Here is a 288,358-nt window from a genome sequence, read left to right as displayed (position 1 = left end):
TTAAAAGTTCACTTAGTCCGGGGAGGGAGGGAAGGAAGAAGGGAGGGAAGGGGAGAGAGAGAGAGAGAGAGGTGTTAGAGAGCCTCGCCTTTTCCAAATGGACTTCCCTGAGCTAATTAAGAGCAAGTGCAAACAGGTGGGAAAGGGTATTTCATAATAGAAACAGGCTCTTCACAAACTGACCACCATCAACTAAAAGAGAAAAACCACTTTCCTCTCCCTCCTCCTTTTGGAAGTCATCCCTTTAAGTGAGGTAGGCAAGCTGGAGCGGGTTTTCCTCCAAGGAGTTTAAGAGAATCAACATGTTTGCTTTTCCTGGTTGCATCTGCGGTTGGATTGCTTAAAATATTTCACTTCTTAAAGTAACCTCGGTTTATGTTATAGTGAATCTTCTTTGTTTTGTTTTCTTTCTTTCTTTTTTTATGCAACCATCTTCTATTTTGTTATTATTATTATTTTAAAATGAAAAAAAATCAGCTTCGGGGAAAAAATAATAAAAGCAGCAACTTGAGATTGTCAGAATCGGAATGCATATCAGTTATGCTGGGAGACAATGAAAACATCAAAAAGCACATCGAGGCCATAAAAAATTCAGGTCCTCTGAAGCAATGTGGGACATGCTTGGTTTCGTGCCTTATTTGCATGGCAGTACCCACAATGCTCTGCAACCTCCCAGATCTTCCGAAGAAGCTCCCAGTGCCTGAGCTCCAGGGAACAAAGTGAAAAGGTTCCAGCCTGCTCCAGAGTGAGAGAGGGATTGTGGTACCTGCAGCAAAAGTAGCGAGGCTGGTGTGCTGGGGGAACACTCATTAAGAGTCTGCCCTTTAGGGCTTAATCACAGGCTGGGGAGCTGCGCCTTACATTCTGTGGGGGTTTGGTTTTGTTTTGTATTTATTTCCCTCTCCTTCCCTCTTTGGCCCTTTCCCCAGATAAGAAGGCACACTGTGCAGGGGTTAGGAGAAGCAGGAGGAGGAAGAGGAAGATGCCAGGCTTTAGAAGTCTTGGCTAGTAACTGTGTTGCTGTTTAGAATTTGCCTGAAAGTGGGGACTGGGGGTGGGGACTGGGGGCTCTAGGGGGGCAGCCTGTATTTTCTGAAGCTGATCCTCATTTCAAAACATGGTCTTTTGCTGTGTCTGTGTTCTCATGGACAAGTTGTGAGACTGAGTCAGTGTCAACAGCTCAGAGGTGTCACAGTGACCTGCTGTCTGAGGCAGGGGTTTCCCTCCTCCAGCTCTGACAAGGATGAGTGAGTGAGAGAGAGAGTGAGAGAGAGAGGGATGGGGGTCCCATCTAACCTGGCTCTTCCCCTCCACACAAACCTTGCCATTCAAGTAGGCCAATGGAAAGCTCTGGTTTGAAACTTCCAAAGCTAGGAGTAGCAAGAGAATACATCCTACACACAGAGACAGAGTCAGAGGAAGGAGAGTATATAGATGGGGTTCCTATAGATGGGGTTCCTAACTTCTCTGCCTCCTGAGTGGTCTTGGGAGTGTCTCGTCCCACTTCCTTTTTCTCCTTTTCTTCTCAGCCTGTCTTATCCTGCCAAGCTAAGGGGTTAGTGACCCATGGTTCCACCACATGGTCAGCTATTCCAGAATATTACAAAGCACACATAAAAGAGGTGTCTACTGGAAGGGTTTTGTCTAGGTCTGTACTTTGATTCTTCTTTCCCCGAGCTTCGTTTTTATTTTTTTCTCCACGCTGCAAAGGAGCTCTCGGGCTCGATTAATTTCACAGTGGAAAGATCTGGGCAGAGGAGCGAACCTGAGACCTACAGGCTCTGCATCCTACCCCGAAGCCCCAGCTTCAGAGGAAAGATAAAAGCTCCTGCCCCGCTGTAGAAGCTACCCTCCCTGCAAGCTGAGTCCAGCCAGCGCGTTTGTTTGCCTGTACACAGCGCTGGGAAACGTGTTCAATCAACTACCCATATTTGAAAATCAGGAGCTTTTATGGCATCTCTTAAAACATCTGAAGACCAGGCCACCCTTGGCCTGCATTGCTTTGCAGTAACCACCAGCCAGGGTTATGTAAACAGCGCCCCCTGGGGGCAGTAGGCGCTCATCGCCTGCTGGGCCGCCGCAGCCCCAAGGCCTTTGGTCTGAGGCTGTTGCTCTGGGAGTGTACATTCCTGCTCTGTCTTCTGAGTTTTCTGCTTTATTTCATCCGCAGGGATACTGATGTGACCCCGCCCTCAGCTCCAGTAGCTGTTCATGGAGGCCATGGAGTATAGACAGGACCTAGGACCTGCTCTCCCAGTTTTTGTTTTGTTTTGTTTTGTTTTTGCCTCCAGCTGGGGCATGGTGCCTGCACTAGGAATCCACTACTACTGGAGGCCACTTTTTCCCATTCTTGTTGCCCTTGCTGTTATTATTGTTATTGCTGCCATTGTTGTTGTTGGATGGAACAGAGAGAAATCGAGAGAGGAGAGGAAGACAGGGGGAGAGAAAGACAGACACATACAGACCTGCTTCGCTGCCTGTGAAGCGACCTCCCTTGTAGGTGGGGATCCAGGGGCTCGAATCGGGTTTGTTGTGCCAGTCCTTGCGCTTTACGCCATGTGCGCTTAAGCCGCTACGCTACCTCCAGGCCCCTGCTCTCCCTGTTTTTTTCATCTCGATCCCCATGCAACTCTGTGTTGTAGCAAATGTGTGTTTCAACCTGCTACAGCCTAGGATTCCCTTCTAGCCCTCTGCCCTCCCCTCCTCTTCAGACCTGCATACTTCCCTCCCTCCTGATGTCTACAGTAGCCTGGGGGTGGGGAGGGTGGATTGCAAAGTTTGGCATTTTTCAAAATTCTTTCCCCGATTTGTTGTGTCTAATTTGGACCGCAAATGGTTTTTGGTGTCAAGGCTAGCAACTGTTTGGTCTGCACAGACATCACTGTTGAACTTAGGTGGCTGCAAAAGCCCAGATGGCTGCAAAGACCTTCTCAAGGCATCTGCACACTAATTCCCGTCGGGCTCTGTGTCTGCCTGTCTCGCCACACCCCAGGAGTGCTCGTGAGTAGGGATGCCCTGGAGGACAGCGGGCAGATAACTTGACCCTCTCCTGGAAACTACTCAAGAAAAAAAAAAAAACAAAAAAACTGCAAGCCAACGCAGAGTGAAGATTTTAGACTGAGATCTGAGGAGGGAAGCTCCTAGTTGCCTTATGGCCCAGAGGATCAAAACTATCAGTGGAGAGAAGAGTGAGAAGAAAAAGGAGGGAAGTGAGAAAATAAAGCGACAAGATCACACTTTAATCCCCCATCCACACACAATGACAACAAAATTAGGCTGGAATTCTTTGTTTGTTTGTTTTTCCTTTTCCTTTTTAAACCAGAGCACTACTCAACTGGTTTTTGGTGGTGTAGGGGACTGAACCTGGGATTTTGGAGCCTCAGGCATCATAGTTTCTTTGCATACCCATTATGCTACCTACCCCTGCCCTCAAGCTGAAATAATTCATCAACAGCAAAAACCTTAAATAGATGTAATGCTCACCAAAGTATAAGGCAGCTATAAAAGTGGGTGATGCCAAATTTTAATAATATTGATGATGGGGATTATGTTCTGTGAAATAAGGGAAAAGTGGGGGTCAGATTTTCACCTCTGTTTACAATAGACCCAAGTGCACCTGAGGAAAGAATGGTGAGGAGTGGGTGAAAAGGTAAGAGGAATGCAAAAGGAAAAAAAAAAAGGATTGGGTGTGTGGGGAGGGGTGGCAGACTTGCCTTTTAAACTTAAGTAGGGGTGAGGGAATTAGCATAATGCTTATGCAAACGATTCTCTTGCCTGAGGTCCTGAACTTCCAGATTGAACTCTCACCACCCCCCACCTCCCCTCAGCACCATAAACCAGAGCTGAGCAGTGTTCTGGTCTCTTTCACTCTTATAAAAACAAAATACAATAGCCAAGGAGTGGAAGCAGCCTAAATTCCCATTGATAAGATGATTGGCTAAAGAAGTTATGGGATATATATATATATATATATATATATATGGAATACTACTCTGCAATAAAAAAGATGATACTGCTTTTTTTTTCTTCTTTTTTTACCAGAACACTGTTCAGTTCTGGCTTATGGTGGTGTGGGTGATTGAACCTGGGACATTATAATCTCAGGCATGAGAGTCTGTTTGCATAGCCATTATGCTATCTACCCTCCACCCAATACTGCTTTTTTTGTACAAAATGAATGGAGGGTGAAGATATAGAACTCTGGTGGTGGGTGTGCTGTGGAACTACACACTATAACCTTATATTCTTATAACAAGCTATAAGAAAAATACTTTTAAAATAATAATAAAATTAATTAAAGTAAAAAAAAATAGCATTGATGACTGCCATTTCCATTGACTGAGTGTTCTTTCATTTTTGGAATTAGGGCTATTTTACAGGTAAGTGAACTGACACTTAGAAAAGTTGACTAATTTTTCCAAAGCCTGGTAGGTAGAAGGCTGGAATGCAGCCCCACCCCAGTCACACTGGCTTACCCTCAACAGCTGACTAAGGCAGGGTATGGTGGCGGAACCTCCTTCCAGCATAACTAGAGAACTGGTTCAACAGAGTCCAGCAAGGTTGGCGAGAGACAAAGGATCTATTTGGTCCTCAATTCTATTGCTGAAAACAACCCCAGAAACATGCTGGGAGATACTCTGACTCTTCTCTGATAAAACCTTGGGTCATTGTGTTTATTCCATTCGAGGGCAACTGGAAGAATGGACAGTTGGGTTTTGATAGTTGGTTCACCTTGTAGGGCACACACCTCACCATGCCCTAGGACTCAGTTTCATGTTCCGGGTCACCACTTGGAGGGAAGTGCCTGTTGGGGGTGGGGAGAGAACTTCATGAGTGGTGGATACCAGCTGCAGCATCTCCCCTCATCTCTCTCTGTTTCTCCCCTTTTAAAAATTTCTTTATTAGGCGATTAATGTTTTACATTTGGTAGTAAATACAATAGTTTGTACATGTATAACATTTCTCAGTTTTTCACATTATAGTACAACCCCTACTAGGTCCTCTGTCAATCTCTTTGGACCTGTACTCTCCCCCAACCCCCACTCCAGAGACTTTTACTTTGGTGCGATACACAAACTCCAGTTCAGGTTCTACTTGTGTTTTCTCTTCTGATCTTGTTTTTCAACTTCTGCCTGAGAGTGAGATCATCCCATATTCATCATTCTGTTTCTGACTTAGTTCACTTAACATGATTTTTTCAAGGTCCATCCAAGATGGGCTGAAAACAGTGAAGTCACCATTTTTAATAGCTCAGTAGTATTCCATTGTACATATATAACACAAATTGCTTAGCCATTCATCTGTTGTTGGATACCTGGGTTGCTTCCAGGTTTTGGCTATTACAAATTGTGCTGCTAAGAACATATGTGTACACAGATCTTTTTGGATGGGTGTGTTGGGTTCCTTAGGATATATCCCCAGGAGAGGAATTGCAGGATCATAGGGTAGGTCCATTTCTAGCCTTCTGAGAGTTCTCCAGACTGCTCTCCACAGGGGTTGGACTGTTGGTATGCTTCTAAAAACCCCTTCTGTTTCATTAGTTTAATACCCCCTGCTTAACACTGTATTCTAGTTACATAACTACTATTATTATAGTTTAATACCCCCTACTTAACACTGTATTCTATTTACATAACTACTATGTATTCTATTTACATAATCACTGCAGAGCATTGGTTCAATCCCCACCAGTCACTTTTCTCTCCACCCTCTCTGTATCACATCCTGTTCCCACCCTACTGGGTTAGTATATTTATAAGGACAAGATTGTTTGTAATAGTTAAGTTTAGCTTAGCTCAGCTTAGATTGTGCTGCGTCCTGCATGAATAAAGAGATACTGCGTACAGCTCAACCATGAGTCCCTGGTCGTCTGTTACCCGCCCATGAAGCCAGCCCAGCGAAAACAACATAATGGCGCCTACAACGTGGGACCGGACCTGTGCAACTCCCAGATAAGTGAAGACTTTGCCTACCTATGCACTATGGTCTTCTCTTCTACTTACGAAGAGGTTTGCCAAAGCCTCTACTATTTCATCATGAGACAGTTACTCTGTCTCTGGAATATTTTGCTTTGGGCCACACTTTGGTTCCCTGACCGGGAACTTTGGTTTCTTGTCTCCCTAATCATAGAGCTTGGGAGATGCACTGAGATTTCTCCTTGGACTTTCTGGATTCCCTTGCCCATGTTTCCTGAGGAGAAGGACTGCATTTTGCTCTGGGCCACAATTTGGTTCTTTATGACCGTGATCGTAGACCTTGGGATATGCATGGGAATTTCCACTGGGACTTTCTGGACTTCTTCTCACATGTTTCCCACCGAGAAGGACTACTCTAATTTGAGGAGCATTCTCAAGTACCCTGGCAGTCCCCAAGAATGGAGACATGTGGTTAGTTCTACTCTCCTGATTGGATTCTTTCTTCGATGGGAAGACGCTTTTAAAAATGGGTGCCTGAAGCAATCCAGCAGGAACAGTCAGAAGCACCCTAAATGGAATTTCGAGGAGCTTTTTGGACTAGGACTCCCTCCGGGGACTCTTGATGCTACATGGTGAGATCTGTTTCTTAAGAGAGTGATTTGAATGACTGAATTTTTGTTTGACATTGACTTAAAAAAAAAATGCTGGACGCATCCATGATTTCTAGAAACATCCAGAAACAATCCAAAATATTGTTTTTTCCTCCTTTGATTTCTTTTTTTACATCTTGGCATAAATCTGAAATGTTTAATCCTGAAACGGTATGAGTTATGGGCGGGGCAGATAGTGCAGTGATTATGTTAATTATTCTCATGCCTGAGGCTTCTAACCGTGGTTCTTCTGTTTACCTTTCCACATTTTATTGAGTTTAAACTGTTTAAACAACCTTAAAATCATACTAGAAAGGACTTCCAATTATAATGGAGTTATCAATTATAGTAAACTTCTATTCTGCTACAAGTTTTGTTTGACAAGTAAGTGAATTTCAGCTGTCAAGTCTTCACATGAAAAGCATCTACTCAAATGGAATTCCTGGAAATCCATTTGGATCCTGTTCTCTGACATTGCCCACAAGATGGAATGACTACAACACACCCCCGGAAACCAGTGATGTGACCTGGCACGACCTGAAGAAACAGATTCACAGACTCCAAAGCTCACTCTCTACAGAAAAGCAGAATTCTGGTGGCCGAAATTCCCTATCAAGACAGACATGCAGCGTTTCATCCCTTGGCATTTTCTTCTGTGGTCAGCTACTTTGGACTGACACCTCCATCGGACTTACTGGTACACGCTGCTGTGTTTCTCAAAGACTAACTTCAGCCAATTGCCTTGAGACTTTATAGGCCATGTCCCCTCGCCTGCAGGCTCTGTCCCCAGAGTCAGAAAACTCCCCCTTCTTATTAGGTTATGCCCACAGAGGCAGGAAACGCCCTTTGAGGCAAGAGATGCCCCCAGAGGCATGAAGCGCTCCCAGAGGCAAGAAATGCCCTTTCGCCTGCTAGGCCTTGCCTTTTGAGGCAAGAAATGTTCCCCTTGGCATCACACTGGTTATAGCCTATTTTGTTTTCCATGTCTTATGCCAGTTCTTTTGAAAACATCTGTACAATATAGGTTTCTGTTCACCCCACAATCCTGATACTATGGCCATTAGTTAAAAGAAAGGGGGAATTGTTGGTATGCTTCTAAAAATCCCTTCTGTTTCATTAGTTTAATACCCCCTGCTTAACACTGTGTTCTATTTACATAACTACTGTTTTCTATTTACATAACCATTGCAGATCATTGGTTCAATCCCCACTGGTTCATGATATGTTTTTGCTCTGCCCCCTCTCCTTGTCACACTCTGATTTTCACCAGTCACTTTTCTCTCCACCCTCTCTGCGTCGCATCCTGTTCCCACCTTACTGGGCTAGTATATTTATAAGGACAAGATTGTTTGTAGTAGTTAAGTTTAACTTATCTCAGCTTAGATTGTGCTGCATCCTGCATGAATAAAGATATACTATGTACAGCTCAACCATGAGTCCCTGGTCGTCTGTTACCCGCCCGTGAAGCCAGCCTGGCGAAAACAACATTGGACCAACTTACATTCCCACTAGCAGTGCAGGAGGGTTCCTTTGACATCACAACCTCTCTAGCATTTGTTGCTGCTACCTTTTCTGATGTATGACATTCTCACAGGAGTGAAGTGGTATCTCATTATTGTTTTATTTGCATTTCTCTGACAAAGACTTGGAGCATTTTTCCATGAGTTTCTTGGCCTTTTGGGCCTCTTCTGTGGTGAATATGCTGTCCATGTCCTCTCCCCATTTTTTGGATGGGGTTGTTTTCTTGTTGTTGAGTTTGGCAAGATCTTTATATATTTTGGTTATTAAACTCTTGTCTGATGTATGGCTTGTAAAAATCTCCCATTCTGTGAGGGGTCTCTTGGTTTGGGTAGTGGTTTATTTTGCTGTGCAGAAGCTTTTTAATTTGATGTAGTGCCACAGATTTATACATGTCTTAGTCTTCTTTGTAATTGGATTTGTTTCATTGAAGATATCTTTAAAATTTATGTGGAAAAGAGTTCTGCCAATATTTTCCTCTAAGTATCTGATAGTTTCTGGTCTAACATCCAAGTCCTTGATCCACTTGGAATTTATTTTTGTGATTGGTGAAATTAAGTGGTTCAGTTTCATTTTTCTGCATGTTTCAACCCATTTTTTCCAACACCATTTGCTGAAGAGATTCTGCTTTCCCCATTTAATAGTCTGGGCACCTTTGTCAAAGATTAGATGTCCATAGGTGCGGGGGCTTACTTCGGGGCTCTCTATTCTATTCTACTGGTCAGTGTGTTTGTTCATGTTCCAGTACCAAGTAGTTTTGATGACAATGGCTCTATAATACAGTTTGAGATATGGGAGTGCAATGCCTCCAGTTCTGTTCTTCTCAAGATTGTCCTGGCAATTCTAAGTCTTTTCTGGTTCCAGATAAACATTTGTAGCATTTGTTCTATTCTCCTAAAAAATGTAGCTGGGATCATGATGGAGATAGCATTAAATTTGTAGATGGCTTTGGGTAGCATATTAATTCTAATGATGTTAATTCTGCCAACCCATGAACATGGAATATCTTTCCACTTCTTTGTGTCTTTTTCAATTTCCATGAGTAGTGACTCATAATTTTCAGTAGACAATAGTCTTTCATTTCTTTGGTTAGGTTTATTCCTAGATATTTTATTGTTTTTGTTGCTATAGTAAAAGGAATTGATTTCTGGATTTCAACTTCTTCTAACTCAGTGTTTGCATAGAGGAATGGCACTTTTGAATGTTAATTTTGTAGGCTGACACCTTACTGTATTGCCTGATGATTTCCAAAAGCTTTTTGCTGGATTCCTTAGGTTTTTCTATGTATACTATCATGCCATCTACAAATAGGGAGAGTTTGACTTCTTCACTTCCAATCTGTATCTCTTTAATTCCTTGCTCCTGCCTGATTGATATGGAAAGAACTTCCAAAACTGTGTTGAATAGCAATAGCAATGGTGATAGTGGGCAACCCTGTCTATTACCTGATCTGAGTGGAAATGCTTCCAGTTGTTCACCAATGAGTATGATGTTGGTTGTAAGTTTGCTATATATAGACTCCACTATCTTCAGGAATTTACCATCTATTCTCGTTTTTTGTAGTGTTTTGATCATAAAGGGATGTTGGATTTTGTTAAAGGCTTTTTCTGCATCTATTGATATGACCATGCGGTTTTGGTCTTGCTTTTATTGATGTGGTGGATCACGTTAATTGATTTGCATATATTAAACCAACCTTGAATCCCTTGGATAAACCCCATTTGGTCATGATGAACAATCTTTTTGATATACTGCTGTATCAGGTTGGCTAGAATTTTTTTCAATATTTTAGCATCTCTGTTCATCAGGGGTATTGGTCCGTAGTTTTCTTTTTTGGTTGTGTCCCTGTCTGCTTTTGGTATTAGAGTGATGTTGGCTTCATAGAAGCTGGAAGGGAGTATTCCAGTGTCTTCAGTCTTCTGTAAGACTTTTAAAAGTAGCGGTATTAGTTATTCTTTGAAGGTTTTGTAGAATTAATTTGTAAAACCATCTGGTCCAGGACTTTTATTCTTGGGAAAGTTTTTGATAACTGTTTCAATTTCATTACCTGTGATGGGCCTATTCATATTATCTAGTTCCTCTTTATTTAATTTTGGAAGTTTGTAGGTATCTAAGAAACTGTGCACTTCTTCCAGGTTCTCTAGTTTGGTGGCATAAGTTGTTCTTAGATGCTTCACATGATACGTTGAATTTCTGTGGTGTCTGTTGTGGTATCTCCTCTTTCAATTACATTCCGATTTATTTGAGTCTTCTCCCTTTTTTGTTTTGTGAGTCTGGCTAAAGGTTTGTCGAATTTGTTCACTCTTTCAAAGAACCAACATTTACTTTTCTTGATCTTTTGTATGGGTTTCTTATTTTCAGTGTTATTTATTTCTGCCCTAACTCTAGTTATTTCTGTCCTTCTGGTTGCTTGAGGGTTCTTTTGTTCTTCTTCTACATCTTTAAGGTGTGTGATCAGGTTGTTTATCTGTGCTTTTTCTTGTTTCCTAATGTGTGCTTGTATGGCTATGAATTTCCCTCTCAGTACTGCTTTAGCTATGTCCCAAATATTTTGATAGCTTGTGTTTTCACTTTCATTGAACTCTTGAAACATTTTTATTTCTTCCTTTATTTCCTCTGTGACCCAGTAGTTGTTAAGTAGTATACTGTTGAGCTTCCACATTTTGGGACTATTACTAATCTTTTGTTGATTGTTAAGTGTTAGTTTAATTCCACTGTGCTCTGAGAAGATGCTTGGGATAATTTCAATGCTCTTGGACTTGCTGATGCTGTCTTTGTGGCCTAACATATGGTCTGTCCCTGAGAATGATCCATGTGGACTTGAGTAGAACTCAAGAATTCCAGTTTCTTGTGGTGAATGATTCTTGGGGTGAAAATTTCCAATAGTTCTAGTTTATCTATTTCCTCATTTAACTCCCTCGTTTCTTTATTGATTTTCTGCCTGGATGATCTGTCAAGTTGAAAGAGTGGGGTGTTGAAGTACTCTACTATGACTATGTTGCTGTTAATATGTTTTTGTAGCTCTTTCAGTAGATGTTTAATGTGTTTAGATGGCTTCTCATTGGGTGCATAGATGTTAATAATTGTTAAGTCCTCTTGATTGTCCATCCCTATCTTTTTAAATTTTATTTATTTTAAAGTCCATTGTGTCAGATATGAGAATAGCTGCTCCTGCCCTTTTTGTGGACCATTGACTTGTATGATAGTTTTCCATCCTTTAACTTTGAGTCTCTGTCCTGTTGAGTTAGGTGGGTTTCCTGTAGACAGCATATTGTTGGGTTGTGTTTTCTGATCCATCTTCCTACTCTGTGCCTTTTAATAGGTGAATTCAGGCCATTGAAATTTATTGATAACATAGGTTGAAGATATTTTAATGTCATTATTGTATATTTTTAGAGCATTCTGACATATGACATATTTATGGTGGTATGACTGTTTATAGGAGACCTTTCAGAACTTCTTTCAGGGTAGGCTTGGTGATAGCTCATTCTTTCAACTGTTGCTTGTCTAAGAAGGTTTTGATGCCTCCATCTAGTGTGAATGACAGTATAGCAGGATACAGTAGTCTTGATTGAAAGCCTTTCTCATTGAGCACTTGCTAGATATCTTGCTATTCTCTTCTGACCTGTAGTGTTTGTGTGGAGAAGTCTGCTGCTAACCTTATGGGTTTTCCTCTGTAGATGACTCTTTGTTTTCTCTTGCAGCCTTCAGTATCCTTTCTTTATCCTTATCCCTTTCCATTCTAAATATGATGTGTCTTGGTGTCTTTAAGTCTGGGTTAATTCTGTTTTGGAGCCTCTGGACTTCTTGAACCTTTATGTCTTTGATGTTGTCTAGACTAGAGAAGTTCTCAGCTATTATGTTCTGAGAATGCTTTCTTCCCCTCCCTCTCTTTCTTCCTCTGGTAAGCCAATAAAGTGTATATTATTTCATTTGAAGTCATCCCATAGGTCTCTATTGTTGTTTTGAGTATCTCTTAATCTCTTTTTGAGATCTCTTACTTCTTTTTTTAGTTGTCTCTATTTTTTTCTCTAGAATTACTGTCTTCAGCCTTATTTATTCTATTCTCTCTCCCCTGTACTATTTTCTGGAGTTCATCTATTTTGTTCCTCTGTTCTGATACTGTTTTAGCTTGTTCAGCTAGTTGTATTCTTAGCTCAGGTATTTCAGCTTTCAGCTCTCTAATAACCTTGAGATAATAAGTGTTTTCTTTCAGAGTCTCATTTGTTGTTTCTGCATTTCTGGTGACAATTCTTTCAAACTCTTTACTCAGTCCTGTGACTATTTCCTTAACAAGCATTTGGATGTTGACCTCACTATTTTTGTGGTTCAACCTTTGGGGGTATTTTAGCTGGACTCTTGTCCTGGTTCATTTCTCCCATATTTCTTGTTGTTGGTTTAACCATTCTATATAGTATGTTATGAGGTCCCTCTCTCAGTACTTTTCAAATTACTGATCACTCTTGCCTGGATTGACTTGTGTCTAAGTGAGGTACTTAAAGTGTTCACAATTGTGGAAATTAGCAATTTCAATATTATTTCAATCCCTGAGTCAGAGCACAAAGGCTATTAAAAGCCTCTTTTGTTATTTTTCTTCCGTGTAGGCCTTGGGAGCCTGAGGGCTTTCAAACTATAAGTAGCCTTCTAAGCTTAGTCATTCACTCCTGACCAAGAGATAAAGCAGGGTAGGGGAGAAATAGCACAGTGATTACGCAAGGAGTTTCTCATACCCCAAGGATCCAAAGCGACAGGCTCAATTCAGCTTCTCTGCCAAGCTGGGCAGCACTGCTGGGCCCTGTGAGTTTCTAAACAAGTCCTCTTTATAGTCTGTATGTTCTCAGGCAATTATTCACCATGTTATTATCAGGAGAACAATGTGGAAAGGCTCCCACTATACAGCCCCACCTCTAGGCCACCGAGGTGTAGTTTCCTGAGTTTCCAGGTCAGTTCTCTGTTCCAAGATGTCAGCACAGGGCCTCCTCCCTGCTGCTCCAGCCTCTGAGGGCAGTAGCACAGGAGACTCACAGTTGCATTTGGTGAGTCTTAGGGGAGACCTCTCCTCCCTTTTTGTTGGTAAAACAGACAGAAGGTGGGTGGTGCCTCAACTGGTAAACTGCCAGACTGTGACCAGCTGCTCAATCTCTCCTTAGGTTATTACCTGTCCACCAGCCACATGTGTTTCTACTTACTTTTGATTTGGTGGGTTCCTGAAGTCACTCTAGTCCTACCTTGTTGTGCTCCCAGGTGGTCTCCTTTAGTATTCCTAGTTGACCTGGGAGAGGAGAGAAACACAGCTGCTGCTGCTCCATAGTCCCGCCTCCGGAAGTCCCTGTTTCTCCCTTTCTGCTTGTCACCCTTATCTAAAGGTGAAGAAAATAAAAAGGCTCTGAGAACAGTGACATTGTATAGGCAGTGACCTCTGACAACATCCAATGATAACCTCTCTAGCCCTGTATCTCTCTTTTTATCCTTCTTCTCTCTCTCTCTCTCTCTCCTTCAGGGTTATTGCTGGGGTTCAGTGCCTGCACAACAAATCCACTGCTCCTGGAGGCCATTTTTTTCCATTGTTGTTGTATTGGACAGAGAGAAACTGAGAGAGCAGGGGAAGACAGAGAGGGGAAGAGAAAGATAGACACTTGTAGACTTGTTTCACTGCTTGTGAAGTGAACCCCCTGCAGGTGGGGAACCGGGGGCTCCATCCGGGATCCTTGTTCTGGTCTTTGTGCTTCCCATTATATGTGCTTAAGCCATTGCACTACTACCCAGACTCTCTCTCTCTCTCTCATTCTCTCCCTCTCTCAAAAGATTTTTAAACCTTTATTTAATTTGATAGGGCAGGGAAATTGAGAGGGAATGGAGGTAGAGAGGGAGAATGAGACAGAAAGACACCTGTAGCTCTGCTTCACCACTTATTAAGCTTTTCCACTGCAGATGGGGACTAAGGGCTTGTGCCTGGGTCCTTGAGCATGGTAAGAATTGCATTCACTGGGGTCACCTCCCAGCTGCTTACCGTGTATCTCCATCTGAATGAAAATATCAGGCTGTGAGTGATGAGATTGTGGATGACAAGGCTCTGAGGGCAAAAACAAACAAACAGGAGACCAGGCAGTGGCACTCCAGGAGTGAGGACCTGGGTTCAAGCTTCCCACCTGCAGAGGTCAAGTTCTATGAGTGAAGTAGGGCTACAGGTGTCTGTCTGTCTCTCTGTCTCTCCCCCTCTCTCTCTGTCTTCCCCTCTACTCTCTATTTCTATCTGTTCTGTTAAATAAATAAACAGAAATAGTGACCACCAGGAGCAATGGGCTTGCTGTGCAGAAACCAGCCCTCAGCAATAACCCTGGTGGCAATAAAAAAAGAAAGCACACAAGCACGTGAGCCTTCTCTCTTGCAATATCCCGCCTTCTTTACGGAGTAGGGAAAGAGAATAGGTTTGCCAAGTTGATTTCTGTCCCACCCCTGTCTGGTGAGGTGTACAGATATGAGACATTCTTTGTGTGTGTGTGTGTGTGTGTGTGTATTATAGATGATGTGGCAAATACAGTGTGTGAGTGCCTGGGGCACAGTAATTAGTTCCTTCGCTACTCAAACATTACTGCTAAGGGCTCAGTTAATTGTGCTGACAACTCCTGCATTATTTTCAGCTGATTAAAGTGTCTCTAAGCATGCTCGGCCCCTGTTTCCTAATGAAGCTTCTGGTGAAAATGGAAGCTGGCAGGTTTGTGAGTAGAAATGCCCTGCGGTGGCTGGCAAAGCTGGACGTGTTGGCGGGAAAGGAGATGAACAGATAGGCAGATGAAGTCTTCAGTAAACACTCAGAATTACTCCAGAGCAAACTCACTGCCTCATGATGCCTCCAACGGGCTCTTCTTACAGGATGCTGGCTTCTGCTGAACAGAGTGCTGAAGTTTTTTATTCCTTTTTTTCCCCATTCTTTTCAACAAATGGAAGCAATCATGTGAAACAAGTGTAGAATTTCCACTTGTGTTTGCTCACCTTTATTTGCTTTTTGCCCAAGTCAGAAGCAAGTAAATGCTCTTGATAGTCTCAGGATGTCCAACCAAGAGACAGTCATGAACTCTCAGTTATACAGTGCTTTTTGCACAGGGAACAGAATGGGTCCCAGGATATTTTCCAATTTTCTGTAGCCTTGTCTGATGGGTGGGGGTGGGGATGGGGGAACACTGGACACAGGCTTCTGAAGAAAAGGGGCAGGAATGTCAAATGGAATCCCTTAGAATTCTGTGTGTTGTTAGCCTGGAAAGATTTGCTTCTCTGAAGCATTCTAGGAATAATAAATTTTTGAAGGAGGTTAGGATTATCCCAAACTCCAAATCTCACCAATATTCCTGTGTCTGAAAAAGATGTTCCTTGAAAAAGAACATTCTTCATATCATTTATACCAGTCATTCGTCACAAGCATCTTCTTTTCTATTTTCTTCTTTGAGATAGAAGTCGAGTGAGAGAGAAACTACAGCACCAAAGCCTCCTTCAGTGTGGTGTGGCCTGGACTCAGCCCCGGGTCATACGCACACGCATGACGCAGCAGCATACTCTCTGAGGGAGTTGTTTTGCTGGCCTATGTCTTCTTCTCTAGCTTCATTATAAACACCATGAAATATGGAAACTCTGTTGCTTACTCCTTGTCCTCTTTCCCTGAAGTATAAGTATTATCCTGTGAACATTACTTCAGTTACTAGAGAGATGACACTAACTACTTTACTCAGGAATGATATTCTACTTGGCTTTTCCTGTTTCCTCTGTTACTCAGCTTTTGAGATTATTCCCCAGACCCCAAGTGGTCTCTCTCTCTCTCTTTTTAAAAGATATTTTTATTTATTTATTATTGGATAGAGGCAGAAGGGAGGGAGAGATAGAAAGGGGAAGAGACAGAGAGACACCCGCAATGCTGTCTCACCACTCATGAAGCTTTCCCCCTGCAGGTAAGGACCAGAGGCTTGAACCTGGGTCCTTGCACACTATAATCTGCGCACTTAAGCAGGTACATCACTGCCTGGCCCCCAAGTGGTTTCTTTGTACACATACATTTTAAAAATTTCTGATGAAGTTGCATCGGCCTCTTCATTTTATAGATTTCAGATGTCCAGCATTATAAATCAGTCATATGTTACGTATCAATAACTATACTACATATATTTGTATCATGTCAGTCTACTAACAAGTAGCATGTGTACTGACACAAGCCAGCTCATGTATACTGGTGAGTATCTGCAGATACCACTGTATTTGATCACCTCTAAAGCTGTAGTTTCTACCCTCCACCACACAATAGACTCCTTCTAGCCAAATTTACCAACACCCTTGCCTCCTCCTTTTGGCAACCACTATTTTGTTCTTAAAGTATAAGAACTTTTATTTTCCCATTTTGTTTGTCCACTCATTTTTAAAAATAATTTTAATATCTTTATTTATTGGATAGAGGCAGGCAGGAATTGACAGGGAAGGAGGAGGAAGAGGAGGAGAGAGAAAGAGAGAGAGAGAGAGAGACCAGCAGCACTGCTTCATCACTTATAAAAGCTTTCCGTCTGCAGGTGGGGACCCAGGGCTCGAACCTGGGTGCTTGCACATTGTAGCATGTGCTCTCAACCAGGTATGCCACCACCTGCCCCCATTTATTTTATTTCTTTATTTTCCGTATGTGGGTGGAGTTATATGGTGTTTGTCTATCTCCGCCTGACTTATTTCACTTAACACGGTAGCTTCAAGGTCCATCCATGCTGTTGTAAATAGCAAGATTTCAGCTTTTTAAATTTTTAATAGTTATTTATTTTCCCTTTTGTTGCCCTTATTGTTTTTTATTTTTGTTGTAGTTATTATTGTTGTTGTTATTGATGTCATCATTGTTAGATAGGATGGAGAGAAATGGAGAGAGGAGGGGAAGACAGAAAGGGGGAGAGAAAGATAGACACCTGCAGACCTGCTTCACCACCTATGAAGTGACTCCCTTGCAGGTGGGGAGCCGGGGGCTCCAACCGGGATCCTTTCTCCAGTCCTTGTGCTTAGCAAGATGTGCGCTTAACCCGCTGTGCTACCGCGTGACTCCCAGATTTCATCTTTTTATAGCAGAGTAGTATTCCATTGTACACATAGCAATAGATTTTTCTTTTCTTTTTTTAAATTTATTTATTTGTTATTGGATAGAGACAGAGAGAAATTGAGAGATAAGGGGGAGATAGAGAGGAAGAGAGACAGAGAGACACCTGAAGACCTGCTTCACCACCTGTGAAGGGACTCCCCTGCAGGTGGGTAGCTGAGGGCTTGAACTGGGATCCTAACCGGTTCTTGTGCTTTAGTCCATGTGCACTTAACCCGCTGCGCCACCGCCTGACTCCCTATCTTTTTCTTTTATTATCCATTTCCTGTCCTTGGGTATTAATGTTGTTTCCAAATCTTAACTACCGCAATGAACGTAGGGATGCAGGTATCTTTTTGCTCTTTGTAGTAATTCAAGTTACATTGTATATGGATTGTGTACGATGCTCTGTACATTAGCAATGTAGCATAAGTATATCCCATATGTGTTTGTATACAATAAGCTTTTATAGTAAAGACACTTGCATACAGATGCTAAATAAAATGAAAAGTATCTGTCTCTGCTATAAATCTAAAGATAACGGGGGGTGGGAGGGAGGTAGGCAGTTCTGCTGCTTAAGTTTACACGGGGAACAGGCTGCAAGAACAGCACAGTTTTCTTTGGGTTTTGAAGTTCTTTGTTCCTTAGCAATATTGAAACTGTAGTTGCCTAACATACTTGCTAAGAGCTTCTATTTTACCTACCAATTCCAGGAGACTAGATTTTTGAGTATCTTAGTCCCAGGAAACTCCTTCAGTCTACATCATTTTCATATCAATGCAACTGTGTTTAGAAAATAGGGAGCTGACTATAGTCTGTCTACCCCTAGACTATTTCTTAGGACTCTTGTGAGAATTAAATGAAATAGTGTATGTTTCACTGACCATGAATTCTCCATAATGAAAGTTACTCTCGTTGGGAACAGGGACCCCCAGATGGTAAGGAGTGTCGTGGAGCTGCAAGGACGGGCCCCTCATTTTAGAACAAGGCAACAAGGGGTCATCATTTCACCCACTAGTTCTTCCTGGAGCCACCGTGCTAAAAGGAGACATCTCAGTATGACTCTAAACAGACATAATGACACATTAGTCACTCTAGATTCTTTTGGAAGATGAATAGCACTTTCCAAGACACATTCATAGACATGTGGCTCCAACAATAATAAAAATCTTGGAGAATTTTCCTCTTTTTTTTTCTTTCTTTTTTTTTGCATGCTGTATGTATTTAAAGAAATATTTCTTTGATGTTGACAGTTTGGCCCTCCAAGGGGGACAACTTGGGAAGGAATTCTCTAGAGCCTGAGCTCCTCGGTGTGCTGACTGAGGTAGAAACTAGCTCAGGATAATGATGGCTTCAGATCTGACACAGACATTGAGCCCTGCAATTATTTTCATTATGACCTCTTCATAAGAGAGCATGTGAAGATGGAGATTCTGAATTTGGTTTAGGGCAGGACTTAGAAGGAATCTGGCATTAACAAATATTTAAATAATAGGCACAATTTAAATGCAAAGATGATTTTTGCCTTGTCAAGTTGCTCAGTCAAGTATCTGCTCAGCCCTTGGCCACCTTCCCAGCTGTGTTGAAGTCCTCTGTGATATTCTCAAATCCTATTCTCTAAAACCCCAAACCCCACAGCTGCCTGACTTGCCCCTTCTTTTCTTTATCCACTTGCTGCATTTGCCAAAAGGCAAAAGGGCTTCTATGGCGTGTGAATACCTGCAGCAATGACTCTGCATTCCAAGAAGGAAATGATCTCATGCTGGCCCCATCAGCAAGGGAACAACTGAAACGCTGGGGCAGGAGGGGCTCAATGCTTCTGAGTCAGCGCCAAGGGCACATACATCTGTGAATGCATGGGAAATCATTGATTTTTCTCAAGAAAATAACTCCAGTGGATTTTTTCAGTGTTTTTCCAGAGCAAAGATTTGTCAGCTTTGTGTTTAGTTTGGTGTAGTCTTTGTTGGTTTGTTGTGAGAAAAAACAAACAAACAAACAAACAAACAAAACCCTTGACTGAGTAAAGCAAGATTTTATTGTGAAGTGGCCCCTAGGATTTAGTTGGCTACTTCCTTATTCTTTTTTAAGATTTTATTTCTTTATGAGAAAGATAGGAGGAGAGAGAGAAAGAACCAGACATCACTTCGGCACACGTGCTGCTGGGGATCGAACTCAGGACCTCATGCTTGAGAGACCAAAGCTTTATCACTGCGCCACCTCCTGGACCATATCTTTCTTCTTCTTTTTTTTCCTCCAGGGTTATTGCTGGAGCTCGGTGACTGCACCAAGGTATCCCAAGAGGGTCAGTGGCACAACTTGAAAACGGTTCCCACCAGGTTGTCTAGCATTATAGGAAATCATGGAATCTCTCTGCACCAGAAATTCGTAATGTCAGTACTAGCTACTTAGTTTCACTTAGGAACTTGAGATGCAAAGTCCAGGTCCTACCTTGACCTACTGAATCAGAATCACTCAAGATGGGCTGGGGAATCATGTTAGTGAGGTGTACAGGTATGGGTACACCAGAGGATACCGGGTCTGAGACCTACTGGATTGGATTTCCACTCACCTGCTTAAGCACTCGTTCACTTAGCATAAATGGTGAATGAGGTAGACTGATCAAAACAAACAAACAAAAAGGACAGTGTGGGGGGCACATCTGTGCTGCACAATCCACATTCTCTTTATATTTCTTCCTTCCTCTCTCTCTCTCTCCCTCTCTCTCTCTCTTTTGTCTTTTGTCTCCAGGGTTATTACTGGGGCTCTGTTCTTGCTCTATGAAATCCATGGCTTCTGGGGACCATTTTTCTCATTTTGTTGCCCTTGTTGCCCATGTTGTTGTTGTTATTTTCTCAAGAAATCGATAGAGAAGGGGAAGACAGAGAGGGGGAAAGATAGACACCTGCAGACTTGCTTTACCACCTGTGAGGTGACTCTCCATGCAGGTGGGGAGTGGGGGGCTAGATCCGGGATCCTTACTCCAGTCCTTGCTGCATCATTTGTGCTTAATCCACTGCGCTACCGCCCAGCCCCACACTCTGTATATTTCATTGCTCTCTTAGAAATGCATAAAATGGCGCTTGGGGAGATGACTGAGTTGATAGACTATAGGACTTGGGTGCCCGAGGCCCCAGGTTAGATCCCTGGCTACACATAGCCTGAAGTAGTGCTCTGAGTTCTCTCTCACTCTCTCTTCTATGAGAATAAATAAAATATGTAGCTAATAAAAAAGAAATACTTGAAGATACATGATGCAAGACACAAGTACAGTTAAGAACGGGAAAAGTCTTGCGATAGAAAAGTTCTGTTTGCTTGGACTGGGCTAGGTGTATTGCACCAAAGTAAAAGACTCTGGGGTGGGAGGGGAGTGTTCAGGTCCTGGGACACATGATGGCAGAGAAGGACCTAGTGGGGGTTGAATGGAAATATGGAAAACTGAGAAATGTTACACATGTACAAGTTACTGTATCTTATTGTTGACTGTAAACCATTAATCCCCAATAAAGAAGTTAAAAATTATAAGAATAATAAATTTTTTTTAAAGTTCTGTTTAGTGGGGGAAATAGCATGATGGTTATGCAAACAGACACTCATGCCTGAGGCTCCAAGGCCCCATGTTCAATCCCCCATATCACTGCAAACCAGTGTTCTGGAAGAAAGAAAGAAAGAAAAAAGTTCTGTTTTCAGTTTACTTAACTAGCATTTCTGCAACTCATTTGTTGATTTTAATCATGGATCTTTGCTTTTGCAAAATACCTGTTTCCAAAGAGTAAGGAATAAATAGCATGATGGGAAGGGCTTGTCATCACAATCACCTATTGTGTACAACCCTCACTTTCCAAATTCTTGTCAGAATTAAATATACAACAGCCCCATCAGTAATTGAAGGACATCAAGAAGAATTATCCTGGACATCCTTTCTGGGTCCCCCACAAATACTCAAAGGTAACCTTGAGTGGAGCCCATGGAGTTGTGCAATGCTGTGTTTTATAACTATAGCCTAAGACTGAATTCATAAAGCACTGGAGAATGAAAATGCTTGTGTTTATCAGAAATAATTTTGACTCATGGGGTTCAGAGAAATTCAGGGAGAGAGTTACCAAGGTACTTTACTCTTTAAGCTGCACAGAAAATGTTTCAGAATGAACTTGGCTAGTTGTACCTGTTCCAATAAATAAAATTACATCAACTGTAGTCGTAGTTCTGTTCCTTGAAGCCTCGCTCATTTTTATACTTTCAAAGCCTTTGACAAGAACACTTTCTATTTATGTTCCATCTTTTATCCCCAAGTTTCAAGATTCTACTGGAGGGATGATTGGCTTGGAAATTCCCCAGTGCACAAGCTCCTTCCTCCAGCGGGACAGAAAGTTTCTAACAGAAGAAGAGAAGTCACCAGTTAACTACTGAAGATGTTATCAGAGCTCATCTGCATAGAGAACAACTGATTTGGACAACACGACTTTGGGCTTCATAGTTCCAGGAATTAATTTAAGAAGAATGAAAGGGATATAGATATGTCTTGTTCTATTTGTTTCCCTCAGATCTTCATGTTTAATCAGGAGATGCTTTGCTACCTCCAGGCCTCAGTTATGCCTGAGAAGTGCTCCCAACTCACTTTGCATTAAAGGCCTGTTCCAGATTCAGTAGGGAACCAGAAATGTCACGTACATGTCAAAGTTAGGCCCAGGAAGGAGGTGAGAAGGACAGGCTTTGAGTTCCCGTCTGCTTGGCAGGTGAGTTCTTGTCCTCTTGTTTTCAAATAAAGTTTATTATTTTCTCCCAAATTATTATAGAGCATCTGGTGGAAACAGACATGCAAGAAGCAAAGGAAATCTCATCACAGAAAAAAAGATAGTTGGTATGTTTCTGTTTAGCCTTTTTTTTGGTCTTTATTCATTCATTCATTCATTATCTGACAGAAACACAAAAGGTGGGGGAGAGAAAGAAGAGCACTGCTTAGCTCTGTCTTATAATAGTGACAGAGATCTCATGCAAGCAAATCCTGTGCTGTAACACATAGTGCCATCTCCAAGACCCTCTTCTTTGCACTAAATTCAGAATTAAGGCCACTGTCTATGTACAAACTCAATTCTAGGGTATTAGACTAGGAGCTAGGTACTAACCCAGCTTTATTTGTTTATTTTCCAAAGATGTAAGTGAATGAGACCATGTGACTTTCAGAGGGCAAGGACTGGGTCTGCTTTTCTCAGAATAGAAGCCCTGGACCTCTGAATCTGGTATACAATAACATTTCTGAAGTGACCATGGAGGGTTATGTTTGTTTGTTTCTTTTTTTATTTTATTTTAACCAGAGCACTGCTTACCTCTGGCTTATGACAGTATGGGGAACTGAACCTGGGACCTGAGAGCCTCAGGCATGAAAGTCTTTTTGCATAACCATTATGCTATATCCCCACCCAATGGGTGGTTCTTTTAGTGAGTTTCTTCTAATGTGAACATGAACGTGGCCTCCAATTTTTCACTGTCAAAGTAATATTGTGACCCCTTTATGTATATTGTTTGCCGGTATCAGGATTATTATCTAGAGCAGACACCTCTCAGCTGTTTTCTCCAGACCTGTCCTAAAAGTGCCTGCAGACCACCTCTGGGGGTGGGCAGGGAGGTAGATCAGTCTATTAAAGCAGCAACTTGCATGCCTGAGGCTCTATAGTCTGCAGATTCAATCTCTGACACCATTTTATGCCAGAGCGGAGCTCTTTGTGGAATCAGGACCTCACCCACCCATGTGCAATTTCACTCCTCTGGACTACTCCTTCACTCGGAGTGAGAGACAGAGAGACACCACAGCATTGGAGCTTCTCCCAGTGCTATGGTATTTGACATGTGGCACCAGAGTTCAAATCTAAACCTGGGTTGTGAGCATGGCAAGCTATGCCTTCCACCTAGTGTACAATCTCCCCAGTACAATAACTAAATTCTTTTTTTTTTTAAAGACTGTGTCTGGCTCATATGCTGTCTTCCTATGTCAACAGCTTGCTTGGCCTTTACAAGTGCATGATGACCTGAGGTTCTCACACAACCCTCAACCAATGGGCCTGGGAAACCCAGCTTGTACTCAGGCTGAGAACAGTAAGGTAAGTTCTACTCAGTCTATCAGAAATTCTCATGGTATGTAACTCCTCAGTACCTATGGCACTCTGTCATTTCACGAACATCTCATAAAAACTGCAGCAAAGGTGGGTGCGAGGAATAACATCATTGCAAGACTGGCCAGCTCCTCATGGGGCGCGAGCGCTTCCACACTACGATCATCATCTTTGGCATTATGCTATTCCACTGCAGAATACTGTGCCCCAGTATGGTTCCGTAGCCCCCATGTCCACTTGGTCGATTCCAAATTATACTCCTCCATGAGGATAATTTCTGGAACCATCCGTTCCACCCCGGTTCCATGGCTGCCAGTTTCTTAGCAACATCGCCCCTCCAGATATTCGTCGGGATGCGGCATCATCTAAGTTCATTTCCCACGTCTACACTCAACCAGACCTGCCAATATACATGGATATCTTGGCCCACCCTGTCCAACGCTTGACGTCTCGTCACCCAATCTGGTCCCCTATGCCTACACTGAACTTCTCTGTTCCAGACTCTTGGAAACAGAGTTGGCAGTCAGCTGAGGTAAAGAACAAACACCTCATCACAGACCCCTGCAAGCGTCAACCCGGCTTTGACCTAGCACGTTATGATTGGGCCCTCCTCAATCGCTATCGAACAGGCCATGGCCAGTGTGCCGCTGTGTTCCATCGCTGGGGAGCCAGAGACGACCCGAACTGCCCCTGCGGCTCCAGACAGACTATGACCCACATAGTCAACGACTGCCACCTCTCCAGATTCAAAGGAGGTCTCGAAACTTTACATCAGGCTCAACCTGACTCTGTTGACTGGCTACGGAAGAAGGACAAACGCTAGAAGAAGAAGAAGAACCTATGGCATTCAACTCCTTCATGTGCCCATTAGCTTTTCTTTTCTCTCATCTCTGGATCCCATACTCTCCACCTCATACTTCCCGGAATCACATCCTGAAGAAACTTCGTGCTTATACCAACCGCTTGTCTCAGGCTCAGTTTCTATGAGAGGCCAAGCTAAGCCATTAACTAAGCTAGAAAAAGAGATCTTAACTCAAGTCCAATGACCTCTTTAAGGAATCAGGACACCTATTGTTTCACATTTCTAAGGGGAAGTAGTCAGAGTTCTCTTACCAACCCTTATTTTTATACAAAGAATTTGCATCAGGGGGGCAGGGCCATGGTACACCTGGTTAAGCACACATAGTACAAAACACAAGGATTCATGAAAAGATCCAGGTTCGAGCCCCTGGCTCCCCACCTATATTGGGTGGACACTTCATTAGTGGTGAAGCACATCTGCAGGTATCTATCTTTCTCTCTCTTTCTTTATCTCCTCTTCCCCTCTCAAATTCTCTCTATTTTATCCAGTAAAATGGAAAAAAAATGGCTGCCAGGAGCAGTGAATTCATAGCGTGGATTGAGTTATAACTGGAGACAAAAAAGAACAAAGCCATCAATGTCTATTTCAAAACTGCTAGTTTGTATAATAATCAAGAGAAATAGAGGGAGAGACATCACATCTCAGCTCCATCAGGCTTTCCCTGGTGCCTTGGGACATCTATATGGTGTTAGGGCACAAACTCAAGACCTCACCCATGGCAAGAAATACCTCACCCATGGCAAGAAATGTGCTTTACCATGTGATTATCTCCTCCACCCACCCACCCCCTTGAAGTATTTATCAAGCTGGACATGTAATCACGCAACCTTTTCCAAAGATCCTCAAAGTTAGGTCTGGTCCCCTCTTGATAATCATAGTTTATCCCTAAATCCATAGGGTAGGGTAGAGAGAACACCAGCTGACCTCACAGGCATTGAGTTTGTGAGTACCATATGCTTCTCCCTACCTGGACAGGTAGCACACCCCAGTGACCTTGTAGGCAGGCAGGATCGAGTATGATGGGCACTGAGACAAGTCCTCCACTTCCAGCTGGCTTCTGGCTCTTGTGTTCTCTGCACTCTGCCTTCCTGCTGGCCTTGCAACTGGATATGCAGGACTCCATGGTCCCAGAGGATGGGGAGACATTACAGGCAGCCTCATTCGCTAGTCATTGCCTGGGGAGCCCAGGAGAAGAGCCTGAGCAGAACTGCTTAATTGGGGATGGGGGGGGATGTGGAGAGGGGAGCAGCATGGAGGATCACATGAGTGTGGACTCCTCTGGAGTGTGAGCAGTGCCCTGATATTTGGGGGCTGCTTGCCATGGCAGCTGGCATCCCCTCACTGCTCTGTCTGCAGGCATGGCTGCCTCCTGGCATGTGCATATGGATGATGGAGTCTATTGTGCTTCTGTTGTTGTTTGTTGGGAATACATGATGCATTATGCCTGTAAACAAAGAGGTAGGCGGAACCATGTGGGAGTCATTAGCAGAGGACATAGTAATTTGCAAGAACTGAAGAGTTTTAGAAAGAAACACCCTCTTGCTGGCTCTTGCCCCTTCTTCTTCTGGAGTCCACACTGTCTTGGAGGCTGATGGCTGAAGAATGACAAAAAAGAAAAAAAAAACCCTTTTTTTCTATATTTTTTGTAGCTAGGAGGGTTATCACTGGTACTTGGTGCCTACATGATAATCCTATCATCCCCAGAGGTCAATTTTCCCTTCCTTCTACCCTTCTCTCCTTTATCTCTTTCTTTTGATTGAGGGTGAGAGACAGATGGAAATGAAAAGGGATGGAAAAACACCTGCAGCACTGTTCCATTGTCTGTGAAGCTTCCTCCCTGCAGGTGGCGATGGAGGATGGAGAACTTGAAGCCAGTGACATGTGAGCACTATTTGGAGAGCCACTACCAGGCCCTCTTGTGCTTCTTGTCCTTCCAGGCCTCCACCAGGTTGACTCAGAGGGAAGAGCAAAAAGTTACGAAACAAACTAAGAGGATGCAAAGAGTTTGGACTCAGCATCCAGTCCACATGCCCTACGGACACAGAAAAAGGCTTGTCCAGTATTCACCAAAATAAGAGAAAACTGGCAGCAGTGGGGCAGGAGAAGAACAGAGGTGAAAAAAACCTCCTCTTCCCTGCCTCTGCCTGGTACTGCACTGAGGGGACTCCCTCTGGCCTCCAAAAGCAACTCAGGGGGCAATTTTATCCTCTATGGCACTTCCAGAAACCAGATTCCACTGCAAAGCAAAACTCCTTCACATCTGTTTTCTCCCATTTCTCTATGGTGCTCCCCCAATACACATACACAGGAGCTGTTCCCCAAGTCTCTCCTCTTCCACTGTCTACCTCACCCCCCGGAAAACCTCTCTAATCCACCCCATACCACCCCTCTAATCTCTCCCATCTCCTTTTGTGAAAGCTATTTTTTTGTTCCAACAGATGTCTCTCCATTTTCTTCTCTGGAAATCTAGCTAGGCGCTGCCTTTCCTAGACTCAATATTTTCTGCTACACAGTTCTGAGCCTCCCTTGTTGAGTAGGTGAAAGATCCAGAAAGATCTAGAACTCCCAGGGGGCAGCCTGGAAGGGGTTGGGGGATGGCTCTGAATAAGAATGGATTACCAATATCATTCTAAACAAAATGATTGTCAACTGCATGATGTAGTGACCTGCAGTAAATTCTCCAGCCATTCTTAGCCTCAGTTTCCTCTCCTGTAAGATAGGTTGCAGACTGTCAGGATTTCTGGAAGGAGGGAATGAGATGGAGCTCAAGATAGAAGTTAGTGTAAATCATTTGTCAGCACTGCTGTTTTGCCATCACTTCTGAACCTGCAACTATTTGGTGTGTTGAGGAGAAGCAGAGATGCATATTCAACACCAGCACAAAGGAGGTAAACTGAGGCTTAGGCAGTCAACAGCCTCGGCTTCTCTGGATCTCACACCCAAGTTTCCTGGTCAACTTTCCAGCAACCTTGAAGGAAGAAGTGCTCTTCCCAGTACCTCCGACTGAGCCTGGCCCCCACAGGGGAAGCGTGCCCGTGTCGGGTCCCCCAGGGTGGGTTGTGAAGGTTAATGAATTGAAATTTGTGAAGTACTTTGAGATCCATGGATGAAAGGCCCTATGAAGTCAAAAGCGTCGAGATGATTATTAAATTGGCTCGCCTGGGGTCAAACAGCACAGGACGAGGGGAGTCAGAAAGGGAAGACAGGCTCCCTTTCTTCCAGTCCCCTGCTAGAACAGCGAAGACCATAACCTGTTCTTGTTAAGATGGGCTGGGCCTCTGTGGGCGGATGTCCTCAGGCCCTCACATCTTCTGCTTTATTCCAATGCTCCGGTTAGGGCCAGCCTGGCTCATTGGAATGCCAGGCAGCTTGCCGGCTCTTAGGGGAGAGCTTTGACTTACAGGGGTTTTAAAAACTCAGGAAAGCTGCTGTGTTGAGAACAGATTCCCACTGGACCCCCAAGACCCTTCTTGAGAAAGAAGGGACACTTTCTCCTATACTATGTGGGAGCCCCAAACTGTAGAAAGAGCCCTGATTAGTTGAATTGAGGTGGTATATTACAACCAGCAACTTCCTGTCCCCTGGTTCTCTCTCTTCTCTCCCTTTTTCTTCCCTGTCCAACCAGCCGTATTTGTTTTACAAACATCTTCTCCAAACCTTTGTCTTTCCCTTCCCCCGTGCTGACAGTGGTAGAGACACCTCATTGCAATTCAGACGCCTGTCACTTTGGGATGTCAGCATGGCTGTTACCACCCTGATTAGTTAAGATGAAGAAAAAAAAATACAGAGGCATATAAATAAAAAATTAGAGACTGTCACGTTGTGTGGGAAAACAAAAAACAAAATAAAAGGAAACAAAAACAAAACAAAAAATGGTTCTTCCCAATAACCAGACCTGGGCAAGGCAGCCTTCCAAGCATTTGCTACTGCCCCCTCCCAACCTGTCACACCCCCCCCCAAGCTATGGGGAACGCTTCTAATGTCTTGTTTTTAGTGATTAAGTGGTTAATGATTTAATGAACTAAAAAAAAAAATCTCATTTGTTGCTTCCCTTGGACTTGGAAAAAACCTCAAAGAGCTGATTTTCTGTGTACCTCAGTCCAATATTGCTGCCTGCTGGGATAGGAACACAGTCTCTAAATAAATTGCTAGTGGCCTTAGGCTGGTGGAAGAGCCTGCCTTTGATCCTGCTCAAGCAGATGAAGTCAAATGTTCAATCAATCAATCACATTCATAACTCGCAGCTACAATCGGGCTGACAACAGCCTATTATTTATTTTTAAAATCATATATTTCATTATTGCAAAACACACAGGCTCTCATGAGGGGGAGTGAGTAAATTATTGATAAGGCAGATAGATGACGGAGTTTGTTGTTTCTGACATGCTTGTCACTAACTATTGTCAGGAAGAATTTACTAAGATGTAGAGTCAGGAAAGTTGGCCAGGAATGTATGTCGCATTAAAGCAGAGGTGGGGAGAGGAAGGTCTAATGGCCTCTCCTCTCTCTCTCTCTCTTTGTCTCCCTTATTGAATTCTTGTAGGTAAAAAGCAGCTGAAGGCAGAATAGGTTTCCATTGTACAGAAAGACATGAAAAGCCCCCAACTTGATGGCTACAGAGTAGGAGACTTGGTAGTCAAAATAGCCAAGTGTCTGAGAAATGCATTTTTGCTGGTGTCTGTGCATTCCTGGAAATAACAATCATGACTCTCCAGAATTCCCACATGGATGGAGCACAGCCAGGCATATTTATTCGATATTGTGTGTCAGAAGGCCTGAGGTAGGAGGCTCTATGCAAAGGAAGCCTGGAGAATAGAGTGAAGGAGACTAACCTCCGGTGCCCCATTGGGGGCAAATGGGGGTGGGGGAGGGTGGCCCTCATTGCACCCCTCATCCTGCTCCCCGGGTTCCTGGGTCACTCACAGTGCAGTAGTCCTTCTTATGGGTCTGCACTGGGATGTCTCTAATAGGCTAAGGACAAGGAGGAGTAGGTAGCTAAGTGCTGACCACTCCTTGCTGTTGTCTAGGTCACTCACTGGCTGGGGAATCCTGGGTATGCTGAAAGTCACCACTATCCTTGTCTGGAGAGGGAGGCTTGGGACTGGATGATTGTCACCTAGCTGTCACTCCACAAGAAGGGAGATGTTGCTCCTGGTTGGTTTTGCTAGAAGAAAGGACCCCTGCCCCCCCCCCCTCCTGGACTGGGCTGGGGTTGGGTGGGGCCATGTTTTGTAATGGAACTGAAATGTTCACTCATACAGATCAAATCCTATTATGCCAAATACCATGATATTTGAACAAAAACAGCTGTGCATCCAAAGCTTTCTTACCATCCCCACCCCCACCTAACTGTGAGCTACCCCCTGGGTCACAAGTAGAATGTCTGGCAAATGGAAGCTGCTTGGGGGGTCCAGTTGAGATGTGACTTGTACTCTGGAATCATTCAATAATTCCAAAGAAATCTTCCAGTGTTTGGGATGGCTCAAGGTGGTGTGAAATTTCTGTTCTGGAGTCAATGTTTTCTCAAAGCTGCAAGGCTGCGGGATATTTGCGATCAATCTGTTCACCCTCTCTCCTCCCTATTTTGGGAGAAGGGGAGAGAAAGAGTCAGAAAAATTGAATCAGCCAGCCAGTTTGAGGCAGACTAAGGACCAGACAAGAGGTTTCTAGTTTTTTTGTTTGTTTGTTTTGTTTTCTTATTTTTACTTTTTGCTTCCAAGGCTATTGCTGGTGCTCGGTGCCTGCACTACAAATCCACTGCTCCTGGAGGCTATTTTTTTTCCTTTTGTTGCCCTTGTTGTTTATCATTGTTGTTGTTATTATTGTTGTTGTTATTATTGCTCTCTGTTGAACAGAGAGAAATCAAAAGAGGAAGGGAAGACAGAGAAGGGGAGAGAAAGATAGATACCGGCAGATCTGTTCCACCACTTGTGAACACTTGTGAAGTGACCCCCCCCCCTGCAGTTGGGGAGCCAGGGGCTTGAACTGGTCCTTAATCCGGTCCTTATGCTTCACATGCCATGTGCACTTAACCTGCTGTGCTATTGCCCGCCCCCCAGGTCTCTAGTTTTACCTAAAGTGACTTAGAGAACTATTAGGAAAGTTGGATATGACTGGACTCCTAGTCAAGTGCTCCACCCAGTCACAGACTTATGCTGCTTTCTAGTTAGGATTCTTAAACTGTGTTCCTATAACTTGAAGACAGCAAATTCTGGGACCCAAGCAAATGACAAAGCTCACATGATTACATATGTTCTCAAGTATCAAGTCCCAAAAATGAGTAGACACAGTCAGAGAAGAGCAGGCTTGACAGCTTCTGATCCCAGCAGAAGACCTTGACTTTGGGATCCTGAACCCCACTCTTCCAGATTTGGGCTACCACATCCTTGTGGATCATTGTGGCTGACCCAGTCCCCTCTAGGGCACAGAATTTTGTCTATGACAGGCAAGAAGAATGGTCCACCTATACTTTGAAGCATTTTTTTAGCTCCAAAATTTTACATTAATTCTTGTTCAGTTTTTATTTGTTTTGGTAGAATTTTATTTCATTTTTCTTTTTATCTTGATAAAAATGAATTCATTAGTGAATGTGTGTGTGTGTGTGTGTGTGAGAGAGAGAGAGAGAGAGAGAGAACAAACCAGAGCATCATTCAGGCATATGTGATGTCATGAATCAAACTTGGGATCTCATACTTGCAAGTCCAATGCTCTGCCTACTAAACCACCTCTCAGGCTGCATCTACATTGATTAATTTATTAACTTATGTTTACTCTTTGCAGCCTAGGTTGGCACATAGCAAAACAGTGTTGACCCAAACAACCAAAGATCCAGCATAATCCTTCTGTAACAAAGAAACTTGCTTCTGCTGAACTTAGGTGAGTCCTTGAACTTGACAAGTCTAGCAGATGGAGACTTGTCTCAAGTGGCCTCCCCCAGGGCTCTGTTCTGGCTCCTACGCTTTTAATATTTACATCAGTGACCTTCCAGAAACTTCTTCAAGGAAGTTCATCTACGCTGATGACATCTGCTATGCTACTCAGGCATCCAAGTTTGACATCCTCGAGGAAACACTCACAAAAGATATGTCTCTGATATCTGATTACTGTAAAAAATGGCGACTAATCCCTAGCACTGCAAAAACGGTATAATCTGTTTTCCATCTACACCATGCCTCAGCCTCACGTGAGCTTAATGTGCAGCTTGACGATATGAGAATCCGGCATGAAGCCCAGCCAGTCTATCTTGGCGTTACTCTCTCTATCTTGGCGTTACTCTCGATCGCACCCTGTCATTTCACGAACATCTCATAAAAACTGCAGCAAAGGTGGGCGCGAGGAATAACATCATTGCAAGACTGGCCAGCTCCTCATGGGGCGCGAGCGCTTCCACACTACGATCATCATCTCTGGCATTATGTTATTCCACTGCAGAATACTGTGCCCCAGTATGGTTCCGTAGCCCCCATGTCCACTTGGTCGATTCCAAATTATATTCCTCCATGAGGATAATTTCTGGAACCATCCGTTCCACCCCGGTTCCATGGCTGCCAGTTCTTAGCAACATCGCCCCTCCAGATATTCGTCGGGATGCGGCATCATCTAAGTTCATTTCCCACGTCTTCGCTCGATCGGACCTGCCAATATACGCGGATATCTTCGCCCACCCTGTCCAACACTTGACGTCTCGTCATCCAATCTGGTCTCCTACGCCTACACTGAACTTCTCTGTTCCAGACTCTTGGAAACAGAGTTGGCAGTCAGCTGAGGTAAAGAACAAACACCTCATCACAGACCCCTGCAAGCGTCAACCCGGCTTTGACCTAGCACGTTATGATTGGGCCCTCCTCAATCGCTATCGAACAGGCCATGGCCGGTGTGCCGCTATGTTCCATCGCTGGGGAGCCAGAGATGACCCGAACTGCCCCTGCGGCTCCAGACAGACTATGACCCACATAGTCAACGACTGCCACCTCTCCAGATTCAAAGGAGGTCTCAAAACTTTACATCAGGCTCAACCTGACGCTATTGACTGGCTACGGAAGAAGGGCAAACGTTAGAAGAAGAAGTGAGTTCATCAAACCCCTCTCAGTTTCTTTGTAAACATGGAGAGCAGAAGATGCCTCGACCCCCAGTCAAGCACTCTGTCTTATTTATTCTTTTTCTTACTACCTGACAGGAGCGAATAACTGAGGCTCTAAACCTATCCTCTAAGAGAGAATGGACAGAATCAGATGTCGGATAGTAATATCCTTGAGTGTTGGGAGCTTGTTGTAGATGAGAGAACTTGCTGCAAATATAAGATCACACTTTTAATTACTTTCAGATGCTGATCTTTAGAAATAACCTATTTCACTATTTTTTGGGGGTGGGGGTGGGTAGGAGAAAAGAGATGATGAGGTGAAACTAATTGTATTCCATTTTTTTTTCCCTAACACTTAGGAATTGTCAGGAAAGAGAAAAGCCTGTTGCTTGTCTGCAAGGTTATAATGGGAGGGAGCTTCTCACTTCTTTTTTTCATATGCTGTTCTGTTTTCTGGGCTTTAAGGGGGCATTTGTCCACCTCCAATACACATTCTTGCCTCCCAACCCTCCCCCCACAAAGTCCATAAGTATTACAATCACTTCCTGTGTGTGCCTTTTTTTTTTTTTTTTTTTTCCTTTTTCAGCTTCTACCCTGCACGCACTGGTAAGGCTTGCCTTTGCAGCAAGGGTGCAAAGTACCTGCCTGGCTTTGGTTCATGGACTGCTATACGGATGGCTCCCCCCCCCCCCCCAGCAAGATAAGACTGAGTTAAGTATGATTTTTCTGAACAGTCTCTCTCCTAGTCCTGGTCTCCTCAGGGACCTCCCATGATTGGTCAGCTGTGTGATTACAATGGGCACTAATTATACCCAGAAGCTAAGAAATAGTGAGTGTAATTTACAGAGCCCTTTTAAAGAGCCCATTGGTGACAAGAGTTTGGTTAAAACACAGTGAGATAAAACAACAACTTCATCCTTCTAGAAGGACAAAAGGAATTACTTCTTGGAAAAAGAAAAAAAAATGATTTAGAAAAACAGTTAAGCAGAGGAAGAGGAATACAACAGAAATGCTTCCAGCCTTTTAACTAGCTAGGGGAAGCACAGGCAGATTCAGATAAACTCTGTGGGCCAAAGTGGAGGCAGGAGAGGGCAGTCTTGAACCTGTCCAACATGGGTGCTGGGAAGGTTCCGATCTCACTACGACTGCCATTAAAAAAAAAAAAAAGCACTCAACTAGGGAAGCTAATTGGGGTCCTTCTTTCCAGACCTGAAATATGTATGTATGTATAAGCCAAGGCACAGACCCAACCCACACCCTGACACAGACGACCTTTTAAAATGATTCCTCTTTCTCTTCCTGAAGACTCATTACTCTAGTCTGTGAACACTTCCTCAACTGATGCAGGACAAAAAAAATCCTTTGCCTTGTGCCTCAGAAGCCAGTTTCTGCACACCAGCCTTCAGGAAAAGAAAGAAAGAAAAAGAGACCTTTTACTATATTGTACAATATGAGCTAGGAGTCCTTTTTGCTCAGATCGACTTGCACCTTCTTGGTGTAATTGTGAAGATGCGGGAGGGCTAGAAGGCTAGGACCCAAATTTCTCTGTCTCTTGATTTCCTGCCTTAGGATCCTGGCTCTGCCCCCTCTCCCATGGTTATATCAGCTAGTCCAAACCCAGTCCTTTCTGGGTCCAGTTTTTTTTTTCTTTTCCTCTTTTTATTGTTGTAGTTATTATTGTTGTTGATGTCGTCATTGCTGGATAGGACAGAGAGAAATAGAGAGAGGAGGGCAAGACAGAGAGGGGGAGGGGAAAAGATAGACGCCTGCTTCACTGCTTATGAAGCAACTCCCCTGCAGGTGGGGAGCCAGGGGCTCGAACCAGGATCCTTGTGCTTGGCGCCGAGTGCGCTTAACCCACTGCGTTACCACTCAACTTCCCTGGGTCCAGTTTTACAATCTGTGGTTGTCCCTCTAGTCAGGCTCTTCCTCTAGGAATATCTCACAAAATGAGTCTGGCTGTTTAAGATCACACCTAAGATATGCTATGAGCACATGAAAGCAACAAAGACTGAAAAAAAATTTCTAGGAACACCAAGTGATGGAGAGCAGAAAGAAAATGCTCATCTGAGGGAGAATGGCTCATTTCCAATGCATGTCTGACTCCTGCATCTGACATATAAGACTGAACATGTCATTCTTGTCCTAAAAATGTTGCCAATAGTTTTATCCAGTTCATGAGGCATTAGGTAAATACACAAAAACACAATAGGATTTAGAAAAGAAAAGGTTCATTCCTGGCCAAGGAAGAAGGGTGAATCCATTTAAAAAAAAAAGCAACAACAAAAAACCTTCTCCTTGAAGTTACAAAGGAATTAAAAATTTATAATCATTTTATAAAATGGGGCAAAATCCAAACACACTCATCCATAAAGATCTGTTTATACCTATGTTCACAGCAGCACAATTTGTAAAAGCCAAAACCTGGCAGCAACCCAGGTGTTCAACAATAGGTGAGTGGCTGAGCAAAGTGTGGTCTATATACACAATGGAATATTATTCAGCTATTAAGAATGAGGAACTCACCTTCTTCACCTCATCTTGCATGGAATTTAAAGGAATCATGTTAAGTGAGATCAGCCAGCAAGAGAAGGATGAATATGGGATGATCTTCCTCATGGATAGTGAACTGAGAAATAAGAAAATAAGAACAGAAAGGGAAACAAAGCAGTACATGGACTGTATTCGCTGTACTGCACCAAGTAAAGGACTCTGGGAAAATGGGGGCAGTTTCAGGTCCTGGTGCACGGTGGTGGAAGAGCACCAAGGCTAGGGTTGAGTGTTTTGCAGAAAACAGAAATAGAAACAACTATATTTACTGTAGATCACTAATCTCCCCCGTCAAAAAAAAAAAACCTTAAAAAATAGGACAAAATATTCATTCTGTGTGAAGCAAAGGATAAACACTCCTCCCCACCCCCCATAAAATATTTGGTCCAGGGAGTTGGGCGGTGGCGCAGTGGATTAAGCGCACGTGGCGCGAAGTACAAGGACCAGCATAGGGATCCCGGTTCAAGACCCCGGCTTCCTACCTGCAGGGGAATAGCTTCACAAGTGGTGAAGCAGGTCTGCAGGTGTCTGTCTTTCTCTCCCCCTCTCTGTCTTGCCCTCCTCTCTCCATTTCTCTCTGTCCTATCCAACAACAACGACATCAATAAAAACTACAACAATAAAACAACAAGGACAACAAAAGGGAATAAATAAGTAAATAGATATTAATTAAAAAAAAGATTTGGTTCAGAGCATGCTGGTTCAGGTGGGTTAGAATTTAACTAAATAAATGAGGGTCACTCCCCTCCCTTCCCAGCCCCTTCCTCAGTGCTCCAGCTCAATGATGTTTCTTTCATCCTCCATTGGTTTTAAACAATGGGGAAAAGAGGGTGATGTAAAACCTACCCTCCTGCAGCTTTATTTATTATGATTTAGCAGTAAGGGGGAAGGATGTGATCTCTGAGATTACATGTGCATCCTGCCCTTGTGTTCTTCTACTCAAAAACGATTCAGAAGTTCCAGAAAAATTCTGAAGTGTGGGAGCCAGAAACTTGGGTTCTCAGACTTGTTTAACAAAAGCTACTCTGCATCTCCATACCTAGGGGGTGTCCAGGAAGCCAGGCTGGGGCTGTGGTAGCTACTGAGCTGTGTGACATACTGCTCTTTTCCTTCGGAATTTCTGGACCCAATGACCAGGCTACAGCCAGCCCCAGGGTGGGTCCCATCCATACACCCAGAGGGCAAATGGTTTGGAGACTGACAAACTTAGGAGGCAGTGAGCTCTGAGCTCAAGTTCAGTGTTTTGGTAGCTCACAGACGCTACCAAAGTCTGACTGGTCTTGCTCCTTCTCTGGCCTCATACTGCCTCATGTTCTGCCACCTTCTCACTGTGAGTAGGCTTGTGGCTATTCTTTAAGTAAGGCTTGTTTTTGAGTTTCCCACTCACATACGTTGTTCACAACTCCCCAGATACTTCCATTGGGTTTCTGCTCAAAGGCACCTTCTCAGCAGAACTGTCCTTGTATAAAACAACACAGGACAAAACGTAAACAGCCTCCCTTTCTCTCCCCTTCCTGGGTCTTAGACCTTCCCCAGAGAGATTTTTCTACAAAACACTTACTGCTTATTTATTATATTCACTTGCTTATGTAGCAGTTTATTGTCTCTCTTCCTCTACTAAACAGACCTCTATAGGAAAAGAGGCTTATGCTGCAGCCCCAGCACTTAGCAAGTGCTTGCTCCAGATTTGATGTAAAAAAAAAAAAGAGTGTTTTCTGATCTGAATTAGAATCCAGGTCTTCACACAGTCTGATTGACTTGTATCTCCATTTAAACTACATTATAAAGCAACTCTTTCTCTTTAAATTTCAGCTACATTGTCTATTCTTCTCTCACTATGCAATCCTATTTTATTTTGCCTGTGTAAAAATGCTCTTTGATTTATTAGTGATTTAATAATGATGGAGGAGATTATGGGATAAGAGGGGTACAATTCTGCTGGATGTGGGCACTGGCAGATCTATCCATTCTGTGTCTTTCCCTAGTGGGACAGCTTGTTTCTTTCCCTAGTGGGACAGGGCTCTGGGGAGTTGAAGTTCCAGGATTCATTGGTGAGGTTATCTTCCCAGGGAAGTCAAGTTGGCATCACGGTAGCATCTGCAACTTGGTGGCTGAAAGCATTACAATATAAAGCTGAACAAATTGTTTAGTAATCAGGAACCTAAAGGTAAGAATACAGCATATGAGATTTGGGGTCTTCATGTTGCAATGATCTAGGAAGTCTATTTTAAGTATATTCCAAAGGGTCCATGACTTTACTAATTTTGGACAGAGCCCAATAGCTAACATGCAAGTGGGCTAAAAGTATTGTCTAGGAAGATGGTGTCAGAGTTGGGAATAGGACTAGAAATCTGGCCAAGGCAGAGAGTAGCTCCCAAATATGGGAAAAGTATATAAATACTGTTAACTGTAAACGCCATCAATCTGACTTAAGGCCTGTGTCTATCCATACTTAGTATATGAGCCTGTGCAATCTCTGTATCCCCGCTGGTCTGAGCTCACATTCCATGGTCACAGCTAGGAACATTCTAGGCTGCAGTTATTTCAGGACCAGTCTTCCTTGAGTGGTAGAGTATGTTGACCCAGCCTCCCTAGGAGAGTGGGGCAATTTCTACCATTGTTGTTCTACACTGAGGGCAAGGTCCTGTAGAGATCCACAAGAGAGTTCATGATGTTGTTCCTGATGGAGATGACCAGTGATGGTGGAGAGGAGGATCTGTTAGAAGTCTAGGCCCATCATATCTGTGTGTGAGAATCCCAGGATTCCTGGATGATGGGGTGACCTGGTAGTGGCCATCATTAAAGTGTGCCAGACTCGTGCTCTTATCCAGCTTTTGTAGTCCTTACTTTATCTGACAGGGCTAGGCTTAGAGTGATTGAGGGAAGTGAAATAGGGAGTAGGTGAAGAGGGTATCTATGTATAAGTAGAAACTATTTGATTGAGTGCTTTATGATGTCTTTTTTTAGGTCTTCTACTTGACTGCTGTATTTATTGAATCACTGTACACTATTGTGCACTTTCACTTTATGTATTTCCCCCTAACTTATGTGTATATGTGCATATGTGCATGTGTGTCCTATTTCATGTTTCCTGGTCTATATTGAGGTTCTATAACTCTGCCACTTGAAATGGAACTTGGGAGTCCTATGAGCTAGGAAAGATCTCACCCAAGTATTGGAGCAGGAGTGTTGGTGCACCTGGTTGAGCACATATGTTACAATGCACAAGGACCCAGGTTCAAATCCCTGGTCCCCACCTGCAAGGGGAAAGCTTTGTGAATGATGAAGCAGGGCTGCAGGTGTCTATCTCCCCCCTTTTTGATTTCTGATTGTCTGTATCCAATACATAAATAAAGATAATAATAATAATAGTAAAGACTGAGAGGCAGGAGGAAATGAGAGCAGGAAAAACTGCTAGACATCTTTGCATGGAGTAGGAGTCTGCACCCCAAGGAACAGACAAGAATACTTCTGTATAGTAGGACCCAAAAGCTTTGTTCATGGGGTTCATTTTTACTGCCTTTAGAAGTTATAAAGGAATTGTATAGCTTAAAAGTACCCTAGAGAACCATCTAGTTAAACTTCTTTTTTTTTGAGGGAGGGGTAATTGACATCCAGGAAGAGAAAAAGATAGAAAAGATAGATAGATAGATAGATAGATAGATAGATAGATAGATAGATAGATAGAGAGAGAGAGAGAGGGAGAATATCAGCATAAATCACACAACTAAAAGAATTCACCTCAGCCTCCCTATAAAATAAAACCAGGTTTCCCATTCTTGGTAAATATTATGCCTCTAAGGAACATAAAACCATCTCAAGAAACTTTACAACATAGAAGACAAAGTGAATAGCTTTCTCTTTTGTATTATTTGGCCTTCCTTGATACAGAGAGAAAGAGATAAAAGACCTTGAGGGCCTTCTTCAGCCAGACAACTGTCTCAGTCCTTGTTACCTTTCCTGAGTCATAGCCAATTCTGTGTGTCCTATAATTTTCTCTGGTAAATCACAGGGCTGTGGTAGAATTCAGATAAAGTGCCCATGAACCAAAATAAGAATGTCATGTGGCTAATAAGAGCTGCTGTCTTTCCTTGTTTACACACAGAATCTCTGCTGTAGGTATTTACCCAGAGCCATGGAGCAGGACAGTCTTCCTTGCTAGGAAGATGTTTTGGGCAGTGGGGAGTGGGGAGAAAGCAGTCCCAAGACTTTCTTCTCTGCACTTTCTACCCAATACTGTGACACTCATCCTGGTCCCTCTGAATGATAGTAAAGGACTGTGTTGAGAGTGCTACTATTGACCAATTAGTTCCCAGTTTCCTCTGGGAATGTGGGAGGATTATTCTTCTTGTTTTTACCACCCATGGAGCCATATTACTAACCCGGCTTGTGGGCTGCAGTGACACATGCCACTTCTTTTACATGTTGTTTAAAGACCTCCTGGATTCTTCTTCACCCTTCATTGCAGACCATGTAGATAAAGACTTAGTATAAAGCCACTGTTCATTTTTTTTTTTTTTGCTTGGGACCATAATCCTTTTCTTTTTTAAAACAATCATCTTATTAGGGACATAATGATTTACAAGAAGTGGTTGATAAAGGAGGTGCCACTTCTCATCTCCTCATGGTAGGTGCCTCCCCTTTTCTCACAGTTGTTTATGTCAGTACACCATACTGAGCCCAGGCTTCACCTTATGTCTTCCTTTTTCTTTTCTTTTTCTTAGTCTCTATCTATGCCTGAGATCAGCCACTGTGTGTCTGACACATATGATGAGGGTTGTAGATACATCCTGCTCACTCCCTGCCATTTCTTTTTTTTTTTTTAATTTATCTTTTATTTAAGAAAGGATTAATTAACAAAACCATAGGGTAGGAGGGGTACAACTCCACACAATTCCCACAACCCAATTTCCATATCCCAACCCCTCCCCTGATAGCTTTCCCATTCTCTATCCCTCTGGGAGCATGGACCCAGGGTCGTTGTGGATTGCAGAAGGTGGGAGGTCTGGCTTCTGTAATTGCTTCCCCGCTGAACATGGGCGTTGACTGGTTGATCCATACTCCCAGTCTGCCTCTCTCTTTCCCTAGTAGGGCAGGTCTCTGGGGAAGCGGAGCTCCAGGACATATTGGTGGGGTCTTCAGTCCAGGGAAGCCTGGCCGGCGTCCTGATGGCATCTGGAACCTGGTGGCTGAAAAGAGAGTTAACATACAAAGCCAAACAAATTGTTGAGGAATCATGGACCCAAAGGTTGGAATAGTGGAGAGAAAGTGTTGGGGGGGTTACTCACTACAAACTCTAGTGTACTTCTGCTTTCAGGTATATATTTTGCACCAGTTTATGGTATATAAAACTCTAGTGTACTTCTGCTTTCAGGTATATATTTTGCACCAGTTTATACGTGTGAACATATGCTCTCTCTCACAGAACCTGGTGTATATCTAGGTTTTGGGACTCTCCACTGCAGACCTCAACTATCAGTTAAGGCACTGAATGTAATCTTGTCTTTGTCTTTCTCAGTACTGTGAGCTCACACAACGTGGAGCAGTGTTTTCAAGGTAGCATCATTTTTTTTCTAGATTCCCCCTTGTTGTAGCATATGTCAGTATATTGCTATGTGGAATGGTTGGATAACCTATTGTGTGTACTGGTACCTTTGTGTTGGTCCCTTCAGTTGTTTCTACTTGGACAGCTACATAGCTTTATTTTGAATGCATATTGCCTTGGGTAGCCTAGAGGTGGAAATTCCTGGTGGCCGCCATTTTACATTTCCACTAGTAATCCATGAGTACCCCAATTATTTCACCAGTGCTTGCTGGTGGAATTCTACTTTTGCTTTTAAAATCTTAGCTGTCCCAGTGAGTGCAGAGCAGGACCTCAATGTGGTTTTGATTGGTATCCCTTAATGACTAATGTTGTTGGACAATGTTTTTCATGGGCGTTTGTCCATTTTCATGTCTTCACTGGAGAAAGGTTCACTCGAGTTTATTTTCCAGCTAAATATGGGACTGTCTCTTTCTTACTGAGTTTTATGAGTTTCTCATATATTGTGCATATTAAGATTTATATCAGATATAACATTTACCAGCATTTTCTCCCATTCTATAGATTCTCTTTTCATTTGCTTAGTAACATTTGCTAATACACTAAAATGATTAAACTCAATAATGTTTAATTTACCTATATATTCTTTTGTAGTTTATACTTTGGTGTCATTTTTAAGAAACCATTGCCTAATCCAAATCATGAAGATTTATATTTTTGTTTTCTTACAAATTTTATATAGTTTCATTAATACTTTTAAGTCTTTAATTTTGACTTAAGCTTTATATGTGGTGTAGAATGGTACTTCAGAGGGCTGGCGGTAGCTTAGAGGGTTAAATGCACATGGCACAGAGGGTTAAATGCACATGGCACAAAGCGCATTGACTGGAGTAAGGATCCCAGTTGGAGACCCCGGTACCCCACCTGCAGGGAGTCACTTCACAAACAGTGAAGCAGGTCTGCAGTTGTTTATCTTTCTCTCTCCCTCTCTGTCTTCCCCACCTCTCTCTGTTTCTCTCTGTCCTACCCAATAGCAACAGCAATGGCAACAATAACAAGGGCAACAAAACGGGAAAAATGGCCACTAGGAGTAGTGGATTGGATCTGTAGTGCAGGTAGCGAGCCCCAGTTATAACCCTGGAGGCAAAAAAAAAAAAAAAAAGAATAGTACTTCAACTTAATACTCTTACATGGGATTTTCCAATTGTTGGTTTTATTTGTCAGAAAGACTGTTCTTTTAATCTTGAATAGTTGATAACTTTGTCTGAAATTAGATATATGTTTTTTTAAAAAGATTTTATTTATTTATTTATGAAAAAGATAGGCAGAGAGAGAGAAAGAATCAGACATAATTCTGGTACATGTGCTACTGGGAATTTAACTATGGATCTCATGCTTGAGAGTCCAACGCTTTAATCGCTGTGCCACCGAAATACATGAGTTTAATTATGAAATCGTAATTTCATTCTGTTTATCTATAGGGCTGACATTATGTCAGCGTCTCACTATTTTGATTACTGTCTAAACTTTTAGTGTATTGAGAAATGCAAAAGTGTGAATCCTCTGATTTTGTTCTTTTTACTTTTGAAAAAAAAAATCATTTTTTTTGGCTGTTTAGTGTGCCTTGCAATTTCATATAAGTTGTTAAGATTTCTTTTTCTTTTTTTTTTTTCCTCCAGGGTTATTACTGAGGCTCAGTGCCTGCACTACAAATCCACTGCTCCTGGAGGCTATTTTTCCCACTTTGTTGCCCTTATTGTTGTGCTTGTTGTTGTTATTGTTGTCATAGCTGTTGTTGTTGTTGGACAGGAAAGAGAGAAATGGAGGGAGGAGGGGAAGACAGAGAGGAGGAAAGAAAGATGGACACCTGCAGACTTGCTTCACCGCTTGCGAAGCGACCTCCTGCAGGTGGGGATCCGGGTTCTCAAACTGGGATCCTTATGCTGGCGGCCCTTGCGCTTTGCGCCATGTGAGCTTAACCTGCTGTGCTACCACCCAGCTCCCAAGATTTATTTTCCATTGTCTAGTTCTAAAAGGCCATTGACCACTGGAAACTTGGTGGGGATTATGTGTAGGTAGCACAGCCGTGTTAATAACATATATCCTTCCCATTTGTGCTGATAGGTTGTCTTCCAGTGATGTAAGACATCTCTAGTAACTTTCAGTTCTGGTTTATAGTTCTAGTATGTAAGTTTTCATTTCCTCAGTTTAATTTTTTTTCTGAAGTGCTTCACTCTTTTTGATATTATCGTCCATGGAATTGCTTCCTTAATTTTATTTACAGAGTGTTCATCATTAGCTTATAAGTTGGCCATGCCTTTTTTATATTGATTCTTTATCCAGTAGTTTTCTAAATTTCTTTATTACTCCAAAGATTTTATTTTCTGTCTATAAGTTTGCGTCATTTTCAAATAGAAATACTGTCCTTTTTGTTCTTTCCAATATGTAAGGCTTTTACTTTTTTTTTAAATTGACTTTTTGTTATCATTGTGAATGTTGTCCTTGGGGCCTCAACATTTTGAGCTGTTTCTTTATACAGAGACAAACAGACAGAGGGAGAGAAGGAAAGACACTGCTGTTTTTCTTTAATTTTTATTATCTTTATCTATTTATTGGATACAGAAAGTCAGGAATCGAGAGGGTAGAGGGAGATAGAGAGAGAGGGAGAGACAGAAAGCCACCTAGCGACCAGCTTCACCACTTGTGAAGCTTTCCCCATGTAGGTAGGTACTGGGACCTTGTACCCAGGTCCTTGCAGTTTTGTAACACGTGTGCTCAACCAAGTGTGCCACCACCCAGCCCCAATATTAACATTTCAATATGGTGGGAGCCTGGCTCAATTTTGGGTCATGTTCATGGTAAAGTAGGCACCCTCCCCCACCCCAAAAGTGGGTTATCTTGAAGACCCTTAAATTTTGTTACTATGATTTTTAACCTGAGAATTCAATTTTGTTCACTTTTTATCTTTATAATATTTTTAAATTAATATTTGAACATTATAATATGGCGACTCTGGAAATCAGGTTCTTCTTCCAAGAATTATGTTTTATAGTCATTATTGCTTGTTTAATCATTTTTAATTTTTTATTATCTTTATTTTTTTTTATTTGATAGAGACAGCCAGAAATCAAGAGAGAAGGGATTGACAGAGAGGGAGAGCACAATTTCACCACTTGCAAAATTTCCCTGCAGGTGGGGATGAAGTGGGGTGGGGGGACTCGAACCCAGATCCTTGTGCATTCTTTTTTTTCTACATATATTTATTTTATTTATTTATTCCCTTTTGTTGCCCTTGTTGTTTTATTGTTGTAGTTATTATTGTTGTTGTCGTTGTTGGATAGGACAGAGAGAAATGGAGAGAGGAGGGGAAGACAGAGAGGGGGAGAGAAAGATAGACACCTGCAGACCTGCTTCACCGCCTGTGAAGCAACTCCCCTGCAGGTGGGGAGCCGGGGTTCGAACCGGGATCCTTATGCCGGTCCTTGTGCTTTGCGCCACCTGCGCTTAACCCGGTGCACTACAGCCCGACTCCCTTGTGCATTCTTAAAATGTGTGCTCAGCCGGGTGTGCCACCACCCTTAATCAGTTTTTCAAAACTGATTTTGTAAAGTCTATGTTTTGTAAATATTTTGTGAAGTCTTTGTCATATCTCTCCACTAGCCTGGCAACTAGCGAGAGATTGGACAGACACAGACTTTTCTTAAAATGTCTGGAAACAACAGAAACTTTGCAGATTGACTCTAGTATGTAGTATGCCTTCAGCATTCAGTGAAATTGTTGGCACTCTGCCTTGGCTTTCACTTCCTGCTTGTGCAGGAAGCTTGGCCCAACATGAGACCTCAGGGCCTCCTTAGTTCTTTCCTGAGTAAGTGACCAGTTCCAAGAATGCTGATGGCCTTTGAGATTTCCAAGAAAATGTCAGAGCTTTGCAAAGTCCTTGTTTGTCAAAGGGTCTCATTCCTATTCCTGCACCCCAAACTCTGGTTATTGTACCATTTGCTCCAACAATGTAATAACTCACTACCAAGGCAGAAAGGATTGGTCTATAGACCTGATATTGTTTGACTAGCATGGGTATCTATATCAGCACTGAGAGAGAGAGACAGTTCAAATCAGGTGAAATAAAGGTACAGAAGTTTAGTTTGAATCTGGGAGCCACCAGACAGTTCATAATGACCAACCACAACATTTGAGAATACGATTAATTCCTCACCCTCAGATACTGGTGCCTGTATTAGGGTTGTGGGTCTATCTTCAAGGCTTTTGTCAGAAAGACTTTTGGACTAAGGAACAGGAGGATGGAAGAGAGTAAGTTAAAAGCACCACAGAACTCTCTTCCTAGGATCTGATTGATGATTAGTCAGTTAAATATATTTCTCTTCTTGATATTTGCCTGTAGTTAGCTTCCAAAGTTCAAAATAGTTGATTCTGAAAAAAAAAAAAGTCTTTGTCAGTTCATCGATTGATTTTAGTGGGGGATAAGCTTTTTGGTAGGCTTGACTCTGTCGTTTTCAGTGGTATCAACCCTGTAAATGCTTTCAAAGTACCAAGTGTATGCCCTACATCAGCCTGGATACTAGAGTACAGAGATGCTTAAAATAAGACTTTTACCCTCAAGGAATTTATAGTCTTTCAGGGAAGAAGACTCTGACCCAAGAAACAATATATATTAGTACAAAATGGTAGTCATCCAAACGCAAGACTTCCACTTCCAAAGAAGATGGCCCAAGAGAGAATTCTCTGAGAAGACAGAGCTGCTTGGCAAAATCCTTTTATTTTTTGCCTCCAGGGCTATTTCTTGGTGCCTGAATTAGGAGTCACTGCTCCTGGCAGCCATTCCCCCCCCCATTTTTGTTGCTGTTGTTGGATAAGACAGTGAGAAATTGAGAGAGGAGGGGGAAGGCAGAAAGGGGGAGAGAAACATAGACACCTGAAGACCTGCTTCGCCACTTGCAAAGCAACCCCTCTGCAGGTGGGACCCTGGGGCTTGAACTGGGATCTTTGCATTGATCCCTGCACTTTGCGCTATGTGCCTTTAACCTGGTGTGTTACTGCCCACCCCACCCTGACTCCAAATTCTTTTCTCTGATGCCTGAGGGCCTAGAAGCTACTAGTTCAATCCCTGGCAGTACCCAGTGCCAGAGCTAACCCATGCTCTGGGCTTCTCTTTCTCTCTTTCTCATAATAAATTTTTTTTAAAAAATACGTAAAAGGAAATACAAGTATTTGAGACTTGAAGGGTTCTGATTAGACCTGAAATTTGAGACTTGAAGGGTTCCTATTAGACCTAGACTGAATTTTTTTGCCCTGGAAACAGGTGACTATCAGCTTGACAAAGTGAATCTATTGTTGGTACAGTCCATTTGTAATGGCTACAGTTCATGTCTGCATCTCAAGAATTACCTCTTAGTCATCTCAACTCTGCTATCTGTGTGCACAGCATGTGGCTGACCCCAAATTCAACTACTTCACTCAAAAAAATATATGTCTTTTTAACTACTGGATGGGCTCACTCATCAGTGGAATCTAGAGATCTGATATACACGAACTTGCAAAAAAAAAAAATGGTAGCAAGCAAACTCTTTCTAAGACATGTAAGAATTCTGGTGGTTATCTTTGGCAGGTGAGAGAGTGGGATACAGAACTTGCGTGGTGGGTGTGGGTAGAGCTCTACACCGTAACCTTACAGTCTTGTAACCCACTATTATTCCTAAGTTAAAAAACTGGGAAAAATACATGTCTGTTACATACTGTATGCTAGATAGTTGGTAGGATAAAATGTAGAAGAACAAGTCAGAGTCCTTGGCCCAAGAGAGGTCACAGTTTTTTAGGAAAAAAGAAACTCTTGGTGAAATAAACTGCATCTGCATAACACTGAAATACACCATGAAGCATGAAACATGCTAGTCGGCCATTTGGATGTTTCCCTTCCTGGAGTTTCTCTTTTCTCACTTTCTTCCCTTTCTTCCTTCCCATTTGTTCTCTCTCTCTCTCTTTCCTTGTCTCTTCACTCATTCCTCTCTCTATCTCTCTCTGTCTCTTCACTCATTCCTCTCTCTCTCTCTCATTTCCTCCCTCCCTCCCCTCCACAGATATGCAATGTGTCAGGCACTGCTTCTGTGCTAAAAAATAAAGTCTTAATAAAAAACAGACTTGCTTCTTGCCCTCATGGAATCCACAGTGGTTGAGTCAGAAATAAAAAAGAAAGTCACAAAAATTAATTGGTAGAGAATCTAATTAACAACAGAGACTTGGGACATAACCTTGGGAGTCATGAACAGCACCCTCAAATAAAGAATATTTAACATGTGATAAAGCTAGGGATGGAAGTTTGATCTGAGAGGAATAAGAAGCACGCGCAGAAGTTGTGCAAAGGCCCTGAGGCAGAAGACTTGAAGGGAAGTCAGAGTGTTAGTGATGGACAGAGGAGAGACAAAGGCTCCTGAAGAATGAGATGTGAGGTGGTGTTGTCTTCAGAGTCGCAAGAGATTTTATCCTACAAGGTAGAGATTCTCTCATAATAACAAGATCATAGAAAATGTGTCTCCCAAATCTGACTTTCCTTCTATAACTGATGTCAGTCTGGTTTTGCGCCTTTACCACAGAGAAGTTAATAACTCTTTGACGGTTGTGGGGTGTCAGTTGCTTCAATTCAAAGCAGTCTATGACACGACCTTTGATGTCACTAGCTGGCCTTTCAGACTATGACCTCTGGTTAATCTGGACTCTCCTCACCTCCTTCTTCAGCTTCCTCCAAGGGGGGGAGTCTAGCTGTTGATTGTTGTGGTGGTGGTTATTTGTGATGCTGGTAGGAGCTTCTGCTTTCTGGGTAAGGTGTGTCTAGTAACTCCCTATCCTTGGGTTCTATATCCTCACCAAGATGGGATGGACTCCATGTTGAAGCTGCTAGGAGCTGATATTCTGGCCACAGCACCCACCCCGGGTTCCTACATAACCCACTGGTTCTTGCAAAAGTCCTTGCACCAAGTACCTCCCTACCTCTTGGTATGTTAACCAGTGGTAATGTCACCTCTTCAGAATTAGAGGTGATTCTCAGGTACTGGCCTGTGCATTTAAAAAATATTTTATTTATTCATTTTTTGGTTAGAGACAGAGAACTGAGTGGCAAAGGGAAATAGAGTGGGAGACAGAGAAATGCCTTCATACCAGCTTCACCACTTGCAAAGATTCCCTATTGTAGGTGGGACCAGGGGTTTGAACCTGGGTCCTTGTGCACTATAACCTGTGCACTCAACCAGTGCACCACCACCTGGCCCCCTGGATTGTGTATTCTAATGCAATGTTGGGACATGCTGTTTTGTGGTACCTCATCATCTTACGCAGGCCAGCATTCCCAACTTTACCTAAGACTCACCCAACTATTATTATTATTAATTTTTTTTTCTGCCTTCAGGGTAATTGCTGAGGCTTGGTGCCTGCACTATGAATCCACTACTCCTGGAGGCCATTTTCCCCATTTTATTGCCTTGTTGTCACCCTTGTTGTTGTCATTATTATTATTGTTGTCATTGCTGATGTTGGATAGGAAAAAGAGGAAATGAAGAGAGGAGGGGAAGACAGAGAGGGGGAGAGAAAGACAGACACCTGCAGACCTGCTTCACCGCTTGTGAAGCTACCCACCTGCAGTGGGGAGTTAGGGGGCTAGAACCAGGCACTTGTAACATGTATACTCAACCAGGTGCGCCACTACCCGGCCTCCTGAACCAGGATACTTGTACTGGTCCTTGTGCTTGGCGCCATGTGCACTTAACCGGCTGTGCTACTGCCTGACTCCCTTGTTGTTATTATTAAACAATGGTACTTCACTGCTCTAAGCTGACTTTTTCAGATAGTAAGAGAGGGACAGAGACAGAGAGACAGAAGGAAAGACATCTCAGCACCCAAGCTTCTCCATTGCACTGGACACTGTGCTCAAGCCTGACTCACATACAGGTCATAGTGGGAGCATTACTTTGAACTATTTTGCCAGCTTTTAGATTGAAAGTCCCGTGCCTAGGAACCCCTTCAGTCTCAGGTCACATTTTCAATAGATTGTTCCTCCTGTGGCTGGTGGTTGGAAGACAGGGCACCAGGAGAGGGTCACAGTACAGAACCATCATTGACCCGACTAAGGACCTAGAGTTGTCCTTCCTGTCCCTAGTCAGACACGCAGCTCCAACACGGAGTCCATTGCCTATTGGTGAGAATATAGAACAACTTCCCTGCTTGCCTACTTGCCAGGGAAGGAGTTATTCACTGCATAAGTGGCATGGATGAAAATCAATCAATCAATCAATCAGTAAAACATATGCTTAAAGCAGAGGGATTAAGTAGCAAAGCCTTACTCTGAGGTCAGACAAGCAGCACATATCTTAGGTCAAATCACTAAGTTTACACAAACACCATCTAGTTCTTCTTTATTTGCTTAACACTTTGGAGTGAGAGGGGAACTAAAGTCAAATGTTAGAGTTTCAGCATCAAAAACATATGTCAGCAGCTCTGGCTTGCCAACACCCTTGATGGAGTCGCCCCTTTGGAAGGGGCGTGGAAGAATGCTTTTGTGCCGTGGCTATGTTTCTGTTCTTGACTTCCCAGATCAAGGACAGATGTGAATGTATTTTTCGACTTCATAACCAACAGGGAGCATTGCGAATTAAAGCAGCTGAGAGAGAGGGAGAGTGGCAATGTGATTTCTAGAAACAGGCATATTTTAGGAGGCAAATTGTAAGGCAACTAGATTGATACTTGAGTGGATGGGGAGAAATGGTATGTGAGGGTTTCCAGATGGCAGGAAAGGGCATCTTCTGCTGACATGTAGGACCCTTGGTGAGATATGAAATACCCACCAGCCGGTGAGTTCCAGGGAGCAAGACACCAAAAGGCGCGAGCTGAGGTGGGTGGGCAGTTCCCTGAGTCAAGCAGCAGAGGCAGAGGACACCCCAGGGAGGAAGCTGGTGGTTAGGTTCCTGTGAGCTCTACAAGTCAAGAGCAGGTGTGGGGGGGGAGGAGGGGGGAGGTATAGCAGCAGGTAGAGAGCAGTACTTGCAGGCAGGAGGTCTTGACTTCCAGCCTAGCCACTGTAGGCACCAGAGGGGTACTCTGGTTCCCTCTCTGTTTTTTTCCCCTCTCTCACATCAGTCAATCAAACAATCAATTTATTTATTTGTTTATTTTAGAGACAAAGAGGTAGAAATGCAGAGATAGATAGAGAGATAGATAGGGATGGATGGATAGATGGATGGATATATAGATGGATAGATGGATGGATGGATAGATAGATAGATAGATAGATAGATAGATAGATAGATAGATAGATAGATAGACAGACAGATATGCAGACAGACGGACAGACAGGTAGGGGGGCCACAGCACTGAAGCTTCCTTCAATACTGTGAGGAACACGGTTTAAACCTGGGTCACGTACATGGCAAAGCAGTGCATTATCCAAATGAGCATTTCACCAACCCTCTCCTGTTTTTGTTGTTGTTTATTTTTTTAAGAGCAGGAAGAGAGATTTTTGAAAGCCGAGTCCTCCCATCCACACCATGAGCACGTGTTTCCCGAGTAGGGTCCCTGCTGACACCTTTCCCAGAGCACAAGCCACCCCCAAAGTATCTTCCCTCTCTCTCCTCTCCAGTGTCTCACCAAGGAGGAACAAGGGATGTGGAGGACAAGGAACAAAGCCCCGAGGAGTCGTGGAAATGGTGGGGCTGGGGCATGGCAGGTCATGGGAATGCACCTCTAAATTGGATCTTAGCTAGACTGTTAAGGGAAACATTAAGGGCATCTTTGTCCTTCTGCTCAGGGGAGACCCCTTTCCTAGAGGCAGTGGAAAGATGGCAGAAGGTCGCACTTTGAAGTCAGGGGCACATGGATTCGAACCCCAACTTTCTTGCTTCCTAAGCAAGTTGGCAAGTTCAGAGACTCTGGGTCTCCAATGCCTTCCCCTCCAAAATGGAAGTAATCATGGCTCCTCCCTGGAAGTGCTGTGGTGAGCGCTGCCAGCACAGAAAATGGAGGCAAATGTGTCTGCTCTTCAGCAAATCATTGATTGATGAGGAGGAGGACTATGATAACGATAATGACAGGAGGAGGAGGAGGAGGAAACCTGGACACAACAGGAACCATTTCTGAAGCCTCACATCTCCACAATCCCAGGCCCTGCCACCCTGTGTCCTTGGTCCCCAGTTGCTGCCTTGATGTCCCCATGGAGCCCTGACATTGTATTTGATGTGACCCCTACTCCCCCCCCCCGCCATTTCTGCAGCTCCTTGAAAATGAGCACTTGTAGGGTAAAGCACCAAGAGGAACCATCTTGACTTTCCCCAGGGTCCACTCCCCATGTCCCTCCCTCTCAGCTCCTAGCTCCCATGGGCTAAAGGTTCAGCTCCAGAGGAGAGACTGGCATCGGGGTGTCTATGTGACCAAACTCCAAATAAGAGGTCCAGACTTTTAGTCTCAGAATTTCATAGCACTCACAGGGGACACACACACACACACAAACACACAGACACACACACAGAGAGAGAGAGAGAGAGAGACAGAGAGAGAGAGAGAGAGAGAGAGATTGAACACTACTCAGCTTTGGCTATGGTAGTGTTAGGGATTGAATTTTAAAACCTCAGATACAGTGGTCCTTTGCATTACCATTATGCTATTTCCCCTGCCTGGGTGTCCTCTCTTCACTTGGGCTCTACTGTTGGAGGAGCAACTAGAGAGAGCACCCTAATTTTCCCAGTGGGTTTCCGGGGAGGTGCAAGGATGGATTTCTCCAAGTCTTCTTGAGATTCCCCCACATGCTCTGTCTCTGCCCCCAAGGACTTCTGGGCAGTTGGGGTACAATCCAGACCCTTCCCTGAGGTCCCAGGCCACCCTTCCCCTCTCAGACCGGATGGAGTAAACTGTGATTCCTATCTTCCAAATGAGAAACAGAAGTCCAATGAGGGTAATGTCAAGTCCAAGTTCAGACTGGCAGTTGTGGACAGAACCTAGCCCAGGACCTTGTGACCTTCTGCCTAACTCCCAGAAGTTCAAGCACACTGCCAGAGAAGTTGTCACTTACCACAAAGTCCTCACACAGCCTAGAGAAGGAAAAAAGGGAGAAAAAGTTGTGTTGGAATCCAGTCACTCAGGGCTGCAGCCTGTTTTCCTAGGGAGAAGGCTGGGCCCTCGGCTGCCGCCAGCCCAGTACAAAGCAAGGGCTGAGAGATCACTCCCAGTTTCTGTCCAGCTCTGACATATCTCTGGGTATCCGCATGAATCTACTCAGCAAGACTCCAGTCACAAGAACTTACCAGAGATGCTGGCTCCCACTGCTCCGATTTCATCTGTCTATAGAGATACTCTCAACCGAGGATATAAGCCAGACTCCAGAAGACAGGAGAATATCAGGAATCTTCATCTGGACATAACCGTCAGTCATACCCCTGGCCCTTGCACACAGTAAACTAATTCACTGCTATGCAAAAATGGTGCACCTCCTGTGGAAAAGAGTGGGGAGTTTCCTTTAAAAAATTTTAAAAGGAATACATTAGGATCCTGTAATGTTACTCCTAAGCATTTATCTGAAGGACACGAAAATATTAATTCAGAAGGATGCCAGTACTCCTATGAGCATAGTTGCATAATTTATAATAGTCAAAACATGGAATTAAACTAAACGCTTACTGAGAGATGAATGGGTAAAGAAATGAAAGATATGTTCAATGTAGTACGATTTGGTCATTGGAAAAAAATGACACTGTTGTCTTTGGGGAGAAAATCGATGGCACTGGAGGTAATTATACTAAGTGAAATAAGCAGAGAAGTGAAAGTGACTTGGCATGAACTTGCCAGCATGAGGTCTTAAAGTTCAGTCCTTGGCATTGCGTATGTCAGAGTGAAGGTCTGGCTCTCTCTCTCTCTTTTTCTCTCTCTCATTATCTTTGTTTATTGGATAGAGACAGCCAGAAATCGAGAGGATAAAGGGAGATAGAGAGGAAGAGAGACAGAGAGACACCTGCAGCCCTGCTTCATCACTCCTAAAGCTTCCTAAGGCTTTCCCCCTGTTGGTGTGATGGGGACTGAGGGCTCAAACCTGGTTCTTTGTGCATTGTAACATGTCCACTCAACCAGGTGTACCACCACCTGGTTCCTCTCGCTCTCTCTGTCATTAATAAATAAATAATCTTTTTCTTTAAAAAAGAAAATGAAAGACATACCTGGGACTAGGTGGTGGCTTATCAGTAGAGTGCACACATTACCCGCATAAAGACCTAGGTTCGAGCCTCCAGTCCACACCTACAGGGGGAAGCTTCACAAGTGGTGAAGCAACACCGCAAGTGTCTCTCTCTCTCTCTCTCTCTCTTCATCTTTAATTCTCTCTGTCTTTAGCCCTCTATTAAAAATAAAGAAAACAGTAGAGGAACAGTAGAGTTCTTCAGGCAGTGAAAGCCCCAGTGATAACCATGGTGGCTAGGAAAAAAAAATGACCATCATCTGCCTGCCAGTTTCACTTTTATTTGGAATATTGATAACTGAGACAAATATGCATGCAAAAATAATAAACTAATTCTTAGACTCTGACAACTATGAGGGTTATCAGAGGTAACAGGGAGGGGCAGTGGGGGGCTAACTAGAGGGGTCTCCTTGATGAAGAAGTGCGGCAACTGTGGTGGCAATCCTGGTAGGCAGCAGAGATATATAGACGCAAAACTATACTCCTGAAATCTTACAGTCTTGGGAACCAGTGTCACAGATATGGAGATACTCAGTTTCAGTCCAATGGCTTTTTCCTGTGCCAATCGCCTGTCCTCTTTGTAAGGGGATGTCTCCTTTCCAGACTTCTCTATCTGATGGCTTCTGATAGGTCCACAAGGCCCCTGCTGTAGCCTATGAGATGCCACCCTGGGCCCTTCCTGGATCATCTGGATCATGCACGGGGGTCACTAAGAGGTTTCAAACTCCTTCTAGAAATCTGTGCTAGATTGTCAGTGGCCCTCTTCCCATTCACCTCAGCAGACAGCTCTGCTCAGAACACAACAGGTGCCTGGTAAAGTAGGTCAGACACACACACACACAGAGAGAGAGAGAGAGAGAGAGAGAGAGAGAGAGAGAGAGAGAGAGATAGCAGCCTGTATGGAGTAGTTTATACCAGAAGTTGCAAAGAAGTCATGAGTTAAGTCTGAGCATCAGCCTAGTCTGAAAGTTTCATCTGAAGATTTACAACAGTGGTCAGAATAAAAGGAAAAACATTGCTACCAAGTTCTCCACCAGCTTCTGCAGCCTGGATGCAGACTGAGGGCACTTGGTTCCTGTAGCCTTGTCTTTACTGCCCTCCTGTGGCCAAAAGTTGCTGCTACATCCAGAAAAGTCAAATTTCTTTGAGGACACAGAGAAGGTTATTTTGCCTCCTCAAGTAGTTTTTCTTTTTTAAGGGTCCCAGAGTTATTTTGAATTAAGCTCTAGCAAGGATCTATGTGATTTTCCTTGTAGTATCTTAAATTATTCTAAAATAGTGGTAGAGCATCTCTAAATGATGATCAGAGAGATTTTAAGTATCCTTTAACTTTAGTTGAGAGATGAATTGGGTTGGTTTTTTTTTCCCTCCAACATTATCACTGGGTCTGGTGCAACACTATGAATCCACTGCTCCTGGCAGTCATTTTTTTTCCCATTTTATTGGATAGGACAGACAGAATTTAAGAGAGGAGGGAAGACTGAGAGGGAGAGGGAAAAAGAGACAACGGCAGACTTGCTTTACTGCTCATGAAACATTCCCCCTGTAGGTGGGGAGCTGGGAGCTCGAAAACAGATCCTTGAGAAGTTCCTTGTGCTTAGTACTCTGTGCGTTTAACCGGTACACCACCACCTGGCCCCCAAGCTGGGTCTTCGGTTGTGCCCACAATGATGTAAGACTATTTGTCACATCTTCACCAAAGGGTTATGGTTCAGATGAAAAGAATAAGCCTGTAAATCTACAGATCCATAAAAATGCCTGTAAACCTAACAGTCAGACATTGCAACCCGACAGTCCTAGGAGTATATCCTGGTCCCAGCACTCATTGTCTAGGCAGCCTTGAACAGTTCCTCCATCACTCCAAGTGACCTTGAATTAGCTTCTCCATAACCCCACATGACCTTGAGCAAATTTATCCATCTCTCGGAGTGGTGTCTATCTAGTAAAATGGAATCAGTGATGAGGAGCACTCCCCACCCACACACACATAGATTCAAAGTGACCATATGAGCTGGTTTGCAACAACACCTTAGAGTGGTCCTTAGCAGAACAAGTTCTCACAGATGCCAGGCATTATTGCTATAGGTTGGTTTTTTAATTGCCTGGTGCACAAAAGCAACTAAAAGAGAACAGGACTAGACAAATACACTGCAAGCTGTAGCCTACTCAAAAGCAAACAATGTCAGTTATTTTATTCTAAAAGTCCACTGTAACAAAGTGTATATTAATATAATGGTACATCAAGGGCAAGATGATTTAAAGCTACCTTGTCTTAAGGCTACATGGAAAAAACAGGCTATCAATTGACGTTAGCCAGATTTCACAGCTTTAACTTTACTCTTCCTTTTCCATGGCAGATATCACTAACCAACCTTTCTCCCTCTTATCTCCAGTTGATATTGCTCTGATGACATGACAGACATCACTAATCAATCTCAGTTTTCTTTGACATAGACCATGAAAACAGTCCTGACCAGAACCCTTGCTATATAGAGTTTCAGGCAATTAGAAAATCTAGCCAAAATGGGAAAATGACATGCAATCTCATTTACCATCCCAGATATTAACAAGAGGTAGAATACAGATGTGTAGAGTGAGGAGGAGGAGGGATTTTGAGTCAGAGGGAATGAAATCAAATGAATTATCAGATCCAGTAAGAGAAGAAAGTAAGTCAAGGCAGAGATTACTTCACTCCAGGGACCCCTTGACCCTGGTTTTGTTAGCAAAGGGCGTCACTGAAGAGTGTTGGGCAGGCAAATGTGTGGAAATCATCCTTCAGGGGCGCGATTGCTTGGCCACTGGTCCAGACAGGTAGCAAAAAGATCTGTCCCCAGGACCAGTGAATGGGGTTAGAATTCAGGACCAAGTGTTAAGGGAAATAGTAGCAGAGAGACCAGGAAGGAAGCCACGCCTTATGCATCAGGAACCAAGGAAGTGGTGCCACTCTTCTGACCTCAACTCTGCTGGCTGGGAATATAATGATCTCCCAAACCGGAAGTGGGGCATGGAGGAGAGGATGTACTTTGTTTCAGGGTTTTGGTGTTGGAGGTGCCTTTCGAACCTGTGGGGGCAGTTTGCTGAGGGCACCTAGAAATGACAGGCTGGCACCAGAGGTAGAACTGCAGACATTAGAGAGGGGAAAGAGAGAGAGAAAGAATGGCTCATGCTTTTTCAGATCCAGTCTCACTTCTGTTCAAATGCAGTTGGGGGTAGGAAAAGAGAGAGTACATTCAGGGGAGAGATGAACTGGGTTAAGGCCATGGCTTAATTAAGAGGTGTTCGCTACAAACTGGTTATTCCAAAAGACACTGAAAATCTGGGTCAAGTGTCCTTTTCATAGTGCTACCTACAATGAACGAGCAGGGAGGAAATGGTTTTTGGTAATAGGGAACAATACGTTTCATGCATCGGACCCTGAGTAGCCCCATTGCTAAGTATGTAGGTATTTAACTGAAACAGCCAAGCAATCAGAAAGAGGTCAGACTGATTCCTCTCCACTGGGAGACTCCATTTCTTAATGAGTGACAGAGTCAACTAGACTTGAAGGTGAAAGAGACCTGGATTTGAAACTCAGCCTCACCACTTCCTAGCTGTGTGACCTTGGACAAGGAGCTTAACCTCTCTGAACCTTGGTTCTCTCATCCATAAAATAGAGATGATATACAAAGAATTCATAGGGTTATGGTGGAAATCAAATGAAACCATGTACATAAAAATTTAGTCTAGTACTTGACACACAATAAGCACTGCATGTGAGTTATGTAGTTAGACTTATATTCTATCACCTGTTTTTTCTTTCTCTTTTTTAAATTTCATTTTTTGTTGTTGTTACTGTTATTGCTGATGCTGTCACCAGACTTTACCATGCCAGACCAGTGTTTCCAGATAGAAAGAGAGAGACAGAGACAGAGAAGGGAGAGGAAAGATAGCACAGCTCTGATAGCTCCTCCACTGTGATAGGGGCCGACTTCTAACCTGGGTCTCACACAAGACAAAGCTGTCACTCACCTAACTGTGTTAGGAATTGATTTCATTTTATCATTATGAATATTCTAACTAGACTGAGCAGTGCTCGTTTCTGTAATTATAGTGGTGCCAGGGATTGGACCTGGGACGTTTGCTTCCTCAGAATACAAAGTCATCTGGAACAGACTTTTCTTCTTCTTCTTCTTCTTTTTTTTACCACCAGTTTTCTCTCGGGGGCTCAATGCCTGCTTGACAAATTCACCACTCTTGGAGGCCATTTTTTCTCCTCTTTTCTACTATTTTTATTTGATAGGACAGAGAGAAGTGTGGGGGGAAGGAGAGATAGGGAGTAAAGAGAGGTACCTGAAGCCTGCTTCACTGCTTTAGGGGCTTTCCCTGTGTGTGGGGGGGTGTGGGGAACTTGAACCTTGTCTCTCGTGCATGGTAATGTGTGCTCTCAATGAGATGCACCACAACCTGGCCCTGGGATAGATTTTAAACGCACAGCGCATCTTTCCAAAGCTGGCAGGATTTATGGGAAATCCTCTGATCAAGACAGAGACACCCTACATTCATATGATTCTGCAGGGAGTATTTCTTTTGCCTGTGTTCATTGCAGTATTAGAATAGTAAGAATAGGGTAGGAGAAACTTCTGGAATTCTGTTAATTTTTTTTTTGTAGTTGTCTTTATTTATTGAATAGAGACAGCCAGAAATCAAGAGATACAAGGATGGTAGGGAAAGAGAAAGAGAGATACCCGTAGCACTGCTTAACCACTCACAAAGATCCCCACCCCCCACAGGTGGGGACCAGGAGCTTGAACCCTGGTCTTTGCACATTATAATATGTGCACTCAACCAGGTGTCTCACTTGAAGCTCTAACTTTCAGAATTCTATAGGATATTGCCAACGCCCTGACCACATTCTGTGAATTTGTGCCTACAGAGGGTCTGACTGGCTCCCACTGTCAGCTCTCCAGCATCTGTCCCTATTACCACAATGTTTCCTCCAAACCAAAGGAGTTCCCGAGGAATTGCACTGACCTCTGCTGCAGCCAGCTTGGCACAAAGACACCCTTCCAAGCCAGAAGAGATGGCTTTGAGTCAAGGCCAGAGAGTAGAAAAGGGAGCTCTGTAACTGTGGGCTTATCCTGGAGGGGACTTTGGAGAATTCCTACCACTAACTGTCATCTGCAGACTAAAAATATGGAATGTTCTGGAACGTTCCAGTTCATGGCTTAGCATTTATAAAGGCTTTATGTGTAAAAGGGTTAAACCTGCAGCTTAATAATATTGTCTAATATTTACTGAGCAGTCACTACGTTCCAGAGATTGTTCCAGTACACACTAACTCCCTCCATCCTTACCACAACTGCAAGGGAAATTTCTTCCCATTTCCCTGAGGCCCTGAGGCCCTGAAATAGAAGGTAATTTACTTGGGTTCTCATAGGAACTAAGTAGCAGAAGACTGAATTGAAGAAGTCTGGCTCAGAGTCTGTATTTTTGGTCACTCTACCCTGGCTATGAACCAAGGCTAGGCCCAGGAGCAAGCATAGGAAAAGGCCTCAGGGAAAGGTCCAGCCTCCTGGAGGAAAGGCTCTGTGGGCAAGAGAAGCCCTCCAGAATGCTGTCCTCCAGGGCACAAGTCCACCTAGAAGAAATGTTATGCCTAGTGCCAGATATCAGATAATCTTCCCATCAAATGTCGCCAGTGAGGAGCCTCCCCCCCCACCCCCACCCCCTTCAGGAAGCACTGGCCTCTTCAGAAGGCCCTGTCCTTTCATTTCCTTGTTCCTTTGCTGGGGATAAATAGGACACCAAGAGAAATTTCTTCAATTTCTATATTTACTCACATGTCCTTCCAAACAGTTTTTAAAAGGAAGAGTGCAGTGCTTCTTCTGTGCCATTTTCCTTCCATTCTTTCCTTTCCTACTGGCACAACTGGGGAGACGCCAGTGATGGTGGCTGAATGAATCTTGTTGAAAGTGTAACCAAGGCACTGGCTTCTGTTTCTATCTTGACATTTGTTTGAACGGAAGGAGGGCAAGAGGGGATAGGCAGAAAGGGAGCGAGGCTCTCACGCTGCCTGCTAATTAATGTTCCTGGCCAGGAGGTACCCAAAAGAATGGTCTTATAGAAGATTCACTGCTCCATCACTCTTGAAGCTTCTCTGCTACAGGTAGTGACCAGGTGTAGAACCCAATCTTTCCAATAGTAATGCCTGTACTCTACCAGGTACACCACCAACCAGCCCCAAGAAGTCATTAGTTTTCATTTATTTGTATTTATTTATTAATTTGCGGTCAGGAGTTTTGTTGGGGCTTTACATCTGTGCCATCCCACCACTTCCAGTGAATCCTTTTTTTTTGTTGTTGTTGTTTGTTTTTTAAGAAAGGCAGGAAGAGACAGAAGGAGAGATTCATAGACCTTTCTTCTTCCTTCCTGCCTTTCTTTCTTCCTCTTTATTAGATAGGCCAGATATGCAACTCATGTTAAGTGAAATAAGTCAGAAACAGAAGGATGAATATGGGATGAACTCACTCTGAGGCAGAAGTTGAAAAACAAGATCAGAAGAGAAAACACAAGTAAAACCTGAACTGGAGTTGGCGTATTGCATCAAAGTAACAGACTCTGGGGTGGGGTGGGGGGAGAATACAGGTCCAAAAAGGTTAACAGAGGACCTAGTGGGGGTTGTATTGTTATGTGGAAAACTGGGAAATGTTATGCATGTACAAACTATTGTATTTACTGTTGAATGTAAAACATTAATTCCCCAATAAAGAAATTAAAACATACATATATATATATAGTGAAGTGATCTCACCTGACCCAAGGTCACCTGCTTTCACATATAGCTCTGAGGGGTGGTTAGACTGAGAACAGGTCCCAGCAGTACTCAATGTAAACATGAGGCTTCAGTAACTAATTGCCACCACCACCACCACCACCCACCCCACCCCCCCACCCCCGTCTCCTCTCCTGGAGCCTCCGTCTCTCCCTCTGGCAAATGGGAATCACTGTGTTCACCATACAGCCTTGTGGGAATGAATGTATGTGAAACCAGGGGATTAATGCACATGAAAGCAGTTTTTCAAACTGCAGAGGTATAGCTCTTATCTGGCCTTTAAACTGTTCATGGTTTCAACCATCAGCCATGGTCCTATAGCACTAGACAGAGACAGAGAGGGACCATATTCACAGAACTCTTATGGTGACATACTGCCATAGCTGCTCTGTTTCATGACTAGCTATGACTGTTCCCTTCTTACTGTGCCTCGTTTATACATGAGGCTTGTCTACAGGTATAAGAAGAAAATGTAGTATACAGAGGGCTCAGTCTTGCCTGCTGCTTCAGGCATCCCTTGGGGGCTAGGACGGCACCCCCAGAGGATGAGAGGACAAGGGCCCTCTGTGGTTGTCTCTGATTGGATGGTGTGAGAAGCAGAACCGTGACACAGAAGGAAGCAGTTCCTGATCGCTAAATGTGGTCAGAGTGTCTTGGTGTGTGGTCTGTGCCTGGAGGTGAGGTCCCAGTGCTGACTGTCCCTGTCTTATCAGTGGAATCGGTGAAGGGAGACAGAAGCAGACTGCTCTGACTCGCTTCCTCCAAACCAAGCTCAAAGTTCTGGATTTGAAGCCTTGGAAGGTCAAGCTTTTGCCAGGAAGAAGCTATCTAACAATACGGGTTGATCTCAACTTTCAGTGGTGTTGCAGACCAAGAAACCTGCTATAATTCAAAAATATCACTAACCAAAATATGCTTTTGATTAAAAATCATTAATTTATTAGAAAAAGAGAGGGATTGAGAGGAAAGGAGGAAATAGAGAGGGAGAGCGAAGTAGAGACACCTAAAGCCCTGCTTCACTGCTCATGAAACTTTGCCCTTACAGGTCAGGGCTGGGAGTTGGAACCTGGGGCTTTGTGCATGGTAATATGTGCACTCTGTTGGGTGTGCCCCTACCTGGGCCCTGAAAAATGCTACTTACTTACTTTCAAAAATTATTTGACTTGATGAAGACAGAAAGAAATTAAGAAGGAAGTGGAAGATAGGGAGAGAGAAATGTTAGGGGAAGGTGACCAGAGGGCTCTGAGTTTCATTTCCATCAGAACCCAAAGAGAGAAGAAGAAAAAAAGGAATGGCATTTGGAAGTAGCAATAGGTGTAGGTCTGACTTATAAAGGAAGGTGTTGTTAAAGTTTTCGGAGGCTCTTGCTGGGTGGGCTAGCTTCACGGCGGGTAACAGAGACGCGGAGACAACGGCTGGGCAGGGAAGCTGTATTTCTTTATTCAGGAACAACGATTCATAAACTAAGACAAACTAATCACCAAACAGAACTCTGCTGTCTCTTTGCGGCGGCGCAAGCACTCCCTCTTACTCTCGAACTCAGGAACCCTCCAACTCTGGGACTCTCTAACTCTGTCACTCTGGAACTCTCGAACTCTCTCTTACTCTCGAACTCTGCAACTCTCCAACTCTGGAACTCTGAAACTCTTCCACTGTGGAACTCTCTCTTACCCTGTAACTCTCAGAATCTCTGGCACTCAGGAACCCTGGAACTCTGGCGGGGTTCCTAGGGGCGGGGCCAAGTGGGCCCGCGAAAACTAACTGGACTGATCTAATTCTCTTGGTGGGGGAGGGCTAGAACAAACCAATGTAAAGCATACGACAGGAAGGCAGGACCATAGGGGAAAAAAAATGCGAAAAAGTCTATCAATATAGATAGTTACAGAAACAGTAGCAAACACTCATCTCTGTGACCTTGAGAGAACTGCTACAATTTTCCAGTGAAGGGAATGGGGACACAGAACTCTGGTGGTGGCAACAGCACAGAATTACACCAGTCATCTCATAATATTGTAAATTAGTATTAAGTCACCAATAAAATAATAAATAAGTCAATTAATTTAAAAAGACAAGGAAAGAGGGAGACACTGTAGCATAGCTTCAATGCTCTTGAAGCTTCCCCCTACAGGTTATGTTCAGGGGGTTGACTGAGGGTCCTTGCACATAGTGATGTATATGCTTTTGGGGGGACACCACTACCTGGCACCCCCAAAATGCTTTTAAATCCATAAGTCAGAAACCATCAGAGTTTATAGCTTATCTGGTAGGAAATTTCCAGATTTTGATCCCTGGATACGCTTACAGTACGTGCATATCATATGATTGTGACGTATTTTGTAAGTAGGCCTCAATACAGGACAGAAAGATTGAAAATGTAATAAAGGGTTAGGAATATGTAGCAAGTCTGAGACAGTGCAGGTGGTGAACGCAGGCTGGCCTTCACTGAGTGAGCAAGGGATAACAAGTAGAGACGATGAAGACCAGACTGAACTTTGGCTGAGAAGGCAGCTTCTGTAACCCTGGCTAATTTCTGCCTTCCTAAAAGGTATCCCTCCCCCCCCCCACACACACAGTGGTGTATCTTATGTTGAGGATAAACTTTCCCAGACATAGCTATGCAGGAAAGATAACAGTAACTAAGGCAGCCAGACCCTGAGCAACGGGTCCAAGTCCCACCCTTAACCTTGCAGCCTCTGCTTCTGTGATGATGCCTTTTGCTCTCAAGCCTGCACCCTCTATATAAACCTGTACTGTCCCTTTGTTTGGGGGCAGAGTTAAAAGAAAGATCTGAGCTCCTGGCCCTCAAGTAAATAAAAGGCTTCTTTCTAGGGAGTCAGGTGGTAACGCAGTGGGTTAAGCGCAGGTGGCCAAAACGCAAGGACCAGTATAAAGATCCCAGTTCGAGCCCCCGGCTTCCCACCTGCAGGGGAGTCACTTCACATGTGGTGAAGCAGGTCTGCTGGTATCTGTCTTTCTCTCCCCCTCTCTGTCTTCCCCTCCTCTCTCTATTTCTCTCTGTCCTATCCAACAATGATGACATCAATAACAACAACAACTATAACAATAAAACATCAAGGGAATAAATAAATATATATATATATATATTTTAAAAGTCTTCTTTCTTCTTCCACCTACCTTGGCTACAGTCATCTTGATTACTAACAGAATTCCTTAACATATCCATGCATATCCCCCTGACCCTGGGCTGACCAGAGGTGTGACTCACCCACCACTGCTGCCCAGCATCAGAGAGAGGGAATCACTGCCCCCTGATGACTTGAGGGAAGATTCCAATTCAGTATCGGGAAGCTGGGGGAGGTGGCTCAGTCGATAGAGTGCAGGACTTGCATGCATGAGGCTACAGGGTCAGGCCAGGACATTTCACTTGGCAGAAGGGTACTCTGCTCTCTCGTTCTCTCCTTTCCTTTTTACTTAAATAAATAAATGTCTGTTGCAGGAAAGCAATAGGCTCTGGGGATGGAGAAGAGAAGGAATGGAGAGAGCATTGGGGTCCTGGTGAAGGATGATGATGGTGAAGGACACAAGCTGGGGTTGAGTGTCCTGCAGACACCTATTACAGGGAGATGGAAATTGTACCTGTGTGTCAACACCTGTGCCAGAAACCATTACCCCTCCAAGAAAATGATGGGGGAAAAAGAAGTCAATGCTCCTTTTTAACATTTGAAGCTCATCTTCTACTGAATGAGCATCATGGTTGCACTGCAGTGAAGCTGAAGCTTTGCTAAATGGAAGCATCCCTAAGTGGGGGGACCTCCCCCGCCAGTTTCCACCCTTGCCTGGCATCTGTCCCACAATGCGGTCATGGAGGGGGAAAAGTTCCCACTCTCCTTCCCAGAGTTATTTCTGTTTAGCTCATCAATAGGGCCCTATAAGAATTTGCCCATGCCTAAGAAGCATTCTAAGCCTCTTTAAGCTGCAAAGATTAGGGTGAGCCAGGGAGGGGCTGGGAAGGGGAGAGTGATACACCACAGACAGCAGAACACTGTCTGTGCAGAGACGTGGATTCATACTGGGGTTAAACTAATCCCCAAATTGAAATGAGCCCTGAGCATCCTTCAGAGAAATGAAAGCTGAGATGAGAGAGGGCCCCTCCCTAGAACCCTGGCATTGAGCTGTTTGTAGAAATGGGGGCACCTTCGTCCTTTCCCTGCAGCCAAAAGACAGGAAGACCAGCCCGCTGAGGATGAATAGAGGGTGAGAGTTTCCTTAGGACATCATCAGGGAAGGAGAGGGCCAGTGACCAGAATGATACTCGAATGTTCTACCAAAGTGACTCTCCTTTGCAGCCTGGGGACAACCGACTAGCCTTCTTAAACATCAGTAAAAGTACAAGCATGGTCTCTGCCCAGACCAAGGGGTGGGGCTGGTGACTTGGCTTCCAGTCTGAAGAAAGACTGTGCACACCCAGAAGTCATTCCCTCTCTTGTGGCAAGTCTCTTTCCAGCCCAGGAGTGTGGCTTACACACCAGAGGTAAATTTATTCCCAAAGAGCTCCAGTTATTTGCCTGCAAAGAGGTTAATGGGCCATGGGCCTTGCAGGTGGGTCCCAGCAGTTTAATTTTCTGAGCTTTTCAGGACCACTGAGAGCTTCCTAGAGGACAGTATTTATCTGGAGGTGCTGGGGACAGCTACTCCAGTTCTCTTCATAATCACACCTATAAGGACTTAAAGGGTGGAGCTTGTAGCTTAGAATTTGACAGTCCCTTGCTTTCAGGAACAGAGAGCATATGGAGCCTAGCCTACAGCGAGAGTCTCACAGAACTGGGCAGGAGGGGAGAGGGACTCTGTAAGCAAGGAGGTTTCTGGCTGAAGGGAGAACATCAATTATTTGCCCCTCTTTTGTCTGAGGTTTTGGGAAACACAAGTGGGATTCAACTCTTCCAGGAGCCCAGTGTGGACACTGGGAAACTGAAGCATTGTCCATGGTTCTGAGCAGATCTGTGGGAGGGTGGGAGCCTCCGCTTCCAACACCATGAAGTATAGGTCCATCCTTGCGGCTCAAGCTCTGTCACCCCCACCCCCAAACACAGATGCACACATATGCACGTACTTCCAGGGACTCAGGGACATATCAGATTTCAATTGAGAGTGTGTATGTCCAGGGGAGGATTTGTCTATAATTCATTTTCTCTACCTATTGTCAGGCCTTAATGCCAGCCCCTCCCTTCCCGCTCTGCCCCATGCTCCATTGCTGACACTATGGTCTATTTACATAATCATTGTTTTGCCTGAAAGATCCCCACTACATTATCCCCTCAGGGTATTGCTAATTCAGTTAAAACTGTCATAACAGTTGCTAAGGATGCTTCCACCTTCCGAACATGCCTTTTGCCTCTCTCCACCCCCTTTCCCAATCCTGTTCTGACTTGCCACTTTTGTCTTTACCCTATAAGCCTGTTGCTGTTCCTGGTTTCTCTCTCTTTTTCTCTTCCGTGTCCCGACATGAAGAAGACCTGGAGAAGGGCTGGCGTGCATAGCGGGAGGCGGCCATTTTGCTAGCTCCACGTGGCCTAAACTTGCTGTGCTCACACCCATTTCTGGGGTGTCCACATCCATAAAGAACTGTATTACCATGCTGCCATGAGTTCCTCATTTCTCTCTCCAGCGAAGCTAGCCTGGCAACCCACAATTAAATGATCTTCAGGGTTTGGACTTACACACCTGTCCTAGGCCTAATCTTCCCCAGAGGATTGGGGTGGTGGAAGGATGGGGATATAGGGAACACATTAGAAAAAAAAAACAAAGTCCCCTGTAACCAGCCAGGGGAAACCCAGAGAAAGGCACATGGATGAAGTCCTGCAATCCTGAACTTTTGTTTTTCCCCTCCAAATATTATTACATGCTTCTAACTCAGTCCCTTCTCATACAAATGCATGGATATTTCACAAAACAGAAAGTGTTTTAACTGCAACATTCATTTGGAAATAAAATATGCTTTTCAAGATGTATCAAAATGATATTCACCTCTACTTAATGAAATAAGTTCCAAATGACTTAAAATGAAAAAATACAATGAATGCTGAAGTAAATTCCCTTTATACTTTTTAATTGTTTCTGTTTTTGTTGCTTCTGGTGATCAGCTCCACAGGCCCAAAAAGGCTCTTTCTCCCACTACTTCCTGCTTTATTGATCACAAACTTTATTGACTTCTGACTAGGATAGATAAGGATTTAGCTCACACAGGAACACTCACACTTCTCCTCCTCCTTCACAGGAGAACTCAGCTTTTCTTCCTACTTCCTTTACTGGTTATGTTTGTCTCCAAGACAGTTATTATTATTATTCATTTTTTAATTTTGTATTAGTGATTTAATATTGATTTACAAAAATTATAAGATAACAGGGATATAATTGCATACAGTTCCCACTACCAGGGTTCTGTGTCCCCATTCCCTCAACTGGAAACAGCTGTAGTTCTCCCAAGGTCATCAATATGGGCTGATTCAATAACCATCTATCAATATCTATCTATTTATCAATCTATCTATATGTATATATATATATATATTTCCCTATTTTTTCAAAGCCCTGCCTTCACTTCCTTGCTAGGTCGCCCTTATACCTATTACTACTTCTAAGTGTCTTTCCTTTTTTCCTCTTTCTCCGGTAAGAAAAACTGTGCCTGGCTTCCTCTGATGTTTGCCAGATTAATTTCCTTTCATTGGTGGTATAAAAACAAGATTCCTGGTGACAAATGCTTCGGGTCTTGGTGGAATGGGAGTACAGAGCCCCCTGACTTCCTCTATTGTTTATCCCTCTGAGAGGATGGACCAAAATTCTTTTTGAGATGCAGATGGTAGGGGTTCTGGCTTTTGTAATTGCTTCTCTGTTGGACATGGGCATTGGCAAGTAAGACAGTTATTATTTACACAGTGCACGTCTGTGTGGTGGAATCTTTCCTTTCATCATTTGTCTTATTATGTCCTCATCTACATGATCTCAAAATAGTTCAAGAACATGGTGGGATGGAGAAGTCATGACCTAGGACTTTGCTGCTGTTCCATCAATGAGTGAAAACTAGGAGAAGGTTAATGCATGAGCCACTGGTGTACGCAAACCACGAAGAGATAGAGGTTTTACCTGCTTTGGCCCATATTCACATCTGCCCAGCACAAGTCAGATGTCAAGAGGAAACCTTGGCATGGATGCAGGAAAGCTGTGGAAGCAGACTGGCACAGGCTCTTCTGGCCTGCATGGATCCTTTTCTGTAATTGTCTCTTCTCACCAGCCATGTCAACCTTCCTACTGCTCTGGCATCAGCTACCCACAGTAGTGATCTGATTCTTTCCACATGTCGCCCTCTTGTGGCAGCTTCCTGCTCTGTTTCTCTGCCACCTTGTACCAGTCATAAATCCAAAGGACCGACCTTATGTTTCTGAGCTGGAAACTTTAACACATACCTGACAGACCATGTCCCTGAACTCTAGGAGGGGACTTCAGTGACAACTAAGAACAAATTATTATGGTAGAAGGACCTTAAAAGATGTCAATGTAGCAAAGAAGAACCCTTGCCATTTCTGAAAAGAATTGACACTGGATCTGAGAACAGAGAATGGAAAGCAGTCAGCCTTATAACCAGCAGCTGAAAGAAAGATGAAGAAGGAGGAGGAGACGAAGGTGCAAAGATGCTGTGGCTATGATGTGCAGAGTGTCTGAATTGCTGAGAGGTGGCCTTTCAAGGAGCCAGGCAGGCAGAGCAGTCCTTGGTAGGGTTTCACAAAGTCAGGGACTAGACCACACCGACCTGGCTGGCCAAGGAGAAATTTGGATTTTATTCCAAACAGAAAAGATGGGCAGCATAGGATTTCAGCTAGATAGTGTCAGGCTTCCATTTTTTGTTTCTAAAATGATTTGTCTGGAGAATGGACTGGAAGCATCCATGGGGTTCCTGGTATTCACTTAGAGATGTGGACACCTCATCTTTTGTAGGGGAAGAGGGGCTCACCCCCTCTCTGGATGTTGTCTTATGTGAACCACCAAGTGGTACAGGGATCTGGGAGAAGAGAAAATACTTAACAGGCACCAGCAAACCAAGGTACCTGCTTGGCTATGTTTAATAGGGTGATCTGTGCATCCCAGAGCCACAAAAGGGGAGCCAGCTCTGAGCACCATCATCTGGGAACAGTGAGGTCCCACTGGGCAGGAGAAAGGACAGCCCCCCAGAGTCCTTTCCCCAGGTTTCAAACTGGGAATCTGAAGCCAGGAATGGCAGCCAGGTGCATTTCACTCCTCTATTAACATTTTTTTTTTTTTTTAGTACCTGAACTCTTTTCCAGTCTCCCTGGTTCCACAGCAGGGGTCCTCATGTGATTTCTGCCAGGATCCACCCCCACTTTCAGGAAGCAGGGTTTGAGGGGATGCCCCTCCACTTTTCAAAGCCTTTTCCCTGGTCATCAGAGAGCATCTCCTCAGGTTTGGACTCTGTGAAATCGGGGACTCTCTCCCGGTGCCCCTCCCCTGGTCTCTCCCTGCTCCACCTCTCCACTTCCCCCTTCCTTGATATCGAGTTATCTGTTCAGAGCAAAGTCATCTCTCCCTGAACTGCTTGGATGGGATCTTATCTTCCATCAAAGCCAAGAAAGAGCAAGTGGTGTCTTCACAACTGGGGCTTCACAACTGATGCTATAACAGCCATCTCCTCCTTCCTGGGCTGAAGGGCAGGGAGTGTCCCTTGCAGTGATACAGCCTGGACTGATGTCAGCCCTGGGCCCAGTGATCAGGGCTCCAGTTTGTTAATGAAAGTGGGCACGAGGCAACCTCCCCCTTCTGCGTGGCTCCACCTTGCTCAGTCAGGTTCTAGTGTCAGGCCACCTGAGTCCATTTTTTGGCTTCACCATGGATGGTGAGCCCACTAGCCTCTCCAAGACTCAGTTTCCTCATTTGTAACATGGGTCTAATGGCTCTAGCACCCTCTTCAGAGGGTTGGGGAGAGGATGACATAAGACTGCAGCCCATGCAAGATACTTAATTCTTAACTTGTAGAAAAACTCAAGAAGTTTCCCTGTCTCTGAGACCAACAACATCCCAGAGTCTGTGGTTGCTGGAGTGCTAGTTGAGAAAGAGAAGTTTCCAGAGATGCCACAGGAAGCAAAAGGATTCACTGGTTCACTGGTCCAGCCAGTGGCACAGCAGGCTGAGAATACATATTACCATGTACAAAGACCTGGGTTTCAGTTCCCACTTCCCCTGCAGGGCAGAAATTTCATAAGAGGTGAAGCAGGTCTGAATATCTCTCTTTTTCTCTTCCTCTCTATCTCTCCCCCCTCAATTTCTCTCTATCTTAGCAAGTAAGAAAGAAAAATATAGCCACCAAGAGCAGTGTATTCCTTCTGCAGTCACAGAGCCCCAACAATAATCCTAGTGGCAATAAAAAAATAAGTATTTTTTTCCAGTACACTGTTCAGTTCTGGCTTACGATAGTTCAGAGGATTGAACCTGGGGCCTGGGTGCCTCAAGTGTGAGAGTGTGTTTACATAACCATTAAGCCATCTCCCCACACAAACAATAATTTTTTTTAAGGATTCATATTTCCCCTTCCTTCCATCTTCCAGCCTCACCTCCATGGCCACACATACCCAGAAACCAGAGAACAACAGAACCCTCCGTTCTTAAAAAAAAATTAATTGCCAGTGGGGGTTGGTGGTGACACTACAAACCACTGCTCCCAATAGCCATTTTTTTCTCTTTCTTTCCCTTCTTTTTTCCTTTTCTTTCTATCATACTTGATAGGACAGAGAAATTGAGGGGGGAAACAGAGAGAGAGAGAGAGAAAGAGAGAGAGATACCTGCAGACCTGCTTTATCACTTGTGAAGCTTCCTCCCTACAGGTGGGGAGTAGGGGGTTGAACCCTGGTCCTTGCTCATGGCAATATGTGCCTTCCCGCCTGACATCCAATGCAGTTTCTTACCTGGGAATTGACACAAAGGAAGGACAGACTCATGTACATTTTCACACCTGGTCCCTGTGTATTCTAATCACAGTAAGATATTGAGAAGTAACCGCAAAGCACTTTACAGAGTCCACTCTGCTTCATCTTCCCCAAAGCATATAAGGCAAAGTAACTGAGGCTTAGGTAGATGGAGTCCTGTGTGCCACTCAGAACCTGAACCCCCACCCTCCACACCTTCAGGTGGAGGTGTCAGCTCAGGCCAGACTTTCTGTCAATTCCCAGTTGTTGTGTGTCCAGTGACGCAACTGAATGTGGCCACTCTGATGTGAGAACAGGGCTTTGCTCCTGCAGGAAGTGTCCCAGAACCACTCTTTGTCCCACTTTCACTTTTCATATATGTGCACTTTCAAACATGCTTCCTCAGCAATAACCTGGTAGCGCAGGAAAAGCCAGAAGGATCAATTACCCCTCAAAATAAATAAATAAATGATAGCTGTTGGGAAGAGAAATATCGAATTCCATTCAGATAAATGCAGCCTAAACGAGTTTCTGAAATCCAAATAATTGCTTTCCCTTCTCCCAATCTCCCTGCACCGGGGGTGGGGGGGGGGGGCAGGAGATGCTCAGAAAAGTCAGGGCAGGCCTTAGGGAAAATGGGGGGCATCCGTAACCACCCCCTCCTGCCTTCCCCTCATCCCAGAGAATGAGATCCCTGCCTGGGCCTGTGCTTCCTCAGCATCAAAGGGTCAGAGGGCAGGCCAGCAGGTATCTATTAGTAGGAAGCAGGCAAGCAAGCCAGCAAAAGTTCCTTTATGTTTTCCTTTTGGGGGAAGGGGGAGGGGAATGAGGAGAGAGCCTTTGCATCTCTTATTTGTGTGGTTAATCACTGCGGCCCTCATCAACAGGAAGGCCACACTTTTTGTTTACTTCCCACAGCTAAATGAGGTGTGTAAGTATCCTGAGGATTTATGAAGTGCAAAAGGGGATCTAAAACCCAGGGGAGAGAGAGAGAGAGGTAGAGAGAGAGAGAGAGAGAGAGAGAGACAGAGACAGAGAGAGAGAGACAGAGAGAGAGCTGGGGGGAGTGGCAGATAAGGCCTAGAGCTAGACCTCTGGAAGTCTTTATGTGACCCACATGGGCTAAAAATCAGTGAAACAGTATTTTTAAACATCAGAGAGGGAGGGAGTCTGGAAGTAGCACACGTGGTAGGTATGTATGCATGCTGCCTTGTGCAAGAACTCAAATTCAAGCCCTAGTCCCACCTGTGGAGGAGAGAGTAGGACCTTCACAAATGTGTGTGTGAGAGTGTTTGTGTGTGTCAGTGTGTGTGTCAGTGTGTGTGTGTATTTATAATTTGGCTTTTCTAAATCACTCTGTTGTATGACATTGAGAGAATTAGTTGATCCATTTCTCATTTCCTCTGTGTTGAGAAGTGTCAGATATAAGTTGGCCTTCCAGGGTGGGGAAGGAGTTCTGATTCACAGGTCTGCCAACTTCTGTGGTGTAAATATTTCCATGTGCTAGGCTTGAAGTCACCCACTCCAGGTCACTGGACACGGAGCTGGGACAAGATGTGTGCAGTTTGTTTCTGTCCATCTCTGAGCCATCTCCAGTGAACCCACTGCTTGTGTGTAAAAGGAAGAACTGACTATTGGATCTGAGGATCATTGATGATGGATCAGTGATTTCTTGAAAACTGGGAAACTTCTGAGAGCTCCCTATGTGTGTCTCTGGGGCAGGTACCACCTCCAGTGCATATGTTTGAAAGATCCCTCTGTGAAGAAAGGATCAGAGAACAGACTTCATGAGAAAGGGCTGGAAGAAACTACCTAGAAAGAGATCCATAGGCCCAGAAACCTTTGGGGTCTACTGGCCTCAACGTGATCACATAACCCCAGATCCAACTGCAAAATGAGCCTAACTTTAATACAGTCTATGACTTTTTTCCCCTCTGAAACAAGAGCATAGATGTACAATGGTCTTTACTGTTATTCCTTTGGTCATACATAATCAAGCAGAGAATTTAGATGAAGAATCCTAGTCATAACATATATCCCATTCAGAGGCTTTATAAAGCACCTTCAATAAACGCAAACTGTTTCTTTTGTCTCGTTGGATTCAACTGATGAAATAATCAGCCAGTACCCTAAAAACTGAGGTCACTGGCATTCAGATCCCCAACTCGATGACCCATATAGATGCACCCACCAGGGAGGGTCTCTCTGGAGCCAGAATGGACTAATAGCAGCGTTACCGATTGGGAAAGGGTGGCAGTTAATTCTGAGAGATCCAATTCCCATCACCTCATGGACAAATGATCCCTATGTTTATTTGCTGTTGCTGCCACTTCTGTTTGCTGAGCTCCGGATAGGAGTCCAGGCTAATGTCCAAGCGGACTCAAATTAGATTTGAGGACGTGTCATCTCCAGAGGGTGCCTCAGCTTGCCTCTGTGCTTTCCCTGCTCACTCTTTCTCCTTCCACAGTCCCTGTTGCCTTCCTGTCCCTGAGATGACTTCTACACACCTATTTCATTCCGTCAGCAATTGCTGAGCACATACTGTGTGCCAGGCGCTGGAAATTCTAAGATGAGAGTATGACAATTTGGGCCCCCAGGTGTCACCAGAAGTGATATGCTATGGTCTGCAGCTCATAAATGGGCAAGGTGTCACAGGAGCCCTCAGGGCAGGGGGTGGATTCCAACTTCTAAAGGAAGAATGCTTCACCTAGGAGAATTATTGAGCTGAGTTTGAAATGAGAAAAGTGTAGAGATCTCTAAGCACCAGAGATGATGAGAGACCATCCTGGCAAGAGACCTCTGAGAATACATAGCAATAAATAAATGAAGGTATGGGACAAGATGGCTGTTTAGGGTGGATGTCCAGGGGTTGGGAGCGAGCTTGGGATTGAAGTTGATGGGGAGTGGAGGGATTGGGGCAGCTTGCAGGACCTCCTTGTCACACCTAACCAGTCTGAACTTTGTCTTGTGGGCACTAAGGTGGCCGTGATGACTTTGAGCCTGTGACTAGCCTTTAATCTTTGAGAAGGTGATCTCCAAGCAGGGTGAGGGCTGGGTTTGATGGAGGACTGAGAAACTGGAAGCCACTGTAAAGTTGTAGGCAAAGATGCTTGTCAGCCTCAGTCACAGCAGAGTGGTGAGGGTGACGCTCAGTTGAGCCAGGTGGGGATGACTGGTGGGCGCACACACTCCAGTGTAGGAGAGGGGGAGGGGGAGGAGGAAGGGGAAATGGAAAGAGAGAGAGGGAGAGAGAGGAAGAGAGGGAGGGGGGAGAGGGAAATGGAGATGGAGGGGGAGGGAGAGGGAGATGAATATGGAGGGGGAGGGAGAGGAAGAGAGAGAGAGAGAGGAAGGAACTGGAGCTTATTCTAAACATGTTCAGAGAGGTTATGCAGCTCGCCACCAATCACACAGCAAGTATATGGCTTTGTACTTACCCCATCTCAGTTGGTATCAGGGCACCACACCAGGATCTTGCTGCCACTCTACAGAGAGAGCTAGGAAATGTGCTCAGGGATGATGCTGACATGGGGCAGTGTCCAGAAGGACCTGTCAGGGAGGTGCTCCCAGATCTGCCTTTTTCAGAAGGAGAAAAAGTATTTTAAAACATCACATGGGAGTCGGGCGGTAGTGCCTCGGGTTAAGCGCATGTGGCGCAAAACAAGGAGTGGCTTAAGCATCCTGGTTCGAGCCCCTGGCTCCCCACCTGTGAGAGAGTCACTTCACATGTGGTGAAGCAGGTCTGCAGGTGTCTATCTTTCTCTCCCCCTCTTTGTCTTCCCCTCATCTCTCCATTTCTCTCTGTTCTATCCAACAACAACAACATCAACAACAATAAAAAACAAGGACAACAAAAAGGAAATAAATAAATAATTAAGAAAACATCACAGCTCTCAGGCTGACAAAAATAGCTCACTTGGACAGTGAGCTGCTTTGCCATGACTGTGACCCGGGTTCAAACTCAGCCCCTACCACACCTCTCTCTCTCTTTCTGTCTCTCCTCCCTGTACCTCTCTCTCTTTATTTATCTCTATCTTAAAAAGGAAAATATTGTTGGTGTATTACACCAAAGTAAAAGACTCTGGGGTGGGGAGGAGTGTTCAGGTCCTAGAGCATTATGGCGGAGGAGGACCTAGTGAAGGTTGAATGGAAAAATGGAAAACTGAGAAATTTTATGCATGTACAAACTATGTATGTGACTATTGACCATATAGCATGAATCCCCCAATAAAGAAATTAAAACAAGAAAAAGGAAATATCATTGCCCCTTCTATTTAAAAAACCTACAAGTCTAGAGGGGGCTGGGTGGCTACACAGCTGGTTAAGCACACATGTTACCATGCACATAGACCTGGGTTTGAGTCTCTGCTCCCCACGTGCCGAGGGGTGAGGGGGATGCTTTATGAGTGGTGAAGCAGGTTTGCGGGGTTCTTTCTTTCTCTGTTGCTCTCCATATCCCCCATATCTCTCCATATCTCCCTATGGGCATTTAGGCTGCTTGCATTCTTTGCTTACTGTGAATAATGCAGCTGTGAATATAGAGGAGGGACTTGCACTTTTAATGTTACATGTGTTGTATCTGAACCAACATGACTCATGTTTATTTCTCTCTGTCCTATCTAATAAAAATAGAAAAAAAAAAAGGAAAGAGAAAGAAACAATAAAAGAAAGAAAGAAAATGGCCGCCAGGAGCAGTGGATTTATAGTACCAACATCAAGCCCCAGATATAACCCTGGTGGCAGTTTAAAAAAAAAAAGACACCTACAAGTCTAGGCAGAAAAGGACACCCAAATCTCAAGATTCCTTTTCCCTTTTGTAAGTTCTATTCCATTGTAAGGGAGGGGAGAGAAACCGTCCAACATGCAAGGCATATGCAGAATTTTATTCAAAAATGTTTAATAAATCAAAGATGCACTTAGAACAAGGAGAATCACACAGCCAAGTGATAGATCTTTGTGAGGTAGAAGATCTAAGAGACAGATTTGTGTTTCTGTAAAACTGACTGATGGGTTGCAAGAGATCAGGGGGAAAACATACACTCTGCCACAGACAACCACCCAACAGAGGAATATTAAAATGCAAAAGGGAAGATTGAAGCCCTACTTAAAGATTAAAGAAAGGAAAGAACTACAAATGGGCAAATCAGTTACTGTGTGAAGATCCCAAGGTGTTTAATTCGTATTTTTCTGCATCTGGAGTGTATAGAGTTGATTGGCATCTCCTAGCTTTTTAAATGTCCTAGATCACAAGAACCTTAACTATCAGTGAATAAAGATCAGGGATTACTTTTGCTAAGATGGAGGCACCTACGAATTTGAATCCATTGGCACAAGTCTTTGCCGAGAGACAATCTAGCATCTGGCCAGACATAGTCTTACTCACTCTTCTTCCTTCCCTCTTTCCACCATTCATTTGTCTTGTCTATCCACTCATCCATCAGAAAGAATATTTAGTTTAAAAATTACTTTTAAACAATGAATGTTGAAGACATAGCCCTTATTGTATATAGAATACTGAGGTCACACAATGAGACTAAAGAAATAAGCAGAGGTCAGATCAAACAAGGTCCTTGTGTGGACTGGGAATTTTATCATAAGTACAAATGGGAAGTACTGAAGAGTTTTAAGTAGGAATGGGACATAGTCTTATTTGATTTTAGATGATAAATACTCTTGGATAAGTTTAATAGGAGGCTGGGGTGAAGATAGGCAGACAATGATGGAGTTTTGCAAGAGGTGGTATAGACTTCAACTGAAAAGGGGACAGTGGAGATGGAAGGTGCTGGGAGGATTTGCGATACACACAGCAGGTAGAAATATGCTGATAATTTGGGTTTGGAGGAAGCAAAGGAGAGATCAAGGATGACTTTACAGAGTCCAGTGTGAACTCACATGTGTTCACATGTTTTCTAAGATGGCACAGGTGATTAGAAGAGGCTGTTCATTGCTATTATCATCCAGCTGGAATTTCTTGAGCACATCTTCTATGCTAAGGACTCACCACCTACTTCTTAGAAAAAGAACATTGGCATCATGGGTTCTTCCAGCTTTCTGGCTCAGTCAAATGAATAGGCACCCTCCTTCACCTTGCTAGGACATCCCAGGGAATTCAGGATTGCCAGTGTGCCAGTGAAACTTCCATCTTGTTTTCCTAATTCTAATCTGTGCTTATCAGGTCATAAGGTGTTTTTCTTGTTGTTTATTTGTTTTTTCTTTGTAATTCAAAATTAGCCTAGAATGGACTCTAGGGAGGTGGGAGAAGCAGTTTGGTTTTTTCTTGTAAAAGTGATGTAAGTATAATGAGAACCATTCTAAATATTCAGTGTTTTCTTTTTTTTCCTTTGACCAACAGACAGCTTAGCTATATATTTGTAGCTTAGTTTATTGACTCTGTACAGTTTATAGTTTCCATAACAGCCGTCAGGCTTTCTCCTTGCTATTGATTACTCCACTAAACATCTGTCATTGTCTGCCTCATAGACCGGGATAAGTCCGCCTGGGTCAGTGGCTCCAGTCATCTCTGATTAGACCATATGTAGTCTGGGGATATTCATTCAAAAGCTTGGCTGAATCATTCAGGCTTCCTGAATTGGATATTTGAACCAGGGGATGGGGAGTCAATGTCCACTTAGTTGCTATCGTGGATAGTGTTTGCTATCCACCTTCACTCTTCCTCCAAGCTATAGGGGGTTGCTTACTGAAGGCTCTAAGTTGAGTTCTACTCTGAAAATTACTGTTCTCCAGAGCTGTCTTGCCCAGACTCTTAACACCTCCATGGAGGTATCCCTTTTCTAATGATAGGATGATCCTATCACAAAGCTTCAACCTTCCTAGCTCATGGAAGGATAACTAACACTCAGGGTTATCCCACCTCTAGAACTTGTGTTGAGATGGAGTTCTGCTGTAAGTACATTATAGCCCAATTCCTCCCTCAGTCCTATTTTCTTCACTTTCCCATAGGGATTGATCCTAAGAACACCCACTCACAAATATTTTCCTGCTTTTGAATCCCAGAATTTCTGTTTCCTAGGAGACTCAAGCTAAAACAACAGCAGCTAATGTTATGCCTTTATAAAACACTCTATCTATAAAGTTATATCTACTCCATCAAATACCAGGAACATAGCTACTCCCTATAATAAGAAGTAGTAAGAAGACATAGTTATCGATCAGATAATGGGTAATATTTGCTTTTAGATATTATGTTTATTTTCTTTGATTATTTCTTCAGTGGGGTGAAGTAAGTGGCTAACCCACTATTCCCCCTAAGTCCCTATAGCCCATGCAGTAGTGTTGGTATGCTTCTAAAAACCCCTTCTATTTCATTAGTTTAATCCCCCCTGCTTAACACTATTCTATTTACATAACCACTTCATTCTATTTACATAACTGCTGTTAACAAGCACCACCCTCCCTCCAGGGCATTGGTGGTTCAGTGGTAGAATTCTTGCCTGCTCCGCCCCCTCTCCTTGTCATGCCCTGATTTTCACCAGTCACTTTTCTCTCCACCCACTCTGCCTCGCATCCTATTCCCACCCTACTGGGCTAGTATATTTATAAGGACAAGATTGTTTGTAGTTTTTAGTTTAGCTTAGCTTGGTATAGATTGCGCTGCGTCCTGCATGAATAAAGAGATACTGCATACAACCCAGCCATGAGTCCCGGGTTGTCTGTTACCCACCCGTGAAGGCAGCCCGGCAAAAACAACACAGTAGGATATGAAAAGCCTTTGGTTTGGAGACAGGAGACTTCAAATTCCCGGCTCTGTCAAAAGCTGTGTGATCTCGGGAAGTTCACTAACCTTCTCTAAGCTTGGCTTCTTTATTTGTAAAATGAGTCACATAACCTTCTAGTAGTTATAAATACTAAATAGGTGGTTATAACAGCTAGCTGAGCTATCTATAAACTGTATCATAAATGACAATTTCCCCTTACAAGCACAGGGGAGGAGACATTCTAGTACCTGCAGATGATACAATGAGATGTGCAGCCTTATGTGGTACATAAGGGTGGAAGGTAGCTGCATCGTAGGGGGTGAAACAGTACCTGGAACTACAGGTATTATCCTGACATTGGAAATAGCAACCAATAGGATTGTCAGAAATTAGTTGGGCTGACCCAATATGCTGAGTAACAGTAAAGAGTAAGACTTTCAGGTTGAGGAGATAGGGACTGAATTTGGGACTTTGCCTTAGGCACACCCCACTAGGGAAAGAGAGACAGGCTGGGAATATGGATCGACCTGTCAACACCCATGTTCAGCAAAGAAGCAATTACAGAAGCTAGACCTCCCACCTTCTGCACTCCATAATGATCCTGGGTCCATACTCTCAGAGGGATAAAGAACAGGAAAGCTTTCAAGGGAGGGGATGGGATATGGAGTTCTGGTGGTGGGAATTGTGTGGAGTTATACCCCTCTTATCCTATGGGCTTGTCACTATTTTCATTTAATAAATAAAAATTAAAATATATATATAAATAAATAAAAATTTAACAAGAGTCTCTTTGCATAATCATTATACTATCTACCTTCTGCCCTTCATCACAGCCTTAGTCACTATAGTCAATAGCTGGATGCAGCTCAGGAGCCCACTGGAAGATGAATGGATTAAGATGTGGTACATAAACACAATAGAATATGACTCAGCTGTTAAGAGGGGGCATCCTGCCATTTGCAAGAGTGTAGATGGATCTCAAATGGATTATGCTAAGTGAGGTGAGGAAGATGTGTGCAATTTCACTCAGCTGTGGAAGATGAGGAAGAAAATTAATGCAAAAACAAAACAGACTCTCTGACTGTAAGAACTATAGGGTGGTTATCAAAAGGGAAAGAAAGGGGAGAAAATTGATAAATCAATAAAAAGCTTCAATTAGAAGGTGATGGGTCAAAAACTAGACATTTGACTATAAACAAACATATGTACATCTATGCTACTTTACAATGCTGTACCCCTAAAATCTACATAGTATTATAAACCAGTGTTAGTTGTATTAAATTCTAAGAGTGTGGAGCTGAGGAGTCAGCTCAATGTATTAGAGAGAATAACAGTTTGCATGCATGAGACCCCAGAGGTCCCAAGTTAAACCCCCAGTACCACCACCAGACAGAGCAGAGGCAGTGTTCTAGTCTCTTGTCAGTCTAATAAAAAATTAATAACCAGGTCTTAAAAGAAAATAGTGTGCGTTGTACCAGTAGGCTTATAGGAGATGTGAACATAATGAGCTAAGCTGGGGAAAAGGTTACCTGACCCATGTCCATAAGCCATCTCTCCTACTCCTTTCTCCCAAAAGAGGGTCTCCTATGGAAGCAATTACAGAAGCCGGAATTTCTAATTTCTGCACCCCACAGAGAAGATCTATACTCCCAGAGGGGTAAAGAATAGGGAAGCTTCCAGTGGAAGGGATGGGATGTAGCATGGGATATGGTGGTAGGAGTTGTGTTAATTGTACCCCTCTTATCTTACAATCTTGTCTGTCAGCATTAAAGCACTAATAATAAGAGAGAGAGAGAGGAGAGAGAGAGAGAGAGGGAGAGAGAGAGAGAAGAGAGAGAGAGAGGGAGAGAGAGAGAGGAAGAGAGAGAAGAGCTGAAAACACAAAGCAGAACTTGGACTGGGTTTGGTGTACTGCACCAAAGTAAAAGACTCTAGAGTGGGAGAAGGGTTCTTGTCCTGGAACATGATGGCAGAGCATGACCTAGAGGGGGTTGAGTTGTTATGTAGAAAACTGAGAAATGTTGTACATTTTACTGTTGACTGTAAACCATTAATCCCCCCAATAAAGAAAAAAACTAAAACTTAAAAAAGAATGAATTCACCTCCTTAACCTCATCCTGGAAGGATCTTAAAGGTATGTTGAGATAAACCAGAAAGAGAAGGATGAACATGAACAGAAGTTGAGGAAAAAGAACCGAAAGGGGAAACACTATGACTGAGTTCGGTGCATTGCACCAAAGTAAAGGACTTTTGGGTATCTGGGGGGTGGGGGTGGGCTTTCAGGTCCTGGTGAATGATGGTGGTGGAGGACTTAGGTTGGGGGTGAGAGTATTTTGCAGAAAATTGAGAAACATTACCCATATATCAACATCTGTATTTACTGTAAACCATCCACCCACCTCAATAAAATAAACAAAAACAAACAAAAAATAGGGTCTCCTATGGGAGTTAACGGATAAATGGGATCTTGGTAAACAATGTAAAGGAGAAGTAACACTTCTCTCATTAGGGAGGGCTTTAAGAAATGCATGGTGATAGAAGGGACCTAAGCTGAGGATGAGAGTGTCTGGCAGATGTCAATCACAGGGAGCTGAGAAATACTACTTGTGTGTCAAAAGAGAGAGAGAGAGAGAGAGAGAGAGAAGAAAAAAAGGAAAAAATCTTGTACTAAAATTCATTAAACCCTCACTAAAGTAAATAACAATAAGAAAGAGGAAGAGGAGGGAATAAAGACAGAAAGAGAGACAGAGGGAGAGAGAGAAACACATCAAAGATGACTCTGATGGGGATCATCATGGGACTGTAACTCTCTAAGACTTCACCCTGTTCTCTCTTCTTCACTCCCCATATAATAGGTTCTCAATAAACACTTGTAGAATAAATGATGATCTCTTAGTCCATCCACCCCATAAAGAACTTGTGATGAATGTGTGGTGGCAGGGGAGAGTCTAGGCAATCACTGGGGGTGGCAGTGTTAACTTGGTCCACAGTACCTCTGTTGCTTTTCAGGACCCAGCCTCCCACATTGTGCAATGCTTCCGCTGCCTCTGAGCTGCTTTCCGCTAGAAAGGTGTTCAGCCAATTGGCCTTTTTGTAAATAAGGTTTTAAAGGAACAACCACACTCTCTGGAAACAATGTTTCATGAGGTGCTGCAGTAATCTGATTGAGTAACAGAAATTGGAAGGTCAGAGTGGAAACTCATAATATTATTCGCTATCCCTTTCAGATGTTATTGATCCCTGTCCTGGAGGACAAGTGAGTTCCCTCTAAGTAGGTGGACTTTGCTTCCCTGGGTTGGAGACCAGACTCAGTGAGCACAGGATATTTTCATCTCTTGGGGCCTGGGAACTCAGCATATACCATCCTGTAAAAGGCTACTGCTATCAAAGTCTGTGGTGAGTTTTGGAAAATTCTGCCCTCTGCCAGCCACTGCACCAAGCACCTTATCTCCATACTTCCCTGTTTATTTTTCAGTACTTCTAAGAAGTGGAAAGTATAGGATTCCTATTTATAGGTAAGAACCCAAAACCAGAGAGAGGAAAAGACAGACTCAGTGTCACACAGAGTGGATGAGCTGAGGGTTGACCAAAATTTGTTTGAAGTCGAAGCTGCCATGCTCAGTATCTCCTCTGTGTTGCCTTTAGTTTGAAGACTTAGCAGAGAGAAGACCACAATTACTTGAGAAACACAAATAAACATGACTCGTGTTGGTCCAGGTCCAACATGTGTAACATTAAAAGTGCAGTTCCTTTCTCTGTATTCATAGCTGCATTATTCACATAAGCAAAGAGTGCAAGCAGCGTAAATGCCTATCAACAGATAACTGGCTACAGAAATTATGGGACTATATATTCCTTGGAATACTACTCTTCAGTTAAAAAGATAACATTGTATCCTTTGGGATAAAATGGAACTGGAGGTGATTATGTTTAGCAAAATAAGCAAAGAGATGAAAGACAACTACCAGAAGTTTTCATTCATGTGTGGGATCTGGAGACGTGATACACATGAACTTGCAAAACAAACACAGAAGCAAAAAACGGTTTCTAAGACTTTGTGAGAACTATGGTGGTTATCTTTGTGAGCTGGGAGAATAGGGATACAAAATTTGATGGTGGGTGTGGTGTAGAACTATAAGCTGTAATCTTACGGTCTTCTAAGCCACTATTAATCACAAAGTAAAATAGAAAAAAATGAAATCACTTTATAAAACTCTACTTAAAAGTATAAAAATCATTTTTAAAAAAAAGGTTCAGGTCTCCTCATGGGTCTAGTGAGGAATCCCACCTTTAGGATGGGAGAATCAACCCAGAGCCCCAGAGTTGCAAGTTTTGCCTTGGCAGGGCAAGACTCTTTCCATTGGCATGTAACCTTAAACATGAGGAAATGGCACCAAACATAGAGGGCACACACTGAGGCAGTGGGCCTGAAACCCCCACCAGGATGAGGGTTAAAGGTTCTGTGTTTGACTTTCAAGTACAGAGATACCAAGTTAGGCCCTAATTGAGGTATACTGTGTAATAGGTTAGCCTTCCCTGGCCCCTCTCAGCCACTTGAATTAAAAAGATTGAATCTGTTACCTGTTTTAGTAAATTCTCTCCTCTAGGGCTATATGCCACCATTTATTCAACTTTATACCACTGTAATAGCAAAACTTGAGTTAAGTAGGACACTCCATGCGAAAGGCCTGTGGTTATTCCACAAAAAGTCAGGTCATAATATGCACTTTTTGCTTGAAGTAAAGATAAAGTTTATGTGTCAGGAAAATTAACCCGGCATAAAAAGAGGAAAAATAAACTCAGTGGAGGTCACTTCCTGTTGACACAGGATGGAAAAAAAATGCCCTGTTACTTTTCTGGGAATTGTTCCAAAAAGCTGGAAGATCTCTAGCACACACAAGGCTTACCCACTGGCCCCACAGTTACCACCTCCCAGTCCACAGAAACCTCTCATCCACCTACCTCATCACCCTGTTTCATTCTTTTTTTTTTTTTTATGTTCATCATTAGCCAGGATTAACTTGTTTACTAGTTCACCATCTGCTTACTCTCCCTCAACCAGAACCTGTGCTGCTTAAGAATGAAGGTCACTTATGTTACCTCCAGGGCTGCTCACAGCAGATCAATGGTGATTTAAAAAAAAATTGTTTCAGGAGTCAGGCATCCAGCAGAGTGCCCATAACATTGTGCACAAGTTTCTGGCTCAGGCCCCCATCACCCACCTGCAAGATGGGAGCTTTGTAACTGGTGAAGCAGTACTACAGGTGTCTCTCTTTTTCTTTCCATCTCTGTCTCCCCCTTCACTCTAACTTCTCTCTGTGTCTGTCCAAAATAAAAACTGTAAGATTTTGTTTTATGAGATGAGCAAGAGACAGAGAGAGAATAGAGCAATGCTGTAATCTATAGTTTCAAGGACTGAACTTAGGGTCTCCTACACATACACATAAAGCCTGTGCTCTCCCACTGAGTCACTTCCCCAACCACGGCCTGGAAGTGGTTATTTATGATTACTGTGACCTAGTGCTCAGAAATAACAGGAAGTGTACTGGGTCATTCAAAAATACATTGCTTTTCCACATCAATTTTTTTCTTTTCTTTTCCTTGTCCTCACTGAGGCTTAAATGCTTTAGGATGCTTTTTTCCCCTTTCAGATGATAAGAGAGATAAACACCAAGCACAGCTTCACAATCAATGAATCAGTTCTACAGGTATTTATCTCCCCCCCTTTTTGTCTCTCTCTCTCCTCACCCCTTTCCATTTCTTTCTGTCTTGTCAAATAAAAATAAAATTAAAAAAAATGGCCACCAGATGCAGTGAATTTGTCATTCAGGCACCAAGTCCCAGCAACCCTGGGGGCAACAGAGGGAGAGGAGAGAGGGAGAGGAGAGGAGAGGAGAGGAGAGGAGAGGAGAGGAGAGGAGCGGGAGAGAGAGGGAGAGAGAGAGAGAGAGAGAGAGAGAGAGATAGGAAAAGATAACAAAACACTAAAGTTTCCTCCAGTATGGCAAGACTGGCCTGGAACCTGGCTAATAAATAGTAAAGCAGGTGTACTAGCCAAGTGAGTTACTATCTTACCAGATTTTTTTAAAAATATATTTTTATTTATTTATTAATGGATAGAGACAGCCAGAAATTGAGAGGGGAGTGGGAGATAGAGAGAGACAGAGAGACACCTGAAATCCTGCTTCACCACTCATGAAGCTTTCCCCCTGCATGTGGGCAGATTAAACAATAACAACAACAACAACAACAACAAGTGCCAGGGAATGAATTCAGAGCCTTGAGCATATGAGATACTGTTGATCAGCCCCCCGGCTCAGTTCTCTATTCAATGTGTCTTTGAGATAGGAAGCAACAGACATAGAGGAGAGACACTCCAGTACCACACCATCATCCATGGAGCTGCCCCTGTACTGTGCCTGCTGCTCCCATGTGATGATAGGAGCCTCCTTCCTAGGAACCATGAGTTTTATTGGGCAAGAAATCTCCAGGCTCCAATTTTTCCCCCCTCACACTAAGTTGGTTATGCTATCTCTGGTGTCCAGGATATGAAATACCCAACAAAATCATTGCTCATTTGCTCACTCATGGGGCAGGCAAGCATCATGCCTCCATGGCAGGGATTCAGTAGTGATTCAGACAGTGTCTGTCCTCCTGAGCTTCCAGTCTGTCTGACGCAATGAAGGAACAACTATGGATGGGACAGCAGTGTGAGTATACGTACACTGCTGCAACTTCGCTAGGTGTATCAGGGAAGAAGCGCTGGTTGGTAGCACATCGGGTCAAGTGCACATGGTGTGAGAAACCCCAGGACTGGTGTAAGGATCCCAGTTCTAACCCCGGGCTTGCCACCCACAGAGGAGTTGCTTCACGGGCTGTGAAACAGGTGAAGGTCTGCAGATGTCTATCTTTCTCTCTTCCTCTCTGTCTTTCCCACTTCTCTCTGTCCTATCCAGCAACAACATCACTGGCAAAAATAAAAATAGCAACAACAACAAAGGCAACAAAAATGGGAAAAACAGCCTCTAGGATCAGTGGATTTGTAGTACTGGCACTGAGCCCCCCAGCAATAACCCTGGAAGCAATAAATAAATAAACAAATAAATAAGCGTATCAAGGAAATTCAGAGACAAAACTTCCAAAGAAGTCACCCTTAGGCTCTGATCTGAAAGATACATTAACTAGGCGTGTTAAGTAGATGAAATTGCTAAAAACTGGTGAAGATTAGAACTAAGAACAGAGTTAGGCTTGGGGAAAGGGTGAGGTGAAGGATAAAGTGAATAAAGAAATTTTCAGAAGAAAAGGATCTTGTGTGTGCTTGTAAAATGGTCAGGTGATGTTGAGAGGAGCCTGGAAGGGGGTGTGGATGGCAGCCTATAATAAGGCAGAAAGAAGGAGCCAGGTGGTGGCAGATCTGGTAAAACGCACACATTACAGTGTGCAAGGACCCAGGTTCAAAGCCCCGGGCCCCACCTGCAGTGGGGCAAGCTCCACAAGTGGAGAAGCAGAGCTGCTTTTCTCTGTCTCTTTCCTTCTCTATCTCTCCCTCCCCTTTAAATTTCTCCATATTTATCATATAGACAAATAAAATATTTTTTAAAATAAGGCAGAAGGAAAATATGTGAGGAAGACACACTAGGACTTACTAAGGAGGTAACATAGCAGGACTTGATTTATCGTTCAAGGCTCAGTGGATGGCTGGGCAATGACCTTGCCCTTCTGGCCCTGCACCTGTGGGCTTCTCTCACTATCAGCTTGGCTTGTAGATGCCGGAGAACCATCAAGAAGTCTGAGTGCTGGGTCCAAGTAGGGATTGCAGGTGGGTGAGCAGGAGGCCTGGTGAGCAAGAGGCCAGGTAAGCAAGTGCCAGGGTTTTATGAGATTTAGGACTCAGGTAGGTGGATCCCTGGAGCCTTTGAGTAGATTACTGTGGGCAGTCAGGTGTTTACAGGAGCTCAAGAGGATGTCTATTAAAGAGATCAATTGTGTTCATGGGCACCCATGCTTAATAGGGAGCTGTTGCTTTATATAGCCCTGCCTGTATCCAGGGTAGCTGCCTAAGGAAGAGAGAAAACAAGGACCCCCAAATGAGCATCATGGGTGCCCCCCTTGATCAAAGAGACTCCAGTAAAAGAGAGAAAAAGAATATTAAAAAAAGCCTTATGTAATGAGGTTAAAAAAAACTTTTGAAGCCAACCAGCAACAAGGGTGGTGCTTCAAAGCTCTTTGAATCAATGTTTGTCAATAGTAGTTTTGCATCCTTTAATTTATCTTTCATCAATATAAAGCTTGATGTGATCAGGAGCCCACCCGGACCTTAATTCTGTCTGAGATTTGATGAATCAGAGCTCTGTTTGTATTCTGGCCGAATCAGCAAGGGCAGAGGCATGAATCAGAATGTCCCCTGCTCTGGGACTTCCTTCCCTCAACCAACAGTAGTTAGAGACCATCAGCTTCTGTATGCACCCCAAAGCTGGAGGGGGGCTCTTTATCCTTGCTGATTTCTTTGATGACTTTCTCCCTAAAAAAAACCACCTCATGCATCAGCCCAGCCCCAAAGTTACTATTTGTTTAATCAAGATAGTTGGTTTGCAACACATTAAACATTAAACAGTATTTGATGCCTAGTTAATAATTTGCATCCTCTTCATTTGCTCCTGAATCTTTGGAGACTGATAGACCCCCCTCCCCACTTCCACCAAAAGGCAGAGACAACAAAAGAAAGTATATTTTGAGCAAAAACAAGAGTCCCTCACTGCCAAGATGCTTGCTCCAAGGTGCCGTCTCCACGTTCTGCTGTTTGTGACTCTGGTAGGAGAGAGAGTCCTGGGGGTAAGTCCTTTTCTCAAATATCTGTAGTTGGGGAACTCTGGGGATGCTGTGAGGACCCAGTCGTCTGGGTCAGGAGTAAGAAGAAACTTTGGTTTTGAAAGGCTGGTGTTGCCAGGTGGAATAGATCCTGATGACAAGCTCTTAGGCCTACAGAAGAGCTAGAGTTACGGCCCCATCATGCTGTGTGCACTGAGCAACCATTTCCAGGAGGACATGGCCCTGACTTGTACCCTCTTGAAGCAGTGTAGTGGGGTGGGGAGAGAATGTTGGCTAAAGTGGTGGGTTATGATCATGTTTGGGTCTCAGATATCCCTCTAAGAAGCTACTGGAAGCTAAGATCTCTCTCTGTACAATACTCACACACAAACCAGAACCGCCCCCCAGCCATCTTGAGAGTAAGAATTGCTGTGCTGTCTTCAGAAAAATCCAACAGGCTGTGAATGATCTTGGCAGATGGTTTCTTTTTTAAAGATATATTTTTAAAAATTTCTTTATTGGGGAATTAATGTTTTATATTCGACAGTAAATACAATAGTTTGTACATGCATAACATTTCCCAGTTCTCCATATAACAATACAACCCCCACTAGGCCCTCTGCCATCCTTTTTGGACCTGTATTCTCCCCACCCACCCACCCCAGAGTCTGTTACTTTGGTGCAATATCGAGCTCCTGGCTCCCCATCTGCAGGGGGTTGCTTCACCTGTAAAGCAGGTCTGCAGGTGTCTATCTTTCTCTCTTCCTCTCTGTCTTCCCCTTCTCTCTCAATTTCTCTCTGTTCTATCAAATAAAATGAGAAAAAGAAAAAAGAAGAGAGAGAGAGAAGGAAAATAAGCCAAGGGTATAAAATGGCCACCAGAAGCAGCGGCTTTGTATTGTAGGCAGAGACCCAGGGATAATCCCAGTGGCAATTAAAAAATAAAATTGACTCAGAATGAATAGAACATCTCTATAAACATGAGAGCACCTTGGGGGACAGGAAGTGTTAGAGAATGAGCAAAGGTCAAAAGCTAAAGTGAGTCTTGCATTTTATTCCCCACTTTATTCCAAAGAGCTTGTCCTACAGGAAGCAGACTCAACTCCAGGTTCTCTGATCAGCCTGCTTAGGAAACAACTGTAGCTCCTCCCCTCCTAGTAAACTCTCTGCAGACACCCACCATGGCTGGCTGTAAGCCATGAGTTGGTTTATCCATGGCATTAAAGTGATGTGAAGTCAGAAGGGTTTCCTTTCTCACTGCTGACTGTGCATGTGTGGATTGGTCTCAACTGGAAACTGTTCCTGAACCCACCTGAAAGGCCGATTCCTTGCTGGCAGTCTGGGGCAGAGACCCAGTTGAAAAGTCACTGTCTAGAGAAGGGGTGGGGTGGAGAAGGATCAGAGACTACTTTAGGGCCCCCAAGAAAGAGCTGGTCATACAGAATCAGAGCATCAAGTCTACCAGCCTGTAGCAGAAAGAAAATCCACAGAAAGAAAATAGTCACCCTTGCCCCCAGCCCCCCAGCAAAACAAACAAAACAAACAAACAAACAAAAAACCTTTCTTCCTTTTGCAAACCCTGGTGAATTTTTAGGGTTCGGAATGACTTTGTAAGTTGATATGGAGAAAAGAGAAAATATGAGAGCTGGCCTCCAAGCAATAAGCTTAGTCAACTCCAAAGAGAGGACCCAGGGTTTTGGGATCTACTTTTTCCCCAGGTTTAGGGGGTAATGGTGAGGCAGGTGGTGGGGAGAAGATTCAGGACAGGTGACCAACTCAGAGGCTTGGGAGTTTAGGGCATCACAGGTAGAAAGGAGGAGACCTACAGACAAATGGCCTCAGTGGCCTTCTGTCCCCATAGAGCTAAAAATAATAGTCGACTTGTTGTTGTTGAACAATTTTGTCTGCCTGCAGCTTCACCATGTGTGTGACCCAGTTTAAAGCCTCACTCCCACAGCACTGAAGAAAGCTTGAGTGCTGTGGTCTCTTTCACTCTGACTCTTCAAGAAAGAAAGAGGGGGGGGGGAGAGAAAGAAAATGGAAAAGGAAATAAAAGAAAATCAGAGAAAGGGAGAGAGTGAGCAACCTTGTGTGCCAGGCCTTGTGCTTTTGTTGGATGGGTCTATTCATTTCTAGAATTCCAGAGGGAAGACTAGGTTACTGTCCCCATGTCACAGGTAAAGCATCAGATAAGTCAGCTTCCATTTCACAGCTGAGCTCCAAACTGTGGGTAAGTGTCTATCCATCTAGACAAGATCTCTTGTCAGGAACCCTGATTAAGAAAAAGATGCCCTCAGTCCACAGAGCTGAGGGGCTGCAGCATCCTGTCCATCAGCCAGGTAGCAGTGTGCCCATTTAGTCTAAATCTAAAGAAACTCTGGTCCCTGCTGGTGGGAATGTCAGTTGGCCCAGTTGATGGAGAGCAGTCTGAAGAACTCTCAGAAGGCTAGAAGTGGACCTACCCTATGACACTCTTCTGGGGATATATCTTAAGGAACCAAAAATAAACATTTAAAAAGATTTGTGTATACCTATGTTCATAGCAGCACAATTTGTAATAGCCAAATCATGGAAGCAATCCAGGTGTCCAACAACAGATGAGTGGCTGAACAAGTTGTGGTTTATATATACAACTGAATACTACTTAGCTATTAAAAATGGTGAGTTCACCTTCTTTACCCCATCTTAGACAGAGATTGAAGGAATCATATTGAGTGAGATAAGTCAGAAACAAAATGATGAATATGGGATGATTTCACTCATAGAAGTTGAAAAACAAGATCAGAAGGGGCAACACTAAGCAGAACTTGGACTGGAGTTGGTGTATTGCACCAAAGTAAAGGACTCTGGGATTGGGGGAGAGGGAAGGGTTCAGGTTCTAGAACATGATGGCAGAGGAGGACCTAGTGGGTTGACTTGTTATGTGGAAAACTGGGAAATGTTATGCATGTACAAACTGTTATTGTATTTTACTGTCAACTGTAAGCCATTAATCCCCCAATAAAGACATTAAAATTGAAAAAAAAAAGAAAAAAAAAAGAAATTCAGGTTGGTGACCACCTATGGGAGCTTCTATGCTCCTTCCTTCCTGCCTTCCTTTCTTTTTTAGATATTTATTTATTATTTATTCCCTTTTGTTGCCCTTGTTGTTTTATTGTTGTAGTTATGATTGATGTTATTGTTGTTGGATAGGACAGAGAGAAATGGAGAGAGGAGGGGAAGACAGAGAGGGGGAGAGGAAGATAGACACCTGCAGACCTGCTTCACTGCCTGTGAAGAGACTTCCCTTCAGGTGGAAAACCGGGGGACTTGAACCGGGACCTTTATGCCGGTCCTTGCACTTTGCGCCACCTGCACTTAACCCGCTGTGCTACCGCCTGACTCCCCTTTCCTTTCTTTTATTCCCACTGTATTTTCTGGTTTTTCCTGCACAATTCTTCTGTTCCTGGCTTACTCTCTTCTTTCAGAGAGGGAGGGGAGAAGGGAAAGGAAGGCAGAAGGAGAGAGGGAGGGAGAGGGAGAATAGATCAATCCACCACTCTTAAAGCTTCCTCTTTGTGTGGTACACCCATGGAATGGTCAGGGGCCTTGAACCATGGCCCCTACATGCTAAGGTGTTCACTCTACCAGATAATCTCCTGACCTCATGCTTCAGTTTGTCTAAGTTTTTTATTTTTCCTGGCCCAGGAGAGACACTCCTCCCTGTTGCTGTAATCCATGCAGATTTTGAGAAGTACTGGCTTTCACTGCAACCTCTCATTGACTTTTTTGGGGGGAGGCAGGAAAATGATTTTAAACATGACTCTGACTCATTAGCTTGGACAGTGTATGCTGGTATTTAGGGGAATCAGGTCGCAGAAAATCGTGTGTGTATATCAGCACAGATATATTTATATTTGAAATTCATTAGCGTTCCCTAGATGCAAAAGCAATTCTGCTGTCACAGAGAAACAGCATGGCAGAACGTTCGGCAGCTAGGATTTTAAATAAAACATGCTTTTTCTTCATAATTAATATAACAAGGCTTCCTGGTCTAAGACTTGGCAAAAGTCCCAGAAAAAAATATGAGGAGGAAGGTGGAGGGGCCTGGGGGTTGGTGAGTTTGTCTGACATGCTGGTGACCCCTACAAGTTCCAGGAAGAACTTATACAGCGCAAATTTCCCTCAGTCACTCTGTGATTTGCAACAACAACCAAACCAAATCCACTGACAACAATGGCTAAAGTTGTATGTTTACCATCTCATCAAAATCAACCCAGTAACACATGGGAACTGGTGCAACCACTGTGGAAAACACTGTAGTCCTTCCATCATCAACAGACCTACCTACCATAGGACTCAGCAGTTCCATTCCTAGTACCACACACCAGTCTGGAAATCAGAAACAGGGAACAGACATTTATACACTGATGTTTATAGTCACATTATTTATAGATGGCTGCCAAGATATATGCTACTCAAGTGTCTATCAGTAGATGGTGGGATATGCAGTGGAATCCTATTCAACCATCAGTGGCATATGATCCTGACATATGCTGCCACCTGAGTGAGTCTTGAAAACATTACAAGTAATAAGTCTGGTCACAGAAGGGAAAATCTCACTTGATTCCACTTAACTGAAGTACCTAGGATAGATACACTCACAGAGACAGGAAGTAGAATAGAGGGGACTGGGAGGTAGCACACCTGGTTAAGCACACATGTTACCATGCACAAATACGTGGGTTCAATCCCTTGCTCCTCACTGACAAAGGGCAAGTTTCACTGGTGGTGAAGCAAGTATGGCAGGTCTATCTATCTATCTATCATCTATCTATCTATCTATCTATCTATCTATCTACCTATCTCCCCTTATCTCTCAATTTCTCTCTGCCTTATCAAATAAAGAAAAAAGAAATGGCCACTAGCAGCTGCGGATTTGTAATGCAGGCACTGAGCCACATCAATAAACCTGGTAGCAAAAAAATAAAATAAAAAAAAGTAGAATAGATATTACTAGGGGCTGGGAGGGTGGGAGTGGAGCCAGAAAGGAGATACTGTCTAATGGGTACAGATTTTATAATGTTGAAGATGATGACAATGTTTTGGGTAGAGACAGGTTGATAATTACAGATCATTTCAAATGTAATTCGACTACTAAATGATACAGTTACTTACAGATGTTTAAAATGAAAAACATTATGATATATATGACATATTTATTTATATCATGCATATATAATATATATCATACATACATGTATCAATATGTACACATTTAGGAGCCATAACCACTCCCAGAAAGATTTTGTATTCACACACATACACACACACACACACACACACACACACACACACAATAGGGGGGGGGAGAAACCACTGTCTGAGAGAGCTTCCCCTGGTTCTATGGCACTCCTACATGGTGCCAGAACTTCACATGGGCCAAGCTGATGACAAAGCAGCCACCTGCCTAGTGAGCTACTCCTCTAGACTTACATATTTTTATTATAAGAAAAAAAAAATTAAAGGCTGAGCAGCTTTCCACAAGTATCCAACTATGTTTACAGCAGAAGTGGGAGGATGGTACAAGTCAGCATCCAGACTCATGACAGCCCTTGCTCTCTGTCCCATCCCTCCTGGCCCCTCATTCTGTGTCCAGCAGTGGAGACTGATCCTCCTGAGCTGTGCCTTCTGATTCCTGACCTGCCTTAGTCCAGCAGTAATCTTCTCCTTGAGCCACAGAGCAGACTCCTTTCCTTCCCAACTGCTCTTAAGAGTAATATGATCCAGAACCAGTAGTCAGAGACATTTGGTCTACCACCAGGTCCTGAGAGACCATTCAAAGAGAATGGGAAGGCTGAGATTTGAGTTCCAGTCTTCCACCTACTTTTTTGTTATTATTTCTTTCCAAGCTAAGGCTCTGACCCCAAAGGACAGGTTTCTATCTACCCTTTCAACTTCCACTGTTTTCAATCTTCTAAGAATGTCTCCCAAAGTTAATTCCTGGAGTTGATCAATTCAGACTTTAGCCTGTTTTGTTCACCAGAAAGCTAATGGAATGCCTACTTTGTCGTGTGTGTGACCCAGGATGAAGCCTGGCCTCCAGCCAACTGGAGGAAGCTTCAGTGATGTGGTGTCTTTCCCTCTCTCTTTTTGGCAATCTGCCTCTATATCTCTAGATATGAAAAAAAAAATCAGCTGAGAATGGTGAAGCACAGTGATGACCATAAAAAAGAAGATGAAGGAGGAGGGGGGGGAGGGGGAGGGGAGGGGGAGGAGGGGGAGGAGGAGAAGGAGGAGGAGAAGGAGAAGGAGGAGAAGAAGAAAGAGGGAGAAAGAGAGAGAAATAAAGGACCCCTCTCTCTCTTCCCCTCCCTTCTGTCTCCACTAACCAAGCTTATCCTAGAAGACACTAGACCTCAAAACCCCCATGACTGGGGCAGGGGAAGCTTCATGTGGGGGAAGGGGTATCCTTGCCACTAACTGAAGATGGTCAGAGTCTTGAGCTAGAGATTCATAGAGAAAGCCTGAGCGTGAAGTAGATGGTGCAACAGGAGGACCACAAGGTGTCCTGTATCCACTACAAGTGCTTGACCTTCTACTGGGAGCAAGAAGCACCATATCCAGGCTCCTAAGGTGTGCTGAGGGCAGTTGAGATCCCGTGCTGTTTGATCCCTGCTGAGTCCAGGAACAGTTGTGATGGAAGGAACCAGCTTCGCCTTGCCTTCTTCTTGATCTGGAGGGAGTTGTTTGTCTGGATATGTTGCCACAGAGTCTTGACAAGGCTCAAGCTGACTTTTGTACTTTCCTGAGCTGTCACTGGGTGGCCTGCCCAGTGTTCGGCCAGGTCAGGGTCAGTCTGAACAGACATTTCAAGGCACTTTCTAAGAAGAGGGATCCTGCTGTCCTAATGTAGAACAATGCCCTATCTCACATAGGGTCAGGGAATTCTTTTATTTAATTAATTTCTTTATCTATTTACTATTAATTTATTTATGTAATTACTGAGTTATGTGTGTATGTGTGTGTGTATATGTGTACACACACACACACACCAAGGTCTCCCATTATGCACAATTTTACCACTCCACAGTCAATTATTTTCTTTCTTTTTATTTCACTGAGAGAGACAGACAGAAAGTCAGATAGAGGGAGGTGGGCGGAAGTGCAGTAGGTTAAGTGTACATGGCGCGAAGCCCAAGGACTGCTCAAGGATCCCAGTTCCAGCCCCAGGCTCCCCACCTGCAGGGGTGTCACTTCACAAGTGGTGAAGGAGGACTGCAGGTGTCGGTCTTTCTCTCCCTCTGTCTATCTTCCCCTCCTCTCTCCATTTCTATCTGTCCTATTCAACAACGATGACATCAATAACAACAGCAAAATATCTACAACAATAAAAAACAAGGGCAACAAAAGGGAAAATACATAAAAATAAATTTAAAAAATTAATAACAAAAAAAAGTCAGAGAAATGAGACTCCCTCAGTGCTGTAGGATTCCCAGATGGTGCTAGGATTTGAACTACGGTCCCAGTGTGGCAATAAAGAAACAGGATGCACACTAGGCACTTACCACAGTCCTTGGCCCTCTGTCAGCTCTTCTGGTTCATCTGTTTCTGATGCTGGGAATTGAACCCAAGGTCTGCCTACTCTTAGTGGGCACAACTACTGAGACTGGAGGGGTCTCCCTCCTCTTTCTTTTATGTTTCCTTTTCCTTTTAGGATTTGATAAGTTCTAGGAGTAAAGAAAGGAAGGACACAATGAAGAGACAAGTATTGAACTCATTCTCTCCACCCCACCACCTCCATCCTGCTAGCTTTCAGATCAATTTTGGTTTACGGACTGGCAGAAATATCCATCTGCAGGTCTAACCTTTCCCCGCAGAACCCCCTCCCCACTTCACCCCCCAACACCCAGCTCCGGTGGGGGGGGCCTCCACTTCCGGTTTTCCATGTCTCCACACATACATATCCTCTCTCTGCAGTGGCCCCAGCAACTCACAAAATGAGGTGCTGACTTCAGATGCTTTGCATGCTCTGACCTGCATCGGGAGCTGCACAGCCAGGGGGCCTCTATTTCCGGCTCCTCCAGGACCAGTGGCATCTGAAGAAGCCCTATCAGCCCAAGAAGGCTCAATTTTCTGTTTGTTTTAATCTCTGTATGTCGGTTCCTGGGAAGGGCATGGCTTCCACCTGCTGGCTCTAAGTGGCACAGCAGCTCACAGGCTCTAGGTGGAGCCAAGCACAGGATTCTGACCCAGGTGCAGACTCTAGAGGGTCTTTATCCAAACTGAACCTGGAGACTGGGTGCTGCCAGAAGTCCTCCTTCCTGTCCGGCCCACTTCTCAAGATTGATGAGGAGCAGGCACGGAGGACCAGGGTAGGTGGCCAGCTGTGGTGACGGTGAGGCCAACGGCAGGTTGACAATTGTCAGGATTGTTCATGGCCCTGCATTGGACACAAAACCAAACATGTCCACCCTCCTGGTCCCTGTGCAAGCACCCAGGGTGCAACAGCATCCCTGAAAACTGTGCCTGCATTTCCTCTGTCTGATCCACCACTATCCATGCTCACTCCCAACCCCCTCAAAAAAACAAAAGTACCTGCCTCTTGATTTCCTCAGTTGCAGAGCTGGGGAGGCACAAAGCAGTTAGGCACCAACCAGACACAGTTTTCATAGTATATCTCTTCTTTCTCTTTCTTCTTCTCTTTCCTCCCTTCCTCTTCTCCCTCTTTCTTGTTGGGCATTATGCCAGCTACCCCCTGCTCCATGCTGCATTGATTGATGCTGTGGTCTATTTACATAATCATTGTTTTGCCTGAGACCCACCCTGCCTGCAGGGTATTGGTTTATCCCATTGGTTAGAACCTTCGAAATAGCTATGGAAGCTTTGGAAGCGTTGTGCTCTTTTCTTTTCTCCACTCCCTCTCCTAGCCATTTCTTTTTCCTACGCGCCACTTCCGTTTCAAAAGATATAAAGGCGTTGTCTCTGATCAATAAAGGCATTGCATTGTGTTCCACTCAGCCACGAGTTCCTGGTCTCGTCTCTCTCCGGTGATGCTAGCCCGGCACTTTCTTTCTTTCTTTCTTTCTCTCTCTCTTTCTTTCTCTCTGTCTTTCTTTCTTTCTCTCCCTTCCTTCTTTCCTTCCTCCCTCCCTCCCTCCCTTCCTCCCTTCCTTCCTTCCTTCCTTCCTTCTTTCCTATTACTCATGCTATCCCAACATTAATTCTCCAAACCTTCAGACAAACGGAAAGGATGGTGCAATGAATAGCTTTCTGCTATATAGATTGTTTACTCTCTCACTTTCATGAATATACATTTTATATATTATTTAGATATGTATAAGTTCTATGTATGTGTGATGCATATGTAAATATAGCATAGCATTCACAGTGATGAGCACTAATATTTATGTCTTATTATTTACATTGATTTATGCATATTTAAATGCATGTTCATTTGGTATGCTGGCCCATTTTCCTTAAAATGCAGGCCTCTGGCATGCTTCTCCTGACAATAAGGGGGTAGACTGAGGACTCAAACCTGGGTCCTTCCATACGTAACATGTGCATTCAATCCGGTGTGCCACTGCACCAGCCACTCTTCCCTTCTCTCTGTATCTCTTTCATGAAAATAAAATATACAAAGTATTTATGCAACAAGTATTTCCTGAGGATTGCCCTGTGCCAAGCATTGTACTCAGTCAAGGTAAAACAGACCAGATCCTTGTCCTTCTGGAGGGCAGAATCTAATGCAAGAAGACAGATAACACCAATGAGCACAAAGAAAACAGTGTGCTATGGTGAGGACTGAGGAGGAAATACACTGGTGCAGAGACTGGACAGTGAGGGAGGGTGGCATACTGAAGGGGGAGTCAGGGAAGACCTTTGTGAGAAGATAACATTGCGACTGAGACTGGGTGACAGCCAAGGTGGGGAGCTTTCCAGGCTAAGGTGACAACAGGTGCAAAGGTACTGTGATGGGTCTTCTACCTTGGCTGGAACCCTTCTAGAACCAAGTGTAGCTGGAGATTGGAAGTAGGCTGTGGGAGGAAAGGGCCTAAGCAGAGATTTCTAGATCGTGGTAGGTCTCTGCATTGTCTTCCAAATCAGCAGCAAGTCACTGGAAAGTTGTGTTTATTTGTTTGTTTATTTTTTAACTTTTTAAATATTATTTAGATAGGACAGAGAGAAATGGAGAGAGGAGGGGAAGACAGAGAGAGGGAGAGAAAGACAGCTGCAGACCTGCTTCACCGCCTGTGAAGTGAGCCCCTGCAGGTGGGGAACCAGGGGCTGGAACCAGGATCCTTACTCTGGTCCTTGCACTTCACACCACCTGTGCTTAACCCGCCGTGCTACCTCCCAACTCCCTGTTTGTCTGTTTATTTATTTATTTTAGCAACTATCCATACCCAACTCCAAGAAGCCAACTGTGCAAGACAACCCTGAACATAGATCAACTTGAACAGAGATCCTAACCCTCTCACAGCCCCTGTGACCTCTGATCTTCCATTTTCTCATCTGTAAACAAATTGATAGAAATCTCCTCAGAAGGTTGTTTTGGGAATTGAATATTGTCATGTCTAAGCAAGAGGGAAGGAGATGCATGGTACACGATCACCACTTAATTAAAAAAAATTATGGGGGGGGTGCAAATACAGTTGTTGGTATATGTGTAAAATTTCCCAGCTTTCTGTAAAATACTGTAACTCCCACATAGGTCCTCCACAATCATCTTTCACAAGGACCTGAAGCTCCCCACACACACACACATATACACACACACCCCAGTATATCACTTTGGTACAAGACACCAAACTCAGTCCAAGTTCTGCTTTGTGTTTCCCCTTCTGTTCTTATTTCTCAGCTTCTGTCCATGAGTGACATCATCCCATATTCATCCTTCTCTTTCTGGCTTGTCTCACTTAACATGATTGCTTCAAGTTTCATCCAAGATGGGTGAAGAAAGTGAATTCACCATTTTTAACAGCTTATCAGTATTTGATTATATATATCATACTTTCTCAGCCATTCATCTATCTGTTGTTGGACACCTGGATTTCTTCCAGGATTTGGCTATTACAAATTGTGCTGCTATGAACATATCTTTATGGATGGGTGTGTTGGGTTCCTTAGGATATATTCCCAGGAGAGGAATTGCAGGACAATAGGGTAGGCCCATTTCTAGCCTTTTGTGAGTTCTTCAGACTGCTCTCCACAAAGGTTGGACCAATTCACATTCCTACCAGCAGTGCAGGAGGGTTCCTTTGACCTCAAAACCTCTCCAGCATTTCTTGTTGCTATTGTTTCTGACGTGTGACATTCTCACAGGGGTGATCACCACTTTAGCTAACAAGTTTGTCAATACCTGGACAGCCAAGTTTCAATCACTGTCAGCCAGCACTGGAATTGGAGGTGGGGGATCTTCACATAGGCTCCTCCCCTTTCTCCTCTCATGGCTCCAGTTATAACATCAGGCAATTGCTCAGCAGGCTCAGAGGACTCAATCTTGCTTTGCATTGTGTTGTTTTGTTTTTCAGTTTTCCCTGCTGTCTTTACTCACTGACTCGGACCCAGGTGAGTGTGCAGAGCACCCTGGGACTCCCTACCAATCAGACTGGTTCTGGGCTGGAGGGGAAGGGGCCTACGCATGTAAGTGTTGAAACAACCTTGGGGTTCACGTATTTCAGAAGGTTCACAGCCCTCTTGAAGAATGTTGCTTGGAGAACCTATATATAGGTTTTATATATGTACAGGATTTATATATGTACAGGATTTATATATGCAGGATTTATATATGTACAAACATGATGCTTTGCATAACTTTTGAGTTGTCTGGTCTCCACAAAGGGGAAAATGCTAATGGTCCACTTTATTTTTAATATTTATTTATTTATTTGCCTCCAGGATTATTTCTGGGGCTTAGTGTTGGCACTATGAATCCACTACTCCTACCGGCCACTTTTTCCATTTTTTAAAAATTTATTATTATTTTATTTTATTTATAAAATAAAAAATATAGACAAGATGGTAGGATAAGAGGGATACAATTCCACACAGTTCTCACCACCATAGTTCTATATCCCATCCCCTCCCTTGAAAGGCTTCCTACTCTTTATCTCTCTGGGAGCATGGGTCCAGGATTGTTATGGGGTGCAGAAGGTAGAAGGTCTGGCTTCTGTAATTGCTTCTCCAGTGGACATGGCTGTTGGCAGGTCAATCCATACTCCCAGTCTGTCTCTCTCTCTTTCCATAGTGGCACAAGGGTTCTGGAAAGGTGGGGTTCCAGGGTACATTGGTGAGGTCTTCTGCCCAGGAAAGTGAGGTTGGCATCAAGGTAGAATCTACAATTTGGTGTCTAAAAAAGCATTAAGATATAAAGAAGAACAAATTGTTTGTTAATCAGGAACTTAAAGGCAAGAATATAGCAGATGAGATTTGGGATCTCCATTTTGGGCAAAGCTAGTAGGTCTATGTTAGGTATCTTCCAAAGGGTCCATGACTTTTTGCCTGAGCCCGGCAGCTAACATGAGGTGGATCCAAGGGATTGCCTGAAGAGATGGTGTAAGAATTGGAAAAGGATTAGAAAGCTGGATCAGGAAAGAGAGTATCTCTCAAATATGGGAAACATATACAAATATTGTTTTGACTGTAACACCCATAGATTTGAACTGGAGCCCATACTCATTGCCGGAGACTGTGTAACCTCTGCATCCCTGTAGGTCTGAGCTCACATTCTGTGGTCATAGCTAATAACATTCTAGCTGCACCCGTTGCTGGACTGTGGTGTCACACGGCAGAAAACACAGGAGCACAGAACACTCAATGGACCTCACTTGCCCAGCCTTGGAAAAACAGCCTTGATACATTGGGGAGATAGCACAACAGTGATGCAAAAGGCTTTATTTAATACCTGAGGCTCTGAGGTATTAGGTTCAATCTTTGCTCCCACCATAAGCCAAGAGCAGGACAGTGTTCTGGTCTCTCTGTCTCTCTTTCATTCACTGAAAAAAAAAAAGAATAAATAAAGCATAAAAATGGGAAGAAAAAAGAAGCCCTAATCCTAACCCATCATGAGAGGGCCTTTGAGGAATTTAAGAGTTGAGTTCATCCTGAAGACACTTCACTGTCATCTGTCAGAAAGGTACAAAAGACATCTGCCATGACTCTGAGTCAAGGACATCATGGAGTTGGCCAGTCAACAACCCAAGCTGCTGTGAGTTGGTCCCACATTGCACAAAGACCACAGAAATGGGACTGGATGGGGATTGGGTGGTAGCATGTCCAGTTAAGCACAGATATGACCAAGGGCAAGGGCCTGGGTCGGAGCCCTTACACTCACCTGCAGGGGGTCCATTTCATGAGCTGTGAAGCAGTTATGCAGGTGTCTATCTTTCCTTCCCTCTCTCTATCTATCTTCCCATTCCCCCCCTCTTTCTCTCTCTCTCTCTCTCTCTCTCTCTCTCTTTCTCTCTCTCTCTCTCTGTGTGTATGTGTGTGTGTGTCTCCATGGTTGTTGCTGGGGCTCAGTGCCTGCACTATGAATCTTCTGCTGCTGGGGTGGTGGGCATGTTTCTTCTCTTTCCTTTTCTCTTCTTTTCTTTTTTTTTTATTGGATAGAACAGAGAGAAAATGAGGAGGGAGGAGGAGATAGAGAGGGAGAAAGAGAGAGAGACACCTGCAGACCTGCTACACTGCTTGTGAAGCTACGCCCCTGCAGGTGGGAAGTCAGGGGCTGAACCAGGATCCTTGTGCGGATCCTTGCTTACTATGTGCGCTTAACCCTATGCGCCACCACCTGACCCTCTCCGCCCTCTCTCAATTTCTCTCCGTTCCACCTAATAAAAGTTACAAAGAAAGGGAGCTGGGCAGTGGAGCACTGGGTTAAGTGCACATAATAAGAACAAGGACCCGCATAAGGATCCCAGCTTGAGCCCAGGGTTCCCCACCTGCAGGGGGCGTCGCATCACAAGTGGGGAAGCAGGTCTGCAGGTATCTTTCTCTCCCTCTCTCTATCTTCCCTTCCCCTCTCAATTTCCCTCTATCCTATCCCTCAAAATTGAAAAAGTGGCCACAGGAGCAGTGGATTCATAGTGCAGATACCAAGTGCCAGCAATAACTCTGGAAGCAAAAAAAAAAGAAAAAAATAGGAAAAATATGGCCACTGGGAGTGGTGGATTGTAGTGCTGGCCCCAAGCCTCAGAGATAACCCTGGAGACAAAAAAAAAAAAAAAAGGAGGGGGATGTTTCTGAGTGTCCATCAGTTTTTTAGCTGTACGGAAATCTCTCAGAAACAGAATATTGCATCAGTTTTGATCTACAAACTGGATGAAATACCCAACTGTCAGAGCTGTCCAAAAATCTGAATAGGCTGTTGGACTCATGCATGGAAGGTAGTGAGTTTCTCATCATTAGTACTCTGTAAAGACAAGTTAGAAAAAGAAAAAAGAAAAGAACATTCAGCTGAGAATGGTGGGTGTTGAGTTTCACACCTGGAGTTTCTTGCCTCAGTAAGAATTTCATCCATTGTTTCTGATGGTTTGGTGAGGAGATGGGGCTCTCTGGAGAAGACCACCCCTGCTCCTCCTAGTCCTTTTTAGGGTATTCTGTTGACCAATGACCTTGGAGAGGGGTGAGATGGAGTGGCAGGGCTTTTCTGCACAGAGCAGGCTGGGTTTTAAAAATACCCCCTGCTAGTTCCTGGTTTGATTTCACCTGGAGGTTGTGGTGCTTAAATGAGACCAGTCGGCCCAGATCTGCAGGCAAGCTGCTTGCTTAGTTGCTCTTGTCTAAAGACAGTGCACGGAGTAGCCCTGGATGGAGCAAGGGCCCAGGCCACGGTTCCCATTTTGTGGCCATCAGACAGCGTAGCCTCCTCCTCACACTGTCTCCCCCGAGCAGGGAGCACAGTGGCCAACAGGCCTGCAGATAAGAGTCTTCAAAAGCTGGCTTGGCTCTGCCCAGCAGCCCAGGCTGAGCCTATCCATCTGAGCTGTCCCACCACCTGCCAGCAAGGTCTCTGCTGGGCTCACCCTGTCAGCCGGATTGGAAGCATCAAATGCAGGTGGACAGGCCTGGGCTTTGGGGAAGGCCCTGGGAGAAAGCGTCCATGCCACAGTGATGGATGATGCCCACTGGGGCAGCATTCTTGGGATTTTTATTCTGTTCTGCACATCTGGCAAGCTTTTCAACCAGAGCAGCTGTGAAGCCCGCAGCTCGGGAACTCAGCACTTTTGCTGAGAGATGCTGGGTGTGGAAGGCGGTGATCTTGGCCCAGGGACTGGGGCGGGTGCAGAAAATAAACCCCTGTGTGTTCTGCTTCCTGGACACTAAATCCCATGGAGTTTTATGAACTCCAAACCCATGAAATATTTCAGAGCTTATAAAAATGCAAACCAGACTATGCTAGATTGACCTGATATTGTCTTAGTTTTCATGGTTTTTTTCTCTGTAGACCAGGAATGGGAACTCAGGTGATCCAAGGTGGGTTTTTAAATTATTAAATAATTTGATTTATTTTATGTTATTTTATATGACTTATATGTATACATACATATAAACATACATACAGATAGATGATAGATAGATATAGAGAGAAATCAAAACACTTCCAGTGCATATAGTAGATTGATAAGATCCCATCAGGAAAGCAAAGACTGCCACCTCCTGGATCACTTAAGAATTGTCCAATATCTAAATTGTTTATTTCACTAATGATCCACTGTAAACAAAATCTGTTGTGTCCATTTGTCAATACTGAATAGTATTCCACCCCAAACTTAGTGAGTACTGCCAACAATCCCCTCTTTATATCTGTGTTCTTTGGGTTGGTGGTTTAGACTGGCTTCAGCTGTACAGTCTTCTGGGCTAAGCCAGATTGGTGAAGTCTCCTCATTGCACTCACAGCCAATTGTTACACGGGCTATGTAATGTCTAAGTCCACAGCTGGGACGAGGGGTTCTGCCATTGTACGCTTGTTCCTTGGCTTCCTGTCCGTAGGGGAGAAAGACATTGACAGAAAATGCACAAGTTGAAGAAGTTTCCTGAAACTTGTTATTAGAAAGCTTACTGATTGTTACCTTTGAATCTATGTTTGAAAAATATATGTTTTGCTTGTTACTTGTCTAGAAGGTACATTCCTTTGACTAATATACTATGAGGCCTGTATTTCAGGCTGTACCATTATCACAAAATCCTACTCTAAGGGCAAGTCTGGATATTTTAGATTCCCACCCACAGGCAGTAGAGGGTTGGATGACCACAGTGTTCATCCATAAATCTGAATGTCTGGCTGCTTCCCTAAGGGTCTGGAGATTGTGCATGGGATAACTGGAATAAACTCAGTATCTTATGGCATCAAAAGACTATACCTGACAGAATGACATTTGGAAAATGACAGTTTTAAGCACCCTTACCCTGATGTTTACTCCAGTATAAATGTATTCTGATCTTTTCTGTGTAATGTATAACTACCTATTGTTTTGTCTGAACAATGTTATGTAATGCAAAAGTTTTACAAATAAATAGTCCTTGAAGCTTGGGATGAAGGACACACACTTGACACTGTCCTAGCTAGGGATGTCATATGTGTGTGTTCCCACCTAACCTTTTCTGACCAACCATATGGTGACTGGCTGTGGTGACTTTCCCTCTACCCGGGGACATGTCTAATCTCAGCACTTTGGCATCTAGCTTGGGTGGTCCACCTGTGCATTCTCCGTACACAAGACTTCTTTAAGTCCAAGCTTGCACCTGGCACATTGTCATCTCACTATAAACTGTTGACCAACCAAAGCAAGTTCCAAGATCTGTCCAGATTGTAGAGTTGGGGCTGCAAAGCCACACTGGCAAAGGTGTAACTGTATGGGAAGGTTGGAGAACCAATGCCTTACCCCATCAGATCACTTAACTCACCAGAGTTCCAGTGTGAAACCTCAATCAATCAGGCCTAGACTTGGGACATTTATCTTCTCCACCTCTTCTAACATTACATCTTCTTTCTTACCTATTTTTCTTCCTCCATCCTTTTACCCAACCTACACTTGAGACTCCTTTGAGGACAGGCTCACATTCCCCCTCCCCCACTTAATTATTTTTTTTATAACTCTCCACTACACCCCACCCCAGGCAGTGACTTTTTGCACCTGGTGTAATACTTGGCCCATTGCAGGTATACAAGGCACATTTGTCACATAGACAATGGAGTTAAAGGCTAACAGGATTGAAATGACAAAAACCAGCTTTAAGTTTGAAGGTGGGAAGGTCTGCCCCAATGATACAACTATAAAACAATCTTGAAACATTGCTGTCACTTATGCCAAATGTGCAGGATCTTGGCAACTGTGCCTTCACAGGTACTCAGATGGGTGACTTCCTGTGATCTGAGACCATTGAACCTTAGCTGCTTCTGTTCACCTCAGCCAAGGGCCCCACTTCCTGGAGAATAGCAGGGACATAGTGTCTTGTTTTAACAGATGTCTGATTTCTTTCTTTATTTTTAATTTATATGATTTAAAGTGTGCATATTGTACTTCCTCTTTAGCTTCACTGGGACATGAAGAGGCCCTGTTAGTAGAAATAGATCCAAGTCAAAATTTTTCACCAGTCATTTCAACCATCAGTCATCACCTGAAAAAGTCACACCATTCAATATCCATAAAAATCCCTCTTCCAAATGCCAGTGTGTGTGTGTGTGTGTGTGTGTGTGTGTGTGTGACAGAGAGAGAGAGAGAGAGAGGTAATGATTCTTAATGACCTCACCAAGATAAACCAACCTGACCCTCAATCTATGGGAGAAATTACTGGAGCCACCTAAAGGCACTTATCTGTAAACACCTGTTAGGAAAACACAAATCAATTCTCCAAAGGGAAAAAAAAAAGAAATAAATAATTGATGTCATCATCTCATTACCAAACTGTATTGTCTCTCCCAAATGTCAGCTTGAAATCTTTCATGTCAGACTCAGGGAAATGATTTTTCCCCCCTCATTTTTTTTTTAAACTTGCTCTGCTTTATCACACTAGATGGAAAGAAACTTTATTTGCTCCAGGAAGACAATGGCCTTATCGTCCTCCTAGATCCTCATCCCTGGAAAGGTGGCCTCCTCCGGGAGCATTTTCAGAGTGGGGAACAGCAGCTCAGGAGAAATAATGAGCAAGCAAAGGGAATCTTGACTTGACACTGTGATAAATCAGGTGAAACTTTGCCAAGGAAGCAGAGTTGGTGTATTCAAAAAGGAAATAAAAAGATAGCTCCATTTTAATGGGAAATATAAAACAGTCATTGTGCAAATGTCGATTTTTCAAAAGCCGGAGAGATAAAGACTATAAGGGAATGACTGAGAGCCTAGTCAGATAATGTGGTTGATAATCAGGCTGAGGTGCAGTGGCTTCCTCCCTGCCATGGCTGGCTCGGTGGGAGGGCCTTTTCAAGTCAGCTATCTCATTTGCTCCTGTCTCATTATCATATGCATCTCTGGACAGCTCCTTCCAGCTTCAACTTGCAGACTTGTCGTACTCCTGCCAGTTGGAGAGAGCAAAGTCAACCCAACTTTTCTTCAAATCCCAAACTTGTCTTGCAGCAACCTCAGAGCTTGCAAAGCTCCAGATAACAAAGAGCCTATGTACAGTCGTATAGGTGCCTGCCATTCCCAGGAACTGAGTATGGGCTTCCCAACCTTATGTGACTCCATGAGACTCCTCTGATAAAGTGGAAAAGACCCATGAGTTTTCCCATGGTTGTTCTTGGGCCATTTCTGGTCAGCAGGCTGAATCTTTCCATGGGGATGGTTGGGCCCTTTCCCAAAAGGGAGGTATGAGTATATCCATAGCAGTAAGGAGGCTGGATGGGTTGCTCAAACATTGTCACTGAATTTGTGCAATTTAGTGGTCTGGGAGGTGGCACAGTAGATAAAGCACTGTATTCTAAAGCGTGAGGTCCTGGGTTTGATAACTGGCAGCACATGTACCAGAGTGATGTCTGGTTCTTTAAAATATTTTAAATGAAATATTTGAAAAAAAATAAGAGAAAGAGCTTGTGCAATTTAGTCATTACATGGAAACAAGCTGCTTCTAGTCACATTCTGACATTCATCAGCTATGTGGCTTTGGGCAGAAACCTTAACCTCTTGGAGCCTCAGGAGTATCAAATAAAAGTAGAGATAAGGGGGCCCAGAGGTAGTGCAGAAGATTAAGTGCACATGGCGCAAAGCACGAGGATCAGTGCAAGGATCCAGGTTTGAGTCCCCAGATCCCCACCTGCGGGGGAGAAGGGGGTAACTTCACAAGCGGTGAAGCAGTCTGCAGGTGTCTATCTTTCTCCCCCATTCTCTATCTTCCTCTCCTCTCTTGATTTCTCTCTATCCTATCCAACAACGACATCAGTAGCAACAATAATAATCATCACAACAATGATAAAACAAGAAGGGCAACAAAAAGGGGGGGAGTAGAGGTAATAATACAGCACCTAGGTTTTTCCTGAAGATGACGTGAGATGGTTTGTGTTATATGCTCAGCTTGGTACACATCAAGGCTCAGTAAGTATTAGTTGCCATCATGGCTTTGTAGGTCTAACTATAATAGAAAGTATTTTGATGGTGTGACCAAGAGGATAATGATAAATTTCTTTGACTTCCTTAAGCTAATGTGACCAGTAAAGTCTCACTGAGAAATTCCATTCATATAATCACCCATAATTCCATTCATATAATCACCCAGCAGGCCATGCTATGACCACTGTATCCCCAGCCTGGGCAGATAACGTCTTAGAAAACTTCCAAGTCCCTTTCATCTTCCCACTGTTTACATGTGAGAAAACTGAGGCCATGAATACAATTGGCTTCCTCACTGTCAGAGTTCATGGAAAGCCAGAACTTGACTTCTTGGGGCCGGGTGGTGACACATCTGGTTGAAAGCACATGTGACAATGTGCAAGGACCAGGGTTCAAGCCCCCGACCCCCCCCCCACCTGCAGGGGGAAAGCTTTGCAAGTAGTGAGACAGTGTTGTAAGTGTCTCTCTTTCTCTACCTCTCTTTCTTCCCTTACCCTGTGGATTTCTGACTGATTCTAGCCAATAACTAAAGACAGTAACATTTTAAAAAAGAAGAAGAAAGAAAAAGGGGCCAGGCAATGAAACACCTGGTTAAGTGCACACATTACAGTGCACAAGGAACTGAGTCCAAGACCCTGATCCCCACTTGCAGGGAGAAAGCTTCACAAGTGGTGAAGCAGTGCTGCAGCTGTTTTTCTCTTTCCCTCTACTCCCCGCCCCCATCCTCTCAGTTTCTGTCTGTCTCTATCCAATAATTAATTAATTAATTAATTAAGAGATAAAAAGAAACATCAGTATAAATCAGATGAATATAAGTTCTTTGGAAAATAACAGGTCGTGCAGCAGGTAGAGCGCAGGATTTACAAGTGTGGTGATCGGAGTTCATTCCCAACTCTAGGTATACTGCAATGTTACAGTGGTCTCTCTCATTAAATAATAAACATTGAAAAAAAAAAAAAAGAAGAACTGACTTCTCTTCATTTCCAGACAGGTGTTCTTGTCCCTGCCAAATGTCTACAATGCCTTCTTGGGTCATAACTCTTCTCTACATGGCTGGTCATGATGTCTGGCCACAGTCCCGTCCACCCCATCAGCTCAAGGATCTGGAAAGATATATATTGAAATCTTTGGTGGGGGAAGGTGTTCAGTGAAATAAACCTTAACTTGTATGGTTCTGATGAGGGTTTCTTCTGTCCTTTTCCCATATCTGTAGACTGGACTCCAGACTCCTATTATTACAACGATGATTATTATGACAACCAGGAGGAGAGCACCAGCAGCAGTCCTGCCTACTCTGAGAATCCTGACTGGTACTACACAGACGATGGTAGGTGTCAAAGCAATTTGGGACACCCTCCCGTACATCAGGACAGGAGCTTACCTGTGACCATAAGCAAAATCTTCTCCCCACTCATGACAAAAAATATGTAGCAGTGGTCAGAGAAATGCTATAGGCTGACCTTTTATTTCCCGTTGGAATCACACACAAAGAGGGCTGGGTGGCTTCTGAAAGATAAGATCTCCCTCCTCCAAATAAAGCAGGTGGGGCCAAAGCCATGTAGTACATCACCACTCAAATCTTCATGACATGTGAGAAGTCAAGCTCAAAGCCATTCCAACAGCTTTGACTACATACAGACAGTTCCTAATGATACAGAAGTGTCCAAGTCTGTATTAAGTAAGCATCAGATTATAGGATTCACAAATGTATGCTGGAACTTCTCTTCATTTCACTTATGCCGCACTTTTCTTTCCCCTCTCATGTCTTAAAAGCTGGACGTAGCTGTTTGGGAGCATGTGTGTATGTAGAGACACACCTGTGTGCCTAGGCCACTCTGTTACTGTTTTTATGGCTTATTAACCCCAGCAAGGGGACAGAAAGGAAAATGAAAAACAGGGCCTAAGCAATGCAATATGACGAGACAGGAGAAGGAATGGAAAGCAGACCCCAGCTGGAATAAAAGCTGTGTAACTGAGCAAAGTGGCCTGGAAGGCAGGGCCAAGATATAGGGCATCAGGGGAACATCAGAAGGGACCATCAAAACAAGAGTCAGGCCTAGGGATCCTAGTTCCTGAACCAAAGAACAATGTGAACGAACAGAAGGATAAAGAATTCCCCAAGGGAAGAGCCATTCAGACAACCATGAAAAGCCAAAGGCACAGATGAAATATGACAAAAAAAAAAAATCTAACTGAACAAGTAGTTGAAGAAAGATGAAGGCCATTGGGTCATTTCCTCCTCGCCGTCAATTCTTCTGTCACCCTCTCGCCTTTGGTCTGCTTTCCTGATGTTCAGAAAGCTTGTGTTTCCTGAGGGGTGGGTTTTCTTTGCCCACTCATGACCTCCAGCCCTGGGCACTGGGAGTAAGGGAGGTCTCTAGGCTTGTGAAATTCCTCCAGCATCAGAGGCAGACCCTGTGGCACTCTCAGCAAGACTGGGAGGAGAGAAGCACTGATGATGAGAAGGGGAATTGCTTGATGAGAAAGGCCCCATCCAAAGCCCAGTGGAGGGGAGACGGTCGTGATTCCTTGACGCCTGCCCTCTTAGTGACCCGAGTCCCTCTTTGGTGGTGGGAATGCACATCTCCTTGTTATCTAAAGGGGGCATCTGTTTCCCTATCTCCCCAGCTGCTGGCTATGCAGTTACTCTCCCATTTGGGGCAGGAGACTAAATTAGATGATCCAGCGGGGGCTCCTAGTATGCGGATAATGGTGAACACTAACTTCTGCCCACGTGTCTTAGATCCGTGCCAGTCTAACCCCTGTGAGCATGGTGGGGAGTGTGTGGTCAGAGGGAAGACCTTCACATGCACCTGTCCAGCCCCTTTCTACGGAAACAGGTGTCGCAATGGTGAGTGGCCCTGCCTCCGTTCAGTCTTCCCTCCCAGTTAGGCAAGAAATTGCTCCTCCTCCAGTTCTAGGGGTTAAAAAAGAGCTCAGTGACCCCCTAAAAAGGATCTGAACCAGTCATACTGTCTGTGGCATAGTGGCTTGCTCAGCATGGTCACAGGTAGCAACTCAAGAGCCCCCATTAGGACTCTACTCACTCTACTTAGAGAAATGCTGAGATTACAGGTGAAGAGATGCACTGTGACTGATGTGGATTCTAAAGTTGGGACTCATATCTGTCATTGGTCAGATAATTCCTGTTCATGGACAGTTCATGGTTGCACAGGCATCAAGCTCTAGCAATAACCCCATTGAGAAAGTAAGTGAGAAAGAGAGGGGACCAGCTGGTGGCTCACCTGGTTGAGTGCACGTATTACAGTATGCAAGAACCCCAGTTCAAACCCCCAGTTCCCACTTGCAGGGGGGAAAGTTTTAAGAGTAGTGAAGCAGTGCTGTAGGTGTCTCTCTCTGTCCCTCTCTCCCTTCCCCTTCCTCTCAATTTCTGGTTGTCTCTATCCAATAGATAAATAAAGATAGTAAAGTGGAGGGAGAGAGAGAGAGAGGAGAGAGAGGATGTGAGAACTGGAAGGAACTGGGAACAGTTATGACCTTAGGAGAGTATTAGGAGTGTAGTTTCCCTTGGGGAGGAGGGGAGAGATGCTATGAGGGTTCAGGGCCATGGGCAAGGACACACCCTCTATCAACAACTCCTGCTCCCAACCACTGTATGCAGAAGCATCCCTCTGGCAAAATGTGCTCTAAACAATGTCCTGTGCCTTGACCCTACTTCTCTGTGGATCTCCTACAGCACATAACAAGTGCAAGAAAAATTCCTGTGGGCGGGGTGAATGTCTCGTTACTCAGAGTCCTCCCTATTACCGCTGTGTCTGCAAACACCCTTACAGAGGAGCAGACTGTTCCACAGGTAAGTGTGGGAAGCTGCTTCTGGGCTGGGTTTTCTCTGTCTTAGCATGTGCCTGGAATCTGTGTGCTCTGACACACAAGTCCAGATTCCATCTGGTGTTTTAGTGGTAACCAAAATCTCTCTTTTAGCCCTATTTAGAGATTCTCCATCCCTGCAGAGTCCCATGGGGTTTAACTGAGCTGAGTCCTTTCCTACCATGAAAAAAAAATCATCTTGAAACTCACTACCTCCAGGTAGTAGTCTTTGACCTATTCCTGGAATGGGTCATGTAAGGTAGTAAGTCCATAGTTAGCCACAGCTGTGAGATAGGGATTATCCTAGGAGATTAATATTATCTCTCTCCCTCATTCTCCCAGAAAACACTGTAAGGAAGAGTTGTGTAGTTGGGAAACTTAAGTTCAGAGAGCTTAACTAGCTTTCTTTTTTCTTTTTAGTTCTTTATTTTTAAAATTTTTTGATGGGGTTAATACTTTATAGTGCAATCATTGACATATGCATACAATTTCATTATGTAACAGCCCCCCCCCAGTTTTATTTTTTATATATATTTTCTTTTCTGGGAGGATTAATGGTTTACAATCAGTGGTAACATACAGTAGTTTATCCATGTGTAACACTTCTCAGTTTTTCACAGAACACTAACCCCCTGCCAAAGTCCTACTCTGCCATCATGTTCCAGGACCTGAACACTTCTTCCCCTGCAACCCCAGAGTCCTTTACTTTGAAGTAATACAGACTGACTATCTCCAAATGAGTCAAGTCTCAATTTAGCTCAGCCAACCCCCAAACTCCTGCTCAGCCTGTGCCTTCCTTTACTCCTTACTTTTGTAGCACCTCGCTTTATGTACTTGTTTGAACTGACCTTCATTATATTGCTCCTCCCATGTTTATTCATGTTCTTTTGGTTCATAGGTACATTTGCCAGCATATTCGTGGGTCTGTCTGGCCTCTTTGGTGACCTATACTTTTTTATTTAAAGGGTGGACATCAGAAGAGTACCATCAATATCTTCTCATCATCTCAGATGTATCTGCAACTCCTTCTGATGAGCCTTTCGTGCCCCATTTCCTGTATTCACAGAGCCTTTCTGGCTCCATTTCCTGTATTCACAGTGATTCCTGCCTGCTGGCCAAATCCCTGCCAAAATGGCGGCACCTGTACCAGGAATCGGCGGAGATCCAAGTTTACCTGTACCTGTCCCCACCCGTTCAAGGGGAAGTTCTGTGAAATAGGTATGTACCCCTGTTAGCACTTCCACGGAAATAAAAGGCCACAGTGAAACATCTGGAACTCTTTCCAGCTTGGGTTTTATTTCTAGAATGGAGTTCATGTGAAGATTCCCAACCTGAGAGTACTAAGCATGTATGGGGTGTACTGTGGGGAAAATCAGACACCCTTGGGCTTCTCCCAGTCCCAGCTCACCTGTGAGCCCATTAAGGAACTAAGCTGCCACCTTCACACCATCACTGCCTTTAAGTTGGGTTGAATGGACAACATTCAAGTCAACTTCTTTCTGAAACTTAATAGAGAAAAATCTCAGAATGGTCAATATTCAGGCTCAGTCCTCTCAGCCCTGCATACACCTTGTCAAGTCCTTTTCAGGAGCACTTAATTGTCACATCCCTGCCTGCTCTCTCCAAGGTTCTGATGACTGCTATACCGGTGATGGCTACTCATACCGTGGGAAAGTGAGTAAGACAGTCAACCAGCACACGTGCCTTTACTGGAACTCCCACCTCCTCTTGCAGGAGAACTATAACATGTTCATGGAGGATGCTGAGGTCCATGGGATTGGAGAGCACAACTTCTGTAGGTAAAATTCACCCTCCTCATGCTGCTTTGATCACATGTCAAGGTTAGGGTCCCTTTGTCCCTTGACCCTACCCCCCCCCCCAATCTTCCTGAGGAAACAGATTTCAGAACAGAACACTGAAATGTTTATTTCTGCTTAAGGCAGGCTTCTTATATTGCTGAAAAAAATTTAAAAACATCCTCCAAATGTCAGTGACAAGAATATATCAAAGTTTATTTCTGACTAATGTTATAGCTGACAGTAGGTTAGTGTGCATGAGAGAGAGAGGGATGGAGGTAGAATTCTGATTTACAAAGTTAACCAACTATTCAGGAAGAGCAAAAAGAGGCTGGAAAATGAAGCCTTAGTTTTTACTATTTCAACCTGGAAGTGACACATCATGTCTGTATGAATAATTCAGTAACTAAAAAAACATCACTTGGTCCCATTAACTGTCAAAAGAAAAGCACAGAGACATAAACAGGGGCTGAGTGGTGGCTCACTGATAAAGTGCACATATTATCATGGACAAGGACCCAGGTTCAAACCCCTCATCCCCACCTGCAGGAGGGTGGAGCTTCATGAGCAGTGCAGCAGTGCTGCAGGTGTCTCCCATTCTCTCTGTCTCTCCCTCTCTGTTTATCTCTGTCTCTCACATTCTATCAGGAATAAGAAAAAAGGGGAAAATGGCTGCCAGGAAAGGTGGAACAGTAAGGAAGCACAGTAAGGAAGAAAGAAGGTAGCACAGTAAGGAAGAAAGAAGGAGAAATGGAGAGGGGAAGAGGGAGAGAGAGGAGGTAAGAGAGAAGGAAGGGAAGAAATAGAAAAGAGAGAAAGGAAGGAAAGGAACAGAAAAGAGATTAATGAAGGAAGCAAAGAAAATGTCTGGTGAGCTCTGCAGTCCCTGCCACATAACTGGGTTTTCTAAAGTGAAGATACAAACAGTGCCCTCCCTGCTAATGAAGAATTACCTTTCATCCCTTCTGTTGCCTCCAAACCATTCTGCTATCTCTTCCTATTGTTCCTTCTCCAGCCAAGGCCAAGGTCATGCCTCCTCTGCACAAAAAGAGAAGGATTCTTCTGAATGGCTTTGAACCAGCTCCATCAACAAAACCACCCTTACACAGACCAGTCACTTTCTGCTCTGATCCACTTCTAAGAGCTGCATTCAGGGAGACTTTCTGGGTAGCCTTTCTCAGAGAATCTGCATGTAGAGAATGTGGGGGCCTGGGCAGTGGACCCCTCTTCTATGTTGCTGATTCTACTTCACTTTTTCAAATCCTTATTTATTTATTTGATAGAGACAGCCATAAATTGAGAGAGAATGGGGTGATAAAGAAGGGAGAGAGACAGAGAGATACCCGCAACACTGCTTCACTTCTTGCAAAGCTTTCCCCCTGCAGGTGGGGACGGGGCTCAAACCCGGGTCCTTGCACATGGTAACATGTGCGCTCAACCAGGTACGCCATCACCTGGCCCCCTACTTCACTTTTCTGATGAAGAAGGATCTCTTTCAGGGATCTTTTCCTACAAATAAATTGATGTCCTACGAATCCAACGCAAGGCTTATGAAAGACTTCTTGGTCATTAGAATTCTCTGGTTTTCATCAAAACTGTCATGACCACCCCTCTACATCAGTGTTTGCTAACCCACTGAGGGAATGGAGAGCCTAGAAATGAGGACTGAGGTACAGCAATCCCAAGGCTGGATCCTGGGTTATTTTTTTGGTTTTTCATTTTAGAAACCCAGACGGAGACAAGAAGCCCTGGTGTTTTGTTAAAGTAAACAGTTCAAAGATCAAGTGGGAGTACTGTGACATCTCCACATGCTCAGTCCTTGGTAAGGCCCCACATGGGGGGGGGTGCTGCAGTGCAGAGATGGCATTCCTGGCTCCTGTCCCCTCTCACAAGTCCACTCAACACATCTCTGGACAACTGTCCACCCCAGTCCTACCCACATTCATAACCACACAGCTCGCCTTCAGTCTAAGAGGGTGTGCACATTAAGCCACATCCCTGGTGCAGACCTTTAGGATCTTGGTAAACTCAAGCCTTCAGTCCCAATCTGAACGTGAGCTTCCTGAGCAATATTCACTGACTGCTCAGCCCTGGGATTCAGGGCTCACTGTGGCACCCCTGTATGCAGTGTAGCAACCTGGCGTTGGTTGGGTCCTCACAGCCCCGCAGAACACAGCATGGGCTGAGCTCCAGTCACACAGTCTTCCTGCCAGGCTGCCCTGGCCCACCATGTCTGGACTGAGGTGTCTGCCCACCCCAGTCACTGGATTTGCCTTCTTGGACATTTTCACTTTTGTGCCTTTTGCTCTGACTATAATACTCCATACTCCATCCCATATCTGTTCTTGCCCATATCCAGTCATTTTTAAGAACCAACTCCAGAAACCTCTCCTCCGAGAAGTACTCCATATTCCCCCATGTGAAGTGTTATTCCTCCTTCCTTACAGACTGAAGAACAGAATGAGACATCACTGAGACAGTCCTGACCACTGTCTCCTCCATTTAATGGTTTCTCTGTGCCAATGTCACATCTCCCCCACTTTACTTGCTCTGAATACCTCCTCCTTATGCACCTGAAAATCATGTCCCCAAATATAAGTATGCACTAATGAACGGTGAAGTCAGTATTCAGTGTTGGATGCATATATGCATGCTAAAATGAAGAAAAACATCATCCTTGATTCTATATACTTGCTTTATATTAGACAATGCATCTGGGGAGTATTAATTGTATGCCTACTATGTGCCCTGATTGTGTTAATGAATGCTGACTCTCAACTCTGGAAAATGACTGAGCCATTGGACTTGTAGTCACCTGTGAGGAAAGGCCTTCTGAGGGCCTGGAGGGTGGGTGAACAACCTGACTATCTTTCTTTTGTCCACAGACACTGTCGATCCAGAAGCAAGCCTCCCTGGCCCCTCGGCCAACTTGCAGGGCTTTGACTCATGTGGGAGGACAGAGATTGCAGATACAATGGTCAAGCGGATCTACGGAGGCTTCAAGAGCACGGCGGGCAAGCACCCCTGGCAGGCGTCCCTGCAGACCTCACTGACACTGACCGTCTCCATGCCCCAGGGCCACTACTGTGGTGGGGCTCTGATCCATCCCTGTTGGGTGCTCACTGCTGCCCACTGTACTGAGTAGGTGCCTGATGAGCTGAGGCTGTGGAGACCTGAGTTTAAGGGGCGCTCTCCCCTGCCGGTCTGAGCAGTATCTTGGGGCTTCTGGAAGGACAAGAGGGTCTGACCTAGTTTCAAAGAGAAAAAAAGGAACTTTTTAAGCCAAGTAGAGAGGAGAGACTGGACAGTGGTATACCTGCTTGAGCACCTATTACCAGGCTCAAAGACCCGGGTTCAATCCCCTGTTCCCCACCTACAGAAGTGACCTGTCATCAGCAGAGAAGCAGGTCTGCAAGTGTCTATCTTTCTCCCTGTCAATTTCTATCTGCCCTATCAAATAAAATAGAAGGAAGGAAGGAAGGAAGGAAGGAAGGAAGGAAGGAAGGAAGGAAGGAAGGAAGGAAGGAGGGAAGGAAATGGTTACCAGAGTGGTAGAATTGTAGTGTCATCACAACAACCCTGGTGGCAATAAAACAAACAAACAAACAAACAAAACGGAAAGAGAATACCCAGTGTGCCTAGAATCCCATGTATAATGGCATTGAATCCTGAAACCCTACAAAATAACAGGCTGGAAGAGGACAGGGTTTCTCATCTGATTTATTCATTGTGGTCTCCTCAGTACCCAGAGTGCGTCTACATGTGGAAAAAAGTGTTCAGTAAGTATTTGTGCAACAAGGGTTTATGGAAAGGCTGGACTGTGGTATACCCAGTAGAGTGCACACTCAAGGACCCAGCTACAAGCTCCCAATCTCCACCAGCAGGGGAGAAACTTCGTAAGAGGTGGAGAAATGCTGTAGGTGTCTTTCTTTCCTTTTTTTCTCCCCCTTTCTCTTTTTCTCTTTATCTATAATGGATAAAAGTGAAAGAGAAAATAAGGAGAAAATGACTGCCAGGAGTTGTTGAATCATTTTGTAAGCACCGAGCCTCCTTGATAACCTTCGTGGGATTAAAAAAAAAGAAAGGAATTGATATTACTCTTATTTCATAAGTGAGAATGTTGAATTTTAGCACCTTGCCAAAGGGATTATGGGAAGTTAGTGGTTGCCTCTTCAGCCCTGCCCTGGACAAAAAGAGATGACATCACGTTCATTTTCTGATGTCCTCACCAATGAGACAGCCAGGCCAGGGGTCTTTAATCACTTCTCAAGAAGTCACTACCTCACCAGAAAGCCTGAAGAATCACCACCTTTCCCCAAGGTCTCCAAGTTCATGGCCAAGGTTGTTCTTAGAGAGCTGAGGTTCTGGTGAAATCCTTGAAGGCCTTCAAGTCTAACCTGTTATTAAACAATTTCTTCTGGGATTTTAGAAGCTGTGCCTCCAGAAAGGCCAGACTACAGATAATAGCAACTACCAACTGGCTGTTCTTTGGTAAAGCCCAGGGAGCAGGAATAGTGTTCCAGGAAATCTATATATTACAGTTTCTATCAGAGACAATCCCATTGCTATAGTAGTTTCCCACTTTAGCTTAAATGGACCAAAGATCTCTGAGCAAGTTAATGATGATAGGACCGCGGGAGAAAGTCAGGACGCTCACAAGAGTATGTGTGAGTGTCCTGACACATTACAGGAGGTAGTGCAAGCTCTATTTCCAGCAATCAATCAAACAATATGTTTTTTAAATTCCTAACAATATGCATATTCTTTTTTTTAAAAAATATTTTATTTATTTATTAATTAGAAAGATAGGAGGAGAGAGAAAGAACCAGTCATCACTCTGGGACATGTGCTGCTGGGGATTGAACTCAGGACCTCACACTTGAGAGCCTAATGCTTTATCCACTGTGCCACCTCCCAGACCGACAATATGCATATTCTTAGGCTAACTTTACTTCTAGAAATTCATCCATTAAAAGTATTCATGGATATACTTATTTTCCACTTTTTTTTGTCATTGTCTCTGGCAGAAGTTAAAAAGCAACTAAATAGCTAGTAGCAGGAAATTGACTAACTGTATGTTTTACATATCACATGAAGCTCAAACTAACAAAATATTAAGGAATAGTTTACCAAATATTATTATTGTATTTTTAAAAATTAATTGCAAATATGCAAAAAACACTAGTTATACACAATAATCACGTTTAAAATTGAATCATAAAATTGCAAGTGATTTCCTCTTTTTTAAAGTATCTATATTGGTTTAAGTGTCTGTTATGGTGTTAACTACTTTCCACTTTGTAAAATAATATATAGATATATGTAATTCTCTGATGGTAAAAATTCCTTGAATAAAAAAAAAAAGTCTGGACACAGCACACGAGAAACAGAGCTGGGGTTTGGCTTCAGACCCTTAAGTTCCAGAATCGTGTCTTGACTGTTGTGTTTTCTTTTGCAGAATAAAAGCCAAATACCTTAGAGTAGTGTTGGGAGACCAAGACCTGAAGAAGACAGAATTCCATGAGCAGACCTTCGGAGTGGAGAAGATCATCAAATACAGTCACTACAATGAGAGAGACGAGATTCCACACAATGACATTGGCAAGTCTCTTTATGTAGCTCTTCTGTGGGTTTCGGTGTAGGTGGATTTCTCTCTGCTGACAGGTAGCTGAGGTTTGTGGTTTTATGAAACAGTACACTTGGACAGCTTGCTGCCTTGCTGTCTGTGTAACACATGTGCAGATCAGGTCCCCACTGCTTTGAAGGAAAAGTCTTATGGTGTCCTTCACTCTTTTATCCACCTCCCCTTCCTCTCTGTCCCTATAAAAAAAAAAAGGAAAAGAAAGGAAGGAGGGCAGGGAGCAAACAAAGCTGAGGTTTGTTTCTAGAAGGTTCTTTTGATCTTGTTCCCCATAGATCCTGTAAGGTACAGACTTTATTCCAGAGTTTTTTGTCTTTAGTTCTTTTTTTTTAAATAATTGTTGTGGTTATTATTATTATTATTGTTGTTGTTGTCATTGTTGGATAGAACAGAGAGAAATGGAGAGGGGAGGGGAAGACAGAGAGGGGGAGAGAAAGACAGACACCTGCAGATCTGCTTCACGGCCTGTGAAGCAACTCCCCTACAGGTGGGGAGCCGGGGGCTGGAACCGGGATCCTTATGCTGGTCCTTGTGCTTTGCACCACGTGCGCATAACCCGCTGCACTATGATACAACTCCCTTGTTTTTAGTTCTTAAAGGTCTGCATTAGGGTTGTGGATTCATGTACACAGGCTCTTGGACTGAAGGGAGGAGATGCTATGAATCCTGTGTTGTGGGTTCAGCCTTGAGTCCCCCTCAGCTACCCACTTGCTAGCTGGCTTTGCCTCTTAAGGCTCAGCTTCAGCTTCTGGAAAACGGGCTCAGGGATGTACAAGTCTCAGCTTCCTTTGAGTTAAGTCATGTGCTGTGTCCCCAGACACCTCTGGAACCAGATAGGTACCTGGTTCCAGAGGCTAGGATGTGCTTCAACTCTTTGCTTCTCAGTTCTGAACCCTATCTTTTTCCTGGACTACCTTCCCCTTTTAATGCCAATATCCTATTTCTTTTATGAAAGTATATGTTTTTTTTTAAAAAATGGACTGAGGGGGCTGCAGGTGGCTCAGAGAGGAGAGTACACACATTACCGTGCCTAAGACTCAGGTTCAAGCTTTAGACTACCAAATGGGAGTACCTTCAAGGGGAAAGCTTCCCAGTCAGTGGAGTAGTGCTGTGATATCTCTCCTTCCCTGTATCTCACTCTACCTCTTACCTATTTAGATAAAAGAAAAAGAAGAAAAAAAGATTTCTGGGAGTGGTGGAATTTTGCAGAGTCTGAGCTCTAGCTATAACTTTGGTGGCAAATAAAATATTTGGGAGGTGGCTACATGGGTAGAATGCATACCTTGCTTAAGTCCCTAAGTCCTATCCCCAGCACCACATGACAGATTACTGCTCTGGTCTCTTTCTCACTCTAATAAAAATAAATAAGTCTTCTAGAACGGATCTGAAATTATTTCAGATACAACTGTTATTTCTTGATATTACTTATTCTCAGCCTCCAGCACTACTGCTCCCAGGGGAAGTTAAGAGTGAAATGACAAGGAAGGCATTTTCAGGCATTGGGGAGGGAGGCTTTGTCATCTGTCAGTCAGATTTTATTCCCTGTGTTGAAGTTAATGCCACTCTGATGGAGCAGACACCACCTCCTTACCATTTCTTTCTCTACGCAGCTTTGCTCAGACTGAAGCCAGTGGATGGTCACTGTGCCCTGGAATCGAAGTATGTTAAGACAGTGTGTTTGCCGGATGGTCCCTTTCCCTCAGGGACTGAATGTCACATCTCTGGCTGGGGTGTCACAGAAACTGGTGAGTTTGACCATGTGTTCTCCTGAGACTCAGTGAGAAGAAAGGGTCAAATCCAACCATGTGTATGAACCAGGAACTGCTGTTACATCCAAAGTCTGTCATTAAAAGGAAGAGATTGCATCCTCACTGGAGCTCAAGTTAGGTCTCCAAAGAATCTTCCCTGGTCTCCATATATGACCTTGGTTCCCAGTCCTTAGATCCTGGACTTTCTTCAAACACTGGTCCTATAACCATGAGAACCTTTCTCCTTCTCCAGGCTGATTAGAAGGAGGTGAGTATTAGAGTCAGATCAACTTGCTTTATTTAGATCCTTAACCTTGTCACTTGGAGAGTTGAGTTTTTGTTTCCCAAAATCCATACTGTAGTCCCCAGGGAGGAATGGTGATGGCAGGAAATGGTAGAATTCTATAGAGATATCCATCAAATCCATCTGTGGGATGGGTGATGGTCAGGTCCTCTCTCTCTCTCTCTCTCTCTCTCTCTCTCTCTCTGTCATTTGGTGAGGATTTTCCTCATAAGTAACATTCTGTAGCATCTTGTTAAACCAAGCTATTGATTTGTCTGTAGGATTTAATGTCATCTTAAAAAGTAACCAAAGGGTTACTCTCCTCATAGTATAGTCTAGATGATATCTTCTAATATAATACATTCAGAAGTGTATTTCCCATCTTTCTCAAGTACTCAAAATAGATTACTCTTCCCCCCCAATCTTATCCTTCATAATGGGAAGCAAGAGTCACTTTAAGCTCATCTGTATTCGTGAAGAAAGTGAAATGCAATATATAAATCTGTCAGAAAGCTTTTGAGAAATATCTCTGGATAATGGGATTTCAGATTGAGCCATCAACCAGATTTTTTTTCTTGCTACCAGAATTATCAGTGGGCCATGGTACCTGAATGACTCACCCTCTCCTTGTGGCCTTCTCCCCCTCCTTCTTCTGAGATCAGACGAGATCAGGCGTGTTCAGGGTGGTATGGCCATAGACACTCCCCCTCTTTCTTATAGAGACAGAGAAAATAGAGAGAGAGAAGGATGCCAGCAGCACTGTTGCACTGGTCATGAAGCTTTCCCCCTGTTGGTGGGGACTAGAGGTTTGAACCCAGGTCCCCACACATGGCAATATGTGTGTTCTACTGAGTACAGCACTCCTCAACCTCTAGAAAATATTTCCTAAGCTGTCTTCATTGTCATCCTTCTAAATCTTTCAAGATCAGATTGGTTTTGAACAGAGCAGATTAAAGCAAATAAAGATTCTTTAGAAAAGGAAATGCCTACTCTAAAAAGCAAATAATCAAAATGTTTAACCAAACATTCCATCCATCATTAAGAACCTACTGTGTACCATCCCTCAGCTTGGCATGAGAAATGTTTAGCTGGTTTAAGGCAGCAGATTTAGTCTCCAGGTCTTCATGGTCTAGCTGGGGAGGCAGAAAAGACACTAAATGACTCTTCTAATTATGATACTAACAGCCGTGTGAGTCTGTTGAGGCAATGAGGTTTGTCTGCTCATCTACTAGATAATTCTTACCACAGCTGGATCTTGCTTATGTGGATACCACCCTGGGCCCCCACAGTGGCAACTTTTCTTCTTTGCCCCAGGAGAAGGGTCCCGCCAGCTCCTGGATGCCAAAGTCAAGCTGATTGCTAACAGTTTGTGCAACTCTCGCCGGCTGTATGACCACATGATCGATGACAGCATGATTTGTGCTGGAAACCTTCAGAAGTCTGGGACAGACACCTGCCAGGTCAGAGACTCCAAAGGGCACTTGGAGACAAAGAGGGTGGCAGGTCCTTCCAATGGGCTCCCAGAGCTCTTCTGGAGCCCTGGCAGATAGAGAGGCCCACCTGCCTTAAGCCTAAAGTACAGTGGAGCATAATGTCCTCCAGAAACATCTGTCCCACACCAACCCAGGGGTGTGTAGAATCATAACCACAGGGATCACAGTGCAGGATTTTCCTGCATTATCTAAAAATAGTTCCAATGACATTTTATGAAGAGGTCCCATAATTCTTTATAACCAGGTGCCCTGGAGAAGTTGCCTGGACAGCACTGGGTGGTGAGTGGCAAGGTAGAGATTTGCTGTGTGGGTTGAAGTATGAAGGTGTGACACTTTGGGTCTTAGAGCTGAGCAGCATGTCTGAAATTCCCAGTAAGCAGGGACACACACCAAAGACCAATGGCTGAGAGGAGGATGAGGAGGGGTATAGAGAATTCACAATGTTTTAAACTAGTGATTAGAATTTAAGTGTGTGTGTGTGTGTGTGTGTGTGTGTGTGTGTGTGTGTGTGTGTGTATTAGAGAGAGAGAGAGAGAGACAGAGAGAGAGACAGAGAGAGAGAGAGAGAGAAGAATTTAACCTGACAAGCCAAGTGATTCAGTGGTTCCTCTGTGGTCACATCCATTCTGGAATCTATCTGACTGTCCCTTTAGTCTAGGACTTTGGGGACTTCCAAGCTTCTGGGGCCTATGATGACTCAGAGGTTTGGGACCCATAAGAACTAACCCCATAGATCCTGCTGATTATCTAGGTGATGATGCCTTTGAGCCTGATCATCTCCACTGTGTGTGCCTGTGTGTGCATGTGTCTGTATGTCACATGTTGTGACTCCTGATGGATTCTAGCCAAACAGGGTCCCCAACCACCACCGCCATCCCTCCCCCCCCACACACACACACAGGTTCCTGTTAGAGAGAGATCCACGTCCTGAGAATTCATAGTAGGAGTACCCATGTAACTTAGAGTTGGGACTCAGAATGTGAACCAGAGCTGTGACCCCAGCCCTGTGGACTTCCCACAAGCCTTAATGGACTCTGGTAGCTGGAGGGTGTTGCTGGCTTCTGAGCTTCTTCCCCTTCAAAGCCAAGCATCCCGAGGTACAGGCTGAGCCTTGTCACTGCTCCTCAGAGGAGGCCACTGCAGCTGGTGGGTGACCTCGCCTCCTCACTGGCTGACACCCCCTCCCAGGAAGTGGGAGACATATCCAGTGGTATTCTGAATCACAAGGTTGAGCACACATGTCTTTTCCCCTCAGGGTGATTCTGGAGGCCCTCTGACCTGCGAGAAGGATGGCACCTACTTTATCTACGGGATTGTGAGCTGGGGCCTGGAGTGTGGGAAGAAACCTGGGGTCTACACCCACGTCACCAAGTTCCTGAATTGGATCAAAGCCACCATCCAAAGGGAGGGTGGTTTCTGACCTGCCCTTTGAACCACAGAGCTATCGTCCTTAACATTTGGCAAGGCAAGGCTCAAGGGCAACAGTGGACGTTCCTCAGAGCCTCTGGGAGTCCAAAGTACAGAGGTCCACACTCAGAGCAGAGACAGTGCCCCAGAGCTGCAGCTCCACCATTTCCCAGACTCTCTCTTGAGTCATGTGAGAAATGACAGCATCACCAAAAACTGAATCTGCCTACTGCCCTTTTGACAACTGCACCATCCAGAAAATCAGACCTACAGACTGTCTCTGCCATGGGCATTTGCACATGGGGGCTTGAGATGGTCCAACATGAGTGGAAATTTCCCTTGCAATTTTCTTGCTCACCCCAGACACTCAGGGGGCACCTCCTTCCCACCCACCCACTTCTAAACAGAAGACCAGACAGACAACATTCTCAATCCATCCACAGTTGCTGTTTTTAATAAAGGTGGATCTGGGGATGGGCCAGCATGTCACTCTTACAGCTTTCCCAGACTGAAGTCATCTGAGCATGGAGACTCCCCTCCAGCTTCAGCCCCACGAATCTTAGGTGATACCACACTCTCATAAGAGTCGAGCCTTCCTCCTCTTGATGTGCAGAATTTCAGTGGCATCCGGGTTCACATCTCCCCTCTGATTTTCTCCAGTCTCCATAGCCTCTGCCCCCCGCTGCAGAAATCAAATGGAACCCCTGAGTTCAAATGAAGCTCCCCCCCTTCCTGCCCCACTCCCACAGGACAAGCTATCTAAGACACCACCAGGAGCATTAAAAATGTTCAAGCTCCCTTTCCTTGTCCCTCTTTCTCCCTCCCCCCAGACAAAAGGATCCTCGAGGCAAGAATAAGACAGGAGTGAAGCCAGTCTCTCATTTAGACATTGCATCTTTCTTCTGAACAAAATAGGGTTCAAAACCCAGACTGTTGTAGCTAGCAAGTCCCTGACTCTTTCGGGAAATGTAAGGGGCAGGCAGTCTGTGCAGCCCGGGCCGCTCTGGCCTGGGATTGATGTAGCCCTGGTAGGTTTGTCTCAGCACAACTAATGGCTGGGACTTCAGAGGAAACCCTGCAGGAAGTTTAACCCCTCTGTCACCTGCCTGGTCATCTCAGACCCATGAAATTAGGCTCCTTGCTTAAGCTGCATTTCACATTTCTTTAGAGCCAGCTGACCTTTGACCCAAAAGAAAGTTGGAAAAGAAACAAGGAGTTTGCCTGTCTCAAAGGCCTTGCAAGCAGGTGGGATTGCAGCCTGCTACTTACATAAGCCCCCCGGAGACCCAGGGCCCTTGTGTTGGCCAGTTCTGCAGCCCGCCGAGCCATTTCCACTTTATAGGAGCCTGGAGGGGTCCAACCAATGCCTCTGGTCAGGTTCAAGTCTGATTTGTACTTGACCTTGAGGGGGAGGACGGAAGCAAGGGGAAGAAGTTATCATCAAGGTTTGGGTACAGAGCAGAGAGGATTCAAAAAGCTGTTGTGAGATGGAGAATGTTCTGTTTTGGGGGGCCAGGTGGTGGTGTGATGGTGCAGCCAGTTTAAAGCACATAGTACTAAGTACTAGGACCCACACTAGGATCTGGGTTCAAGCCCCCAGTACCCCCTCCCCCCTTGCAGGGAAGAAGCTTCACAAGCAGGGAAGCAGATCTGTAGGTGTCTATCTTTCTCTCTCTCTCTATCTCCCCTTCCCCCCTCTCAGTTTCTCTTTGAAAAAAAAAAAAGGCTGCCACAAGCAGTGGATTTGTAGGTGCTGGAACTGAGCCCCTGGAAGGAGAGAGAGAGAGAGAGAGAAAGAGAGAGAGAATGTTCTATTGTGTAAGTGGGGCCAGGATAAGAGAAGCAAACTCAGCTTAAGCAAAACCTCCCTGGAATCCAGCTGGTGTCCAAAATGGCACCTCCCCTTCAAATGATGGGGCTGCCATGGGTACAGAGAGGGAGAAGGTGAGAGACATGGCTCAAGTTCAAGGTCTTATTTTTGACCTTAGAGAAGCCACTTCCCATCTCCAAGTTCCAGATGCCTCTCAGAGAGAACAGCCAGAGAGAATGATTCCTTGCAAGCAGTATCACATTGCAATCATTTAGCTCAGACTCTCACAACAAGGCAGCTTGATGCTGATCGTCTTCATGAAGAGACACCAGAGGAAGGGCCCTGGTCAGGAGGGGATGGGGTGCTCACATCACTCTGTAGCTGGTGGGCTCTCTGCGCATGCTTCAGGCCCAGCTGCTCTGTGTCGCTGGTGGGCTGAGGCAGGGGCTGCCTATATAAAACATCACTGGCCAGCTGCTGGCTTCTCTTGGCATGGAGGAAGCCAGGCTGGTCTGGGCAGCTGTGAAACTGGGATCGATTATTGGCAAAGTCCTTCTTATACTCATTGTCACTCTGTAGTCTTCCCACATTGAGGAAATGCCTCATCCTTGGGTCATCGTTGATGCTACGGTAGCCAATCTGAAGGCCCCGGTCCCTCAGGAAGGCCTCTCTGTAGCGGAACTGCAAGGGAGAGGAGCAGAGATGAGTCACAGGGGCCCACTTCTTCTCCATGGTGAATCTGGGGGATCATCTCAACAGGGATAACAACAGTGGTTTAAGAGCATATCTTTGGATTCCAATTGACCTGGACTCTGTATCTGTCTGCTGTTTCCTAGCTCTGTGGTCTTCAGTTAGATATTAAGTCTCTCTCAACTTCTGTTTCTCCATCTGATAAAATGAGAGCATGAGCCTCCATTCCATGTGACACTGAGAAGATTCATTGAAAGGGACAATGCAAGATGACAGCATAGGAAGTTTCTAGCCTCACCTCTTCCCACAGACACACCAAATGTATAGCTATTCATAAAACAATTCTCATCAAGAAAGAGATGAGAAACTATGGATATAGGAAAAAGAAAAAAGAAAAAAGAAAGAGCTAAGAATAAGCTGAACAGTTCCTCCACAACAAGAGACAAAAGGATCACATAAAATGAGTAAAGGCGGCAGAGGTAAGGTCTCTCCGAATAACCCCATTCCCAATGCAGTAACTGCAAGGAGGAGGAGTCTCACCAATATGGAGCTACCTGCTGGAAAGTGAAGAGTTCATAGCCCATATCAGATACCCCAACCCTTGGGATCTTTACCAGAGAAATGGGATCCTCAAGATATCTATCCTTGAAAACCAATGGAACTTGAGACCAGAAGACTCAAGAGGTGTCAGGGAGTAGAGACATCACTCTTGTGGGACAAATGAACAGATTCATTCACCCTGGTGCCCACAGTAAAGGTAGCAAGTTGAAAAGTACCTAAGTTTTACATGAAGCAAATCACTGGCCAATCCTAAAGGGTCTGTCACTAACAAGAGTCCATTGGAATTTTCTCCAGAGATGGACAGAAACAGTGGCAGGTACCATTTTTATGCTTAAACTCTTAGAGCTGGAACTGGAGGCTGCCATTTGAGGGCACCCCATATCTTTCTAGTGTCAACAGAAAGATACATTCATACCACCCCTTGCCAGATTGCATATTCTGGTATATAGTAGTGACAAGTGTGTTTGATAATGCCCAAATAGCCTCCACCCTGCTCAACAAAACAAATCTACCAATCACATACTTGGACATTATGACACCTAATTGCTAAAAATATTTCTAAATGTTAGCTCTTGTATTCTGTACTTATCGGCCTGTGGACCAGAAAAGCACCTTTCATGGAAGGCTGCTCTCTAGTCAGTGGTGGTTTTCCTCTGTGGTGACAATATCTGTCATGTTTTTAATACCTGCTATGTTCATAATACTGTGAACCTACACCAGTTCTAGGAAACAAGTATTACATGTTTATTTCTTCCGATGCAGAAGTTTGAGGTTGAGAGAATTTAAACAACTTGCCCAGGACCACAGAACTAAATCCTGACTGATTCTGGATTTGAATTCAAATCAATCTAGAGGAAAAGTCCAATCTCTTTCTACACTGTCACCCTGCACTTTAGCTGGAAGTTGTTTATTGCAGATCAACAAGTAAAACACATGTTTAGTGACTTCTAGGCTCACATATTTCAGCTTCTAAGAATCCCTCTTTTCAAATAAAAGGGGTTGGGTGGCATGGAAGGTGGCACAGTGGATAAAAGCATTGGACTCTCAAACATGAGGTCCAGAGTTCAGTCCCTGGTATTGCATATGCCAGAATGATGTTCTGGTTCTCTCTCCTCTCTCTTCCTCCCATAATAAACAAATAAATAAACCTTTAAAAAAGAAAGAGAGAGAGAGAGAGAGAAACAAATGGGAGTATAGCCTTTCCCAGTTTCTTGAAGCAATGCTGCAGGTGTCTTTCTCTTTTTTAATTTTTTGTTATATTTATTAATTTATTGGATAGAAATCAAGAGGGAAGGAGAGACAGACAGACAGACAGAAGGAGAGAGACCTGCAGCACTGCTTCACCACTCAAAAAAACTTTCCTTCTGCAGGTAGGGACCAGGGGCTTGAACTTGGGTCCTTGCATATTGCAACATGTACACTCAACCAGGTGCACCACCACCTGGCTCCTGTAGCAGGTATCTCTCTTTATCTCTTCTTCTCTATTTCTCTCTGTCTCTATCCAATAAATAAAATAACAGAAGAGAAAGAACAGAAAAAGGAAAGAGAGAGAGAGAGAGAGAGAGAGAGAGAGAGGAGGAAGGAGAAAGTTGGGCCTGCATTTCTTTTCTTTTCTCTTGAAAGACTTTTTCAGTTTGGGTTCCTGGTGGTTTATCTTTCAACAGAATCAGGAGAGACAAGAGCACCACCTCTGGCTGGTAAAGGGAAGGCATGCATGCAATCTTACATCACTGGCAATCTCTCTGGAGGCCCGGGCAGTCTGGAATGGGATTGCATCCAGCCTGAAGTCATAGCTGCCAGCCCGAGTCTGTTCCCAAGAGTTTCTGTAGGCTTTCTAGGAGGAGAAAGCAAAGACAGGAGTGAGTGGGGATTGAGTCATTCCACTGCCCAGTGCAGCTAGCACTCAACAGGAACAGGCCCTAAACACGCGCCCTCTGTCTTTGCTGGTGCCCAGAATAGCACAGCTCAGAGCCTCGTCTCCATCTTGAGGACCTGCCAAGCATAGAGTCTGGTGGCTCTGGCTAAACAAGGCTTCTACTCTTTTCCAACCTGAGCATCAGGTCTTGATCTTATGAGACTGGGGATCTACTTGGATCCATTTGCTATATTCCCTGGGGTGCCCTCCAAAATATCAGCCACTCCTTTTCACTGCTGCCTGCTACTTTAGTGCCTCAACTCCAGTTCTAGATCCCAGAATGCAGCATTAAAGGGCCCCAGATCAAATCAATGGGGTTTACAGTCAACAATATTTATACACTTTTCCCATATCTGGGAGCCACTTTCTCCCCTGATCATGCTTTCTAGCCGTTTTTCTAGCATGACGTCTTTTTCCCAGACAATAACCTGGGACCACTTGCATATCAGATGTCAGTCCTGGGCAAAAACTAATAAATCCATGGGCCCTTTGGAATATACCTAAAATAGACCTACTAGCTATTTCCAAAATGGAGACCCCCAAATCTTCATCTGCACTATTCCAGCCTTTAGGTTCATGATCAGTCAACAATTTGTATGGCTTTATATGTTAACTCTTTTTCAGCCACCAGGTTCCAGATGCTACCATGATGCAAACCAGACTTCCCTGGGCAGACGACCCCACCAATGTGTCCTGGATCCCTGTTTCCTCAGAGCTCTGCCCCACTAGGGAAAGAGAGAGACAGGCTGGGAGTATGGATCGACCTGTCAACACCCATGTTCAGTGGGGAAGCAATTACAGAAGCCAGACCCTCCACCTTCTGCACCCCATAATGACCCTGGGTCCATACTCCCAGGGGGTTAAAGAATAGGAAAGCTGTCAGGGGAGGGGATGGAATATGGAGCTCTGGTGATGGGAATTGTACCCCTCTTATCCTCTGGTCTTGTCAGTGTTTCCATTTTATAAATAAATTAATTTTTTAAAAAAAGGAAAAAAGAGCGGCCCATTTCTTCCCTCCCCCATGCTGAATATCCTGCTCTTCAGATCTCAGCTCTCCTGGGATCCTCAGCTCCATGGACCGTCTGCGGCCACCTCAGCTACCTTGGTTGCCACATCACCCCCTCACCTCAGAGCGTGCTGCTTCCCACACGTATTCCTGCCACCAGCATGAAGGAAAGTGCCCGCACCTGAATTAAATTATCAAGAACCTGCCTGAGTTCCTGACCCTTGTGTTTCACATCTTCCTTTTTCATTTCTCCCCTGTTTCAAGTTGTTCCCACATGCCCTCCAGGAGTCTGTAATCATATCTTCTTAGTCCTCGGATTGAACCACATCACCATAGAGGCATCAAAATCTCCCATGCCTTCATGTAGCTAATACATACATATATATATATATATATATATATATATATATATATATATATATATATATATATATGTATATTTCAAGATAAGGGGATGGCTCCATGAAAGGAGTCCTCTGGAGATGCCAGTGGAGGCCTGGCCTTTATTCAGACACAGAGAAGGGAGACAGCGGGAGAGACATGTTGCCTGCACATGACAGGCCCAGCCTGTGACAGCATTTTCTCATTCTCTGAGCCACAGAGGAAAGTGAGGGCCTTTAAGGACTATACTTTCGTCACCTGCAAATAGAGGTAGAGACTGGGGCTCTATTCTATAGGATTCTTGGAAGGATTAAGCATAAACAAAAGATAGGCAAAAATCACAGTAACTCACACTACCTCACAACTGGTCAGGAACAAGAGGGGACCACAGAGTACCTGGGCCAAGCATGGAATCTCTCAGTCTTGTGAACTTCTGTCCATCCTCACCTTCCATCCTTTACCACCTCCTACTTCTATGCCCAACACCACAAGCCATAAGCCCAGAATAACTATATTCAAGAGCCTAGAAAGAGAGAACTAGTAATCGATAGGGCAAGTGCTCACTGAATGGATCTCAGACAGACCCATTCAACAGTTTCACTCCTGAATTTAGCAGACAGGATGGAGAGGCCCTTTCCAGTGAGGGGACATCCACAGCGACGCCTGTCTGCCTTAGCATTCTGCTTCCTGTCTCTGTGACCCTGCGATGCCAGAGTGGCAAACAAAGTCATGAGCTTTAGCATTCCTTGGCAAGGGGACTGTTACCAGGGATCTCAGAAGATCCTTGCTGCTAGGTCTGTGCTAGGCAAGGAGGTCAAACCACAGGCTCCCATGTCATTCCCAGTTATGTGTCCAGTGCACCCTAGCTCCCAAGTCTCAGGAACTGAGGAACAACTCAGGAACCTGGTCCCACTGGGGCATCCCCAAGGCATTGGTCCCTTTCTCCTGGTCCCTTTCCCCTTAGGTCCTGTTTGCTTGGTTGTTACCACTTCCTCTCTGCATTTTCCTCCTTCTGTTGAGGTTTTTGCTTTGCCACTGGGAGTCTTTAGATTCTGTAGGCTCTTTGATTTGGAACCCTGGGCGTTCCTCTTCTTTATCACAGTGGGCGCAGTTTTGTCCTCGTCCTCACACATTAGAGTTATTTGATTTTTAGTTATTTCGGCTGCCTTACACATCTCAATGGCTTTTCTTTGCACAGGAAGGTCACTTTCCCTCCACAACCTCCTCCCAGAACACTTGATCCAATTGTGTGCTCCTACACGCCCCCAAAGAAGAGCTCTTTCAAAAGAGGTGCATGAGTTCTCCATATCCATCTGCCCTGGTGGTTAATGCCAGTTCTGGGACTCTGCAGACTGGTGTCCTTTGTGAGAGGAGACATGCTTCAGCCACCAACCTGGGGTGGCTCTCCTCCTTAAGCCAGCTGCAAACACACTGGCTGTGTGCTACCATGGGTGGGGCCACAGGTCTTCAGGAGATGACCCCACAGAGGTGCTGCTCCAGAAGCATTAATGAGATGGTTGTTTTGTCCAAGCACCACCGAGGCGGAGGTCCAGCTTCCCCGATGGAGGTCAGCCCACCGGAGCTGCTGTTCTAAAATTATCCCTTGCGCATCTCTCAAAAGCATCAAATGGGCATAATAACTCATATTTACAAAGCACCACTGCATTCACCGCATGGGACCCCACAGCGCTTTACAAACGCAACAAACTAATACACACGCTAACTAGAAGGCGCCTCTGGCCGACCCCCACGAGGCAGCCACCTCCAGGGTGAGCGGCAGCAGCTGTTGATGTGCAAGGAGCCCCAGAACACAATGGCCAGGCCAGGGAGTGAAGAATAGCCTGACTCTGGGAGGCCCTGCGTTGCCCCAGGCCGACACACTCAGCCTGTGTGATTCAGATCTGACAGCTGCTTTTGATGCCACCGCCTGGCTACCTGTCATCCCCAGATCACAGCTTTGCCGGCTGAGCCGCCGCCTGTTTTTATTACACCCCTAGGCCTCCGACCTCCGCTAACAACAATCTTGGCTTGAGAAATAGCATCATGGTTATGCACGCAAAGGGCACACAGCAAAAGAAAAGAAAATGTATGGGGGCAGCCCCTCACACAAAGGAGTGGACCTCTTTGGGCCTGATGAGCTACCTACAATTGCAGCATCTTTCCAAATTTTGGGGAGAGAAAGGGGTGCCTCGTCTCCAAAGTGGCAGGTGTCTGAGTGGTTAAAGAGCAGTGTCCCAGAAACTCTAACACAGGGATCACTTATCAGTGCCTGTGCAACTTCCTTGCTTGAGACCTACTGGATGATGAAGGCCTTTTGGAAGCAGACCTTGAATTGTCATTTTAGAGCTGAAAGGAGGCCAGGCAGTAGTGAATCCAGTTAAGTGCACATAGTACCATGTGCAAGGACCTGGGTTTAAGCTTCCTCTCTTCACCTGTAGTGGGGATGCTTCATGAGTTGTGAAGCAGGTCTGCAAATGTTTCTCTTTCTCTTTCTATACCTACCTCTCTATCTCTCCCACCCTTCTCAATCTTTCTGTCCTATTGTCCTATTGAATAAAATAGAACCACAGAAGAAAATTTAAAAAAGGAAAAATGGCATTGGAAGCGGTGGATTCATAATGTAGACACCTAACCCCAGTGATAACCCTGGAGGCAAAAACTTTAAAATAATAATAATAATGATAAAACAGAAATAGAGCTGGGAGAATCACAGGTGTGCCCATTTGACAGTCGAGGAAACTGAGGCTGAGGGAGGAAAGATACTTAAAGCCATACAGGTTTGGTCCAAGTCCCAGTGCAGAGGTTTTTCATCTTTTTAAATAATTTTAATATGTATTTATTTATTCCCTTTTGTTGCCCTTATTGTTTTATTGTTGTAGTAATTATTATTGATGTCACTGTTGTTGGATAGGACAGAGAGAAATGGAGAGAGGAGGGGAAGACAGAGAGGGGGAGAGAAAGACAGACACCTGCAGACCTACTTCACCACTTGTGAAGTGACACCCCTGCAGGTGGAGAGCCAGGGGCTCGAACCGGGATCCTTATGCCGGTCCTTGCGCTTTGCACCACCTGTGCTCAACCCGCTGCGCTACTGCCCAACTCCCCGAGGTTTTTCATTTTTATTTTTTCTATCCCAAGTACTTTGTATATGCAATACTGAAGCTCAAACCCAGGCCATGTGCAGGACCAGGCATGTTTCCTGCTGGTTAGTGAGCAGGAAACATGATCCTTCTACCCCAAATCCTTTTTTAAAAAATATTTTATTTATTTTTTTATGAGATATACAGAGAGAATGATACATGTGAAGAGACAGAGAGACCAGAGCATTGCTCATATCTGGCTGATGGTAGTACTGGGAATTGAAACTGGGACCTTGGAGTCTCAGACATAACCATTTTTTGCATAATTGTGATGCTGTCTCCCATCCTCTACCCCAAATTCTTACTCCTATATCAGTCCAGAGTTTTCCCAAATTCTTACTTCTAGGACAATTTTTTTTTAATCAAAATGGATAAACTCTAGTTTGGGCACAGACACCTGTACAAAAGCAGGTATACACAAAGCAAACAGTCCACTTACGTCACTCAGATGCAGAGCATTGAGGCGGGCCCTGGTGAAATCAGGGTGATCTGGGATCAGCGTGTATCTGTGTAGGGATTCCGCATCCCCAGACCTGTACAGCCGCTGTGGGTAAGACAGACAGATTCCTGATGAGCACAGAGCCACACTTGCTGAAATCTGGGAGAAAAGCAAGTGAAAGCTCTTCCTGACTTGCCCATAGCATGCCTGGCAGAAAGCACCTGGGAGAGCTTCCTTCCAGCCTTCATTTTCCCCTCGCAGCCTCCTGTCAGGTACATGTGGGGCTGGCTAGTTTTAAAGAAGTCCATGCAGGGACTAGGTGGTGGCTCACCTAGCTGAGTGCAAGGATCCCCAGTTCAAGCCCCTAGTTCCCACCTTCAAGGGAGAAGCTTCACAGGCAGTGGAGCCAGGCTGCATGTGTCTGTTTCACTCTCTCTATATTCTCCTACCCCCTCAATTTCTCTGTCTCTACCCAAAAATAAATGAATAAATAAATTATTTAAGTCCATGCAAAATACAAGGCGTGTAGTTTTCAAAGTAAAATAGAATGCAAATCCAGAAGAAGAAGAAGAAGAAAAAAAGACACAATGCATTCATCAAAAGCTGTTCCAAATGGGTCCCAAACAAGCACCCTGCTTGGCCAAACCTGTATTTTGCAAACACTGCAGGATGTGTGGGTACTGCAGTACATCTTTGTGGTTAAGCATTGGACAGGATTTTCTCACTAGTAACAAGATGTCTCGCTGTCTTTGTAATTGAATGTTGATGGTGATAAAAAGAGGTTGAGGATAGCGAGGACCAGTTGGTGCCTTTTTATAATAAGAAGCCAGAGGAAATGTTCAGAATAAACCAGGATTGCATCATCCACATGCCTTCCTAGGAAGACAAGATGCTAAAACGTACGCAGTATGTTGACTTTGCAAAGGTGAACTGGGCAGAACAGCATTTTCATGAGTGTTGTTGCCGCTACTGGGTACAAACTCTACTTCTTGACAATTTCAGAGAAAAAAATACTTCTTTTCTTTGAAATAAATATAGGTGAGAGAAAACTGGACTAAATCATATGTAGAAAGTGAAAAGTAGAAATTATCTATTACTATAATTGTCCCCTTTTAAAGAATTATTATAAGAAAGAGATCAGAATGCTACTCAATGAAAGGTAGAGGCAGGCTGGGGCTGTGGATCGATGTGCCAATGCCCATGGCCAGTGGAGAAGCAATTACAGAAGCCAAAACTCTCACCTTATGTACCCCTTAGAGATCACTGGTTTATACTCCCAGAGGGATAAAGAATAAGAAACCTCCCAATGGAGGAAATGGGATATGGTATGCTAAAGGTAGGAATATGAATTGTACCCCTCTTATCCCACAACCTTGTCGATCATTATTAAATCATCAATAATAATTTTTTAAAAAAGAAGAAGTTGAGAAAACAAGAAAACACAAAGCAGAACTTGGACTTAGTTTGTATTGCATCAAAGTAAAGGACTCGAGGGTAGGAGGGGGGAGAATATAGGTCCTGGAACATGATGTCAGAGGACCTAGAGGGGGTTGAATTGTTATGTGGAAAACTGAGAAATGTTATATATGTACAGACTACCACATTTTGTTTTTTGTTACTGTATTGTATTGTTGACTGTAAAACATTAATCCCCCCAATTAAAAAAAAAAAGAATTCTGCCCAGCTCTGGCATATGACAGTGCCTGGGACTGAATCTGGTTACTCTAGGGCCTCAGGATTACAAACCCTGTGCTCTGTTATGAGCACTGAACTATGCCACCTCATAGTCCCTATAATTTTTTAACTGGTTTATGTTAAGCTTTTTGTTCTGTTACCATCTATCAATAATCAAGATGTATCTGAGCAAGGACTTGGTCAGACCCATTAATAATACTTTGCAGCAGTGTTATGATTCCTAATTAAAGCATGATAAGGGACACACTCATATCCCAGGTACTTGCTAAAAATTTCATGTACTTGTTATTAATTTAGTCAATCCATCCATTCATTCTTATGAAATACTGCTTTCTCTCACATTTACTGCTTTATCTTACAATTTGGATAAGGAATTGAGGTTCAAAGAGACTGAGTAACTAGTCCAAGGTAATAGAGAAAGGACACTGTATTTTGAGCCTTTGCTTTTTATGCACCGACCACAGAGCAGCCCTACCTGTGACTATGCACCTGGGGTGAGTGAGGAGAAAAACCTACCTCATTGCAGTGCCTGTAGCTGTTCTTGGCATGAACAAAATCTGGGGAGTCAACCACTGTGGTGAACTTGATATGGTCTGGTCTTTCACGGTATTTGATCTACAAGGGGGGGGGGTGACAACAATGCTCATAAAACACTATTCCAACCTTTGGGTCCATGGTTGCTCAACAATTTGTTTGGCTTCGTATGTTAACTCTCTTTTCAGTCACCAGGTTCCAGATGCCATCAGGATGCTGGCCAGGCTTCCCTGGATTGAAGACCCCACCAATGTGTCCTGGAGCTCCACTTCCCCAGAGACACACCCTACTAGGGAAAGAGAGAGGCAGACTGGGAGTATGGACCGACCAGTCAAAGCCCATGTTCAGCAGGGAAGCAATTACAGAAGCCAGACCTTCTACCTTCTGTAACCCACAATGACCCTGGGCCCATGCTCCCAGAGGGATAGAGAATGGGAAAGCTATCAGGGGAGGGGTTGGGATATGGAGATTGGGTGGTGGGAATTGTGTGGAGTTGTACCCCTCCTACCCTTGTTAATTAATCCTTTCTTTAAAAAAAAAAAAAAAGAACTGTAAAAAAAAAACAGTCAAATGTCACATGTTTTCTAGATGCAGCAACATCCCCCCCCCCAAATATGCACCAGATAGGCCAGTCTTCTTCTTCTAGCATTTTCCCTTAGATAGGCCAGTGACATTGTTGGAAAAGAAAAGAAGAATCCAGAATTGACCCCAGCTGCTTCTGTGATAAGGACCCCTTTTACAGGTGTTTCTTCTTTTGAAAGCACACATGGAAAAGAGGCGGCCACTTGCCACAGCTCATCACAAGGATCTCAGTTGGAGAGAGGATTCAGCATCAGTCCTGCTTTGACCCTGTCCAAGTAGATTGTTATTATGAAAATGAAGAAGGGTGTGCATTGCTGGGGCTACGGGCTCCAGGCCATCAGTAGACGGGGAGTTGAGTTTTATGTAACTATAATAAACTCTGTGCAATTATTATTAGAGTTGTTTTGCCACCAGGGTTATCTCAGAAGCTCTGTGTCTGCACAACAATCTACCACTCCTAGTGGCCATTTTTTCCCCGTTCTTTTTTTTACTTCATAGGAAAGAAGGAAATTGAAAGGGTAGGGGGAGTTAAAGGGGAAGAGAAAGAGAGACACCTGCAGACCTGCTTCATCACTTATGAAGCTTCCTCCTGCAGGTGGGAACTGTGAGCAAGTTTTTACCTCCATCTGAAATCAGTTAACCCCTGAATCAGACATTGTAAGCAAGCTCAAATTTTGCACACACACCCCACCCCCATGAAAACAATGGGCCAGTCTGGGTCATACTTAAGCATAATGTATCTATCCGTTGAGAATCTTCTAAAGCATCACCCACTTTCCACTGGCCAGTTTAGAAAGTATCTTTTAGTTCCCCACAAGTGAATGTGTTTGGACGGGAACTCTGGCAATCAGTGATCAAGATGGTGGTCTCCACTCATAATGGGCTTCTTCCCCTTTCACATTCAAATAAATGCTGGGCTGTCATTATGGAAAAGACTGTTGATGGTACCTCGCTGATGAGTTCTCCAGCCTTCTTTGCACATTCTATCTGAGGGGAGCTCTGTGTCAGCCAGCCTGTCCCCTTCATGCCCATCAGGTCTGACTTGTAGCAGAACTGCAGGGAGACAATGAGCTTTTATCAGGACAGTGTCTCAGACTGTTGGCAAGTTTCAAGGAGACCCTCCATTTGTAACAGCATTTGTGATACTGTCGTGTTGTAACATTGCAGTATCGCCATCTGGAGAATAACCTGCCTGTAAGCTTACTTGAATGTGTGACCTCTGGCAGGAATTAAAGGATGATGATGGGTTATGCATAAAACACAAGCAGAAGCCACTAGCAAAGAGACAGAGCTCAAAGCAGAAGGTAATGACCCATGTGGATGGCCACTTAGGGAAAGCTGAGATAAATGCCCAAATCCAAGCTTCAGCCTGATGGTTCTGTTTCATTCTGCCAGTGAGGCCATCGATTGGCAGCCTAAATGGAAACATTTCACATGCTGTCAGTTTGTAAAAGGGTTTTGAGCTCTGCGTCAGTCCTGCTGGGACTCAGTAAATCGCTTTACCAGAATGTGACTCAGTTTCTCTCTGTGATACCAAGGTCATAACAACCCCACTGTTCTCATGAAGACACCTGAGGATACTGGGGACAAGAGCCACTCTCCACAAACAGATTTGCCTTTTCTTTTAGTAACAAGGAAAACAATCAGCTGGGACACTTAAAAAAAGAAAGATCACACAAACACAGATACAACAAGCTAGTGGCGTGTGACCCTTTGAAATCTTTTGGTGCTTCTACTTATCTCTCTTCTCACTGATATTCACAATTTGCTTATGTTGTAAAAATGAGCTAAGCATGATCCATTTTCTTTATCTTAAGGGCTCAGGAGATGAAACCTATAGCATCGCTTCTGGGAGAAAGCAGTACAAGTGGTGTTTTAAGACAATGCATTAAACCATCAGAAAATATCAAACCTCATTATTATTCCTTGACGGGCCCGCCATTACCTACAAGGAGACAGACATGAATGTTTTCCGTCCTCTCTTTATGAAAATGAAGGACTTTTAAAGGTGGGCAAAGACCCTCTGAGGAAATCTGAGATTGGGCTCTAAACGAAGTAGATAGCCTGCCTCTAATTTAGATATAGGCTCCCGCTTACACGCAAAAGGGCACTCCAGAAATCAGCCTGTCGGCCCTTTCTGCTTCCTTTCATTTCAGGATTCACAGCATCCCTCACAGCTGGCCTCAAAGAGGGTCCCTTTCTGATCTACTGTCTGCTGGTTAACGCCCCTGTGCAAATCTGACTGGCCTTCCAACTGGCGGACGAGACATCACTCAGGGCCTGGGAGCAGGTTTCAAAACCCCATGTCAGCGAGATTGCTTTGCACACCGCGCTCTTGCAGTCTCCACCCGCCAAGCTTTTGCCTTCCACTCTGATAAAGAACAGAGAAAATTGGGTAAATTTCTAAGTTAGAGAGAGAATAATCCTAGCGGGCCTCTTCACAGCTGGGCCTTGCTCCTTTCATAAGCGAGATGAAGTGGGGAGCGCTCTTTCAACTTGTCTTTTGTGCAGCTGAACAGTACGATCGCAGGTAAGTCAGAAAGCAAGATGCAGGTTCCCCAAAGATCTCACTGAGCTTCAGACTCCCTTATAAATGGCTGATCTATTGATATCTCCGCTCCTGGCCCAGCTTTGACTATTCACATAGACCCGAAAAACAACAGGCCTGCCCCAGACTTCATGATGAAAGAGACAGAGAGGGGAGGGGGCCGAGAGGAAGCAGCTGCAGAAAGATGGTTTTCAAGAAGGATTCTAAGGCAACAGGAGACTTATGCTGCCCAACTGAACCCCACTTCCCTCCAAAAGGTCGTCCGGCAGTTTTTCCTCTCACATCTTAAAGTTCCCATAAGATTCTCTCTCGGGGTCTTCCAGCACCCCTGTCTGGAATACTGACCCATACGCTTCACTTCCTGCCTTGTAATATGAATGATGCAAACAATTCCACTCCAAAATGATGTAGAGAAGGAATAGTGCTTGACAGATGAATCAATATTGATACCATTGCTATCTTGCGTAGGGTGTGGTTTGCTTTAGATCCAAACCCTTTCAGTCCTCACAGGATGCTGCAAAGGAAGGCCTCCGGTTCCCCTCTGCAATTTGGGTGTCCAAATGATGGTCCAGATTCTCAGAACAGCCTCCAGCTACAGTCCTCTGGACATGCCACTCTGGTCATCCATCAAGGTTCTGAATCCTGTCACTTCAGGGAGCCAGAGAGCACTGCACATGGAGTCAGAAAATAACAGTCCCACTTTGTCTCCAACTAGTTAATCAAGTGATCATGGGCATGTCGTTTCCATGTCATCACATGACTCTGGGAAAGTTACTTAAGGTTACAGGTGCTGAGACCAGAGAGTTAGCTCATGACTCAGGCTCAAACTCTGACAACACATTTAAGAGTACTATTGGTAATGAGGGAAGCTCCAGTTCCTTCCTCTCCCTCTCCCTCTCCTTCTCTCTTCCTCCCTCCCTCTCCCTCTCTCCCCTTTCTTTCTCTTTTCTTATCTCAATGAAAAAGTTGGCCCAGAAGTGGCATAACTGAATTGCATTAGATGTGGCTTCACAAAAGCCAAACTTATAGGTGTCTTAGTTGTGTAATGACAGGAGTACTGCCAATACCAACAGGAATATTAAAGGAGTGAGTGAAAAACATAGAAGCAATAACTTTTGCCATAGATGCTTCTATGGGAGAGACTGAGACCTAGAGAGACTTAGGCATCTCCCTGAGGTCACACAGCTCGACAGGATGGCATCATAACTGTCCTCTGAACAGTGCCTTTTGATAGAGACAGAGAGGGAGAGAGGCCGATAGAGTAAAAGAGACCAGAGCGCCCACACTTCCTTCAGTGCAGTGGGGGGACCAGGCTTGAACTGGGGATGCACACATGGTAAAGCAGCACACTCTCCACCAGCCTGCCTGCTATGATTTCAGGGCACCTCGCAACCAAAAATAGGAAGGGGAGCCAGTTTGGAAGGAAAGGCTTGGAACAGACAGCACAGGTGGCTGAACTAGTCACCCACCCATAGTAAGGCACAGCTTGGGCAGGTCCAGTCCCGGATGTGACTCAAGTGATCTCAGTTTTAAGTACTTTCCCCTGGAGGTGAACACCTGCTGTCCACGTGCCCAGATTTCTCTCTAGCGTGGGAAGAAGAGAATAGGAGAAGCAGTCACATGAATGGGGGCCACTATTTCCTCACCTCCAAAACTGTGGTGCTGAATTAAGTGAACTGACATCAAACCCTTGTCTCCCTTCTGTAGAACACAAACACATGAAATTAGATTTTCAATCATGGTTGCAAGGAAAACCAAAGTTTCAGAGACAGCTGGGCATTATGGGATTTCCTGTTCATAGCATCTCAGAATCCAGACCTCCCCCCACACACAAAAAACCCAAGTCAAGAGAGAGAGAGAGAGAGAGAGAGAGAGAGAGAGAGAGAGAGAGAGCTTGAAGCTTACTGTAGGGACTTAAAAATAAAGCAATTGTTTCTAATACATATCTTCTTCTCAGCCTGGAAGTGATGACTTGAGAAGGACTTTCTTTATTTGGCAGGACGTCTTCTTTTAATGTTAGAAGATCCTTTCCTTTCCAAAATAGCAGTGATGTAAATGGTAAATTGAGGTTGTATTTAATTGCCTTTCCCTGACATTGTGTTGGCTTCACCATTTATAAAATTGACCCAGAGCTAGGATATAGCTCACTTGGTACAGCAAACATTTTACTATGAGACTTGGTTTGAGCCCCCAGCACCACATGGGAGCACCATATAGCACATGGGATCACATTCTCATGTTACTAGCTAAGAAACCTGGAATTTGGGAGGGGCATAGGGTTGATTCCAGAACTTTCCACCTTAGCACAGATACCTAGCACAGGTAGCTAGCACCACCTGCCCACCTGTTTGGCATCCCTTTCTGGGCTTCAGCATGCACACCTGAGCCATAGGAAGCATGGCTTCTGTGATGAGCAAGTTTCTGGGGAGCAAGGTATTGTCAGTAGATTTGGGGTTCAGTCTGGCACGTGTCCTCAGGTGTGACACAGCAGCGCTGCCCCCACGTATGTACAGTTCCATGCTCCGGTGTCAGCAGTGACGAGCAGTCTGTAACAGTCATGGTGATGATCCTTCTCCTCCTCTTTGCCCTGCAGGCTCCAGAGTTCTGGGTCCCACCCCAATAACACCCTCCTCCAGCATCCACCTGCTTCATTTGGCTTTTGCTAACGAGTGCCAGGGTGCTCTGGCCCAGCCCCTCCCTTATTTTGATCTTGTTCACCTTTGCAGTGGAAACTATCCAGACCTTCCAATTACACTGAGAGGTGCACCCAAGAGCACTCTTTCTGAGCCACCAAACTGGGAAAGGGAGTAAGAGAAAGAGGGGAAGGTATGCAGAGCACCAATCCACCATCCACAGAATTCTATTTGTTTTGTGTTTGTTCCTCTCATGAGTTGCTGGGGATTGAACCCAGGGCTTCATGCATGCAAACTATGTTCTCTACTGCAGAGTCACTTCCCTGATCCCCAACCCTTATTTCCATTTTTTATTTTCATTTTTAAAAAAGATTTATTTAACTATTTTTATGAGACAACAGAGTACCTCTCAGCTTTGGCTTATCCTGTTGCCTGGAGTTGAACCTGAGCCCTCAGGCATGCCAACCCTGTGCTCTACTGACTCGGACTTTTTACTCAGCGCACCAATCTGGATACTAGATGGCACATGTGATTTCATATACACACAACACTCTCTGACCCTCCCCTTCTGTGTTGTCTGCACAGCGTGTATGACCATCTGACATAGAACATACCATACCTGTCCTACTAGATCTCCTCCCCAGTCCACACACATAAGGGGGTTCCCTCAGTACAGGAATTGTCTACGCTCGACCGGACCTGCCAATATACGTGGATATCTTCGCCCACCCTGTTCAACGCTTGACGTCTCGTCATCCAATCTGGTCTCCTACGCCTACACTGAACTTCTCTGTTCCAGACTCTTGGAAACAAGAGTTGGCAGTCAGCTGAGGTAAAGAACAAACACCTCATCACAGACCCCTGCAAGCGTCAACCTGGCTTTGACCTAGCACGTTATGATTGGGCCCTCCTCAATCGCTATCGAACAGGCCATGGCCGGTGCGCCGCTATGTTCCATCGCTGGGGAGCCAGAGACGACCCGAACTGCCCCTGCAGCTCCAGACAGACTATGACCCACATAGTCAACGACTGCCACCTCTCCAGATTCAAAGGAGGTCTCGAAACTTTACATCAGGCTCAACCTGACGCTGTTGACTGGCTACGGAAGAATGGCAAACGCTAGAAGAAGAAGAAGGAATTGTGCTGACCTTTTTGTTGACTGCATATCCTCAGGGTCTGAAAAGCTATGTGGCATAAGGTGGGTGCTCTGTGAGCTGGATGGTGGTGCACCTGGTTACAATGTGCAAGGGCCCAGGTTCAAACCTCCCAGTCCCACTTTTGGGGGGAGGGGAAGCTTCACGAGTGATGTAGCAGTGCTGCAGGTGTCTCTCCCACTCTCTTTCTGTTTCCCTCTTCCATCTCAATTTATTTTAAAAAATAGCTTATTATTTATTTTATTGAGAGAGAAAGAGAGAGTGCCCAGAGCACTCTTCAGCTCTGGCTCATGGTGGTACAGGGGACTGAATCTGGGATTTGAAGCCTTAGGCACGAAAGTTTTTTTGCATAATCATTATGCTGTCTCTGCAGCCCTCTGTATGAATTTCTCTGTCTGTCCAATGAATAGTAAGGAAAATAAAGGATATTTTAAAAGGTGAGTTATCTTGAAGCAAATGTTGATTATGGATTGAATGCTACCACAGGGCATTGTTGGGAGTGTGTGTGTGGTGGGGGGGTGATGTTGGGGTGGCAGAAGGCTGAGGATGAAGCAGAATGACACCCTGGCCTTGGGGACGGTAGCTAGACAGAACCCTGGAGACCCTTACCTCACTCTGCAGAGCATGTGCCCTCTTGGCCCAGGCCATCTTCAAGTCCTCAGGCAGCGTGGTGAACTGGTGACAGTGCATCCGGTAGTCATGGTCACTGGCCAGGGCCTGGGCCTTCCTGGCATGCACCAGGGGCACCATGTCCAGTGGCAGGTGGCACTGGGCATGGTCACCCGCTGCCTCCCGTCGGTACTGAAGCTCACTCTGTAGCCGGCCCATCTGCCGGCAGTGCTGCAGCCAGGGGTCCGCATCCACACTCTGCACTCCAATCAGCTTCCCTCGCTCCTTCACAAAATTGTGTCTGTAGAGAAACTGTAGGGGACAGCCCATTAGTCAGGAGCCACCCACATGCATCCTGCCTGGGTCCCCTCTGTCCCCTGCATAGCAGACTCAAGAGAATCACCTGCTCTCACACTAGGAGGTGATAACTGTAAGAAAAGGCAACGTGGGATGATCTCACTCATGGACAGAAGTTGAGAATTAAGAACAGAAAGGAAAACACAAAGCAGAACTTGGACTTGGTTTGATGTATTGCACCAAAGGACTCTGGGGGCAGGGGGCATTTTTCAGGTCCTGCTGCAAGAAAACTGAAATTTTACAATGTACCAGCGACTTTATTTACTGCAAACCATTAACCATCTCCCCCTTCCCCCCCCCCCAAAAAAAAAAGAAAAGCAAAAAGAACAAAAGGCACAGTGAGCTCTACCCTTGTGCAGGCTTCCTCCTAGGAAGGAACACTACTAAAATGTGGCCTTGAGGGTCTGGTTGTGAGTGGCAGACCCCATGGAGAATACATTTGTAGGCACCCAGGTCAGGCCCCAGTCTCCACCAGCGGGGGGGGGGGGGGGCTTTAAGTGAAGCAGTAATACAGATATCTCCTTTTCCCCTCCCCTTCTCAATTTCCACCACCCCTCTCTCAATTGCTCTCTTGTTCTCTATAAAGAGAACGCAGGACCAGGTGGTGTTACATGTTACAATACACAAAGACCCAGGTTCAAGCCCCCAGTCCCCACCTGCAAAGGGAAATCTTCACAAAAGGTAAGGCAGTGCTGCAGGTTTCTCTCTGTCTCTCTCCCTTTCTATATCCCCCTTCCCTCTCAATTTCTGACTGTCTGTATCCAATAAATAAATAAAGATAATGATCTCCCCAGATAATAACTTGGATCCACCTGCATATCAGATGTCAGGCTCAGGGGAAAAAAAAAAAACTAGTATAGTCATGGGCCCTCTGGAATTTAAAATAGGCCTACTAACTATATACAAAAAGGACACCCCCCCAATTCTTCATCTGAACTAAACTATTCCAGCTTTTAGGGTCATGATTAGTCAACAGTTTGTATGGCTTTATATGTTAACTCTTTTTTTAGCCACCAGGTTCCAGATGCTAAGATGATGCCAACCGGACTTCCCTGGGCAGATATCCCCACCAATGTGTCCTGAAGTCCTGCTTCCCCAGAGCCCTGCCCCACTAAGGAAAGAGGGAGACAGGCTGGGAGTATGGATCAACCTGTCAACATGCATGTTCAGCAGGGAAGCAATTACAGAAGCCAGACCTTCCACCTTCTGCATCCCACAATGACCCTGGGTCCATACTCCCAGAGGGATAAAGAATAGGAAAGCTATCAGGAGAGGGGATGGGATGGAGTTCTAGTGGTGGGAATTGTTTGGAGTTGTACCCCTCTTATCCTATGGTTTTTATCAGTTTTTCCTTTTTATAAATAAAAAAATTTAAAAAGATAATAAAAAAGAGAGAAAAAGAGGGAGAAAGAAAATGGTTGCTGGAAGTGGTACATTTATTGCACAGGGACCGAGTCCCAGAGATAACCCTGATGACAAAAAAAAAAATGCTCCAGAGACAGCAAAATAGGTCACTTTGATAATGCACTTGCACATAGTCCATGTTTAAGCCTGGCTTACACTGCTTTGGAGAAACTTCAGTGTGTTGACATCATCTCCCCTGTCTCTCTGCCTCCCTGTTTTACTCTTTCCATCCAAAAAGTCTGTTGTAACAGGTGATTTCCCCCCCCCCCGTGTGTGTGTGTGTGTGTGTGTGTGTGTGTGTTTGTGTGTGTGTGTGTCTCACACCATAGCTCCTCCTTCCTATCTCAGCTCCTCAGAACCAAAGTGAGGGCCTCACTGTTCTTAGGTGACCTGTGGCCAAAAGGAATTGATCCAAGAAGGGATAAAAAGAGAAGCTTGTGCTTCATCCCTTTGCACTTGGCAAAGCACAAAACCCCAAGGTTCCATCTGTATAAAATCCACATGTTCTGTGACTTGTCTGTAGGGTGAGAAGGTCACCTTCAAGTTGCAAAGGCAGGGATGTTATTTGAAAGATAGCTGACAACCGACAACAGCACAGGCAAGAGCCAAGGTGGGAGTTGTTAGGACCTTATTATAATTTCTAGTCCAAGTTATCCTTCTAAGCCTATATGGCATTAGAAAACACTAGTCCCCCTAGTGCCCTTAATGTGGATCAACAATGGTAGGGACTGTTCCATTCTCCAAAGGGAGGTTGGATAACATACTCTACCTACAACCCAAGGAAGATGGGTTCCAAAATTATTGCAGCCTGGAATGTTCCTAGCCATGACCACAGAATGTGAGCTCAGACCACAGGATGCAGAGGTTACATCGGCTCCTGTGCTGAATATGGATCCCAGATTAAATCAATGGGGTTTACAGTTAACAATATTTATACACTTTCTCCATATTCTCCCATACTTTCTTTCCTGATCCAGCTTTCTAGTTGTTTTTCCAACTATGACATCATCTCCCCAGACAATAACCTGGGTCTAAGTCAAGTTCCCTGGTGGTACAGACAGCCATATTAGGTGTCAGGCTCAGACAAAAACTAGTAAAGTCATGGGCCTCTTGGAATATACCTAAAATAGACCTACTAGCTATTTCCAAAATGGATACCCCCAAATCTTCATCTGCAATATTCTTGCCTTTAGGTTCATGATCAGTCAACAATTTGGTTAGCTTTATGTGTTAACTCTTTCTCAGCCATCAGGTTCCAGATGTTACCATGATGCCAATCTGACTGCCCTGGGCAGACAACCCCACCATGTGTCCTAGAGCCCCACCTCCCCAAACTTCTGACCAACTAGGGAAAGAAAGAGACAGGCTGGGAGTATGGATCGACCTGACAATATCCATGTTCAGTGGGGAAGCAATCACAAAATCCAGACCTTCCACCTTCTGCACCCAGCAATGATCCTGGATCTATACTCCCAGAGAGATAAAGAATAGGAAAGCTATCAGGGGAGGAGATTGGATCCAGATTTCTGGTGGTGGGAATTGTGTGGAGTTGTACCCCTCTCTTCCTATGGTCTTGTCAATATTTCCATTTTATAAATAAAAAGAAAAGAAAAGAAAAGAAAAGAAGAGAAAAGAAAAGAAAAGACTAGTCCACACATTCCAAGAGGATCATGGTGATTAGAAATACATGGTAGGGGCCAGGTAGTGGCACACCTGGTTAAGCATACATGTTACAATGCTCAAGGATCCAGGTTCAAGGCCCTGCCCAGTCCCCATCTGTAGTGAGGAAGCTTCATGAGCAGTGAAGCAGTGCTAAGAGTACCACTCTCTCTCTTTCTTCCTTTCTACTTCCCTCTTCCCTCCAGATGTCTCTCTGTCTCAATGCAATAAATAATAAATTTTGAAAAATGAAAATAAAAGTAAAAGAGAAAGGTAACCATAGTCTGGGTCTCAGTGCAGTGGATAAAGCACTGGACTTAAGAGCATCAGTTCCTGACTTTGTGTTGTATTCCCAGCATTACATGTACCAGAGTGATGCTCTGGTTCTCTCTCCCTCTTTCTCATAAATAATAAAGTAAGTTTTGAAAAGAGAAATACATGATAATCACTTTCCTGCTAGAGACCTTCAGCTGAATTTAGCTTCTGATGAGCCAAGCCTTTCAGCACCTCTCTCCCTCCGTCAAAGAAGCTCATTCATAGCTAATATATTCCGCTAGTGACATCCTATCTCACACAGTTACAGATTTGCTTTAATTCAAGAAAACCAGCCGCCGAGGCTGTTTTACATGAAGTTAACAGAAATTAGGCAAGATGGAAGGTCATCTCATTCTACTCACATCGCTGGCTAGATCTCCAGAGGCCCGGGCTGCTTGGAAGGGGAGAGCATCTATTGTCAGCTTGTAGCCTTGAGCACGGAGATTACGCCCAGACTCCTTGTATTTTGCCTACAGTAGGAAACACATGTAGATCATCTTTTAAAAAGGAAAAAATATTACACAAGTCAATGAACAAAGGCTGCCCCTCTCTTCTGTTGCCTGGGCATTCCAGAATCGATCTCTGACAAACTGGATCTCTCTGTCTGGCAGAGAAAACCTCATTAGCACACTCTACGGGGTGGGTGCTGACACAGGTTAATTCAACACACTGGTAGAGAAGTGCTCTTACGTGTGGATGCCCAGAGGACCACATCCCAGACCTGGGCCCATGTGGTTTTGGAGCATCGTGAACTGCAGCAACAGGGAAAACTTACATCACTCAGGATGGCTGCATTGGTTTTTGCACGAAGAAACTCAGGCAGGCCCAGGGTCATAGTGTACTGGTGTCTGGCATCCTCCCCAGCTGCTTTATAGAGGCGCTGGACAGAAAGAAAAGTGGGGAAAAGCAGATGATTGAAGCTCTGCATTTCTGTCTCCTTATTTATTTTTTTTTTTAATGTGTGCTTCTTTATTTCTTTTTTTTGTTTCCTCCAAGGTTATCACTGGGGCTCGGTGCCTGCACAACACAAATCCACTGCTCCTGGCGGCCATCTTTTTTTTCTGTTGCTGTTATTGTTGTTGTTGGATTGGACAGAGAAATTGAGAGGGGATGGGAAAATAGCGAGGGGGAGGAAAAGATAGACACCTGCAGACCTGTTACACCACTTGTGAAGCGAAACCCCCCTGCAGGTGGGGAGCTGGAGCTCAGAACTAGGGATCAAACCATGCTCTTTGATGCCAGTCCTAGCGCTTCATACTATGTGCGTTTAACCCAGTACTCCACCTCCTGGCCCCCATGTATTTATTTCTTAACATGGCAGATAATTAGAGCATCACACAAGCTACGGTCCTGTTTTATCACTTCCTGGTCCACAAGAGCCCTGCATTTCTGCAGTGCTGGAGATCACAACGGCTGTTTTGTGGGTGATCTTCAACCCTGGCAAAGATGATTCTTCCTATAAAGATAGCCTCCCATGGTTCAGGTGGAGTGGTGCAAAAAGGCCAGGTAAGATATTGCAAGTTGCTTTGGATGGAGTGCATTGTAAGTTACTCCCAAAATATGGCACTTGGGCTTACTGAGTCCAGGAAGCTGGAGGGATTGGAGAAATTGCAAGGACTGGAGGAATGCTCTCTGACCTTCTTCCCTGAAACAAACTACAAGAGCTTCCTGTGAGAGGCACCCTCCCCAGACCAGCAGGAAAGGAGCATTCTTTAGTCCAGAGAGGCCTAGGAGATGGAAGGAGATGGAGAGGAGCCTGAACCCCAGTTTGTGGAGTTTCTCCACAGTGTCTATACTGAACTCACACCTTTTTTGTCTTGTCACATTCCCTACCACTTTCTGCTCTTCATCAAGTACAAAATGCTCAAGTTCAATTCTTTCTTCTGATTTTTCATTTCCTTCTCTCAAGGTTCCTGAATCCTGTGAAGCTTATAGAAAATAAATTTGTGTGTGTGTGTGTGTGTGTGTGTGCGTGTGCGTGTGCGTGTGCGTGTGCGTGTGCGCGTGTGCGTGTGTGTGTGTGTGTGTTGCTTGCTGATCTCATTTTTGTTCCTGAGATTTCGCTAAGAAACTAAAATGGGTGAAGGAAAACACTGCTTTTTTTTTTTTCTTTCCTCCCATCACTTGGCCCAAAGAAAGATACATTTAGGAAGACTGTGGTGGGAGTGTAGAACCTTTCTGGAGCACAGGGTGTAAAGACAATAGTAAGGACTGAGAAAGCTAGAAACTGAGTGCTGGAGAGGAGCCTCCTAGATCCTAGACATCCTTCTTTACTAAAACCCAGCTCCTTCCTTAGGGCGCTCACACCAGATGTCATCACCCTCACCTCGTCCAAGGACACCTGTTCTGCTGACGTGTTGCTGAGACCAGAATCTACCCCTTTGTTCTTCCTCATCCCAAGCTGTTTCTTCCTTATTGAACTTAAGATGAGAATGGGAATTGATGGAATAAGTAATAAAATCACCACTGACTTCTAGAAGTCACTCTACAAGAGAATCTTAAAAACTCCAGTTGAGCCCCCGGCTCCCCACCTGTAGGGGAGTCACTTCACAATTGGTGAAGCAGGTCTGCAGGTGTCTGTCTTTCTCTCCCCCTCGCTGCCTGCCCCTCCTCTCTCCATTTCTCTCTGTCCTATCTAACAACGACGATAGCAATAACAATAATAACTACAACAACAATGAAAAACAACAAGGACAACAAAAAAGGAACATAAATAAACAAAAATATTTTTAAAAATTTTTAAAAAATATAAAAAAAACTCCAGTTGATACAATGTTCAAGTCTCTGTTATGCTCCCTTCTATTTCAAACTGGAGCTCAGAACTTGAACCAGTGGAATAGTGAAACTATAAAATGAGATCCCCTTTTGTTCCTTCTGCTAGAGATGTACAAGTGTGAAATGGGTAGGAGGTGAATGAATAGAAGAGGAAATAGAAAGTCTAGAAGCCTGAAAAATGCCATAGTAGATTAACTGTCCTTGAATAACACCAGTCTTCCCCTAAATAATCACCACATGGCAGCATAGAAAAAGTTAGCCAAGGTTTGCCTAAATAGAGCCAAGTAGAACCAGAACAACAGACCAGAGCTTCTCAAACCTTATGTCCACAAGAAACACAAGGAAGTCCTCTAAAATGCATTATGATTCAGGAGCAGGGAGACCTGAGGCCTAGCATTTTTTTTTTTCAGAGAAATAGAAAAAGTATTGTTATATGGAAAACTGAGAAATATTATGCATGTACAAACTATTGTATTTACTGTCAAATGTAAAGCATTAATCCCCCAATAAAGAAATTTAAAAGAAGAAAAATAGAGACAGAGATGATGGAGACAGAGAGTGGGGAGGAGAGGGGCCAGGCAGAGGCATACTCGGTTAAGCACACATAGTACTATACAAAGATACGAGCAAGCACCCGGGCTTGATCCCCTGCTCCCCCACTTTCTGGGGAGGGGCTACTTCACAAGCAGTAAAGCAGTTCTGCAAGTGTCTATCTTTCTCTCCCTTTCTCTATTTACTCTTCTCCTCTCAATTTCTCTCTATCCTATCAAATTAAAAGAGAATAAAAGAAAGCCACCAGAAGTGGTAGATTCATAGTGTGGGCACTGAGCCTGAGCAACTGCTGGAGGCAAAAGAGAGAGAGAGACAGAGAGACAGACAGAGAGAGGAAGAGATACCATCACGCATTGTTCATTGTTTAGCCATCCCTGGAGCTCTCTAGTATCCCCATGGAGTGTTAAGGTTTGAACCCAAGACCTTAAGCCCTGAAAAGATGTGTATACTATTTGCTGAAGAGTCTCCTGACCCCAAAGATTCTGAGATCCTTTTTCTTTCCTTTCCTCTTTTTTTTCTTTCTTTTTATTTTACCAAAGTACTGGTGATTGAACTTGGAGCCTCTAGCCTGCAAATCTTATGACTACTCTGTGATGTTTCCCCAAACCCAGGAGGTGCTATTGCCTCTGCTTTGTGTCTGCACTCAAAAGCGGTACTCAACTCTGGAGGCCCTCTCTGGAAAGTGGTTAGGTCTTTTGTTCTTTCTTTTACTAACAGAATTTTGTTGTTCCCCCCCACACACACACCATGCAATTGCACTACTACTCACAGACTCTTATTTTATACTTTTTAGGACAGAGGGTGACAGACATAGAGGGAAAGAGAGACAGAAAGAGAAGGACATACAGCACAGAACTGCTCATAAAACTCTCCTTTGGCCAGGCCCTTGAACTCCGGTCCTCACACAAGCTAAAATGTACATTCTACTTGGTGAGCTCTCTCCCAGCCCCACAGTTAAGTTCTTTTATTTGCAACCTTCCACACAAACATATCCCATCACCCAACACCTCTTAGCCCCACAAACATTTACATGCATTTTTTAAAACTAGGCAGCAGTGCTTTGAAAGCCCAATTCTAAGCCACCAGGAGAATTTTACCTCGTTGGTAATCTGGCTGCTGAGTTTAGCATGAAGGAGGCTGGGTGTGTCAGTCACCGTCGTGTACTTGAACATCTGGGGGTGCTGGCGATACTTACTCTGGGGTCACAAAAAAGGAAAGAAAAGATGCAGAGCCAATTTCAGTACTAGTTTTAAAATAAAAGCAAAGCTCATTTGCAAAGACTGCTAGTATGTTACTGGGTTTCCAGTTCATCTCTTGCTCTCAGGACCCCTAAACTCAATGGGATGAAGAAGTGAGGTCTGGGGAGAGTAGAACAAATTGATTTGGATGCTTATCAATGGGTAGAAGAAGTGAAATTCAGTCTTCTGCTGTGAATGTGAACATGACTGGTAAACTTTCTTTCTTCTCTTTTCCTTTTTTTTCCCATTAGTGTTGTTGCTGGGTTTCAATAACTACATGAGGAATCCATCATTCCCAGCAGCTTTTTTTTCTCTCTTTTTGAGCCTAGGTCTTTGCCCATGGTAGTCTGTGCACTCAACCCAGTGCACAATCACCTGGCCCTGAACTTCAAGTTTGTCACTGTTCTCTGCTACTCTTCTTTGGGGGTTACCAGAAACACGGGAGCAGCTGAAAACATGCACAGGAGTCTAAACCCTGGGAGATCAAAGTCTAAACATCTCCAGTGGGTCCAGGACTGTGAGTTTTTTTAAGCTTCAGAGGGAACTCAGATGCAGCGGGTACTTTAGAGTTTTCACAGGAAAAGCACAGCACAAAGTTTAATCCAAATTCCCACAATGAGGTCAGTTCTGCTTCCCTAAGTTCCCAGTCAGCATACAAGCAAATCGTGTGCCCATCGAGACACCAGCCTGCCTCTGACTGTTCAATAGAAGGCCTAGAGGCCCCGTCAAATGAGCAAGATTCCTTGGGATTACCAACAGCTTAAGTCCTAGATTGCTACCTTTTTATCAAGATGTGATCACTAAACTTAGAGTGATCATTTCATGCCCAGCCAGCAGAGAAGCACTGTGCTGAGACTAGTGTCTGTCCTCACAACATGGAACACAGGAGATAGGAATAGACTGATGGAGGAGCTGAGACTCAGAGAGGGCAGGTAACTGACTGGAAGTCACATAAGAGAGTATTGACCTAGAATTTGATCACCACCTAGTGGTCTCCAAAAGTTGCCCTTTGCACATTATGTCACTGGGCCCAAGTTCACTGGGACACAGGGGAAGAACAAAGTATGAGGCTGTAACAGATTCTTGCATGCTAAGAGAGGAAGCAGGTCAATATGTTTCATCTACGGGCCCTGTTTGAATTCACATGCTGCCACACACAAAGTTTGAGCTCCACCCCCCCACCTTCGGTGGTGGGGGGGGGAAGTTTCGTGAATGGTGAAGCAGGTCTGCAGGTGTCTCTCTTGCTCTCTCCCTCCCTCACTGTCCCCCTCTTCCCTCTCAATTTCTCTCAGTCTCTGTTGAAAATGCGATTAAAATAAATAAATACATAAAATATATAAAAGACATTCCATCTGCATAGAGAATTCAGTAAGCAGAGAGGTCTAGCAAGAGTTGCTATGATGAGTCCTCACTGCTCACAGCCTGGCATCTAAGTGGCTTCAGCAGTAAGACACAAATGGCCAGTTGAAGAGCAATGTCTGCTTTATAAATGCACTTGACATCCATCACCCCATCACTCAGCTTCCCCTTACCTCACTGATGAGTTCAGAGGCTTTTTTTCTCCCTTCAATCTCTAGTGTTCCTGGAATGACACAGGCAACCCCTCGCATAAAGTTCAGGTCTGACCGGTAGAGATTCTAGGAAAACAACACCACAAATCAGAGACACTGATTCACAGCACAAGGGAGACAAGAAAAAGCTAGAGAACCCAGGAGTGGCCAGCATCATAATCAGAACTCAAGGAAATCTCCCAGATGTGTCTTATTCTGCAGATGCACCTTCACCTCCAGGTAAATGTTGACTGTGGGGTGGGGTGGGGAGAAATAAAGAGGAGGGCTAGAAGAAAAGGATTCCGCAGTCACTTGTTTCTGGGATGTGTGTGTTGGGGGGAGGAAATCCACAAGGTGGATTTTTATGTTCACATGGGTCATCAGACGCTAAATACTGGAGTGGATCATGCTTAAAAGTCAGCCGTTTGGGAGTCGGGCGGTAGCACATTGGGTTAAGCGCACATGTCACAAAACACAAGGACCTGCTCAAGGATCCCGGTTTGATCTCCCGGCTCCCCACCCGCAGGGGGGTCGCTTCAGAAGCAGTGAAGTAGGTTGGCAGGTGTCTCTCTCTCTCTGTCTTCCCCTCCTCTTTTGATTTCTCTCTATCCTATTCAACAACAACATCAATGGGAACAATAACAAGGCAACAAAATGGGAAAAAATAGCCTTCAGGAGCAGTGGATTCATAGTGCAGGCACCAAGCCCCAGCAAGAAGCCTGGAGGCAAAAATAAATAAATAAATAAATAAATAAATAAATAAATAAATAAATAAATAAAGTCAGCTATCTTGGGGGCCATGTGGCAGTGGTTTAGCAGGTCTTCTTAAACACAGCCCAGCAGCAGAGGACAGCATTAATCACATGGTATGCAAGGACCAGCCAGTGGATTCAGGACAGTCAGACAAAGGCCTGAGTGAATCTGTGTGGGCAGGGGTGAGTGTATGTGCCTGCTTAGTTTGGGCTGGCCATTTCAAGGGTCCGCCCAATCTACTGTCTCCCAGTCACAGAGGTACCCCCTGCTGCTGTGTTCTGACTTCCAGGGGGGGGTCTCACCATGAGAAGCAAGGGCTCAGCTTCAATGACAGAGAGACTCAAGCTGGGCCTGGAGCTCCCTCTCCCCTCAGCCACTCTCAGCTTCTCAGAGACAGTTTGCCACTCAGGAATGCCTCACAGGACTGGAAGTTTATAGCAAACAGACCCCACATCTGAGCACCACCCAGCTCCCAGGTACTGGCAGCCTGGGAAGTGGGATTTGTTCTCCCTCACACAAGCTCAGGAGATGCAGACTCCCCAGAGGTCACTCTATGAGGCTGTGAAATCAGGTGTGCACCAAAGAGAGTGCTGTAGGCTGTGGGGATGAGGCCTCCTGAATCTCCCCTGGGGGAAAGGCATCCTTCAATGCTTCTCCACCCTGCAGGGCCCACTTGTTGCTGAAAATGGGGACAGTAGCTGGAGTCCACACTGGAAGTGTGTGAAGTCCTCTGATGCTTCAGGAAAGGAGTCAGGAAGGACATGTGGGGCCCTGATGGTCCTGCCTTTACCACCCTCTCCTCTGCCTGAAGCAGCCAGTTCCAAAGGGTCTGCAAGTTACTTCTGCTAGGAAATCTTAGCTCTATTCAGAAGATGGATCACAGAACATAGGAAGCATCCCAAAGGGTCCCCAGGTCAACCTAGGGGCAGGGGAATTACTACAGGCAAATCTCTACCATATAAAAACAGGACCCGTTAAGGCATCTTCATCAGACACCATCCAAGATCAAGTTTCTGCACATCCCTTTCTCATCTCTAGCCATGTGGTTTTGGGCAAGTGGTTTAACTTTTTTTAGGCCTCATTATAATGTCTCTGTGAGCCTACAGTATGGATAGACCTGTGGAGAAGCAGTTACAGAAGCCAGACCTTCCACCTTCTGCACCCCCAAAAAGGATTTTGTGTCCAAGGGCTGGGTGATAGCACACCTGGTTGAACACACATGTTACAATGTGCAAGGACCCAGGTTCAAGTCCCCGGTTCCCACCTGCAGGAGGAAAGCTTCACAAGTGGTAAAACAGTGCTGCAGATGTCTCTTTCCCCCGCCCTATAACCCCATCCCCCTTGATTTCTGGCTGTCTCTATCAAATAAAGATAAAAAAATTTTAGTCTATACTCCCAGAGGGATAATGATTAAGGAAGCTTCCATTGGAGAGGATGGGACATGGAACTCTGCTGGTACAAATTGTATGGAATTGTACCCAAGTTATTTTACAGTCTTAATCATTATCAAATCACTAATAAAATTTTTTTTTTAAATTCCTCTGTCAATGGGAGTGAAGACTATCAATGTGGGGCCATTCAGAGGATCCAATGCTTAGAATTCAACAGAAAATCTTCAATGAATGGCGGTCATTAAGTCTGTGCAATTGTGCTTATTAAGAGATAGATAGGATCACCCGACGGGTGATTCAAAAGAAAGCCCAAGTTTGGGATTCCTCTCTTCTTGAACCCACACTGAATTAGTAGGAGCTTGAAGGTCCTTGTCTCTGATCTGAGTGGAAAAGAGCCCTGAGGAGAGGCCCCACTCTCCTTACCTCGCTCTGCAGCTGGTGGGCTTTCTTGGCACAGCTAAGCCTCAGGTCTTCTGCCAAGGATGTGTGCTGTGGGAGCGGACATCTGTAGTCCTGGTCGCTGGCCAGGCTCTGAGCCTTCTTGGCATGGACCAGGGTTACCATGTCCAACGGCAGGTGGAACTGTGCCCTGGAGTGTTCAAAGTCTTTCCTGTAATTCACCTAGAGGGGCACAGATCATCAGGGCTATTTCAAAGGCACCATTGGCATCAGGACCATGAGGGATAGAAAGGGTAATGTGATTATTCCAGGTAAGTGAGGGAGGGAGGCATCCTTGCAAGGCCAGAAATTCTTTCAGGGGACTAGTCAGTTAGCTAGTTAATTAGCAGGACCTTCCAGGTCCTGACACTCTGAGCCCCAGCTGTGGAAGCCATAGATTTAGAAGATCAAGGTCCATGATTCCCTCAAGTGAGGGAAATAAAAATTAAAATTCAAAGGACAGCTGTCATGTCATTGTGATTCTCTTGCTCAAGTCTTTCACCCGTCCCACTTCCCAGAAGCCAGAAGCTGTGTGACTGTGTACTGCTCCATAACTTCTCCCAATGCCCTCCTGATTCCAGATCTGAGACGCAGGTGAGTCTCATGCTAGTTTGTAATGAGCCTCTTCTTCTAACATTAGGTGATCTCCTGGGAAATCTGCGGACAGGGGATGGATACTTGAATGGCAAGGGTGAGTGTTCCCCAGAGCCCAGCATGCATCCTGAGAAAGAAGGAGGAGAGACCCAATTTTCCAGAACACAAGCTGTAAGCACCCTTGCAGGAGCTGTTGGAATGTTTAAGAGACTCACTCCTGACTTTCTGAGAAATCAGGTTCATAGTTCTGCCCTTCCCATTGCTTCTCAGAGCTCCAGCCATTGCCCTCTAGCCCCTTCTCCTTCTCAGATAATCTTTCCCCATCCCTCCTAGCTCAAAGCCAAGGGCAATTTGTCTAATCCTCCCTCCTTAGGTCAGCAAGGGAGGAGAGAAAGAGAATAAAGAAATCTTGGAATTACAGGGAATGGAGGCAGAAGACAAGAGCAAGTTGGGGGGGAAATGCATGAACTATACAGCTGGCTCCATGTTCTGACACTGCCCTTGTTAGCTGACCTTGGACATGGCACTGAGCCCCTCAGAGTCTAGGTCTCCTTCTCAGTAAGCCAAAATGATTACAAGACGAAGTCCCTCGAGATGGTTTGATGCTTAAACAGACATTGCCTATAGGAGTGCTCAGTTCTTCGTGAAGTGGCTGGCAGATACTAAGTTTCATCACTGCCAGTAAATACCTCATGTATGTGCAGAGACACCATGTACATATAAGCACCACTGTCCAGAGGACAGAAATCAAGGGCTGCAAACTCAGATGCCTCTGGGAGGCAGAAATGAGAGAGAGAGAAAGTGAGGGACCCAAAGGCATCATCCCCATGACCAGGAGAGCACAGATTCCTTCTAGAACTCTCAGTAATCCACCAGCAATAGCCTGAAAGGATTCAACCAGCTCTTGCTTGACAGATCTAGGTTCACTGGCTGCTGGTCAGAAGCCTAGAACTTTCAGAGAACTATTCCTGCTGGCAAGTAATTCACTCATTGGGCTAGAGAGAGGACCTCTGTGATACAAATTCAATTCACAGGCCCCACTGGTAAACATTACAAAAATCGCAGACTGGTGAGCTGGGAAGGGGGGAAAGAGGAAAGGGGAAGGTAGGGAAGGGAAGAGGAAGGGACAGTGGGGCCAAATGTCCTATCTGTCATGTGACAGAGCAAGACGATGAAATCCAGAGTGACCAAGGGACCTGACTATATTACAGAGCTGGTGAGGACTAACCCCGCACCCAGGGTGATACCAGGTGGCTGTGCAGGGTTCGTGAAGGACCCTCAGCTCCCTGGAAGGTTCCCACACTTACTTCACTCTGCAGTGAGCTGGCGTGCACTGAATGTGCAAGGCTGATATCATCTTCAAGGCTCCGGGAGCCAAGCATCTGTCCTTTCATTTTCTCAAATGCCTCTTTGTATTTGTACTAAAGGGAAAGAGAGCAAGAGAGAAAGTAACAGCTCAGGGACAAGGGACACGAAATGGAAGAGGTGGGTATTGGGCGAAAATGTTTTGTTCTTTTGACAGTAACTGAGTGAGTTTAAAAGGACAGGCGCAGGGAGTCCTAAAAAGGCCTATTCTTTCATATGCAAGACTCCCAATGACTGAAGGGCTAGTGAGGAAATGGTAGGACAAGTTAGCACTTGGGCGGCCCAGGCAGGAACAAGATGGGCGCGCTTTTAACCTTCTCTTCACAGGGACTAGCTTTAGGAAAGTTAGGAAATGCTTCGTGGTGGTAGTGGGGGGAGGGGGTGTGCACTGTGCATTTCATCTGCCCAGAGGCAATGTTGACAGTCCCATGCTTGACTTTGTACCTCAGCTAAGGGGGTTCTTTTGTGCTAAGGTGTAACTTTTCCCACTGGCCTTGTCGAATTGCCCTAACATAGTTGGAAGAGCAGAGGACATAATCCATAGGCAATAAAAGAGAAAGAGGAGCAAGAGAAGTTAAAAAACGAACAAACAAAAAACTTCATTTTGAAGATAGTCACAGCAATGGCAGTAGATACTCACGTCACTTATGATTTTCCCAGAAGCCTTCGCTGCCTGGAATGGAATGGCATCCAGTCTCAGTTTGTAACCACCGTCTCGGAGTTTGTTCCAGGATTCCTTGTAACGTATCTGTTCGGCAAAATATATAGAAAGAAAGACCCCCCACCCCAGTGAAATTTCCGAAGTCCTATCAGCTATATAGGAAGCAGGTGTGTGGTGGAAGGGGCCCCTCCAGTTGGAGTTAAAGATTGCACTTGTCTAGCAGAAAGCAAAAAACAAACACAACAAAAACAAACAAACAAACAAACAAAAGAAGCCTGGATAGAATTCACATTGTGGCATGTGTGCAACCCAGGTTCAAGCATGGCCCTCACTGCACTAGAAGAAACTCTAGTATTACAGTGTCTTTCTCTTTAGACAATGTCAACGGGGGCCAGGTGATGATGCATCTGGTTAAGCATGCCCACTACAGTACACAAGGACTATGGTTCAAGCCGCGGGCCCCCACCTGCAGGGGGAAATCTTTGTAAGTGGTGAAGCAGGGCTACAGGTGTCTCTCACATCACAGTGCTCATGGACCCAGGTTCAAGCCCCTGGTCCCCACCTGCAGGGGGGAAAGCTTCACAAAGTATAAGCAGGGCTACAGGTGTCTCTCTGTCTCTTTCCCACTCTACCTCCCCCTCCCATCTCAATTTATCTCTGTCTCTATCCAATAACAAATAAATAAAATTTAAAAATCATTTTTTAAAAAAGAGGACAAGTCAGCCCAGAGTGATGAAGTCCTGGAAATGACAAGGAAAAAAAATGGCCAAGAGTGGGGCTTTGTGTACACCCATGTTCATAGCACAATTAGTAATGGCCAAAACCTGGAAGCAACCCAGGTGTCCAACAACAGATGATCGGCTGAGCAAGTTGTGGTATATATATATATACAATGGAATACTGCTCAGCTATTAAAAATGGTGATTTCACCATTTTCAGCCCATCTTGGATGGAGCTTCAAGAAATCATGTTAAGTTAAATAAGTCAGAAACAGAAGGATTGATATGGGATGATCTCATTCACAGGCAGAAGTTGAAAAACAAGACCAGAAGAGAAAACACTAAGCAGAACCTGGACTGGAGTTGGTGTATTGAGCCAAAGTAAAAGACTCTGGGATGGGTTGGGGGTGGGGAGTACAGGTCCTAGAAAAGGGTGACAGAGGACCTAGTGGGGGATTTATTTTTATGTGGAAAACTGAGAAATGTTATACATGTACAAACTTGTATTTACTGTCGACTGTAAAACATTAATCCCCCAATAAAGGAAAAAGATGTTTTAAAAAGTTACATTTTGGGAGTTGGGCGGTAGCTCAGCAGGTTAAGCGCACATGGCGCAAAGCGCAAGGACTGGCATAAGGATCCCAGTTCGAGCCCCCGGCTCCCCAACTGCAGGGGAGTTGCTTCACAGGCGGTGAAGCAGGTCTGCAGAAGTCTATCTTTCTCCCTCTCTGTCTTCCCCTCCTCTCTCTGTTTCTCTCTGTCCTATCCAACAACAATGACATCAATAACAACAACAATAAAAACAACAATAAAAAAGGGCAACAAAAGGGAAAAATAAATATTTTTTAAAAAGAAAAAGAATTATATTTCTTGGGGGCCGGAGGTAGCACACTGGGTTAAGTGTACATGGTGCTAAGTGAACGGCTCCCAGTTCAATCCCCTGGCTCCCCACCTTCAGGGGAGTTGCTTCACAAGCAGTGAAGCAGGTCTTCAGGTGTCTATCTTTCTCTCCCCCCCCCCTCTGTCTTTCCCTCCTCTCTCGATTTCTCTCCGATCCAACAACAACAATGGAATAAAAAGGAGTGGAGCCTTGATTAATATCTTCTTTGGTGGGGGTGGGGGTGGGGCTGGGGGTACAGTCTTGTGGTGGAATGAAGGTTAAAATCAAGCAGCTTAGGGTTTATATCCAGATTTCTCTGAGTGGCACGCCGACTGGATGAGGAAGCATAAGGCTACATGTGTGCTGCTCTTTAGGTAAAACAGAGACAGATCAGCTGCCTTTGCCACCAAGCAGTAAAGGAGGTGCCAGTGGAAACTGTAGAGGCAGGAGAAGTTCCCAAGTCTCTCCTTGGCTCCATCACTAGAGAGACTCAGCTATATTCAGGGGCTTCCACATTTCAGTCCCTCAGGACACACACCATGTATACCCAGACAGCTGTCCTAGTGTCATTCTTGTAAATGAACTTGGCTTTTCTGCAGGACCAACTAGGGAATCTGCAAGGGTCCAGCAGAAATGAAAATGTGGGGCCCTTCATCCAAAAATATCATGGATGTCGAGATGGTGACAGGAGAGCATTAAAACTATGTCACTCACAGACCCCCTGATCTCCCCTAATCAAAACCAGCATCCTTTCCATCAAGCTCACCTCGCTGAGATTCATGGCATTCAACTTGGCCAGCAGGACTTCGGGGAGGTCAGTTGTCTGTGTGTAATGATGCTTTATGTTTTCTCCTTGCTCTCTGTAGAGCCTCTGTGGACAGAGAGAGACTCGGCATTAAACACTGGATGCCTCCCCCACGCGGCCATCAGCCAAGTTTCACTTCCAGAGACAAAGGTGCCACAGCTGCCACCTACCCCCAGCAAGAAAGGACCGGGGGGGGGGGGGAAGCTACCTCCACCTGGATTTCACAGCCAGTGAGCATGCTGACAACGCACATCATTCTCTCTCCAACTCCCCCTTCCCAGCTCCCAACATGACAGGCTGAAACCTTCCCCCTCAGTGAAGTCTCCCTGTGGAGTGCCTGGCTGAGATGGATGTCAACTGAGAAAATGAGGTCTAGTTAACACCTAGCTGCAGGAGGGTGTCAGAATGGAAGAGTCATGGGGGGAGAGGGCTCTTCTGCAGGTCAAGGTTAGTCAGGACTTAACTTGCTTCCTTATCACCGACCACCCACTTTTAGGATTCTTCTGCTAGTCAGTTTCTCCTGGGTGGGCTTGGGGTTTCTTCACCCAAAACTCTGATTTGGGATCATGGTGTCCCGGTAGTTAACAGTGACACAAGCCACCAGAGAAAGCTTCTAAACTTGGCTTTTCCATTCCAAATGGGATTAGATGTGTCCAATTTCTACGTATCACAGCAGTGCCCTCTAGAGTTGGCTAGGGGAAAGGGAAATACTATGTCTTTCCTTCTTTCTTCATATATATATATATATATATATTTTCCTTTCTTTCACATGAAAGTTCTTATTTGACCAGCCAGCTTTCTCAGCATTTAATTGGCACAGGATGAGCTAACCGTTAACCAATAATCTATTCCTAGTACCTCCCCCAGTTGATAATTTATCCTATAAAATATTCTGACAGGCACTCAGGCCATTTTGGCAGGTCTGTTGGATAAGATTCAACCAGAGTAATTTGCTCAACTAGGAAGCAAGGGAGATAATTTTGAAGTCTCTCCATGCCTACTTCCCCAACCCCACCAATCACAGCCCAACTCCAGGATTTAGAGAATCGTCTTTGTGTCAAACTGACTGCTTAGGAGACAATTCCCAGGTGCTACGTAATGGGCCTCTCTCAGTAGACATGGCCACACCAGGTTGATTTATGCCCTGACTTAGATTTCTATAGTGCCTCTTCGATCCACTTAGTCTCCAACAAATCCTGCATGGAAGAGACAGTAGGTGAGACCTTCATTCCACATTGTAAAGGGACTGTGAGAAGGGCTTCAATGTACACCAATCAAATCCAAGTCATTTTCAAAGACTTCAGTAAATTCAGAAAGCAAGAATTCCTGTTTGTGGGTCTCAAGGAACCTGAAACATGGACTTCAGGCCTGCAATTACCAAAAATGTCACCCCAAAGTTCCAGTTCTGAACCCAACATTTTGGCACAAAAGAACGGTGGTAAAGACCCATCAGACAAATCTTGGAGGCATGCACATGGAAAAGAAAGAAGGCATGAAGGAAGGAAGACAGAAGGGCAGTGGGGTTGAGGAGCCCCACTTGGCATCCTAAGAGCTGTACCACTGCATTTGCATCGTAATGAGGAAGCACCCCTGCTAAGGTGCGCCTCAGCAAAAGACAAGAAGCCCCTTTATCCATAGAACAAACAGAAGGAGCGAGCCAAGAACCCCTCGGCTTCAATAGCAGCGTTGAAAGAAGAGCCCACTCTTGAGTCATAATGTATACACATTATCACTTACATCCACTGCTTGGGTATAACTAATTCTGGCCTGGACCATCTCCGGAGTGTCTTTAATACTGGTAAACTTCAAAGCATCTGGATGCTGACGGTACTTCTTCTGTTGAGCAGAAAAAAGATCAAAGCTGTGAATTTTGTGCTGCTCTTTCATGCCATTTGAAAGAGAAAATCATAGGTTGCTTGAGATTAGAGTGAATTTGTGAACATAATTATTATTCACTTCCTCCATCTTTCTATACGAGGTGACTTTGGGTTAATATTTGTTTCAATTTAAGCATAACCTCATGTCAATTAACATTAAAGTATTTCTACCTAGTGCAAAGAAAACATCTCAAAATTAGATTATGCTAGTAAAATATTGTGGGGTGGGGCAATCTGGAAAAGATTCTTTTTATTGGCTTCAAATACTGGCTTGCACTTGTTTATATATCTTAGTTTGAGTTGTCCAAGCAAGCAAAATCCATTGTTATGTTGATCAGTTGAAGGTTCCTATTTTCTTTGAACAAAGGGTCTTGGCAAGATTATCACAGTCAGAACTTTCACAGATCCTACACTATCCTGTCATTTTAAGACCCCACTGCATCTAGTGGAGAAGGGCACTAATATTGAAAGAAATCCTCACATAATTTGAAAGAAAAAATATAGAAAGGAAGAGAGAAAGAAAGGAAGGAAGGAAGGGAGAGAGAAAGAAAAAGAGAGAAAAGAAAGAAAGAGAGAGAGAGAAAGAAAGAAAGAGCCTAATGAATAATGTCAAGGCTAAATTCTGAAGTATTTAAAGTCTTACCCAATGTTGAAAAATTGTAAAAATCATGTTTAAAATCATTTCTGTTTTTGAAAGAAATCAAAGTACATTTACAGGAAACTAGAACGACAGTTGCTTTAACAAAACAACAAAAAGATATACTTATTCTTTATTTTTATAAGAGCAAGAGAGCGAGAAGGATGGAGAAGAGACTGGATGGTGGCATACCTGGTTGAATGCACATGTTGCAATAAGCAAGGACCTGGGTTCAAGCCCCCCAGTTCCCACCTGCAGGGCAAGAGCTTCACAAGTGGTGAAGCAGTGCTCTTTCCCTCTCTGTCTCCCCTTTCATCTCAATGTCTAACTGTCTTTATCCAATAAATAAATTAAAATATAATAAAAATTTTAAGAATATATAAAGAGAGAGGGAGAGGGAGGATGGGAGAGAGAGAAAAAGAGAGAAAGGGGGAGGGCTAGAGCATTGCTCATTTCTGGTATATGGTGGTTGTTAGGGATTGAACCCAGGGTCCTTGGACACACAAGTCCTATACTCTAATATTAAATTTAATGGTTGATATTCTAATGGAATTGTGAAGTGTATCTTTTCTAAACACTTGTTAAAAGAAATACTTCCATAGACACTTTTCTATGTTTTATAAACAAGTCATTATTGGCTAGATTCAATTTTTGCAAACTGATTGGTCTTAAGAAGACACAGTTCATGGGTCAGGACGTGGCACAGTGAAGGAAGAAGACACAGTTCAATATCCAGTCAAATCTGTTCTAGTACCTGATTTCCTCTGTAAGTAAAGTCATTGGAACACTGCCGAGCTCCTTCACTGGCATGTTAACTTGCTTTCAGACTATGATGTGGACCTGAGTCACGGCAACAAAAACAACGTGACCCTAGGAGTAGATATGCATATTTATGTGTGTGTGTATATACATGTCTGTAACTTTAACTACTTGATCCTTTACCAAAAAAAAAAGAAAAAAAAAACAGTTTTCTGACTGAAGACTCTGAAAATTAAGAGGTCATCCCAATTTGACCCTAAATTGGAAATGTGTCAAACTGAGATGAGATAGTTGGGACAAGTTTCAGAAAGATGGTGGGCCTCACTGATGTTTGAGAACTGGTGTGAAATAAAGACACTTGCAGAGGCCAGCGAATTTGTTCAGCAAATCTATAAAGTGAGCTGGAAGGTTACAAACAGTTCCAAAATAATCCCTGAGCTGAGAGACTCCCATGCATGAAAGAATCTTCTGGAAAGTTGGTTCATGTTCATAACTGTGAGAGGTGCAGAACTCCTAGCCTGGGTAGAGGCCTATCACTTCTGCATTGAGTCTTGAGGAGGTAGACCCCAAGGCCGACCTGGCTTAAAGGCATGTCCCTCCTCAACTCTGTAGGCTGAGATGGCAGGAACTCAGGGGCAAGGGAGCTGCCTCCTTACACAACATACCCTAAAGGCTCCCATTTCTCATATGCGACCGATACATGACCTCCCTTTATAAGACCATAGCTTGGGTTCTTATAGGCTGGTAACTTGCCTTTGAGCCCGAGCTGTATATGAGAAGCAGGTGTAACCTAAGTGCATGAAATAAGGTGCACCTGGGGGCAATTAACATCAATTATGCACATCACACGCTTTCCTCATTGGGTCCCACATACTTGCCCTATGTTCCTAGTGGATGGCGATCAGTATATCTAACCCTGTGTATGAGCAATAAATGAGCTGTCTCTCTGAAGCACTGCCAGAGGTTGGTCCTTTCCTACGCACCTCACCCTCACCCTCACCACCAGTTCCCAGTTCCCCGTGTTGCTGCCGTTTCTCCTCTGGCTGGAGGATGCCCAGCAACACATAATGGATCTTTACCCTTCTCAGACCTTTGTGAGTCACTCCCATAATAAGAGTTCGGATCTTCAAACATCAATGTTTGCTCCTGCACATAATTCACCATGTAAGAGGACCCAGGTCCAAGCCTCTGGTTCTCATCTGCAGGGGCAAAGTTTTACAAACAATGGCGCAATCCTGCAAGATCTCTCCTTCTCTATCTCCCTCTCCATCTTTCTTTTACCTATGAAAGAAAGAGAGAAAGAAAGAGAGAAAAGGAAGGAAAAGAAGAAAGGAAGGAAGAAAGGAAGGAAAAAAGAGAAAGAAATGGAGAAAGGGAGAAAGGGAGAAAGAAAGGAAGGAAGGAAGGAAGGAAGGAAGGAAGGAAGGAAGGAAGGAAGGAAGGAAGGAAGGAAGGAAGAAGTAGCTGGCCACCAGGAATTTTCATAGACACCAAACCCTGGTGATAATCTTGCTGGCAAAAAGGAAAATAGTTTGCTCCTCTCAATTTCTCTTGTTTGTCTTCCTAGGAAGCCTTTTCTTATATAGACTGAACTTCTAGAGGCAGGACAGTCTTCACTGAGCCCCTGGTCTTCTGAGCCCTAAATCAGACTAATATTCCTGAAAATTAGTCTAATCACAGTGAGGTCACTTTTGAAATCAGCTCTGTGACATCTAAGGGAACTTCAAATACTCTCTGAAGGGAAAAAGCCAGTGGTCTGAGAAAGTATCAGGAAAACCAACACAGGCCTCATGTAGTTTTAACTGGATATTCAATAAGAAAGTTTCTCAAAGGAGTCTGGTGGTGGTACACCAGCACACACAAGGACCTAGGTTCAAACACCTCAGTCTCCCTCTGAAGTAGGGGGGGTGGTGGAAAGCTTGACAACTGGTGAAACAGTGCTGCAGGTGTCTCCTTTTCTCTTTCCCTATATCCTTCTTTCTTCTTGCTTCTCTCTATCTCTATCAAATAAATAAATAAATAAATAATTCTTTTCCCTCAAAGCCATGTTCCAGGAGCTGAGATGTCCTTGGGTTAAAGAGACTGTAATTTCCTTTTCACTCAGAAAAGTCCAGGTGACTAGGCTGAACGCAGCTAAACAGATGCTCTCCAGCCTTCAGAACAAAGCCTGCCCCTTCCCCTCACTGGAGGGATCTGGCTTTGAGTTGTGATCTTGTGCAGCCTCCTATGAGCCTGTGCCTACAACCCTTGGTTGTCTAGAGCAGTGCTCCCTACTTTCTGGCAATTTCTGGGGATATCAATGGCTGTCCCAGCTGATTGGAAGGTGCACTTGCGCCCATAGGGTAAAGGTCAGAGAAACAGAAGGACATCTTCCCAGGCTGAGGACAGCCCTCCACAGAGAATGATCCAGATCCCAAGAGAACCAGACTTGAGAAACCCTGATACTGACAAGAGCAGCTCAGCCACAGAGATAGCACAGTGGTCGTGCACAGGGCTCTCAAGTATAAGATCCCAGGTTCGATCCCCGGTATCCTATATGTCAGAGTGGAGTAGTGGTCTGGTCTCTGTCTCTCTCATAAAAATAAAAAATAAATAAATAAGTAAAACAAAACATCAATTCAATGAGATGGGGAAATGGCTTTTTTTTTTTTTGCCTCCAGGGTAATCATTGAAGCTTGGTGCCTACACTATGAATCTACTGCTCTTGGAGGCTATTTTTTCCCTTTTGTTGCCCTTGTTGTTTATTGTTGTTGCTGTTGTTATTATTGTTATTGCTGTCATTGTTGTTGGATAGGACAGCGAGAACTCGAGAGAGAAAGGGAAGACAGAGAGGGGGAGACATAGATAGACACCTGCTTCATTGCTTGTGAAGAGACCCCCCTGCAGGTGGGGAGCCTGGGGCTCAGGAAATGGCGTTTTATAAGGTCTTTATGCCTTAGGGTTCAGCAAGGGCAGCTAAAGGAGTGAGATTGAAACAGAAATGCATTCACCCTGAAAAGAGTGAAAAGGTGGCATTGTCACATCTTGGCACCATGTAAATGTTTTTTTTTTTAGGTGTTTACATTGTGGCAAGAAAGAAGGGGGAGATAATGTGCAGGGAGCCCCAAAAGGGCTGTCTAGGTGTAATAAACGAGTCTTTTCATCAGCTCTCCCGTGTCTCTTCATTAGAAAGGCAAGTTGGTGGGTATCAATTGAGTTCCCTGAGTTTGTGTGTCATTATTATTCATAATACCATTTGTCACCCACTTTGTTTTTTGCCAGGGCTGGGGTGGGGGGCACTGGTGTGTGTTTTGGGACTTGGTTTCCCTCTAATTACCAGCCCTCGTCTGGGCTTGGAGGCCTTTCATGTGGCATTGCCTTTTGCTGTGCCTTCTGAGTGGAAATTATTTTAATTTTATACAGAGAACACGGTGCACCGTGGAAGGCAGCCGGGCCCGCACGCATGCCGTCAGGAAATCTCACCTCGCTAATGAGTTCTCCTGCCTTCTTCGCCTGCTCCACATTTAATGACCCGGTGGCGACCCAGCCCGTGCCTTTCATCCACTTCACATCTGCCCTGTATTGGTTCTGACAAAGGAGAAAGGAACAAAAAAAGGAGAAGAAGAGTGAGAAAAGGGAAAAGAAGAAGGCAGGCTGTTGTGGCACACAGACATGCGAAAGGGCCATTAACAGTCCCCCCCCAATGAAGCCTCAGTGCTAGTCATTAGATGCCACTTTTGTCTTGGGCTTTTCTGCACAGTCACAGGTAGAGCACCCAGATGCAAATGAATCCCTCCTTTAATTGGGGGTGTTCTGGCTTCTGGCCCCACCGGACTCTGCTGAGGGTTATGGGACGGGTGGGGGGGCAGGCAGAGAAATCAGCCTTGTTCCTCATTAGGGACTCGTGTCTACCTCGGAGGGAAGCGCCTCCTCATTGTCTGCTTGCCCGTTTCCTTGTTTAAAATGCCATGCAGGGGAGAAGAAAAGCAGAGCTGGCAACCGAAGGCAAGTGGGGAGCTATTTGAGGGAATTTCACAAGCTATCCGAGGCTTCCCACGGCGTCCGTTTCTTCCTCTGAACCCACCTCGCTATGGGGTGGGCAGATTTCTCATTTCTTTCCTTGTCACTGTTCAGCAGTTTTCATGGACAAACCAGTGAAATGGACATTTGTTTAAAAGTAGCAAAGTGCCTATAGCTCTCCTACAATGAGTCTACCCAGAAGGGCCTGTCTACCCTGTATCCCAGCTCTAATGGCCTGTGTTTTCACTGGCTCACCCATCTTTCTTTTCTTTTCTTTTTCTTCTTTCTTTTTTTTTTTTCCTCTTTTTGCCAAAATGGTGATTGCATAGGAAAGAGAACAGAACCAGATAGGGAGTATAAGGTAAAGGGGATGGGTTGTAAGATTAGAGTCTCTAAAAATAAATAACAAGAATCTAAAATTGGAAGAAGTATCAGTGATGTCTCCCCTAACCAACCACAGTGAAAAATATCTGAAAAGCATCCCCCTCCAGCCTCAGCCACAAAAAGAAACATGGAAAACGTAGGCAGATCAGAAGACCAGGGAGAAAAAGTAGCTTCCTGGCTTTCTGTTTGGTAGTGTCAGATCTAAAATAGGTATCGTTTCAATCAAACAAAACACTAGAAGTTAAAATGCCTCTACTTAGGGGTCAAAAAAGTGCCCAAATATATTCAAACTATTGCCTTGAAAAGAAAATGCTCATATCAAGACTGCAACTGAACAGGAGAGACTCCATTTTAGTGTTTGACTTCACTATCCTACACTTGGCCTTCACTTTGGGTTTTCCTGGATATCTCTACTTTGCCACGGCAACCTTCTCCAAGGCCTTCACTTCAGACTTCCCCGTGTTAGTTCTATTTAGCTACCAGGAAAGCAATGTTTTTTCTGCCTCTGTCTGTGTATTTTATAAACCAGGGGCCAAGTATGGATGGAACACAGAGAGCTGACAAGAAATGTCCTTGGGAGAGGTCTCTGTTGCCCAGCACAAAGACCTCCAGCTGCAAACCTAGCACTATATACATTATATACATTATATACATACACACACACATATACACTATATACATTATATACATATATATACACACACATATACACTATATACATTATATACATATATACATATACACACACATATACACTATATACACTATATACATTATATACATATATACACACATATACACTATATACATTATATACATATATACACACACATACACTATATACATTATATACATATATACACACATATACACTATATACATTATATACATATATACATATATACACATACATACACTATATACATTATATACATATACACACATATACACCATATACATCATATACATTATATACATATATACACATATACACTATATACATTATATACATATATACACACACATATACACTATATACATTATATACATATATATACACACATATACACTATATACATTATATACATTATATACATATATACACACATACACTATATACGTTATATACATATATATACATATATATACATATATACACACATATACACTATATACATTATATACATATATATACATATATACACACATACACTATATACATTATATACATATATATATACATATATACACACACATATACACACATATACACTATATACATTATATACATATACACACACATATACACTATATACACTATATACATATATACACACACACATATACACTATATACATTATATACATATATACACACACATATACACTATATACACTATATACATATATATACACACATATACACTATATACATTATATACATATATATACATATATACACACATATACACTATATACATTATATACATATATATACATATATACACACATATACACACATATACACTATATACATTATATACATATATATACATATATACACACATATACACTATATACATTATATACATATATATACACACATATACACTATATACATTATATGCATATACACACACACACATACACACACATATATATTTTAACAATGTCACAGGTCAGATTGAACCCATCACCCACAGGTACCAGAGAGATGACCTGGCCTCTGGATTTCTCTGCTCTTGCAAACATGTCCCCCTTTCCCAAGTTCCTCTTCTTTTTCCATTCTTACACAACTGCGTCCCCATTTCTCCAACTAGGCTAGCCTTTCAAGCTCATTGCCATCATGTGTAAGTGTGAAGAATGAAAGGGCAGAGGTTGGGCAGTAGCACAGCAGGTTAAGCACACATGGCTCAAAGCGCAAGGACCGCGTAAGGATCCTGGTTCAAGCCTTCGGCTCCCCACCTGCAGGGGGGTCACTTCACAGGCAGTGAAGCAGGTCTGCAATTGTCTTATCTTTCTCTCCCCCTCTCTGTCTTCCCCTTCTCTCTCCATTTCTCTCTGTCCTATCCAACAACAATGACAACAACAATAATAATAATCACAACAAAGATTTAAAAAATAATAATGAAAGAGCTTCCTTTAAGCCAAATCTGTCCTGTGTCTGCCTCCTTCCCAATGAATCCTTGAGGAGGCAGACAGGGGACCCACTGGGAGCAGTTACGGCATGAGCACACACATGCATGCATGCACACACACACCACAGACTGGGCTTACATCACTCTGCAAACCGTACGCCTTCTTGGCCCACTCCAGCTTCATATCTGTGGGCAAAGCTGTGAAATGGTGGGACGCCGTCTTATAGCCTATGTCTGTGGCTAAGTGCTGGGCCCTGCAAGCATGAGCGAGGTGGATCATATCCAGGGAGACATGGCACTGAGATCTGGCGTCCTCACACCCTTTCTTGTACTCCAGCTCACTCTGCAGCTTGGACATGTGTAGTGAGTGGCTCATTTGCGAATCCCCCTGGGCATCTTTGGCCCCGATGAGCTTGCCCCTGGACCTCTCATAGTCCTCCTTGTACTTCACCTAGAAGAGGGGAAGGGAACAGGAACACAGTGAACCTCATGAGGACATGAGAACCCTTCACACAAAACCATGCAAAGGCATGTTGCTACAACTGGTATCATTGCCCCTTCAGACAACTCATGTTTCCTTTTATCAAGCAATGAAATAAGTGATTACCCCATTATTTCCCTTTTTACCTCATTTGCCAGGAAGTTCAAAGCTAAGTGGGGTATTTAGCTACAGAACAGACAGCCTGCTTCCAATTTCCTGGTGAAATTTCATCTTTTATTTATCTACTTATTATAGGGTCGAGACAGAAAAATTGAGCAGGAAGGGGGTGGTAGAGAGGGTGAGAAACACAGACACATGTAGCCCTGCTTACCCTTTGTGAAGCTTTCCCCCTGCAGGATGTTAGAATGTGTATTAACCACTGGCAGGTCTCAGAAACCTTAGAAAGACATGTGTCTCTGCGTATCAGATAATCTGTAACGTGAGTCTTCAGGTTTGGTACTCTTTTTCCTTTCTTTGTTGACCAGAGCACTGCTCAGTTCTGGCTAGTGGTGATACTAGGATTGAACCTGGGACCTCTAACATACATGGTGATCTTTCTCCAGTCTCTGGAGAATAAGTTACTAATAACTAAAACCTACATGTGGCAACAAGCGTGCTGGGCACTGACTGGACTGTCTCATTGTCAGGTGACTGTATTTTTCTCCATGTTGTAGAGGAGAACCCTGAGCCTCAGAGAGATTAAGACCTTTCCCACACCCTCCCAGACCCTCTCAGCTATAAGACATAGGAGACCACTGCTATGTGGGGTTGTGCACAGGATGGAGACAGACTCACCTCACTGGCAAGGTCCCTCTTGGCTTTGGCTGCCAGGAAAATTAAGGAGTCAAGTCGTAGCTCGAACCCTTTGACCTTCTGATTTTCCCAGCTGCTCTTATACACTTTCTAAAGGGATATGGGAGACAAACAAGCAAACAAACAAAAAAAATCTTTACATGAGAGGTTTTCTCCAGACTCTGACATTGCTGTAGAAAGCAAATGCCAGTAATATTCTCCCATAGAACCCTGAGAGCCCCAGAACTCTTATAAGTGAACACAGCCAGCCCTTCCTGTTCCTGCTTAAGACCTCTTGACACACAGAGTCTTGAACATAAGAAGCAAGAACCAGATGTCAGAAGTTGTCAGACACCACACATCTTCAGGAAAGTGAACACACAGGTAGACAGCACACTACAACATTTCTGAGGAGTTTGTTCTTCACCTCTGCCAACACACCTCACCCAGCTCAGAGGCTACCCCCCCCACACACACACACACATACTCCTTCCCAGGTCCTCTCGGTCTTCTCCTTACTGCAGGCCAAGATATCCCTGTGCACACACCTCCCAGTGATTCCTGTGTATTAGCTGTTAAAATCTCAAAGTGGGGTTGGGAAGTGGTGCACCAGGTAGAGCACACATGTTACCATATGGTTGACAACCCAGGTTCAGACTCCACCTGATGAAACCTTACTGCAGGTATCTCTCTTTCTCTCTCCCATTCTATCCCTTTTCCTCTCAATTTCTCTCTTTCTCTATCAAAAAATAAATAAATAATGAAAATTGGCCACCAGGAGCAATGGAATCAATGTGTAAACACTGAACCCCAGCAATAATCCTGGGGGCGATCAAAAAATTAAATTAAATTAAATTAAATTAAAACCCTCAAGGCAACCCATTGTGAAAGAGACTGAGTAGCTCGCGTTATCAAGGAAACCACTGAGAGCAAAGAATGTGCTTAAGATCACACTCCTAGCAAGGGGAAGAGCCAAGGAGAAAACAAAAATGGTTTGGAGATAACACATGGGAGTTACTTGCTTTGATCTTCGTCTTGATTCTGTTTCGTCCCCAGCCCTAGAAGAAGCATGGCTTCCCCCACCCCATGCAGTGCCTGTCCAGCTCATTCCTGCCACCCCACCTCCTTCCTGAGACACTGGGTAGGAGTGGGTTCTGCTGGGTGAGCCCTCCACTGTGCCCAGTGGTCCAGAGTCTCTTCCTCCCTTCAGACCATACCTCACTGAGATTGGCAGCATTGGCTCGTGCCCGTAAGAAGAGAGGCTCGTCTTTGCTGATGCCGTACTGATGGACAGACTGCTCGTTCTCTGCCATGTAGGCCACCTGTTGGGAGAGAACACTGAGTCGGGAGCAGATGGTAGGGGTGGGGTGGATGGTGTGGCATTGCTTGGGGTCTCTGTGTCAGTTTGAGTCTTCTGAGACTTGTACCAGGAAGGCTGACAGACTCACGCAGCACTGACCCTGGTGAGCAGGGTAGAGTAAGGGATGCTGAAGGCAAGGGTGATGGGGAAGAAGCAAAGCTGTGAGGAGCTGAGAGAAGAATGCTGATGAGGGCGGCTAGGTACGGGTGCGCCTGGTTAAACACATACACCTGGTTAAACACTACAATCAAGTGCACCAGGACCCAGGTTCAAGCCCCACATGCAGAGGTAAAGCTTCGCTAGTGGTGAAGCAGGGCTGTAGGTGTCTTTCTCCCTGTCTACCTCCCCCTCTCCTCTTTCTTTTTTTTAATATTTTAAATTTATTATTGGATACAGGTAGACAGAAATTGAGAGGGAAGGGGGAGGTAGAGAGGGAGAGAGAGAGAGAGAGAGAACACCTGCATCCCTACTTCACCACTTGTGAAGCTTTCCTTCTGCAGGTGGAGACCAGGGGCTTGAACTGGTGACCTTGCACACTGTAATGTGTGCACTTAACCAGATGTGCCACCACCTAACCTCTTCTCCCCCTCTCATCTCAATTTCTCCCTGTCTCTACCTAATAATTAAATAAATACTTTAAAAATGCAGATGAAGGACCAGTCTGAGAAACTGCCAAGGTTTATACTCTCACACCTCTCCCTGGGGAAGGCATGAGCTATTCCCATCTACATTGTCCAAGGTCATCAAAAAAGAATGCATCTAGAGCCAAGAAATATTTCAGCAGGTAGAGTGCATGCCTTACTGCATATGAGACCTCAAGTTTGATCCTAGGCACCACATGGGAGCACCATGGACAGCATCAGGGTAGCTCCTTGACAGGTGGAGTGTTACTCTGATATCTCATCTTCTTTCTCCTCCCAGCCCCCACATCATCCACGTACATAAAGTAGAAAAAATGGACCAGAGGGGTGACTTGGCAGTGCCACACCTGTTTGAGACCCTCAGCTCACCACTATGCACCGCATATAACACATCAATAAATAACCCAGCAGAAGGCTTGAATGAGCAGGAAAATAAGAAGCATGCTTCTGGTCCCCTGAAATTAACCCTGGTGCTTTTGTAGGTACTGACATCTGGACAGTGAGCTGAAAAATACACAAGTGAGCATTTTCTCTATGAGAAATTTATTGTTCTCATTCTTTTCCCTTTCCCACTCCCCCAAGCTTTCTTCCTGCTGGCTCTGTACTATGATGATGACATTTCTGCTAGAAGGTGCACCCAGGTCTTAGGGAAGGAAAGCTATGAAAGGTTTGGTCAGATGGTAGCAACTACAACACCTGTTTGTTACAAGTGAGTAGTGAGTACTGAACAGTGAGGTGTAAATAACAGAGGAGGTATCTCAGTGATCAGTCTTTCATGTTGGCACATAAGTGGCATGAAGTGCACATATGGCATGGCACACAGGAAGACAATGTCAGTCTCCTCTAAGACAAGTCTACTGACTTAAAAATTGCAGTCAATGGTGAGAGTGTGAAGGAGAGGAGAAGAATCAAGCAGTTGCAGAAAAGGAGAAGACATCAGTGGGTACCCCTCCTCAACAACCAAGGGAAGAAGTGTGGTAGCTGAGCAGGCAGCCAGTGCCTGAAGATGGCATAGTCTATTTAAGAGAAGGCTCTTGGAGTCTATTTAAAGGGAGGCTCTTGAGTTCCTGCACCATGTCTGGGCAGCCACTGCGATTGTTCTTGGAGGCTCCCAGGCCCATGGCACAGCAGCCAGTGGGGTGGAGAAAGGGTAAGCTTGGACTCACCCTGCTCTGCAACTCTTGGCTCTTCTTGGCATGCTCCATCTGGAAGCTGTCAGTCACACTGGTGAACTTCAGCTCATCTGCCTTCTGCCGGTAGCTTTTCTGTTCCCAAATAAAGGGGACCCCATAGTATTAGGACACCACATACTGGGGCACACGGTCTGGGGCCCAAGCACTTCTGTGGCAGGGAGGGGATCTGATGTTCCAGCTGCCCCTGGGATTGAACAGGATCATGTGTCCCTGAGACTGTATTAGGTGAACTTGTTACTAGCTGCTACCCCCAAATGAGGACTTGTACTAGGTCTTATGTTTTGTTCTATACCCGGGGCAACTGGTGTATTCATCTACTAAGTCTAGACAGCATACAGGCAAGTGGATCAGAGGGAACTTAGACGTACAGCCATGAGGTCTGAGATCCCAATTTCATTTGCTTCTCTCTGTCTAGTTTCATGACCTTGGGCACAGTACTTGGTCACTTGAGCCCCTAGAATCTGACTGTACCTGGTGGGGGTCAGATAGGTGAGAGATACTGTGGGGTGACATAAGGATTCCATGCCATGTTTTCTGTGATAGGATCCTTGGATAGATATCATTGTATTAGCTGTTACTGGTTATTTGTGGTATTTCTGTGACAATCAAAGTGGGACCTAATCTCTAAGGAATAGACACTCCAGAAAGCAGACAGATGATTGGAGGCTGAGTGAGAACTCATCTTCTTGGCTGCTTGGGTTCCAGATCACTGAGATCTTGACTTCATTCATTGATCATCTTATAGTCACAAGGCAACTGGCATGATTCTCATGAGCAAAGTATCCTCCCCCCCAAGCAATGTCTCATCTCCCCTCCCCAGTTAATTCCTCTGGATTTCCCACTGAAGTTGCTAATATTGATGGGAAAGCAACTGTTAGGAATATGGCTTATTGGAGACTGGGTAGTGGTGCACTCAGTAGAACCCATGTGTTATTATATACAAAGACTTAGGTTCAAGCCCCCAGTCCCCACCTGCAGGGAGGAAGCTTCACAAGTGGTAAAAGAGTGCTTCAGCTGTTTATTTTTCTCTCTATCATTCTTTATCTCCCCCTCCCTCCCTCAATTTCTTTCTGTTCTACCAAATAAAACAAAGAAAAATTAAAGGAAACAATGCTCATCAGGAATGGTGGATACATCATGCTGGCAACAAGTCCCCACAATAACCCTGGTGGCATTAAAAAAAAAAGAATATGGTTTGTTGAGGCAGAGCTTCATGGGTTGGAAGAGCAGAAATGAGCAAATTCCCCGTTGCTGCTAACTGGGTGTGGGGAAAGTCTAGATACCAATGGAATCCCAGGTCAGGATCAGAATGTGGGAAACTCCAAACTGCCTCCCTTTAGGAAGAATAGCAATTCCATTGCTAGGCATATACCCCAAAGATATAATAACACTTATTCAAAGAGACATATGCACCCCCATGTCCACAGTGACTTTATTCACAATAGCAAAAACCTGGAAACAACCAAAATGCCCTTTGACAGATGACTGAATAAAAAAGTGATGGGACATATACTCAGCAAAGTATTATTCAGCAATAAAAAAAAAGATAATATTGTGTCCTTTGGGATAAAGTGGATGGAATTGGAGAAGATTATGCTTAGTGAAGAAAGTAAGGAGATAAAGGACAACTACAGAATAGTTTCACTCATAATCTGAATATAGAGAACTGAGTATACAAATGTGAAAAAAATGTCAACCTATGTCTAAGACTGTGGGAGAACTATAGTGATTATCTATGGGGCAAGAATGAAGCAACAGACCTTTGGTGATCAGAGTGGTGAAAAAAGAAGAAGAAATAAGAAAGAACTTTGGTGTTATAATCCTGTAACATAGTATTAGTAACAAATAAAACATTTATATATAAAAAAGGAAGAACAGTTTGCTGAAAAAATGTCCCCAAAATATGTGTCATTTTCCTTTTTTGTTCCAGTGGACCCAGGGGGAAAATTCCTTCTGCACAGAATTGAAGGAAGTCAAGTCACTGCTTCAAGGGTGGGAAATCTCAGACACCTCAGAATTTCTGGGGATGATTTGTAAACACTGGAGCCAAGAATCCACATAGTGGGGTGCAAAGAGACTCCTATGTCTCAAACTCCAAATCTCCCACACCATTAAAAAAAAAAGAATCAACCCAGTGTAGAATCCAGTGGGCATATAAAAAAAAGATGACAGCTTCCTAGCCTTCTTGGAGCTTAATCAGTCGGCACAGAAGTACTCAAGGAAGGGAAATTCCTAAGTGGAATCTCTGCTCAGTCTGCCTGGGTCCTCTCTCTGCACTCCTATCCAAGACAAGCACCCACATTTTCATTGGTCTAAAAAAAAAGTTACAGAAATTTTCATTGGTCTAATTTTGGGGGGAGATTAATGTTTTACAGTCAACAGTAAATGCAATAGTTCATACAGGCATAACATTTCTCAGTTTTGCACTTAACAATACAACAGTTGGCAGAGGACCTAGTGGGGGTTGTGTTGTTACATTAGTCTAATTTTTATTGGTCTAAAATTTTCATAGGTCTAATAAAAAAGTTATAGGAATCATAGAAGATTCTTTCCTTTTCTCTATCATCTCTGCTTACATGCTATAATCTTTCTAAGAAAATCATTTATTTCTTTTTTCTTCTTTTTTTTCTTTTTCTTTCCTGTTTTTTTTTTTTCCTCCAGGGTTATCACTGCTCCTTGGTGCTGGCACTATAAATTCACCACTCCTGGCAACCACTTTTTTTTTCCTCAATAGGACAGAGAGAAATTGAGACAGGTGGGGGAGACAAAGAGGGAGAGAGAAAGAGAGACACCTGCAGACCTGCTTCACTTCTCATGAAGTGTCTCCCTTGCAGGTGGGGAGTCGGGTTTCTAACCCCAGTCCTTGTGCAGGTCCTTGACCAAAGAACTATGAGCACTTCACCAGGTGTGCCATCACCTGGCCCCAGAAATGTTTAGTTCTTTGTTTGTTTTTGATAGGGACAGAAAAATTGAGAAGAAAGAGGGTGGAAAAGGAGAGAAAGAGGCTTCGGCAGCACTACTTCACCACTCATGAAGCTTCCATTCTGCAGGTGAGGAACAGGGCCTTGAACCTAGGTCTTTGCACACGTGTGCTTTATAAGGTGTGCCACTGGCTGGCCCTGTATGTCGATCTTAAATGTGTCTGTGTCTGAGAGGATAAGTTCAGAGGAAAAAAATCCGAGGAAATCACCAAACATGCTTTGAGGTGCAATACTGGTGAATTGCCACCAACCAGGACACTGGACCAAACAAACACACAAGGCTCAGATTCTAGCTCTGTTACTTATTAGCAGACTTTGGATCATTTTCTTATGTAAAAAGGAGATAACAAGATAAAAATAGGAGCCAGGCGATGGTGCACCTGGTTAGGCACACACATTACAGTGCACAAGGACCTGGGTTCAAGCCTCCAGTCAGCCCCTGCAGGGGGAAAGCTTCACAAAGCGGTAAAGCAGGGCTTCAGGTGTCTCCCTGTCTCTCTCCCTCTCTATCACCCCCCCTTTCTTCTCTATTTCTGGCTGTCTCTATCAGATAAATAAAAGTAATAAAAAATTTTTTTAAAGGAAGATAATAATAATGACCATGCACATAGGACTATGGTGTGCAGTGAAGCAGCAGTCTGCAAGCAGCCTATTCCATGGGTTCAGTGTGATGGCCATGTTTGCATAATTATGATCATCTCATAATAACAGCTATTATCATTTCTATTATTATCATTTGCATGAGATATGTTGACTCAGCCTTCCTGGCTCAGAAGCAAGAATCCCCTTAGAAGAAGATCCCAAAAAGAGTTCCTGAAATAGTCACATTGCCCAACACAATGTCCTTCAAAAGTCCTCCTCTGCTTCCTGCCCAAGCCAGTTTCACACAGCGGCATAAAAAGAAGCACAGCTTAGACCCAAGAGGGCCTTAAGGAGCATCCTGTTGAACCTACTCATTATTCTACAAAAGAACCAAGGATCAGAAGGGGCAAATGACTTGCCCAAAGCCTGCAGTGACTTTTCAGTCACAAGTGTAATGAAGGTGCTGGCCGGTAGGGCTTGAGACATAGCCCACTAGAGTATCTGCCTTGCTGTACACACATGCCATGTCTGAGCCCTGGGTATACCACAGGGGAATGTCACAACATGGGGGGGGAGCTCTAGTAGGTCAGTCTCTCTCTTTCTCTCCCTCTCTCTCTCTCTCTCTCCCTCCCTCCCTCCCTCCCTCCTTTACTCTCACTTCTCACTCTGTCCTTCTATCTGAATGGCAATGTTTGTCCCAAGACAGGTAAAAATTGCCCATACTCAAGGCCCCAGATCTACCAACACATAAATTAAAACAAAATTTGACCTCCAAACCAAACTCTGATTCAAAGGAAATCGCACACTCTGCACACACCAGTGATAGTGCATTTCACTACATCGCCCTGCCAGATATTCGTCGGGATGCGGCATCATCTAAGTTCATTTCCCACGTCTACACTCAACCAGACCTGCCAATATACACGGATATCTTTGCCCACCCTGTCCAACGCTTGACGTCTCGTCACCCAATCTGGTACCCTATGCCTACACTGAACTTCTCTGTTCCAGACTCTTGGAAACAGAGTTGGCAGTCAGCTGAGGTAAAGAACAAACACCTCATCACAGAACCCTGCAAGCGTCAACCCGGCTTTGACCTAGCACGTTATGATTGGGCCCTCCTCAATCGCTATCGAACAGGCCATGGCCGGTGCGCCGCTATGTTCCATCGCTTGGGAGCCTGAGACGACCCAAACTGCCCCTGCGGCTCCAGACAGACTATGACCCACATAGTCAACGACTGCCACCTCTCCAGATTCAAAGGAGGTCTCGAAACTTTACGTCAGGCTCAACCTGACGCTGTTGACTGGCTACGGAAGAAGGGCAAACGCTAGAAGAAGAAGAACTACATCTATACCATTCTTCGGATGTAACATCTATTTAAAAGTAAATCTCTAGATCAGAGGTAGGTAACGGGATGGTTATGCAAAGAGACTCTCATGCCTGTGGCTCCAAAGTCCCAGGTTCCCAGGTTTCATCCCCCATACCACCATAAACCAGAGCTGAGCAGTGCTCTGGCAAAATATAAATAAAGGGGGACCAGGTGGTGGTATACCTAGCTGAACACACATTATAATGTTCAAGGAGCCAGGTTCAAGCTTCCAGTCCAAACTCACAGGGGAAAGCTTCACAAGGAGTGAAGCAGATCTTCAGGTGTCTCTCTCACTCTCTCCCCCTTCCCTCTTGATTTCTGGCTGTCTGTATCCAATAAATAAATAAAGACAATAAATATATATATATGTAAAAAATAAAATAAATCTCTAGGCTTCTTACAAATAACTCCCTAGGAAGTTTCAGGGAGTGGGGAATTCCTTCAGGGTATGCACGGTGAAAAGCCCTTCCTGGCTAGAAATGGACCTACCCTATGATCCTGCAATTCTTCTCCTGGGGATATATCCTAAGGAACCCAACACACCCATCCAAAAAGATCTGTGTACACATATGTTCTGAGCAGCACAATTTGTAATAGCCAAAACCTGGAAGCAACCCACGTGTCCAACAACAGATGTGTGGCTGAGCAAGTTGTGGTCTATATACACAGAGGAATACTACTCAGCTATTAAAAATGGTGAATTCACCGTCTCCAGCCAATCTTGGATGGACCTTGAAAAAAATTCATGTTAAGTGAAATAAATTAGAAACAGAAGGATGAATATGGGATGATCTCATTCTCAGGCAGAAGTTGAAAAACAAGATCAGAAGAGAAAAATACAAGTAGAACCTGAACTGGAATTGGTGTATTACACCAAAGTAAAAGACTCTGGGTGGGTGGATGGGGAGAATACAGGTCCAAGAAAGTTGACAGAGGACCTAGTAAGGGTGTATTGTTATATGGAAAACTGGGAAATGTTATGCATGTACAAACTATTGTATTTACGATTGAATGTAAAACATTAATTTCCCAGTAAAGAAATTTAAAAAAAAAAGAAAAAAGAAAAGAAAAACCTTTCCTGAGTCACATAAAGAAAGTCTAGGAGCTAGGGAAGGGGAATTAGAGGGAGAGATCACTCCTGCCAGTGACACAGAGGCTGAGAACTAATAGAAGGCAGGGATCGGTTCTCGCATTACCTCACTGGCCAGTTGTCCAGCTTTCTTGGCCTGTTCCAAATTGAGACTGCCCTCAGTCAGCCACCCGACGCCTTTCATCCACGCCAGGTCAGCCTTGTACTGCAGCTATGAGACAAAGAGCAGGCTCTGATCAGACATAAGGATGCTGAAGGCAAGGTGAAGACAGTCTTTGTTTGCCTGCGTAAAGCAGCCTTATTTTTTTTCTTTACATAAAGAAACATAATGTTTATTTTGCCAGTTGCTAGAAAAGCCACACAGCCGATAAGTACAAAAAAGGTTCTAAGAATTCCTGAGAAGAAAAAAACAGTGATGCCAACCTTTCCCAAATGCATGTGATGACAAATTTATTCTGCAGAGAAGCTACTAACACCTTCCAGACTCAGTGCTGCCCCTTACTCTTCAGTGTAAGATGAGCTCTTCTGGGAGGTGAGGGAGATAGGAGACCACTGGCCCCACCTAGTAACCAGAAGCTCTTGTCATGCCTTGGTGGACTTTTTTTGTTTTTAAAAGATTTTATTTATTTATGAAGAAAGATTGGAGGAGAAAGAACCAGACATCACTCTGGCACATGTGGATCAAACTCAGTAGTACCTCATGCTTGAGAATCCAAAGCTTTACCACTACACCACCTCCCAGACCATGGTGGACTTTTTTTGTACAAGGACATTATATACCAAATTGACAAATTTCTGAGATGTGCTTATTATATTCAGCAGTAGCCTCTCTGTTGTTTAGCCCCAGCAGTAGCCTTTCCATTGTTCACCCCCATCCACTCACTGTAATTTCTTCAGTAGTCCTGAGCCCTCATGCCCCATCTGCTGGTCTCCACTGCATCTCTACATATCTACCTCTACACGGTCCTGAATTTCCCTGCATCTCTACCTCCCTGCCCACCCTTCCTGGACCTGTTGCATCTCCAGCAGCTCCTTTTGGTCCTCTGGGATATGCACTAATACTCATGTACAGATGCACAATCTCTATCCCGCTACAAGAAAAGAATGAAGGCAACTGGTGACGAGTGAACACTCACTTCACTCTGGAGCCCGTAGGCTTTTTTGGCCCACTGGGCACTCATGTCTTCGGGCAGCACAGTATATTTGTGCAGTTTCTTTCTGTAATCCAGGTCACTGGCCAGAGCTTGAGCCTTCTTAGCATGTCTGATGTTGACCATATCCATGGGCAGGTGAAAGTGGGTCTTGCTCTCTTCAAAGCCTTTCTTATATTCAACCTGGAGGGCACCAAAATAAGGCGTGTTATTTGAAGCCTGCCTTTGCCAGAGGGATGTGGGAAAATGGGCAAGAATTCATGAGGAACTATCACTCTAGGCAGTGCCATCCCACTCTCAGAAAGCTATGGTCAATTCTCAGGCTGTAAGGTAGCAAGGCTGAGGAGCTATGGTTTCATACTACTTTGTCTTAGGGAGGAATTCCTCCTACTAACCCTGAAGCTTTTCACTTATTTGTTGAAGGAAAGCTCTATGGTTGCTGCTGAGTTTTAGAAGAAGAAAAGCAAAGTTTGGGTTTCAGAGTCAGACAAGCTTAAGAAGAAACCTGATCCTCCCTTTGCCAACTGGATGACCTCTGGAAAGTTACACCTGTAAGAGTTAACTGTCCTTATAAGACTATTGTGGCAGCAGAGTTAAAAGTAAGTGAGGCGCCAGGTGGTGGTGCACCTGGTTGGACGCACACATTACATTGCACAAGGACCCTGGTTCAAGTCCTCAGTCCCTATCTGCAGGCAGAAGCTTCACAAGTGGTGAAATAGTGTTGCAGGTGTGAATGTATGTGTCTCTCTCCTCTATCTCCCCATTCCTTCTCAATTCCTCTCTGTCTCTATGCGAAATAAATAAATAACTATATAAAAAGCAAGTGAAACATGCATGTACCTACAACTTGATAAATGGTAGCAATGAAGATGGCAATGACATTGGATGATGATGACTTGTGTCATGGTTGTAGTACTGGTGGGAGGGTGGTGGTGATAATGGCAATGATGATGGTGGTGGCCCTGGTAATGTAATGATGCTGCTGCTGATGGTCACAGCAGTATGACAGTAGTGATGGTAATAGTTGCAGTGCCTGTCATAATGGTGTTGATCATGGTGATGGTGGTGTGACATAGTAATGGCTGTGGCTGGAATGACGACAATGGTTGTGGTGTGGTCATGAGAAAAAGTAGTGATTTATAGTAGAAGCAGTAAGTTAGAAGTTAGGGGTCTAATTCTGTACCCTTCCACCAAAGCCACTGACTACTATAAAATTTGGGCAAAGCAAAATTTCTGGCCCTAGTTTCCTCCAACTGCCAGTTTGAAGTACCAATTCATTCTCAACTCAACTGCAGTCAGATTCTCAAAGCCTCTGTGTGCTTCATGACTAGCACTTCACAGGGCTTCCACTGTGGGCACGTTCAAGATGGCGACCTTGAGGTCAGCTGTCTTACTTCATTTAAGCCATGGCTCCCTCACAGCTCACCAGGCAATTATATCTACCTGTTCCACAAGAGCAGGATAAGCCAGGGCTCTGAGCAGGCAGTTATCAAGCAGAAACCTATGCTCAAGTGTCTGCTTTGCATGTCCAGAGCTATCAAGGAAGACTTGATGAGAAACTCAGTCTGTCCCTGGTGAATTTTGGTGACATTTGCCAAGTTAATCTCCAACCACGGCAGTCGATTATAAGCTGCATCAACTTGAGTGGTTGTTGCCTGGACTGCCCAGTTGTTTGTTAAAATATTTTCAATGTCGGGTGTGTCTTTGACCACAGGATTTATCCAGAATACTGACAGAATAAATAGGAAGCTTTCTGTCTAACTATCTTGGTAGACAGAAGCTCCGTCGGGGAGGCGCCTCTTCAGTGGTGTTCATTGTTAGAGTCACACGTCTGTGTGGTGCGTGGCACTTGCTTGGTAAACATCTGAACAGATGCAGCCAGACACCTTTCTACCTTGATCAATAGCAACTGGTCACCCTTAGGGGCCAAGCTTTGTTTCTACTTTAAAAGAACAGTGTGCTTGGGCAGAATAAAGGAAATGAACAAACCATTCGCAACAAGCCAGGAAGAAATTGTTAGGGGAAGGTAATAAAAGGGTAACAGTCTCAGGCGAGGGAGATGCAGAAGAAAACTCAGAAAGTCACACAACTTGAGCAAAGGTTGGGGGAGGAGAAGAAGAGTTTACCTCACTGCTCATCTTGGCCACCTGCAGGGAATGCAGGAGCCTGGAGTCTGTCGCTCCAGTGACTTTGCCTTTTGTCTTTTCATATTCTTCTTTGTATTTAATCTTGAGAGAAGGCAGAAAGTCGACAGTGAGTGAGAGAGAGACTTTGCCACCTAAGGGGCTCTGGTTTTTAACAAGTGCAAGGAGAGAACAATTCTGCAGAAAATAAACATAAACAAAAACACCTCCCAGTCTTCCGCACACCCTGAAGATGAAAGTGTGGTGATGTTTACAGTGTTAACTGTCATTATTATTTTTCCACAGGACTGCTGTCATTTGATTGGAATGGTACAGAGTGCTTCTCCGAGTTAATGAGAGGAAACCTACATTGCTAGCGAGCTCTCCAGAGGCCTTGGCAGCCAGCAGAGACATGGCATCCAGCTTCAGCTCAAAGCCTTTCCCCTTTGTCTTCTCCCAGCCTTCTTTGTACTTCACCTGACAAACAAAAACAGGGGGTGAGTAAACTTACTATTAGTATTCCTGCCCCAAGTTAAAGAGAAGTGTGAAACACAAACAAAGAGACTTTCTTCATTCGCTTCCAGACCAGAATCTTGGCAGTTATTACCAAAAATGATAGCAAGTGTTAACACAGCTGACTGATTCCTCAGCTAGCAGGCCCTGAAGGGCAGTGACACTGGGACAGGACAAAAGGTACACCCACAGTCCAGAGGGTAGCCCAGCAGTGGAGTGCAGGACCTGCAGGTATGAGGTCCTGAGTCACCACCAAGTGTTCTGAAGTGATACTGTGTTGTTCAGTCCCTCTTTTATCAATAAATGAATAAAGAAATATTTTTCAATCCATTTATATCATTTGGACTGGGAGTGGTATATTACACCAAAGCAAAGAATATTGGGAAAGGAGAAAAAGGATGGGTAAGAGGGACTCTGGGCTCCTGGGGTATGATGAGAGAAAAAGATCTAGATTCAGGGAGGGAGTATCTTATAGACCCCAATCACAGGGAGATGAGAAGTTGTAGTTATGTGTCAACAACTGTATTGTAAATCATTAACCTTCCCCTAATAACATAGAAAATGTAAGTGGAAAAATAAGGATTTTAAATCCATTTATTTAAATGGGGGAGGGAGAGTTCTGTTATTTTCTGATCATGAGACCTTAGACAAATCACTTCACCTCTTCAGGCCCTAGTCTACCATTTACTAAATGAATAGCCCATTAGAAGTTAGAAGTTAGTTCACTGTGTAGGGCCTATGTCTTGTCATGCACAAAACCCAGGCTCAGATCCTGGTACCACATGGGAGTTGCTATGTAACCAAAGGAAGCTGAGGTACTACAGTGCCTCCCTATCTGTCTCTGCTTCTCTATCAATACAGTTGATTTTGAATCAGAAAAATCAAGCATGCATAAGACCTCAGCTCCACAAAGACACAAATAACTAACACATTATCTGTTGCAGTGTTTCTATAAGAATAAATTGGATATTGTATGTGAGAACAGATCCCAAAAGTTCAACACAGAGCTAGCTACCGCTTTTAGCAAACTGCTGGATATTGGCCTTCTGCTAAATGCCTTCTGCTCACCCACCATGACTCTTCACATTAGGCCAGTGAGGCCTGGAGACTAGGCTAGTAATGGCAATGTCAACATTGGACCTGAGCCTATGTGGTACCAAAGCCTTTGCCACTGTGTCCTCCAAAACATATTGGCTGGGGACAGGATAATTGGATAATCCCATAATAAAAAGCCATCCCCAGTGCCCAAAACAGTATATATATAGTCCCTTTTTTTTCTGCTCTTATCCCACCAACCCCACCTAGAATAAGAAAAAAGTAATTATAGCCCACTTGTGACTCTTGGATCTTCTAAAAGTTTAAGATTTTTCTCCACCTATCAGAGCACCAGCTAGAGGTACCCAAGATGAGGATGGTCCTGTGTGTGCCCCAGCAGACTGTGCTCATGTCCACATAATGAGGATTCAACTGAGATGAAGAATCAATTCAAATCAACTATCACAATTAGACCATGCTGGCCGCCTTTGATGAAACTCTCCACAAGCAAGACTAGTCTGTGGGCTGAACCAGCCTGGCGTTTTCACATCAGCTTCCTCAGCACCTGACCCTCTGTGCTTTCAGGTGCAGGGCTCGCTTACCTCACTGAAGAGTGTGGCATTGGTCTTAGCCTTCACCAGTTGTGGTAAGTCCTGTGGCAACGTGTAATTTAGCTTATTTCTCTCATAGTCAGCCCGGTAATTTACCTGTTGGATGTTACAAGAAACCCACAGGGTAAATGTAGGGGTTTCATATGGGATACAAGGAAAGCTTTGGAAAAAGCAATATTTTGTTTTTTTTTTTTTTCATTTGTTTTTGTTTTTTCCTTTTTCACTTTCTCCTTGAGCCTGCAGGTGAGAAGGAATTTTTGAAAAATACATTTTATGCAGAAACCTGTTACAACTTTATGAGTCTTTGGACTTAACAGACTGACGATGCCTGAGGAAAACTGAGATGACTCAAAGGGAGGCTCACAGTCGGGTTTCTGAGAGGCTTCCTGTGCCTCCTCACCAGCTCTCCTGTGAAACACTCAAGGAAACTGCTTTTTTTTTTTCTTTCTTTCTTTCTTTCTTTTTCTTTCTTTCTTTTTTTTTTTTTTTTTTTGCTGTTGTTGCTGTTTTTAATTTGCTTCAGTGCTGACCATCTTGTTATGCGCAGGGTAGATACTCAAAGGGTAATTATAATTGCTAACCCACTTTGGAAAAAAAAATAGGGAAAAAAAGGTCATCCTAAATCACACAACGAGAGAGCCAGCCAGAGATGATGTGATTCTCCAGGGAAAGCAGGGCATCAGCTGAGAGGCAGACTTGCCCCCAAAGTACACTTGAACCTGGCAAAGCCTTTAGCTCTCACTACCACTTTATGGGACATTTAGAGGTCAGAGGAAGACTCGAGATCTGCCATGAATGCGATCAACAAGGCTTAGATTGGGAAAGTTCAAGATAAACAGTCCCGAGTCTTTGTGGCCTGGGAGGTGGTACAGTGGGATAAACATTGGTCCCTCAAGTATGTGGTTTCTAGTTCGACCCCAGGCATCATCTATGGCAGAACGATGTACTGCCTTTCCATCTCTCACTCTGTCATAAATAAATACATCTGTTTTTAATATTTTATTTTAATGAGAGAGAGAGAAAGATACAGAGAAGGACCATAGCACTATTCAGCTTGGGTTTATGGTGGTGCTGAGGATTGAATCTGGAATCATAGAGCCTCAGGTATTAAAAGTCTTTTACCATTATGCTGTCTCCCCAGCCCAAAATCTCTTTAATAAAATTCAGTATTTTCAACAAGCCACTCTTGAGAAAGGAGAGGAGACAAAGGGGAAAACTTTAGCTGAAGAGTCTTAAAAGACACATCAGTCACAAAACATGAACTTCACTTGGTGCATGATTCAAACAAACTGTAATAAAAGGAAATTATTATCTTATGAGATCCTTGAAATGCTGCATGCTAAGTGGATAGTAGTGATGCCAGAAATATTGCCCTTCCAGTGTGAGTTATTAAAATCACATAAACAACGTCTAATTTTGTCTTTTAGAGATTCATACTGTAGTAGTGCTAGATTAAAATTCTAGGATGTCTGGGATTCTCTTCAGAACAACAGGGGAAGAGGAGTAGATGGGTCTACAATTGAAAGAAGGCTGAACATGAGTTGGCATCTGGGTGATGAGACTCACTGTGCTATTCTTTCTACATTGGGTATATTTGAAATTTTGGATAACACAATGTTTACAAAAGAGGGGGCCATTTCATGATTGTGATAATACCCATATCATACCAGAGAAGTCAGATACTTGGGGTCCCAGATATCTAGAGGCTACAAAGCCTTATCAGATCCCTCACGTTTGGGGGGCACAGAAGGGTCATTTACATGACTCAGTTGCTGGGCGTTGATTTTGGCCTGAACAATCTGAGGGGTGTTGGTCACAGAGCTATACTTCAGCTTGTCGATGCTCTGCCTGTAGTTGACCTGAGTACATGGAGACACAAGGAGGTGTCACTCACTCCCTTCTCTAAGATTTTCTTACCTTGCTCCAGCCAAATCCAACAGAGTGAAGATTCTCAGAGTACTAGAGAAAGAATACACAAATCCAACTGGAGACCAATAGACACTCCAAGCCCAGGGACAAAAAAAAAAAAAAAAAAAAAGATGGAAAAATAAATGTTTGGAACAGGCAGCTCCAAAAATAGATGCTAACACACACCGTGAATACTGCTTTTATTTTTCCCTGGAGAGTGGAAATTTATTTCTTGTTTTTTTTTTTTTAAATATTCATCAGCAGATTTTTCGTTTCCTATTTTATTTGATATAACAGAGAGAAACTGAGAAGGGGTGGGGAAGATACATAGAAAGAAAGTCAGACAGCTGCAACCCTGCTTCACCACTCATAAAACATGCCCCCTGCAGGTGGGGAGTAGGGGCTTGAACACAGGTCCTTGCAAACGGTAATGTGTACACTCAACCAGGTGTACCACTGCTCTGCCCCCTATCTATTGATTTTAATCTAATTTTATTTATTTATTTATTTATTTTTACTTTGCACAGCCAAGTTCTCATACTTGTGCTCAAGGTCACACAACTAGTGTCAGAATTGGGTTTCAAGTGACAACAGTCTGGCTCCCAAGTGACTCTCAGTCTGCACATTACAAATCTGGTTCCAAGCAAGTATGCTGGAGACCACCATAATTCTACACATGGGCTTGAGGTTCCCAATAACCAAAGCAAGCCTTGTTCAGACAGGGAGATGCATTCTAGGTGCCAAGAAATTATTTGCATATTAACTTCCGATCACAGGCAGTGCTCTCACCAAGGGGCCACAGAAGTGTTTGTCATTGTTGCATTTGGAGATAAATGACATCTCTTTGAGCTTTTCAGTTAGTTACTCAAAGAGAAAAGTTTTTGCACATTCTGAGTTTTGAATATGGGCTGTGTAGGAAAAAAGTAGGGAACAGAAGGTTGTTTCAGTGTCAACTATTAATGAGAGTAGAGTCCACTGGCTTCCTAATGCAAAATTCTGAGGGGGAAATTATCATCTCATAATAGCCTATTAGAATTCAGAATTATGCAAGATAAAGCGTCACAAAAACTCTATTTTTGAAATGACATAGTCCTTCTCGATAAATCTGCTTTAAGTACATGACAGAGCACAATTACTTTCCTCTGCGGGAAATAGCAACCTCCACGATTAATCCCACATCTGCAACATCACAGATCCTTGGCTGTTGCTCCAACTTACTTTTCTAAAGGGTGTCGATATTGAGGAGAGAGCCTCATTTTCATTCTGTTAGTGTTTCTAAAAGTCCCTCTGAAAGGAATGCTCTCTAATTAAGATCTTGTGCTTGTTTATTTAATCCCATAGCTATTTGACCACATTCAGAAAGCCAGACAGAGAGATCACAAATATTCTTGTAAATGGATTCCTTGAACAACCTGAATGCCCAAGTTCACATGGGAACCAGGGAGATAAGAGGAAAAAGGTGAGATGATAGAAAGTGATTATCATTCAGTCCCAGACAGTGGCTGCAAAGCAGGAACCAGGGCCCAGTTCTTATATGACCTCTCACAATTTCTTCACAAGACTGCCACCTCTCCAGATTCAAAGGAGGTCTCGAAACTTTACATCAGGCTCAACCTGACTCTGTTGACTGGCTACGGAAGAAGGGCAAATGCTAGAAGAAGAAGAAGAACTAAAGAAAAAGAAAAAAACTCAAACACTATGCAGACAAATGCAGCACCTCTACAGAGTTGGGGAGATAGCATAATGGTTGCACAAAATATTTTCACGTCTGAAGCTCCTAGGTCAATTCCCAGCACTACCAGAAGCTAAAGCTGAACAGTGATCTGGTCTTTCTCTCTGTAAAATAAAATAATGAAGTATTTATTTAAAAAAAAAAAACAGCAGCAGCCTGGACCTGGACCTGGACCTGGACCTGGCTTACGGGATGCCTATTTACAAGCTATTTCTTCTGACTTACACTTCCAAGCTGATGTAGTATACATCTACCATAAGAGCACCACCAGGTTATATTTCAGGTGCATGGTTTTATCCATGGTTTTCTATGGACAAATGTAACAGCAAATTCTGTTACAATAGGGACACAAAGTCGGAGGGGCCACTCTTGTTTTATTTGTGCTATTATAGATGTAAAAACCTCACACTCTGATCTCAATGAAGTGCTCTTGATCCTCAAGTTCCCCAGGTAATATGTGCAGCCAGAAAAAGAAAAGATATAGATAGTCACGCTTGACCTTGGGCTTCATTAAGGTGAGATGAATAAGTCAACTCAACCAAAGTTCCTGCGGAAAAGAGAAGCAAATTAGGTCCTTTACAGTCCTCTATTGCTGGGGCCAGGCAGTGATGCACCTGTTAGAATGCACATGTTACATTCCTCTATTGTCTATATCCTGCATTAAAAATATTTATCTATTTATTAATGAGAGAAGTAGGAGGAGAGAAAGAGAACTGGAGTATTACTCTGCACATGGGCTGCCAGAGATCGAACTCTGGACCTTATGCTTGAGAATCTAACATGTTATCTACTACACCACCTACCAGACTACTATGTTGTACTTTTTACATATTTGAAAAGACCTTTCCTAACCTTTTTCTAGGTTGTCATTGAGCAATAACTGAACTTCATTGTCCTATAAATTGTTAGATTATAGATATGCCTAGTTGAAACCCACACAAACCCTGCTATAAACAAGAGAGAGCTGTGAAGACCTACCTGCCAACAGTAAAAACCAAATCTACTGTGCTGATCCCAGAGGAATATGAAGGAAGGATGCAGTGGGCAGTCAATAAACACCTGCTGAGCTTCTTTCAAACTATGGACAGGTGATAGTCCTCTCTGACATCCACAACACAAACTCAGTTATAAGTACTTTGTTAAGACAATAGATAAGCTTATACCACCCCCCCCTCTTTGGACATACTGATAATTTCTAAATTTACTCTAGCAAACATCTAGTAAAACTCTTAAAATTAGGAAACATCGAAAAGAATTATGGACAGCACTGAAGGAAACTCCATGGATGGTGGAGCGGTACTTTAGTGTCTCTACCTCTCTTTTATCTTTCTCCCCCTCTCTCTTTCTAAATATATAGACTGAAAATTGGATCAGATGGCAGTTTAAAGTACATGAGATGCCTTTCTTTCATTTCCAAGTGGAACATTGAAAAAAATTATGTATTTTTGAGAGAACAATAAATACAATCATTGCTATAATGATTAGGTACTATATATTATCCCATATGTGCTTTCCAAATATTCCTAGGGGCGGGGGGGGGGGGAGGGAACTCAAGTGTTTTCAACGTTACCACTCCCTCTCAACTTAGAGCCATGTGATCACACTTCAAAACTAAATAATAATAACTAAAACTAAAAGCTCATTCTTGCCACTTAATATTACTTAAATATGCTCAGCAGCACAGTTCATCAAACTATTAGAAGTGAAATGGAACCTGAATTGTTTACAAAATGTATCTAGGTTTACTCCCACTTACACTAAAAATATGTTTTCAAGTATGTATGTAACTGCACTTCCTATTGGGCTATGAGTCCCTCTCTCAGTTTCTTCCTTTGAACAGCTGGAAAGAGGCAAAGAGAAAGAGCTAGAGGAAGACTACTTACATCTTTCAGGGGAGCCATTTTCATAGTTGTTTGATAGGAGGGAGTAAGAGTGGCTGGGTAGTTGTAATCAACAATATCGTGTTTATAATCAGCCTTGTAGGCAATCTGAAACACAAAGGAGGGAACAAAAAAAAAAAAAGAGGAATTATCTCTTGGTTTTTCTTAACCTTGTTTGAATGTCAGAGGAAACATTTAAAATGAAACCAGAAACAAAATTAATTCAATTTCATCAGCTCTGAGGAAAACTACATTTATCCTAATACTTTTTACCTTTAGTTAATTTGAATTCTCCTTAAGTAGTACAAAATTAGTTTACTTCCATTTGTAGCACATTTATTCTTTCATATCAATTAGAAAAGAAAAAAACTTTGTGGTTTTTGTTTAAAAGAATCATTTGCATACCAATGTACAATGAAAGAGTTTCTCAGCTGACCCCAAGAAAATAAATTAAAAGTTAAAAGTATTTAGAGTAGTTACATTTTTTGTAAAGGTCAAATTTAACATTTGCATGCAGGGGAGATTTGATTTTTGTATGTTTTAATAATGAAATCAGTTTCTTTAATCATCCTTTTACTCCAAGATTTACAACTTGACCTTAATAAACTGAATTGGTAAAGCCACAGAGAAATGAACAGATATATATCATGGGGAAAGTAGGCACCTGATCTATTTTGCTGTTCCACTGCCTTGGTCAATTCCTGGCTACAGCAGATCTTCAGTGAAAATACTGTGAATGAATGAGTGTACCAACTGCATATAAATTACACTTTGAAAATGTGAGGAGTTTCAAACAAGAATTACACTCATCCCTCCTGAAAGCTCAGAAGCTGAATGGTATTCGCAGACCTGGACTAGTAATAGTATGCTAAGTACTCTGCAGGCCAGAGAAAGATGAAACAAATAAACTGAACCTTTGAAATTTTATAAGGATTGGTTTTGGGAGACAGCATAATGGTTATGCAAAAGACTCTCATGCCCGATGCTCTGAGGTCCCAGGTTCAGTCCCCAGGACCTCCACAAGACAGAGCTGAGCAGTACTCTGGTCTTTCTTCCTGTGTCTCTGTATCTCTCATTAAAGTAAAAAATAGTAGTGGTTGTTTTTTTAAAGGAAATTTGAAAAGGATTGGATGAAATCTTTATGCCACATCTCCTTCCATCCTAACAAGTCCCCAGAACCTAGTAACCCTTTGCAACAGAACTCACGTTGCTTGCCAGACTTCCAACTTTCATAGCATGGAGAGTCCGTCTGTCCATTCCAACTCCTTGATAGTGGCCTCTCATGTGGTTCTGGTAGTTTTCTTTATATTTATTCTACATGGGAGCACAAAAACTTTCAATACATGATTAAATAGGACACATTTAAATAGTCAATGGATCACCAATTAAAAAAAAGAAGACAAACATTTTTACAATTTAAATTTTGGAGAAACACAAGAAGTTAAAGTAAACAAACAGAGAAGCACAGACAACATAGAACAGACCTGATTTGGGGAGCATTTTTAATGGTTAAGTATGCCAGATTTTTTCAATGCAGAAAATATGTAAGAGTGTGCAACTTCCTAAGAGTTACACATTGATTGAGGGACGCCACATACAACCCTCCATGTTGGAGGAAATGTTGCAATGCCACTGCCTCCATTTCTACATAGATGAGGAATAAAACCAGAACTTCACAAAATTCTGGGATTTTCATATCACAGATTAATCACTACTATAATTATGTGAAATGATGGTGTTGTGTCCAACATGCAAAGAGAAGATTAAAACGGAATGATAGGAAGTCACAGGTGGGGTCATCTGAGCAGTGACTAATAAAGATGCATTAAAACATCTCCATGGGAGGGGGGCAGGTGGTGGCGTAGCTGGTTGAACACATATGTTACAATATTCAAGGACCCAGGTTCAAGTCCCCAGTCCCCAATAAAGCAGAGGAAAAGTTTTGCGAGTAGTGAAGCAGGGCTGCAGGTGTCTCTCTGTCTCTCTGTGTCTCGCCCTCCCCTCTCAGTTTCTGGCTGTCTCTATCCAATAAATAAAGATAATAAAAAGTTTTAAAAAGAACAATAAAAAATAACAGCTCCCTGGGAGAGCACTTGGTTTCTAAGCATAGAGAATAATTAAACGGAAGTTTAAGACTGTATGCATTGGCATACTTCTACTTGCCTCAATCCTCACAGCACTCTGTGAAGAGCCAGGAATCATCACATCCGTTTAACAGATAGACAAAGTGGCTCAGAGAGATATTAACTAATTTGTTGAAGTTATCCACTTGGCAAATTATGGACCCAGGACAGTCATGCTCTTAAAGACTACCGTTATGCAAAATGCACTTTTCACTAAGCCAAGCCTTACAAAGCCCCTTGTGACTTTCAATTCTATTAGATGCTTAACTCAGCAGTAGTACAAACCACACAATCTAACACAGGTCTTTGACATTCTTAAGGAGACCCCAGCAGATGTTCTCTGGTAATTTCCAAATTTTCACATGCCACTCTGGCATATATCTGTATGATGGAGAAATAAGACCTGGCTCTCCAGATAACTGGAAGGGTTATCTGGGGCAGTGTATTCATGAAGAAGCACGAAGTCACATTGAGGTTCAAGGGAAGGATACATGCTCAGTCAGGGTCTCTCGCCTGCATTCACCACTAGGAGGCAGATACTCACCTTATAAGAAGGACGCAAGAGGACTCAAGGTTAAATGTACATTGGGAAATAAGGCAGAATATAATACTGCATTGATCGGTCCTGGCAAGCAGTCTTAATCAAAACTCATAGGCATGCTTCTCTAATACACATAGATACATTCACACAACCATACTTTAGGAATCCTTAGGAATTCATTTTTTAAAAGTCCAAACAAACGCTTAAGCACTAAAGACTCACATCGCTGGTGAATTTTGAGATCTTGCTCACATTCCTGAATTGAGGTGTTTCACAGTAGTTGATACTGTGACCTTTACTACTTCCCAAATCCTTCTTGTACTCCACCTTGGAAACCAAAATATCAGATGCACAATAGTACCAACCCCAAAGTAGGTCTTGAAAAATGTCTATGAAGAGCCAGGAATCATCACAACCATTTTACACATAGACAAAGTGGCTCAGAGAGATATTAAACAATTTGCTAAAGTTATCCACTTGGCAAATTATGGACCCAGGACAAAGTTGTGCTCTTAAAGACTACCATTATGCAAAATGTCCTTTTCACTGAGCCAAGACTTACAAAGCAAATGTTAAAAAACAAACAAACAAACAAAAATTAACGAATGGTTTTGAATTCCAAGGCATAGGAAAACAGTGTGTGTGTGTGTGTGTGTGTGTGTGTGTGTGTGTTCTTTTCAATCCCTTAGATGAGTGAGTAACCAGTTTGGTTGTAAAACTTCAAAATACAAGTAGGCTTTCAAGGGTAAGCATTTAAGATCTTAAACAACTAAAAAAAAAAAAAAAAGACAAAACTGGTTTAGTTAGGCATTGGACTCTCAAGCATGACATCCCAAATTCAACCTCTGGCAGCTACACATGAACCAGAGTGAGGTCTAGTTCTGTCTCTCCTCTTATCTTTCTCATTAATAAATAAACAAAATATTTATTTTAAAGCTGGTTCAGTTACTCTTAAGGGAAGTGTGTGGAGTGGAAAGACTGAGAGCCAGGCCTGAACTTTCAGTTCTGTGATCTAGCTGCCCCTCCCCCTGCCTTGTAAAAGCCATTCCCCTTGCATACCTGTGACGTATACACTTCTCTTTAGGTTGCCACACCTGTGACGTATACACTTCTCTTTATCCTGCCACACCTGTGACGTATACACTTCTCTATGTATATTTCAACAAAATCTAACTGGAAAAGTATTTTACTAAGGAGTATAGTAAATTAATTCACTTATCAGTGTCTTCTCATTTTAAATGGGTCAGCTGGTTGATTTTCTCTGGGGGGCTAAATATCAAATGTGAACTAGTAGGGCCAGTGAAATAGCTCACTTGGGTAGGGTGCTGCTTCATCTCGTACATGAAACAGGTTCAAGCCTCATCCTAGTGCACTGAAGGAAGCTTTGATGCTATGGTCATTCTCTCTCTCTGTCAAAAAATGTGAACTATAGTCATTTACTAAGCTCTAAATCATCCCTTTATTATTACACTAATAAAAGTATGTATGACTGTTTTGATTTACTGAAAAAAACACAAGGGCAAAACAGAAACTGATGCTATATTCTTTGTGACCTCTTATCAGGGAGAAATATGATTTATCATGTCTCAGAAAACATCTTTTAATGTATGCAAGCTTCATTATAATGCTCCGAAAGTAACATAAGATGAAAAAATACACAGACTTGTATATACAGTAGAACTTAAGAGCAAGGTTCAGCAACTGTTTTCTGTTGATGGCCAGATAGTCAATGTTTCAGCCTTTGCCAGCCATATGGACTCTATAACTATTACCTCAGTCTGCCCTTGTAACTTGAGAACAGCTAAAGACAATATGTAAATAAGCTTGTAGGTGTAGATTGTGTCTCCATAAAGCTTTATTTATAAGAACAGGCTGAGGGTCATATCTGGCACACAGAGTCTGCTGACCTATAAGATCAGATTTGTTTTAAATGAAGATTCCAAGGTTCTGCAGTACATCTACTGCATTAAGCAGGGCCAAGAATGTCACTCCTGACAGCTCAGAGCAGCCCAAAGGAAGGTAGGAGACCTTGGGCCTAATCTGAAATTGTGCTCTCTTATTCAGTGGATCATAATTAACTCTAAAAAAGAAGAAGGAGGAGGAGGAAGAGGAGGAAGAGAAAGAAAGAAGTAGTCTAAGATAAAGGACTGTCCTTCGTAGACTAGAAAAGAAGACTATTTTAGCACATATATTTCTGAGCTGCAGTTAAGTTATTATATGAGTACTTAGATTTTTTAATTGTTATTGTTTTATTTTGTTTTTATTTCCACCAGGGGTTGTCACTGGGGTTCAGTGCCTGCACAACAAATCTACTACTCCTAGCAGCATTTTGTGTTTTGTTTTGCTTTGCTTTGCTTTGCTTTGCTTTGCTTTGCTTTGCTTTGCTTTGCTTTGCTTTGCTTTGCTTTGCTTTGCTTTGCTTTGCTTTGCTTTGTTTTTAATAGGTAGAGAGGAGAAGGGTTGAGATGGAATGGAGAGATAGAAAGGGAAAGCAAAAGAGAAACACACAGGTCTCGCTTCCCTATGAGCACTGCCTCACTGCTCAGGAAGCTTTCCTTCTGCAGCTGGGGATTAGAGATTGCAATCATGCCCTTGCGCATGCTAACATGTGTGCTCAACCAGGCGCACCACTACTAGGTCCCATCTGTGAGTACTTTTAATAGCTAAAGTTCATCCCACTGCAAGAGTTATCAACACTAATGCCAGGCTTAGAGAGGTAATGGAAATGAAGGAAACCACTGAAAAAGACCGGAGGAGCTAGAAGGAGATTGCTTATCAATCAATCTTAATGATTCTAAACTTCTTAGCCACCAGGTAGGTCAAGACAAGTATACCCTTTGACCTGCAAGGTAAGGAGGATTCATATGATACAGTGTACATAACTCAGAAATCTCACTACAGTGAAAAGATTTTTTAAAAAAACACCTCTATGTTCAAAATGTTGTGGTTTTTTTTTTTTTTTTTTTGGCCATTGATTTCTACCCCTGTAAGTTATAGTGGTTGGTTCAAATTCAGTGTCGTAGCAAGTAAGAGGCTTTTAGCTGGAACTTCTGAATATCTACAGTCCTATGAGAATTTAGGAAGAGTTTTGAGCCTTCTGAGAAAGACTTCCTGTGTCTGATTCTAGGGTCTGTTGTGAATTGCCTCTTTGCATGTATTCCATCTCTGGAAACATGAAAGTTTTCATTCTGGGGTCACCCTGTTCACTGTCTCTAGGAGAGAGGAAGTGACAGCACAGAGCTGTGCCTTTCTGCCATACGCACCTCGCTCACAAGCTTGTTCACGCTCTGAGCCCGCTTGAGAACCAAGTTGTCTTGGGCAGGGAGGGAGTGGTAGTGTGCTGCTCCTTTCATCTTGTTGAAGTCCTGCCTGTATTTGATCTGAAAGAAGAAACACACAGAGGGTCCTGAGTTGCTGTGTTCATGCTCCCTATGAGAATTCAATTCAAAATTACACCACATCTCATGTTAACACTTAATAGAATTTTCTGGGGAAGAAAAATCCACATCTATTTTTCCCACTACCTCTATAAGTCACTTCCTCCCTTCTATACTAACATCTTATTGGCGCTTTGAGTAATTTTTTGTGCTCTGATTCTGCATGAAGGTCTTAAGGTGGTTTTACCAAAAGGTATGCCCCATTCTGTGTCAGTGTCATTTGTCATTTAGCCTGTTAACTGCGTATCTTTCACTTTCCCACTTATGGAAAAAAGTATGTGCAATGAGAAGACTGAAAATAACTGGACAGGAGAGAGCAAGGAACTAAAAGTTGGGCTTCTGATTATAGGCCAAGTTCAGCCTGGCATGTTCACTTTCCAATGTGGGTGTCACTTTACCAAGTTTAATTATAGCCTGTCTTTCAGGGACAACCAGGTGGCTAATACTTAGCAAATAAAAATCATTTTACTCATTAGGCTACTCCCAATTTGATCATCACTACAATTATTTTAATTCGACATTCCCAGAAAGAGTTCAATTTCTGGGTGGATTTTTCGAGAAGTTACTCCCAGCCCCTCCTTATCCGCTTGGACCAGCGTTTGCACTTGCTTCAACTGACCTCAAGTGAGCCATGCTTGTACCTGCCAATCTCCTTTGAAGCAGACAAAAGGGGGGCGAACAGTCTGAATAAACAAAACCAATGTCCACAATGTGGGCAAAAATTGAGGCCTCACATTCTATCATCTCTCTGCTCTGATAAATACTTGTGTGGCTTTAGTCAGCAAGGTCTTCAGGATCTCCTTTATCCTCTGTTGCTGGGGCTTTGTGGGGCACCTCAGCTGATACTTACATCACTAATAAGTTCATTGGCTTTCTTGGCATTCTGATAGGCTGGCGTGATCATGGCCGGGAAGCTGCCCTTTCCTCGCTGCTCATCCTCCTCTTCTAGGTAACCCTGCTGGGTCAATCAGAAACTCTAATCAGATATGATTACCGTTAGATACTAGAACACGTGTTGTTACAGTCATGTATTATAATATTAATGCACTGCATATTAATATTATTCCATTGACTATATTGCGATTCATCTCCAAATGGTGGGAGTAGCATGGTGAGAAAAACACCTTGGAAAGAATAGCACTGATCTGTTCTACAGCCTGTGACTATAGAGACCAGTCCACATTAGTCATCACAGTGGTCACATCAGGCATAGTGCCATGGGGTTATTTGTAGTCTGGAGGCAGGCCTACTTGCTAATGTCTGGCACACCGACAGTACCAAATAAATGGTAGTTGGTGACATTATCAGCATCATCTTATTTCCATCGTGTAATCGAGACACTCCACCAGCCTCATGGCCTACATGTGATGGAATTTTCCTTTCTTCACAGACACTAGGAAAATCTATCTGTCTTCTGGTAACTTCAAACACTACCTTTTTCTTTGATAGATCTATGCAAAAAGCCTATCAGCACCCCAAATACTGTCTCCCCCAGTGACATATGCCATTTACTAAGAAAGAGAACATTCTGGAATTGTCTGAAATTTTTAGATTTGAGCAGAGAAAAATCATTTCTGAAGTTGCTCTGAATAGTAGAAAATGATCTGAAATGAGACTGACTGTAGACTGCAAAGTATTAGAGTCTAAGTCTTGACTCTTCCCTCCCACCTCCCCACACACTTGCTCACTCCAAAAAGGAAAATCTCAGTTCTTGTGGACTTGTCCTCACATCACTTGATTCACTTCACATCCAACCAGATGCTACCTTCACCCTGGGGAACTCTTCCCTCATTCTCAGTCCTGACTCAGGTCAACTACTTCCTCCACTATATTCCCAAGACATTTTGCAACAGATCTGGAACAAACTTGAGTGTACCTTCCTGCCCTCATGACTGCACCTACCCTCCTCTCAAGCAGGGTCTTGTCTGCTTTGGACCAAGGTGCAGAGTCTGACACACAGTTTCCTCAGTGAAACAGCTGGGTCAAATTAGAATGTTCCAACTTCAGTTTCTATCTAGTCATTTTAACAGTAAAGCCTAAGTTCTCCTATGCACTTGACTGCAAGAATGTTCTGAACCAGACATAATAAGCAAAAACAAAAGTTAACCAATAGAGTTTAAAGAAAGTTTGTAAATTCTCTGGTAATCCCATCTTGTCCATTCCGCTCTGTGGTTTGGCATCGATTTATAACTTTAACTTCTCTGCTTATAGACACATGTTGTGTCTGTGTGAATCTTTGAGTGAAGTACTTAATCCTACTGAAGAGCTGACTGACTACAGATTGTAAGTTAAATTTGTGGCACAGTCTCTTAACCTGAAAATCAGCTGCTCATTAAAAAGGAGAACAAATCATTCAGTATTTTTCTTCACAATTTATCAAGCATGTTTATTATGAAAGATTTCTCCTCTAGCTTCAATTTGCTCATACAACCACTTGCAGTCACAGCAACTTTCTGCTCCACAGTTGTTAGACCCACAGGCAGGACAAGCATAGAAGCATCCTCAACAGTCTTCATTGAGACAGTCATAGAAGTTCATTCCAGTGAAAACCAGGAGACCTTGGTTACCATAGACTTTACTCTTTGCTAGAATCACTTGTCTGTCTGAACTAGCAGTTGCATTTTTTTTTTTTTTTTGTGAGCCTTCTTTTTTCTCTTTTACCAGTTTCTGGAGCAAATTCTGGTTTTGGATTTGCAAATTGTAAGGACCTCAAAGTCTTAGCAGTTCTTCTACCTGAATCTGGTTTTCTCCCCCTGACAGTCTTCAGAATCTATATCTACACTTCCATTGATGACCTGTGTACACTTTGGACAAAGTTTCTAGCCAGGTACAAGCTGACTCTGAAATTTTACACTCAGAAAAGTAGCATCATCTAAGTCAATTACATTCTTTTTTTTTCTGTTAGATCCTTGTATGTGTTAAATGGGTCACAACATGACTTCTGCAGACCCTCAAATCTGTCAATGTAAATTTTTGCATGATGGAAGCAAGTTGTATTATTTCCAGAAAGCGCCATTCCAGTTCTGAGTTGAAGTAAAAGCATATCATTTAATTATAATTCTTGCAAAGTCTTGAAACCTGTGTGATGAGTATAGTAGGCTTTATGGCACTCATTTGTGGTGCAGAGTTGGACTCCAACTGAGCATGGATCCATCACCCTTAACTTCTAGTAATTTCCTTCTATTTAATTTTGTCTACAAATCTCTGTTGTGGGTCATCCAAGGGTACTTATCTGTACTGCTCCCTGTTCAGTATTTGAAGCACTATGGATATTTTCACAGTTAATCGGACTGTCTACCTGCTTCTCTCTCGTCCCTCCGCTCATGCCCTGGCCAGTCCTACTAAGTCATATAGCCAAATGCCACACCCACAAAGGCCTCTTGCCAGCTGCTAGTGCTACTGTCACACAATACCCACTTTTATTCTTGCACTTGTTATTACCATGACTGGAGAATTCCATCAGCATGTCCCAATTATCAAGAACCACCTATCATACTAGGAAATTATGCTTCATTATGTGTATAGACATCAATTATAATTTGCATACTTGTGTTATAACTACTGGTTGATAGGACTGTCCGAACATAGAGAACGTGTTTCCCAAATATAGAAGCCAAATACTTTTATCATCGTAATAGAGAAGGTCAGAAGTACTGCCATGTCATTATGGTATTTGTGTCTGTCTTAACTTTTTGTTGTTAATATTGTGCCAGGAATCAGAGACCCACACATACAAGGCACTGCACCCTATTACTGACCCACTTCCCTAACCTCCCAAATACTTTAATGAAACTGGTTTTTAAAGGCTGACCTGGGCCCTCTAAACAACATATTTAAGATGGGAAAGCAATACAATGGTTTTTCTTTTTAATTGTGTTTAAAGCCCTAAGAGACCAAATCAACTTATTGGGGCCAGTGGTGACACACCTGGAAAAGTGCACACATTAATGTGTTTAGAGACCTGGGTTCATTAACATCAAGGGGAGAAGCTTCACAAGTAGTGCAGCGACGATGCAGGTGTTTCACTTTTCTGGTTTTCTCTCTCTCTATTCCTCTGTCTCTCATCATCAATCAAGAAAAAAATTAATTAAAATATAACAGAATTTAATAAAATGGTATTTTTTATTTAAAACCAAATATTCTTGCCCAGCAAGACATATGCAAGACATATGCAAAAAGGAATCACACTTCAATTTTATACACATCTTAATAGTCCCTGAATGTGTACCTAAGATAAGCAACTAGCTTTTCAAAAGAGAAAGAAGAGTTTCTTTTATAAATTGTGTTGAACAAATTAAGTATGCTTAGAATCTACTTACTTTCAAAATTTAAATTGTCCAATTAAGAAAAGTCACCAACTATGCTCATTGAATCTGGGCTTCTATAGGTCTTTCAATATTCTCTACTTACAGCTACAGGAATAATCTTCCCTCCCCAACCTCACACAAACAAACACCATGTGCCTATCACCAGAAAACAGAGGATTGTGCAAATAAAAACTAGCTTGTAGGGAGTCGGGTGGTGGTGCAGCAGGTTAAGTACACGTGGCGCAAAGCACAAGGACCAGCATAAGAATCTCAGTTTGAGCCCCCGGCTCCCCACCTGCAGGGGAGTTTTTCACAAGAGGTGAAGCAGGTCTGCAGGTGTCTATCTTTTTCTCCCCCTCTCTGTCTTCCCCTCCTATCTCCATTTCTCTCTAATCTATCCAACAACAACAACATCAATAACTACAACAATAAAAAGCAAAGGCAACAAAAGGGAATAAATAAATAAATAAAATTATTTTAAAAATTTAAAAACTAGCTTGTAATTATCATCACAATTATTTTATCCCCTGCCACATGCACATAAACACACACTCACACACACACACACACACACACACACACACACACATATCATATCCTTTAGTTCATATATACGGTATAGCTCATTTGTGAAATAAAATTGGAGGAAAGGTTGACATTTTGGTATGCTGATTTATCTACTCAGTAAATGCTCACTATTTTTCCAGACATACATTTTGATCTCTTTCATGCTTATGTTGTAATGGGGAGAAGTAGCCAGTATTAAATCTTGAGACTGTTCTCAAACAGAGTAGACTTCAGTATTTATGAGGATGATAATTGCTTGGCAAACTTTCATTGCTCCTTTATTTTACAAAAGAAAAGTACTTGGGATCTACTTACATAAGGGAGTCAAGTTGAACCCTAAATAATTATTTGCTTCTTTCTGGCTATCTTCCATAAACAAGGCAAAGATAAACCACAACCCAGGCCCTGACTAAATGGCCATAGGCTGGGCCACTGGTTAGAAACTTCTTCCCAGAAGTTATTCTATCACATACCTGGCCATACCGGTCCTCACATTCCTTTGCCAACATGCCCTCAGCTCCAGTAGCTGGACCAGTCACTCCCTTCATTTCTCTATGATATTGTTGATGGTACCTCACCTATTTGAAGGGAAAGCACAAACCCAGCACAGTTAGCCTGCTGTGCACAGAGACTGAAAGTGTAAACCATGAATGTCTAATAGAATTTTTCTAGCTTTAGTGCAGGGAGTATGGTTCAGACATTAAAAAGGCCACAACATGAATGAGAGATTGTTCACCCAGGGGAGTCTACACCATATAAGGAACAAGATTCCAGGTTTAAGCCCACATGGAAGCATCATAGCACTGGGTGGGGGCTCTGAAGATGGTGGATCAGTGCTGTGATGTCTTTCTCCTCTCTGTGTGTCTGTCTGTCCTTCCCCCATCTCTCTCTTTCTGTCTCTTTAAAATAAAGAATAGGGGAAAAGATGGTCTTAGGAGTAAGGGTACTGCACATGCATGAGATTCCAAAGGAAGGAAGGATGGAAGGAAGGAGAGGAGAGAGAAAGAAGAAGGAGGAGGAGGTGGAGGGGAAGAGTGGGGAGGAGGGGGGAAAAGAATGAGGAAAAGGAGGAGGAGGAGAAGGAGAAGGAGAAAGAGAAGAATGACTGCCAAGTCACTATCCTAGTAAAACTGATTGAAATCTATGAAGGAGAAGCTCTTTCTAGGTCCACAGATCACTCAAGAGTTAGCAGAATGTTCTACCAGGCCTGACTTCCTACTTCCTCCCCTAACACCACAGCATTATGTGGACACTTACATCACTTGCCAGCTCATTGGCTCTTTTGGCAATCTGATATGCAGGTGTGATCATAGCAGGGAAACTACCCTTCCCTCTCTGCTGCTCACAGTCCTCTGTGTATCTCACCTGAAAAAATAAATAAATAAAACATCACAAACCATTTTCGACTACTCACCCTGCATATCCCTGTCACAGCCTTTATGGCAATGTATTTGACTGACTGTTCAAGGGACCATGTGCCTTTTATTTACCTTTTTTTTTTTATTATTATTATTATTTACAATACCCAGCAAAGTGCCTGGCACATGGAGACATTCTGTGGAGTATAGCACATGTTTGTGAACCAGCTGGTGTGGGCCAGGTAGCTGATCTAGGCAGAAGAATAATGCTTCCATCTTTGAGAAAGTACTAATCAAATTTGGGAGATAAGAGAGGCTCACTACCCTACCCAAAGCAGATGGAAGTCAATTTTTAAGCTGAACTTGGACTTGTGCTTCAACCTCCTAATCAGAACACTAAGTTCTTGATCTTACTATGCTATGAGAAGCTGAGTTACTAAAGGTCAAGTGATAAAAGATCTTTAGAAATTATGTCCTATAATTTGCAGTTTCTAAGAGAGAATTCTTTTGGGTTAACCAGATACATCTTGTTGGTTCCACATACTATCTATAGTGGGTTTTTTTCTCTAAAAAATAGTTTTCAAAAGGATGAGTATGGGATGATCTCATTCATAGATAGAAGTTGAAAAACAAGATTAGAAGGGAAAACACTAAGCAGAACTTGGACTGGAATTGGTGTATTGCACCAAAGTAAACGACTGGGGTAGAATGGAAGGTTCAGGTCCTGGAACATAATGGCAGAGGAGGACCTAGTAAGGGTTGCATTGTTATGTGGAATTGTTATGCATGTACAAAATACTTTTTTTTTTTTTACTGTTGACTGTAAACCATTAACCTGCAATAAAGAAATTAAAAAAAATAATGTTTTCCATAAGGTTTGACTAACTGGACTCAAATATCCTTAGAATGTTTTTCCTGGCTCCCAGGTTAGACTGAGGCCCCTTATACATTCCTCCTCCCTCCCCTTCTAATTAAGAAAAAAAACAAAACAGGGAATCCTGAAGGACAAGCACAAGTCTTGGTCACCGTCATTCCTTACATCACTTTGAAGCTGTCCCCCTGTCCTGGCCCGAAGCAGCTCAGGAGTATCAGCCACCGTGGTGAACCTGGAGATGCGTTCATCATGGCCCCTCTTGTACTCCACCTGTCAACAAGACAGCAGAGAGTCAGCATCAGAGCCACCAGCCTCTATGAGCCCTCTCTGCAAGCTCCTGGAGCTATGTCACTGACCTACACTCAACACGAGCCTGTGGCAAGTCTTCATGACTTGCTTTACAGGCTCCATTTCAAAGGTATTAAAACTAATGTAAGTAGAATGCCAAGCACTGCTACACATGAGCAAATATAAAATCACTCTGTCTCTGTAACAATCACATGAAGCAGGACCATTTTTTCTCCTCCATATAGAAGTATACATAGAGGAAAATTATATATATAATGTAGATTATAATGTAATATCATACATATATATATATATATATATATATATATATATATATATATATATATATATGTGTGTGTGTGTATTTCCCCCCTGGGATTTTTTTTCATTCAGATAGTGAGAGACAGAGGGAGCAATACCACTGCACCAGCGCATGCTCTGGGCCACTGCACCTCCCAGATGTCCAAGTCTATGAAATATTGTCCCAAATTTAGACTCCACTATCCCAGGTCCAAAAATCCGTTTATATATATATATATATATATATATATATATATATATATATATATATATATTAGGGGGTCAGGCAGTAGTGCAGTGGGTTAAGCGCAGGTGGCGCAAAGTGCAAGGACCGGCATAAGGATCCCAGTTCAAACCCCCGGTTCCCCACCTGCAGGGAAGTCGCTTCACAGGCAATGAAGCAGGTCTGCAGGTGTCTGTCTTTCTCTCCCCCTCTCTGTCTTGTCCTCCTTTCTCCATTTTTCTCTGTCCTATCCAACAACTACAACAATAATAACTACAACAACAATAAAAAAAAAACAAGGGCAACAAAAGGGAAAATAAATTAAAAAAACTAAAAAAACATTTACTTATTTGTTTGTTTGTTTAGGATAGAGACAGAAATCAAGAAGGATAGGAGAAAAAGACCTGCAGCACTGCTCACCTCTCATGAAACTCTGACCTCTGCAGGTGGGGACAAGGAGCTTGAAAACCAGATCCTTGTACATTTCAACACATACTTTCTATCTGATGCATCACCACTTGGTCCCAAAAATCTAAGTTCTTTCTGTTGTTGTTGTCCTTTCTTTAATTTCCACCAGGGTTAAGCTTGGTGCCAGCACTATGAATACACCACTCCCAGCAGCCATTCCCCACCACTACTTTTTTAAACATTTTTATTTAACAGGACAGAGAGAAATTGAGAAAGTAGAGAGAAATAGAGAGAGTGGCAGAAAGATAGACACCTGCAGACCTGCTTCACCGTTCCTGAAGCATGTGGGGGTGGGGCTCGAGCCTGGGTCCTTATGCATTGTAATTTGTACATTCAGTCATATATATGTACCATCATCCAGCCTCCAAAACCTAAATTCTTAAGTAACAAGCTACACCACTCTTTAAAAGGGTCTTCCATCTACTTCATTAAAGTCAGTGTCCTTAATGCTACAATGACCTCAAAAATGTATTTGGCTCAGTTTCTAAGTAAATCACATGGTCTTCTCTCCATTCATTGTTCATGGCTCAACTGAGGCACAGAGGATAAGTGACAGGAAAAAGGTGAGACTACAGATTTCTCCAGGAGACTTCACTAATAGTACCTACTATGCTGCCCCACAGCAGTCTCTTAGTGAATGTTTTTCAGCGTCCTGAGAGTTCATTAAGATAAAAGTTAGCATAATCGCCGGTGAACGGACATTAAGACACTCACTTGGCTGGCCAGCTGGTTGGCTTTCTTGGCCCGCTGGTAAGCAGGTGTGATCATGGCTGGAAAGCTCCCCTTACCCTTCGGCTGCTCATAGTCTTCTGTAAATTCCTGCTGGTCAAAACCAACATCAGTGGATGAGCCAATACGTCAGATGGGAAACTGATACAATGTCAATAGCAACAACTGATACCAGGGGACCCCAGCTTCCTCAGAGTAATACTAGGCTCTTGTCCACCCATAGATAAAGATTTGACCATATACATTGCTATAATGACGTGTGAAGGATTTTTATTACTGGGAAAGAGGGATAGTTGAAAGCAGGTCTAGGAGAGCATTCAGTAAGGCTACTCTGCCCCGCAGCTAACCTGCAGTATTAAGGACTAGCATAGGGTGTCTTCTTTCAGATTTCTTCTCACTGTTCAGCTCTCACGGTGGTGCTGAGGACCAAGCCCCAGACCTTGGTGCTTCAGCCATAAGAGTCAAGAGTCATTTCGTGTAATCATTATGCTATCTTCCCAGCTCATACTCAGATTTGTTTGTTTTTTTCTTTCTTTGTTCCCCTTGTTCAAGATGTCTCCTGAAGCAAGGGCCTGTGGAGCATGTAATCTTTCCTCCTCTTAGTGAAGGCTTGTCAATTTTGCCTTGTTCCCTGTGTGGCAACTCTAGTCAGGCAGTTAATTCTACAGGTTCTTGGAGTAGAGTAGCAGGCAGTAATGATTTCTAATAATCAGCAGAACCCACACTTCTGAACACACTTAGAAAATAGACACTTAGAAAATATTTCAGCTGTCTGGAATAAAGTTAAAGCTGTTATTCAACTGGTGATTTGAAAAATACTTTTGATACAAAACAAATCACATTTTTAGTGTCAAAGAATTTACTTATATCATATTATATGGAAACTGATATAACACAGTGTATCATAATCCCTTTGATAGAAAGGCTTGTATGATAAAGCAAAAATTAGTAACTAGGATTCTTTCCTGGAACTCCTTCAATAGATTGGGAATAAATAGTGGCTATTTTTATTGCTATTAAAGCAAGTTCTAGGGGCCAGGTGGTAGTGCACCTGATTAAGCACTCACATGACAGTGCACAAGGACAGAGATTCAAACCCTGGGCCCCAGCTGCAGGGGGATAAGTTTCATGAGTGGTGAAGCAGGGTTGCAGGTGTCTCTCTGTCTCTCTCCTTCTCTGTCTTCCCCTCCCTCTCAATTTCTCTCTGTCTCTATCCAATAATAAATAAATAAATAAAAATATTTAAAATAAATTCTATATTTTATTTTTACTTTACTTGGTAGGACAGAAAAAAAAGAGAAAGAAAGGGGATGGAGAGGGAGAGAGTCAACACTACTTCACTGCTAGTGAAACTTTCTCCTCTAGGTGGAGACTGGGGACTTGAACCTGGCTCTTTCCCTATGGTAACAAGTGGACTTAACCTGGTGTGCTACCACCCAGTCCTTATATTTTACTTTAAAGTATATATGATGATTACGTTCCTTAATGAGACATAGCACCTGAGTATTTGTTTCTGCTGTTTTCTTCTTATTTGTAAAAGAAAAATTCATTAAAGGCCAATCATATTCCAGAGGTTTCTATGAAGTCTACACACATGGAGAGGACTAGAAGGCTCAGTGTACCAAAGCAGGAGGAGTGTCAGGGCTGGGTGTGTGTTCTCATTCTTTCTTCATCAAAGATCACAAGTATGGTCTAGGCTTGTTATATAATTTCCAGATTTTTGTAAGTAACAAATTTCTACCTTTTTCAAGTTTCCCCTTGGTGACTACCTACAGGAATCTTGCTATTATAAGAGACCTAAATACTGGCCTTGGTGATAATTGCTGTAGCATAAGCTAATAATTAACTATGACTTTTGACCCAGCCAGTTCACCTGAGAATCTAAAAACTACCTTTCCTAAGAACCTCTGCAGATCTAAGAACCTTTGCATGATCCAATGCAATCATGCAAAGCTTCACCCAGGTGAATCACAAAAGAGGACCTGCAGGGGAGTTGCTTCACAGGCGGTGAAGCAGGTCTGCAGGTGTCTATCTTTCTCTCCGCCTCTCTGTCTTCCCCTCCTCTCTCCATTTCTCTCTGTCCTAACAACAATGACAACAACAATAACGACAACAATAATAATAATTTTAAAAAGGGCAACAAAAGGGGAAAAAACAAGCTAAGCAAATTTGGATGGCTCATCATGGACAACTGGAGTGATAACTCCTCCCTCTTTTCCTGCCCTCAATCCCCAGGCACACTTTTTTAAGTTAATGGAATAAATAGCCTTGCTGGCCCTCTCTCACTCTCTGGCAACCTGTGCTAGAATGTCACCCTCTTTTTGGAGGTGTCTGGTGAAGTATCTTTCTCCCTATTCCTCGTCTTTCTATTTAACTCTTGGTGTGTCTTCCTGGATACTTCTCCAGTTCTGACACCATGCTGATGATCGAATTTCCCTCCAGGACATGTCCATTCCATGTCTTACTTAACAAAACTCCAATCCATTTACTTCTCCTCCTCTCGTCATCCCCCCCTTGACCTTGTCTGCTGGCTTATTCACATTGACCTGTGACTTTGCACTCCCTACCACCACGTCAGGTCATATGACTATGTTAACGACTTTAAAAGGGGGAAGTGCTTGCTTATGGGAAACTTACCAGGGCCCAAATAGTTTCTAGTTTATTAGCATTATTAAAATAATTAAACAAGAATAAATTACAAACGAATTACTAAAACACTTTCTAGGATCCTTACCTCACCGAGAGACTTTCGAGCTTCAATCATCCTTACGATTTCAGGGTCAGGCAGATTTCCTAGGCACCAAGAATTCTCTTCTCCATAGCCACTCCAATAGGCTCTCTATAAAGGAAGCACAAAAAAACTTACAAACGCACACCTCACACTCACATCTTTAGCTGGTAACAAAGTAAGAAATGCCTACCTACTCCATAGTCCCAGTAACACTCAAGATAGAAATTGGGGCTGGGGAGATAAAATAATGGTTATGCAAAAAGGCTTTTATGCCTGAGGCTCTGAAGCCCCAGGTTTAATCCCCCAGCACCAGGACAGTGCTCTGGCCTCTTTCTGTATCTCTCTCATTAAAAAAAAACAAACAAAAGGTAAACTCCTATTGCATTGGTGAACGGTGGGTCTCAGCTTACCAGAAAGTCCATTTCTTCAAACTGGTAGCCTAAAACCCTAAGTATTTCAGTTTCTGAGATTTACTTTGATGATAGAAAAGTTCAAAAATGTGATTTAGTATTTTTCTTATTTTAATTTGTCATCAGGGTTATTGCTGGGGTGCAGTAGATGGATAAGTCCATAATTCCCAGCAGTCAATTTCTTTTATAGAGTGTGAGAGACAGAAAGAGAAAAAGAGGGAAAGAGAAACACATGAAACACGTTTTCATTGTTCATGACGTTTTCTCATGGTAGCTGGGACCTGAGGCTTGAACTCATCGTGTAATGTTGAGGGTTGTACTGGGTGAGACACCATTGGGCTCTGACTTAACATTTTTCTGATCATGGTTGCACCAAAATCAGATAATTGTTCTGCACATGCAATCTAGAATCACTCCATATTACTAAGAAAAGCGGCAAGTACATGACATTTGGGTTATACAGGGAAGGGAAGTGGGGGAGAGAAGGAGAGGAAAGAAGGCTAAATTCATCCACTAAGGAGCTTATGACCTAAGGAAATGAAATTAACATTTGAAATAATTAACAATTATAAAGCACATGTATGGGGGCTGGGTGGTGGTGTACCCAGTGCACATACCACCATGTGCAAGAATCCAGGATTGAGTCCCTCCTCCTCACCTGCAGCAGGGACACCTCACAAGTGGTGAAACAGGTCTGCAGTGCAAGTGTCTAGCTTTCTCTCTACCTCCCCCCTTCAATTTCTCTCTGGATTATCAAATAAAATAGGGGGAAAGTGGAAAAGAGGGGAGGAAAAATGGTCACTGGGAGCAGTGGATTCATAGTGCAGGCACCAACCTCTGCAATAATCCTGGAGGCGAGAGAGAGAGAGAGAGAGAGAGGGAGAGAGAGAGAGAAGGAGGAGGAGGAGGAGGAGGAGGAGGAGGAGGAGGAGGAGGAGGAGGAGGAGGAGAAGGAGAAGGTGAAGGAGAAGAAGAAGAAAAGAAAAGAAAAAATGTGCATGCTTGAATCTGCTGTATTCAATGATAAATACAATGAGAGCTTTGAAGAAGCCACTGGCTTGTGATGGATCATATTCTGAATAGAGAAAAGGAATTTAAACTAGGCCTCTAGGCTAAGGTCAATTAGCAGAGTCAGAAGGATAAAGAAAAGCATTGGCTCTAGTGAATCTGTTCTATGAGGGCAGGGATCTTCAGTAGTTTTTTTCCATTAATATATTCCAACAGTCTGGATCAGTGGGTGTCTGGCAGATAGCAGACTCAATAAAATACCTGCTAGAACTGCCAGGAGTGGGGCTTTCATGAGTGAAAGCATGAATGCAGTGAAAGGTCATGTGCAGAAGACCACAAGGAACTGGAGGAGTATGCGGGCTGGAAGCAGGGCAAGTTGGGCAGGTGGAGACAAGTCAGTGTCCAGAGATCCAGCAAGACAGAGCATTCCAAAGTGCACAAATGCTCAACCACATGAGCAGCCTAGAGAGCGCAAACTCAGATAAGCTAACTGAATGGTTATCTGGCAATTCCAAGATATTGTTGGCGGAACTGTGAGGAACCAGGTATTCTCATGTTCTGCTGGTGGGAATATAAAGTGCACAACCATTTCAGGAAGCAATTTGACTGTGCCCTTTAGTTGTTTTTTTTTTTAAATGGCACACCCACTTGATCTGACAACCTTATTTTTCATCACCTGACTGAGAGGAACAGGCACTTGCATCCAAAAGAGGTCATGAATAAGGGTGTTCATTGTAACCTCATGATAGAAGACAAAAACAAAAACAAAAAAATCAAAACCGGAAATGACCCTAACCATCAATAGGAGTGCATGGTAATTCTGTTCTTAATGTTTCCACCCACCCACGACAGTTTAACAAGATGCTGATATACTTCAAAGGGTGGTGGAGCACAGGACTTGAATGCAAGAGGCTCTAGATTCTATCCATGCGACCACGTTACTACAGAGTTGAGAAGTTCTCTGTTCTCTCTTTCTCTCATAGAAATAAAAATAATTAAAAGAGTATTTTTAAAAGGTGCTCACAGTGGGGCTAAACCATAGCTCATCCAGTAGAATGGCACAGTTAAGCATTCCAAGGACCAGGGTTCATGTCTCCAGTCACCAAGTAGGAACACCACATAAAGGGAAATCCTAATAATCAGTGGAACAGTACAGTGGTGTCTCTCTGTCTTTCACTGTATATCCTAAAGGGAGCAGTGGAATCACACACATATGAAACCCAAGTGATAATCCTGATGGCAAAAAAAATAAATAAAGACACTGACAGAGGAATAGCTTTGAAACATCACTCAGGGGCTGGGTGGTGGCACACCTGGTTGAGCGCACATATTACAGTGCACAAGGACCCAGATTCAAGCCCCTGGTCCCCACCTGCAGGGGGAAAGCTTTGCGAGTGGTGAAGCAGGTCTGCAGGTATCTCTCCCTATCTCTTTCTCTCCCCTCCTCCTCTCGATTTCTGGCTGTCTCTATCCAATAAATAAATAAAGATAATTAATTTTTTTAAAAATAAATATTACTCAATGAATAATACAATTTGCAAAGCAGTACATATTGTCTGAGTTTCAGTATAAACTTGTACATTATCTTCAACAAAAGTAGTGATTGAGCATGTGTCCACTAATCTTCTAGTTTTTACATTCAGAATTTTATATTTTAATTCTTTTTACATTTTATTATATAATATAATGATACCATTAAAAATGCTATATTAGAATATATGGTGTGGGGGTGAGAACATAATGATTATGCAAAAAAGATTGGCATGTCTGAGGCTCTGAACTCACAGGTTCAATTCCCACACCACCAAAAACCAGAGCTTTGCAATGCTCTGGTAAATCAAAACATAATGAAGTAATATATATACATATATATTGCATAAACCAAGAGGAAATTCAGCAATAAATATGCATGTAAAAATAATAAATGAATTAAATGTCCAATTCAAACACTAGAAAGACTATTATAAATGGGAAACAAATCTTCACAGTAATTTTGTGAACAGGGAACTATTTTCAGTTCACTTTATAGATGAGAATCCTAAAGCAAGTAGGCATGTTGAAATGTAAGTAGAAAAAGATTATAGAATCATTGATCTGAGCATGAAGAGAGAGACAGTAAGGATACTCGCAAGAATGATCATCATGGGTACCTCTACAGAGGAAATGGGAATTCCAGATGGTGGAGAAGATGTGTTCTCTTGGACTTTTTTTTTTTTTTTTACAGGGAGAAAAATGCAAACATTGTATGTATGGTTGCAAGGAAATCGTCCAAGAACTTTGGAATGGTGAAGCTGCCAACTGGGTGTGGCCACTCATTCTCAGATGATGGAAAAGTAAGCCAGGGACCTCCAGGAAGCTGTGTGTGACAATGTGGGCGTGGCAGCCTGGAGAGGGGCAAATTCAGAAGAGGAAAGCCATCTTGGTCTCCAACCTGGTGGCTGTTCTCAGTGACAGGAATGCAGTGGTAAGAAAGACAGAGGCAGGGGGCTGGGTAGTGGCACACCTGGTTGAGCACACATTACAATGTACAAGGACTCAGGTCCGAGCCCCTGGTCCCACTTGCGGGGGAAAGGTTTGCAAGGGGTGAAGCAGGGCTGCAGGTGTCTCTCTGTCTCTCTCCCTCTCTCACATCCCCATCCCTCTCAATTTCTGGCTGTTTATATCCAATAAATAAAAATTAAGGAGAGACAGAGGCAGTGAGCCAGAACTGTGTAGTTATTGTAGCCTGCTACCTTATTCTGTGAGCTTGTGAAATTCAAATAAAATTCAAATTTTTTAACCTTTTTTTAGGTTAAAAAAAATGCAGAACTGAAAAAATATCTACAGCTCTACATGTTCCAGAGACCCCTGATCCAAGTAAAAGAGAAAAGGCCATACACCAGCTAAATAAAAACTACAACTGGGTTATTAGATAAGGAGGCATCTAGGTAACCTGTATGTTGACCCACAAACCTCCAGGCTGGGGCCAGATGGTGGCGCATCAGGTAATGTATACACTACCATGTATAAGGACCCAGGATCAGGAGTTGGGCAGTAGTGCAGCAGGTTAAGTGCACGTGGCGTGAAGTGCAATAAGGATCCTTGTTCGAGCCCCCAGCTCCCCACCTGCAGGGGAGTCGCTTCACAAGCAGTGAAACAGATCTGCAGGGGTCTATCTTTCTCTCTCCCTTGCTGTCTTCCCCATCTCTCTCCATTTCTCTCTGTCCTATCCAACAACAACAACATCAATAACAACAATAAAACAACAAGGGCAACAATAGGGAGTAAATAAATTAAATCAATAAAAAAATTTTTTTAAAGGACCCAGGATCAAACCTCTGGTCCTCACCTGTAGGGGGGAAAGCTTCATGAGTAGTGATACAGGTGTCTCTCTTTATCTCTGTTTCTCCCTTTCTCTCTCCCTCTCTACCAGTATCTTGTTCTCTATTTTTAAAAAAGGCATTAGAAATAGTGGAGTCATGCAGACACTGAGTCTGAAAGACAAGTTTCCAGGGGTGGAGGTAAGGGGAAGCCTCTAGGTTAACTGCTGGAAATGGAAGTAGCAGCTACTTCTTCTTCTGGCTGCTCCCAGCTAGATCTGAGTTCCAACAATAAAATCACTTAAAAACCATTATGGTATTATTTACAGTCTCCATAGTAAGCCCTATACTATTGGAGGACAATAACTATCAGTATCAGTTTGGAGAGAGAGAGAAAGAGAGAGAGAGAGAGAGGGAGAGAGAGATAACAGGTGTGCTAGGAGATGTTGACGAAGGCCTTCTATAGACAGGTGGAATGACACACTGGGTACCAGAAAGCCTAACTGACTTCTAAAAGTAACAGCAAGTGTACTATTCTTTCCTCTTTCTCCACACCCAGCAGTGACTCTTCTCTCACCTCATTCACCTGGGGTTGCCTGTTGGACGCCACTGCTCCATCCTTGGATTTCATGTCCCAGTGAAAAACCGATTTAAATTGTCCACCATTATCTTGGACAACCACCTGTGTGATGAAGATGTCATCAGCGATGTTTCTATCACAGTCACAGGAAACGGTAAATAATACACAGCAAAAATTGGCAGATGGTCCTCAGCCTTAACTGCAAAGCTCCTTAGCTAAACCACAATGTACACTGTACTATTGTCAGTCCCACCATAGCTTCGGCTGTCCTGTCAACCATGAGCACCTGCTGTGTGCAGAATTCTATTCAGCTGTGCAATTAACAAGACTTGACGGCTCTATGAGCATATCACCAGTAAGAATTCAAAGGGAAGAAATCTCAGAAAACACCAGACACCGGGGCAGCAGCTCTCATCTTGCATCTCTGCAACAGTCACCCAGAGAGTTGGTTAAAATGGCCGGCTTTCCAAATTCAAGTAGATGTTCTCCTATGTTTTGTAACTTTATCTTAAATGTCTTTAGGGTTGAGCTCCATGTCAAAGCTCTTTTTTTCTCATTACAAATAACAAATTACTCCAGTGACATATATGAAAATCAGTCTTAGGGAGTCGGGCGGTAGCGCAGAGGGTTAAGCGCACATGGCGCAAAGCGCAAGGACCGGCATAAGGATCCCGGTTCGAGTCCCGGCTCCCCACCTGCAGGGGAGTCGCTTCACAGGCGGTGAAGCAGGTCTGCAGGTGTCTGTCTTTCTCTCCCCCTCTCTTTCTTCCCCTCCTCTCTCCATTTCTCTCTGTCCTATCCAACAACAGTTACGACATCAACAACAACAATAATAACTACAACAACAATGAAAAACAACAAGGGCAACAAAAAGGGAAAATAAATAAATATTTTTAAAAAATTAAAATAAAGAAAATCAGTCTTACTACATTGAATTGCAGAGATGCCCTTGTAATTCAAGTGACTGCATACACATAGTTCCCTTGACAGACTTTGTGTTAGGTTCCACTGGGCTATTTGTCTATTCCTATACCAACAGTACAGTGAGGTAACTATGACCACTTTTGCAATAAGTTGAAAATCTGATAATCTACATTATTCTTTTTAGTTCTTTAGAACGCATTGGCAATTTTGAAATCTTTGTATGCTCATGTGAACGATAGAATCAGTTTGTTAATTTCTCAAAAAAAATGACCAGATTTTGACTGAGCTGGCTTTGAATGTGTAGATCAATTTGATAAGAACAGGTTCATCACGACTTTAGGAAGGCAAAGTATTTTTCGAAATTGAAAGATCTATTAAAAAAAAAACACCAAAGAGGTCTTATGACTAGAAACAAATCTCATAAATAGCAGAGTCTAAGAGGTGGCTCAGAAGTTCATAATTTCAACAAGCCAAAGTTTAAATTCTTATTTTTACAGATAAGAAAGAAGCCCAAAGGAAAGAAGTGAACTTATTAGAATCATTTAGAAGGTCAGCAGAGACAGACTTAGAAGCCAAGCATTCTAGTTTCTTGCCAAGGGAACTTTCTGCTATTGAATTTATAGGATTGTTGCAGTTGAATTCAGCTACAAAATGTAGATTTTTTTCTAATCTATGGAAACCGTCAAGAACCTGACATAGACTTGAGGCTACTGACATTTAAGACTACTGTCTGAATATTTCCTTATTGTCTACTGACATTTAGGACTAGTTATTCTTTGTTGTGGGGGATGTCTTGAGAATCTTGGGATATTTAGTGCTATCGAAGGTCTCTCTCTATCAAGTGTCAACAGTACCCCTCCCTGTCAGTTGTGGTAATCAAAAAAAGTCCTCACATCTCATGAGTAAGTTGTAAAATTGCCCTTCTTGATAAGCCTGGCTTAAGGAATAGGAAGCACGTAGTCAGAGTAGATAGTCTTTATTTTCCTGCCTCTGTACAATATAAATAAAGCGTTGGGGAGTGCTCTCTTCACACTCCCAAAGATCTTTCTTGAATTTATTATAAAGGAGTAGGAAGGGAGGGGCACACATATTCCTAGCAGGGTAAGGAAGTATTCAGGGATAATGTTCATTCTCTGAATAGAAGAGAACCTAGATTTTTTCTTCTAAAATTTCTATTCACACCTCCCAAACAGGAAATTTTCACTTAGTAAACATTTATGCATTTGTTTTTAAAAGACTGGCATTTAGGAAACAAAAAATTCTGAGCTGCTTTAAATGCCAACTCAACTCAATATTTTTCCTTTTATTCTTTACCACCATCACGCAAGAATTCAGTGCATGCACAATGAATTGTTTTTATTCTATTGGCAAAGTCCCTGAGACAGAAGTGAGGGGGTAAGAAAATACCCCGTCAGGGCCAGGCGGTGGCACACCAGGTTAAGTGCACACACTACAGTGCACAAGGACCTGTGTTCAAGCGCCTGGTCCCCACTTGCAAGGGGAAAGCTTCACAAGTGGTGGGTAGGGTTGCAGGTGTCTCTCTGTCTCTCTCCATTCTCTATCTCCCCTTCCCCTCAATTTCTCTCTGTCTCTATCCAATAATAAATAAATAAAGTTTAGAAAAAATATTTTAAAAAGAAAAAAAAAAAGAAAATACCCCATCACACTCATCAGGGTGGTTATAAGCTTGAGGGCCTAGAAGGTATGGGGCTGTTCATCTGATAGAAAAGGAAGATAAAGTGAGCTCAATTATTTGATATACACAGGTATACACACATGCCATATGTACACAGATGTACAAGACACATACACACATAGACACAAACCACATACATGCACCCCTCCACAAATATACATACAGCCACACATGGATGTGCACATGTACATATATACCACATATATATATGTAGACACATGTTCAGATATTCACAGCTATACACACATACACAGACTCTATATGTTTATACATATGAATACATATACACATTGATGCAAACAAACATACACATACAGACACACAAACACACACAAGATGTCTGGGCAGCTCACACCACTTTCTGTGCCTGGAAACATAACCAGCGATAGTCCTGGTCTCCCTTCAGATGGACTCTGTCACACATAGTGAACAGAGAGTGAATCCAGTACTAACTCAAGGAAAAGTAAACAGTGTGTGATTTGTTATGAGATACTCAGGTGGGGTCATGCAGAATGAGGCCTGAGAGTGGAAAATACAGATGACACAGATCTTTTTATAGAGTGTGTGATATATACAAGCACAAGTGTTGTAGAAGTATATCTCCTTGTGTTTATTCTGTCAGACTGGCCACACAACTGCAGAAACATTTGAAAACACAAGCTAGTGCTATTTTTAATTTCCTCTAGTTCTATGGAAATAGGCCAATGAAATAGCTCTGGACATGGGTTGTAAGTCAGACAGATTTGGACTTATACCTACTCAACTAGCTGGGTCAACCTGCGCAAGTCACTTTATCTCTCCAAGACTCAGTCTATCCACACATGGATAACATTCAGAGGGTTCTTGTGAAGAATAAATGAGATACTTACATAAAGAACATAACAGAATATTTAGTACATTAAGAGTTATTGTAAGCATTTATCCCTATGCCTATCGGCCACCTGAATGTCTTCTTTAGAAAATTGTATATTCAGATCTTCTGTCTGTTGTGTAACCGAGTTGTTCTTCTTTTTTTTTGTTATTGATATATTTGATTTTTTAAAATTAATTCTCTATATCAATCTCTTGATAGATGTGTGATGTTCAAATATCTTCTCCAAGTTTATTGGTTGACCTTTTATCTTTGGAACAGTTTCCTTTACTCATGTGAAATATAGATAGCTAAAGTAAGCACAGTTGTAAATAATAATGATAATATCCAAACTTGTATCCTGAACTTTCTGAGAAGTAAAGTGGTTATGGAGAGTGTGTGGTACAGGATGTTGGGGAAGGGTGTGGTAACTACGTGTATTGGTGAGAATATACTCCTGAAATCTTATAGCTTTGTAAACACTGTGGAATTATGAATAAAAATATTTCCAAATGGAAAACATTAATTTCTCAATAGAGAAATTAAAAATATATATTTCAAAAGAAAAAAACTTCCACAAAAGAGTATTTTAGGGGGCTGGACGACAGCACAGCGGATTAAGCGCACATGGCACAAAGCACAAGGACCCACATTAAGAATCCTGGGTTGAGCCCCCAACTCCCTGCCTGCAGGGGGGTCCCTTCACAAGCAGTGAAGCAGGTCTGCAGTTGTCTGTCTTTCTCTCCTCCTCTCTGTCTTCCCCTCCTCTCTCAATTTCTCTCTGTCCTATCCAACAACAACAACAGCTATAACAACAATAATAATAACCACAACAAGGGCAACAAAATGGGGAAAATAGCCTCCAGGAGCAGTGGATTCATAGTGCAGGCATCAAGCCCCAGCAATAACCCTGGAGGCAAAAAAAAAAAAAGAGAGAGTATTTTATCCTGTAAGATTGTCAATCATATTTGAAAGAGTCATGAAGAGAGGTTTTTAGACCAGCACCCCCTGAAGGAAATTACCACCTCTAAAGAAGCTCTATAGCAAATACTAAAGGGACTCACATGAAATGTATATATAGAAGTACCTCACTCATAAGGAGAGACAAAGACAGGAAAATAAGCAAAGTTCAATGGAGACTATGGACACAGTAAATATAACTGTGGCTAACAAGGGGTTATGGTATCATCTTGAACCTGGTGGCTGAAAAAGAGTTATGAGATAGTGCAGAAATTGTTGACTAATCATGAACCTAAGGACATGAATCTTGCAGATAAAGATTGGGGTCTCCATTTTGGAAAAAGCTAGTAGGTCTGTTTTAGATATATTCCAGAGGACCCATGACTTTACTAGTTTTTGCCTGAGCCTGACATCTAATATGCATGTGGACCTAGGTTATTGTCTGGGGAGATAGTGTCAAAGTTGGTAAAAAGGGCTAGAAAGCTGGATCAGGGAAAAGAGCAGCTCCCAAATATGAGGAAAGTATGTAAGTATTGTTAACTGTAAACCCCACTGGTTTGATCTGTAAACCTCAATTGTTTGATCAGCCACGAAGTTCCAGATGATACCATGATGCAAAGCTGACTTCCTTGGGCAGAGGACCCCTCCATGTGTCTTGGAGCCCCATCTACCCAGATCCCAGCCCTACTAGGGAAAGAAAGAAATAAAGAAAGAGATAGTTTAGGAGTATGGATCAACCTGCCTATGCCCATGTTCAGTGGAGAAGCAAATACAGAAGCCAGACCTTCCACCTTCTGCACCCCACAATGATCCTGGGTCCATACTCCCAGAAGGATAAAGAATAGGGAAGCTATCTGGGAGGAGATTGGATATGGAGCTCTGGGGGTGGGCAATGTGTGGAAATGCACCCCCTCTTATCCTATGGTCTTGTCGATGTTTCCATTTTATAAATAAAATAATGAAAAATCAGTTGTTTTAAAAGGGGTGGGCTATGGGGATTTGTAGCCCAAAGAACTGTGCTGAAGGAGTTTTGGTGCTTTGGTGACAGTAAGGGGAATGGAAAGCATTTCGAGGAGGTGAGAAATTGTACTTCTAAGACATTCATATGCTTTTAAACCAAGGTTACCTCAAAGTCAGTCAAAATTATTATTAATTTTTTAAAGTCAAAACAAGAATTAAATCAGGTCTCACTACAATTGCATGTGGGTGCCTTAAACATTGAGATGAAAAAGAAAAAACCTTTTAAAAGAATTAGCCTTCTCAATAATTTAGGATTAATGCGTGTGGGTTTTTGTTTTTGTTTATATAGCCATGGGGAATGAAACCAAGATCTCAAGCATGTGCACGATACCATCTCCTCAGCCTGTTTTCTTTGATTCCTTATTGATCTGGAGAGAGTGAGGCAGAGAGAGATGAGAGACACCACAGCACCACTCCACCATCCATGGAGCTCCCATAGTGCCACCCACGATGCTCACATATGATGTCAGAGTTTGAACCCAGGGTCTCAAACACAGCAAGGTCAGTCTCCGAACAGGCTGTATCCCAACCTTACCGACAAATCCTTAGGAATCAATGGAATAAGAAGCAATTCTGCATGTATTTCTGGTAACTAACAAAAAGAATAATAGTAATGCCTACTACATGGGGTTAACATGCATATTCATTAAATGAAGCAATCCTACAGGAAAAACTATATGTTGATTTTTTCTTTAATAAAAAGTTTACAATCCGTGCAAATCCCCTATCAAAATCAGCTTTTTGGTGGTATATGTAATGAGTGACAGAATAAGAGAACAATCTAACACAAATTTTCCTGAGGCACTCAGGCGGTCTGAGCAGGCGGGAGAGTGGCATGAGGTGATTCATATTAGACATGCAGATTGCTAGAGAGCCTTCCCCTCATATGAAATTTGCTAATTTTAGAAAGCTTATAATTCTACCCCACAGAACAACCTCTGGTGGAGTGTGGGGGAAAGGGAGCTCCATGATTCATCATTTAATAAACAGAGGCATTCAATCACTACTTAGTTATTTGACAAAACTCATCTGGTGAGTTTCCAAGAGAGGTTAGTTTATTAACATGACCTCCTTGTCTACCCAAACATTCCTTCTCAATCTGAATATCTTTAACCTATTCTTATCTTATGGGGGAAGAGAAACTGGAAATCATCTTAAAAATTTTTGAATTCAGAGATTCAAGAGTACAAAACAAGAAGTTTTTAGTTTTCTGAGCCAAAATATTACAGGAGTAAGAAAGATCTTCTCCCCACTTTACAAACGTTGTTTCAAGCATTAAGTACCTACTGTATGGAGGAGCCATTTTTGTCAATGTGTCCAGTGCTGGCAAACATAGAGAAATTACAACTGATACAAGGAGTTTAGATATTCAAACTAGACAGTCCTGGTATTGTTCTCTACACTGTGGTAGTACAACAGCAATATTTGTTACTTAGATGCTCTGTGTATGTGTATGGATAAGAAAGGTAATTTCACATCTAGACAGAAATGCTTCAAAACTCAACAAGTTTCTGAACAACAACAACAACAAAAAAAGTTTCTTAAAAGGTTCTTTTGAAACTCAAGATTCAGTAACTTACCCCATGGATGGCCCCTGGAGACGTCCTCACATTCAGATTTAATGGACTGTGATAGACACTTGTGAAAGTGTTGTTCTTGGGGTTATGGCTACAAAATTTAGATGTAAACCAAAATTAGAACCATGCTTTATCCAACAGGAATGAGGGACTATTCTAAAAATTGATCATTTTTAAGCCATAACTATAATATTTTAAAGCTAAAGTCATGATTTTCAAGGCAATGAGTCTTGCAGGGAAAATAAAGCAAGTCAAATACATTCAGTGTGTACAGCTTAAAAAGACCAAATTGAACTGGAAACAATAACTCTAAAGCTTGCTAAAAAACTAAAAACTGTATCTGAAAAAGTCTTCAAGCTCAGGGGCCGTGTGGTGGAGCACCTGGTTGAGCACACATGTTACAATGCTCAAGGACCTGGGTTCGAGTCCCTGGTCCCCACCTGCAGGGGGAAAGCTTCACAACTGGTGAAGCAGTGCTGCAGGTGTCTCTCTGTCTCTCTTCCTCTTATCCCATCCTTCCCTCTCAATTTCTGGCTGTCTCTATCCAATAAATAAATAAAGATAAAGAAAAAATTCTTTTAAGTCTTCAAGCTATCGATGCATATCCATGGCAGTCACATAGCTTATTATGAGAGAGTTAACAATTTGGTGTGTGGATAGATTCAATCTTTTATTTACAAGGAATCTTAGTAGCCAGGAAGGTCGCTTAGTAAGTAGAACACAGGACATAAATGCATGAGTCTTGATTTCATCTCTAGCACAGCAGTATTCTGGCCTTTCTCTGGCTCGTAAATAAACAGAGGTCTTTTAAAAATGTGAAATTAGGGAACAGGCATACCCAGTTGAGCACATTGGTTACAGCGTGCTTGCATTAATCCGGGCTCAAATTTCCAGTCCTTACCTGCAGGCATCTCTCTCTCCCTCATTCTCTCTCTCTCTTTCTCACCCTCCCTCCCTTTCCACCTCCCCTCCCCTCTCAATTTTTCTCTATCCTATCAAATAAAGACTAAAATAAAAATAAAATAAAATAATGTAAAATTTTCAGTTTTCTTCCCACTGCATAAAATCCACCTGAGGGCTCCTCAAGTGACTCTAAGTGAAAATGTGGGGGAGCTCAATTCTTGGATTTAGCCCTAAAGTGTGTATTTTGAACCTCTGATGGATTATTGGTTAAAAAATAATAATAAAGTCCAGGTGTTGATGGGAGGGAACATTTGACACTTACGCATGGCAGTAGGGCCTTTTCTGGTGACTCACAAAGTTATTAACTGACAGCATCATCTTGCACACCTCACAGTGAAAACATGCTTTGTGCCATATCTATAAATCAGATAGAAAAGATTTAGCAAAATTCCCTTTTTTTTACCCCAGACTAAAGATTCTTACAAATTTTCAGATAAAAATTTGAGCCTGGTTGAGTAAACACCTTACTAATTACAAGAACCTGGGTTCTAACCCCTAGTCCTACAAGTTCCTCTGTGTGTGTGTGTGTGTGTGTGTGTGTGTGTGTGTGTGTGTGTGTGTGTGTGTGTGTATTTCCCCTTCCTCTCTCAATTTCTGTTTATACCCAATAGTAAATAAATAATATTTAAACATATATATGTATATGCACACATACACACACACACACACACACACACACGGCTATCTCTCTTTTAATAAAAAAAATAGAGAGCTTAAGGAATAAAACAATGATTTTCAAACATACACAAGCTCTAGCTGAAATATATTAAATCAGCAGATAATATTTTTCAAGCCTATATAGAAACCAGAATTGGATCAAACAGAAGAAAGATGGGAAATATATCTTTGTGTGTTCAAATAAGAAAAAAATCACACGTCCACAAGAAGATTAATTTTCAAGGCCAAAAAATGTCTGCTAACCTGATCTAGACAGCTGATCTTCTCAGCAGGATACACTCCATAGCCACACCTAGAGCAAGCCTGCACATTCATCCTGACGTCCAAAGACAGAAAACAAAGATGGGCACCAGAAAAAAATTGCAAGGCGAATCCCCTGTCGAGTTGTTTAAGTCTCCTGCACCCAGACAACTGCTCCTCAAGCCTCTGGAATCCAACTTCTACTTTCCTTTGCTGACCTTCTAACTTGAAGTCAGCAGCTGGATGGCTTTTTAAAGCTGCCACTTACTCAAAGGCTATTTTGGCCACTTGCTAAGCACGCATGCGCCTGGGAAGTAAGGTGGAAGTATTTCTAGTTGACATGCTTCTTGAAATAGAAGAGTGAACTCACAACGGCATTATGTGGATGACCCATGCCCGGTGTGTGATCTGGCTGTGTGTAGTAGTTTAATACCAACTTCGATCATCGCCCAAGAAAAGAGCCCAAAGCTAGACCCCACACCCCCTTCCAACAATCAAATTTAAAAAAGCTTGTGCTGAGTCCTATGACTCTGGGCAGTTCTCAAGAATATAGGAAAGAAACAGGATTGATTCACTGGGGGGGGTGGGGAAGATAAGTGCCATATCATTAACTCTATCTTTTAAAAATACTTTCTCTTGCGGAGACTGAAAACTTACTGAGATGTTAGTCTGTGTTTAGCTTCTGCTGGGAGGCAAAAATATAGACAAATGAGAACTCTTGGTGTCTTGGTCTCTAGACTAATCTGGACTATTCCAGAACATCTGTCTGCTTTGCCATCCCCCCTTTTCATTTTATTTTTTTATTTATGGACTTTGAAGACAAGTCATCTCTTCCTCATTGCCCTCAGCCTCCAAACTCCTCAGTGACCTCAATTTCATATCTAAGAAGACCTTCTGAACATAATGTAAGGTCTTCTGGAAAAACCTTCACATTTGACTAGAATATCATCCTAACTCACTACCTGATGTTCCTCTCACTCTGCCTTCTACTCCTCCACATAGGGGGCACCAGAAGATGTTCTTTAATTTAATTTTATTTTATTTTTACCCAGAGCACTGCTCAGCTCTGGTTTACAGTGGTGCAGGGGATTGAACCTGGGATTTCAAAGCCTCAGGCATGACAGTCTGTTTGCATAACCATTATGCTATCTACCCCTGCCCAAGATGATATCTTTAGTAGCATTGCTTCGACTTTTTCAAATCCTCTCTCCCTTCCATCAGGAAATAAGATCCAGCTAAACATGATTCTTGATTCTGTCATTTCTACGTCCCCTGTTCCTAGAATAAGATCTGACATGGGAGAGGCACCTGAATAAAACAGATTCACACTCTCACCAAAAGGCTCACAGGGGTCAGAGGTAAAGAAGTCATAGATCATGGCAGGGACCACCCCAAACAGAAGGGCTCATACTCCATCTGAAACAGCAATCATATCCCAGTCTCAGTCAAGCAGACACAAGGGGGTCAGGACCCAGCTCTGCCAAACATTCTGATGCTTCCAGAAAAGCTAGAGATCTACAATTCTCTCTTGGAGAACAGCTGGAATCAAATGATGAAGTGGAAGACAGGCAGACTTTGCTGGGCGGACTACCAATTAGTGACCCCTGGCCTAAATGCTCTGAGAAAGTTATGCTTGGGACTCCAGGTGGAGAGAAATCTGTAAAACATTTGTACTGTGCTGGAGAGGGGGAGGAATTGAAACTGCAAACAAATAAATGAGGAAGAATAGCATTCAGACGACACTAAGAAGTAAAATTTGAGGTCCCTCAGAGGAGGGAAGCGGGAACCGAAGCTTATCTCTTCTCGAAGAGGACTACTGGCAAATAAAAGAAGGACTAAAATTAAAAAAAAAAAAAAAAGGATTGGCAAGGATTGTGGACTCAGGGTGAAAAACGATGCAGGCAGACGTCTGAGCCAAAGAGAACTGACCCAGCCAAAACAAAATTCTGTACAGGGAACTGGGCTTTCTCCACTACTCACAGAGAAAGAACTTTATCCTGATCCAAGAGAAATGAGGAATCCCAGGTGTACTTCCCTCCAAAAAATATTCCATTTCAACAAAAAGTCATGCCCATCTCGGTGGTAACTGATTACACACCAAAGTGCTAGATAAAGAGAGAGGCAGAGACAATGGGGCAGAAGGAAAAATAGCACAGCACCAAAGCTTCCCCCACTACTGTGGGGACCAGGCTGGATCGTGGGTCATGTACTTGACAAGGCAGGCACACTACTGAGGTGAGCTATCTTGCCAGCCCATCACTTCAGCTTTTAAATGACACTTGTTAAGCAATAAGCATGGTGAGGAGAAACACCCCTATGGAACTGGTGATGGAGTAGTTTAAAGAAGATCCCTCCCCTGTCACAGTGTAGACAGAAGGCTGACCAAGCATGACCAGTGAACACAAATACTCTTTTGGCCCTCAGCACTGGTTCAGACATCTCTCTTAATAGGAGCTCTCCAGCAAATAGAACCAAGTAAAGGCTAATATACGAGGTCTTGACTCAAAGGTTTAGTCCCAGACAACAGAAGGAGGCAGGAAATGGAAGATTTCATATAAGGGATTCTTCTCAATGAAGCACCACCTGATACAAAGTGCATCGGCTAGCCTACTGCTATTCCCAGAAGCCAAATAAGTCACTGCTGCTCTGGAACAGCTATGGGAGGAAGAAGGGTAAGGGACTGTTGGCTTCCATGTTCAGTTGCTGAAAGTGTTGCCTCATTGTGTATTAACTCCACCACATGCCCATACGACCGCTATGACTCTAGCACCTCCTACTCAATAGCGTAGGGCCAGTAGGAGGCCAAAGGCACTGTTGGTTGTATCCATGTGCAGATGGCCAGAGGTTGCACAGAGTGGATGGCTACCGCTGTCAAGCAAGCAAAAGGCCTAAAACAGGTGAGGCCAACAGCCAGAGAGATAATTCCATGGAGGAGCATGTGCCTTACATATGAGAGGCCCTGCGTTCAATCCTAAGCATTGCATAAAATGGTGGAACTCTTTAGACTCTATCTCAATGATTTGTTTATTAGTTAAAATAATAAAACTAGAGGAAGGAAATAGCAGGTGAGGTTCTGTGGTTAGAAACTGACTCCTGAGAAGTACGTGGTAAGTTGTCCAATCAGCTGGGTCTGGCCTATGCAATCAGTAGGGAGCCAGATCAGTAGAATCATGAGTTCTGAGGTTTCTTTTTATCTAAGGTGTGTTTGTTAGTGAAAGACAGAACCAAAGCATCATAGGCGTATGCTGGGGATCAAACTTGGGACTTCATGCTTACAGTCCTGAGCTCTACTACTGCCCATAGCAGAGCCCTGTCACCCTTTGATCTGAATGTTATTATTTGCCAATTACCTGCCAATGCTGTCCCATATTGCTTTTTTCTTTTTAAGTGAACTCATAGTTTGTGATCAATGAACCTCCCCCCACATACACACACATGAACACATACAGCTCAGAAATGACTGTCATTTTCAAGATGTAGACAGCTGATTTCCTTTTTTAACTTAACTAGAGCACTCCTTCAGGTCTTAAATTTCCCCCTGCTGGTGGTGGCCTCTTGGCTTCAGCAGGTCCAGATCTTTTTGTGCCTTGATTCTATCATCCAGAAGATGAGGTCACTCTCCCCACCTCTGAATCATCTCCAATGCTCTCCCTGTTTGTGGGTGTGAGATGACAGAAGTGACGCATGGGAGTGGGGGAAGATACCAAAGCTCTCTCTCTTCCCTTCTTTCTTTCTCTCTCTTTCTTTCTCTCTTAAATAAAGTAAGCACCCTGGCCTGGTGAATGTCGTTCTGTGCCATGGAGAAGGGAGAGAGGAGATCCGGAGCGAAGAGGGAACACAAATCTTTATTTGCGCTGGCACCTCAGAGTTGGGTGTGAGAGAAGCAGGTTGGGCCACGTGGAGGTAATGAAAATGGCCGCCTCACACAGTGACCTTTCCTGCATCTGAACACCGAAGTGAAGCGACGGCAAGAGAGAGAGGTGCCGAAGAAGAAGGGCTTTTATAGGAGTAGCTTTCGAGAGAATGGGAAAGGGGAGGAGTAACCATAGCACTCCAGGATAAGATAATAACTCTCCTGAGAATGGGAAGGGGGAGGAGTGACCAAAGCACTCCAAATATCACGGGGGAAATAGACAATGCCCTGAGGGCACAACATGGTGGAACAGGCGCTCCCAGAATGTCCCAACTCTCACGGGAACTAGCAGTAGCCTGAGGGGACAACATGGCAGATGTGACTGCTTCTGCATAATTTCCCAGCAGGTGAAGTAGCTCTCTTGGATGATGTGACACGTGAACAATCCTGGTTTGACTCTGGCCCCCATCTAATTGAGAGAAGCTTTGATGTTCTGGTGTCTTTTACTCTCTCTCTCTCTCTGAGTCTCTGTTCTTTATTTTAAAAATAAATAACTAAATTAAATTAAGTTAAATCTTAAAGTAAGAGGACCTGGTGGTGACACATCAGGCTGAGTGCACGTTACAATGTGCAACGATCCGGGTTCAAGCCCCCAGTCCCCACTCGCAGAGGGAAAGTTTCACAAGTGGTGAAGCAGGTCTGCAGGTGTCTCTGTCTCTTTCCCTTCCCTCCCCATTTCTGGCTGTTTTTAATCCAAATAAAGAAATCAAGATAGCAAAAATAAATAATCAATTAAAAAATTTAAGTAAGCATCCTTAGCTTATATGCCACACACAAACAGGCCACAAGTGGCCCAGAGAACAATTGAAGAGACTGTTCTCAAATCTGAGCTGCATCCAAATCCTAGTTCTCCTGTGGAGGTTGGTGGGAAGAAGGATGGGGAAGGAAAGCTTAGAGATCGGTTCAGACCTCATCGTTCTCAGGTTTTGTCTGTCTGCAGAGAAGACTAACTCAAATGTGGACAGTAAAATCTTCTTGCTGTGCAGGCCTTTTCCTGGGCTGGGGACAAGTAGAGCTGGAAGGGGCTCATGGCGAGGGAAGTACAATTGAGTGGAAAATTTTCAAATTCCTCTTGTCCACATTTTCATAGTTCTAGTTGTTTACACTGTGATGACCCTCCACTGCAAAGTACTACTGGAATCCCCCATGTCAGACCACAATGAAGAACTAAAAAATATGTTTCCCTTCAAACTACCTATCTGAGTCAACTAGAAATATCTTTTACTTCAAACATTTGCAAATGATGAGTTCTGTCAGAATCTTTTTGGGGACAGAAAATTTGGGTGGTTTTTTTTTTATAAATTTACTTTTTTATTTTATTTATTTATTTGCTTATTTATTTATTTATTTTGTATAGAAGAAGAGAGAAATTAAAGGAAGGAAAGACAGAGAGGGAGAGACAGATACCTACAACACTGTTTAACCATTCATGAAGTTTCCCTTCTCTTGTAAGTGGGGGCCCGGGGCTTGAACAACGGTCCTGGAATAGTATAATATGTGCACTTACCAGTTGTGCCACCACCTGACCCCTGAAAAACTGCATCTCTAGATAATTTGATCTTGGCTCTGCCACTAGAAATCTTGTGATGTGAGCAGCTTCTTCAGCATTGGAGTCTTGCCTAGAAAGCAAGCAGAAAGTTTCATTTGCTAAGACTTGTTCCAGCTCTAACACTGTGTTTTATTATATAACCAAAATTTACTTGAACGTATTTGCTTTAGGGAATTTTCACATCTCAAACAATACGCCTGCAGCTGGGAACCAAAGACTGAACACTGGTCCTTGTGTGTGGTAATATGTAGGATTTACTGGATTTGCCAGCATATGCTCACTCAAATTCCTTTAAAGAGCAATCATTTTAGTCTCTAGAAATATCTTAGTGTCCTAGTTGATTCCTCCCAGTACTTTAGGATCATGGTTGATAAATAAGGAGTAATACAGCCTGTCTTAGTCCACTGTGGCTGCTATAACAAGACGCAAAAGACTGGGAATAGCAGAAAGAATGTAATCTTTAAAGTTGGGAGACTAGAAGTTCAGGCTGAGAGCCAGCATGGTTAGGTTCTGAAAAAGGCTCTAATTGGGACTGCTAACTACAACTTCTCCCTGTTTTATTTTTTATTTTTTATTTTTGTCTCCAGGGTTATTGATAGGGCTCGGTGCCAGCACTATGAATCTGCTGCTTCTGCTGGCCATTTTTTTGAATTGAATAAGACAGAGAATAATTGTGAGAAGAGGAAGAGGGAGAGAGATAAACACTGGCAGAACTGCTTCACCTCTTCTGAGGTGTCCCCACTGCAGATGGGGATCCGAGGGCTTGAACCTGGTTTCTTGTGTGAGTCCTTGCACTTAGTACTATGTACACTTAACCAGGTGTGCCACTGCTAGGCCCTCACATCTCCCTGTGTCTTCACTGCGATGTGAAGCAAAGGGGTTAGGGAACTCTATCTGGCCTCTTTTTAACCTGTATGGACTAGTGAAGTCTTCCAGTTCTCAAAAGTTCCAGTTTTATGACCTTAGACTATAACAACCGCTTCACCTTCCAATGTCAGCACACTAGACATGGTAGCATATGGTATTTGGAGGGAGGGAAGATGGCACAAACCTTCAGCCTAGAGTCCAGCTATATTGGTTCAGTTGTCTGTTTAAAATAGTCAGAGATTCATGAGTCTCATAGAAGCTAAAAAATTATAATTATTCTCTTATAGTTGTTTGGGATCTTTTTTTTTTCTTAATTGAGACACAGTGGACATACAGCATTGTAAGTTTCAGTTGTAGAACATGATGTGTGTGTGTTGGTGGTGTGTATACTGTGTGTGTGTGTGTGTGTGTGTGTGTGTGTGTGTGTGTGTGTGTGTGTGCAGTGAAGCTATCTGTGTGGAATACAAGGGTGTGAGTGAAAGAGAGTAGGTGGAACACTGAGCAGTCAGTCCCCCACCAAACTAGCTCAGCTCAGGTACCCATAGCTGACACTTGGGGGCGCTTACCAAGTTGCTCAGAAGGACTCTGGAGTTACCTCCAGCCTAGCTGGCAGCCCAGCAGGTGAAGGTGAGGCTGTGTTAGGGTCCTACCTGCAGGAGCACAGGTAAGGGTGCTGGGAGTGGAGCGAGTTCTGGGCTGTGGGACTCCTGCAGAGGAGGAAAGGACCCACACAGACTGGAGTCAAGGGTCTGGCTGGAGAAGTCTGTGCGTGGGAACTGGGTCCTAGGGGTTTGTAAAGAGAGAGAGAGAGAGAGATGGAGAGAGATGGAGAGAGACAGGGGGAGTCAGACAGACAGACACAAGGGGAAGGAGGCATGGTGTGTGTGTGTGTGTGTGTGAGAGAGAGAGATATGGACACAGACACAAGGGGGGAAGGGGTTTGTGTGTGTGTGTGTGAGGGTGTGTGTGTGTGAGAGAGAGAGGAAGGTGTGAATGTGAGAGGAAGGTGTGTGTGAGAGGGAGGTGTGTGTGAGAGAGACAGAGAGAGAGAGGAAGGTGTGAATGTGAGAGGGAAGTGTGTGTGTGTGTGTGTGTGTGTGTGTGTGTGTGTGTGTGTGTGAGAGAGAGAGACAGAGAGAGACAGAGAGAGAGAGAGAGAGAGAGAAGAAGGTGTGAATGTGAGAGGGAAGTGTATGTATGTGTGTGTGTGTGTGTGAGAGAGAGAGAGAGACAGAGACAGAGAGAGGAAGGTGTGAATGTGAGAGGGAAGTGTATGTATGTGTGTGTGAGAGAGAAAGAGGAAGGTGTGAATGTGAGAGGGAAGTGTGTGTGTGTGAGAGAGAGAGAAAGAGAGAGAGAGGAAGGTGTGACTATGAGAGGGAGGTGTGTGTTTGTGTGTGTGTGTGTGTGAGAGAGAGAGAGAGAGAGAGAGAGAAGCAGACAGACACACACAAGGGGACGGGGTTCGAGTGTGAGAGAGAGTGAGAAAGAGACAGGTGTGAAAGAGAGAGAGAGAGAGAGAGAGAGAGAGAGAGAGAGAGAGAGAGAGAGAGAATTGTGTGTGTGTGTCTGTCTGTCAGATACTAGGGGACCGGGAGAGACTGACTTGAGTTGCAGAGCGCGCTGACCTCTGCAGAACCCGCGTCCCGGGTCCGAGCCCGCAGCCCCGCTGCAGACGCTTCCGCCACGTGGGCCCTCGGCTTCTCCCCGCCGCAGCTCTGCGGACGGCGCCCCCCGGCGGCGGTGGCGGGACCCCGGGGCGCTCTCTCGGACCCGGCGCGGCCCTGGCGGGCGGGAGGCGGTGCCCGCAGCCCAGCCCGGCCCGCGACTGCGGGGAGGCGGCTCCTCCCCCGGTCCGGGGGCGCTTTTACTTTCGCTTTGTCCGGTCGCCGCCGATTGTCGTCGAGGCGGGACACGACGCGGACTCCGGCCGCGGACCGAGCGTGGCGGTCACTGGGGGCCGGGTCCCCGCGCCGCTCCCCGCCGGCCCGCCGAGCGCACTTCGGGGGCGACTCAGCCCGTCCGCCCGCCCGGGGTCGCCACGGCTACGGCCGCACTTCTGTCCCCGCCCGCGGTGCCGCCCGCTCTGCTCAGTGCATCCTCCCTCGGACCCGGGACACTCCAGACCGTCCAGGATTTGGAAAGGAGTAAGGCGGGGAGGGATTAGAGGGAAGGAAGGGCCCTTGACTTCACTAGGCTAACGCCACGGGTTCTAGCCAAGGGCCCGACAGCCCGGTGCCCTGAGCCCCGCGTCCCACCCTACACCCCCCCATGGGTGTTAGTTAGCCTTCTCTGTGCCCCTCTGGGAATGGGGGTCCTGGGGTCACATGGCCACGGGAATCCCACTGGCTTGTGGTTGCTTTGAAGATGGAAGGAAGTGATGGGGTGTAGACCACAGCCTGCTCACCCTTGCTTGACCGGGGCTCCTGAAGAGAGAGAGAGATCAAAGAAAGTGGGGGGGGGGGGCGCTGTGTACATGCTCCCAACATTTGTGTTTTCACTTTGCTGCTTACAAGGCAGTCAAGTCACTTGGCCCCTTAGGCTGTTGGTAGTGTATGGGTCATTTCCAGGCTTCCCGGTGCACGCTAAACCTTTGTTACCTGACGTCTTGTTTCCTCTTCACATGCCCACAGCCCGACGTTCACCCTCTATAAGAATGATACAGGGTCCCGGTAGATAGCTTCATCGTTATGCAAAGAGACTCTCTTGCCTTAGGCTCCAAAGTTCCGGGTTCAATCCTTCGCATCACCAAAAACTAGAGCTGAGCAGGTTCATAATCCATCTCCACCTTCCTGGAGCTGTGTGACTTCAGGCACCTTAATTTTTCAGTTTTGAGGTTTCTTCCTTGATAAGAGTAAAAGTTTACCTCCTAGTAGTGCCCTGAGCAGAGAGCCCCTCCATCTTCCGAGCCAGAGATGGTCTTTGAGTTGTTGCTTCTCTCTCTCTCTCTCTTTGACCCCTTTAGAGAGATTGACTTAGCGATGAGACAAGTTACCCCCACCTCATAATAGTTGGGGAACGGGAAAACTTAAATTCCAACTATAGCTGGAAAATGATTGTCTAACTGCCGGATGTTACAAATTACCCCAACAGCTAGTATGCACATTTAGAAGAAATCACTTCCTCTGTTGGGAAATGAACTCAGGGTCTCTCCAGGCTGATTTATTCATTGCTTTCGTTAGAGTGGAAAGGGAAGACCTCAAAGCACTGCTCCGCCATCCATGGAGCTCCCCTGGCGCCATCCACGGTGCACCCAGGAGGTCATGGCGCAAATTTGGAGCCTCGAGCTGTAGTTACTCAGCTAACTCCTGGCCCTTAAAGGAATTTCTTTCTTTTTAATTTAATTTTATTTTATTGGGGGGAGGGTTAATAGTTTCTAGTGTAGTCTGAAATACATAGGCACAGCTTCTCATGGCTCCTCAATTGATATCTAGAAGACACACCAGGGCCGCAGTGTTCCTTCAGTGTGTCCCTTTCCCCTCTTCTTTTAGCTTTGGTGAAATACACCATACCCAGTCCAAGTTTACCTTTATTGTCTTTTTTTTCTTCTTCTTTTTAGAGCACTGCTCAGTTCTGGTTTATGGTGTTGGCGGTACTATTGAACCTGGGACTTTGTAGCCTCCGGCATGAGGGTCGCTTTGCATAACCATTGAGTCATCTTCCCCACCCACTGTCCTTTATTCTTAAGTTCCACGTGTAAATGAGGTCATTGGGTATTGGTCTTTCTCTTTCTGGTTTATATCACTCATCAGGATACCTTCAAGTTCTGACCAAGATATTGAAAAGGAGATAACCTCATCATTTCTGACAGCTCCGTAGTATTCCATTGTGTAAATGTACTACAGCTTTCTTAGCCAGCCAGCCATACATTATTGGGCGTCTGGGTTGCTTCTGTGTTCGGGCTACTGTGAACATAGATGTGCATAGGTCTTTGAAAATAGATGTTGTTCTCTGGGTAAATCCTCAGGACTGGGGTTGCTGGGTCATAAGGCAGGTCCGTTTCTTTTCTTCAAGGAGCTGGACCAATTTGCATTTCCTACAGGTAATATAGCAGAGTCCCCTCCCCCCTACAGCCTGTCCAGCAGTTGGTGTTTCTGTCTTTTCTAATGTGGGACATTCTCACAGGTGTAAAGTGGCATCTCGGTGCTGTTTTCATTTCATTTCCCTGATCATCTTTGGGCATTTTTTTTTCTTTGGAGGAGATTCAGTTCATATTTCTCCCCATTTTTCAATGGTGTTGTTTGTCTTTTTAGTATTGAGTTTGGTGAGTTCTTTGTGTATTTTGGTTATCAGTCCTCTGTTTGATGTTTGACACATAGATTTTCTCTCACTCTGTATGGGGTGAGGGGCAGCACCTAGAAATTTCTTTCTGGCTCCATAAAAGCTGCTTAAAAATACCCATGGGATTGAAAATTATCTGTGAAAAGTTGACAGTTGTTTTCTGAGTCTGAGTGGCCAGTGGCCAGTGATGGTTGCAGAGAATATTTACTGAGCATTTGGACCACCATGTGCCATTCTGAGCATTTTCCTTGCCTTGCTCCCCTTCTTCACACACCCACCTGCGACTTAGGCTTCATTGTTCTTCCATTTGACAGAGGAGGAGACTGAGGCTCAGACACTGAGTACTTTGTTTAGGGTTCCCCGGCAGACAGGTGGAGCATGTTCAGTCGCGGGTATGCTGGTGGCCCAGACCAGGCTCTCGCACCCTCCAGGCTCTCGCGCCCTCCTGTCTCCCTCCCTTTGTTTCTGTCATCTACCCCATGTCAAATTCCAAATCCCCTTCAGATATAATGTTGATGCAGAAATAATTACTGAGTGCCTGCCATGTACCTGGTACCTTCTAGTGACAAGAAAAAAAAAATAAAGAAGTAGGCTAAGTGCTCCATCTTCAAAACAATGATAATAATCATAACTTCACAAGTGTCATTAGTACTTTATACATGTTACACATTAATGCATTGAAGGAGAAGCTAGATATGTTTAATAGCTGAGTAAGTTGTGTCCTAAGAAGTTGAGTAAGTTGATTAAGTTGTGCCCTAAGAAGGGGGGCAAGAGAGTTAAGTGATACCTGTGTTGTGCCCCACCCAGGCAGGGCTGTGAGGGGAGTCATTGCCAAATTCTGGCCAGACTACAAGGATGAGATCCTTTGGTCTTCTATTTGGAGGGAAAGCTCTGGAAAACTATTCACCCCTGAGTTGTGCCAGTCAGCCTCCACACTTGGTCAGGAGCCAAGCAAATGATCAGAAAGGGTGTGTGAACTTATCTCTCCTTTCATGGCATGGGTCATTTGTTTAATGATCATGTTGATCCTCCTGACCCCACCTCTGCCTCTACTTCCTTCTCTCAGATCTCAGAGCAGAAACTTCCTCCTCTAAATACCTGCCCTAATTCATCTGAGGCTCAGTCAGGGCCCCTGGGGACTTCAGCTCAGACCAGACCTGACATTTGTGATATATAGATATGCTTTTTACCAACACCTATTCCCCAGAAAGTGACACCAGGTCACTTCTCAAGGGTATCCTGGGCTCTGTGCCCATAGTCTAGTGCATTCAGATTTCAGTAAATGTCTATCGCATAATTGAAAATAGCTTCCACAATTTTTCTCTGTGATCACAGCAATAGCAAGCGAATGTCTGACAGTCTCAGGACTTGTTTGCTGTAGTTCTTATTTTTGAATTGCTATCTATTTATTTATTTTCACTTTTGTTGCCCTTGTTTATCATTGTTGTAGTTATTATTGTTGTTGTTATTGATGTTGTCATTGTTAGATAAGACAGAGAGAAATGGAGAGAGGAAGGGAAGACAGAGAGGGGGAGAGAAAGATAGACACCTGCAGACCTGTTTCACCGCCTGTGAAGCGACTCCCCTGCATGTGGGGAGCCAGGGGCTCAAACCGGGGTCCTTACGCGCTCAGAGGTGAGACTGGCAGGGACTGGAGCCTGAGTGTTTACCCTGGGCTGCTGAAGGGGTCATGCTGTCAGAGGGAAGGGAAACCAGAAACCAGAAAGGACATAGGGAAACGCATCTAGGATAGCTGTGCTGCCGCTCAGAGGCATCACCCGTAGTGAACTTCTCTTGCTTTGGATCTTCTGTTTCCCTCCATTTCGTTCACAGGTGCATAGGAAACCCTTTCTGTGCCCGGTACCTACAAGGTGACAAACTCAACTCTAGCCAAGTTAAGCAAAGTGCAGAGTGGAAATAAACAAGACAAGATACAAGGGTTGTAAATACATGAGGAGACAGGAGAGGGCGCCAATGAAATAGATTGTTAGAGGTTGCTTCGGCTGCAGAAAGAATTACAGAGCTTAAATAGGCCGGATTCTGACCTTGGAGAACTAGCAGGCTGAGCAAAGAAGGCTTGGCCAGCATGCCTGTGGGTGGTGATTTGCAGAAAGACAAGAGTCGTGAAGCCAGGTGGAGTCTGATCTGAGCTGAGTGTCCAAGGGACTGGGAATCTGGGTGGTGTGATGGGGAAGGCTGAGCTCTGGAGTGCGGGCGCTGGCTTCAGGCTCAGCCTGACTGTTACTAAACGTATGGACTAGAGCACATTACTGAACCTTTTCTAACTCAGCTCCCTTATCTGTCACAAGGCAGTATGGTAGGATTTATCTTGAAGCATTGGGAGCACTCAGCTCTTATTGAGAGCTCAGAAACGGAGTGGCACACCTGGTTGAACACACATATTATTATAATGCCCAAGGACCCCCGTTCAAGCACCCAGCACCCACTTGAAAGGGAGGAACTCCACAAGCAGTGAAGCAGTGCTACAGGTGTCTCTCTCAATCTGTCTCCCCCTTGCCTTGCCTTTTCTCTCTCTATCCAAAATAAATACAAACTATTAAAATTTTGTTTAAAATAAAAGAGCTTATAGAACAATCAGTAAATGACAAAAGTGAGTGTCTGTTCTTACTATAGTTACTGTTACTTCTTAAAGTAGGGGGTTCTTCTTGGCTGGAAGTTACCTTCGAGCAGGGTTGGTATAGCTTTTTGGTAAAGGGTCTGATAGTAGCAGATAGGTCAGGTTTTGCTTGACCCTATAGTCACAGCGATTCAGCTCTGGTGGTGTTAGAACAGTCTCAGACAATGGGTGAGTGGATAAGGTTGGCCATGTTCTAATAAAACCTTATTTACAAAACCGGGCGGTGAGCTATAGTTTGCCCACTCCTCAGTCAGATCATGAAGACCTTTAACGTCCAAGGAGATGAGGTGAGGTTTGAACTGTGTAACTAAGTAGTGGAGATCTAAAGTGTTTTTTTGTTGTTGTTTGTTTGTTTTTGTTCTGCCCCCAGGTGGGGTTCAGTACCTATAGGACCCCACCATTCCTGGCAACCATTTTTTTCTACCATAGTTTCTGAATTTTTTTTTTTTAGTTGGGGGATTAATGGCTTAAAGTCAACAATAAAATACAGTAACAAAAAGATAAAATACAGTAGTTTGTACATGTATAGCATTTCTCAGTTTTCCATATAACAATCCAACCCCCTTGTAGGTCCTCTGCCACCGTGTGCCAGGACCTGAACCCTCCTCCCACCCCAGAGTCCTTACCTTTGGTGCAGTACACCAAGCCAATTCCAAGGTCTGTTTTGTGTCTTCTTTTTTTTTTTTCAACTTCTTTTTTTTTCTTCCTTGTCATTGTTAAACACCAATAAGGTGTTTAATAACGATACACACGACTGTGGAATAAGAAGGGTACAATTGAGACAATTCCCACCACCGGTGCCCGGCAGCCATTTTTTTTTAAATTTTTTTTTAAATTTTATTTAAGAAAGGATTAATGAACAAAACCATAAGGTAGGAGGGGTACAACTCCACACAATTCCCACCACCCAATCTCCATTTCCCATCCCCTCCCCTGATAGCTTTCCCATTCTCTAGACCTCTGGGAGCATGGACCCAGGGTCATTGAGGGTTGCAGAAGGTAGAAGGTCTGGCTTCTGTAATTGCTTCCCCGCTGAACATGGGCGTTGACTGGTCAGTCCATACTCCAGTCTGCCTCTCTCTTTCCCTAGTAGGGTGTGTCTCTGGGGAAGCAGAGCTCCAGGACACATTGGTGGGATCTTCAATCCAGGGAAGCCTGGCCAGCATCCTGGTGGCATCTGGAACCGTTTCCAGAAGATGTGATCAGAGCTCAAGCCTAGCAGCTTCTCAGTCCGCCCCCGGCAGCCATTTTTAATGATAGAAGATGAGAGGTAGAGAGATGTAAAGAGGTAGAGAGACAGAGACTGGGGGGGGGGCACCTGCAGCACTGTTTTACCAGTTGTGAAGCTTCCCCCTGGCATGTGGAGCCTGACCAGGGACTCACACGGGGTAAGCCAGCATTCAGTCCCCACCTAAAGATTCTTGAGAAATCAGGAATACAGACCTGCACCTGCCAATGCGGAAATCTGTTTCTGGGCAGCCCAGGAAGTGAGCTTTCCAGCATGAGATCCTGAGTTTGATCTCCTGTGTCACACTCCATGCCAGAGTGACACTCCGGTTCTCTATGTCTCTCTCATTAACACATAAACCCAGATCAGATGATGGTGCACTCAGTAGAGCACTCATGTTACAATGCACAAAGACCTGGGTTCAAGCCCTTGGTCCCCACCTGCAGAGGGAAAAAACGTCACAAGCAGTGAAGTAATGCTACAGGCCTTTCTTTCTCTCTGTCTCTCTCTCTTTCCCTCTCTCCCTCTCTCCTCTTTATCTCCTCCTTCCTTCTCAATTTCTAGTCAACAAATAAACAATATATTAAAATATATACAAATCAATCTTAAAAAAAAAAAGGAAAGAAATCTGTCCTGGGTGGGACCGTGTGCAGTCATCTGAAACAGAAAGTGCTTTTGACCACCAGGTTGTTGTTGTTTTCAAACTGACTCTGAATGATGCCAGGTAAAGATTGGGCTAGAATTTAAGGGGATTTCTTCTTGTTGCAAACCTGAAGGAAACCTCCTGGTGTCGTGTGCACAGTGAGCATTTAGCTAAACTGGGAGTGCTGGACAAGGGGCTCGCCGAGGACGAAGACTCGGTTTCCGTTTCTGCTTTGTGTGTAAATTCTGCAACCAATCTGGCGCTCAGGTGCTTGAATACTTGATAGTGGCTCTGGAGCTAACTACCCGACGGCTGTCTCTAGGCTCAGTCAAACCCCGTCTTACCTAGTGAGTATCATTAGAAATAATTCGAGTCCAGAGGTGCCGCCAGTACTGATTTTTCTGCTTCGGTTTCCTCCTTCCAGATGGCAGATGACCTGAGCACTGTCATGTGGGAGGAGAAGGCTGAGACTCCCCCTGACGTGCAAGAGGAGGGAGCTGAAGAGTTAGCAGACACAGTGGATGCCCGACCAGACCGGTCCTCCTTCATCCAGTCCCTCTTCAAGTAAGTGTCCTTCCTTAAAAAGGGGCCTTGGCCACATAAGCTTGCCATGACTCTGCCATCTCTGCCACTCGTGGGCAGGGGACTTTCAGGACAGAGGTTTGTGCTCTGGAGGCCTAAGAGGTTTGCACGGGGTCCTGCCAGCTGCATGTAAGGACACAGTGTCCCTGGAACAAGCCAAGGTGTGAAGGGAGAATAGGCCAGCAGCTACGCAGGAGACAGTTCAATTATTAGCACTGTGATGGGTAGGGAAACTGAGGTACCAAGAGCTTTAGTAGCTTACTTTCCTTTCATATTCTTCCGAAAGTTCAAAAGCACGCAGCTCGCAGCTCGGGTTCCAGCCCTGACATCTTATGGGAGGGGCAGTGGTATTTCCCACTCTATCTCTTTCTGTCTGTCTCTTGACCTGAATGAAGCAGCAAACCAAAGCATGCAGGCTCTGGCTCCACACAAACAGAATTATTTGAAGAGAGAGGACCAGAACATCACTGACATACTCGGTACTGGGAATACATACACAGTACTGGGGATGACACTCGGGACCTCTCTCGTGCTAGTCCTGTGCTCCGTCACAGAGCCACCTCCCGGCCAGATGGCTGGCACTGCTGCTGACAGCTAATAAGTGAAGGCAATGGAGTCAGAAGCCTCACGGTACCGGCACCCCTCACTGAACAGCCCCCCTGTGTGTTTCCATTTAAAAGTTGGGATGCAGGAACTGGAGGGGCTCTGTATCTCCCCTCACTTTTGGCCATAAAGGGGCAGTGAGGGAGATAAAAGGCAGGAGTGGTCCATGGACCAGGTCAAAGCATCAGATTTCCTGAGCCTTTATAAGCCGTGTCTCACCTAGAAGGAAACGGGTGAGGATGTAAAGGCTGCATTAGGGGTATTCCCAACCAGTGCTCCCAAGATCTAGTGACAAGGGGCAGGCTGGATCCCCACAGCATTCCCTCAGGAGCTCCAGTTCACATTAACCCTGAACAGGACTTTAAAAAGTGGCGAGGCCCCAGCATCCTGCACCTGAACTGTGGGAATTTTGATTGCTACTCAGAATCATGAGTACCCAATGCAGTGTCCAGAAAAATAGCACTTCAGCTCCTGAGTACTTCCCAAAGTCATGAGGTGATTTGATCTAGGCTAATCCACTGCCTGGTGCAAGTCCCATACAGAAATGCCTTCAAGGGGGCCAGGTGGTGGCACACCTGGTTAAGCGCACATATTACAGTGCAGTAGGATCCAAGTTCAAGCCCCTGATCCCCATCTGCGAGGGGAAAGCTTCACAAGTGGTGAAGCAGGGCTGCAGGTGATTCTCTGTCTCTTTCCCTCTCTATCCCTCTTCCCCCTTTCAATTTCTCTGTCTCTAGCCAATAATAAATAAACAAAAATTTAAAAAGAGAGAGAAAGAGAAAGAAGTGCCTTCAAATTGGTTTTGCTCACATGTCCCCAAAGTAACATTGTAAAACTGTATGCATCTGGGCTAGCAAAAATAGCTCACCGGATAGTGTGCTGTTGTGACATGTCCAAGACCTAGGTTCAAGCCCGGCCCCTACTGCATTGAAGGAAGCTAGGGTGCTGTGGTCTCTTTCACTGTCTCTGCTTCCCTGTTTCAAATAAATAACAAAACCAAAAGCCACATACACCCCTGGACATTATTTTTTCTGCTACCAGGCTTATTTCTGGAACTCCACTCCAGCATGATTCTACAACTTTCAGTAGAGAGAAAAACCACAACACCAAAGCTTCCTTCAATGCAGTGGTAGTCAGGCTTGAACCTGGGTTGCATGTGTGGCAAAGCAACACACAATCCAAGTGATCTATTTCACCAGGAGAGAAAAGGAAAAAGAGAGAGACAGAGAAAGGAGGAGGGAAGCCATTGCATTGCTCCACTTTATTTATTTATTTATTTATTTATTCCCTTTTTGTTGCTCTTGTTGTTTTACTGTTGTAGTCATTGTTGGAAAGGACAGAGAGAAATGGAGAGAGGAGTGGAAGACAGAGAGGAGGAGAGAAAGATAGACACTTGCAGACCTGCTTCACCACTTGTGGAGGGACTCCCCTGCAGGTGGGGAGCCAGGGCTTGAACCGGGATCCTTATGCTGGTCCTTGTGCTTTGTGCCACCTGCTTTTAACCCGCTGCGCTACAGCCCGACTCCCTTCATTGCTCCACTTCTTATTAAACCTCTGTGCAGATGCTCTCACGTAATGGCTGGGGACTTGTACCCAGGATGTCGTACACAGTAAAAGTGTGCACTCTACTGGGTGAACTATCTTCTGTCCCTCTTGTACATTTTAAGACAGCATGCATTTCTTGTCAAAACAGTGGCAAAATATCATGTTTCACTTTTCCCAGTTCATTGAGTATTTGGGTTAATCAGATTACCCATTGGTGATAAAGAAACAGACATTATTTCATAAGTCTCAACAAGACCGTTGGATGTACTTACTGGAAATCATAAAGATGAATGGTGTATTATAAATAGAAACACTTGCTAAACTCATTCATTGAAATGTGCTCAGAGAAATCTAAACCAATAGTAATCTCATAACCACCTTTACCCATTAAAAGTACACGCACACAAAAAACTCTGCTTTAACAACTAAAGTTTGTATTGTTTCTTTATCCCCTGAAAATTCCTTTTCTCCCATTATTTTCTCCTAACACAATAGATCTAGTTGCTTGAACTTCTTTTATTGATCACCTTGCATACCTCAGTGTGATGTATGTCTTGTGTGCATATGTGTATTCATAAACTTTAAGGCATTTATTCAAATACCAGAAGTAGTAAATAAATTTATCCTACACTGCTATTAATAACTTTGTGTAGACCAAGTTGCTGGTTCAACTACTATACATTTCCATCTCATTTCAGCAAATAAATGTTGACAAATGACGAGTATTATCAAGTCATCGTCAAAATACGTTGACATTGCATTAAAATTGTGACTTACAGTGGGATTTCTACTAGAATGAAAAAGCCCAGTATCACCACTACTTGCTTTTCATTTTTACATAAAAGCCAGGAACCAAAGAATAAACTCATGGGGTGGGGGGCTGTGAGTGGTCTTGCACCTGGTTGAGTAAACATGTTACCATGCACAGGGATCCTGGTTCAAGCAGCTGCTCTCCACCCAAAGGTGGGGAAGGCTTCACAAATATCGAAGCAAGTACTGTATGTGTTTCTTTGTCTCTCTCCCTCCCTATCTTCCCCTTCCCTCTTAATTTCTCTCTGTCCTATCAAACAAAGAAAAAAGTTAAAAAAAAAATAAAAATAAACACATAGGGAGCCGTTGGTGGCACACCTGGTTGAGCGGACATGTTACAGTGCGCAAGGGCCCAGGTTCGAGTCTCCCGTCCCCGCCTGTAGGGGGAGAGCTTCACGAGTGGTGAAGCAGGGCTGCAGGTGTCTCTCTGTGTCTCTCCCTCTCAGTCACCCCCTTCCCTCTCAATTTCTGGCTGTGTCTATCCAATTAATAAATATTTTTAAAAAGAATAAACACATAGGATAGCAGGAGTTTTGTTACAGTAATGTCATTTAATTCTTTGACTTCCTTAGTTCAGCTTTTGAAATGACAGCTCATCTACTTCCTTCTTCAATTGTTACATAAGTAAAGAACTGGGAAATCACCCAACTTATCAAAAGAATTGTTACTCAGACCTAGCAAACATTTGTTTTCGCAGTTTCTGGGAAGTGTACCTAAAAAGGCTTTATTGAAACTTCCCAAACAACTGCATTATTGAAACCTGTTCCACTTTTACTTAGCAACAACTTGTTTAATCTCCACACCTCAGCAGGGGTAAAGTCTCTAAAATAGCAGTGGTAAACACTTACTAGTGCTTTGGTGCTTTTTAAGGCATATACTCTTGCTAAGACCTTGGAGCTGCAAATGTAGATGATTCTCTTCTAGAAAGTGCCCGCTGGAGGATCAGGATCAGGCGGTAGTGCAGCGGGTTAAGGAATATATATATATATATATATATATAATTTTTAACCTTTTTATTTTTATTATTGGATAGACACAGAAGTTGGGGGGGTGAGATAAAGAGGAGGAGAGACAGAGACACACCTGCAACTCTGCTTCACCACTTGTGAAGCTTCCCCCTGCAGGTGGGGACCAGGGGCTTGAACCTGGGTTCTTGTGCACTGTAATGTGAGCGCTTAACCAGGTGTGCCCACTGTGGTGGTAAAGGATTCCAAGGCAGACCGATTTTAGGAAAAATATAAATAGGGGTTGGGGAGGCAGGGCATGGACAAAGGCCAGACTAAATAAAGCCTTGACCACAGGTCACATTACGAACATGAGAATCTTGGGGTATTGTATTAAAATAAAAGACTCTGGAGTAAGGGGAAGGGTTTAGGTCCTGGAACATGATGACAGAGGAGGACCTAGTGAGGGTAGAATGCAAATGTGGAAAACTGAAAAAATATTACACATACAGTGTTGACTGCAAACCATTAATCCCCCAATAAAGAAATTTTTTAAAAAAATATGAGAATCATTAAAATGTTGGCCAATTACACACACACATACACCCCTAAGCTGCAGTGTGGCAGAGAACACACCAAAGAGGGACGACACAAGCAGGTGTAAGTGAGGAGCCATTGTGTTTCACCAATTGAGACTGGATGGTATAGACAGGGCTGGAACCAGGTCAGGTGAAGGGGAGTGGCAGGACTTGGAGAGGAAACACGTGGCACAAAACGAAAGGACCAGCTTAAGGATCCCGGTTCGAGCCCCCCGGTTCCCCACCTGCAGGGGTGTCACTTCACAAGCAGTGAAGCAGGTCTGCAGGTGTCTATCTTCCTCTTCCCATCTCTGTCTTCCACCTCCTCTCTCCATTTCAATCTGTCCTATCCAACAACGACGACATCAATCAATAACAATAACTACAACAGCAATTTTAAAAAGGCAACAAAAAAGGGGGAAAAAAGAAAAAAAGAAAAGTGTCCACTGTATAATTTAGTTGAGAAAGCCAATCGTCCTTGTCAAACCACTGGGCCACACCAGACTTGCTTTCTACCAGCCAATTTGTTTTTTAATGTGTTCAACATGTCATTGGGCGTCTTTGTGAACTCCATATTATTTCTCAATTTTTTAAAAGAATTTATTTATTTGTTCATGAGAAAGACCGGCAGAGAGAAAGAACCAGACATCACTCTGGTACATGTGCTGCCGGGGATCAAACTCAGGATCTCATGCTTGAGAATCCAATGCTTTATCCACTGCTCCACCTCCCAAACCACTTGTTTCTGAATTTTAATTTAGAACTCTTTGTTGAGTGGATGAATGAATGAATGAATGAATGGTTAATGGTGAATGAATTAATGAGTGGTTGAGTAGTGAATGAATGGAAGGAATTCTTATTCTTGATGAGTGACATTCTAATTCTTGGATGGAAGGAAGAAAGGAAGGGAGGATGGATGAAATTCTAATTCCTGGATAGATGCATGGGAGAGATGAGAGAGGGAAAGGAGGATGAAAGGGGTCCTAAAGTCCAGTACTTTGTTGTCACAGGACGCTAGCTCAACAAGAGAATAGTCAGTGAGTGAGAGACAGAGTCATTACAAGAACCACGTCTCTCCCATTCTAATTATATATATATGTACTTTTCCAGTCCGCTTTTCATTGATAATTACAAACAGTCCAGTGTGCTCCCACACAGATCCATTTCTGATGCCACCTTTCACCTTCATCAGGTTCTCTTAGAAGAGGAGACCCTACCATAAGTTCCTGGCTCAGGGGAACTTCTAACACCGCCATGGATTTGAGATGTCACCATCATTTAGGTTCAGGGTGGGTGGTGGGTGTGAAGTTTGCCCTTCAGTCGTGCAGAGGGAAGTGGGGATGGTGATAAAGGACTATATATATATATATATATATATATATATATATAATTTTTAACCTTTTTATTTTTATTATTGGATAGACACAGAAGTTGAGGGGGGTGAGATAGAGAGGAGGAGAGACAGAGACACACCTGCAGCCCTGCTTCACCACTTGTGAAGCTTCACCCTGCAGGTGGGGACCAGGGTTCTTGTGCACTGTAATGTGAGCACTTAACCAGGTGTGCCCACCGCCTGGTTCCTGTGGTGGTAAAGGATTCCAAGGCAGACCGATTTTAGGAAAAATATAAATAGGGGTTAGGGAGGCAGGGCATGGACAAAGGCCAGACTAAATAAAGCCTTGACCACAGGTCACATTACGAACATGAGAATCTTGGGGTATTGCACTAAAATAAAAGACTCTGGAGTAAGGGGAAGGGTTTAGGGCCTGGAACATGATGACAGAGGAGGATCTAGTGAGGGTAGAATGGAAATGTGGAAAACTGAAAAAATATTACACATACAGTGTTGACTGCAAACCATTAATCCCCCAATAAAGAAATTTTTAAAAAAAATATGAGAATCATTAAAATGTTGGCCAATTACACACACACATACACCCCTAAGCTGCAGTGTGGCAGAGAACACACCAAAGAGGGACGACACAAGCAGGTGTAAGTGAGGAGCCATTGTGTTTCACCAATTGAGACTGGATGGTATAGACAGGGCTGGAACCAGGTCAGGTGAAGGGGAGCGGCAGGACTTGGAGAGGAAACAAGAGCCCAGGAAGGGAGAAGAGACCGTAAGGAAGGTGGTGGCTAGACCACAGGGTCCGTGATTCACAGTGGTGTGGTGTGATTGGAAGCGAAGAGCAAGTGTCTGTCATCACACCTGGGCCATTGGCCATCAGTGCTTTAACCTCTGTGCCCTAGTGATGAGACAGGACCTCAGCAGACACAATCCCCTCCCTACCCTCCTCTGTACATTCGGAGAATTCTGGAAAACAGAAAGAAGCCTTCATTGCCCCCCCCACCCCACCTCACCCAAAGCCAGGTCTTACTATACTAGGCTCTGGCCTGGCTTTTTTCACCCGAATACCACTAGGTGGCAGGACAGTATCATTTTATGTCCATTCCTTTGGGCCCCAAATAAGCCAGCCTTCTTCAACTGATGAAGCTTCCTTTAAGGTACACTGTTTTTAAATGCCCTTGGGTTTTCTCATAGTTGAAGGGTGCTTGTAAAACACAGAAAGTCACAGAAGAAAGAAAGATTCCAGTTGCAGATTTGACAACAACGGGTAGTTTGGACTTCAAAAACCATGAATCAAGCATGAGCAGAGTCTCCATTCCTCTTGAGTATAGCTGCTGCGAGAGGGCCCCCTCTCGATGGGATGGGGCACCCAGCACAGGCTGCCTGCCATCTAGGTGACCCAGGCAGCCCCTTCCCCACATATAAACTCAGCTTCTTACAGAGTGTCAGGTTGCAGGAAATATGCAGGAAATAACTCGTAACAGAGGCTGCCAGTGCTGAATTTTAGGATACAGAGTGGGGGTGCAGAGGCTGGCTGTGGGATGTCAGCAGGGGGAAGCAGAGAGCTATAGGAGGAGCTGGGACTCGCGTTGTCAGAAAAGACTGGACTCTAACTCATTCCAAAGATAATATTCCAAAACAAGTACAAAATGACTTAGTCACTTCACTCTCCTCAAGTTGATTGAAACAGGACTTATCTGGGTTCCCTAACAGAAAAAAAAGGGCACTAAGGGTCCAGGAGCAAGCCCAGGGGGCCGGACAATAACCCACGCAGGACAGCATGCTCTTTCACAAGTGGAAGGCCCCGGGTTCAAGCCTGACACCACGCAGAAGCACGGTGGGTGTCACCAAGGGAGTTCCATGATGATGGGGCAGTGCTGTAGTGTCTTTCTTTCTCCTCTCCATGTCTTTCTCTTTTTCCACTTTCCCCTCTCTCTAAAATATTGATTGGAGACTAAAAATATTGAAGGAGCAGACAACTCAGTGGTGTGCATGTGTGAGGCCCGAGTTCCATCTGTGACCTTGCAAAATAAATAAGTAAATAAATAAATAAAACTGGGAGCCAGGCAGTGGTTATGTGCAGGTGGCTCAAACACCAGCATAAGGATCCTGATTTGAGGGCCCCGCCGCCTCCTCACCTGCAGGGGGTTGCTTCACAAGCTTCCCTTCCCCACTCTGTCTTCCCCTCCTCTCTCCATTTCTCTCTGTCCTGTCCAACAACAACAATGATAAACAATAAGAATAAGGGCAATAAGAGGGGGGAAAAGTTAAAAATAAATAAAATTAACAGAGGAGAGAAAGAAAAGGAGCATTATACCGGAGAGATAGTTCAGCGGATCAGGATTGTGTCTTCTCATGTGCACAACCTGGATTTGAACCCTGGCACCACCTGGTGTAACATTGGAGGCAGTCCCAACACTGCGGTGTCTTTTCTTCTTGGTCCCTTGCACTTTCTGTCTCTCTCTCCCTCCCTCCTCCCCTCCCTCCTCTCTCCCTGTCTTCTCCCTTTCCCTCTCCCTCCCTCCCTCTCTCAGTTAATCTGAAAGAAAAAGTGGCTCATAGTAGCGGACTTGTGCATGTGGGAGACAACAAACACAAAGAAAGAAGGAAAGGCAGAAACAAGAAAATGCAAACACGCACAGCCTTTACTTTTCAATAAGGGAGGGAAGGCTTTGCACCCCAAACCCCAGGATATCAGAATACCAGCCACCTGGCTCCTCACTCCGCATATAAAGAGCCCCAGTGACAGTGCTGTACTCACAGCACCACTGGAAGTGACAACAGGGATGACCCTGCCTAGCACTCATTTGATGAAGGGTCCGTCAGCCTTCCTGAGCCTGTGTCCTCTGCCTGACAGGGAAGCCTACAATTCCTGTCCACTGAGCTGTTGTGAGAAGCAGAGTGAACAGTCCACTTTCTGAACCACTGACAGAGAAGAACTCGTACATTATTCCTCACGAGGAAAAAATCAAGGAATGGCAGTGTTAAAACTGGGAGAATCCTAAAAGGATAGCTGGTCCCTCACCCTTCAGCAGTCATCAGAGATAGAAAGACAAGAAGTGAGGCGCTGTCCCCACCACCACCCAGCAGGACCACGAAAGTGACCCAGACTAATTTGGTCTCCTGGACTCTTTCCCCCACCTACCTGCCCTTCTTGACAAATGTCACGGCAGTGGCCTTGAGCTGTTCAACCATGCTAATCCCCTGGCGGAGCAAAGTATTGTTATTAGTAGTAGTACTAGTATTATTATTATTCCTTGTTTCTGGATAGAGACAGAGAAGGGAGATAGGGAAAAAAGAGACACCTGCAGCTCTGCTTCACCTCTTGTGGAGATCAACCCTGCAGGCGGGGCTCAAACCCCGGTCCTTGCACATAGTAACCTATGCACTCGACTAGATTCACCACTGCCTGACCCTGGGCCAGCAAATTTAATTCTTCACTGAAACTGCCTCTTTCTGCTGGGTTTCCACGGAGCTCCAAGATACACGCAGCTGTTTCCACAGGGCTGGGGATGGACTTTCTGATTAAAAAGGCCAAGTGTGCGTTCGAGGAGAAGCCAGCCTCCCCTCTCCAATCTGGTCACTTGATCCAGAAACCCCAAAGTTGTGGTTTCGACATGCATGGAAACAGTGCAGTTATTTCACACTATGGTTCTTCCAGAGGGTAAAGAAATCAGCTCTTTGGTGAAAAGAGAAATTGAGGGTGATAAGCAAATAACTGGGTTTCCATAGTAACTGTGTGTGTGTGTGTGTGTGTGTGTGTGTGTGTGTGTGTGTGTGTGTGTGTGTGTGTGTGTTTACAGCCATACATGATTTCATCACTCCTAGGCAGACATTTTTAGTCAGAAAAACCCTAAAACTGTTACCAAGGCACTGTTACGTGATACTGGGACCTGAACTTAAGCCAGGGCAAAACACAGCAAGGCATCCATCCTACCCAGTGAGCTACGTCTTCAGTCTCATGACAGCCAATTTTCAAGTAGGCAAGTAGAATCCTCAGCACCACCCTAAGCCAAAACTGAGTGTGGCTTTGGTGCAAACAATAACAATAATAATGATAATAACGACAACAGTAGTTGTAGCAGCAAATAAAATAGATGAGTAGAGAAAAGTCTCAGTCTGTTTAACAGGAAGTTATTATGGAACTAAGACCCATTGCTTGTTGGGGAATGAGTGTTCCTGAGTTGGACATGTGGACTGTGACATTACCGGCTCGAACCCTGAACTTGCTGGAGCTTCTGGCTTGGTGTGCTGCATCTGTTGTGGAGAGTTTGTATATTGCTTGGCTGAAAGTGGAAAAGACCAGATACAATGGTTGTGGAACGGGAACAAAAGTATGTTAGCTGTTCTAAATTCTGGAGCCTGCAACCTTAACTCAGACATCATTGTTCCTTCTTCTTGGTTATTAGACTACTTACAGAATATTCAGTCTTTTGTTTTTCCTTGGAAATGACAACAGAGATGACCCTGCTTTGCACTCATTTGATGAAGGGTCCTTCAACCTTCCTTGGGTGTTTTTTTTTAAATATTTACTTTTATTTTTTATTATTATTTTTAAAATATTTATTTCCTTTTATTGCCCTTGTTTTATTGTTGTAGTTATTATTGTTGTAGTTATTATTGTTGTTGTTGGATAGGACAGAGAGAACTAGAGAGAGGAGGGGAAAACAGCGGGAGAGGAAGAGAGACACCTGCAGACCTGCTTCACCACTTGTGAAGCAACTCCCCTGCAGGTGGGGTGCTGGGGGCTCGAACTGGTATCTTTACTCCAGTCCTTGCGTTTTTGCGCCACGTGCGCTTAACCCTCTATGCTACCTCCGGACTCCCGTTACACTTTTATTTTTTAAGGAGATACCAGATAGTTCTGCTCCAGCCAATATGCTACTGGGGATTGAGTTTGAGGGGCCAGCCACACATATGCGAAGTCCTGCACTCTACCTGCTGAGCCATCTCCACACACCCCAGCCTCTGGGTGATTTACTTTATGTATTTCTTTCTTTCTTTTTTTTTTTTTTTAATGCAGTCTTAGGAAATGAACCCAGGGCCTCACCTGTCTGTTATACTGCTGAACCATCTCCCTGGCCCAGCCCAGTTTTTCTGGTTTGTTATTTTTTTGAACTTGTTTTCTTTTTACTTATTTACTGGAAAGTGACAGAGAGAAATTGAGAGGGGAGGGGGAGATAGAGAGGGAGAGAGACAGAGAGACACTTGCAGCCCTGCTTCACCACTCGTGAAGCTTTCCCCCTGCAGGTGGAGACCGGAGACTTGAACCTGGGCCCTTGTGCACTGTAACATGTGCGCTCAACCAGGTGCGTCACCGCCTGGCCCCCAGTTTTTCATTCTATACTTTCAGAGAGTGAGGGAGAGATGCCAAAATGCCTTTCCATTATCCATGAAACTTCCATGATGCTGTCCGTCATGCCGTCTTCTGGGTCAGGGAATCAAACCAGGGCCTCACGAATGGGAAGCCCGAGATCTGCCAGTTGAGTCACCTCTCAGCCCTTAGATTTTCCCATTTTTTTAAAATTATGATTTAAGTCCTATCAACTGTTATTGTTAGAGGTCACTATATTTTTATCTAGGAGGATTGGAGAAATGTGGAGGTTGATCTGTTTGGGTTAAAGGATTTCTCTTCTTTTTTTTAAATCTTTTTTAAAATATTTATTTATTTATTTCCTTTTGTTGCCCATGTTGTAATTATTATTGATGCCATTGTTGTTGGGTAGGACAGAGAGAAATGGAGAGAGGAGGGGAAGACAAAGTGGGGGAGAGAAAGACAGACACCTGCAGACCTGCTTCACCGCTTGTGAAGCGACTCCCTTGCAGGTGGGGAGCCGAGGACTCGAACTGGGATCCTTAGACCAGTCCTTGGCTTTGCACTACGTGCGCTTAACCCACTGCGCTACCACCCGACTCCCAGGATTTCTCTTCTTAGCTGCCCATTTTAGTTTGTCTTACCGCCACCAGGAATATCACAGGAGCTCGATGACTGCATGACTCCACCATTCCAGTGAACTCCCTGCCCCCTATCCTCTCCCGCAGGGCCTTTTCTTTCTTTTTGATTGAAGGTGAGGTACAGAGAGAGATTGGGGGGACTGACCTGGGACAGAGGCAGAGAATGCAGCCAACAGGCCTGGGCATTTCTGCAGGTCAGCAGACAAGGTCAGTGCCTGCCGGTCAGTGTGACTTGTGTGGCCTCAGTGTGAATGATCCTATGGAAAAGTCCAGCTCACAACTCACTGCTGATTCAGTTACGGGCCTCCCGGGCTGGCAGGCTAAGCCAGGCTCTGTCCCCTGCCCAGCACAAGCATGTTGAGCTTTTCCTACTACAGGGCAAAGAGAAACACACTGCTCAGCCTCGTTCTGATGCAGACTGGCCTGCATGCTGATGGAGACCCAAGGTACCTCTTCCCCATTGCTTCTTTCCTTCTGTTTTGTGTTCTGTGCCTACGTGTCTTTGGACTCTTGAGAGATGCCCTCTGTTGGAATGTTGAAACCATGAATGAATTATCCCCCAAATATTTAGACAGAGGAGCTAGGAAAACCAGAGAGCTCTGGTTCCGAATGAAACAGCCCCGGGAGGAGTGTGTGCTTGGTGATGTGTTTACTTTTTTACTGATGAATGTCTGCAAACAGATAGAGGTACTGCGAATCCTATTCAGGAAGATGCTGCAGAAAGTAAACAGAAGCAGGTTTGCTCGCTTATAGTCCCTTCCAAACATAGAAAGATATAATTCATGTATGGGGCAGCCTCGGGAATCGGGAAGAAGATAAAGCCTATGTTTATCCCTTTTGGGGGAAATTAGAATTGCACATGGATTGTGAAAATTCATCTTGTTCTTTCTGAGATTGTTCACTTCTTTGTAAAGGAGGCAATGTATACTTATCTTTTTAACTTTATTAATAGTTTTAATTTGTTTTTGAGGTAGCATTGGTTTACAAGCCTCTAAATATCTTAGAAGTACAATGTCTTCCTTAAAATATGTTACGCCACCCCTGTCCCCAGCAAAGCACCATTATCCTTCCACCAAAACCCACTGGACCACTTTCTGCCCCTTCCCCACATAACCTTTTGTTAACCTCAGTTCTGCTGTCTAAGTTGATACTCTTCATTGGGCTTTTTCATTTGCTTATTTTCCTGGTTTTGTTAGTTGTCTCCCTATTCAACTATGACAACTTTCTGTATTTTCATTTTATCTGAATCCTTTTTAAATATTCCTAATAGGACTGGTTTAGTGGTGGTGAATTCCTTCAGCTGTTTCGTATCTGAAAAGCTCTTCATGCCATCTTCAGACTGGAAACATAACCTAGCAGGATAAGGCATTCTTGGATGGAAGTCTTTCCCACTCGAAATGTTGAATACCTCTTGGTAGTTATTTCTAGTCTTGAGAGTTCCGGTTGAGAAATCAGTTGATAGTCTTAAGAGATTTCCCTTGCAGGTGACTCTGCATTTCTCTAACAGCCTTCAGACTTTTCTCTTTGGCTTTAAGATTTGCATTTTAATTATTGTAAGCATTGGTGAACTTCGGTTTGGATTCACTGTTCTTGGAACTCTTCGCACCTCCTGGATCTGCTGGTCTATCTCCATCTTTAGTTTCGGGGAAATTCTCAGCGTAAGTTTCTTAAAATGTGAACCCTGCCCCATTCTTATTGGAGAATATTATCTATTGTGAGTTACAGTTTTTATTTTGTTTTGTCCTAAAAAATGACTGCTTAAGAAATTATGGATAATCTAGTTATTTCCTGATAATTAAAGCAGGCATTACCTGTGTGTCCCTTTAATGAGATTTGTGCTTCATTATGATGATAATAACACTTTCCCTTTTGATGAGGAAAGACAACACCAAGGAACATTCTGGATAGCTAGGAGACATGTTGGACAACCAACTTGCTTCTGTAACGTGCCTGTCCAACTTCAGTGCTTACTAAGGCTGTTCTACCATGATAATCTGAGTTGTTGGTCACTGTGCTGATCTGATCCTAAATATCCAGTGAATTTGTGATCAGACTTTCTTTTTTTAAATATGCAGCTGAAGGTCTTGGGAGAGTGCCTGTTTTGCTATGTGCGCAGTCCATATTTGATCCTATAAATTCTGCTGTTTCTCTCTCTCTCTATCTATCTCTCTCTCTCTCTCTCTCTCTCTCTCTCTCTCTAAAAAAAAAAATCAGCCTGGAATGGTAAAACCCTGGTAACAGCAAAGAACAAACAAACAAAAATCTCTGCAGTCAATTGTGAAACACATGAACTTTTTAAGAAGATTTAGAGCTTTCAGTTCACTGGCTTATCAAGAGTCTTGAACTTACCAACAGGTCCCAAAACAAGAATCCTGTGTTTCTTCTCTGCATAGTAATCTTGGTCAAAATCTTCACAATGTAAAAGAACCAAGATAAAGACTCAGCAGGGACTTAGCCCCAGGAAGGAGAAAACTTGAGGTGGGGAGGGGGGAGACTTAGGAATTAAAGTGACAGAATCTGATTTTGGAAATACTGTAACCAGCTTTCAGTCTTTCTTTGTCTCTTATTTGCAGAGTCAGTAGCATCATGATTAACACTTTATAAAGCACTGTAAAAAATATTAATGATATTACTTCTTTTGTGTGACGGCTCTTCCATGGCTTATAATATTTGTTAGCTTCCAGAAAGGCTTGTTTTCATTGATCTAAACTTGAGAAGCTCAGCATCTCCACTATTTTAGGGTCCTTGGTCCAGCAGTCTGTGTGTGTCCTGGCATCTTCTTTAGAAAGCTTGCCTTGAACCTGAGGTAACAGGAACAGCTACTTTTAGAAAATCACCAGTGTAAGGAGTTTCTAATCTGGCTCTTCCAAAATATCTTTTTTTTAAATTTATTTTATTTATGTATTCCCTTTTGTTGCCCTTGTTGTTTTATTATTGTAGTTATTGTTGTCATTGTTGTTGGATAGGACAGAGAGAGATGGAGACAGGAGGGGGGAGACAGAGAGGGGGAGAGAAAGATAGACACCTGCAGACCTGCTTCACCACTTGCAAAGCAACTCTGCTGCAGATGGGGAGCCGGGGGCTCGAACCAGGATCCTTACACAGGTCCTTCCTATTTGTGCCACTTGCGCTTAACCCACTGCGCTACAGCCTGACTCCCTATCCAAAATTTCTTAGTCTCCTTCTATATCCTGCTGGGCTGCCACCCCTGGGAGAACCCAGGTTGCCATGGAGGACTGCCATCTTTCTGCAGTTAGCTAATTAATTAGCGCAATCTCTTTGGAGCTCTGGAGGCCCATGCTGCTGTCTGATAGCTGTTGTTTATCTGGTAATGTGCTTGGTTCCAGTAGTTGATATCCAAACAGACAGCTGCTTGCTCTGAGCTGGTGGGACTGGCCTCTTCAAGCTCACTTTCCCTGGTTGTGACCATGGTCAGTTTCTACTCCACCACGCCTATGCCAGGGACCCACCAAGTGCCCAGTGCGGTGCCACCAAGGGGGAGTGAGGGTGGCAGTGCCTCATGGAGTGGCATTTCCTGGGAGCACTTGGGCTCTGTGACTGATGCCATTCTGACTTGGGATTCAGCCATGCTCTCACTGCCTGGGGGGGACTTACAGGTGTCATAACTCTCAGGAGTATGACCCTGAGTCACTCACAGCTGCCCCAGGGAACCTTCTAGAAGGCTGGGTTCCCAAGATATATCTTGTTTGACCTTCTAGCCATGCCTCATGTGGAGAGTAAAGTTTGATAGCAAACTGGTGATGCCTGCCCAGTGCAGGAGTGAGAATAGTAGGCAGGGTCCTTAGAAAGTGGTCCCAGGACTAGAAACTAGAGAAGTGACAACAGTGAATGTTTGAAGCCAAGAAAACGCACGCAGTGGGTGAACCAGCTGCTGCCAAGGCCCTCAGACCTCAGCGGGTATGAGCAGGTTTGAATAACGCCCAAGGTTGGCCCAGCATTCTAAATTCTAACAGCCAGGGAAAATGCTGGGCCAGGGATCTGGTATCAATCTTTAGAAAAAGCGTGGACTTTACCTCTTATCTAACTTTGTCATCTTGGATAAGCTAATTCCATCTTTCTCCGTGAAGGGTTATTGGGTTAATATTAAATGGGGTTAATGTCTCACCGTTGTAAAGATTACATGAGATAACGTATGCAAAGCAGTAAGTAATTAAAATATGATCCTTATTGTGGCTGGATGTATCACTACATAATTGACACAGAGGAAGAGGCTCTAAAGATGAGAGGAAGGCTAAAAACACAATGGGAAAGAAATGGAGCGTCTACAGTTGACTAAAATATGTGAATCCAGAGTGAACTAACCTGGCCTCAAAATGGGCCCAATTTTCAAATTCATGTGCAACAAATGATCTTTAACTATGAAGTAATATGTTCTTAAATTTTAAGAATTTTTTTTATTACCTTTACTTATTGGAGAGAGACAGCCAGAAATCAAGAGGGTAGGAGGAGAGAGACAGACACCTACAGCATGCTTCACCACTCTCGAAGCTTTCGAACCCAGGTCCTTATGCATTGTAACGTGCACTCAAGTAGGTGCATCATCATCTAACTCCTGTTTTTTAAATTTAAATCTTACGAAAAATAAACCTACTCCCAGATACAAAGGAAATTCTTGCTCCCACTTCTTCCTTCTGCCCCATTCTGGGTCCCAAGTAAAACAGATTCACCGGTTCACCGCTTGTAAAGAAACCCAACAGTCAGCCTGAGTAATGGTGATGGCATTTATTTACCAGTTGCTGCACGCCACACACGATGTTCACTGCTCTAAATATTGTTTTACAGGCTCTAAGGCAAAAACCATAATTTTGTTCTTTTTACAGAAGAGGAAGCTGACGATCCAATAACCACCCCACAGTTGCTCAGCTGTATTGTAGTGGAGGGTTTCTTCATCCAGGCCGTCCCGCTCTGCCATTCATTATATTCAAGTACAAGTGCATATAGAGATAGTATATTTCCCCGAAAGGTACACATTGTTCTCATGGTTCTCCCCCTTTGTTTTGCTCCATGCATAGCACTGTTTGTTGGAAATCACCCCATCAGGACTTTGAGAGTTTCCTGCTCCTTTTTATAATACTGTGGGACTTTGATTAGAGACCCTGTCTTTGATCCTTCAATCAGGAACTAGAGGCCAGAGTGGACTTTGTTTCTGTGTTTCTGAATGTTACAGGAATAAGTGACTAAGCGACTTAATTGAATGAATTTCTAGCCGCCTCGGTGTCTGTTAGTTGAGGCAGTGCTGTTAAGGCTCAAAGTTGGAAGCGAGAGAAGTGTGTGTGTGTGGGGGGAGCTTGTGCATCCAAATGTGTTTCCAAATACAGATTGCAGCTTTCCTTGATTCTCAGAAAGTATAATGTTCCTATTTGGTATGATTTGCTAGACTTATGGTTATTATTATTTTTTTGGTCTGAGTATGTTATTATTATTGTTTTTTATGTAAACATTTTCCCTTTATGGGGGGATTAGTGGTTTACAGCCAACAGTAAAATACAGTAGTAGGTATATGTGTACCATTTCTCAGTTTTCCACATAACACTCTAACCCCCCACCCAGGTCCTCCTCTGCCATTACATTCCAGGACCTAAACACTCCCCTTCACCCCAGACTCTTTTACTTCTGTGCAATACACCAAATCTAATCCAACTTCTGCATTGTGTTTTCTCTTCTGTTCTTGTTTTTCAACTTCTGTCTGTGAGTGGGATCATCCCATATTTCTCCTTCTCATTCTGACGTATCTCATTTAACGTGGAAACATTTTCTGGTGATTGCCAGACCCCCTTAAGAATAACTTAGTGGGCTAGGGAGATTGCATAATGGTTATGCAAAAATCCTTTCATTCCTGAAGCTAAGAGATATAGCTTCAGTCCCCAGGACCATCATAAGCCAGAGTTGACCAGTGTACTGGTTTAAAATTAAATTATTGTTAATTAATAACTTAGCAAATTAGGAATGGTCAATTTTCTGGGAGTGGCATGAACCTTGTAGTAGTCAGTGTCACATACAAAAGAAATTGACACTTCATCTTGGATGGAGTTTGAAGAAATCATGCTAAGTAAGATCAGCCAGAAAGAGAAAGATGGGGTGGGGGAGATAGCATAATGGCTATGCAAAATGCAAACAGACTGTCATGCCTGAGAGTCCCAGGTCCCAAGTTCAATCCTCTGCTCCACCATAAAGCAAAGCTGACTAGTGCAAGAGAGAGAGAGAGAGAGAAAGAGAGAGAAAGGAATGACTATGGTGGAGGGGGGGCAGTGGATGAGAGTGTTTTATAGAAAACTGAGAAATTTTACACATATATCAATGACTTTATTTACTATAAACCAGTAATCCCCCAATAAAAAATATGCAAAGTGGTTGTCCTGTGTCCCTTCAGAATCAGCAGCTGGGTGCTGCCCTAAGTAGTTGCCTCTCCCAGAACTCAGCTACCCCTTCTCAAGGTGAAACATACCTACTTGTGATCAGTTTTGCAACAGTTATAAAATTGGAAATAACCACACTGCTCTCACAGGTCCCTAGGAGAGTGGCACCAGGAATTCACGACTATTAGGTAGCAGACTCTAATCTCTTAAGAGTCTCATTTATTTTTTTTAAGATTTATTCATTTATGTAATGGCAGCAAGGAAGACCAGAGGACCCCTCTCCTCTGCATATATGATGCTGAGCATCAAACTCAGGGCCTTTTGCTTGCAAATCCTGCACTCTACCCTCAGAGCTACCTCTCTGGCCAGGTGGATTTTCATACCTACACCTACACCTACTACACCTACATCTACTACACCTACACCACCTACACCTACTAGACCTACACCTACTACATCTACACCTACACCACCTATACCTACACCTACTAGACCTACACCTACTACATCTACACCTACACCTACACCACCTATACCACCTACACCTACTACACCTACACCTATACCACCTACACCTACTATACTTACTACATCTACACCTTCTACACCTACACCTACTACACTACACCTACTACACCTACTACACCTACTACACCTACACCTACTACACCTACACCTACTACACCTACTACACCTACACCTACTACACCTGCACCTACTACACCTACACCTATACACAGTGAACTTTCACCCATTCTTTCTTTTCCTGGAACTTTGCCCTTGATGCTTTCTCTGTAGTTGTAGTTATTTCCAGCTACATGCTTAAACTCATCCTTTATTTGTTTTATTTTAATGTAAGAGAGGTACAAGGTGAGGACAAAGAAAGACCAGAGCACTGCCTTATAGCCATACTGGGGATTGAACCTAAGACCTTGGAACATCGTCATGAATGTATATTTGCATAACTATTATGCTGTCTCTTTTCAGCCCTAAGATAATCCTAAGGGTTAGTTTTCCCAAAGTAAAGAATAGACGAAGTTTTTTCCAAGGCTGGCATCTCTTAGGAAAATAAGTTCAAGGGGATAGAATTGATCATTGGTTTCTTAGATCAGTGGCCTGGGAAGACCTGGATTTAACAAAAAGTCTACTTTGATTATAAGGGAAAAAATAATATTGACTGACTAAAATTTCAAGAGGAAGTAAATATGTAATTCATTTTGAAAAAAAAAAGACATGTAGAAACATAATAGCTATAGGCATTTGTCCTTACCAAAGAAAAGAATAACAATTTATACTCAATTATAACGTACTTTTTGTAATCATGGAAAGAATTTATTTTCAAGTGTATTTCCTCTATCTGGTTTCCTTTTTTAAAAAACTAATAATTTCCAGATTCTAATATGACAGAAACAGTTCTTTTCTTTTTCTTTTTTATATTTATTCATTTATTCCCTTTTGTTTCCCTTGTTGTTTTATTGTTTTAGTTATTATTATTGTTGTCGTCGTTGTTGGATAGGACAGAGAGAAATGGAGAAAGGAGGGGAAGACAGAGAGGGGGGAGAGAAAGATAAGACACATTCTTTCTCATGTGGCTTATCCTCAAGCCTGCTTTTCTTATAAAAGATGTTCACTAATTTGACTCTGTTCATCTGTGAGAGTAGGCTAATGGCAGCCTAAAAAAAAAAACCCACAGCTTATGTATTACCCTTCTACCATTCTAAATTCTTGTAAAAATAATTTGTATTGCAGAAGATGAAAGTAGAATTTTTAAAATTTATTTATTTATTCAAAAAAGGAGGCATTAACAAAACTATAGAATAGGAGGGGTACAACTTCACACAATTCCCACCACCAGATCTCCATATCCCATCCCCTCCCCTGATAGCTTTGGGAACATGGACCCTAGGTCATTGTGGGATGCGGAAGTTGGAAGGTCTGGCTTCTGTAATTGCTTCCCCGCTGAACATGGGCGTTGACTGGTCGATCCATACTCCCAGCCTGCCTCTCTCGGAAAGTGGAATTTTATATCCTGAAGGACTTTTTTGTGCAGAAGCTGTGAACTCCAACTTACCAAACTTAAGACTGCATGTATTAAGCACTTTGAGAAGTACCTATCAGATGTCAAAAACAAAATGCTAGCTAGAGGCTCTGACAATGGGATGGTGTGCTCAGTAGAGTTACTACTGTGTGTGAAGACCCAAGTTCAAGCCCCTGGTGTCGACATGCAAGGGAGAAGCTTCACAAGCAGTGGAGTAGTGTTGTAAGTGTCTCTCCCTTTCTCCCCCATCCGTTTTTTCCTTCTCCATTTCTCACTAAATCTGCCAAAGAAGAAAAGGACAAAAAAAAAAAATCATTAAGCGGTGTGCAGGCATTGTGCAGGCACTGATCCCTAGTGATAACCCTGACAGTAATTTAAAAAAAAAAAAGGAGGGAGTCAGGTGGTAGCACAGCAGGTTAAGCGCACACGTGGCACAAAGCGCAAGGACCCGCATAAAGATCCTGGTTGGAGCCCCTGGCTCCCTGCCTGCAGTGGAATTGCTTCACAAGCGGTGAAGCAGGTCTGTAGGTGTCTGTCTTCCCCTCCTCTCTCCATTGCTCTCTGTCCTATCCAACAACGATGACATCAATAACAACAACAATAATAATTACAATAAAACAACAAGGGAAACATAGAATAAATAAATATTTTTTTAAATTTTTTACAAAAAGGAAAGAAAAGAAAATGTTAACTATGGTTATTATTGCCAGTGAAATGGGGATGATACACCCTCTTTACCTACCTCACATGATGTATTTTATGTGCTTGTGAAATACTGCAGTTATTTTAACATAAGGAGAGAACATCTCAGTAAGCATCAGTGACTGGGCAGCAATAAGGAAATGAGTCCTCCTCCTTGCACAGAGTGCCCTTGAACAGTGCAGAAACCACTCTGCTCTGACTCATCTTCTCTCCTGTGGCCTGGAAGGAAGAAATGACTCCTTAACGGAGCCTACCTCCTGCTGACAACTCTCCCCTTCTTCATTGATGGGCCCTGAGAAGACAACCTTACTCAACAGTGAGCTGCTTATGCAGTAATGGCCCTTTGCATAGGCTAAGTGCAAGTGCATAGTGGTCTGTAATAGCTAAGTTAGGGCATCAATGTTAATTGAATTATAATATTCACAAAGAATAGGGCACATACCTCTGAATTTCCACTGAGGGATTCATTAGTCAGCATCCATGTAACAAAACAAAATATGATCAGCTTCTGAAAAAGTCCTTGTGTCCTTTTAGTTTCAAGCCCCTTCCCATAGAGAGAACCACCTCTATACCACTAATGCCATAATGCCAGGTACTCATGGAACTTCAGAATGGAGCTATGCAATATGTATTGTATGACCTTTTTTTTTTTTTTTACCCAATTTCACAATTATATGTGTGAAATTATCTGTATGTCTTCATGTTGTCATAGCTTGTTCATTCACTTTGGGATATGGCATTACAGCCTGAGTATTCCATAGTTCATTCATTCAGCTAAATGGACATTGGGATTTTTTTTTTTTCTGTTTGAGGCTATTACTGTGTACGAGCACACATGGACCTGTGTTAGGGTAAACATGTTCGCTCTTCCTTGTTCTCTGTACTCGAGCGAAGTTTCCCTATGTATAAGACATGTCTACATTCAGTTTTAGTAGATGGAGAGATAGATCCTGCTATTTATTTTGTACAGTAGGGGGCAAAAATAGACTCCCACCAGTAACATGTGGTTATTTTGGGTGCTAAACATGCTCATCAGGGTGAATACTTACTGATGTGCATTGAGAATTTAATCTACATTCCTCTAGCACTTAATGGCATTAAATAGGATACCCTTTTCATTGAAGATGTGATGATTAAGGACTAGGTATCTCAATAGTGTACAGGATTTGCATGCACGTGGTCACAGGTATGCAGAACGACAGAGTTGAACAGTGCTCAATCTCTCTCTTTTATAAATATGAATCATTAGGTATGAGAATTAAACAGAGCCTCCTCCCCACCTTCAGTCTTACCATTTTCATGGACACCTCTTTTATGCCAGTAGTAAAATCAAGAGACAAATATCTTCTGTCATCCCTGACTGACTTTATATTTCCCCAACAGGAAAAAGAGAGAAGCTTCTCAATCAAGCTCTACCAAAACTTTACCCCAAGAGCAAGTGTCTTCTTATCAGTATGACATGAACTTTGAGAATGTGGGCAAGTGTATCATAATCAACAACAAAAACTTTGAGAGGAAAACAGGTAGGTACGATGGACATGCGCCGACCTTCCATATCCCCTTCCAGTGTCTTCACTTGTGATAAGACTTGAGTCTGCCATTCATGGGGTCAGTGCTGTGCCCATCAGCTGTGACAACCCCTCTGCAGATGCAGTCTGTGTGTCCAGAGAGAAAAGAGTAAGGAAAATTGGGAACTTTCAAACTAAGAAACCACTATGTCCATTAGTAAAGGTGGGATCAAATGGCTGGGGAGCCCTTTGTGGGTGCCAGAGCTGAGAGCAGGCGAAGCCCATGGAAAGCCAAGTTGCTCTGTCCTTGGAGTTTGCTTCTTATGTCAACAGCTCACCTAAATTATGACCTTGGCAGTGGCACTGTGAATGCTAGCATGCAATTGCCAGCCTGGGTAGAGTGCACTCATCTCCAGCAACAGGCTTGATTTTTCCACAGGGATGGGTGTTCGAGAAGGAACTGACAAAGATGCCCAGGACCTTCTCAAGTGCTTCAGAAACCTGGGTTTTGAAGTGTCCGTCTATAATGACTGCTCTTGCGCCCGGATGCAAGAGTTGCTGAAACAAGGTAAGCACCTTCTCCTCTCCTCTCCAGACAGGAAGGGCACCTCAGCTAGTCTCCCAGCTCCTCCAAACCCCATCTCCAAGATCAAATTGGCTTCTGTTACAGCAGGAGAAGTGGGTTCTGTATCTGTAGAATGGTCTCTGTTTTGGGAAACTTCTTCAGGAAGTAACAAATCTAAATCTTTCTGACAGAGGAGCTTGCGTCAACTTTTCCCTGGTGGCAGAGAGAGAACAGCAATCCCCGTGTATATCAGAACAACCTTACTTCACTCCACAGCACATGCACATATAACTATAGGGCTCTGTCTTTAACACAAGCCCCTGCAATGCTGGCCAATAGAATATTATTGTAATGTTGACAGCAGAGCTTTTGGGAGGATTCAGGACATAGTGAAAGTACTGTCAGCAAGGACAGAACTGAAAATGAAGCCTGCAAAACAATGGTGTTCCTATTACGTCACACTATCTAATGGATGCCACTGGAAGGTCTTCTGGCATTTTGGGCCAAGTATTTGAAGGCCTTACCTGGACCAGCAAGATAGCTCACTTGAAGAGTGTACTGCTTTCTCATGTGTACAACCTAAGTTCAAGCCCAACCCCACTAAATCTAAGGACACCTGGTGGTGTGGTCTCTCCCTCTCCACACCTGGTGGTGTGGTCTCTCTAGAAATAACTGAGTATCTTATTATACCGGGATTTTAAGTAGTTATTAGGTACACAATCCAAGCCACTACTACATTTCTTAGCTGTGCAGCAAGGAAAGAGGGAAGGAATAGAGGTGGGAGGGAAGGAAAGGGAAGAAGTCACCAGAACCTTATGTGAGTCTGAGCTGAGTCTGCCAGCTAAGTAATTTATGGTTCCCTTCTTCACTACCTAAATTGGCCATTGATCTTTTTTTTTTAAATTCTTTTCATTTTACTTTTGAAATTAAGATAAAATCATAGAATAAAAAGCATATTGTTTTGATCATTATATTTTGAGGAGGTCTTACATATGTATGATTTCACCTCTCCTGGACTACTTTTTCATTCAGATGAAGAGAAAGAGAGAGGGAGGGACACCATGACATTCCACGTGGCCCTAGGACTTAAGCCTGAGCCATATCATGACGAAGCATGCACCTTACTTACTCAGTGAGCTATCTCAAAGACCCTTAACCATTCTGCCCCCTGCCCCAGGGCAATCACTGGGGCTCTCTGCTGGCACTACAAATCTATCACTCCCAGCAGCCTTTTAAAAATGTTTTTAAATTGATAGGACAAAGAGAAATTGAGATGGGGGATAGAGATAGAAAGAGAGAAACACCTGCTTCACCACTTGCGAAGCATTTCCCCCTACTCCACTCCCACAAGTGGGGAGCTAGGACTGAAACTCAGGTCCTTGCACATGGTAATGTGTGTACCCAGGCACACCAACATCTCCCTCTCCATTCTTAAATCTTAAATGTGCCTTTGAGTGACACTCTTGATTATGCCACCATCATCACCATCCATCTCCAGAATTCCTTCCCTTTTATACAAGTGAAAATCAGTCAGTTTTGAAATATAACTCCTTCCAGCCTCAGGCAACTATCATTCCCCTTTTTGCCTTTGTGAGCTCTGCTACTCAAGGTATTCATGTTAGTAGAATCATAAAAATATATTTTTCTCTGCAGGGGTAAATAGCATAATGGTTATGCAAAGAAACTCTCATGCCTGAAGCTCCCAAGTCCCAGGTTCAATCCCCTGCACCACCATAAACCAGAGCTGAGCAGTGCTCTGGTAAAAAAAAAAAAAAAAAAAAAAAAAAGAATCATGTCAAAAATATATTTTTCTTTAATGAATGACTTGTTTCATTTAACATGATATATTGATTTCTTTAACAAATAGCACAATATTTATTATGGAATATACTGTTGAAATAGTTACTCATTAAGTATGCACTGACTTAACCCATTTCCAGACAACACACAGAATGGTTAACTTGCCCACTGTTCTAACATATCAAAGTAGAGTCACACCCTTCAGCACCCCAACATACTGCCTCCCAGCAGCCATCTGAACTCTGCACATATTTGAGGCTTCCTCCTGAGGCAGCCTGGTTTCTGACAGAGCAGGAATTCTAGAACTTTCCCTCTCTAACTTTTCTTCCCTGAACTTTTCCCCCTGGAGAGTGGACCTCCACTACCCCAGACCAGCCTGGAGGGGAATTGAGATCAGAGGGTCGCCAACCCTCAGCATCAAACTTTTCAATGTTGAACTCACACTTCCTTTTAGCTTCCGAAGAGGACCACAAAAACTCAGCCTGCTTTGCCTGCATCTTACTAAGCCACGGAGAAGAAAATTTAATTTATGGGACGGATGACATGATACCAATCAAGGACTTGACATCCTACTTTAGGGGGGACAGGTGCAAGACTCTTTTAGAGAAACCCAAACTCTTCTTCATTCAGGTAATCACTTTTCAAAGCTCAGAGTTCAGTTGAGGTGATGATAGTGTGACTTGTGGCTTGGTTGTTATCCTTTTTGCAAAACCAGGTGCTCTTTCAATCAGTTATGCAAATTTGGATCTTTTATTTTTTTTTTCCTCGAAGTACGTGGAATATGTATTTACATTGGGCCACAAATTATATGAGCACTTCTTTAAAACACTGTAGTACTTTTATTTGCTCTGCTTACTAATTTTATATCAAATTCATTCATTTATTCATCCTGAGTTGTCAGAGCATGCCAAGCTCAGTTTTGGACTCTGGCACACAGCAGTGAGAAGCACACACATATCTGCTTCCCACTCCCTAGAGTGAACTGTGCTTCTGATATTCAGGCTTGCCGGGGAACAGACCTCGATGATGGGATCCAGGCTGACTCAGGGCCCATCGGTGACATGGATGAGAACTACCGGTGTAAAATTCCAGTGGAAGCTGATTTTCTCTTCGCTTATTCTACAGTTCCAGGTATAATGTTTGCTGTATGCAACCACACCAAGCCATTCCTCTGTTAAAATACCCTTTGGGCCTTGTGAACAGACTGAAGCCACATCACTCGAGAAGTGCAGTTTTGATGACCCCCCAGCCACCAGCTCTCATTGTCTGTAGGGAATCTAACTATATTGTCCTTTCTCCACTCACTAAAGGTTATTACTCATGGAGGAGCCCAGGAAGCGGCTCATGGTTCATGCAGGCCCTCTGTTCCATCCTGGAGGAGCATGGGAAAAGCCTGGAGATCATGCAGATCCTCACCAGAGTGAACAACAGGGTGGCCAGGCACTACCAGTCCAGGACTGACAACCCAGACTTGAACAACAAAAAACAGATCCCATGCGTGGTCTCCATGCTCACCAAGGAACTCTACTTCCACAAATAGCTGCTGGAAAACCTCTGGTTCTTCCTTGCCATGAATCCGATTTTTCCTTGTTGTTCTTGAAATGTTTGGAAAAAATCTAAAGGAATGTTGAGTTTTAATTGAATTTTAACTTCATATGTGTTGATTCAACAGGGGAAAAACTTTTGGATGCTGTCTTATCTGTCTGAATTTCAGAAACTCTTGTTTATAATGTTATCCATTCATGGCTTTGTAATTTTTCTCTTAGGTTCTCTGTTTCTCTTTGTTGCTGTGCTTGGAATATACAACAAAAATAACCTCTGTAGGTGCCTCTTTACTGTATCCTCTGTGTGGTGGTGACTTTAGTGTGCCATCAGGGTAATACCCTCACTTGACAAAGGAAGGCCAGTACTTGACAGAAAGTAACTTGTCCATTACCAAAAAAAAAAAAAAAAAGCCTCTTACATGTGCTTTGAACAATTTGTCTTTGGCTTATGGTAGATTCTCATGCAGAAATTGCACAGTAAATTAGAGGGAGGGAGAAGTTTACTGAATATAATATGTACTAGTGAAGATTTTGTCAGAAAGACAGAACCCATTCTAGGCATTAATAGTGGGGAGAGACTTGCATAGATGATAAGAGAGAAACTAGGAAAAAGTGAAGCTGATGTCATCTAGAATTATGAAGTGATGTGTATTCCAGAGTCTAGAAGTGGGGACCCCTTCACAGGTGCTAGAACCATTCTGGGGGAGCTTGGTAGTAACCAGGACCACCAGGGGTTGTGAGAAATGGTGCCATGGCAGTGACATAGCCACGCCTGACATGGGGCAATCCCAGGTGAGTCAGATATGAAGAAGTACCTCTCCTGCCCTTTCTTCTTCCAGTAGCTTACCCTTCCAGATCTACCTGGAAGAGCCAGTCTGCAAGATCCCTGAGAAATGTGATTTTCCCACAAACCACTGCAAAGCAAGGGCTAGTGAGGCTGGAGAGAAAGAGGAAATGGATATAAACCTGGCCTCTGACATGAACAGAAGTAATCAGATTCCCTGATACTCAGTAGTTCATCCATTCAATAATTTATTCATTGAGCTGTCAATCAACATTTTACCTGCTGTGTGCAAAGTAATCTGTTTTAGCTTTCAGAAAATAAAAAATACCTAGAACTTTTTAAAAGATGAGTCCAAGTCTTATACTGAATAAAAATTTTGTTAACTTATAATTCTGTAAATGGGGGGAAATTTATGACAAATAACTTTGCACTTTCTTTTCAAGGTGGTACTGTGATTTAGATTTCTGACAAATTGCTGTTTTATTCAGCCTAATGACTGGTCAGTGGACAAATGTTTCTATTTATTGATTAAAATTTGGTGCTTAATTCCTAACCTACTCAATGTGTTTGCCTTTTAAGTTAAGATGATGGAGAAAGGATGGGAACTGGCTCTCCTGACATGACCTCAACAGAAAACATAATTCATGTTGCTTTGGAATCTGAAACACTAAGTTACAAAAACTAAGTTAAATAGGATCATTGAAATAGCTCACGTGGTACTGTGCTGTTTTGACATATACATGGCCCAGGTTCAAGTCTAGCCCCCACTACATTGAAGAAAGTATCAGTGCTTTGCTTCTGTCGACACAAAGGGTAAATCAATGAATAAAACTGCTTGTGATTGGGCTGCCATTTATGAGTTTGGAAACAAAATCAGATGGTTTACAAATATATTCTTAATAAGAACACTGACTTAGAAACAGTTAGTAAAAAATTTTCCCACCATCTGAAATAGATCAGATTCTCAAAAGTTAATTTAGTTATTTGCCTTGTATGTTTCTTTCCTTTTATTTTATTTGCTTATCAGATAAAGATAGAAATTCACAGGGGTGGGGGAGATAGGGAAACAGAGAGATATACCTGAAGCCCTGCTTCACCACTGGTGAAGCTTTCCCCCTACAGATGGGAAGCAGGGGCTTAAACCTGAGTTCTTGTGCACTGCAGTGAGTATGCTTGGCCCTTGCCTTGTATGTTTTCTTGGGGAGAAATGATCTCAAATGTCAGGGATTTTTTTTTTTTAATTTTCTGAGCAATTACAGGATGGTTGAACAGTCCTGTGGTATGGGTAATTAGTGGTGTGGTATTTCTCTTCTACCTCACCCTTCCTCCTCTCTGTATCCTTTTCTCTAAATAAAAATGAAAAAGTTGAAGTTGTGTCTAAGTGGAACACGCATGCCTGGGTCTCTAGACTTGTCCATAGGCACCACATAAAACAAACAAAAAAGTGTCCTTGAAAAAGCTTCTGTCCTTGAACACCTCCCTGAATAGACAGTCTTATTTACCTTGATTAGCAATCCTATCTAGGTTGGGTACATAGTCATACCTCCATTAAAAAAATATTTTTTTATTTTAGTGGGAAAGGGATATGGAAAGAAAGATACAGAGACCAGAGCACAGCTCAGCTCTGGCCATTGGGGACTGGGGATTGAACCTGGGACTGCTGTGCCTCAGGCATGAAAGTCCTTTGCATCACCTACACCTTCATCCCTAAGCTTTCTGCTCTTAAAATAGGAAGTGCTGGTGAACTTATCCTAAAAGAGAACTCAGTTGTTGTAAATGTACACTCTCAGTTCCTGTTGTTGTAGAGAACCACCACATGCAAACCTCCCCCCTCAGACACACACACACACACACACACACACACACACACACACACACACACACACCCTCCACTCCTTGTGGGAGCAACAGACGAAGCACTGCCCTTGTCATGTAGGTAGACACTGAACTCTGACAGTGTCTTCACTGTCCTCACTGACATCATGGGCTCAAATCTGAGCTTCTCTTTGTTTTTCCTCATATGTGCCTTTCTCCGAGTCTAAGTGGCCACTGTCACTACATTCAAGTCAATTTTAAGATCTTCCCTGAGTGATTGTCCCATAAACCACTGAAGCAGGTTGGTAGATGGCAGGTAGGAGAGTTGTATTAATGGGTATATATGAATTGTTTTATGCCAACGGTAAAGGTCACACACATGAAATCTTACTACCTGCCCCTTCCCTTCTCTGAAACAGCGGAAACCAGCAACCCAGGGTTTGATAGAATGACCTTCATAAGGGTTCATCTTGTAAATTCCCTATTTCCTATGATTTTTCTCTGTACAATAAAGGGTATTATAATTGCAAGATTGCCAAAGAACTAGAAACACTAGGTATCCTCAGTCTCCAAAGATACCTTTTTAACTTAAAAAATATTATTTATTGGATACAGACAGAAATCAAGTGAATAGGGGGACAGAGAGAAAGAAACAGAGATGCTTGCATCTGCATCTCTGCTTCACCACTTGCAAAGCTTCCCCCCTGAAAGTGGGGACCAGGGGTTCAAGCCCAGGTCCTTGCACATTATAATGTGTGCTCAACCAGGTCTACCACCGCCTGGCTCCCAGCCCAAAGATACCTTTTCACCTCCAGTTTCTCATACCTACGTTAGAGTTATAGGAGTGTTGATATGTTTTCAAAGTACCTGTGTATGTGAAGTGTAGCCTTAAAACCCCAATGTAAACAGAATGGATTAAGGGAGGCATGTTTCCCTTGGCAGAAGGAGCTGTTTGGCATTAAAGCTACAGAACTGGTCTCTTCCCACCTGGCTGCAGAGTCTAATGAACACAATGTTGAGGTCAGAAATGACAGGAACTACCTAGGGGAACACAGACACTGCTGCACCATGCAGAACACGTTTCCTAGGCACACCTGTGTGCTTGGGGGAAAGAAATTGTTGCACAGGAAATGGGCATGGTAACAGGTGGGGTGTGGCTTAAAAAGGAAGTGTAGGTGCAGCTTAGATGTTTATAAGGTAGTCCTATGGGCATGGTGCTCTGGCTCTGTCGCTCTTGCTCTCTCTTGGCCCGCATGTGGAAATTCTTGGTTTTCCTGAATAAAGTTTAAAATTTTTGATAATCATGCTTTTTCCTCAATTCTTTGTTGAGTTTATGTGTAATGAACCTTGAGACATATGGGGAACAAACTTGGCCTGTAATTTTCCCCAATACATGAGGAATCACTTCTTCTCCCTGTCAGAGTCCCTCAGGCCACACAGACCAACCTTTGGATAGAGCTTAGGGCTTCGTTTTGGTTTTGATGGCAAACAGTTATTTCTCATTTATCAGTCATTAAACAAACACAACAAGAATAATTCTGATGGCCCCAGCCAGCACTGCAGTAGTGATGTGGACATGGGAACGCCATTAGCCTTCGGCTTCATGCATGAATAGCCCTCCGAAAATACACAAGATGGACATGGAGACTTGAGAGCTAAATATGATGAATTGGCTCTGGAAGGAGTTCTGGTTCAGATGGTCCTATAAATATTTATAGTATGACAATCATTCAAGTACATTTGTTTTAAGCTTCTAAAGCCAAAAGATGTCAAGGGATTTAAATTTGGAAGGCACACAGGGTGGTGACTGCAGAGATCCCAGACTGAGCATTTCTTGTGATCTGGTGATCATCACAGAGGACCCAGGGTGCAGGATGAGCTGAAGAAAGAGAAGGAAGTATAAACAAGTCTGTCAGGTTTGTTCTACTCTATGAGGTCCAGGTTACACTTGTTTAAATGGTATCTCAATGCGCATGACATCAAACATTTGGCTGAGGATTCCAGGGTTATCCCAGCTGCTTTTAACTATTAGTTTTTCAAACTTTAGCTCTGTGTTGTCACCTGTGGCCTTCCCTGCCCTTCCACTTGGTCATTTAATATTCATATAACCGTAGGCTATCATAACACATTACTCAATGAAATGCAGACTCAAAGAGGATGGTAGTGGTGGTGGTATTAGTGGTGAAAAGGTGGTGACATGAAGCTTATAGAAAGGCTGGAAGAGGGGAACATGTCTCTATTCAAAAAAGATAATAAAAACTTTTCTAAAGTTCTATTTTAAAAAAAGGAATCCATGGGGCATATCAATGGAACACTACTCATAGTTGGGGGTTGGACAGTGGTGTACCTGGTTAAGTGAACACAGTAAGTACTATGGGCAAGGACTAGTACAAAGACCTGGGTCCAAAACCCCACTCCCCACTTGCATCTGGTACACTTCACAAGCAGTGAAGCGGGTCTGAAAGTATCTATCTTTCTCTTCTCTCCCTATCTCCCCATCCTCTCTCAATTTCCTTCTGTCCTAACTAAAAAAAAAAAAAAATGAAAAAAGAAAAAAATGGCTGCCAGGTACAGTGAATTCATAGTGCCAGCACCAAGGGACCACCCCCACCCCCCAAAAAAAAAAGTACTCGGTAGTTAAAAAAAAAAGACTATATTGTGTTATTCAGGAAAAAGACAAAGTGAATGGAAATAATAATTATGCTTAGGAAAGACAACTATTGGATGATTTTACTCAGATGTAGATTATAGAGAATTGAAACTCATGAACTTGAAAAGAGAATATATATATGAATATATATATATATGGTCAGCCCGTATGTATGATCTTGGGAGAACTATGATGGTTACTGTTGGAGGAGGTAACGTCACAGAACTTTAGTGGTGGGAGTTATGTAGAATTATACCACAACTTCTTATAATCTTGTAAATCCTGTTAAGTCAATAATAACATTTATTTAAAAATACTTTTAAAGTAAGCTTTTTAAAAATATTATTCATTCATTTAATTATTATTGGATAGAGACAGAGAGAAATTGAGGGGGGTGGTATAGAAAGACAGAGGGACTTGTGAAGCTTTCCCCCTTGCAGTTGGAACCCAGGAGCTTGAACCTATAATATAAGCACTTAACCAGGCTTATATAAAATTATCTTTTAAAAAGTGCAGACTCCTGGATACTACAAAGATTGATTTGTGCAACAGACAGTAAAGAGTCCTGCTAAATTTCAGGTGTTGTATGGGAAGGAATACTAAAAAGGTGACCAAGAAGGAATGCTTTCTCCCAGGAAAATAAACAATTCTCACACCAGTAAAATAGTGACTCTCACAGAGGTGTGTCTATATTCCCTTGGAAAATAGATGAGGTGATGCTCTTTTAGCTAAGAGTACAGAGAGAAGTTCTCAGAAGAAGTATCTTATAAATTCTCTTCTCTTTCAGTTCCCCAGTAAGACAGAGAGGAGATAGCAGAAAAAGGGCAAATAAATGTTAGCAGGTAGAAGATGGTTTGATTCCCAAGCTTGAGGACAGCTGAGAATTCTAGAGAATTTGTTTATGAAGCAGACTCTTGTGTCCCACCCCAAACTTTTGTACTTCACTATTTTAGGTGTGCAGGCCAAGAATCAGCATGTATAACCAACCTTCCCAGAGATTCTGATATCGATGATCCTAGAACAAGCTGTTTTTCACGGAAGCTTAAAGAATCTTGTAATAACTGCAAGGCACAGCGGAAGCTGGATCCAATAGCTAGCAAAGACCAGCAGAGCGTCAGCAACACATTGGATATTCTCAGTGCCCCACTGCCTTAGTCCATTTGTGTTACTGCCATGGACAGTGGCTTAAACAACATGGACTTATCTCTCAATTGTGGAGGCTGGGAAATCCAAGATAAAAGGGAAGCAGATTGTATGTCTTGTGAGGGTCCTCCCTCTTCCTAGCTTACCCACAGCCTTTTTCTCACTGTTTCCTCATGTGACAAGAGGACAAAAGAATTTATAACAGCAGTAATTCTTTAAGAAGGTCCATCTCATAATGTTATCACGTGAGGGTGTGCTGGAATTTCAACCTGTGATTTCGTGGTGAAGTGAGGATGCACACATTCCTTTACTCCATAACACCCAACTCAGTTTCCTCCCTCCAGATTAAATGACTAAGGATTCAAGACACAAAGGTGCTCAGAGCTAAAGAGCCTTTTTTTTCCAGGACTGTCCAAAAGTTGGTCTGTAACTTCTAGCCCAAGTCAACTTCCTGAGGATGGCTGTGACGTACCGGTGAAGGGCAGAAGAGCAAATAGTTCACATAGAGGGTTACAGGTGCATTGACTTCCCCAGCTGCTGTCACCAGGCACACCGTCTACCTCTTGAGTCACTCAGCAATCATTTCTAGACAAAAAACGGGCCACTTGAGCTCTCCTTCTCCCCACCTAGGACCTTGTAGATGCCACAAGGGAACATGACTGACACTTGCTAAGAATCTTCTTTCTGCGACTTTTTTCAGAACTCAATAGGAGCTCAATTAGTGTTAAGTGTTAGGGGAAGCAAAAGAAAAAATAATTCTCAAGTGAATTTTTTAAAACAGAAGTGTATAGGACCACTTCTTCAAAGCTTAGCCAAATCAGCTTTTGCAAATTATATTTTCCAAAGCTTCCAGCTGTATTAAGTGCTGACAGTTTTTAAGCAAGGAGATGAGAGAGACAAATTCCTTTTCTTTTGTGTTGCAGATTACAATTCTGCTTGGCATTATGAAGTCTGCTATCCTCTTGAGACATTTGCCAGCATACATTAATTATACAAATATTTACCGATTGCTAAAGCACATGGGGTAGTTTATACCAAAAAAGATATGGAACACTTGAAAAAAAAAAAAAAGACTCACACATTGTATTCGTGGCTGGTTACCCAGAATCAGCATAAACTATTTGTCCCTTAGACTCTGCAAATGTATTTAAAGAACATTGCCGGTGGGTTGATTTGGTGTTTACTTTGCTGGCTGACTGCACAAGTCTCCCTTCAAGAGTTTTGTGGGTGACACTTCTTTTTCTTCCTTGAGTTAAAAATAAGGTTTCTAAAAATACATCTGCATCTTATGGATTGCTATATGTCAACACTTCTAGTCTACTGGGCCACCCACATGGCCTGAAAGAAGTTTGTGTAAGGGTGCTTCCGAAAGCCAGAAAATTAAACAGAACAAGTTGGAAAACTTGAACAGCAAAGCCACAAGACTCTTGGCTCCATCCTGTTTGCTTCACATGCTGGTTAAAAAGAAAAGAGTCAGGTAGCCCTGTTCAAATTCAGTGTTGGTACTGCACAGTGCTACAACTTCGAGAAAGTCCTCCACCTCTCCAGTCTTCTTTCCCTCTACCTTCAAGCAGAAGCAAGCCTAGAAGAGTGAGTGAAATAAAGTCTGGCAAGCTAAAATAATGCCTGATATGCAGAAAGTTGTAAATAACTGTTTGCATGTGAAGAGGAGAAAAGGAAGTACAGGAGTATTTGTTGGAGGGCAGTTTAGGGAAAGCAGCACCCTGCAGGAAGCCAGAGAAGGGGCCAGAGGCAGGCCCCAGAAGCCCAGTGTGTCTGCATGTCTTGCCCTGGGGGCTCCCTCCCAACTGAACTGCAAAGGCCATAAAATGCAGATGAAGGCAAATGAAAACACCTGAAGAGAGAGTCTGAAGCACATACCCTGAGGGCCCCACCCTTCCTCTGAAGGTACTGTAAAGCTGGGACGATCAGGAACCTTGGGGCCTTCCTGTCTCTATTTCAGGATCTGCATGTTAACATAGCTTGTATTTTCTTCTTTTCTGTCTTTACTTTCCCCCAATAAATGCTCATCTTTTCCCTGAAACATTTCTGGCTCTCTGTGGTTCTTCCATTAGAAGTCCATCTAGAACCCCACAGGAGGGAACTGGGGAATGGTCCCAGTCAGCTGCTCTTTCTCTTACATATTCTCTACAGAAGAGGCTCTGAGGAAAATGGTTGTCTGTGGAGCAGAGTGGAAGAATGTGGACAGGAGCTGAAGTTGTCAAGAGGCTGGGAGTTACCAGGAAGATGAGAGAAAGGTGAGCCTGTAGCTTGAGCTTCAGAAGAGGACTGCTCAGCTCTGGTTTATGGGATTGTGGGTGACTGAACCTGGGACTTGAGAGCCTCAGGCATGAAAGTCTCTTTGCATAACCATTATTCTATATCCCCACCCAGACATTTTATTTGTTTGTTTTTAATCAAAGCACTGCTTAACTCTGGCTTATGGTGATGTAAGGAATTCAACCTGGGCCCTTGGAGTCTCAGTCATGAAAGTCTTTTGCACAATGGTTATGCTGTGAGTACTAAGGGGAGAGAGGCATGGCATATATTAAACAACATTGGTTACTAGCACTGCTCAGTTATTAGACAAGATGAAAGGTTTGCTATTTGTGACAACATGAATGGAATGCAGGGGGTCAAATGGGTCAGAAGGAGAAATGACAATTGCCAGATAATTTCACTCATACACCGGATATAAAGAAGCGATGTGAGGGAATGGGCAAGACCAAAGCAGAGCAAACTCAGGGATTCTGACTGTAGGGCTGAGGTTACCTGAGGGGGAGGACAGAGTGGGAGGCAGAAGGTGACCAATGGTCTGTGGTGGGAGGTACTGGTGCTTTGATGGTGGGCCTGGGCTTGGGCTTGATGCAGAAACAGAAACACAGACAGCATTTTAAACCAACGTTGTCTAAATATTTTTTCTCTCTCTCCATATACACACACACACACACACACACATATATATATATATACATATATACATATATATATATATATTCCTGTGAGCAAGATACAGAGACCAGACAGAGCACTGCTCAGCTCTGCTTTTATGGTGGAGCTGGGGATTAAGCCTGGGACCTCAGAGCCTCAGGGAAAAAAAGTTTTGCATAACTATTATCCTAACTCCCCAGCCCAAACATTTCTTAATATTTAAAAAGTATTTATTGTTCACCTGGAAATTTCAATATAACCAAGTAGCCTATTGGATAGTGCCATTTTTTCCTCCTAATCTTACTATTTTGTCTTTCTTAGTATCGTTTGTTTTTCTTTTATTCTTTAAAAAATTGTTAGAGGTATACACACCACAGTCATCACCAAAGTGCTGTGGACTGTTTTGACTATGTTGCTCATTCAGGCAGCCCGAGCCCTGGTTCTGCAGACCAGACTTCAGCTACCATCACCTCAGCTGGAGCCTGAACACCCACCTCACAGACACTGAGAGAGAATGACGTGCAGAAAAGGTTCTGTGTGAAACCAAGCAAGGAGACATTTCCCTTGGTGGGTGTTGTTATGAAAACTCTGACTCATGATGCAAAAGTGGAGCCGTGAATTTAAGGAGATGTGGAAAATTCCAAGAAGCCTGGGAACTTTATTCAGAAGGGATGTCTAGGTGGTGACAGAGATACCAGAATGGTTATGCCAAGAGACTTTCATGCTTGAGGTGCCAGAGGTCCCAAGTTCAATCACCGATCATTGCAACAACATAAGCCAGAGCTGAGCAGTGCTCTGGCAAAAACAAAAACAATTTTTTTTTTTTTGCGTTTCTACTTTTTTTTTTTTTTTACATGCATAACATTCCCCAGATCTCCATTTAGCAATACAACCCCCACTATTTCATTCATCATTTTTCATGGACCTGTATTCTCCCCACCCACCCACCCACCCACCCCAGAGTCTTTTACTTTGGTGTAATACTCCAATTCCATTTCAGGTTCGACTTGTGTTTTCTTTTCTAATCTTGTTTTTCAACTTCGGCCTGAGAGTGAGATCATCCCATATTCATCCTTCTGTTTCTGACTTATTTAACTCAACATGATTTTTTCAAGGTCCATCCAAGATCGGCTGAAAACGGTGAAGTCACCATTTTTTACAGCTGAGTAGTATTCCATTGTGTATATATACCACAACTTGCTCAGCCACTCATCTGTTGTTGGACACCTGGGTTGCTTCCAGGTTTTGGCTATTACAAATTGTGCTGCCAAGAACATATGTGTACACAGATCTTTTTGGATGGATGTGTTGGGTTCCTTAGGATATATTCCCAGGAGGGGAATTGCAGGGTCATAGGGTAGGTCCATTTCTAGCCTTCTGAGAGTTCTCCAGACTGTTCTCCACAGAGGTTGGACCAATTGACATTCCCACCAGCAGTGCAGGAGGGTTCCTTTGACCCCACACCCTCTCCAGCATTTGCTGCTGTTACCTTTTCTGATGTGTGACATTCTCACAGGAGTGAAGTGATATCTCATTGTTGTCTTGATTTGCATTTCTCTGACAATCAGAGACTTGGAGCATTTTTTCATGTGTTTCTCGGCCTTTTGGATCTCTTCTGTGGTGAATATTCTGTCCAATTCCTCCCCCCATTTTTGGATGGGGTTATTTGTTGTCTTGTTGTTGAGTCTGGTAAGCTCTTTATATATGTTGGTTATTAAACTCTTATCTGATGTATGGCATGTAAAGATCTTCTCCCATTCTGTGAGGGGTCTCTTGATTTGGGTAGTGGTTTCTTTTGCTGTGAAGAAGCTTTTTAATTTGACGCAGTCCCATAGGTTTATACTTGCCTTAGTCTTCCTTGTAATTGGATTCGTTTCATTGAAAATGTTTTTAAAATTTATGCGGAAAAAAGTTCTGCCAATATTTTCCTCTAAGTATCTGATAGTTTCTGGTCTAACATCCAAGTCCTTGATCCACTTGGAATTTACTTTTGTATTTGGTGAAATACAGTGATTCAGCTTCATTCTTCTGCATGTTTCAACCCATTGTTTCCAACACCATTTGTTGAAGAGACTCTGCTTCCCCCATATAATAGTCTGGGCCCCTTTGTCAAAGATTAGATGTCCATAGGTGTGGGGCCTCATTTCTGGGCTCTCAATTCTATTCCACTGGTCAGTGTGTCTGTTCATGTTCCAGTACCAAGCAGTTTTGATGACAATGGCCCTATAATATAGTTTGAGATCTGGCAGTGTGATGCCTCTGGTTCTGTTCTTTTTTCTCAAGATTGTTTTGGCAATTCTAGGTCTTTTCTGGTTCCAGATAAACATTTGTAGCATTTGTTCTATTCTCCTAAAAAATGTGCTTGGGATCTTGATGGGGATAGCATTAAATTTGTAGATGGCTCTGGGTAATATATTCATTTTGATGATGTTAATTCTTCCAACCCATGAGCATGGAATATCTTTCCACTTCTTTGTGTCTTTTTCAATTTCTTTGAGTAGTGACTCATAATTTTCAGTATACAAGTCTTTCACTTCTTTGGTTGGGTTTATTCCTAGATATTTTATTGTTTTTGTTGCTATAGAAAAAGGAACTGATTTCTGGATTTCAATTTCTTCTAACTTAGTGTTTGCATAGAGGAATGCCACTGACTTTTGAATGTTAATTTTATAGCCTGACACATTACTGTATTGCCTGATGATTTCCAAAAGCTTCTTGCTAGATTCCTTAGGTTTTTCCATGTATACTATCATGTCATCTGCAAATAAGGAGAGTTTGACTTCTTCTCTTCCAATCTGTATTCCTTTAATTCCTTGCTCCTGTCTGATTGCTATGGCAAGAACTTCCAACACTATGTTGAATAGTAATGGTGATAGTGGGCAGCCCTGTCTAGTACCTGATCTGAGGGGAAATGCTTCCAGTTTTTCACCATTGAGTATGATGTTGGCTGTAGGTTTGCTATATATAGACTCCACTATCTTCAGGAATTTTCCATCTATTCCTATTTTTTGTAGTGTTTTGATCATAAAGGGATGTTGTATTTTGTCAACGGCTTTCTCTGCATCTATTGATATGACCATGTGGTTTTTGGTCTTGCTTTTGTTGATGTGGTGGATCACATTGATTGATTTACGTATATTAAACCAACCTTGCATGCCTGGGATAAACCCCACTTGGTCATGATGAACAATTTTTTTGATATACTGCTGTATCCGGTTGGCTAGAATTTTGTTCAATATTTTCGCATCTATGTTCATCAGAGATATTGGTCTGTAGTTTTCTTTTTTGGTTGTGTCCCTGTCTGCTTTTGGTATCAGGGTGATGTTGGCTTCATAGAAGCTGGAAGGGAGTATTCCAGTGTCTTCAATCTTCTGGAAGACTTTAAAAGTAGAGGTATTAGTTCTTCTTTGAAAGTTTTGTAGAATTCATTTGTAAAACCATCTGGTCCAGGACTTTTATTTTTGGGAAGATTTTTGATAACTGTTTCAATTTCATTAGCTGTGATGGGCCTGTTCATGTTATCCACTTCCTCTTTACTTAGTTTTGGAAGTTGGTAGGTATCTAGGAAATCATTCATTTCTTCCAGGTTCTCTAACTTGGTGGCATATAGTTGTTCATAGAAGCCTCGCATGATATGTTGAATTTCTGCAGTGTCTGTTGTGATATCTCCTCTTTCATTTACTATCCGATTTATTTGGGTCTTCTCCCTTTTTTGTTTTGTGAGTCTGGCTAAAGGTTTGTCGATTTTGTTTACTCTTTCGAAGAACCAACATTTACTTTCATTGATCTTGTGTATGGTTTTCCTATTCTCAATGTTATTTATTTCTGCCCTAACTTTAGTAATTTCTGTCCTTCTGGTTGCTTTAGGGTTCCTTTGTTGTTCTTCTTCTAGGTCTTTAAGATGTGCAATCAGGCTGTTTATTTGTGCCTTTTCTTGTTTCCTAATGTGTGCTTGTATAGCTATGAACTTCCCTCTTAGGACTGCTTTAGCTGTGTCCCAAATATTTTGATAGCTTGTGTCTTCATTTTCATTGAACTCTCGAAACATTTTGATTTCTTCCTTGATTTCCTCTTTGACCCAGAAGTTGTTAAGAAGTGTACTGTTGAGCTTCCACATTTTGGCACTATTACTAATCTTTTCTTGATTGTTAAGTGTTAGTTTAATTCCACTGTGGTCTGAGAAGATGCTTGGGATGATTTCAGTGCTCTTGAATAGGCTGATGCTGTCTTTGTGGCCTAACATATGGTCTATCCTTGAGAATGATCCATGTGGATTTGAGTAAAATGTGTATTCCAGTTTCTTGGGATGACTGACTCTGAAAATGTCCAATAGTTCTAGTTTATCTATCTCTTCATTTAGCTCCCTTATGTCTTTACTGATTTTCTTCCTGGATGATCTGTCAAGTTGAGAGAGTGGGGTGTTGAAGTCCCCTACTATGATTGTGTTACTGTTAATATATTGCTGTAGCTCTTTCAGTAGAAGTTTGATGTATTTAGATGGTTTCTCATTGGGTGCATAGATATTAATAATTGTTAAGTCCTCTTGATTGACTGATCCTCTGAGCATTAAGTAGTGTCCATTCCTATCTTTTTTAATCTTATCTATTTTAAAGTCTATCATGTCTAGGTGGTGACAGAGATACCAGAGGTCCCAAGTTCAATCACCGATCATTGCACCAACATAAGCCAGAGCTGAGCAGTGCTCTGGCAAAAACAAAAACAATTTTTAAAAAGCAAACAAACAGAAGCAGTTTCTAGGGCTAACTGGTCCCAGCAGTTAGCTTCTCCAGTGCCCAGACCTCATTAGTCAGGACTGCAGAGGAATCAGCACACTAAACCTCCCCACATGACCCCAGTTTTCATCAAGCTGGTAAACCAGTACCAGAAGATAGCTGGCGTGGGGTTAATTGAATGCTTTGGGGACCTTGGAGCCTAAAGGGCATCCTAAGGATTCTCTAAGCCAAGTTGTATTTATTTATTTCAGGAGAGAGGGAGAGAGAGAGAGATCAGGGCAACAACTTTGCTATATACAGTGTGGGGATTGAACCCAGGACCCTACAGTCCTGTACTCTGTTCACTGAGCTATGATCCTAGCTGCATTTGCTTTTAAAGGTGTGTTAGGGTGAAAGAATGGGCTGCAGCGATAGCATAATGGTCACCTAAAAGACTTTCATGCCTGAGGCTTGAGGTCCCAGGTTCAATCCGTAGGCCCACTATAAATCAGAGGTGAGCAATGCTGTGGTCTGTCTATCTATCTTCCTATCTATCTATCTATCTATCTATCTATCTATCTATCTATCTATCTGTGTATCTATCTACCTATCTATCTATATCATATATCATTCTATCTATCTATCTACCTATCTATATCATATATCATTCTACCTATCTATCTATATCATATATCATTCTATTTATCTATCTATATCATCTATCTGTCTATCTGTCTGTCTGTCATCGTTATCTCTATATATCACTAAAAATAAACAAATAGGGGTATGTGTCGGCATACCTGGTTGAGCACACACATTATAGTGCACAAGGATCAGAGTTCAAGCCTCCATCTCCATCTGCAAAGGGGAGGCCTTACCAGCAAAGCAGTGAAACAATACAGCAAGTCTCTCTCTAGCTATCTCTCCCCTTTCCTTCTCAGTTTCTCTGTAACTGTTAAAAGAAATAGATAATATCTTATAATAATTAAGTAAATAATATCTTTAAAAAGAAAGAGTGGAAGAGCCAAAACATGGCTCTACTACGTGTGATGCTGAGGATCAAACCAGAGAACTCACACATACAAGTCCTTCACTCTACAGTCCAGCCACCACCACAGCTGCATTTATCAAATACAATTTTGTTTGTTTAGTTTAAGACAGGCCAGAGAACCTCTCTGACATACGTGGTGCTGAGGAACCTGGCTCTTCACATACTGATGTCCTGTGCTCTATCACTGAGCCCCCTCTCAGGCCACACTCACACTTAAGGCTGCCGATGAAAACAGAGAGGAAACAGAAAGCAAGAACAAGAAAGTAAGGAATCTGTAAAGGGGGATAGATTCCATCTGCTGAACAGAAAGGTTTCATTAGAAAACTATACAAATACCACAAGAACAAATACATGTAGGTAGGTGGTTTTCAAAAGCAGGAAATTTGGGTCTGAGTTTCAAGCAGTGGGTTAGGTAAGAATGCCATACATGGGAGCCAGGCAGTAGCGCAGCGGGTTAAGCGCACGTGGCACAAAGCTCAAGGACTGGCAGAAGGATCCCGGTTTGAGCCTCTGACTCCCCACCTGCAGGGGAGCCCCTTGACAGGCGGTGAAGCAGGTCTGCAGGTGTCTTTCTCTCCCTCTCTCTGTCTTCCCCTCCTCTCTCCATTTCTCTCTGTCCTATCCAACAACGACGATATCAATAACAACAACAATAAAAAGACAAGGGCAACAAAAGGGAAAATAAATAAATAAATAAATAAATAAATAATAAATAAATAAAAATTTTTTAAAAAGAGAGGTAACATTAAAAAAAAAAAGAATACCATAAACGAATCAACCATTTGTGATTGAAAAGGCTACTGTGGGGGTGGGGGGGTTGTACTGGCAATGAAATCTTACATAGTAGGTTCACAATGTCTTTTCAAATCTATGACAGGACTTGTGGGAGCTCAAGGCCAATTTCTCTTTCTGGCATAAACCCGGTAGAAGGTGGTTAGAGGGTTTTGCAGAAAACTGAGAAATTCTACTGATGCAGCTGTGAGTATAGTTCAGTGTACAGAATACAGGACTTGCATGTGTAGGATTCTGGGTTCAGTCCCCACATTGCATATAACAGAGTTGATACTCTTGGTCCAGGTATCTCTAAGGTGCAGCTGGGACCAGTTAGTTCACTCATTAAGGTTGCTAGAAACCTCTTCTGTTTGTTTGCTTTTTTTTTTTTAGTTTTTTTTTCTAAGCATATTTTCTTTTTTCTTTTTTTCTATTGGAGGGATTAATGGTTTAAAGTTGTAGTGCATGTGATTGTAGAGAATGCACTGATTTCCTCTAAATTAAGTAGACTATCCTTGTCTGTGACTTGATAGATACCTCAAAGGATTTAACCATTTACCTATTTTAGTCAAATTAATAAATATTTGTAGAACTATGGGCTGGACACTGGGGATCCAGTAGGTAACAAAAGAGTGTGATGCCTCAGATAATTCATAGTTGAGTGGAGAAGACAGAATCAATAAGATTTCATAATTCAAGCTTTGTCCTAAAGAAAGATTAAGAGCTCAGGAATGGAGAAGTAGTGAGTTCATTTCCTGATCCCCAGCACTGCATGTACCAGAGTGATTATTTGCTCTCTCTCTCTCTCTCTCTCTCTGTGTCTCTCCTCTCTCTCTCTCTCTTTCTCTCTTAAAGTTCTCTCTCTCATATGTAATAAATAAAATAAATATGTAAAAGGTGAAATCCAGGGAAACAAATAGTGATCTTGCTGTAGTAGTGGCATACTCTCTGATATATATTCCCTAACCCTCAGCAACTGTGTCCAAGTGTCCTTTTGAACTAAAGAGAATTCTGATTTCAAACCTACATGACTCCATGGGTCTATGTTTGCATTTGCTGTTACAAATATATCCAAGTATAAAAATAGACAAGTGCATGCAGTGGGGCTTGGGGGGTACAAACAATTATGGTTCCCTTGATGACTGTACACCTTGGCTTCTCAGCTCCTAGACCTCATAGTCATGGATCTTCTCCTTTCGAACCTTTGTGTCTGTGCAGTTCTACCTCTCCTAGGGAACTTTTTTTTCCCAGATAGTGCTGGAAGACAGAGAGGAACATTGAGAAAAGAAAAAGGAGAAGAGATGCCATAGCTTATAAAGCTTCTTCTTTGCATGATGCACCTATGTGGTGACTAGTAACTGGAACCCAGGTCCTTAAGTCCAATCTGCCAGAGAAACTATGTTCTGATCACACAGCTGGTCTTCTTAGATTTCACCAGTACTTCTTTGCCACGTTTCTTCCAATTACTTCTTTCCTTCTTTTTAAAATTTTTTATTATCTTTATTTATTGGGCAGAGACAGTCAGATATTGAAAGGGTAGGGGGAGATAAAGAGGGAGATACCTGCAGCCCTGCTTTATCACTTACAAAAAGCTTTCCCCCTGGGGTGGGGACCAGGGGCTCACCCCTGGGTCCTTGAGCATTGTAACATGTGCACTCAATGAGGTGCACCACCACCTGACCCCCACTTCTTTCCTTCTAATGTATATCTGACTTCATTGTCTCTTACTTAGAGTATCTTTTTAAAAATATTTATTTATTCCCTTTTGTTGCCCTTGTTGTTTTATTGTTGTAGTTATTATTGTCGTTGTTACTGATGTCATTGTTGTTGGATAGGACAGAGAGAAATAGAGGAGGAGAAGACAGGCAGAGAGAAAGATAGACACCTGCAGACTTGCTTCACCACCTGTGAAGCGACTCCCCTACAGGTGGGGAGCCGGGGGCTGGACCCAGGATCCTAACGCCGGTCCTTGCCCTTTGCGCCACCTGCGCTTAACCCACTGTGCTACCGCCTGACTCTCTAGAGTATCTTTTAAAAAAATATTTATTCATTCCCCTTTGTTGCCCTTGTTTTATTGTTGTAGTTATTATTGATGTCATCGTTGTTGGATAGAATGGAAATAGAAAGAGAAAGGGAAGACAGAGAAGGGGAGAGAAAGACAGACACCTGCAGACCTGCTTCACCGCTTATGAAGTGACTCCCTTACAGGTGGGGAGCCGGGGGTCCTTACACCGCTACTTGAGCCACTTGCGCTTAATCTGCTGACCTACTGCCCGACTTAGAGTATCCTTTGAGAGTATCCTAAACCTCCTTGATTCTCTAGTCTCCTCCAACATGTCCCTGGAAAAATGAAGCTCAACACCTGGCTCCCTCACGCCTGTATCACTAGAGAAAACTACACCAGCAGACTCACTGTAACTCATAGCGAACCCTTAATAATTCTGATTGGGAAAAAACTTGTACAATGGGGATGTATCTTTAGTATTTCCCTCCCATGTATCTCTCTATTTTTTTTTCATTTTATTAGGGAGGTATAATTATTTATAGTACAGCTGCTGACTCATAGTTACCATTCCTCATCTCCCCTGGTAAGTGTCTGCAAAACATTTTCACCCCCAATCTAGATCCTTTTCCACTATCATGCAGCAGGACTCCAAATCCCCTACTTCCATCTTTCCCCAGAGCCCTTTGTTTTGGTGCAGAGAATATATACTTATATATGCAATTATGAAAAAAAATAAAGAAATAAAAGCAATAGATCGGTGGAAAATTAATTTGATAAATAAAGAGAAGAGAGGATTTCAACAAGGTGGGACCAACTACCTACCATTGCCTCTTTTAAACAGAATTGTTTGTGTCAGGACACACTAGTGTTCACTGATCAGGAGCTCACCTGGGATGCATTGGATCGACCTTCTCATGGTGCATCCCGTGAGTACCCATTCATTGGGGAAACTGACGATCCTTCCTAGCCGACTGAATCCACATGGATCCCAGTCACTTTCAAAGCCAGCAACAAGCAGCTCCTGACAGCTTTCAACCTGACCTGTTGACTGGCTACGGAAGAAGGGCAAACGCTAGAAGAAGAAGAAGGAGCTCACCCAACAGAGAGGCAGACCAAGGGCCCATGATTAGTGATATGCTTGCACAAAGTCATCCTGGTCCATCTCCCTTGACAAGGGGTGGAGGGAATGGCAGAATCAGCTAGAACAGGTCACTGAGCACAATAGACATGTTGACAGGCTGAAGAAGGGCCAATAATTTTGAGGACTTGAAGAGGTCGAAAAACAGGTTTGCTTGAAATGAGGAAACAGAAAAAGACATAAGGACAAAAGGTTATAGCTGACAGGTAAAACACCAGAATTCAGTCTAACAGTGGCCAAAATTGAATCCGTAGTTACAAGGTCCAAAGTGTGGCCATAAGCATAGGGTACAAAATGGAGTTAAAAGTAATTACTATTACAGTACTGAAGCTCATTGTCTATGAATCTCCCTGACTAAATTGTAGACTCTCAAAAATAGTTGTCTTTTTATTGATTGATTTATTCACAATACTTTGCTCATGGAAGGCACACAATGAATATTAAATAAATAAATACATAGATAGGTATTTAATCTAGTTACTAGAGATATGTGGTCAGTAGAAGCATGTTCTCTGGGACATTAATCAAATACCCAGACAAGTGGGTATGAAGTTTTAAAATGGCAAAATGTATTATTACATGAACATGTAATAGGATGCGTATAAATAGCATAACGGTTAAGCGAAGAGTCTGAGACTCCAAACTCCCAGGTTCAGTCCCTCAACACCACCAAAAACCAGAGCTGAGCAGGGCTCTGGTAAACAATATAATAGTAATGGTAACAGTAATAAATAAATATTATTTATTTAAGAAGTGTCTAAGAAGTGTTTTTAAGAGAGATTAAAGGATGAGTTGTAGTTAACCAGTTGAAGCAATGGGAGGAGAGTGAGTCAGTAAAAGGGAAAAGTATATTTACAGGTTGGAGAGCTGAGTGTAAAGGGTGAAGTTGGGAATTTGACAGAGATCTTGAAGAGGGAAGCAGAAACCATATAATGTCTGTAACAGACATTGTCCAGCTCCATCTCAGCAAGTGTATCTCAGTTTTGTTTATATGGCAAGGGGAAAAATAATGATGGGCTCAAGCCAGGACATTTCATTTCTTCTTAACCAATGGTTGACCTATAGGTGACACAAACTTAGTTTTTAAAATCAGATATAAGAAATTCTCAGATCTAGTAGAAAAATTTCCTTCCATAAGTGGAAGATATTAAAAAAAGGCTACCCTTTTCTACCAACACGTTTCTGTCACTTCAGATGTTATGTTGTGAAAACATGTTCTTCTGACAGTAAATTTATGGCCATAAAAAAAAGACCAAGTAAATCAGACATAATCTAATTTTGTTAGCAACATTGATTCATCAAACCAATTCTGGAAGTGCTTCATTCTATACATCTTGTCTGGTATCTGATAAATAAAGCCTAAGCCACTACTGTTGCATGCTTCTTTACTTGCAGCCAAAAGCAATCCTTACAGTATGTTAATGTTCAAATTCAATCCCAGAAAATAATCATAAAGTTCTATACATCTTTAATTCCTTCCTCTTCATACATTTAAGATGATTCAAAGCACTATTAAACAGGTGATTAAAACAGATTTGGTTTAGTAAATTTTTAATGCAATAAAAATGTACCCTGCTATTGATTTTTTAAATGTGTATAGCTTTCTTTGTTCCCCTTGCAGTCCTTATTACAGAGGAGAGGTACAGCAAGGATGCCCTGAAGTAATATAATTGACATCATTCCTTCATGGACATATTTCTTAGCCACATGGAGAACGAATACTTAAGATACAGTTGTGGTTGATAACCTTCTGTTAATAAGTCATTGGCTTTGCTTCAAGGACATCTGGATAATCAGTGCTGAATAGGTGCTTGTAGTTCTCTGGTGAAAGGGCTTTCTTCAGTGGAATCATGGACCTAAAGTGATGGTAGCTTGGTGGCCAGTCAGTTTAAAAGCATAGGTCAATTGATCCCAGCTCAGAACACAACACAGTACATGGTATGAAAGTCATTTCAGAAAGACAGACTAGAGTTTGATTTCTTTTGGTCACAGACCCAGCTGTATGACTTTAAGCAAGTTGTTTCAGCTCTTTAAATTTTAGTTTCCTCTTAAAATCCAAAAAAATCATAATGCTTATCCTGCAAAATTGTTTGGATTAAATGAGACATTGTATAAGGAAATTCTCACGATTGAAAAAAACAACTAGCAAAGTCATGGAAGGGTTCATTTAATATTTGATGGGAAAAGTAGGCCTTTCACTGGTATCTTGTTTACAGGTCACTGGAGACTACAGAAATTGATTGCATAACAAAGGTATTTATCAGTTCCTGTCACAAGTTTAGTATTTGCTGTCTATGCCAATTTTCGGTTGCTTACAAGATTTTATTTTAGGAGTAGCATATATAGCAAAAAAGAAGATAAAAAAAACCCTCCTAAGAACCTGTAAGACATGTACAACTCCTTCAAAGAACTTGGTGATACCATTAGGAAAATGTGATCAGAAAAGCCTACAACAGGTGGACTAGGTAAGAGAATGAATATACAGAAGAATGGATGGATGGATGGATGGATGGATGGATGGATGGATGGATGGATGGATGGATGGATGGATGATTGGAAGATCTACCAAACTGTTTTATAGATATCTTTTCCAAAGAAACACAGTCTCTGGCTCACTTAATGATGGCCATTTTGGCCACCATCAGGCCACCCATCATCTGTAGTCCTAGACAGGGATCCTTAGATTCTCCCATATATAATATGGGCCTAGACATCTAACAGATCCCTCTCTCTATCATCACTGTTCACATCCATTGGGAACATTATCATAAACCCTTTTGTAGGCTTCTTCAGTACCCTCACTATGAAATAGCAATGATAGGAGCTGCCCCACTCTCCAAAGGGAGGCTGGGACATCCTACTCTACTACTTAAGCAAGACTGGTTCTGAAGTATGTGCAGCCTAGAATATCCCCAGCTGTGACCATGGACTGTGAGCTCAGTCTGACAGGGACTCACAGGTTGTAAAGGCTCCAGGGCTAAATATGAATGCATATGAGCCTCAGATTAGATCATTGTGGTAAACAGTTCATTACACTTATATATTTTCTTCAAGTTTGTAAGCAACACTCTGACTTAATCTTGATGCCTGCTTCTGTTCTCAACTCTGACACCATCTTCCCAGACAATATCTTTAGGATACCTGCATGTTAGCTATCAAACTCAGCAAAAATTACTAAAGTCATGGGCCTCTAGGAACATACCTAAAATAACTTCTATCCACCCTAATGTCCCTACTTTCATCTGCTCTATTCCTAGTTCTGTTTATTAAACATTTTGTCCTGCTTTATATCCTACTGCAATTTCAGCTACCAAATTGCAAACATTACTATGATTGCATCCTGACTTCCCTGGGCAGAGAACCTCACCAATGTTTCCTGAAACTTCACCTCTCCAAGCCCTACCCCACTAGGGAAATATAGAAACAGGCTGGGGTATGGATCTACCTGACAATGACCATGTCCAGTGGAGAATAAATTACAGAAGTCAGAACTCCCACCAACTACATTTCAAAATGAATTTTTGTCCATATTCCCAGAGGGGTAAATTATAAGGAGGTTTCCAGTGGAAGAGATGGGACATAAAAATCTGGTGGTGGGAAATTCATGGGATCTATTATCTTACAATCTTATAAATCAATATAAAATCACTAATAATAAAAAAAGAAACACAATCTTGAAACAAATACCTTTCCCTTTTGGTTAGTTCTCCAGATTATGGCAATGTCCTAACTGTAGCTTTATAGTTCTTGAAGTATAGTGGAGATTTACACAAGACTTTTATGGACCACAGAACCACTTAGAATAATGCCTCGTAATAAAATTTAAGATTAAACATAAAGAGACCAAAGACTATTTCCAGAGTAGGCAAAAGTTGCCTTAAGGTAGCATCCAAGGAAACAAATTCCAAAAAAAATGCCCATTTCTTCTAAACACAGTAAAACTTGACTTGTACAGAAAGGACGAAATAAATTAATCATTTCTGCATACCAGAAGTCTAGCTAGGTTTACTAAATGAAAGAATCAATACTTTTATTATTCATAGAATGTAAACGAGAAGAACAGAGAAACTACCTTTGCTGAACGCTTATCATGTATCAAAAAGTCTATTATGACTTATTACTATACAGCTTACTTTTTGTTTATTAGAGTGAAAGAGACCATAGCTCTGAAGTTTCCTTCAGTGAAATGAGGGCTGGGCTGGAACCCGTTTTGAACACAAGATGATTTAGTTTCCTCAAAAAAAGTGCAAAGTGGTGCACTATCCAAGTGAGCTGTGTTGCTGGCCTGTACATCCTTACTTTCTTCTTAATCTTTTTATTGGGGGGGGCGGTTTTAATGGTTTACAGTGCACTCACTGACACATGAGTACAATGTCTTATCTCCCTGTGAAAATTCTCTGTAGAACATTTTCAGTTTTCTCCCACAACTTGTATTCTTTCACATCGTTGTGCACTAGGACCTCAGAGTTCTCTTCAGCTGCTCCCTTCTCTTCCCTTCTTCTTGTAAATTTTTTACTCTGATGCAATGCAACATGTCCAACCCATGTTTCACTTTGTATTCTCCCACCCTGGACCTACATATTAAGTCCTACCTATAAGTGATACCAGTTAATATTTGTCCTCTTTTTGGCTTATCCCACTAACCATGATGTCCTTTTATTTTTTAAATTTTTTTATTATCATTAATTATTAATGATATTCATTTGCCCCTATAGGGGCCCACAAAGGGGTTCATTATGTTGTTCCTGATGCTGATGAATAGTGATAATGGCAAGAGGGATCTGTTAGAGGTTAGATCTGTTAGATCCGTGATGTCTGTGTGGGAATCCCAGGACTCCCTGATGAGGGCCCCAGGTGATGAGGTGGCCTGGTAGTGACTAAAGAGTCATCACTAAAGTGTACTGGTCTCTTACCCTTATTCAGCTTTTGTAGTCCTTGCTTTGTCTGACAAGTTTAGCTTTGGAGTGATTGAGGGAAGTGTAATAGAAAGTAGGTGAGAAGGGTATCTAGGTCTAAGTAGAAACTATTTGATTAGGTACTTTATGGTGTGAAGACATTTCTTTTTTAAAAAATATTTATTTATTCCATTTTGTTGCCCATGTTGTTTTATTGTTGTAGTTATTATTGCTGTCATCGTTGTTGGATAGGACAGAGAGAAATGGAGAGAGGAGGGGGAAGACAGAGAGGGGGAGAGAAAGATAGACACCTGCAGACCTGCTTCACCACTTGTGAAGCGACTCCCCTGCTGGTGGGGATCCAGGCCTGGAACTGGGATCCTTAC

The 288,358-nt window shown here is 43.4% G+C and overlaps 3 protein-coding genes and 1 pseudogene across 22 annotated transcripts; 2 read left to right on the top strand and 2 right to left on the bottom strand.

Annotated features, from left to right (window-relative positions):
• The first annotated feature begins 85,647 nt into the window (after nucleotides 1–85,647).
• HABP2 (hyaluronan binding protein 2) lies at nucleotides 85,648–122,012 on the top strand. 2 transcript variants are annotated; one of them, XM_016186818.2, is made up of 13 exons: nucleotides 85,648–85,819; nucleotides 97,312–97,348; nucleotides 106,535–106,648; nucleotides 108,065–108,172; nucleotides 109,019–109,135; nucleotides 110,248–110,367; nucleotides 110,777–110,948; nucleotides 112,670–112,767; nucleotides 113,831–114,086; nucleotides 116,404–116,546; nucleotides 118,197–118,331; nucleotides 119,935–120,077; nucleotides 121,366–122,012. In XM_016186818.2, exons 1-13 carry the CDS (start codon nucleotides 85,751–85,753, stop codon nucleotides 121,528–121,530), a joined length of 1,677 nt encoding a protein of 558 aa, XP_016042304.1. In that variant the 5' UTR covers nucleotides 85,648–85,750; the 3' UTR covers nucleotides 121,531–122,012. The 2 variants fall into 2 exon arrangements, with proteins under 2 accessions (XP_016042304.1, XP_016042303.1); XM_016186817.2 differs by having other exon boundaries at nucleotides 119,932–120,077.
• Nucleotides 121,943–222,365, bottom strand: NRAP (nebulin related anchoring protein). 19 transcript variants are annotated; one of them, XM_007519976.3, is made up of 42 exons: nucleotides 222,063–222,365; nucleotides 221,404–221,498; nucleotides 220,182–220,269; nucleotides 213,149–213,253; nucleotides 207,858–207,962; nucleotides 205,109–205,213; nucleotides 203,281–203,385; nucleotides 202,141–202,248; nucleotides 201,357–201,461; nucleotides 196,860–196,964; nucleotides 195,836–195,952; nucleotides 192,795–192,899; nucleotides 191,115–191,222; nucleotides 189,912–190,016; nucleotides 186,149–186,247; nucleotides 184,380–184,484; nucleotides 182,599–182,706; nucleotides 182,233–182,334; nucleotides 180,092–180,289; nucleotides 179,062–179,166; nucleotides 172,904–173,002; nucleotides 170,954–171,058; nucleotides 169,740–169,847; nucleotides 168,603–168,914; nucleotides 165,406–165,510; nucleotides 160,408–160,506; nucleotides 158,632–158,736; nucleotides 156,246–156,353; nucleotides 155,548–155,661; nucleotides 153,632–153,829; nucleotides 151,047–151,151; nucleotides 149,374–149,472; nucleotides 145,725–145,829; nucleotides 145,312–145,419; nucleotides 141,215–141,526; nucleotides 135,219–135,323; nucleotides 133,671–133,769; nucleotides 131,460–131,564; nucleotides 126,305–126,412; nucleotides 123,697–124,008; nucleotides 122,787–122,918; nucleotides 121,943–122,199 (listed from the first exon to the last, which is right to left on the bottom strand). In XM_007519976.3, the coding sequence occupies exons 1-42, from the start codon at nucleotides 222,132–222,134 to the stop codon at nucleotides 122,095–122,097; spliced, it is 5,193 nt and encodes a 1,730-aa protein (XP_007520038.2). In that variant the 5' UTR covers nucleotides 222,135–222,365; the 3' UTR covers nucleotides 121,943–122,094. The 19 variants fall into 19 exon arrangements, with proteins under 19 accessions (XP_007520038.2, XP_060027238.1, XP_060027239.1 ...); XM_060171255.1 differs by having other exon boundaries at nucleotides 196,860–196,967; nucleotides 205,109–205,216; nucleotides 222,063–222,230; XM_060171256.1 differs by having other exon boundaries at nucleotides 205,109–205,216; nucleotides 222,063–222,230.
• On the bottom strand, nucleotides 198,162–199,409 carry LOC103110801 (ARL14 effector protein-like; annotated as a pseudogene).
• Nucleotides 222,366–230,183: 7,818 nt separating the features above from the next.
• On the top strand, nucleotides 230,184–265,414 carry CASP7 (caspase 7). Its single transcript, XM_016186816.2, has 7 exons — nucleotides 230,184–230,535; nucleotides 237,603–237,742; nucleotides 260,044–260,183; nucleotides 260,608–260,736; nucleotides 262,988–263,163; nucleotides 263,535–263,664; nucleotides 263,844–265,414. Exons 2-7 carry the CDS (start codon nucleotides 237,603–237,605, stop codon nucleotides 264,071–264,073), a joined length of 945 nt encoding a protein of 314 aa, XP_016042302.1. The 5' UTR covers nucleotides 230,184–230,535; the 3' UTR covers nucleotides 264,074–265,414.
• Nucleotides 265,415–288,358: the final 22,944 nt, after the last annotated feature.

The sequence above is a fragment of the Erinaceus europaeus genome, chromosome 14 (genome assembly GCF_950295315.1).
Source record: "Erinaceus europaeus chromosome 14, mEriEur2.1, whole genome shotgun sequence".
Lineage (NCBI taxonomy): Eukaryota > Metazoa > Chordata > Mammalia > Eulipotyphla > Erinaceidae > Erinaceus > Erinaceus europaeus.
Note: the sequence above shows the minus strand (reverse complement) of the source record. Positions and strands in the feature narration are given on the sequence as shown.

Excerpts from the sequence above, each read along its gene's own strand:
- NRAP (XM_060171255.1), bottom strand. The coding sequence starts at position 222,134 with ATGAATGTGCAGGCTTGCTCTAGGTGTGGCTATGGAGTGTATCCTGCT. Across the intron at positions 205,217-207,857 it reads CTCGAAAGTCTCTCGGTGAG|CAGGAATTTACAGAAGACTA; the intron begins GTAAGGATCCTA and ends GGTTTTGACCAG. Across the intron at positions 145,420-145,724 it reads ATGCAGCCATCCTGAGTGAT|GCAAAATACAAGGAGTCTGG; the intron begins GTAAGTTTTCCC and ends TTCCTACTGTAG.
- HABP2 (XM_016186817.2), top strand. The coding sequence starts at position 85,751 with ATGCTTGCTCCAAGGTGCCGTCTCCACGTTCTGCTGTTTGTGACTCTG. Across the intron at positions 106,649-108,064 it reads CTGGTACTACACAGACGATG|ATCCGTGCCAGTCTAACCCC; the intron begins GTAGGTGTCAAA and ends CACGTGTCTTAG. Across the intron at positions 108,173-109,018 it reads CGGAAACAGGTGTCGCAATG|CACATAACAAGTGCAAGAAA; the intron begins GTGAGTGGCCCT and ends GATCTCCTACAG.
- CASP7 (XM_016186816.2), top strand. The coding sequence starts at position 237,603 with ATGGCAGATGACCTGAGCACTGTCATGTGGGAGGAGAAGGCTGAGACT. Across the intron at positions 237,743-260,043 it reads TTCATCCAGTCCCTCTTCAA|GAAAAAGAGAGAAGCTTCTC; the intron begins GTAAGTGTCCTT and ends TTTCCCCAACAG. Across the intron at positions 263,164-263,534 it reads CCAAACTCTTCTTCATTCAG|GCTTGCCGGGGAACAGACCT; the intron begins GTAATCACTTTT and ends TCTGATATTCAG.